Source organism: Neovison vison, chromosome 3 (genome assembly GCF_020171115.1).
Source record: "Neovison vison isolate M4711 chromosome 3, ASM_NN_V1, whole genome shotgun sequence".
In the NCBI taxonomy this organism is placed as follows: Eukaryota; Metazoa; Chordata; class Mammalia; order Carnivora; family Mustelidae; genus Neogale; species Neogale vison.
The window spans coordinates 221802432-222017500 of record NC_058093.1 but is presented as its reverse complement, the minus strand read 5'-3'; the positions used below and the strand labels follow the sequence as shown (position 1 = coordinate 222017500).

Sequence of the window (215069 nt, the reverse complement as noted above, 5' to 3'; positions counted from 1 at the left end):
CTCTCCCTGCGGCCCGCCCGCCCCCTCCCTCCCTCGTCGCACTCGCTCGGCACAGACTCGGCCCCAGCCCCCTCCCTCCTCCCGCTCGCTCCCCGCTAGCTCGCTCTCTCGCTCGCTCGCCGGCTCCTCCTCACTCGCCCGCCCGCGCCCGGCGCAGCTCGGCCAGAGCGATCGCGGGGCTGAGCGCGCGTCCGCCCGGGGGGCTCCGGCGGCTGCCCCGGCCCCCGGCCCCCTCCCTCGCCCCGCCTGCCCTGCGCGCTCGCCGTCTCCCCGCTTCCCGGCTCCCGCGCCGTCCGCCTGCCCGCAGCCCGCGGCCCCGAGCCCCCAGCAGCCACGATGCCCGCGGCCCGGCCGCCCGCCGCGGGACTCGGCGGGACCTCGCTGCTCCTCGCCCTGCTCCTGGGGAGCCCCGCGGCAGCTCTGGCAGGAGGTAAGCGCCTGGAGGGGCGGGGCGGGGGAAGGGGCAAAGTTGCGGCGAGTGCGGGGCAGCAGGGGGTCGCGGCCGACCTGGGCTTCTGTAGCACCGCCCGCAGGGTTGGAAAGCCGGGGCGGTCGCCCAAATTCGGGGCTGGGAACCGCGTCCCCTCGGCCCGGGCTGATGGGAGTGTGGAGGCGGGGATGTGTCTGAAGGACTCCGGCGCTTCCTTGCTTCGGCTGCGGGCTCCCTTTCAGTGTGCCTGGCTGTGGGGCTGACTTCCCTTTGCAACCCCAGACAATCTCCTTGCAGTGGGGTCGCCTCCAAACCTCAGATACCCGGAGCTCTCTGCAACCGCACCCGGGGCTGGGTGCCAGATAATTCTCAGAAGGGGGGCAGCTGACCCGCCCTTTAACTGAGGACTAGACTTGAACTGTGCGTCTGGGGGCTTCTTAGTGCCGCGCCCTCCCAGTCTAGGACCCCTTGCCTCCTTTTGGTTCAGGCTGTCCTGTAAGACCGGGTCCCTGGACTGATCCCAACCAGGTGTCTGGATGCCGGACTTGGGTGTGGCTTTCGTTTGGAGGCCAGTCGGGGACCTTAGGGTTCTCGGAACTTGGTGGGGGAGGGAGAGAAGATGTCAGGTCACCGTCGGGAACCCGAGCGGACACTTTTCCTCCCACGCGCACCGGACAGCCTAGTGTCTCAACACTATTATGAATTGGGGAGGTAGGGGTGCTAGTTTCACCCACCACGTGCTTGCCGGTTTGGAAGGGGGGGTCCAAGTTTAGCGAAGGGTAGTTGCTCCTCCTAACCAGACCCGTAGTCACACCCTCTTCTCCACCCCGCTGAGGTCCCCCAGGAAAAGTTGTGTGTTGGGGGTTGGACACGTCATTAATCCAGAGCTAAACCCAAGAGCTTTGAGAATTTAATCGGTCACTAGGAGACCCCAAAGTGGAGGAGAGCATTGGTAACCACTCAACCTAGCCTTCTCTGAAAGGTCCAGCTCCCGCTTCCAGAAACGCGCTCCTTACGTGGTAAATAAGCAGGCAGCTGCAGGGTCTGCCCAGTCTGAAGACAGTTGGAGGGCGCACACCCTCCCCATCTGGAGCCTCGGTGTCTGTTTGGGCCGTCTTGACCTGGAGCTGGAGCACAGGCGATACCCTTTCTCCCTAGGGAGTTCTGGACCCCTGGCGCGCACACCTGCTTCAGCACCAAAGGCCGCGGACAGCTCTTAGCTCCGTGGGCCCCAGCTCTGGGTCCCTTTCCCTCCAACTCTTCCCCATGGCCTGGAGTGCCCTCCTCAGCATAAATCAGGCATTTTATCCCCTACCCCCTTCTCTTTAACTGTGGAGCCCCGGAGTGCAAAGCAAAGGAAATAATTCATCACCTTTTGTTTAACAAAGCATATCATTAAAGAACCCCCCTTTTATGAAGCAATAGTATTCACAATTTACATCAGGTCTGGACAATTTCTCTGGGAAAGATGGGGGAAGAGAACTGGTTTACATAAATCCTTTCCACCACAGCATGCCCTTTCTTAATTAGCTGTCTTTCCAACAATGGCTTGGTGGCCTTGAACAGAGTCCACATCTCCCTCCCTCATCCTTTGAATCTGTGTTGTGACAAACACATAGAAAGAACCCAAAGTTACTCAGCATCTTACTGGCTTTTCTAAAGTGATTCTACCTTTGAGGACCCCCGCTCTCCAATACACTGCCCTCCAGGAAAAATGTCTTAATGTCACATACTGAATCGTCATCTAAGACAAGGATTTCATATCCTGCTTCCTTCACTGGCTTCAAACACAAAATGTGTGTGTGTTAATTTTTAAGACATTTCATATTATTTTTCCAACTGTTTGACACTACAACTAGCCTATATATTTTTTTAAAAGATTTTATTTATTTATTTGACAGAGATCACAAGTAGGCAGAGAGGCAGGCAGAGAGAGAGGGAGGGGGAAGCAGGCTCCCTGCTGAGCAGAGACCCTGATGTGGGGTTCCATCCCAGGACCCTGGGATCATGACCTGAGCCTAAGGCAGAGGCTTTAACCCACTGAACCACCCAGGCGCCCCTCACTGCCAAATTAAAGTCAACTGATGTAATACTTCAGAAGGCTCATTAATAACCGTGTGCTTCTGACTTCAAGACTCTAGTGGTAAGGAAGGAGTGAGGATAGCCAAGGAGCACTGCCAATTCTCATGGTGCATTTGGAAACAATTGACCTTTCACAATAAATTCTATTTTTAACCTGAAGCCCAACTTCCACTAATGTCAGGAGAGAGGTACATCTAATACAGTGTTGCAAGCTAGTCCTGCTTGCCTTCGATTTGTAAATACTTGAAAGGGACTTGTTGCTACATTCTTATGCAGGTCACATGATTCTCTGGGCCATTTTGCTGTAAGGCATGAATAAGTATAAAGTATAACTTGTTTTTGAAGAGGCTTCTTATTGTCTAAGATATGCACATGGGGAATAATTGTAGCTACGTGCTAAGACTGCAGAGCCTGAGTGTCATTTCTTTTCTTTTTCTCTCGAATTAATAAAGGAAATTCAATATTGCTCAATAAGACTCAGATTTGCTGCCTCCTCTAGTCTCTAATGTGCGTTGTTGTTAAATTCACTTAACAACTATTTTCATTATGGATTGCCATTCTTTTCCATGGAGTTCTGGCTGCTCCTGCCAGGGGCCACCTTATCTAAGCTTGAAGGATTCTTCTTGTGTTCACAAGGCTTAGTTAGACATTAGGAAAATAATGTTATATTCCTTCCTCCCTCTTCCAAGGCAAGAGGATGTTTCCTGATTAGAGTGGCTTGTTTTGTGGTTTTGCTCACAAATATATTCCTGCTATTCAAAAAGCTATTCAAAGGGGCTCTATTTACCCCTCCTCCTGTTTGGTCCACGGGGCGTGCTGCAGACCTCCACTAGGGGCGCTCAAAGCAGTAGTTGGTGGCTTAGGGCAGAAGGGGCCAATTCTGACCTTTGCAACCAGCAAGTGCTGGCAATGCCAAAGGTCAGCAGAGTAGAGGTCTAAAGATGGCATAACTTCCATCTCTACCCATGCCCCTTTCTGCTTTCTGCAATTGATTCCTATTTCTCAGGGAAATTATTGATGACACTTGACATGCTGTGAAAAAAAAGTAGAGACAGGTGATAAGAAGGCAAAGAGAATGATCCACAAAAGGCAGTTTCAGAATGCAGAGTCCAGCTGCCCTTTTTCCTACCAGGCTGTGATTTCCTTCATGGAGCCGAACTGCAAAACGCCAAAGAGGCCAGGGTAAGGCTGTTGTTTTGGGGAATTTGAGCTGGGCACTGGTATTAGATTTATAGCGTTCTGGAAAAGAAATACTGCGGCTTTGAAAACCTGGGTCCAGGTCCATCTCCCCTGGTTATGAATGTGTGACCTTCAGCAGAGCTCTCTTCTCTGAGCTTCCATTTTACCATCTGCAGAATGGGGGCAGGGGTACAGAATTGTCTCCGTCTGGAAGGATGGTAGCAATGATTGCATAACACTTCCTTGTAAAACAGCTGGCACATAGTAGATGTTCAAGTAATGTTCCTCTGTTTTCTTCTCTGTGTTCCAAAAATGCAAGTTGCCCCTATTAGTAGGCACCCAGAGAGTGAGTCCTTGAAGCTGGTGTGAAGCAGATGTTGGCATAAATAACTGGCTAATTTAGGCCAATGTAGGAGGAGTTGGAGTTGGGATATGAGTAACCCCAGGTAACTATATGCTACCTGTGGCAGGTGAGATTTTTTTTTCACCTGTTGCAGGTGCCCTTTCTTCCCAAAGTCTGATACTGTAACTATTTGCACCTCACTATTACCATCAGCAAGTAGAGTCCATGGTACCAGAGATGCAGTTGGCAGCGTAATGGTTGGAAAGGAGATAGAAGGAGAGAATCTTCTTGAAGAGACATTAACTCATTCATTCATTTAACATTTACCGAGTACTTTCTATGCAGGCAGCAACCCCACGTAGAGTGCAGGAGACACAGGGTCATATGATGAGGTCCCTGCCCTAGCAATGACAACCTAGCAAGAGAGATCAGAAGAAAACCACTAGCATCCATGACCTGTGATCCGTGCTTCAGGAGGGGATTATCAGAGTGCTGTGGGATTATCTTCCGGGGGGTGTGGTCCATTCTCACCAGACCTAGTCAGGGAAGGCTTCCCTGAGCAGGTAGCATTAGAGCTGGCCCTGCAGGGATGTGACAGAGACCAGCCGCTAAGGGTGGGTTGCAGGGTATGGGGTGAGGGGGCAGGATTTCTACAGTGAAGTAGTGAAAGCAGGTTCACTTTTGGAGCACATCGCCCACCAGTGGAATTAGAGAGAGGGAAATAGTGAGTGGAAAGGACAGGCTGGTGGGTACCCAGCCTGACACGTGAAAGAAATCATCAGACCTGCCCATCCTCCCTGCTCTGCTCTGGACTTCCTGGGCTCAGCAGAGGAAGGCTGAAACAAAGGCCCATGAAGCGCTGTGTTCGCTGTGCTCACTGTTGTCCACTAGAGGTTGTGATGACACCAAAGGAATCCTCTCTGAAGACAGCCCATCCTAGCTGCTGAGTACCAGCAGCAGCAGCAGCAGCAGCAGCGCAGGGTAAAGGCTGCCTCCTGGAATTTGCATATTTGCATAATCCTCCGGTTACTGTAGTTCTTCACCAGCAGCCTTTGGGTGTTGGTGAAGGGGTGGGAGTGAGGGTGTTCCAGAGAGAATGGGCTAATTCTCATGGACCCTCCTGAAGTAATTTCCTACAACAAGGCTGGGACCGCGTTTCCATAATGCGAAGAGCATTCGTCGAGTGTCGATTTTGTTCCAAGTCCTGTGATAAGTGGTTTGTGTAGATTCGTTCAGAGAGCACTCACAATGCCCCAATAGATCCAATTATTATTACCCCCATTTTATAGAATGGGAAAGTGGAGGCACAGAGGTCCAGCAGTATGTTGGGAGTCACAAGAAGTGCTGCAATCTGGCATCAATTTTCTAATGCCTGTTATATTCTGCATTCCCCAAGCTCGTGGGCAGATTTTGCTGATACATAGAAAGGTGCCCATACATACTTGTCAGAGGCATGTTGGACGTGTACCCTCTGCCCACCACTGTTCCTGGCATATAGTAAGCACTCAAATAAAACTGGTTGAATCAAAGTGAGTCATAAAGTCGAACAGGTTACAATATATGTGTGGGCGGTTCGTTCATCTTTGTCATATCTAATGGTTACTGAATACACGTCAGACACTTGTGTAGGTTATCTCTTATTTAATCTCCAAAATTCCTCTCCAGTTCATACATAAGGAAACCAAGGCTTAGAGAGACAGTTAGTTCAGGAAGCTCAAGGTTGACAGGTAGGAAGTGGCAGAGGTAAGATTTGAATCCAGATAGTCTGACACTGAGCATGGCAGCTTGAGCACCTTCCAAGGTGGGTCCTGCTGTATTTCTCAATGAAATGTGTGTACGAGATGCCTTCACCATCGTGTGTGTGGTCAGGCTGGGTGGGTCTGAACACTGGCTCTCCAAACTCCAAAACCTGGTGGGACAGAGACACAAGTCAACTAGGATTTTTCCAAGCCCCTAATATCTCTGAAAGAAGGAGAGAAAGAGAAAAAGACAAAAGGAAAAGAGTATTCTCTTCCTAGCCAAGGAGACTACACAAAAGAGAGTGAGCAGAATGGGTGGTTTGTTGGCTGACTTTGACAATTCTGGCTGTTTGTAATTTCTCCTGTTCCCAGGCCACTCAACCATTAATGGAGAACTTAAAGTGTGGGAAATTGGTTTCTGTAAGCTCCTAAATTCAGGAACCTAAATTCAATGACCTCCTAGCCATGAGCCTCAGTTTTCCCATTTGTAATGTGGCTTACGGTAACTACGACCACATATGCAAAGCTGTCTTCACAGGGCTGGGATGAGACATGGAAATTAAGAGGCTTTGTACTTTATGCATATCAGAAGGTCAAGCTTCAGGGAGCTGGATGTTGGTGTGGAAGGCTCAAGACCCCAAGCACTCCTGTGCGTTTCTTCCTGGGCTTGTTATGAAAGAATGGCAAAATATAGCCATTTAGCATGGGTCTACCCTGTGCCAGAGGGCTGTCCTTGTGCTTACTCTATATATTCACTCCTATTATCCTCACCCACCTCACCCATCCTCACCACCACATCAGGTGATGTCCCTAAGTAGATAATACAAATGAGGAAACTGAGTCTTTTAACGGTATTGGCAGTTGCTAAGGTGTTGTAAGCAATGAATGATGCGATTGTGATTTAAACCCAGGACTATTTAATTCCAAAACCCAGTTTGTTCTAGAGGCTAGGGTATGAGGTATCACATAGCCATGGCCAAATGGAGAGCAGACACTAGCCCAGAAATTAGGATAGTTTGGCTGGACTCCGGGAGCGGAGGTGTTTTCTCACCCAGGGGCAAATGCCAGGTGTCTCAAGTCAGCTTGCCAAGAGGAGAAGCTATTCCTCCCAACCCTCCATACTGTCTCTGATGATTCCTAGTGAAGCATCCTTCTGGTCCTTCATTCAGGACCAGAATGACTGGACAGTCATTCTAAGAGCCATATACCTGAAGATGAAATGCCCAGCTCGCCGACTTGAGCGGCGTGACCTTGAGCTATGTCCTTCAGTGCTCTGACCCCCTTTGGGCCTGATACGTAAGACCTGGGTCCTGTCTCCCTTGCAAGATGGTTACAGATAGTCAAAGTGGATAGATATGTGTAGCCCAGAGTAAGCACTCAATAAAGGTAACATTATTGCTATCAATAGTTACCTGGTGAACTTCTATTCATCTTGCAAAACCCAGTCCCTAATTGTCTTTTTCTGTAAGAACTTCCCTTGCCTCTCTCTCTTCTCTGTGCCAGTTATGAGTCATACTCTGCCCCCCCATCACATTTTATCCCTCTATTATAGTTAGCTCATGTACTCACAATGCATGAGTTACCACTTCTCACATCTCCATCAAAACCCTCAGCCGAAGCTTCGTCATCCATATGTCTCTTAGGTATCTCACCCAGTGTAAGGCTCTACCCGATTGTTGAACTACACTACTGATTGTGGGGAGGTAGCATCCATGCAAAGATCTGAATCCCATCCTGAATATTTCTTCTACACCTGTGTGGTCTTGGGCAGCCTCTCCGAGGCGTGGCTCCTCACCTGAAAACTGGGAAATGGCAAGAGCGTCCTACCTTGAGGAATTGCTCTGAGGAAAATCAGTGAGCTCATAGATGTGAAATGACCAACGAATTCTACAGGAAGGAAGATGAGAAAGAGGAATAGGATGAGGAAGGAGAGACACTTGGTGAAGAATAGAAACAACCTTTGTGCAAACACACAGCCACAAGGCAGGCACCACTCAGAGGGTCCCTGCCGGAGCCATGTCTCTTTCCAAAGGGCATGTTGGCTGCAATTGTTTACCCTGTGGCTTAGCTCATTTCAAAATAGAAACTTTCTGGGCATGACACTGGGGCTTTAGACTCTGCCTTCTCTCAGGTCCCTGGCAGCTGCAGAAAATAGCAAAGGAAATAAAAATCCATGCTTAGAGTTGTTTTCTGTGAGATGCATGACTCCAGATGAGCAGCTTGGTCGCCCTGAGCCATCGGTGGGCCTCACATTGTCTGTGCTCGGCTAATTTCCCAGGGATGATGTAATGAAGGGGGACCTGGTATTGACATGCTCTGTAGAAAAAGCTAGCAAGATACCTTCCTGGGGTCTGTCATATTCAGCAGGTCTTAGCATCAGGCTCTCAACCTGCTTCAGTCCATTCCCTGGTAATTTCATTTTATTGAGAAAAGAGACCCAAAGGCAAGAAAGAACTTACTCACTCGAGGTCTAGCCCAGGACTCGAACCTCTGACTCCTATTTTCTGGCTTCCTTTAAGGGACTTTATCTGTCTTTTACGAACAGTGGGATCCCTGCTCTCCTGTAGTGTATGTTCGGAGACCCACGGAGAGCCTTAAGACACCTGTCTCCATGAAACCAATGGCATCCATTACCCAAATCGGATATTTACGTTGTGAGGCCACGGCAGAATGACTGCATAAAAGAAGAGTTAGCAGAAACTGAAATCCAGCCAGAGCTCCCTCCCGTGCTGACTTGGCACTTGAATCTTTGAGGCACTGGCAGACCAGCTCACACCTGGGAATGGTGCCATCCAAGCAGATGGCTCAAGTCAGGCGAGCAAGAATAAAGCATGGAGGCTCAGGGAGGTGCAGGTCCCAGGCCAGGTGCCCCCCTGTGCTTCTCTGTTCTCACTGTGGACCATAGAGTGGCTCATTGAGAAACCCAGTGACAGTGTGGGGTGTAGAGAGCGGGGGAAGGTTTGCTTAAGGCATAGAAGGTGTGGTCAGGGTCAGCCTTGGCTGGGCAGCAAGGATGACCCAAGGGCTGGAAGTAAGAACCTGGAGTGCAGAGTCTGGAGCTTGGAACAAGTCTTACAGGGAAGAGGGGTGGGTATGAGCCAGTGGGTGATAGTTTCCTTGTTTGATATCACCCAATCCCAGTGGGGGAGTAGGTATGTGTGAAGGTTTTGTATCATAAATGAGTGAGTTGGGATTCTGAAATGGAGCACTGACTTAGGACCAGGAGCCCGTAAAGGCATTATAGTACAATAAAGAGTCCAGACTCTGGAGTGACAGATATTGGTTCCAGCCTAACAGTGTGATCTTAGACAAGTCACTTAACTCAGATGATTGAGGTGGGGTGGGGTTGGGTAGTGATGAAGATGATGGCAATGATTTGTTGAATCTTAGCTGAGTCTCAGATTCTCAGATCGGTGCTGGCTTCCAAGAGAGGAACCAGTCTTCCTTTTGGCTTTACAGAGCGAAGCATCATTCAGGATAGATCAAGACTAAGAAGGTACCTCGAATATTGAACCACGGATGTTCCAGGGATGGGCTCCTTTCCTTCATTTCTCTCTTCCATGGCATCTGCTTCTCCCTGCATTGGTTGCTTCTGACTCTCCCCCCCCCGCCCCCTCTTTTTCTCTCTCTCTCACCAGCCTCATTCTACTCACTAACCAGTGATCTCCCTCACCACCTCTCCTTACACGTGGGCTGTCATGGCTTCTCTGGCTCAAATTCTACATGTGCACCACCTGATATGGTGGGCACTAGCCACAAGTGGCTATTTGGTTTTAAATGTGAATCCATTAAAATGAAATTACATTGGAATTAGAATTCCTCAGTCCCACTAGCACATTTCAGGTACTCAGTAGTCATGTGTGGCTAGTGGCTGCCATGTTGGGGAGAGAACACTTTTGGCTTGGTAGAAAGATCTATTGGACAGTACTGCTCTAAGCCATGGCAGTCCACATACAGCCCCTAACACTCAACTTCCTCATGTTTCCCTGCTCAGATTCCTGAGGAATATGGCTCGTCCTACTGGGGCAAGAGATTGACAGTTCATGTTTAATCCAAACATCTGTGGCTAGTGTGGTAAGCATGTCATAACACAGGGCTAGTTCCATCCATACTCCGGGTAGAGCAATCACCACCAGTAACATTTCACACTTGCTCTGACCTCCATAGTTGCTTTCTCAACCCTTCCAATTGCCACGATGTTGCTCTGGAACTCTTCATCCACAGTCATCAAGCTGTGGCCTTACTAGTAAATATATCTAAGAACTGGGAAAGATGACAAATGTGTCTGCTGACTCATCTCCCTTCCTCACTGGACTGTGAGGTCCTTGGAGTCAGGGGTTGTCTCTTACTACCTCTTTACTCACAGCTGTTTGTTGAATGGGTGAAAGAAAGAAAGACAGGAAGGAAGGGAGGGAGGGAGGAAGAGAGAGAGGGAAGGAGGGAAGAAGGGAGGGAAGAAGAAAGGAAAGGAAAGGAAGGAAGGAAGGAAGGAAGAAAGGAAGAAAGAAAGAGGAAGAAGGAGAAAGAGGGAGGGAGGAAGGAAGGAAGAAAGAGAGTGAGGGAGGGAGAAAGGAAGAAAAAGGAAGGAAGGAGAGAAAGAAAGAAAGACAGACGAAGGGAGAAAGGAAGGAGCAATGGTGGAGGTTAGTGGGAAAACAGAATGTGCTTTTTCAAACATGTTGTTCTTTGCATGGTTTTAGTAATGCAGCTATTATATAATATTGTGATTTCTTCAAAGCTTTAATATTATGGAAACAGAGGGAGGAGGTGTTTTAAAGAATGTACTCAGAGTACACTTTCTGAGAGTGGTGGACTCATCATTGGCATAGGACTGAGACAGGGCTGGACGTGGATCCCAACCCTGGCGTTTCTGTGTTGTATGATGCTGGAGGAAGGGGTGTGATCAACTCAGCCTCAGTTTGCATCTGCAAAAAGAGAATGTAATGCTTCCTGTGCCTCTCCCATAGGGTGGACTGTGAGATTGCAATGCTTATGTCACCTCCCTGCCTATCTCCAGCAGTGTAGGTGAGTGGTCCCTCACCCCTGAAGTTAAGCAGTGCACAACCTTTGCAGCTGTACATGGCAGCCCTGGGTGTGGAAGTACACCACTAAATTGTAAAGCGATGAGCAAAAAGTGACAGATGGACAAAGCTCCTCTGACTCTTCATTCCCTATAGACTTTTGATCAGACCTCTACCTCCATGCCCCCTCTAAGGCAGGTTTACCAAGTTGTAAAGTTAATTTGGGGCCAACTACCTTGGAAATTAATGCAAAATATGTGGAATCAGTCCTAGTTTTCCAGGGCTTCAAGAAGGGAATTTGCCTAATTTATGGCATAAATAAAAAATGATGTGCTGGGGCTCATTTGCATACATTTACTTCAATTGGGGTTAAAAGCAACACTTTATTGTTGTTTCTAAAGAAAGCCTCAGGCCACTCTTATTTATATGAATGTGTAAGCTCAAGCAGGTCCTGAACTTTCTGGTACTCTATTTCTTCAGCTGTGAAATGACAATGATCAGTGGACCCACATCACAGAATGCTGTGAGAACTCATGAGCTGACCCTGTAAAATGCATAGAATAGTGGTTTGTACCCAGTAGGAATTCAATACTTATAATAAAATATATAATATTAGATAATATTTATGATATCATCATCATACATTCATTCAACACGTATCATGTCCTCCAGTTGACGTCATGGAAAAAAACAAAAGGGTGCCGTCTCGCTGTGTACCCACCTAGAGGTATTACAAGCCCAGAACTTGGACTCCTGCTGGAGCAGAGCTGGTGTCCAGCCATGAACTGCTTACAATCACTCTCAACCACTTCCCCACAGATGCAAGAACTGGAAAGCCTTTCTCCCCACTTCTAGCAATGAGGTCCTCCAAGGCAGGGGATGTGTTGCATCTCCCTCTCAATAAGCAGCCCATCTCCCAGAAAACAGAAGCTCAGCAAATGCAGAGCTGTGGAATGAATGAATGTTGAAGTGTAATCATTCTTAATTAGCATGCGGGCAGTGCTTATTATTAGCATGCAGCTAACGCATGGTTGTCCCCCTCCCAGACTAAGAAAACCTGTGTCCCCAACATGTAACTCAGAGCATGGCGCATTGAGCAGTCGGCAGGTGGTCACTGGGCATATGGCAGTGGAAGGGCTCAGAAGTTAGGAACCGAGATGCCTGAGTGTGGATCCCAGCTTTGTCACTTACGAGCTGTATAACCCTCAGCTTTATAACCTGTCTGCTTTATGGAAACAGTATAGGAGGGGAAAGAACTGTACCTTTTCCATCTAGTTGTATGAGACAGAAAGGGAATTTTCCATCAATAGTTTAAGACGGTGCCTGATAGAAATTGGATACTCCGGGAACGCCTGGGTGGCTCAATCCCTTAAGTATCTGCCTTTGACTCAAGTTGTGAACGTGGGGTCCTGGGATCAAGCCCTGTGCCCAGCTCCCTGCTCAGCGGAGGGTCTGCTTCTCCCTCTTCTTCTGCCCCTCCGTTCGTGCTTTCTCTCTCTGTGTCTCAAATAAATAAATAAAACCTTAAAAAAAAAAGAAATTGGATAATTTGTATAGATGTTACCATGAGTAAATGAGTGAGCAACCTTTCCCAAGAGTCTTGAGAGAAGAAGAGAGATTTGGTGTATCATTCCCAGCTGGAACAGAATTTACAAATGCCCGAACCCTACAGATAAGATGTTCAGACAGGAGCACTGGTGTTAGAGCAACACATCTAGTCTCTGCTTCTCATTTCAAGGTATTTTATTACCTTGGTTAATAAAATCGAGGTTCTAAGCAAAAAGCAGGGGTCCGATTGAGTGAACCCATCACTCACTGGCTGCTGTTTAATGATCAAGGTTCATCTTAGATCAGCCCCCAAACCCCAGACAAGGAACGTGGACATAACTTGGTCCTCCCTGAGTCCTCTTGGCATTCAGGAGGTCCTAGAAGGCAATGTTTGGGTCTTATCTGTCGTGTCTCTCTATTCTGACTCCACTTTCCCTGTTTCCAAAGAAAACAGCAGATCCCTGGAAAGGCTGCAAAGGAAAAAATATTCCCATAATTCATGGAATCCCCGCCATGGCTTCATTTATAGATGCTTGCTTAATTACTAGCAGAGCGTTCTAGGGTGACTCTGATAGCCATTTGATTATAGATAAGGAAGCCGGGGCTCAGATGACTAAGCACTGGTGGATAAGGATTCCTTCATTCATTCAAGATCAAGTTTCTGTTCCTTCAAGACCTTCTGCTCTGTAACAAGCACTTGGTAGGCACTAGAGATGGAGAAGTAAGTAAGGCGTACCTTGCCCTCAGAGAACCTAACATGCAATTATTCTGCCAACTCAGGTATGACTCAGATGTGCAAGTTCTGTCTCTCCTCTCCTCTCTCTCTCTTGTGTTGGCCTGATGACATCCAGGCAGAGTACAGTGATCTCTGAAGGACCTGAACTGGGGAACAGTGCATTCACAGGGTCGCTAGTCCTAGTTGGTATCTACCTGTAGTGAGGTGACATTGTCTGACCCAATCATCTCTTAAAAACAAAAAACAAAAAACCTTTTCTAGGTGATGCTCTTTCATGAGCCAAGTCAATGTACACTTGAAAAGAACCTTCTATAACCATTCCAGATTTTGTAGAAACAGAGGCCAGAACTCCAGGAAACCCCGCTGAGGGTAATGTTATTGACTTCACTTATGGTAACAGTATGTTGGTTCTTTGTTCTCTTGCACATGTGGGAAAAATGCATTCTCAGCAAAGTCGCCAAGAGGTAGCCAAGCATGTGTATGTGCATAAATTATATGCCCATTATTTCCTTAATGCATCAACTTGGACAATACATTAATGAGGTTTGGCTGAAAACAAGTTAATTCCTTCAAGTCCTGGGGTAATTTTATTTTAAGTAGTAATAAAAATAATCATTTATTCTCTGCATGTGGCAGAGGAAGCCCCTTATTGGGTTAGGTGGTTGCAAACAATTTTGAGAGGCCGGTGACAGAGAAAGTTAATTCTATTTTTCAGATGAAGAAACTGAGGGCCAAAGAGACTCCATGATGGAATGATTCCTTGGCCTTCGTGTTTCCTGATGTTGGTGTTTTTGAAGAATACAAACTGCTTATTTTGTAGAATGGCCCTCAATTTGGGTACATACACTTTGAATTCTTACAGAATAGTACCATGTCATCCATATTGGTCTGTAACTTGCCTTTCTCATTCTTGGGTCTCTTTTCTGTGATTGGACTAAGGCCCCAAGTTCCCCAAGGCATACTGTCTTCACTGGCTCCCTTTCTCCCTCCTCAGTCTCTCAAAGCCTGTATTCCCTTCTGTGATCCCTTCCCAGAGCTTCCCCTCTACCCTCCCTCTCCCTTGGCCATGCTTCCCTGGCCCAGGGCAGGCACCCCCATCAGAATACTGCACTATACTTACTTTTCTTATACCCCTGTTTCTCCCACTAGGCTCTGGGCATTTCGGGGCCTGATTCACTGATTCAGCCACAAACAGCAAATATTCAATGTGTATATGTGCAATGTCAGCCCTCAAGGAACTTACACTGTCTGTCATCTTTCATTTATTCACTGATTCAACATGATCACTCATTCATTTATTCAATGCATATGGATTAATCGTCCATTGCTGCGCCACGTCCCATGTATACTGATCATTAAGTATTTGCATCATCGGGTAAAATGATGGCCTACCTTGCAATGACAGAGAAGGGGTTTGATGTGTTCATCTGTGATAGTGCACAAGGTAAGGAGTTTCCAAAGAACATCAGACATTCTCATGGGCACTGTGAACTTGAAGCGGTTAAAAAGACCACCTGGGACTCTGAGAGCATCTGTAACCACCCCCCACCCAAGAGCATGAGCTGAGTGGGAATCCCTCACACTGCCCTTGGAGGCTCAGCCAGAGCTGGGATATATATCCTACTCAGAAAGAATTCACTCCTTTCTGTGGTATAGAGGTTGGGTGGGAGTCTACTTTTAGCCCACCGTGTTTTCTCCCCCAGACAGTCCTGGTCTCCTGATTCCTCTCTTCCCTGAAAACCTAGTAATGAGCCAAATAAATGTGCCCCATTCATGATCGATCACACCCAACTTCCCGAGAACCAGGGCCAGGCTTTTGGGTGTGGGGATGGCCTCCCTGACATGAATTATTGCTACCATCAGCCCTTTTCTCTGCTTCTCCACTTGGGGACAGGCTGAGTCAGGGATGCCTTAGCACTCAGAATGCAACCTTTGGCTTGGCCTTGGATGAGTCGCCAGAGTTCAGGCATTTGAAGAACTAACAAAAAAGATGTTGTGGATGGGGGATCAAGGGCAGGGAAGGAAGTGGGCAAAATGAAGAGAAGGGGTGGGTGGGCCACACCTGGTAGGGCACGGAGCCTGCTGAAAATTTATTCTCTTGCTCTGAGAAGCTCACTGTAGGCAGGGGAGTGGCCTGTCCTGCTTTGATAAAGCTTCTATGAATGGAAGGGAGTTAGGGAAGAGGCCCTTGCTGACAGAATTTGAAGGAGGAATCCCACCCCCTGGCTCCTCACCAGGAGGTAGGCTCACCTGTCCCCTGCCTCCCAGCTAAGATCTGGAATTATCTGAGTTTGTTTCTGTCGGCCCACAGCTCCTGGTACCATCTCTCTCCAGCCACAGTGGAAGGGAGGCCAACACACTGAGCCTGCTCAGAAGTCCTCAGGGCTCCTGGCCCTTGACCCTTCAACTGTGTTTAAAACCTCGACTCATCCACACACTTGCCTCCTCAAACTTGGCCTGGTGCTTTGAAAGGCTTTCACTATCCTCCTCTTGGTGGATGGTACATAGAAACAGCAGCAGAGAGAAGAAAAGAATATAAATTCGGACAAAGATGGCTAAACCCACCTCTCCCCTCCTCCCAAACCCTGATCAGACTGTACAAAAGGATCTTATATATATTATCGCTGGCTCTCATTTGAATGTAGGCCTGACATTGCTGGGTAAATTAAACGCCATTTATAATATAGCTTAACTATAAAAATGTGCTCGGGGCAGAAATTAGACATTCCAGGCCTTTTCCAGCAAAAGACATTTTTACAAATGCATGAGCACCTGAACCAATTTGGAGGCCCTGACATTTTGATTTAGAACTGGGGAAGTGGGGCTGATCCCTAAAGAGGAGAAACAATTATCCGGGTGAGAGAAGATTTTGGAATTTTTTTTCTTATCACTAACCTGACTTGGACTCCAAAACATCAGGTGGAGAAGAGGGTTGACTCATGAGTTAGAGCTAGGATCCTTGTGCTCCTGCTTAACCCACAAACCTCATATGACTTCCACATGCTCTCTCTTCCAGAGAGCCTTCCCTGCCCCTCTCAGTGGGGTCAGGAGCATCTCATTGGAGCATTCATATCCATTTCATTTCAATTAGCTATTGCTGCCTGGCAAACCACCCCCAAAACATAGTAGCTTTGAATAAAAATGATCGACTTATTATCTCCTTTGATTTTGCAGTTCAGCTGGGCTCAGCTTGGTGATTGTTCTGGTCCACATGGTGTTGGTCAGAGCCACAGTCATCATGTGGCTTGACTGCTCTGAAAATGCCAAGAGGCTCAGCCACACATTCAGTGGCTTGAGCTGCTTACCCCCAAAGCATCTCCATTTCCTCTCATGTGGCTCCCATGTGAGGCTGGGGCTTCTCCCAGTATGGCAGTGGGGGGAAAGCAAGGGGGAAAGCTGAAGATGTCTTAAGGGACAGCTTCAGAAGTTGTGCATTGCATTTTGTTGGTCAAAAGAAGTCAGGAGGCCAGCTCAGATTCAAAGGGTAGGGAAATAGCCCCCCTCTGGGTGTGAGTGGCAGAGACTGCAGCCATCCTTAATCTACATCTTTTGTAGTTATTCCTAATAAAGAATTTACTCTAGTCCTAATGTAGAATTTACTATATTCCTAATATAGAATTTACCATGTGTTTGGTAGGTGCTATGTGAGGTACTCGCCACTTTGTACTCACTAGTCAGTTTGTGCCTGTGTCTCCTTGTACAAAGAGATGCTTGTCTAATTCATTTCAGGTACAAAGGAGGTGTTATCGCTATTGATTCAGGTTTGATAGAGATGCACGGTTCTGGATGTTCATTTCCAGTGTGGTCACTCTTCACTCGGAGATTATTGTGAAATATTGCAGCAACCTAAGGACTAATATTATATTCATTTATAGCAGTGGTCATAACGATGACAAATAGTAGTAAGTATTAACAATAGTATAATTCTTACAGCTATAGTAGTAATAACTGTAATACTGCCTTGCACTTAAGTGGCTTTTAGCCATTTAAAAAGCATTTTTATTTCCATTACCTTACTACTCTGTCCAACAACCTTGTAAAATTCCCCAAGAGGACTCTTGTTATAAACCATAGTTTGTAAACGAGGGTACAGACCCTGAGAAGGGATGAAGAACTCATCATTTGTCAATCCTAATGGATATAATTTAGCAAGAACCTACTAAGTGCTGGACACCTTACACCAACAGTTTTAATTTCCATCTCAAAGCAATAGCATGAGGTAGGTACTATTATTGCCAGCATACTACAGATAAGGCAACTGAGGCTGAGAGAGGCAAAGTCCTTCACTTGTCAGTTTTATGACTGGAATTCACTTCTAGATCAATCCAGCTCCTGAGTTAATGACTCTTTTCTCGATGCTACACAGAATTTCTTCCAGGTTACCATTTCTAAATTCCTTTGTGAGAAAACAGATAATAATTGTGCAGAAATAGTGTGCAAGATCAAAGTGAGGGACTCTTCCATGAATAACTCCCACCCACTTTAGAGCTGACCCTAGACAGCATTTTTGACATTGGATGATTGCATTCTTCACCTCCTCATAGTTCTTGGTAACTTCCACATAGCTAAGGTGACCAGGAAATAAATTTCCAGAAAAGCGAGTCATTCTATGTATAAAGTTACACAAGGTCAGGGCTCCTGGGTGGCTCAGTTGGTTGACTGTCCAACTGTTGGTTTCTGCTCAGGTCATGATCTCAGGGTCGTGGGATCAAGCCCCATGTCAGGCTCTGCACTCAGCAGGGAGTCTGCTTGGGATTCTCTCTCTCCCTCTCCCTCTGTCCTTCCACCCTCAAATAAATAAATAGAAATCTTTATAAAAAGAGTTACATGCACAGTGGAATACTATGCAGCCATCAAAAAGAGATGAAATCTTGCCATTTGCGATGACGTAGATGGAACTAGAGGGTATTATGCTTAGCGAAATACGTCAATTGGAGAAAGACAACTGCATATGATCTCCCTGATATGAGGAAGTGGAGATGCAATGTGGGGGGCTTGGGGGGTAGGAAAAGAATAAATGAGACAAGATGGGATTGGGAGGGAGACAAACCATAAGAGACTCTTAATCTCACAAAACAAACTGAGGGTGGCCAGGGGGAGGGGAGTAGGGAGAGGGTGGTGGGGTTATGGACATTGGGGAGGGTATGTGCTATGGTGAGTGCTGTGAAGTGTGTAAACCTGGAGATTCACAGACCTGTACCCCAGGGCTAATAATACATTTTATGTTAATAAAAAAATTTTTAAGTTATATGCTAATAATGAATCATTGAACACTACATCAAAAACTAATGATGTACTCTATGGTGACTAACAATAAAAAAAAACGAGTAAAAAAATTAAAGTTACATGAGGCCATTAAGTCCAGTTCTCCCAGGGATTAAGTCATGTTGAAGTTTTGATTAAGTACTTAATGGGAACAAATATATATATATTTTTTTCAGTGTTTTTCTGATAAAACTTATCCACTGGTACTTTAGGAGGACACACTATACATCAGGTACTAAAAGGTGGGATATTGCAGTGTTAAGTGTGCTAACTTTAAATCATGCCACCTGGGTTCAAACCTCACCTCTGCCACTTATCAGTGATACAATATTAGGTAAGTTATTTAACCTCTCTGTGCCTCAGGTTCCTCATTTTATTTATTTATTTGACAGACAGAGATTACAAGTAGGTAGAGAGGCAGGCAGAGAGAGAGAGGAGGAAGCAGGCTCCCTGCTGAGCAGAGAGCCCGATGCGGGACTCGATCCCAGGACCCTGAGATCATGACCTGAGCCGAAGGCAGCGGCTTAACCCACTGAGCCACCCAGGCACCCCAGTTCCTTCATCTTTAAAAGAAATTTAGAATAGTACCTATCTCACAGGATTGCAAAGAAGATTAAGTGGGCTAATATATGTAACATGTAGTCAGACTTGGTACCTATGCTCATCTTTGAATCAATCATTGAAGCTGGAATGATGTAGGACCTGACTTGCCAGTCCTGGACTCTCCAGGGTTGAGGTGAGGGATTCTGGTTTCCTGAAGGAAAATCCAAATGCTGTCACCAAGTGAAAAGCCACAAGGAAGTCCAATACGTGGGGGAACAGAGGGCTTTTTTTTTTTTCCCTACCATGTCTCAACTGATGGCTGAAAGACTCAGAAAGGGACTGAAGATGTGCTAAAATAAGATAAAGTGAGCATGAATTAAACCACATATGTTTCTCCTCGCCTGGGTCTGCAGAGTAGTTTCGCCCCAGACCAAGCACTGCCATTCACTAGCCTGCCTCCTTTGGGAGACAGCAAGGAAAGTGTGCAGGAAAGATCCTGAGGCTTGGCAAGACTGAGACCTGTCAGTTTAGCAGAAAGCTGTCATCAATTGTGAAACACTATCCTATAAATATGTAGAGTGCCTGAGAAATAGGCATGTGCCGTGTCTTTCCAAGAGGCAAACATTTAAGCAGCAGCCTCCTGTTTGATGAGAGTAAAGAAAATGTGCCATCAGTTGTGTCCCTTCCTTCTCTGACCCTCAGTGTTTTCATCTGGAAGAGGAACAATGTTGTCCTAGAGGGTCTCTTGGGATACTTTCCAGTCCTTGTGCTCAAGGTTTTGTGACTACATTTAAATGGTTTTAATGCCAGCTTGAAAGTGAGGAGTCAGGGGTCCTTGCTACCTCACTGAATCAGTAATTTTATCTATCCACCTCTTTGTCTATCTACTTATCCATCCATGCATCCACTTGTTCACCTATCTATCCATCCACACCATCCATCCCTGTCCATCAGTCCATACATGTATCCATCCACCCATCTAAAACCCACCTGTTCATCTATCCTTATATGTATCTATACATACGTCCGTCCATCCATATATCCATACATACATTTTTTTATCTATCCATTAACCTGTTTATTCATCAGCTCATCCTACATAAGGCCACTTTAAGACTTTGGTTTGCCCTAAGTAACCTTATTTTGGAGCCCCAAACTCACATCATTTCATACAAATTAAATGCATTTTTATTGACACAGTTTAAAGGAAATATGAAAGTCAGCTTTTGGAATTATTTTGTTACCACGGTAACATTCTCGATTTACATTTATCTGTGATTTCTTGACAAATCATCAAGAATACTCTGGAATTCTTGTGAAATGAGATTCTAACCCATCAACTCTTTTCAAATATAATGGAACTTTTATGAACACTAAATTTCAGAAATACTAAGGTTGACATGATGGTAGGTTATGAAGCCCTTTTAATTTAAGCCTTTATTAATTCTGGTTGTACTGTTTTCTTTTTCTATTTTGGAGCCAATATATTGTTTTTAGCTCTCAGACATTTTCATGGGCTCTTAAAAAGCTTGTCGGCCTTAGGCCTTAATGAGTAAAATAGGCCCATTTCCCCAAGTCCTTTACCACCCTTCCCACAGGTCTTGGCTCCAGGTCAAATAAAAAGAGGGAAGTCATGCAAACAAGCTATCTGGTCAACCCATGCTAATATGAGGCTTTCAGGAAACAACATGAAATAACAGCATCACACCAAAGAGATTCCTCATGTCCACCCACTGCCCCTTTAGGCATTCCCGTCCTAAATAGAAACAATAATTCTGGACAGAGGAGAAGAAAGATAAAGGCAATTTCAAGCACTCGTCATAAATTGTAATGAGTACCTACTCTAGTAGGGTGCATTTTGATTACTTTTTGAAATGTGAAATGGCAGATTTATCTCCTGTGATCACATTGGGAACATTTTTTCTTCCTACAAAAAGAGGTTTCAAGAAATGCTGAAAGGTTTAGGATAATGAAAGCAAATTGCTCTTACAACAGCGGGGAATTGTGAACAGTTTGTGTGTCTTTGAACACGGGAAAAAAATGAGAGAGTTCCCCAGGGGAAAAAACCCTCAATTTGTCACCAAAAAATCCATGTGAGAACAACATGGCTCGATGCCTGAGGAATACATATGAACCAGAGCCCTTGGTGAATATCCCAGCCCGTCTCCCTTACTTAAAGATGAACTATGTACAAATCAGGGAAGAGAGGTATCTTATCCAAGATCACAAAGCAAGTTCATGTCAAGGCCGAGAGCTCGATACTTTTCTTCTATCATATTGTGCCGTGTTGTGCTGCAAGAGTGGAAAGTGCATGAAGAAAAAAGGTACTTCTTTTACAACTTGATTTTTTTCTCTATTTGACATTACTGAACATTTGGGAGGTGTGTCGAGAAAGTTAATTATCCCATCCCCACCCCATTGCATCCACAGAGCCTGTATTAACAGCCAATGCGAATCTTCTCTTCCCTTTGTTACAGTTTTGAAAAGCAATTTTCTCTTTATGTTTTATATGCTTCTTGAGTCTCTGTGATGTTCAGACTTTCCACTGCATTCAATTTTGTTCAATTCCCTAGAGCTGTTTGGGTCAAATTCTTCCAGGAATAATTACCATGCTGGAGATCATGGTGCTATGTGCACCCATGTTGGGCGTCTCTTGAGTATCAGGGGCTATGCTGGTTGTTGAAGAAAAGAAATTATCTAGGACAGGCTCCCTGCACCCCAGGAGACTCAGAGGCTGATGGGGAGGCTGGCTGTATAGGCAGACAAATCTGACAAATAGCGAAGTGTCCTGTGTTAGGTCTAAGCCACAGAATTCCAGGGATGCATTTGACCCAGACCAGGGCTTAAGGAAAGCTTCCTGGAGGAGATGCTTCCTGAGCTGAGTCCCAAATGATGAATAAAACTTAGCCAACTAAAGATGGGAGACAGAAGGGCACTGCAGGCTCTGAGAAGAGCACATTAAGAAGTTGGAGGCAAGAACAGGGGGCTAAAAGCAACCTCAGATATAACTAGCTCATACTCCCAGAATTCCTGTTTCACAGAGGCAGAAATCAAGGCCTCTTTGAGGCTATGGTGGTATTACACAGGCTAGCTCATTCTTCTGTTCTTCTTGGCTGTTACAGAAGCCAACAGTATTGTCCAAGATGATGATCCTACAGATCTTTGTCATCAGTAATACCTCCTGAAACAATGGAGATGTGGATCATCCCTGCCTGTTAATCTCTGCCCACACCCCAGATTCAGAAAACCTTGCCTTGCACTCACTAGTTGGCAAGACTGGACCACACACCAATGGTCTGTGATCCCCAAGAACAGTTTCATCCTTGGCCAAGCTAAGGATACTTGGAGTCTGCCTCTGAGCTGACCATTGGGCGGCACGATAGATTCTTAGAAAAGCACTAGAGGGTTATGGGATAGGGTACTCCTAGTGGTATAGGAAATAGAACACAATTGTTAAGAGGTTGTACCTGGGACCTTTACCCCTCTTCAATTTGTATCCCAGCTCTACCACTTCCAGGTTGTGTAACATGAATGACCACATCTCTGTCTCCTCACCTGTAAAATGGAGGTAGACATAGTTCCCACCTGGAGTGATTTTGTGTGGGGAAAAATGCATGTAAAGGTCTCGAGTGAGTGCCTGGTGCATCCTCAGTGCCCAAGAACTGGTAGCTATTTGTGTTCTCTTGATTTAATCCAAACCAAGTTTCAGAGTTGTTTAGGGCCAGCTCTTTCCCCTGACACATTCTTTTCAATAAAGGCTTGTGCTGGGCATAAAGTGAGAGGGAGATGTTCTATGCTGCAGCAGAGTGCCTCAGATGTCCTGCAAAGCCTCCCAGGCGTGATCAGGAATGACTCAGTCTGGGGAGTTATTTTGGTTCACCCTTTGTCTGCTAGGCTCTGGTTGTTCAGATAACTGAACTTTGCCTGACTTTGCAGGACCAGCCAGATGGAGCTCATCGCCGTGCCACCTCAAACTCTCAAGCTATCGCTGATCCACCTCTGCCTATGAGAGAACTATCCCTCATACGATAAAGCCAGGAGAGGTGAAAAAGTGTTATCAAACTCCACAAGTATTAGGAATTATACAGTGATTGAAAAGCCCAGCTTGGAGACTTGGAGTGAGCTTAGTTCCAGTTTCAGCACAGCCCCTGCCTAGCAGTGTGACCTTGGTCTTCACAGCTCCCGTCTCTGAACCTCAGCTCACTCATTTCTAAAATGGGAATAGTCATACCCTCCCTAACTGGGTCATCGTGAAGATGAAACGGGGATCGTGATATGCTGAGTGTTTGGTACTGCACTTGGGATGTAGAAAACACTCAGTAAATTTTAGCTATTTTATGATGTTTATTTGTTCATTCATGTAGGGAAAAAAAATATCTGATATCGTCTATATAAACCATGTCCCTGGATGTATGCTGGAGACACAGCTGAGAACAAATAGTTGGGGTATTCTCTGCCCTCATGAAACTCAGCATTTCAATGGAGAAAGACAAGCAAGTTAAAAATGTATTTATATATGTATATATACATATGGATGTCATCAATATATATTATACATTATATTTATACATTATTGTATAATATATACATATATGTGTTATATATTACATATGTGTATATATATGTATCCTATATATTATACATAGGTATATATATAATTACAAATAGGAATAAAAGTTCTGTGAATGCATCAACCAGGGTGCTGGGATCAGGGAATTGGGTGATGAGGGAGAGCCTCTTTAAAAAAAATGACTTTCAGAGAGCCTGGGTGGCTCGGTGGGTTAAAGCCTCTGCCTTTGGCTCAGGTCATGGTCCCAGGGTCCTAGGATCGAGCCCCACATCGGGCTCTCTGCTCAGCAGGGAGCCTACTTCCCTTCCTCTCTCTCTGCCTTCCTCTCTGCCTACTTGTGATCTCTGTCTGTCAAATAAATAAATAAAATCTTTTTTAAAAAATGACTTTCTGAGGGGTTTGAAGTGGTGGGGGTGTGGGAGGTTGGGGTACCAGGTGGTGGGTATTATAGAGGGCACGGCTTGCATGGAGCACTGGGTGTGGTGAAAAAATAATGAATACTGTTTTTCTGAAAATAAATAAATTGAAAAAAAAAATGACTTTCAGCTAAGATCTATGAATGGGGGTTTGTCAGGCTAGGAGCAAAGGAAATAGCATGTGCAAAGGCCCAGAGGCAAAAAAAAAAAAAGAAAGAAAAAGAAAAAAAAGGAGCATGTCCTGTTTGAGTCAAAACCAAGGCCACGGTGCCTGGAACATGGTAAATGAGGGAAGGCATGGTCAGAAATGGAAGGAGAGAAGTAGCCAGGCTCTGGAACACACTGGGCCTTGCAGTGAATGTTTGGAGGCAATCTGAGATCAGCAAGAGGGAAGCCATTGAGAAGTGTTAAGCAGAGGAGAGAGTGAGTTCCTTTTCTGAAATCTCACTTTGGCTACAGGGTGGAGAATGAACCATCAGGAAAGAGAAGTGGGGGAAGCTGTTATAGTCATCCAGGGGTAGGTTCAAGGTCTATTTTGAAATTAAAGTCAATAGATATGTTGATGCATAAAAGAGAGAAAAGAAAATTAAGGATGTCCCTTAGGTTACTGCTTGAGTGACTGGTTCAATCAGGTGATACCATTTACTGAGATGGGAAAGATCTTGGAGACTGAACTGAGATTAGCTCTAGGGCTCCTGCCACACCAGCATTGAATGGAAATGTATCTATCAGCAGCAACACAGTGTCCCCAGCATATGGATGCATTTTTATACTGATATATTTAGATGGGTGCATTGAGATAGCTGTAGGTATAGAAGCACCTCTTCCCACACACCGACTCAGGCTCTATTACATCCCTTTATTTTATCTCCTTCAAAGCACGTACGACAAACAGAATTATCTTGTTTACTTCTTTTTGTGGGTACCATCTAGCTCCCCAACTAGAATGAAAGGTTGGTGAGGGAGGGACATTTGACTCTTGTTTACTGTCGATTCCCAGTGCCTGCTGCTGGCTCTGGCACATAGTAGGTGCTCCATACTATGCCTGTCGAAACTCTAAGTGTGGACATGACGATGTGTGCGTTTTTTAAAGTAAGATCTACACGCAACGTAGGGCTCGAACTCATGACCCCAGATCAAGAGTTGCACGCTCTACCAATTAAGCCAGCCAGACAGCCCACTCCTGTGATGTGTGCATTTAACTTCTGTCATTTGCCAAGGGGTCCCATTTCACGTCACTTAGGTGGCCTAATAGATTCTCAGTAGGTTCTCTCAGTGGGTTAGGGAAGGCCTGAGGCTGGTCTTACTAGGCAAGCTGCACACAGCCGCTTATGCTGTCCTTCTTCCCAGGAGGACAGCCCTGCAGTTGTGGTGAGGAGAGAGCCAGGAAGGGTCCTGATGCAGGGACAAATGAATGTCATGAGCTTTCTGTTATGGAAATGGGGTGGTTGGTGGCCTTCCAGGAAGACTTGACAATGTCAACTGACTGCAGGAAGAGTTAATAACTACTCCCAGCCCAGCCAACTGGGCTCAGTTGCTAAGCAACTGCCTCCCCAGAGTTATATAATATGTAAGAGAAACACTTTTTTTTTTTTTTTTTTGCAAATGGAACATAGGCTTTCCAGGGGACAGGGGCTTTTCACTTGATGTTTCTGATCTCCAGTTGACTTGGGTGAGTGAAACATGAGGATGGCCTTGAGATAGCTTTCAAGCTGCCCTGACCAAAGAGATTGCCTTCATCCAAAGAGGGATGAATTTGGACAGAGGGATCAAAGGGTGATCTGTGTAATTCTTTACTCACATGGAATTCCTGGGGAACTCTGGCACAGGCCCATCTTCCTCTGTGGATTCTCCTGAGGGCATTGGTGACATCAGACATCCCTGAAGATTTGACCAAACTTAGAGCTGGATTTGGGTTAAGAGGAAGAAGCTACTGGTCTATCTGGGTTTTCATTAGCTCATGGAACTATCCATCTCCTTGGTCTTTGAAACTAAAAATGTGGGTCAAATAAATGAATACATGATTCATTCAAAAATCACCATGCAGTTTCAGAGAAGCAGAGGGGTTCAGGCGTGAATCACAAGCTTTGAAGCCAGACAGAACTTAGTTGAAGTCTGAGTTTCAGATTACTTACCCACTCTGAGCCTCAGTTTTCTCCTCTGTAAAATGGAGATGATAATGATGATGATGATGATGATGAAACCAGTCCTAAGTGCTTTACAGGGCTGTGGACAAGATCAAGTGAGATCACATATATGAAAGTGCTCCAGAAAGCCTATGAACTATGCTGAACCTATAAATTAGCTTCAGGACATCTCACAGAAAGGACATGGTGAGGACCCTGAAGGCCAGAGCACAAATGTATACAGAGATGATGTGGGGGGGCAGATAAATAAAATCAGAAAGGGATCCAAGGCGAGGGCAACTGATCACAAAGGTGTGACTGAATTTGCATGACAAGAGGGCAAATCAGGAAATGGTTTCTGGAAAGCCCTCCCACTAGATGCCTTGAAGGCAGTTCTTCTCAACTACTCAAGGAACTGGGAAAACTTTAAAATGTGGAGATGCCAAGATTTCAGCTCTGGACCAGTGGAGCCAGAATCCGTGCTGGTGGATTATGAAACATTTATTTTTTAACTTTCCAGATGACTCCATAGAATATTTATGGAACTCTTTACTACATGCCAGGCACCCTACTAAGGACTTCGCCTTTGGTATCTCAATTCATCTTCACAAGAATCTTGTGAGATGAATACAATCACCTTCACTTTATAAAAGAAGAAAACAGGCTCAGAGAAGCTAAGTAACTTGCCCAAGGCCACACAGGTAGTTGCAGAGTAGGACCTTAATTCTAGCTCCAAAATCCCACCCTTAACTATCCTAACAGATGGCTTCCCCAGGCACATTGAAGATGTGATTTAAAGCACAATAATTCCATGTGGTCACATGTCTCCAGAATCTTATTATGAGGCAAAGCAAGACTCACTTTTGCAGGTAGTGTTAGTTATTCATAATACTGGGTCAGTCACCGCAACAGGCAGATCAAAATATAATTGTGGCTCAACCAAGATGGAAGTCCATTTCTCTGCCATTGTGGATAGTCAGAACTAACAAGCCAGATTTGGATCCATTGGGGACTCCTGGCTGCTTCTAACTCATCGCTCTGACGTCCTCAATATGTGGCTTCCTTCATATCAAGCAAGCATGCAAGCATGTCCAGCTCCAGGCATCCTACCCACCTTGCAGCCAATGAGAAAGGGTAAAGAGAAGTGGTAGGTGCTTCTTTCTAAGGGCATTCCAAGGGAGTCATGTCCATCACTTCCCAGCAGCCAGAACATACCCACATGGCCACAATCAGCTATAAGAGAGGCTGAGGATTGTAGTATGTCCCAGGTGGCCATGTCTCTGACTAAACATAGAGATTTTATTATGAAAGGAAAGAAAGAGGAGAGTCTCTTGGGGGAAATTTGCAATCTCAGCTTCTTAGGTCCTAGGGAAGTTATTCACAAGTACATGGGGATAAGGGGGAAATTGGAGAGAAGACGTGGAAGAATGCCATGGCAAGTCTAAGCTACCAAGCACAAGTTAGAGGTTGTCAGCTCAAGATAGGCCTTATAATAAAGCTTGTCTGACCATTGGGAAGAGGAGAAGATTGACTCTTCAAGACTAGAAAGTATTAGTGCAACTCACTGGCACACTAGCAATGGAGAAAATCAACCCGTTGCCAAGCAACAACCAACCTTTGGCACCAATGACTGTGATACAAAAATAAAGATACAGGGGCGCCTGGGTGTCATAGTCAGTTGGGCACCTGGCTCTTGGTTTTGGCTCAGGTTGTGATCTCAGGCTTGTGGGGTAGAACGCCACATCGGGCTCTGTGCTCATCAAAGAGTCCACTTGACATTATTTCTCCCCCTCCCTCTGCCTCTCCTGCTCATGTGCTCTCTCTCTCTCTCTCTCTCAAATAAACAAACAAATAAATAATTTTCTTTTAAATGAAGACACAGGACCACACCCAACTCTCAATTTCCCCACGGTCTGGTGCTGAGCAGGGATGGCATATAGCACCGGACATTCTGCTCGTGTTCCCCTTCTGGGCTAATCTCAAGCCAGCTCTCTCCAGAACAGACACTCTGGGAAGGAGGGGACATCTGGGAGGGGATTTAACTCTTGTCTATTCATCCAAGAGGAAACCCACAGTTGGATGACGTCGGAAGCCACTTTATACAAAACGATAACTTAAGGAGAGACAAAAGCAATCTCTTTAATTACATTGGTTTGATTCGTCTACCTGATGGTTTTGGGGAGAGGTTAATTTAATCGATGCTTTCACATGTGCAGTCTCATTTCCTCCGGCTGTTTCCAAAACATATTTATGCGGCAAAACTTAAGCAAAGAGAGGTACATCCAAGGGCCTGAGGCAAGGATTAATTCCAAACTGTCAGTCCAGCTTTTTAGCAGTTTGGTGAATTCCCTTTTGCTAATTTGTTCTCTCAGCAAATGCGTAGAGCTGTCTTTTAGCATGCCAAGACCAGAAGCTGTTGTAGCTTCAGCCCCATGGGTCTTTAGACTTAACTGAACCAACGAAGAGAAGGAAGAGGGCTTGGCATCTCTAGAGCATCTCTTATGGCCTGTTGAACTTGCTTCTTTCCATACGTTCCCACCTTTCATCTGTTCTTAACCCAAGTCACATCCCGGCCAAGCACTTGACATGGATGGACTCCTTGAAATCCCACAGCAGTGCTGTGAGATTGGGACTGGTATTACTGTTCCCATTTTACAGATGGGGAACTGAAACTCTGCGGTTAAGTTGTTTAGCAAAATTGCTCAACAAAAAAAAACCCCTAGTACCTACAGGAAGTGGTAGGCTGAGACTGAAACACAGCAGGTCCCCAAGACTTGCTGACTCCCTCTCCTTCTTCTCCCTGCCTCAAACCACCTCCTCCTCCTAAAGTATAAATTCCTTTAAACTCCTTTTTTTCTAGTGTTAAAGATTTGGATATATGTGTGTGCTTGTATGTGTGCATGTGTCTATGTGTGCCTGTGTGTGCATGTGTGTGTGTGCACACACACTGACCCATCCTTTCAATAATGTTTTTTGAATTCTGTGAGCCAGGTTTGGTGCTTGGTGCTGGACACACAGTCTCTGCCTTCCTAGGGCTGCCTGCCTAATGGGAGGAAAGTTCCTCCCTCTTCTCCCCCATCACAGGTCAGTGGTCAGGGCTTGTGCTGTCCCCATCTCCTTGTGCAGTCACCTTCCTTGGCCAGGATCTCACTGTGCATGGACCACTTGAGTGTACTGTTTAAGAAGGGATGGAGGGAGAAGAGGAAGGCAGTGTGATGCCACAGGTACAGCACATTTGAGCTCTGTTCACATGACTTTGAAAGCCAGCTTGGCCCATGTTTATAACCTCTCTGTGTTTGAACCAAACTGGATGGCTCACTGTCTCCCAAACACACTCCCTACCTCCCAGCCTTTGTTCAAGCTGGACCCTCACCCCAGCTTACCTGCACCAAGAGCTTCCAGTCAAGACCCCACCCAGAATCCGAGCCCAGTCCAGGTGCTGCCAAACCTCCTCTGGTCTCAGCATGTGCCGAGACCTCCATGAAGCCTATGGCTCCTTGAGCCATTTATTATACCTCACCTGGGTTTCACTCCCTTGCAGGCTTGTCTTTTAACTCTGCTGACCTGGAAGCTCTTCCAGAGATGAGAGTGTGTTTGATTCAGTCGTGAACCCAAGCCCCTGACAAGGTGCCTGACACACAGTAGGAACTGAATACAAGTTAGCACAATGTCTCTGGAGGTGGCAGTGGAGCCTAATGTTTAAACGCACAGGCTTTGGTCCTGATTGCCTATATTTAAAGCCCATTCCACCACCATTTGTGGCAGCTACCTAAATGTCTGAGTCTCTGTTTCTTCATCTCGATAATGGGGATAACGTTATCTGTCTGCCCCATAGGACTGTTGACGATGGTTAAATGAGCTAATGCATCCAAGGATTTTCACCAGCCTGGTTCAGAGGAGGAGCTCAATAAATGGTTCCAACTGTTTTTTCTCCTTTTCCTTCTCCTTCTTCTTCCCCTTCCTCCTCTCCTCCTCCCCCTCCTTCTTCTTCTTCTTTGTCTCCTCCTCCTTCTTCTCTTTCTTCTCCTTCTTTGTCTTCTCCTTCTCCTCCTTCTTCTTCGTCTCTTTCTTCTCCTCCTTCTTTTTCTCCTCCCCTCCTTCTTCCTCTTTTTTCTTTTTTCTTTTTTCCCTTCTTCCTCTTCCTCTTCCCCTTCTTCCTCTTCTTCGTATTCTTCTCCTTCTTCCTCCTCTTCTTCAAAAATCCAATCTTCTCTCTTCCCTCATACCTGTGTCTATATCCACACGTATCCCTTGAAACAAACAGTTAAATTTCTGATTCACGTACAAACAGAATCTACTGCTAGATGATCCCATTAAGAGAATGGAAAAGTCACTCCCCCAACTTCCTTAGCCAGTGTGGTACAGCTGAACAGGCACAGAGGTCTTCGCAGGTTTCCATAAATTCATGATGGCACATTCTCTAACAGACAGTGAAGGAGGCATGAGCTGTCTCAGGAATGTTCCTAACCTTTGAGATTGATGGATGAGAAAGCCGCCCAGCCTCCTCCCCAGTACTCCCTCAAGGCCACTGTCAGACACAGAATCCTGAGCCAGAGGGACAAGGAGGTGACAGAGGTTAACCCTGATATTCTTCTGCCAGTAAACAATTCATCAATTTTATGTCTTACTTTTTTCTGATGAGGTTAGTGGTGGAGGAGAGGGAGAGTTTAATGATGGTGTGGGTGGAAGGGCAGATCTGCTTTTCAATCACAGCCACACAAAAATAGAGCAGACCTTTAGATGAATGATCAGGCCCTGGATGACTTAGAATATTCCTCACTAACCGTGTTATGGAGCCTGCATGTGACACATCATTAATCATCGTTAATTCACATTTAATAGAAATAATTAAAAAATAAACACTGGGCTGCAATAATTTTCCTTGATTATAATACTTGTACAGCACTATGTAATTCTCAAGTTTGTAGCAAAGTTTCTTTATGTAGCACTTTTGTGTTTCTATCCCAAATAAGATGATCATTACTGCTCCCCCTTGCAGAGCGTTTTCCTAGAGTTGCCCTGGTCAGAAACAGCTTGGCATCAAAACTGTGTCTGCAGCTCTCAACACACTCTCTTTGTGGTCGATTGGTTTATGAATAGTCAAGATGTCAATGTCTTGATCATTCCCCAAGGACCTACAATCCTGTAAGGGTACAAAAGCATTCCCTCACAGACATTTGCTGAAGACGTAAATGAAGCTGGCCATCACAATTTGCTCTCTCTCATCTCCCTATCATGCACCTTTGCCTGGAATGCCTTTCCAAATCGTGCATCTTCACCTGGGTGGCTTGTCCTTACACCTCTGGGAGGCCTTCTCCAGAACCTTCCAGATCCAGTTAGGTGAGACCTTTATGCCCCCTCAGTCTCAGATATTTCCCTTCACGGATAGCAGCGATGATGAATGTTGTGTTTGCTGGCTTTTATGTCCATCCTTCCCACCAGTGCCCAAGCCCCTTGAGGTGAGGGCTGTTTTCCTGTTCATCTCTTTGACAAGCAGTAGACATGGAGAAGGTGTTGGTACAGTCTCTTGCACAGATGAGTCAAACCACTTATTTTTGTCCTCTGTCACATCTCTTCCCTCTCTGGGACTAGTGCCCCTAAGTAAAACAAGGATATAATAATCACAGGAACACTTACTAAACACATATTATATGCCAGGCAGCACTTTACCATTTAAACTTTACAGTAATACTGGGATATGGATACTTTATGATCCGCATGCTTTAATAGAAAAACTGAAGTCTGTAGAGGTATGGAAACTTGACCAGTGCCCTGCAGCTAGCCAGGATTAGAACCCGGGTGTGTTTCTCTCAAGAGCTCAGGACCTCATGGCATCTTGCCTGCCCTGCCCCGAGTGAAGGCGAGACTAAACTATCTTGAAGATCTCTGCATGATGTAGACCCCAAGAGCTGAAAAGGAGTAGAAGTGTAGAGAGAGAAAGCATAAAATGATATTTCGACTTCTCTTTCTGATTATTTGGCAAGAAGGGTGTTACTGCCAGGCGTTGAATGGAGAAAAAAAAAATTCCAAAGTGCCTTTCCAAATGTTTCAAATGTTAAGGCACCTTCATTCTAGAACCTTCTCTGCAAATCCTTATACCCAACCCCTCTGTGACCTTGGGGGCATATTTGCAGCCCCGCTTCTCATTGCTTTTCCATCTGCAGCATGAAGATTTGATTAGATAAATTCATTCAATACATATTTGTAGAATATCTGTTGTGTGCACATACTGGACTCACAGCAGGACACAATACAGACATGGTCCCTCTTGGCACCTTTGATCTGCATGGGGAGTCAGCTGTGATGTGTATGATCACGCACATAATCATTAACTACCACTGTGACAAGAACACCGTGCTTGGAAAGAACAAGACAGAGGACTCTCATATCTGTTCTAAGCATTTTTACATGCACTGACTAAATTAACAGTCACATTAAGTTATGAAGTAGGTTATATTTATATCATCCTCATTGTGCAGACGGGGAAACTGAGGCTCTCAGTGGTTAAGGAATTTACCCAAGGCCACACAGCCGCTAAGTGACGTAACCTAAATCTAGGCAGGCTGGCTTTTCAAAGTGTGAGTCCTGCATCAGAATCACCTGGGGCTTCCACTAAAAATATGGTTTCTGGTTCCCCACCTAATCTCTCTGCATCAACCTCTGAGGGCTGGTGGGGTGGGAGAGAGCTGGAATTGGCATTTCAACCACTCTTTTAAACCAATCACACTGATGTTTAAGAACCACTGCTCTAACCAAATAGCTTTTTTCTTGAATTAATTTTAATTCTCCTGAGAGTCCTTTCAGAAATCAATTTAGGAGAATTTCGTCCTCCTCGAGAGAATGAATCAAGCCTTCTTTATTTTCAAGCATTTGTCAGTGACTGGTTAGTACTCTCTGGGATGATTTGAGACTCCAGCCTATCTTCTCCAACCCCACAGTCACTACCCTGTCCAGGCCACTGTCTTTGCTCATGGGGATTATCATACAGAACTTTCAAATTCCTCGGGCTTCCCGTCTCTGCTTCTGGAGTGCATCCTGCACCATTCTGCTTGAGTGTTATCCCACAAAAGAGCCTGTGATGTATCACTCTCTGCTATGATCTCTCCTATAGGATGAGCTCTTTAACCCTCCCCTACACAAATATGACCCCTTGCAGCTTGGACGTGGGATGAATTTCCAGCTTTATTCCCACCATCATTCCAGCCAATGTTCCCACGTAAGTCTTGTCAAATGCTGTTACTACTATCTGGGGTAGCCCTGCCTGTGTAGAAAACTATTATTCACCTTTTAGAAACCAAAGTGTTCCTCCTCTGAGAAAATCTCCAGAATCATCTTCTTTTCCCTAAATTCTTACCCTAAGGCAGAGATTGTAGCTCTTTCCAATAGAGTCCTGCATAGCATGTAGCGTGTCATTTTTAAAACATTTAATTGACTGCCAGATAATTTGTGTACTTTACATACATTATCATACCTAACCTTCCAAAAATCTTAGTAAAAGGTACCACTGTTATCTCTCATTTTAAAAATAAGGAAACTGAAACTCAAAAAGGTAAAGTCCAAGATTACACAGCTGATAAGATGTAGACTAAGTGCAGAACTGTAACCATCTGACTAACACTAAGCTGCCACCAATAACATGCAAAAACTCAAAAACCTAGAAAGGACAGGCTGACTACTGCAGGTGTTAAGACACTGAGATGGTCCAGCCGTCCATACTGAATATTGTATTATCTATATGGTAAATGGGGATAATCAGAGTATTCTAGGATATAGAGAACAACACCCTTTTGAGGTCCTGTCACATAACCTAGAGAAATTCATTTTAAGCTAAGCTATCAGAAAAAGGTGGAAGAACCCAGAGAAACCAAGTCATCTCTTTGCAAATGGAAAATTGAAAATGGCATTGAAGCATTGGACTTAAAACTAATCTTCTATGCCTTATGAAGCCACAGTAATTTATTTTGAAAGCCCCAGGGACAACTTATTCTTAAGAGGGATCTCTGGAATAATCCAGCATTTTTTGAACTCTGACTACCCTCACTTCCTTCTTAATGCATCTAAAATTTCATTTCAGTATAAAAGAACAAACTTCAATATTAGCTGTGTAAGGAGTTTGGCATATGGGGTCATTCTTGCTGAAGGTAGATTGTAGGGTAGGTATTTTCTATTATGGTGCCCTTTTCCTGTTGTTTTTTCAAGGTAATTGCACCTTATAATTGTCATGAGAAAATGGGGAGAAGGGGGCAACATAGTACTCTATTCCTCTTGCTATAACACTACAAACCTTGGCAACCACCCTAGAGGCAAAATCCTGTAGAATTATTATAAGCTTTGCAGTCCAACCTAAAATCTTGTTTCTAACAATTATTAACTTCATCACTGTAGGCAATACACTTAATCTCCATAGCCCTCAATTTCTTCATCACAATGAAATTGAAAATTTATCTCACAATGTTGTTATTAAGATCAGAGGAAATAATGCAGGGAAGGTACCTAGCATATATTAGGTTCTTGGTAAATGGTAGTTATCATCATATTAACATTTAATATATATGTTGATATGGGTGGATTTAAAGCTTCCATCTTAGTTTTGTTTGTCTCTATGTTTTTTCTTCTTCTCTTCCTCTATTCCTGCATTCTTTTGAATTAGTTTAATTTTTTACAATTATATTTAATTTATTTATTGGTGTTCTCGCTGTGTATCATTGCATTTATTTTTATTATTATAGGGATTATGACACACAACAGCTGCCTTGAAATCCATGTCTCTTAATTTCAATGTCAAAGTCACCTTGTAGAGAGTCTAAGTTGATTGTTTTTTTTTTTTCCTGAGCCTGCGTCAGATTTTTCTGCTTATATGTCCAGGTATTTGAGGCTATATCCTGGATGCTAGTACATTATGGAAACTTTGGATTTTGTTAAATTCCCCTGAAGAGTACTCGTGTTTTTATTTTAGTTGGTGATTTGGTTGGACTCAAACCAAACTCTGTATTTTGTATGAAAATTCTAATCTCAGTTCAGTTCTGTCTTTAGCTGAACTGTATATTGTACTACATATGAAGTCCATATCATATTTGTGAAATTCAAAGATCAGATAATGAGTTGAGCAGTTAATAATTTGGGACTCTTGTCTATTTCCTTTCATGGATTTTCCCTTACTTTTTAGCTGCCATGATAGTTCCAAACTTTGTCTCCTGATTCTTCTAACCAGAGAGACTATGAGTTTCTCTTAGCTTTTTGGCTACCCCAGGAAGACTTCAGCCTGCTCTAAAGCTAAAAACCACAAAAACAAATACTTCATCTCATGCCATTCACTTCTTAAAAGTTTTGACTGTTTCACAAAGTCTGCCTATTTTTGTTCCCCTTCCCAAACCCTTGGAGTTAAGAGCTGTTATCTATAGAAGAGTCAGAACCATCCATTATCATCAGATTATTACATTCATTTTTTAAAAAAGATTTTATTTATGTATTTGACAGAGAGAGCACAAGCAGGGGGAGTAGGAGAGGGAAAAGCAGGCTCCCTGCTGAGCTGGGAGTCCAGATATGGGGCTCAATCCCAGGGTCCTAAGATCATGATCTAAGCCAAAGGCAGATGCTTAACCAACTGAGCCACCCAGGAGCCCCTATTATTACTTTCTTGAAGCTTTTATAGTTTTTTATCTCTGAAGAAACATTCTTGGTATCTGAGTCTGGTTTTATAAAATTCAAAGAAGAGTACTGTACACCAGGCATGATAACAGGGTGTGTGTGTTTGTGTGTGTGTGTGTGTGTGTGTGTGTGTGTGAGAGCGAGAGAGAGAGAGAGAGAGGAGTAAAGCCACCTAGGCTGGAAATTTGGATGAACTGAGTTCCAACCTGATCCAGGGCAGGACTGAATGGGTTTTCTGAAAAGATGCCTGGGCATTCTTTACTATAATCACTTTGTCAGTGAAGGCCAAATAAACATGCCATGTGTGCAGAAATGGCCCAGGTAATGGAAATTGTTATGGGTCCTGTGTTTTGGGAGGTTGGGAGTTGAACTGTCCACTTCCTCATTTGACCAGATTATTGCCTCATTTTGAATTTCCTTGTCTGTGAACTATCCCAGAGGATGCTCCATATAGAGAACTCAGATCTTTGATCCATGGTTGAGACAATGAAGTCAGCTTATTAGGTAAAAATCATATAGCATGGAACTATTGTGGAGAACCACACACCCCTTCTCTATCAGTCTAATATGGGCCAGATTTTAGCCCAGTCTTATAACAGATGACCTTTTCTTCATTTCGTAAAATAACTGATATATTTAGTTAGGGTTATAACACTAGCTGCTGTAACAAATAAGCCCCAAATCACAATGACTTAGAGCAGTAAAATTCATATCTTGCTCATAAAATGTCTACTGCAGACATTCCCATGCAACGGGCAACCTTCCTCATAGCCATTCAGACAAATAAAGCCTTTCTCCATGGAGACCCTACCAAGAGCTTTGGGCCCTGGAGTTCTCTGATGTGTGCTCATCATCCATGTGGAAGATAAGCAAAGAGCAAATATGGAGGATTACATGAGGACTTATCATGGTTTGGGCCTAAAAGTGGCATAGTAATGGACAGAATTCAGTGTGTACATCACTGCCAGGGAGGCTGGGATATGTAGGCTGACTCTGTGCACAGGAGGAAAAGGAAATAATGAATATCCAAAATTCTTCACCACAGTTGTCTTACACCATGATCTTAATTTCCTCACTGGGAGGGAGAGGGGCTCCTGGGTGGCTCAGGGGATTAAGTATCCACCTTCAGCTCAGGTCATGATCCCAGAGTCCTGATTGAGCCATGCATTGGGCTCCCTGATCAGCAGGAAGCCTGCTTCCCCCTCTCCCACTCCCCCTGCTTGTGTTCCCTCTCTGGCTGTCTCTGTCTGTCAAATAAGAAAATAAAATCTTTTAAAAATAAAAATAAATTCCCTCAGTGGAGTAAAATGAGCACACTTGAGACATATGAGAGGACACAGACTGACTAAGAAAGCAGTGATTACTTGTGGCCAGTTGCTTGGTAGATACTCATGTGGTAGAATGTTAAGGCAAATCGCCCAAATTATTTAACTTTCTTTTTTCCCTTATCTGAGCTTGTGTAGTGAATCCATATAACTTAAATATGCATCTGATGGGAGTCAACTAGGTGCATCTTATCCATTCTGCCTAACACGGTGCCTGAGAGGTAAAGGATGCTCAAGTAGGTATTTACTGACTAAAGGAATGGAGGAAGGAGGAGCAGGAAGGAAAGGAGGAGGAGAAAGAAAGAACGAGAAGGGAGGGACAAGGAAGGAAAGAAGGAAGGAAATGAGGACAGGAAAAAAGGAAGGAAAGGAGGAGGAAGGAAGGTCAGTGGTAATACACATCCTATGAAACCGCAGGGACCAAAAGCCTATGTTAGCAAAAGATATCACTTGTCCGTGAACCAAGGTGACAAAGTGGAGGGTAACGTAAGTCCTACCACCTGGAGAAACACTCAGGAAATATAAACCATTATCCTTCCCCTGCCCTGCACCCCAGTGCACACCCCACATCTTCTACCTTGGTTCTCATCTGAGATCTATCAGGCCAACTTCTTTTTGAGTAAAGATAAAGCAACAATAAAAGAAAAGAAACATTCCTGTGAACTAATCAAAAGCTTTAATCACTGCTCCCTGTTTCCTTCTGTCCCCTGGAGAGAAGGAGGGAAGGCTTCCATTCAGAGAGCTCGTTTTCCTGAGTGGGCTCTGATAAAGGACAGAACATTAGGTTTTTTTTTTTCTTCTAAGGGAACATGGTACTGCTTTTAGAATTCATTGGGACATTTTGGAACACAAACAAGAGCGGAAGGCACTCTTGTGGTGATAATTTAATGTAATTCCAATGTCAGCGACGCGCCATGATGGTCTAGTCAGCTTGCCTGGAGGCGGTTGCTTTTGTGCCTTCCCTGGGAGAGTGGGTGTGCGTGCACTCAGACACCAGCCCAGCACCCTCACACACGGTTCCTCTCTTCCCATCCCCTTTCCCACAGTGGTTTTCTGATTCCACTCCAAAGAACTCCTGGGGAAACAAAAGACACTGGAAATTTTCTAAACTCCTAATCAGAAGGGAGCGTCCATAAACCCACATGCATTTTGGAGCTTGGTCTGGATTATTTTACAATATTTTAAGTTAATTATCCCAACACTCAACATGGATGATCTTTGCATGAAAATCCCAAGTTCAGGCATCTCTCGAAAAATCAGAAGGGTTGACAACACAGGACTCACATTCCCACAGTCTTTGCAGTTGGCTGGTGTGCAGTACCAGAGTGTGTCCCCTAGTCTGATCTGGGTTCCCTGGCATGCCATGGCCCTACCTAGTCCACTTCACTCATTTCCAGTTTCTGACCATTTCTATGGACATCTGATCTCACTAATCCTGCCTGTAAGTCTTAGATTCCCACAAGCCCTGTCCTCCCCCATAGACTTGCCAGGGTCTCTCCATTTCTTATAGAAGAAAACCACAGAAGCCAGCCAGATCTGTACTGATGTATTGGAAATTTCCATCCCATAGATGGAAGGACGGGTTCAAGACTTTTTTTTTTTTTTTCATTCAAGAGGTTTTGCCACCGTCAACTTGCAACCCTGCCAAGACATCTAGTTGATAGAGTCTGTTGGAATGAGATTGAGCTCTTAGTGGCACTGGCCAAACTCTGCCATTTCCCTGAAGAATAATACCATCTGGACAGGCTATGGGCAAGAAAGTAACCCAACCCCTTCCTGTCCTAGATCCAGAGCCCAGAGGATAAAGTCTGAAGGAAGAAGACCAGCCCTATCTACCTGGCAGATACTGCTGGTGTGGGCCACACAGGCTAGAGCAGCAACCATACTTCTATAAAGCTTCAGGCTCAGAAAAAATGCCATAAAAGTGATTTGGTCCAGAGGTTTTTCTATCAGGATCTGATGGAAATTGGAAAAGTGGATGGTGAGCCTGGGGGGAGAGGGGGCTGCTGTTTGAGCTCCCCGTTGCATTCATCAAATATTTATCAAAAGCTGTTTTGTGACAGGCAGAAAATGGTGAGCAAAAGCAGACACAGCATCCATGCCCTCACAAAGGAAGTCAGCCAGAAGCGAGAAAAGGGCATGGGGCCGTGCCCTTGTGTCCCCGGGATCCCAGCCTGGACTTGGTGGCTGGGAAGGACTTCCCGGTGAAATCATAAAATCTGAGGGACAAAGCCAAACTGAGGAGATGAAGGAGAGCAGGCGGAGTGTGTGCCAGAGAAAAAGGACAGCAGACTCAAGAGGCCTGGGACAGGAGGGCTCATGAGTCATACACAGAATTAGAAGCAGGTCAGTGGGCTGAGGTAAAATGGGGAATGGGGAGGTTTCCAGCCATGTGGGGCCCTTTAGATCATAGCGTGGGACCCAGCCTTTATCCTAAGAAAAATGTAAAGTTGTTATAGTCCTGTGGAATCAACCCGACACTGTACAAGTCACAGAGACAGTGCAGGGGCTCCAGGATAATGGTCTCTATCTACACTTTGCTTGGATCCAGTTGTGCTCACCGTAACATTAAGGACCAAAAATGACACTGCAAGAGACAGTGATGACCGTGGGGGTTCAGTGATTAAGCAGAGCATTGAAGGAATGCTCACTTAAATTAAGAGAGGGGCTTTGGGGTAAACTTTATTTAAAACCGGGCTGTGCATCCTTAGGCAGACCATTTCACCTCTTTGAGCCCGGTTTCTTCATCCGAAAAACAGAAGCAACAATAACGCCTGCCTCACAGAGATGTGCTGAGGATTAAATGTGCTGATGATGTGTGTGAAGCGCTTAGTATGGGGCCTGGCACTTGGGGAAGAACCAATAAATGTTAGCTATTCTTAGCTATTCCCGTCTATACAGATCTCCCCAGATAGGTTGCAGAACTTTGGATTCAAGGTTATGAATTCCCTGGTGGAAAAAAGGGAGGAATCAGAACTTAAAGTCCTGGAGAAGCCAGAACTGTACAAAGCAAGGGATATTATGTGGGTTATTATATGTGAGAATTCGCTGGCTGTGGCTCAGGTGGAACTCCAGGAAGGAAGCAGCTTGCCCAAAGAAAAGGTGTGAACAGGAAGCAGTACCTGTTTTCAACAAGTCTCCGCCAAGACGCTTGGAACCAGTCGGCCCAGACTTGGAGGGAAAGGGGTGGGTAGCCTGTGGTTAGAAAGTGACCCAAAGGAGAGAAAATGTAGACCATAGCATCACGTTTGGGGGACAGACAGGATGTCGGGGAGGGGCGTTAACACTGATGAACATCATATGCCTGGAGGTCATGAGCCTGGGTCCTGGATCCAATTCTCTTCTTCTCTCTTGCTGTGTGCCCTTTGGCTAGTCATTTCTCTTTTCGACTTCCATTGGAAGACGAAGGGTTTTTTAAATTAGGTCACCTATGAGATTATTTTGCTGGCTAGCCTAGCCATCTAGACAAGACTAGTTCTAACAATCTAAACAGGACCTAGACAGAGCTGTTGACCTCAAAATCCCAAGGATGAATGGACACAGACTTGCGGTATAAGGCAGATGGTGGCTGAGGACCCAGGGCTATGCAGTGAAAGGATGTTGGCTTGAATCCTGGCCCCATCACTTGCTGGCTCTGTGGCTTTCCTATCTCAGCCTCAGTTTCCTCAGCTGTAAAAGAGTTGATCAACTCTAAGACTGCATTAACTATAAGATACCTGACATTTTATGGATCATGAAGCCAGAAAAATATGCCGCCAATAAGACTGACATACTGTGCATCCGGGTTTCAGAAAAGGCATCTCATTCAGAGATTTAAAATGTGTCTGGGGTGTCTGGCGGGCTCAGTCAGTAGAGCGTGTGACTCTTGATCTCAGGGTTGTGAGTTCGAGCCCCACGTTGGGTGTGGAGATTACTTAAAAAGAAAATCTATTTTTTTAAATCATAAAATATTTTATTTTTTTAATTTTACATTTAATAAAATGTATCTAAATATAAATAAGCCTGTGCATGAGAATCAGCGAAATGCCTGGCATATAACTAGTGCTCAGTGTATTAGGCACTAAACAAGAGATGATTGAACTAAAGACATGGTTATCAGATAATACGTATTTTTTAAAGGAGGAGAGAAATACAGTTCAAGAAAGATGTTTCTCCAAACTGAACTTTCACCAATTTTTGCACGGGAGGTACTTAGTTAGAAGGGAGAACAGAATCATAGGTCTTTTAAATATCTGTCATAATTTTCTAAATTTATTTTTTAAATGTGTAATGTTAAATTAGGTAGTTGTACAGTTTGCTTCTGGCCTAAGGAACAGTTTTCTGTTCTCTTGGTGAGGCCCAGGTTTTCTTTTCCCTTGCTGGGGGAGCTCTCTCCATGGACTACACCCGCCATCTTGGAATGGCAAACCAAAATGGCAGAGGCAGTTCTTCCTGTTCTCAAAAGAAAACTGGCCCCTTATTGGAAGAGATGGAAGAAAAGAAGAGAAAAAAAATCCAAAAAGGAAGTTGGAGAGCAACCGTTTGATAGTTTCAGAGGAGGGGGAAAAAAGATCCAAAAAGAAACCCCACAAAGCAGTAAATGAATGAATAAGAAGAATCCCCTAGGCCTTTATTTCTCAGCCTGAAACTTGCATACCAGCAGCTTATACTAGGCTTTGGATCAAATTTTCAATTCCAATGCCTTGTCAGGGATCATTTTAAATGCGTTCACCTCTGGGAAGCAGGGCCATTCGGTGAGCAGGGATCTGAGGAGAGGTGGAGGGCATCTTGTCTGATTAGCTGGGTCTTATCTGCGGAGCCGAGTGAACGGTCTAATGCGATAAGCGAGCTTTGCGAGGCGCTGAACCATCCCGACTTCTCCCTGACAGAGGCAAAGCTGAGGTCCCGGCTGCTCCTTATCAAGTGACAGGAGCACTTGGTGAAGCCACCGAAATTGGATTTGAGTGATTCCTATCCTCCTTCCTCCCCACCCCCAACCTAAAGTGTTCTGATCATCCACCAAGTTAAAGGGACAGCTCTGGTCGGGAGCGATGCCCAGAGAGGAGGAGACAAAAACCCCGGGGGAGACCTGGGGCCTTGCCAAGGACTCATGGTCGGTTGGTCAGTGGGTTGGTGGAGGAGCTGGAAATGGAACCAGTTCTTTTGTCTATATCGGTCTTTCCATGAAGAATTTTGCCTTAGAATTTTTCCAGGGAAATCGCTCTACCACCGAGACTACAGCTGAACCATCCCCAAGGTGGTGGATGTTGGTTTCTGGTCCTCAAGCATGATGCAGAAGACAGTGGCATTGTTGGGGCACCTGGGTAGCTCAGTGGGTTAAAACCTCTGCCTTCAGTTCAGGTCATGATCCCAGGGTCCTGGGATCGAGCCTCTCATCGGGCTCTCTACCCAGCGGGGAGCCTGCTTCCCCCCCTCTCTCTGCCTGCCTCTCTGCCTACTTGTGATCTCTATCTGTCAAATAAATGAAATCTTAAAAAAAAAAAAAAGACAGTGGCATTGTCCTTCATGCAAACAAAACCAACCTGACCACATTAATAATAACAGTCATGACTTACAGGCACTATGCTATTCATTTTCATTAAATTCATACAATCACCCCATGTGGTAGTCCCCATTGCAGTTGGCTTAGAGAAGGAAAGTCCCTTGCTCAAGGCCATACCACCAGCAGGTACATGGTCATGTGTGGCCTGCCCCCACCCCAACACCCCATGTCTGGTGTCGGAGTCAGAGCTCTGAACCACTGGGCTTTCCTGCCTGCCCAAAGGAGTAAATGAGCAGACCAAGGATTTGAATCTAGTACTCCTGACTCTTAGCCCGTTACTCTTCTAACTAATGATGATGTTAGTAACTCAATAATGAGATAGTAACTCAATAATCATTATCTCCTTACTCTCCCCAACAGCCCAATGAACTGGCCTGATGACCCACACTTATCCGCCCAATGAACTGGCCTGATGACCCCACAGGGTCACACTGCTAGTAAATAGTATAGCTTGGACTTAAGTAGGGAATTTGGGTAAATTGGAAGGGGAGGTGAACCATGAGAGACTATGGACTCTGAAAAACAGTCTGAGGGGTTTGAAGTGGCAGGGGGGTGGGAGGTTGGGGTACCAGGTGGTGGGTATTATAGAGGGCACGGCTTGCATGGAGCACTGGGTGTGGTGAAAAAATAATGAATAATGTTTTTCTGAAAATAAATAAATTGGGGAAAAAAAAAAAAAACCTCCTGCTCCTTCCATTCCCAGCCACCACAGCAATATGTCAAAACCAACCTGATTATGCCAGCCCACTGCCCACAGTCCACCCACCCTTAAAACCAAACCCACACTTAACCTCAGGACTTATAAGGCAAGCACAATCCAGCCCATTTGCATTGCCGATGGCCTTTTGTCCCTCATGGCTTGGGCCACGCTGGCCTCCTTGCCACTCCTCCAACCAAAGGGTCTTTACACATGTTTTGGCCTCGCTAACTTCTACTTCTCCTGCAGATCTCAGTTTAAGTGTCACTTCTTTTTTTTTTTTTTAAGATTTTATTTATTTATTTGACAGCCAGAGATTGCAAGTAGGCAGAAAGGCAGGCAGAGAGAGAGGAGGAAACAGGCTCCCTGAGGAACAGAGTGCCCGATGTGGGGCTCGATCCCAGGACCCTGAGATCATGACCTGAGCTAAAGGCAGAGGCTTTAACCCACTGAGCCACCCAGGTGCCCCTAAGTGTCACTTCTGCAGAGAGCTCCCTCTCTCTTCCTCTGGGGGTAAGCATCCTTTCGTGACCCCACAGTCATGATGTGACTATTTAACTATATACATAGTTATGTCCCCATTCATCCATGTCCTGTCTGTGTGGCCATGAGCCAATCTCCTTCCCAGTCTGGGCTTCACTCTCCTAACCTGTAAAATGGATGACAAGACCCCAGGGCTCATCTCAAATGGGCTCTGGGGCCCGAAATGGGCCTAGCAAATATAAGGCAGTCTTCGTGTCTCAATGGGAATTCTCCTCCCTAAGGGATTTGCACTTAGTCCTGCCATGGAAAAGCTTTTAAAACCCCCCTTGCCACTTCCTGTGATGGAAAGCCACATGCCTGGCTTTACTCATAAGAGGTGAATTGAATCTGAATTTGGAAGGCATTCTCAGGCCAGTGCCGACAAGAAATGAACACAGTCCTTCGTTCCTTCTTCAAAGGTTTCCTGGAGACCGTTCCCTGTCCAGCCAGTCTCCTGGATGCTGGGGAGCAGTGGCAAATTAGACAGGCTCCCTGCCTCTTAGGAATGCACAGCTGAGTAGGGAAGCAGATGTCTCAGGTAGCGAGAAAGAGAAACCATGTCTTCCATTTGCCAAGGGCATGTTATGTTTCAGGCTGGTGCGAGGCATTTTATAAATGACATTTCATGATCCCTTTTCAATCCCAGCCAAAGCACCCTGAAGTGCCGGTCATATCCCCATTTTACAGATGCAACATTTGAGGCAAGAGAGGTGAAGGGTCCCCATGAAGAGCAGTGAGGTTTCTTTGCAAAATCTATCGCCTGGCTGCAGCCAGAATTCTCCTGGCCCTTGAGGAGGGCGGCATGCTCTAATATTGGAAAGTCCTGGGTTGAGTCCTCACTCTGACACCAATTAACACATGTCGTCTCCCAGCCTCTGTCCCCTGAGCTGGCAGAGTAGGGATGGAATTACCTCCCTCACATGGTGGCTTTCACGTTTAAGTAAAACAAATTTTGTGATTATTCCCAGTTCCTTTCCATAGAAGATGCAGGGAAAAAAAAATGTATGTGTTCCTTGCTCCTAGCAAACATCAGTAGGAAAGCAGGTGGGACAGGAGTACTCCCACAATGGGAACATAAACAAGATCAATGGAGCCCTGTGTGCCTTTTTGACAAAATCTGTTCTATATACGGACTGTTTGGAAGAATTAAGAAAATTAGAACTTGTCATTGAGCAAATGACTTGCTACTTTATTTTCCATATGGACGGTTGTCTCGGATGCTGAGAACCTTCCGTATGTGAATCCATCTCCTCTGAGCCCAGGGAATCTACATAAGCCAGTAATTTGCTACTTTCTAAAGACATTTTTCTTAATCTCATGCCATGAGGAAAACCAATAAAAACAACCAAGCGGAAGCCCAAGGAGAACTCATTAAAGCTTCTGGCTATGTGAATAGGGCACACTTGGCTTCAGCAACAAAGAGGGACACGCAGTACCTGGTGACAGCAATTATAACAATAAAAAGAACAGTGTTTGTCTGCCAGGGCACCAGGTGGGTAAAGAGGTAGCTGGGCGGGGGTGTGGTGATTACCAGTGAGCTTTTTAAAAAATATTTTTAAAGATTTTATTTATTTATTTGACAGATAGAGATCACAAGGAGGCAGAGAGGCAGGCAAAGAGAGAGGAAGAAGCAGGCTTCCTGCTAAGCAGAGAGCCTGATGCGGGGCTCGATCCCAGGACCCTGAGATCATGACCTGAGCCGAAGGCAGAGGCTTAACCCACTGAGCCACCCAGGTGCCCCTACCAGTGAGCTTTGATGGCAGAATTAAGCCTCAATGGAAGTGGAAAGCTCATGAACTGGAGTGTGACAGCTCTGCTTAAAACCCTGGGTGTGTCATCTTCTTGGCGTGGGACCATGGGCAAGTGGCTCTACCTTTCTGGGCCACTGATGCCATATCTAAAAAATGGAAATCATCATATGTTTATTCATTCATTCAACAATTAGTTACTGATAACCTGCTATGTAGCAGGCACTGTTTTAGACCCTGAGGCAGTAGCAGTGAATGAGACTGATAAACCACCAGTGAAGCTGAAATTTGCAGAGTTGTAAGTCAGACACAGTAATAATGATGAACCCGCCACTGGCCATATCCCCCTTAATCTCCCCACATCCCTTTGAGGCAGACAGGGCAGCTATTGTATTCCCACTGTACCGATGAGGACACCCAGCATCAGGTCACAGGCTAGCTCTTCCCACTCTACCACCTGCCTCGGATGAACCAGATCTTATTGCCAAGTGAGATCACGGGATGGGTATGGCACAGGCATCGTTCTCAGTCTGGAATTCATCCCCCTGAAGCCACCATTGATAGCACCTGCAAAATCTGCCATGCCAGTTGCCATGTAGTCCCATAATCCTCTGCCTACTTCTCCCTGATTATGTTATGAGCTCTTCCAGGGAAGGGGCCATATATCCCCAGGGTTTAGCATAGAATCTAGCACTGGGTAAGCTCTCAGGGAATACATGTTGAATAGAAGAATGGATGAATGAGGAAGGAGGGAAAGGAAGAGGAGAGAGAGAGAAGGAAAGAAGAGGGGTAGAGAAAGGGAATGTCTGGCTTATACAATAAATATAGAATGGATGAATGAATGGCTGGATAGCTGGATGTATGGTAGATGGATGGACAGACAGATGGATAGATAGATAGATGGATGATGGGTGGATGAGTGGCTGAATGAATGGATGGGTGGACAGATGGTAGACTGACGAACAGACAGGTGGATGGATAGATGGATGATGTGTGGATAGATGGACAGATGGATGGATAGATGAATGAATGGTTGGATGGACAGGTGGGTGGATGGATAGATGGATGGTTAGATAGATGAATGGATGGATGGATGGGTGGATGGTAGATGGAAGGACAAATAGGTGTATGGATAGATGGATGGATGATGTGTGGATAGATAGATGGATGGTTGAATGGATGAGAGGATGGATGGATACATGGGTGGTTGGATATATGGATGGATGAGTGGGTGAATGAATGGATGGACAGATAGGTGGATGGATGGATAAAAGAAGAAAGATAAGTGGGAGGGAAAATGAAAGGAATAGACTGGAGAGAGGGAGGAACAGGCAAACGTCCTTTGGAAGAGCCAACGGATTTTGAACAAATAAAGAATGAAATGCAACTTAAATCCATTTTTCACTCCCACAGCTTGCCTCTGCCCTTGCCCATCTGACTTTCCCCACAGCCTTCAAGGCCTGATTAAATCTTGCTTCTGCTCTCTGTTCAACCCACAGGGACTGGTATTTCTTTCTAACCTTGCAATGTTCCCGTTGTCTACCTGCCAATTAGCATCCTGGTTACAAACTCTCACTTCCCGTGATTGAAAATAACCATCGCACTCACCAGCATGGGGCAGTGTGGTAAAATCACAGCTCTGTAGGAAGACTGGCTGCAGGGATTTTGGCTCTGCCACTTCCTAACAAAGCACAAGTTACTCCAACTCCTGGAGGCTCTGCTACCCCATGTGTGAAATAGAGACACTTTCATTGCCTCGTGGAGGTGTTAGTTAGACTCCCTATGAGAAAGTGTGTAAGGAGCTTCATGCAGGGGCCCAGTGCATAGCAAGCATTTGCATGGAGTAGTTGCTACCATTATGATCATTGTAGTTTGACCTGCAAATATCTGTTCCACCCAACAAAATGGTGAGACTGTAAGAGACAGCTTCCACCTCTCTTCCCCAGAACACACATGCACACATGCACACACGCAAGCACATGCATGTCTAGCATAGGACCAAGTATTCAGAATGCTTCTTGGTTGATACCTACTTGGACCCTAGTCCACAGAGCCTCATTTCTAAACCTGTACGTCCAGTGAGATTTGATTTGCTAGCAACCTTACCCAGGCCAACTTTTCCAAAAATCTGTTTTCAATGTTCAATTTTCAGAGTTTATTGCAGAAACCAGAAAAGAATGAAATATCAATGTCAGTGCCTGTTCTCAACAAGCTTGTGGGGCCTCTGATTCTCCTGGGGGTACAGCTCCCCAGAGCCTGGGCCCAGGACCCCTTCCATAGCGATCATCTGGAGGTGGGGTTGGGACTTGGTTAAAATGAAGATTCCTAGGATCCAGCTGAGACTTACTAAATAAGAAACTCTTCGGCTTAGGGCCTGGGAGTCTGCATGTTAACCAGTTCCTTAGATGATTCTAGTGCATACTTAGGGAACTACTACATGTGTAGCCTTGCAAGAAAGCTACCATGCAGTGCTGGAGGGCCCTTGAGAGCTTCTAGCCCAACTTTCTCACTGCCTTTGCTGGCTCTACAGGGGTGAAAAGGAAATGAGCATTTTTGGAGTCCTTACTGTGTATCCAGCACTTGACATAGGACCAGAGAGGGTAAGTGATATATGCAAGGTCACACAGTAAGGCAGTGACAGGCCTAGGACACAAACCAAGGGCTCCAGTCTCATTGCCCTGCTGGCTTTTCTCCGTTGTACCACTGACCTCATTTCATAGGAGTCCATGCTGGCTCTACAAGGCAGTTAGCATTTATGGAGCCCTTACTGTATACCAGGCCACTGACATAGGGCACCCCCTCCACTCTCAGCAATTCTAAGAGCTAGGTATCAGCATGCTCATCATTTTAGTGAAAGAAGGTGGAATGAAAGAAAGAAACCATCATATTTTCTCGGAAACAAAACCCGCTGGTATATAAGACAAATCCCAGTATTAAAGAGGAAAACTGGGAGTAGACCATTCATCATATATGTGAAGAAAATGATTTTTAAATGGCTTAAGATGAGAAGTATATCTTTTTTTCATTCGTGTAAACAGTATACTGTGCTCTAGAAAGATGCTGCCAAACAGCCCACAATGCAGAGGGCAGCCCTCACCCCAAAGAATGTCAATAGTGCTGAGATTGAAAAATCCTGGTCTGTGAGAGGCAAAGGGCTGACTTTTGTTGGGATGGCGTTTGTGGCCATCTCCACCACTAGGAGGCAGTATAAGGGCCGGTTCTCCCAGCTCCCCGACCCCCGCGCTTGACCACCACATGACTTTTCCTTTAGCTCTTACATCTCCCATCCACAAAATGGGTACCTCCGGGTGGTGTGAAATGAGGTGGGTGGGGAAAAACAGAACAGGTTATACGTGAATGATGTCTCCTGTCCAAGATCAAGCACAGCTGAGACGCTTCTCAGCTTCCAAAGTTCCTGGTATTTCCAGTGCCAGTGTCTTGCCTTAGAGATGAAAGGCCACTAAGCCAGATTTTGCAGCATAAGCCATTAACTTTCATTGGCATCAGACACGCTCTGTTTTTAATTACATTGTAGAGTAAGTCAGGTTTCCCGGGTTTATTTTTGAGTATAGTCCATGGGGTAGAGTTTCTGTTCCTCAGCCTCCCATTCAGCGGGAGGAAATTAATCGCTTAGGGATCAAGAATGCTGATTTTATGGGCAGCCTGAGTTTGAATCTTCCCCTGCTGATTATTAGCTGTGTGATCTTGGGGAAATTCCTTCTTTTCTCCCAGACTCTGTTTCCTCGCCTGTAACATGGAGATAATAATAGATCCTACTAGAAAAGATTGAGTTTTAACTCAAATAATGCACATAAAGTGCTCAGTATGGTATCTGGTACTCAGAAAACACTCAGTACATGTTGACAGTAATAATTATTAGCATTGTCATCATTGTCATCATAATTAAGGCCCCAGGATAGGGAGAAAGATGGAAAATTGAGAGTTTGGGGAATACTTAGCATTTGTAAAGCAAAGTTGGTACAGTCCGGCTCTGATAATTCATAACTTACTAAATCCGACCTGTCATTCTGCTTTTAATGAAAATATATTTAATATTGGAATTAATTACTATTAAAGTGGCCTTGTTATTGAGCATCAAGGGATAGGTGGCAGACCCAGTGAGTTATCATTGAGTAAAATGTCTCAAGGAAGGAAAAAAAAAAAAAAAAGACCTGAATTAATGCACCATCCTGAATCCAGTTGCAAAATCCCTAATAATGCTGGCTGTTGTTGACAATTAATCTAAGGAGGCTGTAAATTATGAGAGAGCTTTGGAGGCAGATACTAAGGTGGGAATGGAAACAAGGAAGAATTCAATTTATCCCAGCTCTGCCAGGTTTTTTGGAATCAGCGTTTCTGTAACCAGGGAAGAGTCAGGGAGACTTGAGGACACTTGTTACCCCAAAGGGGTTCACTCTATGTAGCAGGAAAATTGGACTGGACCAGGTCCAGGTCGTGATGGCAGGTCCCACCCTAGCATCTGTTCTCTATAAGGTGTGGTAGCAGAGAGGCCGTTAAGGACAGATTATCTGAGGATTTTAAAGCCATGACAGAGAGATTGGGTTATTTCTAAGTGAAATGGGAAGTCTCTGTTGGGTTTTGAGCAGGGAGGGATTTAATATGTTGGCCTAGAACTCACACTGGCCACTGGCTAGAGAACAGACATAGGAAGTAACTGGAGTCATTTGGATAAAAGTTTATAGAGGCTAGGGGCACCTGGGTGGCTCAGTGGGTGAAGGCTCTGCCTTTGGTTTGGGTCATGATCTCAGGGTCTGGGATCGAGCCACACATTGGGCTCTCTGCTCAGCCAGGAGGCTGCTTCCCCTTCTCTCTGCCTGCTTGTGATCTCTCTCTCCAAATAAATAAGTAAAATCTTAAAAAAAAAAAAAAAAAAAGGTTTATAGACACTTGACCTAGGGGGGTGATAGAGAGCTCATGTAGATACAAGGTAGGTTTAAAATGTCAAGTTGGCAAGAGGTGCCTGGGGATTGGATGTGGAGAGTAAGAGGGATAGGAGGCACCCAATGATGTCTCCCCTCATAGAGCTTAAATAGCTAGATGGACATCAATACCTGTAACAGTCAGCTCCTGCCATGATAATGTTGCATAACAAATAACCCCAAATCCTCCCAAGTAGTTAGAACTGCAAAGGCATGAGTCTGTCCTCATCTGCAAATCAGCGGCGCTCAAATGAAAAAATTCGTTTTAGACCTGCCATTTGCTATTATTACAGAAGTTCTTTAACAAACATCTTTTCCTGTGGAATCTAAAAAAGAAAAAAAAAATAAGCTACTCTGAGCAAATGGACAAATCCATGGTTTGAAGAATCTGTGACAGGATGGTCCCAGCCATCCCACAACTCAGAGCATTGAGAGAGAAGAGTACGTTCCACTTTATCCTAGGCTCGAGCAATTTCAGTTTTCTGATTAGCTTTGCGCAGCTAGCGGGAACTTTGTCAGGCAGATAGCTTGTCATGCCAAACACAGGACGAGCCTGTCACTGGTCAGGAAGCTGACTCAGTCAGAGAGATTGGCTTGCCTCTGCCTAATCGATGCCATCCACATAACACTAAGAATCACAACCACCGCCAAGCCATGCCTGCTCCTCCATTACTAGTTTTGAGCATCAGAATCAGTCAGCCTGTCAGAAGCCATTAGACTCTGGGGCTGGCTGATTTTGAGAAGGACAGTGGGGGGTCTTTTCAAGGACAAGATGAACATGTAGGAGGGAAAATAGCCAGTGTTCCTGGCCCAGCATCCATGGCTGAGGAATTAGATGGCTCCAAGAACGAACAAGATGATGTTTTGAGCCTTGTGGGGGTAATGCGTCATGTCTTGTATGGAAAAAGAAGGATTGGGGATACGATCGAGGTAAATTGTTGCCATCCCAAATGGCCATTTGCAATGTGGGTGGGAAATAACTAAAAGAGACTCAAGCAGAAACCCGAAGCAGGTGCATTTAGCAACAAGCACAGCCGATGGTAGCTATCTGAAGGTGAAGGATGGACTTTGAAAAAAAAAAAAAAGTGCCTTCTAATTCCACACTGTGGCAAACCCTCACTTGGCTAGCATGCTGCAGCTCAAGGCTCCTGCCACGCGACAGACCTGGTCCTCCCTCTCTGCCATGTTCGCTGGCTTGGTGATCTGTGATGCCGTATGTATGCTTGAGCAAGACAAACACTTGGAAATCATCCATTCTTCCTTGCTCTCCCTCACTCCCTTTATCCAATTCTCTCTAAGTGCTGTTAATTTTCCTCCTAAATATTTCTCAGAGCAGCTCACTTTTCCCCTTTCCCCGGGGCCATCAGCTTGGTCTCTGCCACCATCAGCCTTCACGTGGCCAACTGCAATGGTCCCCTCATCAGCCTCCTGGCTTCTAGCTCTGCCTCCCTCGGATCATCTTTTCAACACATGGATCTGCCAACGCCACCTCCCCGTTTGAAGACCCTTCTGCCGGCTCCCCATGGCTTTTGGAATAAGGACCAAAATTATGAATATGATCTGCTGTTCCCAGCATGGTTGGATGTCTGCCCACCTCTCACCACTGCACAAGCTGTTAATCTGCCCGAAACTTTCTTCCTTCCAACTTCCACCAAGATCACCCATTCTTTCCATCCCAGCTCAAGCATCAGCTGTCCTTCGCCCACAGCCACCAATGCACCAGAGACCAGAAACATAAATATACCCAGAGAATCCTATCTCTTTCCTTCAGACTCCTTATCCCAGCTGGTCACTGTGCCTTCAGCTCTCTGTGATGATTCGGTTGAAACCTGTCTCCCCAGGGAGCTCTTTGACTGAACTGTGGTTGAATTTATTGAACACCCAAGACCATCCCCATCCTCCCTGTGCTTCGTCTACTGTGGTTGAATGCCTGGCATTCCTTGAAGCTGGGAATGCCCATGTGACATTGTCTGGCCAGCAAGATGAAGGCGGAAGGTGCTGAATGGACATTTCTGGGAAAGATCGTTGAAAGAGGGCAGGTGTAGCTGGGTTGGGCTTTGTCACTCTCTCTTCCCTTTGTTCCTCTCTGGAATACAAAGACCATGAAGAATGGTGTGGTCAATGTTTTTCCACCATGAAGTGAAGCCACACAAGGATGGCAAAGCAGAAGGAGGAGGAGCTGACACCTTTGTTGCCATGGTTACGTGGCCCGGTTGTCCCTGGTTCACTTACCTCTGACATCTTCCGGCCACTGAGTTGGGATTCTGCGTTACTGGCAGCGCCTGAGTTAACGGGTAAGATTCTATAGGACTTATATCTTATTCCATGAGAGTCTAACAAGGCAGGTTCCAGAAGAATGTGAACCACATCCATTTTTGCTCCACATACATCCCCAGCATGGTGCCTGGCACAGGGCACATGTTCCATGAATATCCTTTGAATGAGTGGATGGAGAGATCACTGTCTTTGGAGTCCTAACCAGATCCAGGCTCTAACTCCTGCTCTGTCGGTGGAAGCTGTGTGTCCACTTGACCTCTCTGATCCCCGGTTTCCTCAAATGTAAAATCAGGCCAATAAAAACAACAACAGCAGCAGGCTATTTGGAGGGTCTAATGAGGAGAGGTATAGAGACTGCCAGATCTTGTCTAGAAACTTAGTAAAAGGTAGCTGTTGCCGTTATGATTGTGAGTGACTGTCTCTGTCGCCTCCAACTGCCACTCTGAGCACAATGTACTAAGCTCTATGAGAGGTTGTCGCGGCTGAAGATCTGCCTCTGCCCTCCAGGATTTAGCAGCTCAGCTGGTGAGAAAAGATTTGCACAAGTGCATGGCGAACTTGCAGTGCCTCTCAGGGAAAGTGTGTCTATGACCACAGGAGGAGCACAGACCCCAGACTTAACAGCCACTGAGAGCAGGGGAAAAAATCACATGCAATGATGAAGTTGTCCATGGGAGCAGGGCAGGGACAGAAAGCCTTGCTTCCTCTCCATTGGGCTAGTTACTAAGCACTTATCCACACCCTACTCCAGAGCCAAGTGCCAAGGTAAGACAGGCATTGTCTGGCCGAGGTGCCCAAGTGATTCCACGAAATTTCTTGCCTGCCTGAACAATGGATGAAACGAGCCAATGTGCAAATATATAAACTTCTGAAGAGAAACGAATGAGCTAGGAAATAAATAATGTAGGTGTCCCCCAGGAAATAGCTGTGCTCTCAGGAATGACAGTCTGGGAAGATGGAGGGCCAGGCTGCGGGCGTGTGACCCCAATCACAGCAGGGCACATGCAGTCGGGAGAGAAGGCAAAGGAAGGTAGGGCTGGAGTCCATGAGGTTTGGCGGGGGAGCAAAGGCTCTATGACACCCCACCCCTACCCAGTGTCCTATATGTGCTGGACAGTCTGTCATGTGTCATTCCACCCATTTTTACCAGAAGCTGAGTAGAAGCTAGCATGGTGCTGGGCAGTGGACACCCAACAGACAGGAAGACAAGATGCTCGCCCTCCCCAAGCAACTCTCTCCTTCCCAGTCCTGCTGCCATGAGGGTCATGGAGATGATAGTGGATCTGATATTCGTGATCATTGCTGCCAATGGGGGTCCTCCTTTCAGCATGGTGCTCTCCAAACACCTCTTTCACTACCCAATAATGCTGCAGAGTTTGGAACTGTCACAGTGAAGCCACCGCCCTGAGTCCCACAGCTGGCACGGCGAAGCACCGGCACAGGGACCCGACCCTTGACTGAAGCCAAAGTTTGGCCTCTGGATTACTGTGCTCACCTGCATGGGCTTTTATTCTAAGCCAGTCAAGTTCAAGTTCCAGGTGCTTATAAGGAAGCCCATGGGAGTGATGGAGATGTCCTCTATCTTGACCGCAGTGATGGACGGTTTCATGGGCACATGCATGTCAAAAGTTACCAAACTCTAAATATGGAGGGTGTTGTTTTCCAGTCACACTTTAAGAAAGCTCTTTTTCAGAAAGGGATCAGAATAGTTAATGTGCATAACCATCCCCCAGGTTGTTCCTTAGAAGGCAGGGACGGTTGGACCCCACCCACTGGCTGCAGATATTTTTGGCTCAATGGGTCTGTGATTCAACAGACATGTTCCTGGTGATCCTGATTCGGCCACCCCGGTTCATGTGACCTGCGTCCTCTCACCCTAGCTGTACCTCTGTATCACCTGGGGAGATTCTAGAGAACACCAGGGCCTAGGTCTCACCCCCGATCAGGTGAGATAGCATCTCTGGGAGTAAAGAATGAGGAAGTCTCACGAGTGATTCGAATGTGCAGAGAACCACTGGGCTGAGAAGCCCTTTCATGGACGCTTGCCTGGGGTGCACAAAGCCAGGTACAAGTGATAGTAAATGCCAGGAAATGCAGATCAGGTCCCACAGATGTTCTGGAAGGAGACAAAGGCCCCAACACTCTTGCTGGATTAAGCCCCTTCTCTCTGCCTTGGATTTGTTCTTACCAGAAACAGCATCCTGAGGCACAGTCCATGACACACCCTGCACAAACCCCCAGTGGCCATAAAGACATCTGCTGTGTTAAGAGAGAGAGGTTGAGATGTGGCCCTGGCCTCGGCATCCCTGGAACAGGCCTTCCCCCAACTCCAGCAGATGAGCAGCCAGGCCACGGATGACTGAGAGAAGAAGAAACTGGCATTTCATAGAATCCAGGGTCAGAGCTGGTGGGTCCATGAGAAGAGTCTTACCAACCCCCTGCTTATAGGTGGGAAAACTGAGGGAGGAGAAAGGTAAGCACTTGAGGGTTATTCCTTGATTGTAAAAGTACAAGAATCAGAAAAGGGTTTTTCCTCCATGCAGCCTGCCCTGATTGCACCCATCTCTCATGTGCCCTGGGACCTTGGACAGGTCATTCATTCATTCAACAAATATCTAATGAGCACCAAATCTGTGGGGGCACAGGGCTGATTGCTGGGATTATGCTGTGAGCAAGACAGGCAAGATATCTTGACATCATACAAGAAACCCCTTATATTCTTTTTTAAAAAGATTTATTTATTTATTTGAGAGAGAGAGAGAACGTGAGCAGGGGGAGATGCGGGGAGAGAAGGAGAGAAAGAATTCCAAACAGACTCCCCAGTGAGCACAGAGCCCGCCATGTGGCTCGATCCCATGATCCATGAGATCATGACCTGAGCTGAAACCAAGAGGCAGACGCTGAACCAACTGAGGCACCCAGGCACCCCTAAACCCTTTATGTTCTAATGGGATAAACCAGATAGTAAAGACGAAACACACAACTAGAGGAATAAAAAATGCAGCTGGAACAAGGACTTGGAGAAAGGTCCTTCAGGGAAATGAAGTGGAGTCTGACCACCAGTGACCAGTGACCAGAGTGTCCAGATGAAGCTTCAGAGAGCAAAGGCCTGAGTAAGGGAGGGAGGGAGCCTAGAAAGAACTAGAGAGAATGTTCCAGGGAATGGGAGCCAGGAACACAGAAGTCCTAAGGAAGGGACCAGTGTGAAGTGTTCCAGGAAGCAAAAGAAGGCCAGGGCAGGGAAGGTGAAGGAGGTGATGGAGAGCGTGGTTGTCACCCAGGGCAGTGAGGGGAAGTAGAGGCCAATGACCCACAGACCAGCCTGGGGGTTATTTTATCCTCAGCACCTTGGAAGGGCCGGGCAGGACTTCTGTCACAAGAGAGCCCTCTGTCCGACCACCAGACACTGTCCAGCAGTGAGTTGCACCAGAAGGCAGAGTTTCTACTCCACACAAGAATGCCTTAGAAGTAAACGCGGTGCTTCCGTTGGCCTGCTTGCCTCCTGGATGCTCCTTCTAGGTTCAAGAGCCAGGCCATTCATTTCCCATCCTGCCATCATCTCGCACAGCACCTGGGTGGTGTCAGGAACCATTCTGCATCTGTACCCCAGGCCCATGTTGCAGGACTTCCACCTGGCCCCCTTGGGGCTACACAAGTGGCCGCTGGTCAAAATGCATTGTAACCCCAGCTTTGGGCCTTAGCTGGCACCTGAGCACAGGCTGGGGGCCTGGAAGATGCTGGAGAACCACCATGGTGTCCTGTGATGGGGGGACACATGTATGTATAGAGGGTTCCCCAAACAGCAATCCACAAGGCATTGGGACAGAACTGGCTTGGGACTTCAGCTTTGTCCACCTGAGCCATGGTTTTGCTCTCTGAGCCTCAGTTTCCATAGCTATAAAATGGGCTCACAGTGCCTTCCTCCCCTTGTGGGGTGGGTGAGGAGACAAATGTGAAGGCTTAGCATTGTGCCTGGCACCCCGTGAGTGTTCATTCCATCAGAATTTGCAACATCCTCATACTGTCAGTTGGGCAATGCCCAAGGAAAATTCCTTCCCATACACGAGTCCCAGTTTCGCCATCTGTGAAAGGAAATGGTCAGAGGAGCTGAGTTCTGAGGTCCCTCTTGCCCTAAAAGTCAGTGAGTCACACACACACTCACACTTGCGCATATCCTAAGAGCTCAGACTCTGGACACAGGGAGACACGAGTTCAAATCTCAGCCTTACCTACCCTGACTGTGTATTTTATACAAGCCATTCACTGAGCCTCAGTCCCCTCCTCCGTAGAATGGGGAGGACTGTGTCTGAGAGTGATCTGGGGCTCTGAGGGATCCTGTGGGTTAGCACTCAGCACTGGGGTGTGGGAACACTGTGCAAATGTCAGCCAGGAGACTCTCTCCTCCTCCTCCTATGCGCACCCCCTCGCTTGCTCAGCGGTGCCCTGCCACGGGTTAATCTGAGATGGGAGCAGGAACACAAATTTTCCATTCAAAACCCACAGACCATTTTTGTTCAGTAATAGATTTAAACAAGCTTTTCTCTCATAGCGATCTTCCCTAATCTCCGATTGTTCCCTTTTTAGAGATGCAGTGTCCTTTTGCATCGCTCAGAGAATACCAATTAGATATTGTCTGAAACCTCCCCTTGTCTCGTCAGGGGCGCTTTGCTCTTTCTTTAGCTGAGGCCTCTTCTGGGAGCTGCATCGTCCTGTCATGTGTCGGCTGATTTCTCCCAGGCACATCCTCACCCGTGGAAGACAGATGCCAGTCCAGGCTTGGTGATGGAGAAGGGCCCTGTAGTGGCTTCCCCAAGTCCAAATGTTATCCTTCACACTAAAGGAGGAAATAATAATAATAATAATAATAATAATAATAGGACTGTCATGTTCTAGTGACATTCTGTGTGCAGGGTCCCTTGCCCTCCAACACCACCATGCGGAAGGGAAGCAGACTATACCCATTTTACAGAATGGGGGATCTGAGGCTCAGAGAAGTTAAGTGCTTGGACCAGTGTCACACAGCTTTCCCACAGTCCTGATTCTCCAAATTCAGGGTGAATGTGCCAGTCAGACACCTGTTCCTACAGATACCTGTATGTATTCATTGGGCATTTAGTAGGGACAAGGCTCTGATCTAAACATGGGGTACAGATGACAAGTAAACCCATAGCTAAGCAAGGGGATTTCAGATTGTGTCCACTACTGTATAAGGAGAGTAATTATGAATGTCGGGGGGCCGGGGGTAAACGTGATTCCTTACAGAGGTGGCCAGGGGACCCTGTTAGATAGAAGGTGACATTTGAGGGCGCCTGGGTGGCTCAGTGGGTTAAAGCCTCTGCCTTCGGCTCGGGTCATGATCCCAGGGTCCTGGGATCGAGTCCCGCATCGGGCTCTCTGCTCAGCAGGGAGCCTGCTTCCTCCCCTTTCTCTGCCTGCCTCTCTGCCTACTTGTGATCTTTGTCTGTCAAATAAATAAATAAAAATCTTAAAAAAAAAAAAAAGGAGGTGACATTTGAGCTGGGCAGGGAGGAGGAGCCAGCTGTGCAGGGATGTGGGAGAAGAGGGTTCCAGGAAGGAGGAGCAGGCTTGGGAATGCAGACAGGCATGGAAAAGGCTAAGCCAGGTGGCCGGAGGAGCCAGTCCCCAAGGGCACCTGAAGCCAGTGTAGAGGTTTGATCTTAGTGTAATAGGGGGAGGATGTGAGTCTATCATTTGCCACTTTTAGGGACCCCTCTGACGGCTTGTGGAGACTGCAGCATCCGGACCCAAGATCAGGGACAGGGAAGCCCTTCCCAAAGCATCAGACTAGTTCCCTCCTACAGCCTGGAGGAAAGACAGGTTGGCCCTAATGGAGTCGGGGAGGGCAGAGGAGGAGAGAGACCAGGACCAGAGGGGATAAGCTGCCCCAGTGAGACATTGGCATGGAATCTAAGTGCCATGGGAAGCTCGAAGGGGTCAGTTTTGACATTGGTCAGTCTGGGCACAGGAGAGCAGAGCCCCCCAGTCGCTGATCAGCCAGAAGGAAGAGAAGCTATGCAGTAGCAGCAGGAGGGACAGTGTGGGAGGGGCGGGTGCTCTCTTCAGTGTTGCCGGGGTTCAGGACTTAGCCCAAGACAGGACAAGCACTGGGAGCTGAGTGCAGAGTGCCCAGGAACTGAGAAGTGGGGCTTAGGATTCACCCCCTCCTAGGGGCGCCTGACTGGCTCAGTCGGCAGAACGTGTGACTCTTGCTTTCAGAGTTGTGAGTTTGAGTCCCATGCTGGGTAAAAAGATGACTTAAAAATAAAATCTTAAAAAAAAAAAAATCACCCTCTCCTACCTTGAGTCCTAGATCCACCATGTATTAGCTGGGTAACCCTTTCTAAGTGGACCTAACCTCTCTAAGCCTCAGTTTATCCTTCTATAAAACAGGAGTGAAACACTATTTGTTTTCTCAGGTTTTATCATTAGAGGTTTTGTTTTTTATCAGCCTCATTGAGGTGCAATTGGTGTTCAATACACCGCACATTTAAATGTACAATTTGAGAAGTTTTGAGATAGATATACACACCTGTGAAACCCTTCCCACAATCGAGATAATGAACACATGCATTTCCCCTAAAATACTTTCATGACCTTTGATAAAAGTTCCTTTGTCTCACCCCTTCCCACTCCCCCCACCTCAGGCTAGCACTCTCACAATATATTAGTTTGTATTTTCTAGAATTGTCTACAAACAGAATCATGTCCTACATACTCTTTTTTTTTTAATTTTTCCCTCAGTGTAATGTTGTTTGAGATTCATCTCTGTTATTATGGGTATTATTATGGATATCAATAGTTCATCCCTTTTCCTTGCTAAGTGGTCAATAGTCCACCATCTGAATGTATCACAGTCTGTTTACCCATTGATGGACATTTGGGTTGTTTCTAGTTTGTGAATAGATCCTTTATGGACATGTGAACATGTCTTCACATAGAGATCTGGTCTCCCTTCTCTTAGGTAAACACCTAGGAGTGAAATAGCTGGATCATATGGCTGGTGTAGTTTAACTATGTTTTTGTTTTTTTTTTTTTTAAGCTTTTATTTATTTAGTTGAGAGAGAGTGGACGGGGAGGGGTAGTGGGGGGGAAGAGTAGAAGAAGAGAGATGGGCAGACTCCATGCTGAACGCAGAGCCCAATGTGGGGTTCTATCCCAGGACCCTGAGATCATGACCCAAGCCCAAACCAAGAGTCGGACACTTAACCGATTGTGTCACCCAGGCCCCCGGTTACTATTGAGTTTAGAGAATTATTTCTATATTATGGGGTGCAATTCTTTACCAGATTGGAGATTTACAAATAGTTTCTCCCCATTCGTGGCTGGTCTTCCTTTTCTTAACATCGTCTTTCAAAAAGCAGACGTTCTTGGTTTTAATGAGTTTCAATTTAAGCAAATTTTCCTTTTATGGGTTTTTTTTCTCCTCGGAGGGTGTGAAGATCATTCCGCGACTGGTGCGTTAGTAAGCACTTAATAAGTAGCAGATGCCACTGTTATTACTATGTAGGAGAATATATAGCAGTGAATGAGGGATGAGGGTCCAGTGCCTCTGCACCCATCTCTGTGAAGCCCGTCTAAGCTGACTTCCACTCTCTGAGACTCAGTTTCCTTGTGTGTGCAGTGGGGTTTTGCATGGCTAAGTGATGTTAGGGGATCCTGGACAGGTGAGAGCTGGGAATGTGGAGGCTCCTTTCCAAGGACCAGAAGCCCTGCCTCCCCCTTGAGCCAGGCATCCTGGGGTTGATCTACAATCCTCCAGGGGCACTGGAGAACCTCTCACTCCAGAAGTCTAGGTGTTTCCCAGGCCAGTTCAGAAGCTGAGATTCTGCAGGTGAAGAAACCGGAGCTCAGACAGACATGGTTAAGAAGTGGCCGAGCTGGAATTTGCACCCAGGTCTGTGTGACCCCAAAGCCGAGGCTCCCCAGGCTCCAACTAGGAGGGATCCTGGAGGAGGGAAATGACAGGGCAGGCAGAGAGAGGGGAGCTTAGCCAAAGAAATGTTCCATCTGAAAGGCACAGTGCATTCCCTCCCAAGCAGCTGTGAGCAAAAAATAGAGTGGGTTGGAATTAGCAGACCTTTTTTTTCCCCTCCCTTTTAATTTATAGCTCGTTAGTTGACATGCTCATTGGGAGAACGTCTTGCTCTCTGGTTTGGCAAAGTCAATGACAAAATACTGACGGCCCAGAACAGCCTTCTTCCTCTCTGTCAACTCATGACTGGGATTGGGAGCTCATCGGCATCTCTGGGCTTCTCAGCAATAGCGGCCCTCATACAGACATTCCCCTGGGTTCCGGAACGTGGGGAAACCCCACTGTTGGCTTGATGTCTGCGACAGTCCTGTTTCTGGTGTTCATTTCCCCAAACATTTAGTAAACCGCTCTCTATTCTCTAAACACAGGAGAAAACCACAACTAGGACACAGCCCTTGTCCTCAGGCTGGAGAGGCAACGGACACATACACACAGAATTATGGGACAGTGTGTTGTCTGCAGCGGCAGAAAGAAAGGGCAAACTGAGTATGGGTTGGGGCATCAGGGTAGGCTGCGCGAAGGAAGTGATATTTATTCATTTATTTATTTTAAAATATTTTTATTTATTCATTTGAGAGAGAGAGCATGAGCAGGGGGGAGGAGGCAGACAGAAAAGCAGACTCCTCGCTGAGCAGGAAACCCAGACATGGGGCTGGATCCCAGGACCCTGAGATCATGACCCAAGGCAAAGGCAAACACTTAACTGACTGAGCCACCCAGGCGCACCGAGGAAGTGACATTTAAAGTGGGGGACTGGTGTGTATGGGGATAGGTGTGGATAGATAGGGATAGATCATATGTGTCCCCCATTACATCTATCCCCATACATGCCAGCCTCTCTCACATCCAGGCCTCAATGAGGACCCTTCTCTTCCTCCCCTCTTCTTCTGCCCCACCCAGTCCCCAGCTCAGCATCCCTCACCCAGAAGCTGCCATGGATGGTTCAGGCTATCCCTAATCTGTACCCCCAGGCCCCCCTAAGTGGAAGGATCTTAAGTTACCAGACCTGAGTTCAAATCTCTGCTCAGCCACTGAATGTATGACTTCAGTTCCCTGAGCCTCGGTTTCCCCACATGTCAAGCAAGGATAACAAAGTTCCTATCTCGGGATTTTTGTGAGGATCCAAAGCCATGGTCATTGTACGGGCTCTCAGCACTGATCTGCCTCTGAGATAGTCCACGTAACATTAGCACCACATCATCATCTCCACGTCCATCTCCCCTGAGTGTTCAGGGACCAGTTCTTTGGTGCCTTATTCTCAGGGTCTGGTTCAACGCCTCACAAATAGGAGACCTCCAATTACATTTGCACAGAGGGGTCCAAAGACATTAGAGTGGGAGCTAGAGCCACTGACCAGCCAGGGGAACCGAGGCAAGTCCTTTCGCTTCTCTGTGCCTCTGTGTCCCCATTTGTAAAATGGGTATCGTGACGGTACCAGCTGTGTAGGCTAGTTAATAATAGCTGATAATAGTTAACTTGTGTTTGGCACAAAGCAAACACTACTTAAGCGATACTCTTATTATTTGATTCATAAAACCAGGGAACTGAATGATTTATTAATTCTCTACAGCAGTGTGGAAGACAAAACACATTCCAGAGTGTACAGTCGCAGGGGAGAGCTATTAATGATGAATCAACTGTGGCCACTGAAGCGGCCCCATCTGCACCCCCCACCCCCACCCGCACCCTCTCCCGGGCCTCAAAGCTGGTGACTGTGGGAAATAACGATTTGGAATTTTTTTTAATCAGCAGAGTGCGGCCGCGATATTTCACAAGCCGGCTGTTTAAGCATACACCTAGTTACAGCTGACTGCCTTCGATGATTGGTTGAGGGGGCTGAGTTCCCGTTTGTCCCCAATCAATCTGGAAACTGAAAAGCGGCCAGAATATTCATTTTCCGCCATCAGGCCTACAGCCTGGGATTATTCTTGATGGAGTTGCTGCTGAGTCCAAGTGAGTGGGAGGAGGCGGAAAGGCTGGGGTCCTTCTGATATTCCCCAGCAGGGAATGCACAGAGAAGGGGGCTTTAGCAGATTCTGTCCCCTTGATCAGTTGTAGGGAAGGGCCTCAGTCAGAGAGGCAGGGGTGGCTCTGGTTGTGGATGTACAGGTTCTATCTTTGACACAATGTAGCCCGAAGTAACCAGCAGGCACTGTGAGCTCCCATCCCGCAAAGCACTTGAGAGAGGAAACAAAGAGGGAGTAAAAATGCTAAAAACACCAGTGCTGGGGGCCCCTGGATGGCTCAGTTAACCAACTGAATCTGCTTTTGGCTCTGGTCATGATCTCAGGATCCTGGGATCGAGCCCTGCATCAGGCTCTGTGTTCAGTGGGGAGTCTGCTTTTCCCTCTCCCTCTACTCCTCCTCCTGCTTGTGCATTCTCTCTCTCTCTCTCTCCTTCTCTCAAATACATAAATAAATAAATCTTAAAGCACAACAACAACAATACCAGTTCCATCTGGAAAAATCGAAAAGTTGGGGAACTGTGTTTATAAAGACCGCTCCATGGCAAGATGGCATTCATTCAATCATCCCTCTTTACTTTGAATTGTGGATTAGCACCTACCCTGAGCCAGACCTGCTCCTGACTATTTGCAGATGCCAGAGAGGAATAAAAGGCAGGACCTGCTTCCCAACGCAGCAGCGTGAAAAGCAAGATCAAGAAAGTGCATAAACAATGAGAATAATGATAATACAAAAATAGGAGTACCGGATGTTTATTGGGCACTGACATGGACACACAAATCATTTCATGTAATTCTCAACAGTAGCTCAAAGAGAGAGGTCCTATTTTTATCCACCATTTGCAGAATGCCAGCCTGAAGCTCTGAGAGGGGTTGGTCGCTTGGCTGAAGCCCATGCCTTCAAGAAGGAATCAAGAGTTAAACCGGGCAAGGTTGCTAACCACCAGGGAATGCTTTGCCCGTGTTCTAAGTGATACACATGATGTTCTAACTGCTGGGTGAGAACTACAGAAAGTCCAGTAGGATTTCTCAAGTAGGATTCCCCAGGCCGCCCGTCCCCAGCCCACAGTAGGTGGTCGACCAGTGTGCACTGGCTGGGTGACCCACAAGTCTGTTCAGAGCCTTTCTGAGCATGATCAGCCAGGCTTCTGCCCTGTTTCTTCCATGTTGTTCACAAATCATCATTTTATCCATCAAGACCCTGCAGAGAGATTGCAGTGATCCTTGTTTTGTAGGGAGGAAATAGCCTCATGAGCAGTGGGGTCCAGACTTGAACCCAAGCCCCCAGGACTCTGAAGTTCCATTTATTCCTCTGGGCTTTAGAGCTCCCCCTCCCCCAACCCAGGGGACCAATTCAACATGATGTCCAGACCTCAGACCCCAAATCCCTCCAGCCCCACGAGCTGCCTCTTCTTCAAATCTAAAAGTCCAATTTTCCCTCTCTGGTGCCTTATCCACATGGAACCACTGAGATGTTCTGACTCTGTGAGGTTATTGGGCAGGTAAAACCTTCTCTCTTATCACTCCCCATCCCCCACCGGCAAAATGCATCCCAAACCTGCTGGCATGACCTTGGGTTGTTACATGCAGATCCAAGTGGGAAGCCATTCCTTTTGATGTCAGAGTCTCCCTTCCCCAACTTTAAAACCCCCTCACCTAGCCTCCTGGAGCTCCATCTAGTGGAAATGACTGTAGGACCCACCTTAATTAGCTGTTGGGAGAACTGAGAAAGTATAACGCTTAAAAAAAGCATCTGGTCTTCTGCCAGGGGGCACACAGCTGATAGTTTATTCAATGTGAAAACACTTTGCTTAGAGCAATTTAAATAATAATTTATATGCTACCATTTACTGCACGACTGCTGTGTTATGGGCACTAGGTTAAGTATCCCACATACGTCATTCATTCAACAATAATTGAACACTTATTACGTGTCCGGCACGGCCCTAGGCAGTGAAAGAAAAATACAGACTGTGAATTCTTGCTCTCATGGAAATCGGAGGTGGTCATGGAAGGCTTCATGGAGATGGTGGTATTTGATGTCCTTGTCACCAATTCCTTGCCGTAAATGACCTTATTAGATCCAGAGAGGGGAGGAAGATCTGATACAGGTGACCATGTGCCCCTGTAAGGGAGCCAGCTGTGTGTACACTTTATTAATGTTTTTGTAAAGATTTTATTTATGTATTTACTTAAGAGAGAGAGTGTGCCAATTTCAGGCAGGCTGCCCCCTGAGTGGGGAGCCTGACATGGGGCTCGATCTCAGGACCTCAAGATCATCACCTGAGCCAAAATCAAGAGTCAGAGTCAGGTGTTTAACCAACTGAGCCCCCCAGGCACCCTTTGTGTGGACACTTTAGAGGAAAGCATCCAGGCCTGTTCATTCATTCATTTTATCCCCCATGGGATGTGTGGGGATTATGCTCTGCATTTGAGAGATGATGATACTGACCTTCAGAGATGCTGAGGTCACGTGTGAGGAGCAGAGAGCCAGCGGGGATACCCCTAGCTCACTGCAAGTCCAGGCAAAATATAAGACCTTGTTACAGTCCTCATATGATAAAGAGAAGGGGACTCTCCACGCTCCTATCACAGCCCCAGCCGTTTCCAAGCCCCACCACCCGCTCTGCCTCCAAGAAGCTAGCACGAATGACAACACGGGCACCCGGCTTTGCCTTATGCCCTCAAGGGGCCCTGCCCTGGATGGAAGAGAGGGAAAGGGAAGCGTCACCTTCTTGTTCTGGGCTTGAATCCTCTGTCTTGGAAAGCGTGTCTCAGAACATCTGCTCAACCGAGCCCCGGCATATTAAACAGCCGCTGAAAATGCATTGTTGCCTCCTTCAATACATAGCAATTACATGGCGTGTTTTGCTCATTAGCAAGAAATTGACACAGAGGCAATCCTGCTTTTTAAATTACCACTAATCTCACTGCACCTGTTTGGAAAGACGGCAAGAGGGGAAAAAAAAAAAAGGTTGGTAATAACCATTTCATGATATTTTAAAAACAAACACTTCTAGAACTCTCTTAAAATAGCTTTATGGGCTTTCAGGCTCCCATCTTATTTGAAGAGGAACCCCTCTGCCTCCTGCCATGGGCTGGCATTACTCTCTGTCGACGTCACACGCTCAAATGCCATGTGTCCCAGCACAGGGGAGGCACAGAGAATGAGCCTGGCATCCTTGCAGTTATTGAAAGTGAGAGGCCGCGATTGATTGTGTGTTAAGGGTTGGGTTCAGTACACGCTGATACCAACCATCACGCATACACACATCATACATACCTAAGAGGCTCATGGAAAACTGACTTCTTTGTGGGGGTGGTTGTGCGAAAATGAGGATTACAGATGCCTTCACAGATGTCATCAGGGCTCAGAGAAGGGGAGTCACTTGCCCAAACAAGCCAGATAAGGCAACCTATTGTCTTAGAGACCAAGGGAGGGAATGAGAAGGAAGCCACGGGAGGGTTTTGCATGATGGCTTGACCCTGTCATGGTTTCGTGTTTATAAGGATCATGAGCTGGTGTATGGAGAACAGATTATGTGGGAACAGAGCAACTAAAAGAAGAGGGGGGAGCACTGAACTTCAACAAAGGACTTGGTCTGCTCAACCCATCAAACCCCCCAGAGAAGAAAAATCATGGGAGCATCCCCTTACCCAAGTTCATGAGTGTTGTAACTCTTAGCCTTGCCTTGTGAAGAGCAGGGATGAGGATCCACAGTGGGCTTTGATAGCAGATGAGCTTGACTTTGTGTTGTTAAGTTCTGGCCACGGGTGGCCAAAGGTCCCAAGAAAGTAGGGTCCCAAAACTCAAAGCATTTAGTGAGGAGAGGGGAAATTTTTTCTAGGCACAGACAGTTCATCAAGGTAAGCTCTAGGATAAAGAAGCAGTCATTCTAAAATGGGACATCTGGGAAGTATCGGGGGAGGTGGTGGCTGATCTGAGCCTTCCAAGTATGGGTGGGATTTGGGCAGAAGGAGTTGCAGTGTGGACCTGCCTGGTTTTGGAGGAGGAACCTTGAAAGATGTTGAACTTCAATTTGCCTTATCAGTGGCAGAAGCAGAGTGTACACTGAGTGTAGAAGTTGGCACTTTCCACTCTTCCCTCTTTTGTTTTTTTTTTTTTCCTTCCTGCGTGTCTAGTGTGAGCCAGGAACTGTGCCAGGCACCAGGAAAGGCAACGATGAACAAGACAGTCCTGGCGCCTCTTGGAGCCCATGAATGGGTGGGACTTTAAGGCTTGGGTGCAGTTACATATTGTGGAAAAGAGAAAAAACTTAAATACCATCCCAGCTGGGGCTCAGTCCTTCCAGCACTGGGGAGCCGTGGTGGGTTTTAAGCAAGGGAATAACGTATTGAACCAGACAGGAGGTAATCATTTGGACAACATGTATGGGATGGATTCGAAAAAAACGGGTTCGCTCCCCAAAGGAGAATGTGTGGATGCACCCTGCCAGGTCAGCTGTGCCCCATTGTGGCGGGAGATGGGGGCTGGAGTGCCCAGGGAGGGAGAACAGGCTGCAGGTCTGGAAAGGGATGAAGGGTTTCCATGGCAACCTTTGCTTGCCCATAGAAGACGTAGCTCTGCAAATTCTCCAGGCACCATTCCCACGGACCCTGAAGCCTGACGTTAGAAAAGCTGAGCTGCTGTAGGGTTGGAAGGGGGAGAGTAAGAGGCTAGAGGCAAAGCTGTTGCTGGAACTGGAGTGTGGGTTCCCAGTCAGCCTTGAAATGCCCCAGTCCTGGCTTCCTGCAGGATTCTCTCACCTGTTCTGGGGCCTGGACACTCCTGAGCCCACCTTTCCCCTCTGGGTGGCTTCTTACACCAGGGGTGGGGGGGGCGGAACTCAGGCCACCTGGAAAAGGGGCTGCCTTTGCCTCCTTTTAGGGTTCCCATTGGACTTATAATACTGTTGGCTGAGCTCCCTGCAAAAGGACCGGCCCCGGGGGAGACAGGTGAATGCCAGTGGTTGCTGCTTTCCTTTGGCATTAGTAAGGAATGCTGGCCTGGTTGCCAGGACACCGGCTCCTCCTCACAGACTGGTCACTGGCTGGCATGTGACCTTGAGAGAGTCACTTCCCTTCTCTATCTTTATGTGCCATATGGGGACGTGGCAACTTTCCCATGCCTGCTAGTTCTTCACCCTGATTATTGTTATTTTGTTGCCGCTGCTACCATTATTATTGCTAGTCCTGCTGTTATTAGTATTCCTATTATAACCCCTATACCATTGATCCCTGATGCAAAGGGCGAAGATAATGTGTCCTGCAAATACTCCACTTAGTTGAGAACATGAAACCCTTTTACTGAGGCAGACAATGCACTACCCTTCTAGCTCCCTTGCTTGAGACATAGTTAGATGAAAATTGTTAATGGAAATTACATACTATATTACACATACATCAAGAAGAAATTGCTCGAGGGTGTAAGACCTCTTATAGCACAGTAATCCCTTAAGTGCTCATTTCCCTTAGTCTAATAATTGACCCAAAAGTCTCCTATCTCAGTTCTTACACCAGGTCTGGGTTCTGCACTCTTTTCTTCCCAAAGGACTTGAAAATTCTATTGCAAATTAGCCCTTTATAATCCAGGTGTCCTCCTTGTACTCCTTGTACTCCCTGTACTCCTTGTGTAGAAAAGCACACGCCCTCGGTCCAGGTAGCTCCCACTATATTCCTAACCCTAACCCAACAACCCAGCCTGGGTGTATGGAACATAGCAAACACTCCCCTTTACAGGAAATAAGAAAGAGGGAGGAGAGAGGGTCACGTTCCTTCTGAGCCCAACACCTGCCACTCATTAATCTGGCAAGTACAAGGTAGAAGCAGACCCTCTTATGTCTCTCTAGAGGAAAGGTCAGTTTTCCCACTCTGGCTCCCGTCTTTCTCTTCTCTTTCACTCACTAAAAAGAGACAAAAGTATTTCTAGGACACAAGAGCATCCAACAAAGTTTCAAACCTGCTAGTGCTCCTCCTCACAACAGAGCCAATTAATCCCATAACATTTCTCCTGGGCTGTTGCCGATAATTGAATTAAATGAGATAATATTTGTTGAGTACTTAGCACCGCGCCTGCAAATGTTGATTGCACGGAATTGAATCCGTAATGGGTAGTGACTATTAGCCTTATTGTTACTACTGTTAATTAGAATTATTAATAACCCTATCCATTAGCACAGCACTTCAGAATTTGTAACCCATTTTCCCATGCTTTTCCTCAGAATGCCATCTGGGTCTCAATTTTCCCGTCAGACAAATGGGGGTGGTCATGGGAACCATGTGTAATCGTTAGAAGGCAGCTCACCCGGTGTCCTGTGCGAACGTGCTTTCCAAACTCCAGAGGGCTTTATAAGCATCAAGAGTGTGCTGGGTGATGTAGTCAGGGCAGAGAGGTGGGGATCTCTCTGTCGCAGCTAGAGGAAGGTCCCAGAGGCTCAGGACACGCTGTGCAGTGACTGCCTGGCCATGTGCTTTTTTGCCTGGACCCGGCGGGCATGAGACCCACGTGTATGAGGGCATTTGTAGGGGAACACAGAGAGGTCCCAATGATGTTATTAGTGGACTAGTGAAGAGCACCAAATCTGTGTTCAAGTCTGAGCTCTGCAACTCCCTCAAACAAGTCCCCACTTCCCTCTCCTGTCTCCATCGTCTGCCTTCCTCACAAATTCATGTCCACCTGGAGCCTCAGAACGTGACCTCGTTTTGGAAACCAGGTCTTTGGAGAGGTGATTGGTGAAGACAAGGTCCTAGTGGATAAGGGTGGGCCCTAAAGACTGGTGTCCTCATGAGGAGGATGTGAAGATCTAAGAGATGCCCTGAGGGAAGAAAGTCCCTGTGGCAGCAGAGCGGGGACCAGAACCAAGCAGCTGCAAGCCAAGGAATGCCAAGGTTTGCCAGGCACAATCAGAAGCTGCAGAGACGGGGAAGGGCCTTACCTGGAGCCCATGCTTCAGGAGGAGCATGGCCCTGCAGACACCTGGAGTTTGGAATTCCGGCCTCTGGAATATCAGGAGAATAAATTTCTGTTCTTCTAAACCACTCAATTGGTGGCAGATTATTACAGTAGCCACAGGAAGCCAAGGCTTCGGTTTCACATAAAATGGGGAAAATACAGTACCTATCTGACTTATGACTAGGAGGCCTCAGAGAGATGATCTAAGCAGAGCTCCTAGAATGGGGCCAGGCATACAAATGGCCTCTGGACCAGCACGCCTAGGCACCTGACTCTGACCGAGAAAACCAGAGCTCCCTCTGTGCCTCTGTCCCAGAACACCAACCCAGACAGAGAGTTCCCTATGCATTTGCAGGACTCAGTGAATGGACAAGGCCAAGCTGTAGTCGCTAGATGGAGGCCCTGATGACATCACTCTGCTACCTCCCTAAGCCACCATGTCCTCATCTGTAAAATGGGGATAGTGATGTTCCCGCCTCCTAGAATCAAGGTGAGGGTCAACTGAAGGGCTAACAACTCTTGGTGTTTAGATTGCTGCCATTCTTTCTTTTTCAAAGTGGAGAAGGCAAAGCACAGAGAGGTAAAGTAACTCATCCAAGGTTGCACAGCCAGAAGACACTTGATCTGGGACCTGGATGTGGGACAGGTCTGACTCTGGCTCATGCATCTCAGGCCCCTCTGGAAAAGCAATTTGCCTCCTGGTTCTGCCAAGGAGATGGGATGGTGGGAGCTGGGGTGGGGTTTTCAGAGTTGGAAACCAAAGTTTCAGTTCATGTTGCATGAAATGCCAACCCTGTTTTGCTCCTTTGATGCTGATGAGAATCTGGTGTTTTTTTTTTTAAGATTTTATTTATTTATTTGACAGAGAGAGATTACAAGTAGGCAGAGAGGCAGGTAGAGAGAGAAGGAGGAGGAAGCAGGCTCCCTGCTGAGCAGAGAGCCCGATGCGGGCCTCGATCCCAGGACCCTGAGATCATGACCTGAGCCGAAGGCAGCGGCTTAACCCACTGAGCCACCCAGGCGCCCGAGAATCTGGTTTTAAGGCCAGGAGCCCCATAGGATGGATCCTGCTGCATGTTTGCAAAGAACCGGGAGGCAGAAGCTTGCTACGCAGAGCTGCCCCCACTAAGTGGTCTGCAAGCCCCCATCACTGCCACACACTTCTTAATGCTGCATCCTCAGAGAATATCCCAGGGCTCACAAAGATCCTAGGGCAGTCCTCAGCAGTCAGGCCCAGTCACTGAGAGTCAGGGATCACCGGTTTCCAAGTTTGGGGTAGGGGTGGGGAGAGGCTTGGAGTCAGCTCTGTACTCAAATCCCATCTCTGCCTCTTGTACCAGTTAGACTTCAGACCCACACCCTTCATATTTCTGAGACTCCATTTCCTCCACTGTAACATTGGGGTCTGACACCTGCTGGTTTATCTCAGAGCTACTGGGTTGATCCTGGCTAAGGCAGCAAAGTATCTGCAGAAAGTCAGTGCCCCCTGAAGAGGGGCTGTCATTAGGTGGACTGCCCAGTGGTGTTTGTGGAGCAGAAAGCCTCACCCCAGGCTCAGGGACACTTGCAGCCTCCAGCCAGAGTGTGAAATACACATTCAGATCTTGCCTGCTCTAGCAAAGGGGGATGCTTGTGTGCAGACACTTGTGCCCCTGGTGGCAATTTGGGATCTTCTGTCCATCTCTCTCTTCTTCTTCTGGGATGCCTTGAGTGTCCTGAGATCACCCACCCCCAGCAAAACCCACGGGAGCAATGTCGCTCTGGAAATAGTCTGCAGGCCAGCAGAAGCCCTTGGGAATGAGAAATACAGACTCTTGGACCCCATCCCAGACCTACTGAATCAGAATCAGCATTTCAGCAAAATCCCTGAGTGACTCATGGACACACTGAAGTTTAAAGAGCACTAGGTTGAGAATAAAAATGAGAAAAGGACCTTGGGAAGGGGATAACTGAGCATTTTAGTGAGATATGTCCTTATTTTTGGTTTTGCACCTGAGGGTCACATTTTCCCTTAAACCCTTGAAAAACCTTGTGGCAGAGCCATTCTTCACCCCAAATATCTAATGGTCTGTGGACAACGTTCTCAAAATTAACAGAGTGATATTAATAATAATAGCCAACAACAGTCTTAGAGCCTGAACTCTGGGCCAGGCACCCTACTGGGAATTTAGGGAGCACCGCCTCATTTAATCCTTATACCTACCTGGAGGGATAGGTCTTACTATCTGCCCCATTTTCCAGATTGGGAACCTCAGCTCACATGGCTGGCCCAGATCACATGGCTGGCTGTAATTTCTGGCAAGTAAATTACTAGCTGGGGTTAGAAGCAGCTCCTTCTGTACCTCAGCCTCTCTTTGACTACCAGGTTGCCCAGCTTTCTCTACCAGGAGGACATGATCTGGGGGTTGTGAAACCCCCAGACATGCTCTGTGCTGGGCATGGAAGCTGCTTAAGATTCTGTGTCTAAAAAAAAAAAAGAAAGAAAAGAAAAGGGGGGGGAGAGAGAGAGATTCTGTTCTGTGTCTCCCTCTTCCTCCCCCCTTCTCCCACTCCCTGGCAAATAAATAAATAAATAAATAAATAAATAAATAAATAAAATGTCAGTAGAGTCCTTGACTTCTCCATTTCTGAAGCTACAGTGACTAGCTCGTTGCTCATACATGATAGGTGCCCAGAAAATATTTGTTGAATTTCATTTGTTTATTTAGCTGAATTATTAATTTATGATCATTAGTTCATTACATCTTAGTGGAGCCATGCAGTTGAATTTCATTCTTTGTACACCTTATCAACGGGCACAATGTTTTCCTCAAGGGGACAAAAATTGGTTCTTGGATTGCTGCGTATGTGTAAAGGGCAGATCTACATACAGTCCCTAGAGAGAGATACACAGTATCTCTGCGGGATTAAATTTTTACAGGAAAATTATATTAAAAGGCTGCTAGGATAAGCAATAATGAAAACTCTGAAACATTTGTTCAAAGTTATCATTGAGAGAGCTGGACCACAAAATACAAATGGACACAGTACATAATTTAAAAATCCAGCAACGTGAACCACCAGGTGGAAAGTTTACGGGGAATGTTCATCCTTCACAGAGGTCAAGTAAATGCACCTGAAAGTGTCCTGGAGGGACCACATTACACAGACTAAATTAGCTTAAAACACTTAAACCAATAACACTGGATGCTGGCAAGGTTACTGTAACATTGGTAAGCTTGGATGTCTTGTAATTGGTAGGACCCCTTAGGAAAGCAATATGGCAATTCTGCTCAGCGAGAGCTGTAAAAATCTTCATGCCCTTTGACCAGAGAATTTCATTCCAGGGAATTTGTGCTTGGGAATAGATTTAATCACAGCAAAAGTTGTATGCATAAGGAGGCTCATTGGCTGTGGCTAGGAATTAAAAAAAAAAAAAAGAAGAAGAGAAGGAAGGAGGGAGGGGGGAGGGAGGGAAAGGGATCCACCCAATAAAACCCACACATGTGATGAAGCACCTAATAGGGCTGAGCACACAGTGAACTCTCCAAAGACAGTGATATCTCCACTAATCTCCCCTCCCAACTGGAGATAGATAGGAAGAATTGAGCTTCTGAACTGTCTCGGGGGACTTTGTAAGGGAGGGTTAGGAGTAGGGGTCATACTGCAGGAAGTCTGGAATAGGAGCCCAGTGAGCTAAGATAGTGGGCAGCTACCAGCTCAGGGGGACATCCTACAGGGCTCCTTGTTAGCGGGTGGGTGTCTCCAGCCATGTGTGGGTGGACTGGCTCCTGTCCTCAGAATTCTATTACGTGGTCCTCCCTGTTCATTGCCGGTGAGAAAGCAAGAGCTTCTGGTTCCTGCTGCAAATCTGAGTTGGCTGAGAGTTTTCCTACGCAGCCCGCCTGGGGTACATGGTGCAGACCAGTTCTAAAAAACACTCGAGAATTCTCTCCCACTGCCTGTTTTCCCCGGCCGAGGGGTGTGAAGGCATGTGAGGCGCTCTGCTCTTAAGGCTTAGGCATCTGCATTTATACACTTGCCCGTTGGCTCCCCTCTGAGACTGACGCATGCTTGAGGATGTCTGTGTTCATCCCCTGTAGCTTTCCCACCTGCAGAGGCCACAGTGTCTGGGAGAGAGATGAGAATCCCCTCTGATGAGTAAATGTCAGATGGTCTGGGATCTGGAAGCCCAAGGGGTGCCCCTACCGAAGAAGATGGCCAAAACCAACCTCCTACCCCCCAGTAGAAGGAAGAGAAGGACTTACTGTGGGTTGCATAAGCCTGGGTTGAGATGCAGCATTTGTGGCCAGCCTAAGAGATCACCCTTGACCCTTGAGAATAACTTTTGCCAAGATAGTAAGGATTAGGGCTGTTCCTGTCTTTTCTAGGTAAGCACAACTCATCTGGGTCCACAGTTGCTGAGAAAAGAGTCCTGGGATTGGCTGCTGCTTCCATGTCCATCAGTTACTGGTACAAAGGACCTGGCCAGAGGCAGCTGGAGGGAGTGGTGACACGTGGCAGATGTCGGAGCTCTCTTTCTGTGTTCATTCAATGCAGGAGCAGGACCTTGTGACCTGGGACCCAACAAGAGCAAAAGAAACAGGACCCCTGTCCCCCATGAAGCCCGTAATCCAGGAACACAGACAAATAGGAACCGTGTAACTTTAAAACCCTTGTAAAATTCCATCTGTGAGATCTGTGGTGTTGTAAGAGCGTGAGAGAATTCCCCATGCAAACGCCTATTGTCTTCGTCATCCTTCTCCCGCCCTCCCTGCTCACAAAGCAAGACAGGAAGATAAACGAGCTAAGATAAAAATGGGGAAATGGGGAGGAGAACGAGCACGCAGGTGTAGAACAAGGGAAACATTTGAGACACTAGGTGAAGGGTGGGAAGCAGATGAGGGGATAGGGTATTAATGGCTGGAGGAGATGCATGAAAGAATGAATGAACCAAGGCAATTTAGGAAAAAGCAGGTTTCCTCCATTCCAGCATTTCCCCAGGGCCAAAATGGTATGAAGGATTCGTTTGAATGAATAGAATATAAAAAATGTGGAAGAAATGCTCAGGGCTGGCTCTGGGCCATGGGGCAGAGGGCTTGTCTGCACAGTGGAATCCCCTGGGTACTTTAGAAATGCAAATGCTGGGTTCCACCCCAGAGATGCCGATGTCCTGGAGTGTGGCCTGGGCACAGGGGCTTTCAGGCACTTCCAGGACTGGGAGCCATGACCACAGAGCACTGGCTCCTGTCATCTGGTGCCTGGACCAGCAGCCTTGGCATCACCCGGGGCTTTGCTAGAAATGCAGAATGCTGGCTCCTCCCCAGACTGCTGAATCAGAAGCTCTAGGGTAGGACCAACAGTCTATGACTTAAGAAATCCTCCCAGATGATTCTGACGCTGGCTCGAGTCTGAGACTTGCTGCGGTGGAAGGAGTTTGTCACTGGCTGAGAGTCCTTCAAGGGGAAACGTTGCAGGGAAGGTTCTGGTTAAATGCAAAGAAGGGCCCCGTCCTCCCTTAACATGATTCTCCAGGCCCCCTCGGTCTAGGCCAAGGGTTCCCAATGGGGTTGGGGTTTGCTCCCCAAGGGACATATGCAATGTCCAGAGATGATTTGGGTTGTCACCACCTGGGTTGTCGGGCTGCTACCAGAATTAGTGGATCAAGGCCCTGGAGATGCGGCTCGGTGTCCTACAAAGAAGGAGACAGCCTCCACCAGGAGGAATTATCCAGCCCAAATGGCAACAGCTTCCAGGTTGAGAAGCCCAGACCTGGGTGAATGCACCTAGCAAGCCTTAGAAGAGCAGCCCCCACTCTGAAATGCCTCCTTCCTGGTCTCGTCCCCATAAATACATAGACAATGGATCCAGAAGGAACTTGACAGAATCGCATTCAACTCTTGCACTTTCCAGGAGAGGAAGCAAGCCGGAAAACAGAAGTGATTACCCAGAGACTCATGGCGCTCCTACTTGCCATCCAGCAGCTCGCCCTGTGAATATTTGTTGAGGTAATCCTATATAGGGTACGATGTTGGCACCAAAGATAGAAAGGTAGACTGGATGCAGGTGGGTCCTGCCCTCAGGGAGCTCACTATCACTATCAACAGGGACATGGGGGAAACGATAAAGACTTCCTTAACCCAAGGTGGCTGTGAAAGGTCCTTCTGGGGATGCAATGTCTATGCTCCATCTGTAGCCTGACGAGGGGCAGCTGTGCAGAGAGGGAGCAGGTGATGCCCAGCATCTCCCGGCTTGCTGACTCCAGCCTGCAAGGAGACTGGCTTTTCCCCGCAGTCAGGTGTCTGCAGCTCACAGATCTGGGGGCAGCTGCTAGAACTGGGAAGAGAACAGGCATTTAACTCGAAGGCAGCGCTCAGAGTCTTATAGAAACCCCAGGGAGTTTATCACATCTAAGACCCTGATAGCATCTGTATTAGAAACGAGAATCCGACCAGACTGCTCATGAAAGATTAGCTTGAGTTCTTTCAGGAGAATAAATGGCTTATACCAACTCTGGCTGCCTTTATCAGCACGCTCCTGCCAGCCTGCCGCCCTCTCCCCCCATCAAGATGGCCACGCGAGGGCTCCCAGAATGAGTCTGTCATTTCCAATTCAGTCGAGCTAAAAAGTCTTTTGTGAGCATCCACTCTGCCCAGGTCTGGATGGAGAGCTGTAGAGTGGGGGGGGGGGGCAGGAAAGATGGTGTCACCTTTACTTTGAAATACGCACAGGCTCAAAGGAGAAAAGATGCTTATATAGCCACTCATTCAACAGATGCTGCCTGACCGTGACCCTCTATGCCAGGCACCATGCCAGGCGCCGAGGATAGAGAGAGCTGCATTTCTTAATTCACATGACATGTAGCAGAGACACGAATGGTTCCAGGATGGTGTGAAAAGTGAGCAGGGATCAGGGAGTCGTTGACCCAGCCCCCAAGAACCCAAAAAGCCTTTCCAGAAGAGATGCCCCCTGAACTGGGAACTGAAAAGAAGGCATTAGCAATTAACAGGTGAAGAAGTGGGCAAAGTACAAGGGTGAACCAAAGCAGATAGCGCAACCCATTTCATGGCAAGGAAAGAGGCACTGTGTTAAGACCTGTGTGTGAAGCATCTTGTTTATGCTACAACCGCCTTCTGAAGCAGGCACTACAATATCTTTTTTTTTTTTCTATTTTAAAATGAGGAAATTCGGGCATAAGGACATTACATACAGCTAGCAAATTGCAGAACTGGTTCCAAAGCCTACAGTCTGACCATTGGACCCGTATTCCTAAACTCTATGCTTCTACTGCACATATCTGGAAAATTATATGTGAGTCTGTAGAATTGGACGATTGGATTCTGAAGGTTCGGGATAGGGAGGGGAATGAGGGAGTCAAGGCCATATATGCAAACCTGGACTAAAGGACTTCACCCTCCATGTTTGGAGGAGTCAAACCAGATTCTGAGGGTAGACTCTGAAACATTTTAAGCAGAGGAGTAATATAGTCATATTTGAATTTTAGAGGAACTGCCGTGGAAGGAGGGTCATTCAGGAGGGAGAGATTGGAATGAGGACAGACAGAGAGGAGGCTGTCAGAATCAGCCGGGCAAGAGATGTGGGTGACTTGGGCCAGTTGGGCATGAGCTGGTGGAGGAAGCCATGAAGTCAAGAAAGTGAACTTGTCATTGGCTGCATATGGAGGGGCAGAAACAGAACACTTCCAGATTTCTGGCTTGAGATGGGACCACAGTGGCTGAAGTGAGAAGCAAATGATATTTCTGTCCCAAGCGCAAGGAAGAAAAGAGCTTTGGATTAAGGTCAGGTTTAGAATATGAGGATGAAATGAGCCAGCGCCAAGAGAGGTAAGATAGTGTTTGCTGGTGACTCCTTCCGTCCTTGACAATCTCGGACAGAATTGGGGGCAAATATCCCATTCTACAGTAATGATGTTCAAAATAGAGTTTTGCCTTGAAAGGCAATCTGGGGAGCAGGTCATGGTGAGGACCCCATAGGGTCCCCGCTGCAAGGCTACCCTGCTCTCACTCGCTTTCCTTCTTGGCTGGCAAAGCAAGGGATGGGGAAGTTCAGGGGCTGTGGGGATGCATCAGGGCCCCGCCCTCACGAAATCTACAATGGAATGGGGGAGACAGCCCTGGATCAAGTGATTATAAACAGGTAGCCTGTGCCTACTAAGTATAGGGCACTAGGTGCTACCGGAATACAAAGCTAGCCAAAATAAGGCCTCTACTTTCAAAGAATTATAGCAGAGACGGTGTGGTCTACACAGATGAAACAAGGATAAAATATCCCCCAAGAAAGTGGTTCAGACGGGATGCCTGGGTGGCTCAGCGGGTTAAGCCTCTGTTTTGGCTCGGGTCATGATCTCAGGGTCCTGGGATCAAGACCCGCACAGGTTTTCTGGAGTCTGCTCCTCCCCTTCCCCGCCTCCCACTGCCTGCCTCTCTGTCTACTTGTGATCTTTCTCTCATTCTCTCTCTCTGTGTCGAATAAATAAATAAAATCTTAAAAAAAAAAAAGTGGTTCGGACAAAAGGGCTCTGGGTGTTCTAGAGAGGTCAACTTGGACTGGGGTGGGCTCTTAAGAGCAAGCCTAAATGATCCCAGAGTCCCCTTTGGATTTTCTCTTATCTCCAGGGGTAGGGAAGCTGGGTTATAGGAGGAGGAAAGAGGAAAGAGGAAATCCAGGCATAGTAACCTGGTGATCAGGGGTTAAATGGGGGACATTTAAATTTTTTTAAAAAGGGATCCACAACCCTTCTGAGAGAGAGGAGGTACATGCGGAGTAGAGATGACACTCAGCCACGCACCTGCTCATAGCAAGGTGTAGGAATACCCGGGGAAGGAAGGGAAAGGCGTTAACCCAGATGAGGTGAAGGAGCCAGGGTACAGTGTCCAAATTCATCCAGAGCTGCTGGTACTAGACTTGTAACACCAGATCTCTTACTCTCGGGCTTCTTTCCTAGGGGACAAGACAGATGTTGAGCAAATAATTAGGGCACGAGGAGCTCAGGGAGAATGTCATGGGGACTGACCTAGTCCAGAATGCTACAGAGGTGTTTAAGCCAAGATCCTAAAATCTGAATGAGAAAGGGTAGCAGGTGGAGACAAGGGAGACCACTGTGTGCATGGTTTGATAGGGGGCAGCTGAAAGCCCAAGATATAAAACCCACATTATATTTATATTTTATTTTTATATTTTTTTTATTATTATCATGAAAAAGCTAAGTCCCTAAAGAGAGACCAGTAGGGGTGACTAGGACCCCAAATCAATCAAAAGGAAGAGGGAATGGTTTGAACACAAGACTTAGAATATTGGTTCCCCTGAAGTCTACCAAATGACTAACCTTGTATTTCAGAGCTTCCACACCCACCTACCCTTCTTCCCATAGTCTTCCACTGCTTGACTGATTGCTTTTCAGTTTCAGATCTAATGCCACCTCCTCCAGGAAGCCTCCTGGAGTACAAGGCCCTGGTTCCTTTTAAATGCCTTTGGAAGGGAATCTTGATACCATTCAGCTGTCCCATGGTCTGCCGGTGCCAGATGCCACAGTAGCCCTCCCCTTGTCTCATTCTCATAGCCACTGAGGAAACTTGTCATTACCAGGATACCAGAATTGCTGCAGAGCTCACCAGCGTGGAGTCCAAGTCCAACTCCATCTGCTTACTATGTAACCCAGGCAGGTGCATTCTCCTCTCTTCCCCATTGTCCTTATCTGGAACACAGGGCTTGTAGGAGTTGCCCTGCTCGCCATGTGTGAGGGTTAATGGAGATGTGCATGTCAACCACTTAGCACAGTGCCTGCTCCTCCACATCCGATGAGGAACCAAGAATCAAATAAGTCAAATAAGGAATCCAAAGTCAAGTGGTGACTAAGTGGCAGACTCTGGATTTGAACCCAGGTCTCTCTGACTCCAGAAGGCACATTCCGTTGCCTTTGTTGATATCCTTCCACCTTCTTTAACCACGCCTTTAAGGAACATAGATATATGCTTGGCTCTGAACAAATGTTATTTCACTTCTTCTTCCCAACAGCCAACTAAGATAAAGAGTTTCCCCTTTCTACAGTGACCTGCATGATAAATCTGATCTTCTCCCAAAACTAGTCCTTGCTCAGCATTTCCCATCTCAGGAAAGCCTCCACTATCCACCTGGTTGCTCAGGCAGAAACCGGGGCATCATCCTTACACCTTGCTCTCCTTAAACCTCTTCCCACACCATATTCAGTCCAGTGCCAAGACCTTAGGACTCCAAGAAGATCTTTCCAAATCTTATCTTTCCATCTCCATTGCTAGCCAAGCCTCACCATATCCCATCTGCATTGGTCTTTTTGCTTCCACCCCTGGCCCCTCTTCAAGCTCCAACCACAAAGGAAAGTGATCTTGGCCAATCTAATTGTGTCACTTCTTCCCTGTGTTTACACCACCACTACCCCCACTGCTCTTGAGCTAACTCCAGCTCCTTCAACAGGGGTCAGCTCTGATGATCTTTGGCCACCTCTCAAATCAAGGATTCCAATCACAAAATTCACTGTTAGCAACACAAACTCAAGGTCATTCCAACTCTGGATTCTTGGCAGACTCTGAGGCTGCATTTGCTAGGGCAAGCACTACAGGTATTTGGTGACTTTGAGGGCACAGAGGTGGACAACAGGGCATAAGTGCTGTCAGAAGAGCAGGTATCTTGGAATTGGGCTCCTGAATATGTATCCTGATCTTGTCAGTCTCCAGCTGCATGACCTTGAGCAGGTCACTTAACCTCTCTGAGCTTTAGTTCTGTTTACCAAATGAATACAAATGAAGAAGATTAATGAGATGAGCTATATAACCTCGGGGGCTTAATACCAAAAGGGGGCATTAGATTAAACCCTGTGAAACTGTCAATGTTTTACCTTTTTTTCCTTTTCATTACTTAAATTATAATTTCATATATCCATTCTTCAAACCAGAAGTTGGCAAACTTTTTCTGTAAAAGGCCAGATGGTAAATATTTTGGACTTTGCTGGCCATTGAATCTCTGAGACAAGTATTTAACTCTGCCATTGCAGCATAAAAGCAGCCAGCGACTACATGTAAAAGAAAAAATATGACTGTGTACCAATAAAACTTTATTTGCAATAACAGATGGTGGGCCAGATTTGGCTCATGTACTATAGTTTGCCAACCTTTGCTTTCAACCATGAATTTTCATTTGTCAAGGGATTTGATGTAGGATTGTTATGGATTCGCTTAGCAGAGCATCTAGTGAGTAGCAAATGCAGTCTCATTTCTTTTCTGGTGTCCTCTCCCAAGAAAGGCTATGTAGAGAGAATCAACACGTGTATTTCCTACAGGGTGTGGAGCAATTGTATTGCATAGATATGTTTTAGGGATGGGGGAATCATACATCCCTGTATGAGGCCACACATCCCTGAGCCCTCCTACTCTTAGCCCCCTCTCTTAATGACATCATGGACAGCATTCCTATGGAAACACTCTGGGAGTTGCTGAGGATGGTGTCCTTGGAGCAAGTTTTAAACCTGCACCCTGTGCACCTCTCCAGTTGACCCAAGTGGCCTTCGCATAGTCTCCTTCCCTTTCCAGTCCCCTGGAAGTGTCCTCTGAGCCTGACACAAATTCGGATCTGTTTTGTGTGAACAGAACCTCATGCTCTCAAGGTCTAAGCTGGGAAGGAAATGAATGCTTCCATTAAAATTAGGCCAAGTAATACCCGTTTTCTCTAGGGGGGAATTATTTAAATAGCATCAAAATCAATTTCCGTGCCATTAAATATTCTGGTCTGTGTTTTAATTGAGACGATTACATATTCCCCAAAAAGAGAAGAGCTATTTGAAGAACCGTGTCTTTTCTCTCTCCCTCTCACTGGAACTGACAAGGAAAGCACCTCTGAGAGCTGCATACCGCCAGTTAGCCTGCCTCCGTTCCTATTCATCTTCTTTAGCACTAACCTGCTTTATTATTTTTCTTTAAGAAATAAAAATGGAGCTCTGAGAGGCACCCAGGGCACTGGGAACTCTGAGTTCTTCAAATAGAATAAACCAGGCCATTCTCTCTTCCCTTCCTTAAGGGATTTGGTTTAGTGTTGGCTCCAGGTAGTAGATGTCCCAGTAGCTGGCAGGTGTGTTTGGTCAAGGGGGACAGAGACATGACGGTTGTTCCCAAGGTTGGCTGCTCCCAGGCCCTCCCCCCATTCAGTAAACATTTCAGATGTGACTTCTGTGCTCTAGGCACTCACTCCGGCTCCCCCAAGGACCTCCCTCTCCAGTGGGAAAGATGTGCCTGAAAACAAATTGCTGGGGTGCCTGGTGGCTGATTGGGTTAAGTCTCCAATTCTTGATTTTGGCTCAGGTCATTATCTCAGGGTCATGGGATCAAGTCCCACGCTGGGTTTCTCCCTCAATGGGGAGCCTGCTGGAGATTCTCTCTCCCTTTCCCTCTGTCTACCCCCCCCAATAAATAAATAAACCTTTAAAAAAATTCAAGTCACTAAAATGTAAGATACTAAGAACAAGAAACCAGGACCCTAGCAAGTGCTTCTGTGGCTGTCCTCTAGCTGCATGCAGCTAATTCCCTGTGTCATTCTTTATTTCTTCTCTGCCTTTCTTTCTAGACTTCCAGCTTCAAGAGGTCAGAGACCAAGTCAATCTCATTTCCACTGTGTTCTCAATGCCTTGAGTGGCAGTCACAGAGTAGGGACTCAGTTAAATGGAATAAATAAAGGAAGGAAGGCAATGCAAGTTGCTGCAGGAGAACATGGAAAGAGTGCCTTTCTCTTCCAAAAGGTTGTGTAGAAGACTCCACAGAGGACTGAGGTCAGGGCTGAGACATTTGGGAATGACTAGAGGCTGATTAGATGGCCAAGAAGACGGCAGGTATCTCCAAAAGAGGGAATCATATGTACAAAGTTATAACCATAAAATGAAATCAAGAGCTAACATGTACTGAGTGTCGACTATGTTCTAGGTTCCTTATGTATGTCTGGCCATTGAATTCTTACAACTACCCTATGAGGGTGGTACTCTTATACCCTTTTTATGGGTAAACAGACTGAGGTCATGGTTGTTCACTCTTAAAGTTCATACTGCTAGGAAGTGGCACAAATATGATTCAGTGATTCAGTAGCTCCAGGCTTGGTTGTAATTGCTGTGTTTTACTGCCTTCCCTTCCAAAACATGGGATTTGGAAAATGTCAGAAGAGTTTGAAATGGCCATAGGGCAAATGACATGAAGCTGGCCATGGCGTCCAGAACCTTTCCATGGAGAGCCTTGAATGTCAGGCCAAGGATTTTGTATTTTCTTGTACAGGTCACTGTTTCCAAGACTGGAATTCTATGGAAGCCTATTTTACAAGACATAAATAAGTGAGCTGGGATGAACAGAATAGTAGAAAGGGAATTCATGTACAGATGATTAGGGAAATGTGGTTTCAACCCAACAGGGTGCATTTTTTCTTTGCTGTAAGACTTATCAGTGCCTTTACCATGAAGGTGAGCAATGTAATTATCCAAGAGGAGGACGTATATCCAGACTTGTTTTTTGTGGCCCATCTCTCAGTATCCCCCAAACTAGTGAATTTGGTAATTGCCAGCATAGATGATGGAGACCCATGGAGAGATTTTAAGGCAGGAGGTGGAATGGTCATATTAAAGGGGGCATCACCAGGACCACAAGGAGGGTGGTCAAAAAGAGTAAGAGGCACAGTTAGATTTGGAGGCACTGGTGAATTCGAGACCATTCCAGCCAGGATGTGCATGAAGGCTATCATGCGGGCTGGCTTGCATCTGGCCCACTGGCATCCAAGAGACGCTTCTACTCACAGTGGGTCCAGTGGGAAAGAAAGTGAATTCACACACATGGCATTATCCAAACAAAGCCATGTTGCTTCTGTATAGAACAATGGGTTGGCTTTTCAGGGTAATTTAATAGCTGTGGCATATCGCCCAGATCATCAATTAAATTCCAATCCAATTTCCTTCCAAAACATTCTCTGCCTTGGGAGTTCCTTTTTAACGTGGAGCAAATCTGGCTGATGAGGCGGGAAGATGGATGGGCCAAAATGCACAATGACTTTCAGAGGGCCAGCCTCTCAGATCTTATCTCGCCTTCCAAAGGAGGTCACCAGCATTAATGGAAAATTAGTCAGAATTAGATCATAGAACAGTTTTAAAGTAACAGGAGGAATCCCATTTAGTGGTATACCTACATCCCCAACCTACCTAAGAGGAAACTGAGGCTCAGCAGGGAGTGGTGGCCTGGCCAAGGTCATGCCATGACTAAATTAGCTTCTTAAACGAGTCTTCCAACATTTACTTAGTCTTCTTGACAGTTCCCAGCTAGAGGGACTTAGTACCTTCATCTGATCATTAACTCCTTGTGCTAAGAACAGAAGCATCCCAGTTAATTTAGAATAAAACCTAGGTGTGAGATAGATCCAGGTGCATAGGTTAGAATTTCTCCACCTTGGTACTACTGACATTTAGGCTGGTGGGTCTTTGTGACTGAGTGGTCCTATGCATTTTGGGTGTTGAACAGCACCCCTGGCTTCCAACCACTACATGTTGGGAGCACCCCCTCCCCACCCCAGTTGGGACAGCCAAAAATGTCTCCAGACTTTGCTAAATGTCCCCCAGGTGACAAAGTCACCCCTACCCCCCTGAGCTGAGAATCCCTGGCCTAGGAAGAATCCGAGAGAGCAGGATGTGTTTGGAGGAAGGCTCAGGAATCAATGCTGACTGTCATGTTTGCTGGTGATGAGGTCTTTGGTGTGATCGCTGACCTCACCCAGCCTCAATATCCTCTTCTATCAAATGGGCAGGGTAGCTTTCATTTCTCTTCCACAAGGGTGTTTGTTCTAGGGCAATGGATGTGATTGCGCAGTGTACTTGCTGAAGCACTATAAAAACATTACATGATTAACTATAATGCAGTTCGGTGAGGCTTTATGAGTGTAATGACATGGTGGCAGGGACATTATGCGATGTCATTTTCTCCATGCTTGGCGCTCTCAAACAGAGTGGTTCTCAAACATCAGTGGGCACGGGATTCATCGGGGGTACTTGATAAAAATGCAGACTCCTTGCTCCCACCCCTGCTCCACATTCTAATTCACTGGGTCTGGGGTGAATCCCAGGAGATCATTTAAAAAGTCAGTCCAGAAGATTCTGCTGTGAGTGGTCTTTTGAGAAACACTGGTCTGGGTGGGGGGAGGTGATAGCCAAGGCTTTCTGGATCGGGAACCTAAATGCGTGCAAAAACCTGGGGCATGAGGAGGTGTTGCCAATGTCATCCCAGAGGCATCATTGGAACCCTGTCCTCATAGCTTGGAGGTCTGAGCATTCGTTGGATTTTCTGTATCCCTTTGGAAAGCGGAGGTTAACCTCACCCTCTGATCTACCAGCCCTCACAACTGACTGTATTTTTCATCTGCTACTTACCCGGCGTGACTGCCTCCCAAATGTATTTTGATGCTAACATCACCCAGTCTCTGATCAAAAATTATGGTAAAACATTGTCTTGTCATAAGGCTAATAAAGCATGGTATCCTTCCTGTCACAGAAGCTGCCTTACAGATGCTGTTTGCTATCCGCCAGGGCCCAGCATTAATCTCCCTTCCACTCACTACAAGGAATAGAGTCTGCTGTGGGAAGATCAATATTGTATTATCTCGCCCACCAGTGTTGTTCCAGTTGTGGCCAGTGAGTTGTCATTGTCATGTTAGAAGCCTAAAGCATAAAGGGAGAGGCATGGGAGAAGAGGGAAGAGAAGCCATCCAAGAAGGAAAAGAACGTTTCTCAGGAAGAAGAAAACAGGGAAGGTACCAGAGGGCCAAGAATGCAAGAAGTGGTTAAAGACACTTGCCCCAGACTCAGGCAGATCTCAGCATAGACTACACCTGCTTTCAGAAGCTTTGGGATAATCATTTCATTTTTTTTGAACCTCAGTTTACCTATCCATCAGATGGACACAAACATGGCACTTGACACCAAGGAATGAAATCAGACGATGCCCGGTAGAGGTCTAATCCCATTTCCTGGTCCCATGTGTGTGTGTCTGTGTATCAGGGAGGGAAGGACTGGAAATCATGGTGGAAGACACAGCAAAGACATGGTAGCAAAAAAAGTAAGAGGGCCAGTTTGCAGAATAGAAGCTGTATATGTTTTCAGTGCCCTGCTGAGCAATGATGTGGAGTCAGACCTCTTGGAGATTTAAATTCTGGATGCAATGTCATCTTGGGATCACTCCTTCAGCTCTTCTTCCCCCAAGCGGAGGTCAAGATGGTGCACAGGGCGTGCTCATTGCTTGAGGCTGGCTGTCATGGGAAAAGATCTCACTGGGATCTCCCAGATATTTATGGCTCCTCCCCATGTCTGGTCTCCCTGCCCCCACCCACCTTCCTGCTGGCATCCATGGGCAAGCCACCTTGAAACTTCATTACAGACCAAAACAGCCCCCTGGATTCATTTCACACTCAGTTAAAGAGGCAATCCCCATTCAAGGATGTAATGAAGTGTCCAGATACCGAAATGAGGATGAAACGTGGCCGGTCAACCCTTGGAAAGTGGAAATTGGTATTGGAATATTGTCTGATTGGCCTTGTTGGATGTTCACTTGGTTCAGGTTTTTATCCAAACCCTTCATTTGGTGCTTAGCACGTGCCTTCATTCCCAAGTCCTCAGAGGATAAGAACAACAGAACAACAGTAAAAATAGTAATTATTATTAGTATTTATGTAAACAACATTAGGTTTCTGTGAGTCCAATAGTTACTGCATTGTAGGAAAGCAGCTGGATAGATTTATCATCACAATTGGAAGATTCGTGCTAAATCTCTGGCAGAGTCGTTTAAAGATGAACACGCCATGCTGGGCGGCCAGCACTCGGCTGGGAATATAGCCAATGGGAGTAGGTATACGTGTGTTGTACTGTTCATAATAATCCCACACTGGAAGCTGGTCAGATGCCCTTAAGCAATAGGATGGGGAAATTGCAGTATGGTCATGACATGGAATAAAGAAGGGAATGTACAATCACTACGTGGAACAGCACAGATAAATCTCACAAATATAATGAGTGAAAGAAACCAGATACAAGAGAGAACATGCTGTGTAATTATCCAGTGAATTCATCAACAGCCAACATGAAGCCTCAAACAATAGAAAGCAAAATAAAGATCTCCTGGAGGGGCGTGTGACCGGAAGGCAGAGAGGATAAGCTTGCCACGTTTTGCTAACTGATTCTGGATGCTGGTTCTATGGTTGTGCCCAGTTTGAGAACGTTCATTGAATTGTACACTTACAATTGAGTGGACTTGTCTATCCGTGTATCACACTCCAATCAAAGCTTAAGAGGTTTTAAAAGGTGTGTTTGGGACCAAGAGACTCTGAGTATGGTCTCCATAATATTCCCCACTTTGGGGGTTGCACACAAGAGACCTGAGTTCTTGTCCTGTGGTCTTATCACTTAGCCAGACTGCTTATGGTTGTCTTATGCCAAGTAGAAACCTTAGACTCTCCTGGCGGAGGTAAAGCACAAGTCTTAGGGCACCCCTTGCCCCTGATCCCACAGCCTCAGACAGGGGTTTGTGCCTGGGAGATAAATAAAGGGGCTCTGGAGCTCACTCTCTTCCCTTTCATGGCCACCCACTGTGAGAACAGGGATTGTTGCCTCATATTTTATATCTCCTTCCACGTTGCTTGCACAGTGACTGGCCCCACCACAGGTTCCCAGTGAGTGGTTGTTGAGTGACTGTATGGTGTGAATGAATTAGTGAATTGCTATTGAGAAAATTAAATAAGATAGTGTATTGGGGCGCCTGGGTGGTGCAGTCAGTTGAGCATCCAACTCTTGGTTTTGGCCCAGATCATGATCTTAGGGTCGTGAGATCGAGCCCCACATTGGGCTCGATGCTCATCAGTGAGTCTGCATGAAGATTTTCTCTCTCTCCTTTACCCTCTGTCCCTCCCCTGACCCAGAAAACCGATTAATTCATTAATTATTTTTTTTTTATTTTTAAAGATCTTGTATTTAGAATGTGTTGAACAACACCTGAAACGCAGTAGGGTGAGACATTCAGGGACTCCTATGTCAGACAGGCTGGGGTTTGAATGCCAGTTCTACCACCCCCTTCCATTCTGTTCTTGGGTGAGTGGATTTCCCTCCCTGAGCCTCAGTTTTCCCATCTGCGAAATGGGAAAACAGTCCCTGTATCACAGAGTGTTTCTGGGGCTTCAATGAGATGGCACATATGAATAGCTTAGCATATTATGGGGTTCAAATGGGTAACTGTTGCTGTCATTATGTAAAACTTACCAGTGGCATTGTGAGTGAAGCTGAGGTTCTGGCTCATAAGGGAGATGACTGTCTTTCCTTCTTCATCTCTCTGTGTCTGTCTCTTTCTCTGCGTCTCAAGCCCCACGTGTGCTGAGCTGACCTTGGCAGCATTGCCTGCTGAGTAAATCAAAGGACATCCTTTCCCCACCCCAGGGAGATGGCCCAGTGCCAGGGTATGCAGGCACAGTGCCTGCAAAGGGGGCCAGGTGGGCGCCGGGATACTGAGGCGCTCTGTGTAGTCTCGGCTGGGTGGAGGGGCACTGAAAATGGCCACTCTGAGGACCGTTAAATCTGCTCCCTCTGGCACTTCCCCCAAGACCCACACCCACCACCTGCCCACCAGGCAGGCCTGGGAGTGAAGGGATGCTCTGTGTGCTGTCTCGGCCACAGGCCCACACACACCCGAGACATTGTTCTTGTTGGCTGCAAGAGCTCGTTAGGCTCTGGGCAGAGGCTGGCTGGACTCCAAGAGGCAGACATCAAGGACCAGGAGTTAAAGAATGGAGCAGCCTGAGGCTTGGCATTCTGTGGTGCCAGCCTGCTCCCCAGGATGCACTGAGCTTATCTGCCTGGTGAGAATCTTGACCTGTGGAGGCTGAGGGTAGAGATTACATGTTGTGCATCTTTTTATCCTCCCAACACAGCACGTGCTCAATACATGATGGGATGGGATGGGATGGGATGGGACGGGACGGGATGGGATGGGACAGTGTTGGATGGGATGGGATGGGATGGGATGGGATGGGACAGGGTTGGATGGGATGGGATGGTATGGGATGGGATGGGATGGGTGAGATGGGATAGGATAGAATGGTATGAATGGGTGGGATGGGATAAGATAGGATAGGATGTGATGGGATGGGGTGGGTGAGATGGGATAGGATAGGACAGGCTGGGATGGGATGGGTGGCATGGGATGGGATGGTATTGGATGGGTGAGATGGGATAGGATAGGACATGTTGGGATAGGATAGGATGGGATAGATGAGATGGAATGGGATGGGTGAAATGGGATAGTATAGGATGGGATGGGATAGGATAGGATGGGATGGGATAAGTTGGAAAAGGATGGGTGGAATAGAATAAAATGATTTCTCCTATTGGGCATCCAAGTTTCCCTTGAAGCTGGCCCAGAAGGTAGCAGGTGTGCACCTGGCATGAAAAAAATCATCTGAGAGAGCAGAGAAATGAGGATAAGCAGAAACAATTTCTTCCTCCAAACTCCAGAATTCTCAGCCATGGTCTCCAAAGATAAATTATCCTTTAGAATCATGTGTCCATGAAACATCAGATCTGAAGGGGATATGAGAGACCATCTTGCCCGATGCTTTAAAAATTATATTCCCCTCTTCCTACACTGTTGGTGGGAATGCAAGCTGGTGCAGCCACTCTGGAAAACAGCATGGAGGTTCCTCAAAAAGTTGAAAATAGAACTACCCTATGACTCAGCAATTGCACTACTGGGTATTTACCCTAAAGATACAAACGTAGTGATCCAAAGAGGCATGTGCACCTGAGTGTTTATAGCAGCAATGTCCACAATAGCCAAAATATGGAAAGAACCTAGATGTCCATCAACATATGAATGGATAAAGAAGATGTGGTATATATACACAATGGAATACTATGCAGCCATCAAAAGAAATGAAATCCTTGCCATTTGCGACGACGTGGATGGAACTAGAGGGTATCATGCTTAGTGAAATAAGTCAATCAGAGAAAGACAACTATCACATGATCTCCCTCATAAGAGGGAGTGGAGATGCAACATGGGGGGGTTGGGGGGTAGGAGAAGAATAAATGAAACAAGATGGGATCGGGAGGGAGACAAACCATAAGTGACTCTTAATCTCACAAAACAAACTGAGGGTTTCTGGGGGCCGGGGGGTCGCGGGGGTGGGGTTATGGACATTGAGGAGGGTATGTGCTATGGTGAGTGCTGTGAAGTGTGTAAACCTGGTGATTCACAGACCTGCACCCCTGGGGATAAAAATACATTATATGTTTATAAAAAAGTAATAATAAATAAATAATTTTTAAAAATTATGTTCCCCTGACACCACCAGCCACTAGTTGTGTTGCTTTGGGCAAGTAACCAAACTTCTTTGGTTCTGAGTGTCCTCATCTGTAAAATGGGAGTAATAATATGACCCACTTCCCAAGGGTGTTGAGAAGAGTAAATGAAATAATCTGTGTAAAAGCATTTACTATGGGAGCTGGCATGCAGCATGCACTCAACCACCATTAGTCCCCATCACCATTATCACCACCACCATAATGATCTTCATCAAAGGCTGTTCAGGAAAGGAGAAGCCTCAGAAGGCAGCTCTCAGACTCATCCTGATTCAGTCCCCATCCTGATTCAATCCATATGGTCACATTTGTGGTTGATTTGGGGGTTCAGTGCTCCTTAAAACTAATACTGCCAGGTTCCGTAATTTGCTGGAAGGACTCATGGAACTCAGAAAAGCCATCAAACCCAGGGGTCTGGTCTATTACAGTGACAACACCCAGACTAAAATCAGCAAAGGGCAGAGGCACAGACAGCAGAGTCTGGGAGAGGTCGAGCGTACATTCCCAGTGGTCATCTCCTGGTGAAGTCCTGCAGACAGCCCCTACTTTCAGCATGAGGTGCTGTGTACCATCCACGGAGTATGGTTAACCAGGAAATCTCTCCTGCTTTGGTGTCCAGGGTCTCCACTGGGGCTTGACCACACATACGTGACCGACCACCCACGCGGCTGATGTTAGTCTCTAGTTCCCCTAGAGGTCAAACGGATGCCAAGTCCAAGGTCGCCACCCATAAATCATACTGTTTAGTGTAGAGTACCAGGCGGGGTCCAATACCTCCACCTAAAGGAAGACCCTCCCATCAGGCAGGATAATTCCAAAGGTTTTGAATTTCCCTCCCAGGAGGAGGGCAAGGGCCAAATCTTTCTTTAAAATGTGCAGAGTGTGGACAGTCCCAACCTACTGAGTTAATCCTTTAATGCCTATTTAGAGAATATCATTGCATTAAGCTTTTATTTGAAGAAACTATCCTATTCTAACAGTGGATAAAACTGAGCCCCAGAGATGAGAACACACTTTGATCAAAGTGCCTAAAGCGAGTTAGCGAGGAATCCTCACCTTCTTGATCCAGAACTTTCCCCTTTGCACCTCGGGCCTTGGTTTGCCTGTCTCTAAAATGGGTATGCTAAGCCAGCTCCCTTACCTTTGTGTTCTGCCTTTGAAAAGGTTATTCTCTCACTTTTCTCTACTATCCAGTCCTCAGCAGGAGCACCTGACCCTCTGCTACCTGTGGGACATGGTGGGTGTCCTCCTTTGCCTTTGGGGACCTCATAGCTGGAGCAGATCTTGTGCTAGTCTGTTTGTTGCACTTGGCATTCTCTGGAAGCAACCAGGCCAGGATTCGGGGGCCAGGTGGAATAGACATGCAGCCCATTCCCCACCTCAATGGAGTATGGGTTTGGGGGTCAGACAGCCCTGGTTCAAATCCCAGCTTTGTCACTCACCAGCATTTCCTCATCATTAAAATGAAGATAAAAATAGACATTTCTCAGGAAAAGAAAAATTTCAATGACACAGGTCAAGCCATGAACATGTTTTATTTGGCCTCAGCAAATAAAGCCACTGTTGTCCAGGTTCTGTCTGATGAGAGAAGCAGCCTTATCTCTTAAAAGAAGCAAAGTGATTTGTCTTCAAGTTGTAAAAAGTGCTTTAAATACCTCAGAACTCTGTCGTACACCTACCTCTTCCCTATCAATCTCCTCAATTTTTCTCTCTTTAAGGTTGACCAGGCAAAGATCACTGCCCTCATTTCACAAAGCCAGCAACCAAGGCTTTGAGAGATGGAATTTGTTCAAGGCCACATAGCAACTGGTGGTGAAACCAATGCCTGAGCGCACATGTGCCCATCTTCCCATTTTTCCCGCTTCCAAGTCCATCCCCATAAGCATGCTTGGATGGCCATTCTGTTCTTTATTCTTGTCTGGGAATCTGAGCAAACAGGTGAAGAGACATTGCAAACTTACTCATGATGTCTTTTAAACTCAACTGTGGGCCATCAGGATTCATTCCCAAGTATTATATTTGTCTCTGTGAGTAGATAGGTAATTGACTCAAGACAGATTTCCCACCCTGGGGTTCCTCTCTGAGGGGTTTCGTGCCTCTGTCTCCCAGCCCTGCCTGCTCCCAGTGACTCACTGATTTCCTGTAGAAAGTAAAGAATTCGCAAGTAAATCGCACCCTATATCTCTCCTCCTCCTGACTACCACCAGCAAGAAATCACAAAGTCAGCACCCTGAGACATGAATGGAGTTTGGTGGGTGGGGGATGGAGGTGGAAAGGGAGAGAAGTGTTTGGATGCTAAGCACTTGGCACTGGTGTCAGCCGCAGTTAGTCGGATTTTTAAAGGTACAAAGGCAGGATGGCATCCCTGTGCCAATAGCTCCCCAGGCTCATTCACAAGGGGAAAGGACTGCACTGCCCAGCCACTGCTCTGATGAGAGGTAACTGGACATAAAAGAATTTTCAAGGCTTTCTGAACCCGATACAGGTTACAAAGGAGGCTCATTCGTGAGGGGAAGAAGCCAGCTCACAGAGGACAATTATCAGATAATTACTCTAGTAGCCAAGACACTGAAAGATTCTTTTCTCGCCTGTACAAGCTGGCTCTTTCAACATTTGTTGCAAGTCCCCTGGGGTCCCCAGTGGGCAGGGCCAGAATGAAGACAGCAGCAAGCAACTCACCAGTTGGGCTTCCATTTGCCCTCCCGTTGGCTGGAGCCAACTCTGGGGTTTATGGGGTCGGGCTACCCTCGGGCTCTCTGCTTGTGGAGACAGAATCACATTTTGCAATTAGAACTAGGTGTGTACGTTCACCTAAAACTTCTCTCCAGACGCAATATTGCAAACCAAAGCATGTTTATCAAGGATTAAGTTCACCATGGATTCACTTTTGCGCTAGTCAGTCATGTAGTCTTCTAGTCCTCCGTGTCTCTTAAGGACGTGGACTTCTCTAACACATCGAGTCTGTTCTCAACCAGGAGAGATATTTGTGGAGGACCTACTGTGTGTCAGGTCCATGGCCATGGGATAGTTCCCAGGGAGGGAGTAATGAGCAAGGCGGAGGTGTTTGCTCTCCTCTGGAAACTTACTTCTGGTGGGGAAGACAAAAAAGAAGCCAGACCAGTATGATAGTGTGATTAATGCTATGACTTATCTCTTCGGCAGTGTTAGGAGTCAAGGGAAGAAGAATAAATGCAGGGAGGACCACCCATCCCACCCGGGAAGGGGGGTTGGTTTGGAAAGATCCCTCTGGCCACTGAGGAGAGAATGGGCTGCAGTTACAAAGCAAAGTCCGGGAGAGAAGCAGGTTTTCATAACCATGGCTTTGGGAATAAAGGGATACCTAAAAATGTCTTTTTAAGCTACAACTTGCCGTCTTTACTTCTCTCATGGTGGGACTGTGGTTCTTTGGTGCATTGTAAAAATGAAAAACAGAACTCATCCAACTCCCCATTCAACCCTGGTGCCTGGTTGCTTGTGGGGTCTGGCCAGCCTTATACATTTTCTGAGCTGTCTGTGAAAATGCAACACCCTGTAAGTAATCACCTTTGATAAGTTTTTTTCAGAGTGATGGAGGTCTGAGGCTGATGGAGAGGGTTGCTAGATATTGGTTAGGTTGACCCCATATTGGGATTGCCTTCCCTCCCACAGAGGGTAAATTGCCTAGGGGAGAATGCAGTAGGGCTTGGCTTCGGGGACTCAGTTTCCCATCCTGCCACTGTCTTCTAGGAGTCTTGGGTTTTTCCTGGGCCCTCACAATGGAGGGGTTGAGTCACAAATGGTTAGTCAATGATCCCAGTCTCCCACCCTCTTTCCCGCCACCCACTTTTCTTCCAGTTAATCCTTGTCCAGGTGGAAGGAGAACAGGAATAAAAATCTGTCCATATTTGTCTTGAGCAGAAAATTGGGTGAAAAGGAAGGAGCTTAAAACAGCTGATCCATAAGAAGACTGAGGACTGGACCATAGTAGCCTTTACCAGGATGACCCCTGGTCACTTAACTTTTGCCAGTTATGTCTGCACTCTTCTCCCCACCACCCACAAACAGCCACATGCAGAGTTCTAGAATTTCTAGATTTGAAGGAAACTTCATCAGATACTAAGCACTTGCCCCAAGACGTTCTTTCTCTTGTTCCCTCCCTTTAATATTCATTGGCTACCAAATGGGCAGTGTAAGAATCCCAAGATTAAGGATGTATTTCTTGTCCCAACTTTGTTCCTGTTCCCTGGGTGTGGACCATCTCATGGAGACAGACAATGAACGAGGAAACACATCATCAGGAGTAGTTCATTTTGCAGCAAGCACTCTGAGGAGATTGAGATAGAAAGTGATGGGGGGGTAGGCAGGGTGTCTTAGAGAAGATGAGCTGAGACCTGAATGACCAGAGGCAGCCAGCCAAACAAAGATAACACACAAGAGAATTTGAGGCAGAGGGAAGAGCATGTGCAAAGGCCCGAGACACAGGAAGAATTCAGAAGGTTTAAGAGCAGGAGAAAAAGGTGTGTATGGTCATACTGTAGTTGGGGGGGTGGTAACAGGTGGTTTGGAGAAGGAGATCCAAAGTCAGAATCCAAAAGGTCTTGTAGCTCATTGAAGGGAGTTTTGATATTATTCCCAGGATGGTGGGAAGATATTGGTGTGTTTTAGGCAGTGATTTTATGACCTGATTTTTACATCTTTAAAGTACTACCCATCCCCTCCCCCTCAATGATTTGCTGCCAACTTAAAACACAAAAGCTGATCATTTGAGAGGTGCCTGGGTGGCTCAGTCAGTTAAGTGTCCAACTCTTGATTTCTGCTCAGGTCATGATCTCAGGGTCGTGAGATCCAGCCCCACTTCGGGCTCCTCACTCCACACGGTCTCATTTTTTTTTTCCAATTTATTTATTTTCAGAAAAACAGTATTCATTATTTTTTCACCACACCCAGTGCTCCATGCAAGCTGTGCCCTCTATAATACCCACCACCTGGTACCCCAACCTCCCACCCCCCCGCCACTTCAAACCCCTCAGACTGTTTTTCAGAGTCCATAGTCTCTCATGGTTCATCTCCCCTTCCAATTTACCCAAAAGCACATACCCTCCCCAATGTCCATAACCTTCCCCCCTTCTCCCAACCCCCCTCCCCCCAGCAACCCACAGTTTGTTTCGTGAGATTAAGAGTCACTTATGGTTTGTCTCCCTCCCTATCCACACGGTCTCATTAAGATTCTCTGCCTCTCCCTCTGCTCCTGCCCCTCCCTCTGCTTGCTTTCTTCTCTCTCAAATAGATAAATAAAGTCTTTTCTTTTTCCAAAATCTGATCATGTGATCATTTCCAAGGGCTTATCTGGTACAAATCCTGATTGGGGATTGAGTCTTGGAGATATGGCAGGAAATCTGTAGTTAATGGCCTACCCATATCGGAAGATTCTCAGCTTTTTTGACAAAGGTAGAGGATGGCCAGGGACTGTCTGATGTAACTAAGAAAGCAATACTCCCTAGAGGGGCACGATGGGCTAGGTGAGGTCCAGGTTACCTGTGCTTAACCTGAGTAAAATAAACAAGACAGAGAGACACAGTAGAAAGTTCTCCTGAGACTCTGGACTCTAATTAGTCAGCAGGAGGCAGAGAGGAGGGGGGAATGGTCACCTACCTCCTTGATTTTCTCCTCTGATTTTAACCAACTGGCAAATAGACACAAAGAGCCAGAAGGGACAAGCTTAATTCCTGGTGAAGCTGAGCTGCAGACCACAGCTGGACACCTATAGTCTGTCCTCCCCAGGTGACTTTGACTTGGGGCTCCCTGGCTCAAGTTGACAAGTGGAGAAGTCTGGAGAGAGGGAGAGGACCCCACTGCCGGCTTCTCAGTCCAGCAGCTCTGCCCTGGAAATAGGACACAGCAGATATCAGTGATATCCCTAATACCTCCTTCCCTAATACCTCAAATCAGATGGTCCCTCATTTCCCTGGGAAGCAAGGCGGGGAGGGGGAGCCAAAGACTGCTTATTGTCCCTTGGGGACTCCCTGCTCCTTCGAGGCCAGCTTCCCCACCTCTGTGGAAGTACAAGAGCCATTAGAAACCCTGAGAAAGGCTGGGGCTTGTTCTCTGCCTCCTCTGAGCCTGGGGTGACAAAACTCAGGAGTTCATCATCATTATTAACTATTATTACTAATTATTCCTGCTACAAAAATAGCATGCACTTTGCAAATTCATCAAACTATATAAAATGATGCACAATAAAATGTGATTCCCTCTTCAGCCCCAAGCCCCCGTCCTGCTCTGCAGAGGCAGTCTCATCCCCTTGTTCAAATGTATCCCTCCCACTCACACGAGACCTATTATATCCACTATTCTCCCTTGATTCCTTTTTCACTTGATGCTGAATTGTGTCGGCACACATCTCTGCCATTCTTTTTTGTTATTTTTTCAGCTACGTGGTTTTTGAACAGGTAATGTTTTATTTCTGTAGACACACATGCACACACACACATATATACACAGATATGTATCTGTGAAAAGGTATAGAAGGAAAATTTTCCTTCTTGCCCGTATGCCCCATACCATTTCCAATGTCCCATCTCCCCTATCACCAGCATAATTTGTCCCTTGGGCCTCCTTTCCAAGTTTCTTTATGCACACAGTAGCAAAGGCAGACATAAACACCTTCTTTCTCTCCCTGTTTTTACACAAAAGGTAGCAAACTCCACCCACATTCCTTTTTAACAGAACAGAAACTGGCTACCTCTCCTCTTTGGGCCACAGGGAGCTTTCCCGTTCTCCTCTTGCCATGACACTGCACTCTGTCCGGATGTTCCATAATCGATGACCCATAATTAACCTTCGTGGAGGTATTTGATTTGCCTCAGTGTCTTTTGCTACCACAAACAGCCTGGCGTTGCTGGGCCTCGCACGGATGTCATTTTGCTCGTGGGCAGACATCTCTCTGCGGGATAAATTCCCCGAAGTGAATTTGTTGAGTCAAAGGAGAGATGTACTTATAATTTTGAACATTCTTGCCAGGTTATTCTCTGTGTTACTCTCCAGTGACTTCATCTCATTCCTTTGAACCCTGCGTGGATTTGATTATGGATTTCTACAATCATGTAACCCACCGCCCGGAGATGGACACGTGCATCATCTCCAGATTTTTGCTCTTTCCAACAGGACTTTGTGTCATGAACACTCTGTACCATCCCAATGGATGTCAGGACTGTAGCTGTCCCTCTGCTTTGGGACGTGACCACACAGCCCATTGACCTAGAAATCTGTAGCAGTTTAGATGAGCCTCTTTTGCTCTGAAAGCTTTGCAACCACACACTCTTCCTAGCCCTCATTGGTCACCGATCGCTGGCCTAATCTGTTACCTAAACTCTAGCCGTTGCAAGGTGGATCAATGAAGCACCCTAAAGTGGGTTTCCTGGGGTCACCTGAGTGGCTCAGTGGGTTAAACAACTGCCTTCAGCTCAGGTCATAGTCCCAGGGTCCTGGGATTGAGTCCCGCATCAGCCTCCTTGCTTAGTGGGCTTCAGTAGCAACTAGGGAAAGCCAGAAAGCACCTTGAACCACCCCGGGGCCATGAAGCACACTGTGCATGGGTCCTGCTGCCCCGCATTCTAACTTAGATGGTTGAGTTGAAAGTCATCGAAAGCAAAATATTGATAAAGCTGGAGAGCAAGAGCACTCTCAGGTTGAGTTAGCAGCAGGGTACATAGGTTCAGGTTATTCCAGAACGTACTTTTTTAGTGTCAATCAAAATTTTAAATATATACATTGCTTATATTTAAACAACTTCTAAGACATTCTCCTAAAGATTTAGCTGGATACTGTCACCAAAGATACTGCAGTGTTATTTGGGAGAATGGCAACAACCTAAATATTAATCAATAAGAGCTTAGTTCAATAACATGTATGTTTAGGGGCACCTAGCTGGCTTAGTCAGTGGAGCGCACAACGCTTGATCTCGGTGTCATGATTTTAAGCTCCGTGTTGGGCACAGAGCCTACGAAAAAGATAATAATAACATGTGTTTATATTTTAATGTGGCCATTAAAAAATGAAATAACAATGTAGGTGTTGACATGAAAAGATAACCATGATGGATGTTAAGTGAAAGACGGGTGGGGTGGGGGGAACAATAATGCAAAGGAATACTATACAGCAGTGAAAATGAATTGATCAAAACTACAGTTATCAACACAGATGCCCCTCACAAAGTGTTTAGCAGGAAAAAGAGCAGGGTGGTGAAGGATTCACTAGGGATCACTGCATTTATATAAAGTTTTAAAACATGCCACATATTCAGAGAAATTGACATGGAATAAATAGACACCAATAATAAATAATTATAAGGTGATAATAATGCACATAATAAATAATTGTGCTGAAGGTGACATTCAGGACAGTAGTTAGGGGTGAAGAAGAAGAAGGAGCATGTGGTAGAAAGGGAAGCAGAGGCTTTGACATACTGGTTGAATTCTATTTCTTAAGCAAAAGGTGTATACAGATGGATATTTGTTGCCTTAGTCTTTAACTCTTTTTGAGTGACTGGAATATTTCAAAATGCATTTCTTAGTAAGTGACAGAGCAATATATACAATGTAATAACTCTGAGAATGCTCAGATAGAAAGTGACAGCTGGGCTCATGAGGGCTGTCAGGCTGTTCTGCAAGGTGTGCTTTATTCCTGTGATTTCATTTCACTCTCCAACACCACTAAAGGATAAGACTGGTATAATCCCACCTTACAGACGAGAACAGTGAGGTCCAGAGAAGGGAAGTGACTCCAGGATCTCATGGGCAATGAGCAGCATACTGAGCCTGGAACACAAGCAATTTTTTTTTTATTTGTGTCTTACATAGGTCTTTTATTTATTTTTAAAAATCCATTTACACAATGTCAGTAGAAACTGAAATGATAAAAGTATGTAAAATTATAACCCAGGATAAGCAATGATCAGAGTGTATTTGTACACTGGTAAATATATTTCCTATCACCTGAGAAAAGACAAAGACCACTTTACCAAGGTTTTGAGAATTTTTTTTATTAACACATAATGTATTAATTGCTTCAGGGGTACAGTTCTGTGAATCATCAGTCTTATACAATTCACAGCACACACCATAACACATACCCTCCCCAATGTCCATAACCCAGCCACACTATCCCTCACCTCCCAACCCTAGCAACCCTCAGTTTGTTTCCTGAGATTAAGAGTCTCTTATGGTTTGTCTCCCTCCCCAGTCCCATCTTGTTTCATTTTATTCCTGCCCTTCTTCCCATGACCCCCAGCCCTGTCTCTCAAATTCCTCATATCAAAGAGATCATATGATAATTGTCTTTCTCAGATTGACTTATTCACTTAGAACAATGTCCTCTAGCTCCAACCACATCACTGCAAATGGCAAGATTTCAATTTTTGATAGCTGTATAATATTCGTGTGTGTGTGTGTGTGTGTGTGTGTGTATCACATCTTCTTTATCCATTCTTCTGTTGAAGGACATCTAGGCTCTTTCCATAGTTTGGCTATTGTGGACATTGCTACTATAAACATTCAGGTGCACATGCCCCTTCGGATCATTACATTTGTATCTGTGGGGTAAATACCCAGTAGTACAATTGCTGGGTCATAGAGTAGCTCTATTTTCAACTTTTTGAGGAATCTCCGTTCTGTTTTCCAGAGTGGCTGTACCATCTTTCATTCCTACCACAATGTAGAAGGGTTCCCTTTCTCCACATCCTCGCCAACATCTGTCATTTCCTGACTTGTTAATTTTAGCCATTCTGACTGATGTGAAGTGGTATCTCATTGTGGTTTTGATTTTTATTTCTCTGATGCTGACCAAGGTTGAATACTTTTTCATGTGTCTGTTGGCCACTTAGATGTCTTCTTTGCAGAAATGTCTGTTCCTGTCTTCTGTCCATTTCTTGATTGGGTTATTTGTCCTTTGGGTGTTGAGTTTGATGAGCTCTTTATAGATTTTGGATACTAGCCCTTTACCTGATATGTCATTTTCAAATATCTTCTCCCACTCTGTCAGTTGTCTTTTGGTTTTGTTGACTGTTTCCTTTGTTGTGCAAAAGCTTTTGATCTTGATGAAGTCCCAATAGTTCATTTTTGCTTTTGCTTCCCTTGCCTTTGGCAGTGTTTTTAGGAAGAAGTTGCTGTGGCTGAGGTTGAAGAGGTTGCTGCCTGTGTTCTCCACAGGGATTTTGATGGATTCTGTCTCATATTGAGGTCTTTTATCCATTTTGAGTCTATTATTGTGTGTGGCTTAAGGAAATGGTCCATTTTCATTCTTCTGCAAGTGGCTGTCCAATTTTCCCAACACCATTTGCTGAAGAGACTGTCCTTTTTTCCATTGGACATTCTTTCCTGCTTTGTTGAAGATTAGTTGACCATAGATTTGAGGGTCCATTTCTAGGCTCTCTATTCTGTTTCATTGACCTATATGTCTGTTTTTGTGCCAGTACCATACTGTCTTGATGATTATAGCTTTGTAATAGAGCTTAAAATCTGGAATTGTGATCCACCATCTTCGGTTTGCTTTTTCGGTATTCCTCTGGCTATTTGGGGTCTTTTCTGGTTCCATATAAATTTTAGGACTATTTGTTCCATTTCTTTGAAAAAAAATGGATGCTATTTTGATATTTACCCTGTATCACTATACTGTGGAGGATTTTGATCAAGAAAGGATGCTGTACTTTGTCAATTGCTTTCTCAGGATCTATTGAGAGTATCATATGGTTCTTGTTCTTTCTTTTACTAATGTATTGTACCACATTGATTGATTTGCAGATGTTGAACCAACCTTGCAGCCCAGGAATAAATCCCACTTGGTCGTGGTGAATAATCCTTTTAATGTACTGTTGGATCCTATTGGCTAATATTTTGGTGAGAATTTTTCCACCTGCGTTCATCAGGGATATTGGTCTGTAATTCTCCTTTTTGATGGGGCCTTTGTCTGGTTTTGGGATCAAGGTGATGCTAGCCTTATAAAATGAGTTTGGAACTTTTCCTTCCATTTCTATTTTTTGGATCATTTTTGAGAATAGGTATTAATTCTTCCTTAAATGTTTGGTAGAATTCCCCTTGGGAAGCCGTCTGGCCCTGGGCTCTTGTTTGTTGGGAGATTTTTGATGACAGCTTCAATCTCCTTACTGGTTATGAGTCTGTTCAGGTTTTCTATTTCTTCCTGTTCAGTTTTGGTAGTTTATATGTCTCTACCAATGCACCTATTTCTTCCATATTGTCAAATCTGCTGGTGTATAGTTTCTTATAATATGTTCCTATAATTGTTTGTATTTCTTTTTTTTTAAAGATTTTATTTATTTTTTTGACAGACAGAAATCACAAGTAGACTGAGAGGCAGGCAGAGAGAGAGAGGGAAGCAGGCTCCCTGCTGAGCAGAGAGCCTGATGCGGGACTCAATCCCAGGACCCTGAGATCATGACCTGAGCCGAAGGCAGCAGCTTAACCCACTGAGCCACCCAGGTGCCCCAATTGTTTGTATTTCTTGGTGTTGGTTGTGATCTCTCTTCTTTCACTCATGATTTTATTAATTTAAGTCCTTTCTCTTCTCTTTTTGATAAATCTGGCTGAGGTTTGTCAATTTTATTCATTCTTTCAATGAACCAGCTCCTAGTTTAAATGATTTGTTCTACTGGTCTTTTGGTTTCTATTTCATTGATTTCTATTCTGATCTTTATTACTTCTCTTCTCCTACTGGGTTTAGGCTTTCTTTGTTGTTCTTTCTCCAGCTCCATTAGGTGTGGTGTTAGGCTGTATACTTGACACCCTTTCTTGTTTCTTGAAAAAGACTTGTATTGCTATATATTTTCCTCTCAGGACTGCCTTTCCTGTGTCCAAAAGATTTTGAACAGTTGTGTTTTCATTTTCATTTGTTTCCATGAATTTTTTTTAATTCTTCTTTAATTTCCTGGTTGACACATTCATTCTTTAGTAGAATGCTCTTCAGCCTCCATGTATTTGAGTTCTTTCCAACTTTCCTCTTGTGGTTGAGTTCTGGTTTCAAAGCATCATGGTCTGACAATATGCAGGGAATGGTCCCAAACTTTTGATACCAGTTGAGACCTGATTTGCAACCCAGGATGTCATCTATTCTGGAGAATGTTGCATGTGCACTGGAGAAGAATGTGTATTCTGCTGCTTGGGATGGAATGTTCTGAATTATCTGTGATGTCCATCTGGTCCAATGTGTCATTTCAAGCCTTTATTTCCTTGTTGATCTTTTGCTTAGAGATGATCTGTCCATTTCAGCGAGGGGAGTGTTAAAGTCCCCTATTGTTATTGTATTATTGTCGATGTATTTCTTTGATTTTGTTATTAATTGGTTTATATAGTTGGCTGCTCCCATGTTAGGGGCATAGATATTTAAAATTGTTAGGTCTTCTTGTTGGACAGACCCTTTGAGTATGATATAGTGTCCTTCCTCATCTCTTATTATAGTCTTTGGCTTAAAATCTAATTGATCTGATATAAGGATTGCCACCCCAGCTTTCTTTTGATGTCCGTTAGCATTGTAAGTTGTTTTTCACCTTTTACCTTTAAATCCGGAGGTGTCTTTGGGTCTAAAATGAGTTTCTTGCAGACAGCATATTGATGGGTCTTGGTTTTTTATCCATTCTGATACCCTGTGTCTCTTGATTGGGGCATTTAGCCCATTTACATTTAGGGTAACTATTGAAAGATATGAATTTAGTGCCATTGTGTTGTCTGTAAAGTGATTGTTACTATATATTATCTCTGTTCCTTTTTGGTCTGTTACTTTAATCTCTCTCTTTGCTTAGAGGACCCCTTTCAATGTTTCCAGCAGAGCTGGTTTGGTGTTTGCAAATTCTTTTAGTTTTTGTTTGTTCTGGAAGCTTATCTCTCCTTCTATTTTCAATGACAACCTGGCTGGATATAGTATTCTTGGCTGCATATTTTTCTTGTTTAGTGGTCTGAATATATCATGCCAGTCCTTTCTGGCCTGCCAGGTCTCTGTGGATAGGTCTTCTGCCAATCTAATATTTCTACCATTGTATGTTACAGACCTCTCGTCCCAAGATGCTTTCAGGATTTTCTCTTTGTCACTGAGACTTGTGAGTTTTACTATTAGATGATAGGGTATTGACCTATTTTTATTGATTTTTGAGGGGAGTTCTCTGTGTCTCCTAGATTTTGATGATTATTTCCTTCTCCAAATTAAGGAAATTCTTTGCTATAATTTGTTCCAATAGACCTTCTGTCCCTCCATCTCTTTCTTCTTCTTTTCAGATCCCAATTATCCTAATATTGTTTCATTTTATGGTATCACTTATCTCTCAAATTCTCCCCTCACGGTTCAGTAGTTGTTTATCTCTCTTTTTCTTCAGCTTCTTTATTCTCCATCATTTGGTCTTCTATATCACTAATTCTCTCTTCTGCCTCATTTATCTTAGCAGTAAGAATCTCCATTTTTTATAGCACCTCATTAATAGCTTTTTTTTAAAGATTTTATTTATTTATTTGACAGAGAGAGATTACAAGTAGGCAGAGAAGCAGGCAGAGAGAGAGAGAGGAGGAAGCAGGCTCCCTGCTGAGCAGAGAGCCCGATGCAGGACTCGATCCCAGGACCCTGAGATCATGACCTGAGCCGAAGGCAGCGGCCTAACCCACTGAGCCACCCAGGCGCCCTAAATATCAATTTGTTTAGATTTTAGTTCTTTTATTTCTCCAGAAGGGGATTTTATTTCTCCAGAAAGGGATTCTCTCATTTCTTCCATGCTTTTTTCAAGCCCAGATAGCTCCTTGATAAACATCATTCTGAACTCAAGTTCTGACATCTTACTAATGTCCTTTTGATTAGGTCCCTAACCATGGGTATTTCCTCTTATTTTTTTGGGGGGGGGGGTGAGTTTTTCCACATTGTCATTTTATCCAGATGAGAATAGATCAATGAGAGAACAAAATACAAAAAGGGTATCAATGACCCCAGAAAAATATACACTAACCAAATTGGAAGAAATCCAAAACTGGGGGGAGAAGAAAGGAGAAAGAGAGAGAGAGAAGAAAAAAAAAGAAATATATATATATATATATATATATATATATATAGTGAATAGAACAGAGCCACACACTTGACTGATTTGGGGTGTATTTTGGTCTGTTAGAAGAAACTGTCTCCCAAAATTTTAAAGAAATAAAAACCTATATGTATAGAAATAATAAGGTTAATACAATGAAGGGATAGAATATGACTATAACAATGAAAATTAAAACATAATTCTTAAAAAGGGATTGATAAGAGAAAATAGTTTTAAAAAGTTAAAATAGGAAAGAAACTTTTTTTTAAATAGAATAAGAAAAAATAAAATTAAAAAATTTAACTTTGAAAGACTAAAGAACCATGGGGGAAAAGCCATGAATTCTAGGTGCTGTATTCCCCTAGCTCTGGAGTTCTACATTTCTCATTGATCAGTGAACTTGGTCTTGGCTGGATGTTCTTGCTGATTTTCTGGGAAAGGAGCCTGTTGTAGTGATTCTCAAATGTCTTTGCCTGAGGTGGAATTGCATCACCCTTGCCATGGGCCTGGCTAAGTAATCTGCTCAGGTTTACTGTCTGGAGCTTTTGTTCCCTGAACAAATAGAAATCTGGAGGAGGGGAATGAAAATGGCAGCCTCCCAATCTCTGGCCCCATAGGAGCCAAGAACTAGTGGTCCCACTCCTCAGTGTACCCTTGGAGAAAAGCACTCAATCACTCCCGTCTCCCTGGCCTCTGGCTGTGCTCTGAGCTGACCCAGCCCGTGACTGAGCATTTCTATCTCTGGCACACAGCTCCGTTTAGAGTCTCCAAACCCAGATTCCTGCCACGCATTCCCACGCTGCTCCTCCCAGAGAAGGAAGGTGAGTCTCCTCAGATCTTCCACTTGTGGTGTCCTTGCTCAAAGAGCAGCAGCCTGACTGTGCCTCAGATCATGGTTTAAGGTAACCCCAAGCTGAGAGCCCAGTGCTTGGTTCCATCTCCGCAACCGGCTTTCCTACTCTGATACCTGGGAGCTCTGCTGCCCTCAGGAACCCCCAGTCTTTCTGCAATGCTGCGAGTCCTGAGACCACACTGTCCCTGTGAGGGCTCCACCCCCACTTAGCCTCTGGAGCAAAAACCCTCCACAGAACAGACTTCTAAAAGTTCCAATTCATGCTCCACAGCTCCACCACTTGCCAGGAGCAGGCCCCTTCTCCCCACCGTCTGTCTTCCCATGTGTTGCCTCAGATTCACTTCTCTGCACGTCCTACCTTCCAGAAAGTGGTTGCTTTTCTGTCCCTAGAATTGCTGCTCTTCTCTTCAATCTCCTGTTGAGTTTGTATCATCAGAATGGTTTGATAGCTATCTAGATGAACTCCTGGGACCAAAAGAAATTTAGGTCTGCTCTTCCTCGGCCATCTTGTTCCTTCCCCTGGAACACAAGCAATTCTGACCTCACCCCCACACCCCAATGTGCTAACGCACTTTTTAAAGTTAAAAAAAAACCCTTATTATTTTTTTTAAAGATTTTATTTTATTTATTTGAGAGAGAGAGACAGTGAGAGAGAGAATGAGCGAGGAGAAGGTCAGAGAGCGAAGCAGACTCCCCATGGAGCCGGGAGCCCGATGTGGGACTCGATCCCGGGACTCCAGGATCATGCCCTGAGCCGGAGGCACCCTTATTATTTTTATATCAGTACGCTTTATTGGGAGATTAAACAAAACCCTACCAACACCGATTCCCTTTAGAAGGCAGGATTAGTGGACAGGGAGGGGCAGTACTAAACACTTCTGATTCCATACCTTTCAGGAATTCTTAAATTTTTAAAATTATTTTAAAGGGAAAAAATATTTGAGGGTGTGGAAAGAGGAACAAGCACAGGAAACAATGTCAGAAAGTATCCAAATTTACCCCAGTTTGCTCCATGATCTGAGACAAGTCACATCCTCTCTCCATGTGTTGATTTTTTTTTAATCTATAAAATGGGAAATGCCAGTGTGACAGAATGGCTTATAGAGAGAATGCAATGACAGCAGGCAATATGCTTTCTGGAGTGTAACTCACCATTTGCTCTCTGCATTGTCCACATGGACACACAGGTACAGGGCTGCCCCTGAGGCAGAAGATGAAAATCCACTGCCCCCAAGCACACCTCCCCCACCTCTGCCACTTCTGCCCCAGAAAGTCTGTGCCAAGACCAGGTGGGAATGGCCCTGTAAGTCTACCTGAGGGTCCTCATACTGCAGGATAGAGTAAACTGGGTCTTCCCTGGCTGCAAGGAATGGGTTGTAGCCAAATGTTCCAACAGTTTATTATCCAAGGTGGACCTCTGGGTGCCAGCGCCTGTTGGCTAGTCCAGCATTGGAACATACTAGGTGCTTATTGAATGCATGAATGAATGAATGAATGAATGTATAAATGAATGATCAAATGTGAGTGGGAGAAAGAAACTCAGCCCTCACTCAATTCAATTTCCTTAATCTATGAAATGGGAATTAGGCTAAGATCTTCTCCAACCTAAAAGTCAATGCAAGTAATACAAGTAAAACAAAGCTGATGTGCTCCCGAATGGGAGGGAAGGTCTTCTTGGTGCTGAGGGCAGTGCCAGTGGTCATTGATCAGAGGCGATTTTGTCTCTGCTGGTGGGACATTTGGCAATGTCTGAAATCACTCGTGATTTTCCCAGTGGGTGGTAGTGCGGTGCGGGGAGGCATGTTGCTCCTGGCACCGAATGGCTGGAAGCCAGGGATGCTGTTCTATGCATGTCCTACAGTGCACAGCATAGCCCCTTGCCCCCCGACAAAGAAAGACGCAAAAGGCACAGGACTAACCAATGCTCTTCGGGGCAATGCAGATGATCCTAGTTTTATTTCTGACTGTACTTGATGTGTTCCGGTGTGATATTTCAAGCCTCAAATGACCTGGTCTCCTTCTTGCTACCAACATGCGATGTGACCCTGGTAGCCCATTCCCCTTTTCTGAACCTCAAGTTCACTTTCTGGGCAGTTTGTAACCACAAATCTTGAAGATGCAATATTTCATTATTGACTTTGTCCCTGTTGGGCAATTTCTTCTTGAGGAGGGCAAAAGCAGGAGAAACCACCAACTGAATAGAGCGTTATTAATGAGGATTAGACTAGGAAGCAACAGTTTTGTAGTCCCCTTTACCAAAAAAAATACACCCACTGAAGCGCCGGCCAGGCCCGCCTCCTAAAAGTCCTTCCCATGAACAGTTTGATGAGGGAAAAATTATCGTCATCCCTACTGGAAGACCCAGAGGGGTTCCATGACTCAATGAATGAGGTACTTTTGTGATAGCAAATGTGTCTGTGTGTTCTCTTGGCCTTTCCATCACTAGGTACTAAAGGGAACAGTTAAACCTAGCTCGTTCTGTAATTTTTTTTTCACTTAAGACAGTATTAAATCTTTATTATACACATTTTGGAAAACACCAAAAAGTAGAAGGAAGAAAACCCATGCCATCTAGAGGAAGCCAGGGCCACATTGTTGGAGCCATTCTTAGAGTAATGTTGTAGGGGCGCCTGAGGGGGGTTTGTTGGGTTGAGAATTCAGCTCAGGTCATGATCTCAGGGACATGAGATCTTGGACCCTGAGCTAGGCATGGAGACTGGTAAAGATCCTTTTTCTAGGGGCACCTGGGTGTCTCAGTCAGTTAAACACCTGCCTTCTGCTCTGGTCATGATCTCAGGGTCCCGGGATTGAGTCCCGCATCAGGCTTCCTGCTTAATGGGGAGTCTGCTCCCTCTCTCCCTGCCCCTCCCTACCCCTTGTGCTCTTTCTCTCTCTCTTTCTCAAATAGGTTTAAAAAAAAAAAGATTCTCTCTCCCTCTCCTTCTGCCCCCCCTTAAATATATATATGGTAACAACATTACAGATAGTGACTCCCTATCGTGACGAGCACCGAGGAAGGTATAGACTTGTTAGATCAGTATGTGGTACACCTGAAACAAAGAGAACAGTGGATGTTAGTTTAAAAAAAACTTTTAAATTAACTTCGAAAATTAAAAGAAAGGTCTGATATAGCTTACAGTAAAACAAAGCCCACCAAAACACCAGCTCTGCATCGTCATTTGTTTTAGGTGGTTGGTCCCGTTGTTTTCATACACACCATAGAATTTTACGTCTTGCTCTTCTCACTGCACATTACAGCAGAAGCACTCCCCAGCTGTGGCTTCCTGGGCTTCCCACTCCATCCCTGTGTGTCCACGTGGGGATGGGCTGTCGTCAGTCACTCTGCTGCCGCCGAGCGGCTCCGATTCAAATCCGCAGTATCAGAGCGCATGGTGCCTTTCCGACTTTAATGGGATGCTGCCCAGTCTACTCTCCCCATCTCTCCCACCCAAGTGAGAGAGGGAAAAAGGGAAAGGTGCTTCCTCCTCAGCTTCGACGGGAGAACAAATGCTCAGTCATCTTCCGCATGCGGTCTGGAGAAGGGAGAGCAGCCTCTCTCTGCATTTAATTAGAGCCCCATCTCTTCCGTTGGATATCCGTGTTTGGTTATTGGTGTAGGTCTGTCTTCCGGAAGTGCCTAGAGCATTGACTTTCTTGTCCTGAGTATCAACCGGCAGAGAAATGTCACTCATTAATTGATGGGCAACACTGGGGCATTGAATGCACATGATAAAGGCAGAATCACCCATATGTGACTAGGATGACTGAACATTGGCTCTGAGAAAGAAGAGTTCATTTAATCCGGTGGTCATTGAGCCCCTGGGAAAAGCCAGCCTAGTCGAGCAAGTGATTATGTCTCTGGATCTCGAAGGCCCTGGAATCCCACTCTGACTCATTCCGGCTGGGATCTGGTTTTGCACAGCACTCCCCCGGCCAGCATCCCGGCTGAGAAAGAGGCCTCCAGCGGCAAACACTGCAGACCACAAACAGACTCTCATCTGTTTTGGACATGGCCTTGAGTTTGGAGCCAGCCACCAAGATCCCACGGGTGAACCCTGAGGAGGAGGCAACATGGTGGCGGGGAGGGAAATTTACCTCATGGATCTGCAACTCCCCTTGACAGTTAGGTCTTCAGTGGGGAAAAGCTGACTCAGTCCAGCCAGATCTACTTCCTATAAGGCTGAAGTGCCCCTATGGTTAACACCCGTTGTACCGTGGGGAACCCAGAGCTAGGCTCAGGGGCTGTGGGGAGGAGGCTGATCATGGACTCCTTTCTCTTGCATTCTCTCCTTCTCTTGTGGGCTGCATTGGATCTAGACAGGCTGGGGTGGCCAGGGGAGGTCACAGGCCTTGAAAGTGTCAACACCTGTGGCCCAGACCTACACCTGGGTTCCTGCAGCCTGCATCCTACAACAACTTGAAGGCAAAACCAACAAGGAGTAGAAAGTCAAGATTACAGGTTCCAGAGGGAGCTTTTCTGATCAGTCTGGTGATAAGAGTCACCCAAGGGGCTTTAACAGACCCCCACTTTCAAGATCTACCCCTGGAGATTCAGATGTCAGGGGTCTGACAGGGGAGAGTGACAAATGTGTATTTTTTTTAAGATTTTATTTATTTGACAGAGAAATCACAAGTAGACAGAGAAATAGGCAGAGAGAGAGAGGAGGAAGCAGGCTCCCCGCTGAGCAGAGAGCCCGATGCGGGGCTCGATCCCAGGACCCTGAGATCATGACCCGAGCCGAAGGCAGAGGCTTTAACCCACTGAGCCACCCAGGTGCCCTGACAAATGTGTATTTTAACGAGGAATCCAGGGAGGGTGAAGGGTATCATTTGGGAGATTTAAAAAACACTATAGCCCACCCAGCAGGGAAGCAAAACAATGGAGGTCTGAGGGGTGGTTTTGGAGGGGGCCACTGCTTCCTGCTGAGAAGGACAGGCTGTCAGTGATAACAGTACCTCATGATATTTAACAGAGCTGCTAGCATGGTCTTTGGCAGCAGGAAAATGGAGGTTGGAAACGCAGCTTTGCAGGTTTGTGTGACCTTAGAAGTTAATTTAGTGTCCCACAGCCTCACTTTGCTCATCTGTACAACAGGAATAATTTTTTCCTTGAGAAACAATAAAATTAGGTAATGGGTTTAAAAAAAAGTGTTTAGCAGATGCCTGATACATACCCAGCACTCAGTAAAGCAATCAAAAATGAAACGTCATAAATATCACTATTATTATGGCCAAGGGCACGCCGATGTGCCTTATGTCCTTTGTCATTGCTCCTCCCCCTTCCTCACTTGTAATCAAGGGGACATATTTGTAAAAGGACTGGCAGAAGCTAATACAGACACCGGACCCCACAAAACTCACAAGCAGTGTCAGGATCGAACCACTCCCTCTGCCCTCTCTAGCAAGATTAACAAAGGGCTTGAAGAATAATTGTCAGTTACCTGATCACGCCCCAGATCAACACAGTCCAAGCTGGAAGACCTGACTAGAGTGACCTAGTCTGGCTGCCCACCTGACCCAGACAGAGAAGATGGAGAGAGAGAACATGAAACCCACACGGTTATGCTAGGGAGCAGTGGTCAAGGTTGGAGCACCATCTGGGTCCCCTAATCCCAGGGGCATCCAAGCTTTGTGCACTGAAACACAGCTGGTGCTCTGGAGCCACGTGTCCTGACCCCTCACCCTCCTTCCTCTATTTTGGCCCCTTCCCTTTTTTCTCACTGCACAGTCTACAGAGATGGTCAGCATCAATCATTTAACAAAAGTGACAGTCCTCACAAAAAGCACAGCTCTTGAGCAAACCCATGTCTGATCTAATTCTGTGAGGTAGATGGGGGTGGCTCTGTTACGCACAAGAGGCTCAGTGGATTTGCCCAGTCTGATGCAGCTGGGGGACTGTGGAAGGCAGGATTCGAATCCGGATCCAATTCGAAAGCCTCGATGCTTCCCCCCTTGGACCAGGAAACCTGCTTGGTTGGCCCCTTAATGCCCTTGATCTTCCCTCAGGTCATGCATGTGTCCTGTCCTTCCCCAGACGGGTTCCTGCCCTGGCGCGACCGGGAGCCTGGAATGCACGCCGGCTGGTGATCAATGGGACACAACAGGAACATTTGTCGATGCCAGTTGCAAACTGTTGCAGTCTATATAGATTAAGCCACTGCCGCCGACTCCATGAAACTAAATGAGCCTTCCCGACAGCGGCAGAAATAAATTTAAATGACAGTGCCGAAGGGCCCAGAGACTGCGGCTGAGTGAGTGTCTGTCTGCAGAAAATCGACAAGGACAGCTATCAGTCCCAGGGCTTCTATCCCACGATGTAATTCCTCTCTATCTCAAGATCATCATTGGGGATGCTCTGACCACTCTGGCTTCCCACAGAAGGGTGCGGATACAATGACAATAGTGACAGCAGCTGGCGCGTGCTAGGCACTCACTGTGGGTGAGGCACATACCTATAGGTACAGGTATGCTTTATCCACGTCAACCCATTGCACCCAGGGAACAGGGTGCAATAACCCTGCTTTACAACTGGGGAAACTGAGGCTCAGGAAGGTCAAAGCCACATGCCAACTTGCAACTGACAGAAGTGGGTCTCAACTAAATGCAGGCGATCTCAGGCATGAGTCTGCCAAACAGTTGCCAGGACCAGCCCTTGTTTAAATTTACTAGGTGATTTTACATTCAAGGCAAAAATAAATCACACTTAGCAGGATATAGAGTGCCCACCAAGGCCTGGCCTAGCAACCACCCTGACTCACTGGCTTTCTCCCCAGTCACCCTCCATCTGCTTCCCCTCATATTCCTCTATTGTGCTCTCCTTCTTGCTCCACACTCTTCCTGCAACCCTCTGTTCTGAACCTATCTCATGATTCTGAATTTTCAAATCTTTCTGGGTCTCCCACAAGGTCAAGTTTAATTATTTAGAAAAAAAGAAAAAAGAAACAGAAAGAAAGAAAAGAAAAAGTGCCTCCCCCTCAACCCCAGGACAATACAGCCCTGAGCCAGGGCACACAGCTTGGAAAGGAGTGTGGGCTTGTTACAACCCCCACTCATCCCTTGGGCGATGTGCTTGTGTAGTAAACAACCTGCCCAACTGTACATGGTGGTCCTGCCCCACAGACTGAGTTAGAGGACTGTTCTCTGTGCCCTGTTAGCATACTGAGCTTCTCTCTTTCTAAGCATCTATCATACCAAATATGATTATTTCTCCTTTCCTATTACCCCTTTCAGTACATAAACAACTGGTACATGAGACACTTGTGCCCTTGGTTTCTGTAATCCTAATGCTTAGCTGGGGCCTGGCAGGATCAATGGTAAGTCTGTATGGTCAGCAAAAGGAAGAAAGGAAGGGAGCATGAAACAGAAAGAAAAGGAGAGGGAGAGAAGGTCAGGAGAGAGGGAAGGAGGCAGTTCCCATATTTGTCCTGGCATCTTGGCAAGTTAGGCCCACCCTAGGCCCACAGCTCAGGAGGTGGAGGACCTACCCTCCACCCTCAGCCCCAAGCTAACAGGTGTCTTTCCTCCTCTTCCACAGATGCATCCCGGGAAGCAGACATTGGCCCTTCAGGTGCTTCCCTTCTACCCTCCAGAGCTCTGGGGAGCAGCAGTCTTCAAGAGAAACTTGAAGAGAGAGTAACTACTGCCCCTCTGAATCCAGTGCAGTCGGGGGAAGATCTTCGAGAGCCAGGGCTGGAAGGGGAAGCCCCCTCGGCTGCCCTCTCCACGCGGCTGCCAGAGGAGACCGCCACCAAGCGCACCCTCCCCTCCGGGAAGAAGCTGCCTTCGCTCAAGCAGGTGAACTCGGCCAGGAAACAGCTGCGGCCCAAAGTCACCTCCACGGCAGCGGTTCAGAGGACAGTGTCCTCCCCTGCCTCCTTGGGCCTGGGCATCCTCTCTTCCTCCGCCACTGAGAAGCCCCGCCCCCCGGGAGACCCTGAGCCTGCTGCCTCCGAGGAGCCCCTCTGGCTGGACCAGAAAGCAGGTGCAGTCCCCACGACGCCCGCACCCCTGCAGATCTCCCCCTTCACCTCCCAGTACTATGTGGCCCACACCCTCCCCCAGAGGCCAGACCCTGGGGAGTCTGTGGTGCCTGATGATGCCCCTGAGGCTCCCCCCGAAGATGCCAGTCCCATAACCTTGATGGACAAAGGTGAGAACGAACTGACCGGGTCAGCCTCAGAGGAGAGCCAGGAGACCACGACATCCACCATCATCACCACCACGGTCATCACAACTGAGCAGGCCCCCGGTAAGCAGCCCGCAGACCCTCAAGCCCTCCTGCTGCAACCACGAGGCACCCACTCTGTGCAGGCCATGGCGGGAGGGGAGCCAGGGAGACCCATGTCCCTCCATCACTTATCACCTGTTGAGCACTGACTTGTGCTTGACCTCATGGCTCAGAATTACTATCCCCATTTTAAAGATGAGACCACTGAGACTCAGAGACATCAAGCAGTTTGCCCAAGGCCACGCAGCTAAAGAGTGGGATTCAAATCTTTTTCAGCTTGGAATAGAATCCTTTAACCTGCTGAAGGCCCTTGACTTTTCAGTCTTTTTTTTTTTAAGATTTATTTATTTATTGAGAGAGAACACACATGAGGGGAGGGGCAGAGAGAGAGACAGAATCTTAAGCTGATTCCTCACTGACAATGAAGACTGAGGTGCGTCTTGATCTCAGGACTCCAAGACCACCACTGAAGCCAAAACCAAGAGTCTAACACCCAACCACTGTGCTCGCAGGTGCCCCTCAGAGTGCTTTGACTTTGACAGTTGCATTTACTTCTCCAGACTTGATAAAATGCACATCTGTGTCCCCGTCTTCTATCTTCTTTTCTGTTTTCAAACAGAGAAGACAGACACCAACGGTCGATCATAGGTAGATTTGGGACAAGTGCATTATGGCCTCTCTTTAGAAAGTATAAGTTCTGGGTTTGAATCCTGCTCTCTGTGTGAGGTTGGCCCAGACACCACCCCTCTCTGAGCTTCGGTTTACGTATCTCTAAAATGGGTATGAAATGTCAGGTCCTACAAGGGTGAATGGGGTCGGGCCGGTACAGTGGTTAGGATTGTGCCTAGTGGAATTGAAGTAAGCAGTCAGCCTATGTCAGCTACCACAGTTTGGATTATCATGTTGATTCTGGGGACTAAAGGAGAATTAGCAGCAGTGGGAGGGAGGGGGAAAGAAAAATGCTGGTGCCCCAGAAGCCCAGAGCCACCCTACAGCCTATCTGAGACATGACATCTATCTGAACTGTCCTTCGTGTCCTAATGAAAGTCCTTCCTCCAGCTCCCTGCAGTGTGAGCTTCTCTGATCCCGAAGGGTACATTGACTCCAGTGACTATCCACCACTGCCCCTCAGCGGCTTCCTGGAGTGTACGTACAACGTGACGGTCTACACTGGCTACGGTGTGGAGCTCCAGGTAATTGTAGAAAGTTGCCTGGACAGTGCCTGCCTCTTCCAGCAGGAAGTCTCTGGAGGGTTGTCTGACTCAGGCTTACTGTTATCATCCTAACTGCTTTGGTTCCTTCTTTGCCTTAAGCGGGGCAATTTGAGCTGGGTTTTGTTGAATGAATAGGAGTTCCCGATTCAATGCACAGCTGAAATAGGCATACATGGAGGAGGGGGAACAGTTAATAAATTGTGAGGTATTATACTCAGAAGGAAAGTCCTCTTATACCCTGTATCAAACACATTATATCCTTGTATCAAAACTTTTTTGCCTGTAAGCTAAGAATGGAAAAGCAGAGTGGCATAGTGCTCAAACATCTGGATTTAAGTCCCAGCTCTACCAGTGAAAGCTGTGTGACTCTGGGCAAGGGATGTTACCTCTCTGAGCCTTGGTCTCTCCATTAGTAAAATAGAGATGATAATACTACTATTTTACAGATACTCAGGATGGTACAAATATGACAATGCACAGACCATTCAGCCAGAGAGCCTAGCTCAGTGTATGTTACCAATTATCCTCATCCCACTTCCTGACCTTCCCCAATTGACCCCCCAATTCTTAAAAAATGGAACAAGGAGGGGGGTCTGGGAGTGGGGAACTGTCCAGTTCACTGCCTCACAGGAGAGGACAGGAAAAGAAAGCTGGTACCAAGTCATGGTGGCAGACCCTCCCAGGCTAAGTTTGGAGGTCTGGATGTATACCTTTTTCTAATGAACAATAACGAACCATCAAAAGTTTTTTAGCTGGGTTGGTTGTCACCTAACCAGAACTTTATTTTAGGGAAGTTTTTCAGACTTTCATGGAAAGAATAAAAATTAAGCGCCTCAGCACCAGGAGCTGTGGTCTTTGCAGTCCCCAGAGCTTAGCACAGTGTGTGGCACATAATAGGTACTTCCTAAATGTTCATGGAATTAAAGTGAGCTGGAGGGAAGTTGCAGTCCATCTGAATGTGGCACTCCATGGTCCTTTTCCTTCCACTTGGTGTCGAACACTGCATGGAGCTCTTTACCAGGCACATAATTCCTTCACTGAGTACCTACTGGGTACCAATCATGGCTATTTACTCTGGGGGATATGGGAGTGTGCAAACTAATGCAGTACCTCCCCTAAAGGAGTTCACTGCCCTATGATTGAGACAGACATACTTAGAAGACATTAGAATGCCATTTGAAAAGGTGTTCAGTGGGTGCTTATAGGGGATGTTGTAACATCCCAGTGGAGGCATGGGAGAGCCCTTTGGTAGTCAGGGAAGGTCTCACAGAGAAGGGAAATTTTAGTAGAGCTTTGGGGAATGAATAGGAGTTTGTCAAAAAAAAAAAAAAAGAGTAAGATGTATGATCTGCAAGAGGAAGGGTTCGTCGGTAAGGCCAGCCCTGCTTTGTTGAGAGGCAAAGGGGCTAGGATCCCAGGCCCCACTAGGAGAGGCATCAAAATCCAAATTGGGCACTGGGATCTGACTAAAGGTCCCCCCCCAGCCACACTCCATTTGTTTAGTGTCTTTGTATACAACTAAAGTATCTCTCCTCTTTCTCCTCCAAACCTGGAAAGTGGACTTGGAAATCAAGTATGCAGTTCTTTGTGTAAGTGATGGGGTTAGAGCCGCTGTTTTACAGCACATGAGGGGGCCCTGAGAAATGAGCCCCCCACTCCCTCTTACCAGTTCATGCAGAAAGGGGAAGAATGAATTCAATCCACATAAATATTTATTGAGCGCCTGTTATGTGCCAAGCACTCTTCTGGGCACTAGGGACAAGGAACAAATGGGGGGGCGGGGGCAAAAACACCTTCATTCATGGAGCTTGCATTCTGGTGGAATGCCTTATTCTGTCCTCCTGGAGTCTGGGCTTCAGGAACCAGCGGATCAAGCCCTTGCCCTCCCCTCTCCATCCAGGAGAACTTACCTCAGCTGCCGGCGTGGAGAAGGCTCTCTCACAGGACGCATCCATGGATGCTTACAGATTTTTGCAGTACCTTTGCCCTATACCTTGGCTTCAGTCTGGTCCCTCATGAGGGGAACCTAGATATTTCCAGGGCTCCAGATGTTTCCAAGGGGGCCTGTCTGTCCTCTTGACTTGGGGCTGGCTGCGGGCTGCTGTGTTGGCATTGTCTGGGGTCCTCTGGCAGCTGCACAGCCTGCAAGGGCCCTGTCTCAAGCACAACTCAGAGTTCCTCTCCATCCGGCCCTGTCTGTCTGCAGGTGAAGAGCGTGAACCTGTCTGACGGTGAGCTGCTCTCCATCCGCGGGGTAGACGGTCCCACCTTGACTGTCCTGGCCAACCAGACTCTCCTGGTGGAGGGACAGGTTATCCGAAGTCCCACCAACACCATCTCTGTCTACTTCCGGACCTTCCAGGACGATGTCCTTGGAACCTTCCAGCTGCACTATCAGGGTAAGCTCGCATCTAGGCTAATGCGGGGGCCGGGGGGGGGGTAGATGTTTGCCTCAGTTTCCCTCTGGAGCCAAGGATTCTCCAACTTTTTGTGCCAGGGATCCCTCCATCAGGTTGTTAAAACCTCTGGACCCCTTCTCAGAACCATGTTTTTGAAAGCGTAAAATAAAACCTTACACGACTAAGAAGGAAACCAGTCAGGTTGAATTACAGTTGTCAAAATATTATTTTAATCGGCAATGTCATAATCCATGTGCTTCTTTATTAACACATTAAATAATAATCTCCCCCGGCAGCTCTGGTAATTACTGTAATTTCAAAGTACTGAGGATCATAAGAAATATGTCAAGATATCTACCATGATATGAAAATATCTGTATTTCTTTTGGTGACGAAGTCACACGTTCTACAAATAGGTCATAGTCTGTTGCTTATCTACATGATTGAAGAAAATACCTCTGTTCAGTGAAAGATAAATAGGAAACCAGCAAGCCACTTTTTCCCATTCAGATAGATCCACAGCTCCTGAGTCTCCTAAATAGATCCTCGGGGAAGTCCATGGATTTCTGGTAAAAAGCCTCAACTCCCAGGGCCAACCCACAGGGGTCCGGCTCTCTCTTTTCTTCTGCGATGTTTTTTTCTTTCCTTTTTGTCTGACTCTGAGGCTCCCCTCTTGCTTTCTGTTCATCTTGCTCTTCTCTCTCCCTTCCTTCCTTCCTCCTTCTTGGCCCCCTCCCTCTTTTCTTGCCCCTTCATCCTTTCCGTCTCTCCCTCTCTTCTTTCCCTCCCTCCACTCTCCCTTCCCTCCGGCCGACACCCTCTCTCTCGCTCGCATCCCCTTTCTCTACCTCTGGAGACCTTCCCGTGACCTCAGGTTACTTCCCTGAACCAGAAGCTCCTCTATGTCCTTGCCAGAAACCTGCGTGGAGAGTGGGGTCTGCCCTCACACATCTGGATATTTGGGCACCCTCTAACTGGGCATCAAACTGAATGAACATCAGGGGCGCCTGGGTGGCTCAGTGGGTTAAGCCACTGCCTTCGGCTCAGGTCATGATCTCAGAGTCCTGGGATCGAGTCCCGCATCGGGCTCTCTGCTCAGCAGGGAGCCTGCTCCCTCTCTCTATCTCTGCCTGCCTCTCTGTCTACTTGTGATTTCTCTCTGTCAAATAAATAAATAAAAATCTTTTAAAAAAAAACTGAATGAACATCAGGAAAAACAGTTCTGTTGAAACTTTGCCCTCGGATGTTTCTGAAACAGGGGAATGAGTGTCTGTGGGGGTACCTGCCTCATCACCACTTTCCAAGACCAAGACTCCCCCTGTTGTCTTGTTCATTACTGAATGGGGGCAAATAAATAGTTTGTAGAGCCCTTGGGTTGGATGTAATCCTCCCAGTGAGTTCTGGGATCATTGATACCTCATGCAGTGGGAGTGGTCAGACCATACAGCCAAAAGGAGCAGTTAGGAAGGTTTTCACATCCTCTTAGGAGAATCAAGGAGCTCAGCACAGTCCTCTAGAGCCTTCTACTGCCCCCAGCTAGATGTTGGACTAAGGAGGCTCTTCCTCGGTGTTTCCTATTTAATCCTTACTGCCACTGGTGAGGCAGGGACAATTGCCGACTCCCCTGGAAAGATGAGGAGAACCAACTTCGGGGCACTCTGTCCCTTTCTCAAGGTCACACAGTTTCTAAGGGATGGAGGAAGAATGTAAACTCACATTGGTCTCCTCCACAGGCCAGGCCTGTGTGGGCCAGGATGGTTATTTTCTTTTTTTTTTTTTTAAGATTTTATTTATTTATTTGACAGAGAGAGATCACAAGTAGGCAGAAAGGCAGGCAGAGAGAGAGAGAGGAAGGGAAGCAGGCTCCCCGCTGAGCAGAGAGCCCGATTCAGGACTCGATCTCAGGACCCTGAGATCATGACCTGAGCCGAAGGCAGTGGCTTAACCCACTGAGCCACCCAGGCACCCCAGGATGGTTATTTTCAAGCTGTCCTAGCCTTTGGCATTTCCTGAAGAGCTGCTTATTCGAGTTCTGGTCCAAGCTTGTGCTCATTTTTAACAAACACCGAAATTGTTTGTGCTGGTAGGACAAAACCCACCTGAGTCCTACGGCCCCTCCTTTCCCCAAGGAGAAGGCAGCTCTGCATCCACATGAAGAGATGTTCACATGAGGTGTGGGAACTTATTTTTCACCCCAAACCTGTGATATCTGATTAGACAAGGTGGGGACCTTGGATCCCAGAAAAAGTGTCAATCTGGCGGTCTCCTCACCCTATGATCAATGAGAGTTCCAAAAATACACACATACTGCCCCCACCCAGTGCTCTGGAGCCCCTAGGGGCCTTATCTTTTCTCAGCACAAATTGGCTCCTGGTATGTGGGTCACGTTCTTCCTGTCCCGGCTCCTAAGGGATGACCATCTGCCTTTGCATTTCTCCCAGCCTTCATGCTGAGCTGCAATTTTCCTCGCCGGCCCGACTTCGGGGATGTCACGGTGATGGACCTGCACCCGGGTGGGGCGGCCCACTTCCACTGCCACCTGGGCTATGAGCTCCAGGGCGCCAAGACGCTGACTTGCATGAATGCCTCCAAGCCCCACTGGAGCAGCCAGGAGCCCATCTGTTCAGGTACACTCCCCCCCTCGCCAGACCGGACATAGATAGTTCCCTCAGAGGTGAGACACCAACCCCAGGGCATGAGACTGACCTTAGGGATAGGCGCCCAGCCCAGGGCAAGAGACTGCCCCCAAGATGGACAACCATAGCCACTGAAATCTTTAGTCTGTGGAAAAGCACACGTCACCTAGAATTTACCATTAGCCACATTTAGCAGATCTGAAACTTGGTGCAACCATCACCACTCTGTACTTCTAGAACATCTCCATCGCTCCCAAAAGGAAACCTTGTACCCATTGGCACCCGCTCCCTAATTTCCCCTCCCCCCATAAACCTTAACAACCAACAACATGCTTTCTGTGTCAATGGATGTTCCTCTTCTGGACATTTCATATAAAGGGGATCCTACAATACATGGTCTTTTCCAACTGGCTTCTTTTGCCCAAGATCATGTGTTTGAGGTTGACCCATGTCGTAATGTGGGTCAGTACCTTGTTCCTTTTCATGGCCGAAACATATGTCTGTGTGTGACTCTCCCCTGTTTCATTGATGTATTCATTGGTGGACGCTGGAGTTTTTCCCACTTTGGCAATGATGAATAACGCTGCTGTGAACATCTGTATATCAATCTTTGTGTGGACGTATGTTTTCTTTTCTCCTGGGTCCTATGGTAATTCTCTGGTTAACTTTTTAAGGAATTGTCAAGCTATTTTCTGCAGAGGCTGCACTGTTTGTCTTTCACACCTGACTGTGTGTGAGAGTTCCTCTTTCTCCACATCCTAGCCAGCACTTCTTATGTTACACGTTTTCTTTTTATGATTTTAGCCACCCTGGTGGGCAGGAAGCTTTCTCATTGTGGCTTTGATTTGCATTTCCCTGATGGCTAACAATGCTGAGTGGCTTTCCTGTGCCTCTTGGCCATTTGTAGATCTTCTTAGAGAGATGTCTATTCAAGTCCTTTGCCTGTTTGTTTTTTTAATTTTGTTATTTGTCTTTTTGTTGTTGTCCTTTATATATTCTGAATATTAGATCCGTGTCAGGGATATGATTGGCAAATATTTTGTCCCTCCCTGTGAGTTGCTTTTTGACTTCTTTTTTTAAAAATTTACTTATTTATTTGAGAGAAAGAGAGAGCAGGGGGGAGGGGAAGAAGGAGAGGGAGAGAGAGAATCCACAAGCAGACTCCCCACTGAATGTGGAGCCCGACTCCACTCAGGGCTTGATCCCAGGACCCTGAGATCATGCCCTGAGCTGAAACCAAGAGTCAGGTGCTTAACCGACCGCACCACCCAGGTGGCCCATGTTTTTTCACTTCTTGCTATTGTGCTCTAATGCAGAAAAGCTTTTCATGCTGACAAAGTGTAATTTATCTATTTTAATCTGTGGCTGTACTTTGGTATGCCTGCTGCCACACTTTGAACCCAGTCAGTAGATACTGAAACACTGCCAGAGCTGCCGTAAATGTTCATGTAGCAATGCTGCATGATGACAGCCATACCTCCACATTACAGATGACGAAACAGAGGCTCAGGGAGGTGAAGTCACTTGCCCAAAGTCAACAGACAGTAACTGAAATGAGTTCAGAGCCCTTCTCTTCTGAGCTGTTTTTCTCAAAGCACGGATGGTCTACAGACCAGCAAGAGGACTACAGACACATAGTTCTGGGCCTCCTACAGGACCAGCTGAATCAAAATCTCCATTTTAGCATGCCCTTGTGTGATTTGCATGCACATTATAGATCAAGGGGCTCAGGGTTACCCTGTACTGTTAGGCATAGCCTTGACTATCCTCAGCTATCAAGAGAGAAAAATCATATTAGATTCTCAGAAGTTCCGGTGGTGGTCAAAAAAGCACAGGTCGCCTGTAATAACTGAGCACCTACTATGTGCCAGGGCCTGAGCCACGAAAAAGAGCATACTGGGAATAATAATAAATTATTCCTTTCTTCCAGGCATTCAGAGTCAGGGAAATCTGAAAGCAAATGAGGCCTGATGACACATTCTGAGATTTGATTGTTGCAGTATTGTTTCCCCAAGGCCCTTTGGAATTTTTCTTCTTTGCTTTTTAACAAAAGGGAAATATCCAAACCATAGGGCAGTTGGGCTCTGTGCCTCTCCCACGTTAATTTTTATCTATGTGTGAAATCAAAGAGGAATTAAGCCTCAATTTGTGCTAAGAAAGATGGATGGGGAGCCACGGCTGGCAAATTGAAGCCAAACAGAGCCATCAGTTGGCTTAATAAGGCAAGGAAGGGGAGCAGAGAGGCAACAGATGAGCGGCAGCTTGGGGAGGACAGATGGCCGGTGCCCCCCACCAGGGTCTGTGTCCTCCGTCTCCTCAGCTCCTGAGCAATAGGACAACAATGCTGGCTATATTTTGAGCACCTATTCTGTGCCAGGGACAGTGCCAGGTCCCCTGTGTGCATCATTTCATTGACTTCTCACCATAGCCCTATAAACAGGGTGGAATCAGTATCACCCTTTGAGAGTGAACTTGAGAGTACAGAGTTTCCGTGACTTGTTCTAGATCCACAGAAGGTTGAGTGGCACAGGCGGGGTTTAAACCTCCACTTTAGGACAGGAAGGTAGTCGGGAGAGAGAGAGACAGACATATGCACAGAGACCCAGACAGACGTGTGCACGTGCCCACACACAACCCCAAAAAATACCCATACACCTCTGTCCATGGTGCTGAAAGACATATAGGTGGCGGCGGTAGGGGAGTGGGGAAGGGGCTTCTAGGCAATGTCTTTGGTGTAAATCAGCACACTCCGGAGCAGAGCAGAGAGCTATCTACCTTTTCGCCCACTGCAAGTCCTTATTGGTCATGCAGTCATTCAACAAACATTTAATGAGACCCAAGTGTCTCCTAAAAATAAGAAACAAACTACTTCCTCATGTTTATCTATCTCCCTCCAGTTCACAAATTATTTTTTAATATTTCTTTATTAGATTTTTATGATAAAAGTAATATATCACATTGATTGATTTACGAATGTTGAACCATCCTTGTAGCCCAGGGATGAATCCCACCTGATCATGGTGGATAATCTTTTTAATGTGTTGTTGGATCCTGTTGGCTAGGATCTTGTTGAGAATCTTAGCATCCATATTCATCAGTGATATTGGTCTGAAATTCTCCTTTTTGGTAGGGTCCTTGCCTGGTTTGGGGATCAGGGTAATGCTGGCTTCATAGAAAGAGTCTGGAAGTTTTCCTTCTGCTTCAATTTTTTGAAACAGCTTCAGGAGAATAGGTGTTATTTCTTCTTGGAAGGTTTGGTAGAATTCCCCAGGGAATCCGTCAGGTCCTGGGCTCTTGTTTTTTGGGAGATTTTTGATCACTGCTTCAATCTCGTTATTAGATATCGGTCTATTCAGGTTGTCGATTTCTTCCTGGTTCAATTTTGGTAGTTTATATTTTTCCAGGAATGCATCCATTTCATCAAGGTTGCTAAGCTTATTGGCATATAACTGTTCGTAGTAACTTCTGATGATTGTTTCTACTTCCTTGGTGTTAGTTGTGATCTCTCCCCTTTCATTCATAATTTTATGAATTTGGGATTTCTCTCTTTTCTTTTGGATTAGTGTAGCCAGTGGCTTATCGATCTTATTGATTCTTTCAAAAAACCAGCTTCTAGTTTCATTGATACGTTCTACTGTATCTCTGGTTTCTCCCTCATTGATCTCAGCTCTAATCTTGATGATTTCCCTTCTTATGTGTGGAGTTGGTTTGATTTGTTGTTGATCCTCCAGTTCTTTAAGGTGTAGAGACAGCTGGTGTGTTCTGGATTTTTCAATTTTTTTGAGCAAGGCTTATAGCAGCAATGGCCACAGTCGCCAAACTATGGAAAGAACCAAGATGCCCTTCAACGGATGAATGGATAAGGAAGATGTGGTCCATATACACTATGGAGTATTATGCCTCCATCAGAAAGGACGAATATCCAACTTTTGTAGCAACATGGACGGGACTGGAAGAGATTATGCTGAGTGAAATCAGTCAAGCAGAGAGAGTCAATTATCATATGGTTTCACTCATTTGTGGAGCATAACCAATAGCATGGAGGACAAGGGGCGTTAGAGAGTAGTAGGGAATTTGGGTAAATTGGAAGGGGAGGTGAACCATGAGAGACTATGGACTCTGAAAAACAGTCTGAGGGGTTTGAAGTGGCGGGGGGGTGGGAGGTTGGGGTACCAGGTGGTGGGTATTATAGAGGGCACAGCTTGCATGGAGCACTGGGTGTGGTGAAAAAATAATGAATACTGTTTTTCTGAAAATAAATAAATTGGGAAAAAAAAAAAATAAAAAATAAAATGATGCCACAAGAAAACTGTAAGGAGATGATAGATTCTAGGTGTAAAAAAATAAATATTTTTTTAAATTAAAAAAAAATGTAATATATATTCTGGTAAAAAAAAGAAATTCAAAATTGTAGAGATAGTAGCAAATTACTTTCATATTTATGGTCTCAATAGATTTTTGCAAATAGCTCATTGAAGTAGGTAAGGTAGACATACCATTTTGTAACTTGTTTTTTTTTTCCCACTTAAAATATATGAAGCATTATTCTATATTCCCAAGTATTCTTTAAGAACATGATTTTTTTAAAGATTTTTATTTATTTATTTGACAGAGATCACAAGTAGGCAGACAGGCAAGCAGAGAGAGGGGGAAGCAGGCTCCCCGCTGAGCAGAGAGCCCTATGTGGGCCTCGATCCCAGGACCCCAGGATCATGACCTGAGCTGAAGGCAGAGGCCTCAACCCACTGAGCCCCCCAGGTGCCTCTAAGAACATGATTTTTTTTTAAGATTTTATTTGTTTATTTGACAGACAGAGATCACAAGTAGGCAGAAAGGCAGGCAGAGAGAGAGGAGAAAAGCAGGCTCCCCGCTGAGCAGAGAGCCCGATGCCGGGCTCGATCCCAGGACCCTGAGATCATGACCTGAGCCGAAGGCAGAGGCTTTAACCCACTGAGCCACCCAGGCGCCCCAAGAACATGATTTTTAATAGCATGTGAATGGAGTGCATTTATTTTACCGAAGAGCTGTGAGTGGATATGTGTGTGGCTTCTCGTTTTTCGCTTAGAAGCACATCAGCAGTGAACACATTCATTCATAAATCCTGGTGAAAATTTCCAAATCTTCCTTTTAGCATAAATTCCCAGAACTTTAATGACTAGGTCAGAGTTTGGGAACATACTTTCTAAATTTTTCTCCAAATTGCTCTCCTGAAAGGTCATAGCAATTTGCATTCTAACCAGTTATGAGTGAGACTGCCCATTTCCCACCACCTTTCCCATTGGCAAGTTATGGCTGCTTTTTACCTTGACCAATCAGGTGGATGAAAATAGAAAGCAATCTACATTTGCCTTTCTTTTGTTATGAGTGTGTCCGCATTTTTAGTGCTTACTAAATACTAAAAGCATATATTTACATCCTTGATTACCATCTTATAGTGAAGAATTCAGGCACAGCCAGCACCATGGAAGAATCCTTAAATTACAGTTGTTCCTTAACATGAGGCACACAAGGGTCCAGGTGTGGGATGAGGTTTCCTACCAAGCAGGATGAATCTTGTCCAAGACAAGAAGCCTTTTACCATGTCTCCCTCTTCCCAAAATGTTGCCTCCCACTAAGGGGTAGGGGTGAGGATGTCTCCCTCTCTCTCTCTCTCTGTCCCTCTCTGCTCTCCTCTCATGGTCATCCCCTCCTATTTTCTGCCCCCAGCCCCTTGTGGAGGGGCTGTACACAACGCCACCATTGGCCGGGTCCTCTCCCCAAGTTACCCAGGAAACTCCAATGGGAGCCAGTTCTGCGTGTGGACAATTGAAGCTCCGGAGGGCCAGAAGCTACACCTGCACTTTGAGAAGCTGTCATTGCATGAGAAGGACAGGTAAGCCTCTGAGGGCTTACCCAGCAGCCTCCTCCCTTCCCAGAGTGTTGGAATGTGGTGAGGGATCTAGAGTCTTGAAATGGCTCATGAAGGTCGAGAAAGGAAAGGCTGGGGAGGTTGGCAAGGATATTAGACACCATCTTCGACCTCCTCCTTTTACAGGTAAGGAAACTTGGACATACAGAGGGAAAGCGACTTGCTCCAGGGCATACGTCAGGATAGGGGAAGAGGCCTGTTTCTCCTGCACATCCTTTTTTGCAGTTATCAAGGAGGGAGCATTCGCTGAGCACCTGCTCTGCACCCAGTCACATACTAAGCTCCATGGAGAACTGGAGAGAAGTAGCGAGACATGGTTTCCGGTTTGATAGGAAATTGATGTGGAAACACTAGACTTGTACACAGGAAGGAGCTAGGGAGAAGTTACAAGTCAATACTTAACAAAAAGCATGTCTGTAAACTCTAAGTTATATGTATGGAATCTAGAATCTTAAAGCTTTCTTATTCTATGACTTTATCTAGAATATTCTTGAATGTTCTAGAAAAGTAAGACCTTAGCTGTTTAGACTTGTTGCCTTTGGTTGTGTTCCCTTGGAAATGGACATGGGGACAAGGATGTTAGGGAAGGTCACTCATTTGGCAGCTAAACCTGGGAAGCAGTAGTAGAGGCATGGGACAGTGGGCAGGGAAGGGAAAGGAGTCAACACAGTGTGTGTGTTAATGAGCAGGTGACTGTGGGGGCAGCTGGGGCTCTATCTACTGGGAGCCTCTGGGATACTGTATTAAACATGCCTCAGCATGATCCTTTTGGAGGCGTGAGGCACCTGGTGTATTTACCTGCCACGACCCCCTTGCCCAGCCATCATTGGATGAGAGATGCTCCTGGACACACTATCTCCCCAGCACTGACCACCACCCTTTGAGCGGGTTGAGCTGACTGGCAAGCCAGGCCCTTGTCATCCCAACCACAGTGGACACATGACAAAATGGACAAACTGGTGCTTCAACATTTATGCATTTTAGTAACATTAGAAATTCATCTAGGCAGCGTAAGAGAAACCCTTTTTATGAGTCCAAGTAAACACATGTGTGCGTGTGCACACACACACGCACACACACACACCTCACAGGATTAAAAATGCCTGTTTATGACTCCATAAAAGGAGTTTGTCTAATTTGTATACTATTTATCTCCCTAGTTTTACATAATTCCTTTAAAAATACCAAGACTAGCAAAGAGTCAAGTATCAAATGGTTTAATAACAGTAAAAATGAATACCAACGTTTTGTGTAGCATATTTTCTTTGTCAGGGCACTTGATCCTGTCATATTCTCAACCTGTAAGATAGGTAGGAGAGATGTTATAATCCTTCCTTTCATGGCTATGGAAACTGAGGCCCAACTGAGACCTACGTACACCCAGTTGGTGGAGAATTGGGAAGTAAAAATCAGGACTCCTGATTCCACACACAGGGCTTTTAGGATATTAGAATAAAAAACAGAGCCTGTTAGGAGTCAAATGCTTAATAAACTTGACTCCTATGCCTACCCCTTCCTGGGCACGTTATGCACATGGCCTCTAATTCCTACACGCTGATGTAGATGGGTGTGATTGCATCCATTTTACAGATGAAGAAACAGAGGCTCAGTGATGTGAAGTGTCCGTGTCCAAAGTCACACAGCTCAGAAGGTTATAGCTTTGGGATTCTGGCTGTCTGACTACCACTCTTTCAGCCTATTGATCTCTTTTTCTCAATTAGTAATAGTAATTAGTATACATTAATTAGTCTGGTTCATTATATCACACACATCATTTTTCCTGTGATTTCAGAATCCATCCATGAGTCTAGGACAAGCATTCTACAAAAGAGTAAACAGGTCGCATAAGGTGGAGCAGCTTGTCCAGACAAGTCAGGGGGTAAAGTCGAGATCTGTGTCTGGAAATGAGGCTCCAGAGGGGGCGTTCATTGCACATACCTCCTGTTGCCATGGTGTGTAGTTATCCTCCTGTCCTCTTCCCACCCTGCTCCTCCCACCAGGATGATGGTCTACAGTGGCCTGATCAACAAGTCTGCTCTTCTCTATGACTCCCTCCAAACTGAGAATGTCCCCTTTGAGGGTCTGCTGAGTGAGGGCAACAGCATCCGCATTGAGTTCACATCTGACCAGGCGCGAGCAGCCTCAGCCTTCAACATCCGGTTCGAGGGTGAGGGTCCCTGGGGTCCTCCACCATACTGGGGGATGGCGTGGGCAAGGAGGAGCATGACAGAGCTGCGCTGGGTCCCCGGAGCTAGAAATCTGACGTGCTAAGGGCAAGGGAGACCCAATGGTCACACTGACTCTTTGACTTCCAAAGTTAGACTCTGCAGGGTTGGGAGGGCAGGGGTTTATATTCCCATTTTAGAGAAGAAAATATTGAGGTCCCAAAAAGCAAAGTGAATGGTCCAGGAGCCCTAAGCAGATCAGCTGGAATTGAAACATGGGAGCTGGTGTCCATTTTCCTTGGAGTTTCCCTAAACAGCAGGAGGGGTCCCATCTTCTGAGATCCAGCACTATGAGGAACCCCTGCCTCATCTGCACTGCAAACCCTCTTTTGTATCCCCACCCTAGCCTTTGAGAAAGGCCACTGTTATGAGCCCTACATTCAAAATGGGAATTTCACCACATCCGACCCAACCTACAACATCGGGACCATCGTGGAGTTCACGTGCGACCCTGGCCACTCTCTGGAGCAGGGTCCAGCCATTATTGAGTGCATCAATGTGCGGGACCCGTACTGGAATGACACAGAGCCCTTGTGCAGAGGTGAGTGGCCCCACTGCCTTCTTTCCGAGGTGACACAGGGACCTCCACCCCCTCAGATGAAAAGACCAAAGGTGCAGTCTAGAAGTATATGATAAATTTACATACCAATTTTAGCATTAGAACCCTTTCCAGGGCTCATATCTTTTGGGTCAGATTTGCTGCTTGTCCTTGAGAGAAATTACAAAATTGATAAATTTTTAAAGGTGCCCTTTTCTCCAAGCACAGACCCCATAGTGTGTAACTTAGTGAAAAGATCTCTGCATAGATTTCAGCTCCTCTATACCCCCTTTCTATGTACTTTTGTGCAGTGCACAACCCACCCAACCAACATGGCAGCCCTGAGTTTAATTAATAATGATAATGATATTAATAATAGGTACCAAGGGCTGCATTTGCATTATCTGATTTAATCCTCACTATGACCCTCTGAGGCACATAGTACTGACCCCATGTACAGGTGAGAAACCTGAAGCTGTGAAGTGATATTTCTTTTTTTTTTTAATTTATTTATTTTCAGAAAAACAGTATTCATTATTTTTTCACCACACCCAGGACTCCGTGCAATCCATGCCCTCTATAATGCCCACCACCTGGTACCCCAACCTCCCACACCCTCGCCACTTCAAACCCCTCAGATTGTTTTTCAGAGTCCATAGTCTCAGTCTGTTCTTAGAAGTGATATTTCTAAGAACAGACTGAGGGTAACTGGTACAGGTGGAAATGAAACTCAGGTCTCTCTCTTCTCAGAGACTTGTGTTCTGAGCCCCTCTGGACAACATTGGCTGGGCAGAACTCTCATCTCCATGAGATCCCACTGCCTTGCCCTGCCTTGTCTCTCTTCCCATATTCAAGGCCGCAGAGCCCCCTTGAGCCTGGCTGCACTTGGAGCATGTGGTGTAATGAAGAGAGCCCTGGCTCCTGGCCGCCGCTGCCTGGATGGCGGTTGGCATGAAATCACAGCTTCATCGTGGTGAGGGATTGATCCCTGTATTAAATGTGCTGGTTTAACAGAGCGGAATTTATTGGTGCTCTGGCCTCTGCCACACTGAGAACTTTCCAAAGTGGTAAAGAGAGTGGAATTTAAAGAGCCAGGCTCCAGGCACGGCCACATCTCTACTTCCAGCTCAGAGCTGGGCTCTCTGGCAGTAATGTTAACTAAGAAGTATTGAGCCTTTACCTTGGGTCAGGTGTTTGGCTGTACTTAACCCCCATGAGCTCAATCAAGCTCCAGAATAACCCAGCGGAGCCAGTGAGCAGTGGCGTTACTACAGCTTTATGGAGGAAGGGAACTGCAACTCCAAAAAGTTGCATGCCTTGTCATTGAGTCTGTGGGGGCAGAGGCAAGACTCAAACCCAGGTCCACCGAATGGAATGTAGCATCTGTTAGCCACTACTCACCCTGCCCAAGAATAAGGCTGCTGCGGAGTCACCCAGAACGTTGAGCTCTGTCCTTGATCCTGAAAGAAGCACAGCGCCCTTAGCCCCACCTTCACCAGCCATCAGCTAAAGGAGGCAGGCAGCCAGCCCTAACTTAGTCATCCCAAACACATGCACGGACTGCCTGAGGGGCAGACACCTGTTCTGGGTACATGGCGAGCCATGACTGTCTGACTTCATAGCTCAAGCTCTTAACCGCTATGCCCTACTGGCTTCTGTATGAATAACATGCATCTGTCTCTGTCTGCTTGTATCTCTCTTCTGCAGCCATGTGTGGTGGGGAACTCTCTGCCGTGGCCGGGGTGGTGCTGTCCCCAAACTGGCCAGAGCCATATGTGGAAGGTGAAGATTGTATCTGGAAGATTCACGTAGGGGAGGAGAAACGGATCTTCTTAGATATCCAGTTGTGAGTGTTTCTGATGGGGGGCCCTCCAGTCCAGCCCAACTGGGGAACAGATAGCTCCTGTTTTGTTCTTTGAGCCAGTGTTAATGAAGCATCAGCTAGTTGTCAGGGACTGTGTGCAAAGAGCTGGAGTCCCAGCAGTGGGAGAAACGACAGCATCTCACACAGAAACAGGGTCCCTAGCCTCCAGACATTCTGTCTTCAAAGGAAGCAGACATTAAAGGCAGAAATGCACCCACAATGGCACACCGTAAATTTGGTGAGCAATGTAAGAAAACATGAATGGTGCCATGAGATCCTATAGTGGGAATGTGATATAAAGAGGAAGGTCAGAAAAGCCTTCCCTGAGGATCCGATGCTAAAACTCGGAACTAGCGAGTGTGTTGCTGTAAATACATCTTAAAGGAACAGAATATGCAAAGGCCCTGTGGCAAGTACAGTATTTGCAAAGGACTGAACAGCCAGTGTGGTCGGGAAGAGGGGCGAGGTATAACATGTGCGGTCTGTATTGTAGCAGGTTGTTTTCTTATCTGTCCTCTCAACTAGACCTGAAGGTCCTTATAGTCAGAGCTTTCTTTGATTTATCTCTGACCTGGGATCTAACATAGAGCTTGCCACAGAGTAGGCACTCAGGAGACCAATGCTGCATGAACTGCTGTAATGGATGGTGTTATGTGTCTGTGTGGCTGTTTGCTGTACTCAGTGGGGGTGTCTATGAGATGCTCTATCCAGAACTGTCCCTCTGCTGAAATCCCCAGGGATGAGGAGAAGCAGACAGAGACAGATGGCCATGTCTAGAGAAGCAGAAGAAAAGGCTTCCGGGCAGACCCAGACACTGTGCCTTGGATGGTGGAGGGCAGGGGGGGAATGCCAAGTTCTGAAGGGTTTCTCTGGAGGCAGCCAGGGCCTGGGGAGTGGGGGAGGGTGCTATTCCCCTCTAGCCTGAAGTAGAAACCCAGTGGGCTGGGAAGCAAGACCCAGGCTGCCTTGCTCTGCAGAGGAGCCTTGCAAGAGAGGAGTTTTCTGCAAAATTATGTTAAAATTTTGAAGTTGTCCCTTAGATCCTAGGGAGGTGTCCTTGGAGGCTGCCCCAGGATCTTCTGCTCTAGATGAATCGAAGATTCACAGACCTTTTCCAGTTGCCCCTTGCGGACTTGGGGCCAGGCCAACCTGGGTCAGAATCTCATCCCCATCTCTCCCCAGCTGTTTCCTTTGGGCTTCTTTCTGGTTTGGGTTTTGTTCATTGGTGATGAGGCTCTTGGAATATCAGTGTTTTGTGGCTGCTGGAGGCAGCTTGTAAGCATCCCTTGCTCGTTCCTACCCTCACTCACTCGTTGGTGGGTGCTCACTCCTTCCTTCTGCTCTCACCTCTTGACTTCTAGAGTCTGGTATGAAGCGCTCATTCAAGATTCAACTACTCAAGATGTAGTATATAAGTTGTCTACTATGAGCCAAGCCCAGACGTAAGCACTGGAAAGGCTCTGGCAGCTGTCCCTTGGGCGGTGAAGTTTATATTGGAGCAGAGCTGGTTGGATGATCTCTATTAGCTCTGAGGGGGGAAAAAAATACATATAGGCCAACTGTGTGCAAGCACTAAGCTAGTCTCTGGTGGTCCAGTTGTGAGAAAACGAGAACCATCTATGTCCTCACTGTGTAATGGGTGAGGCAGACATGAAACTATATGCAGTGTGGTGAAAGCAGTGATAGGGATGATGTCTGAGTGAAATCAAGGAGGGCTTCGAGGAGGAAGGGACTTCTGATCTGGGATGAAAGAGAATATAGGCAACGATGAGTGGAAGGGAAGTGTGTCTCAGACAGTGAGAACAGAATGTGCAAAGCCTGAAAATGAGAGAGAGGGTGGCCTGCTTAGTGACTTCAGAGAAGTTTAAGGTGGCTGGAACATGGAGATTTTGTAGGGTTTATGGAGGGAAAGAGTCCAAGACCTGACATCTTCTTAGGTGAAGCTTCAAATAGAACACTCCTTTCTAAAGCTGTTCCCTCTAGGAAGACTTCTGTGGCTCCCTACCGCCCTCATGGTAAATATGATCACATGGGCCTGGATTATGAGCCCCTCTCCACCAGAAGCTCCCAGCAAGCCACTTCAATCTTCAGCCAGGAGAAGGAGAAACCAACTCCTGGTATCCTGGCTTCTCTTGCAGGTCCTCCCAGCCCCATGCCCCCAGAAATTGTCTGTGCTCCCCACTTCTGCTGTGCTCTGTGACCTTCTTCTTGCCACATGCCCCCCAGAGCATGGTTCTGCTTCACTGAAAATGGCCCACGTCTCCCCTTGGTGACACAGGGCTGGATGAGGAAACAAGAAAACGGGAGCCCTTGCTTTCACTCTCTCTAGGCATCAAATACTCAATTAACCTTCTGCTTGACACTAGATGGGGTTTTATTTGCACGGCAGAACACGCGATGGAACCGTCGGTCCTGAGCAGTTAGGTTCCTCAAAGCTGGGCAGCCACTGGCACCTGCATCAGGAAGGGACTCCTTGTCGGGATGCGGGGAAGACGTTCTCTCTTCTAATCATCCTGGCAACTCCTGGTATGAGGGTTGAGGGTTGCTGGGGAGAGAGGAGCCTCTACTTCCCTCCTCTGTGCCATGCCAAGGATCCCTGAGCAGCCCCAGACCCAGCACCAAGCCTCTTTGGGCTTCACGTTCCTCCTCTGTGAAGCAGTGGGCTGCCTTGAACTAAGAGAGTGCAGACTCAGACTCACGGAGGGCCAGGGGAGTAAGGGAGAATGGGAACTGGGGCCAGCGTGGGGTGATGTGGAGGGGAGGGATCTGGGATGGGGGGGTAGTGCATCCCCCCATCAAATCATTTAAATTTGCTTTTTTTTTTTTTTTAGAATAATGCCTTGCCCCCCCCCAAAATATTGTGTCTGCTGTTTGGGTCCAAACTCGAGGGGCCACATGTTTGTAAGCCTTGGTCTAGAAGGGGATAAAGGTTCTTTCTCATTGCCATGATATAGAGAGCGATTTTCATCACTGAGTGTTTCCTGTTTGCAAAGTGTTTTTACAGACACAGATTTATTCCCTTCCCAGAGTAGTCCTGTGGGGGTAATACAGCTACTCTATTCAACTCGTATTCCCTGCCTACTGACCTCTTTAGTTGGTTGTCTAAAAGGCCCCCTGAACAGAAGGTACCTGAAGTTAAACCCCTGATTTCCCTTCTGCAAACCCATTTCACCCCCACCAGCCCATCTCAGGAAGGAGTCCCCTTCTGCCAGCTGCTCAGGACAAAAAGACTCAGGTTGTTCTAGACTAGTAGAACGGGTGTGTGTCCAACAACTGGCTTTCTTGGCAGCAGGGTGGGGAGAAACACCCTGATTCATGGCATTTGTTGATTTCTGCAGCATAAATACTCCCACCATGGCCCATTTCAAGCTACTAACACAGTGCCAACAGGATCGCTAGATGCCCGGACATTTAACAACTGACTCCTGAGCCAGAGCGAGCTGTGGGTCCCAGCACACTCACTGTGAATTGGGTTCTTCTCTTTTCTCGCACTCCCTGTCTGCCGAGTCCTCAGTACCTCCTCCTGATTCTAGAATTCAAGAACCTTCAAGAGCCAGAAGATGCCCAGAGTCTAAGTGTGTGTCCTCCCCACCACTGCCACCATGGCCCATATCTCGTCCCAGGATTATTCCAGAAGCATCCTGCCTGGTCTCCCTGCTCCTGCTTTTGTCCCCTTTGGCGCTATTTGTAACCCACCACCCTGAGTGATCCTGTTAAAACCCAAGGCAGGTCTCACCACGCTGCTTCAAAGCCTACAGTAATTCTACCTTTTACCTAGAGCAAAAGCCAAAGTTCTTACAAAAGATCCCATGTGACCTACCCCTCATCATGTCTTGTGTTTCACTGCTTTCCACTCCTCGTTCTCTCCATTTGGCCACACTGGCCTCCTTGTTGTGCCACAAACATACCCCAGGACCTTTGCACTGGCTGTCTCTTCTTACCTCCTCCAACCCCAGGATGCTCTTCCCTGAATATCCTGCATAGCTCACTCCCTAGTTCTTGCAGGTCTCTGCCCCCAAATTACTCAGAGGACTAAGATGTCCCCCAATACCCTGATCTAAATCAGCCTTTCTCTCATTCTTTTTTTTTTTTTAAGATTTTATTTTTCAGCAACCTCGACACCCAACATGGGGCCCAAACTCACAGCCCTGAGATCAAGAGTCACATGCTCCACTGACTTAACCAGCCATGTGCCCCAGCATCTTTGTCATTCTTGATATTCTTACCTTGCTTCCCATTTCCCGGTAGCACCTTGTACCACCCACCGTACCACAAATTGTTAAACTTTTGAACCTGTCACCCCCTATACCAACAATGTCACATCCATGAGAATAGAGGGATTTGTTTTCCTATTTGATTCCCTGCTAGTATGTAGATCCAAGGCCTGGCCCCATAGTAGGTGCTCAATAAAATAAGGGTCCATGAAGTCAAGACATCTTATCATGGCCATACAGCCATGAGGTTTCAAAGCCAGAATGTGAACCCCAGTTCATGTCCAGCTGCCTCCAATGCACAAGAAGGGGAGGAAAGTTCGGAAAAATATGGAAAGACCATCAAGATGTGGCCTTCTTTTATTGCTGAGTCTACATTTATTACATGACCAGCAATGTTAAGAAATAAGATTTTGGTTACAAGCTATCAAGTAAAATAGTGGGAAGACCCCCAAAAGAAGGTTTTATAGAATGATAGTATCAAAGGATTTGCCATCATAGACTTAGAAGCAGAATCTAGAGTGAGTTTTCTGAGGACCCCCAACTCCGTGGTGGCCAAATCCACCAGTAGAGTTTGGGGACCAAGTGGGGTGGGGTGTGCGGAGGCTGGACCGTCCTTCTGGGTGATCAGATGTTACGCCAAGCAGAAGGTGATGGTGGGACCACAGACAGTGGGGCTCTGAGCGGGGGCTGTGAGGGAGGCTCCTTCCACATGGGCACACAGCCAGCATCATCCCAACACCTTAGGTCTTGAAGCGACATCAAAATCAATTCAGTCCAGCTTCAGTCATCATGGACATGCTATCATTTTTCTCATTGAGCAAGTTCTGTGTGATTCTACATGAATTTCTTGAGTGTCCGCTGCAGGGGGGCGGGCGGCTCCCACTGGGCCCGACAGGGAGCAGGAAGGGTGTGTGGCCCTGAGCTAGGGGGCATGGCTTGCATAGCAGCAAATACAGGGGCCCTCGAAGCCCGGAGTGAGGAGGGGGAGCCTGGTAGACGATGCGAAGGAAAGCTTTCCAGGGAAAGCAGCATCTTTCTCAGCAAACAGCCCTGTCTGGACGCGGGCCTAGTTGTACATTTGGCTTTGAAGGAAACGGGGTGTCTCGGGCATCTAATCCCCACCAGCCCTTGAAAGGAGCCACAGGAAGCCCCGTGTATCTGGAGCTCAGGGACGCATCCATGAGGAGGGGACCTACTGGTGGTGGTAGAATCAGGCGGGGCCTTGAAGGCCATGGTCGAAAGTCTGCACTCCCCCAAACTTGGCAGCAGGGGAAGGGCTTTAAGCCGTTAAAGGGGATTAAAGCTTTGCAGAGGGGAGCCGAGTCCTGCGGTCAACCGCCTCGGGCTCTCCCCGGCAAACTCTGGCACGCGCCTGGCAGCGTGGCATCTGGACCTGGCACCCCCTTCCTCCCACGGAGGGAGTGAAAATAGCATCTCACCAACCCCGGTTACGTGAGGCCCGAGAGCTGCTGGGTTTAATTTATCTTGCTTGGTTTCCGCTGACAGTTTTAGTAAACCAATTTGGGTTTGATAGTAAAAATAATTCTGTCCTCAGGGCCCCTCACACCGCCTAAGTGCTTGCAATTGTTACTTATCGCCTTGGTGAGAGAGAAGGAGTTTGCGCCGTTGGCTGAGCGGGGTAGGTGGCCCGTAGTAGGTGTTGGGCACAGTCTGCTGAGTCATGAGGACGTAAACCACGTAAACCACGCGCGGCAGGCGGGAGGAGACTTTTCTCTGCCTCATTTATGGGGCGGGTCTGTTGATGCCATGGGCACTCACCTCTCCACTCCAGTGGGCCAGCATCTGTGAAGGGCCTACTGTGTGCCAGACCCCCCCACACACACAGCTGCATGCTTGAAGCCAATGAGCCATAGAGAGCACGATGCACGTTAGGACGCATTATTATACAGCGATCATAAAGGCATAAATTAGAGGTACAGGAGTAGAGAGCCTTACAGAAGGGAAGTTACCTGTATTAGAGAGAATGTATGCAAAGCAGGGAGCGTGGGATCCTACTCGTCGCTGGCAAATTCATCAACAGAGACTCTGATTACCAGGAATCCTTATGAGATAGTATGTCCTTATGAGATAGATAGTCACCACACCCTGGGTTTGCAAATGATAGAGAACTTGTTAAGTGGCTTTCTGGGGTCACACGGCTAACAGAGGACTGAGCCAGTGTTCACAAACACACCATAGCCTCCATTTTTAGGGACTTGAACGGGCTTTCTGGGGACCAGACTTATGTCTCTGTGATGCACCAGGGAGGTTTCCAGACCTCCAGAAACTCAAAGTTCAGGAAGGGAAGTAATGCCATAAAAAGACAGCCTTGGCCAGATGCAGGCTAGGTGGTGTGGCTGGAGGGGTGAGGGGGAGGCAGGGAGCAGGATGCCCCATTAGCTCTTTGGGCCAAGGGACTGTCACAGAAAAGGTGACCTCCAAGCCGAATCTTGAAGAGTGTCAGTGGCCAAGCTGGAATGGAGGAAGGGCATTCCAGGAGGAGTCCCCTGGGAGCAGGGCACTCAAGCCATGACAATAGGGACCGTTAGACCCAAGTGGATGCCCAGAATTGCATCATTAATTAGAACTGTCTGCCTTGCATTATTGGAATTAGAGGGGGGAAGAGGGAGTGTAATCTTAAAACAAGTCAGGACCCCCCCAGGCTAAACCTCCTTCATACCCCAAATGCCTATTCCCCAACCCACTATGTACCTCTCAGCTCCATCGTCTTACCTAAAACACCACTGAGCAGGAGCCTTTTAAAACCTTAAGAATTTCTGAAATCTCTCTCTCTTTCTCTCTCTCTTTTTCTTCCTCCTTCTCCCTCTCTCTCTCAAGATAAAGCATAGAAAGGAAAATAAAAGAACTGAGAATTTATTGGTGAAACCATTGTAGAATGGAAGAGCTGGGAGGGGCCCAGAGAAGGGAAGTCACCCGCCTAGCGTCACACAGCAAGTTAGAGCTGGGACCTGAGAAACAACTTACGCGTGGCTGCAGATGCTGAGCATAGCGGTCAGTCACAGTCCTGAAAGTACCACGTGACAGGGAGACAGAATAGCTGCTAGAGTCTGAAAGGGGTACATTTAAATCAGGGCTCTGTTACCCCCACTATCTCCGTGGCCTCGGTCAGGTGATGGCAGGTGGCTATTCCCCGCCTGGCACACAGCAGGTGCTCAACAGACATCTGTTGCATGAGAGGATGAGCTTCGGACACAAACTCAGCAAATAACCACAATCAACCCCACTTTCATCCCTTACTCTGTGCCACATTTTGTGCTCAGGACTTGGCATGCGTCATTTCATTGATGATGACAGCATATGAAAAATGTCTTACACGCACCCAGCCAGTTGCCTGTTTCCCCATATTAAATCATTTCACTCCTACCAGGACAGCTATGTGATGTCACTGAGGTTTCCCCATCCCTTCTTTCTTTTTTTTTTTTTTAAGATTTCATTTATTTATGAGTGAAAGAGAAAGAAAGAATGAGCAGGGAGAATGGCAGAGGGAGAGGGAGAAGGAGGCTCCCCACTGAGCAGGGAACCCGATGAGGGGCTCGATCCCAGGGCTCTGGGATCATGACCTGAGCTGAAGGCAGCTGCTTAACTGACTGAGTCACCCAAGCGCCCCCCACTTTTTGTTTTTTTCTAAAGATTTTATTTATTTATTTGAAAGGGAGAGCATGAGCTGGGGGAGGGGCAGATAGACAAGCTGACTTCCTGCTGAGCAGGGAGCCCAACACATGGCTCAATCACAGGACCCTGAGATCATGACCTGAGTCAAAGGCAGATGCTTAACTGACTGAGCCATCTAAGTGCCCCGTGGTCATCCCTTTTTACTGATAAGGGAACTAAGGCTGAGAGAGATAAAATTGCTTGAGGACACGGCTGGGGAGGGGTCGAATCGGGACTTGAACTCAAATTTCCTTGACCAAAGCCAGTGTTATAACCCCACAATAAATAGTAATGAGTGCTCCATAAGGGAGAAATGCCTTGCCCCATCTTACAGAAGAAGAAACTGAGGCTCAGAGAGGTGCCTCCCCCACCCTACCCACCCCCATTTCTGGGGACCTATTGCAACCATATATCTGTGGAAGAAGAAAGTGTCACCCCACTCCATCCAGCTTGCTTTCTCTGACTCTGCTCCTGAGCCAAGCCCCAAATCTCTCCCTGTTTATGGGCCCTAATACGGTTCTCTAACTAGAAAATAAAAGGACCTAATAACAAAGCCCAGTAACCGTATGATTGATAGCCATGGAATATTTCTCTTCAGCTACTGCCAACCTGTTCTGTGCTAAGTTAATTCCAAGCCCTAAAAATTAAGTGCCTTATCCAGATACTACAGTCCTTAAAATAGGGATGTTGCTGCTTCGGGCTGCGAGAATTCAGCTTGAGATTCAGGCAAGAAAGAAGGGTCGGCAGTCAAGGGCAGCATTGACCCTAGGAGCACAGATGTCCAGCAGAAAGCATGGGAGCAATGGCCCCAGTAGAAATAAAAGCCTTCAGTCCATTAGTGGAGGGAGATGGGATTTTCTCAGGGCCAAAAGTTGTAAGGAATCCAAGAACAGCCAAGCTCCCAGAGCCCAAATCCCATCCTGTTGCAGATAAAGAAACTGAGGCCTAGAAATGGGAAGAGACTGTCCAAGGTTACTCTATCAGTCAGCTATTGCTGCCTAACAAATGACCCCCAAACTCAGCAGCATCAAACAGCAAACTTGTATCATATCTTACGAGTCTACAGGTCAGCAAGGTGGTTCTGTTCTTGGCTGGCTCATGTGGGCATCTCTGGGCAATGATGGGTTGGGTAGATGGTTCTGTAAATTGTGGCTTGTCTTTCCTATGCGTTTGGGGTGGGTTGGCCAGCAGAGGGCTGGGCAGGCCTAGGGATTGCTTCTCTGCTCCCTGCTCTTTCCTGCAACAGCTAGCTCAGGCTTCTTCCCCTGGTGGCTAGCGCAGGTTCCAAGAAGATGAGAAGCAGCATGCAAGACCTCTTGAGCCTAGAAATTGGCTATGGCAAGTCACAGAGCAAGGGTCAGCCCACATCAGAGGGTGGAGAAACACTCCACCTCTTGACGGCAGGTGCCCTGAAGCCTTGCTGCAAAGAGCATGAACACAGGGAGGGACAGAGCTTTGAAATCATGTTTGCATTCAAGCCGCCTCTGCCAGGGAAGAGTCGGGGTCAGAACTCAGGTCTCCCAGTTCCCCGTTCAAAGCTCCTAATGACATCACTGTGCACGGCAGCCCTGTGGGGTGGCCCTCACCATCCCCATTTTACAGAAGGAATCCAAAGCTCAGAGAGGTGAGAAACTGGCCTATGATCCCACCCCTAGGAAGTGAAGGAGATATGATTGGCACTTAGCTCCTGGTACCTAGAATTTATTTTTTTTTTAAGATTTTATTTATTTATTTGAGGGAGGGTGGGAGGGAGAGGCGGGGAGGCATGAGTGTGGAGGAGAGGGAGAAACAGGCTCCCCACAAGCAGGGAGCCCAACACAGGGATTGGTCCCAGGACCCCAGGATCATGCCCTGAGCTGAAGGCAGATGCTGAACCAACTGAGCCACCCAGGCGCCTCAAGGTACCTGGAATTTAGAAGGCTCTGGGAATATTTCATTCTCTACATGATGCCTCCAACATGTGGGAGAGAGGAAAAGGCCTTTGCTTGTGGTAGGAACTCTTGGGTTCATGTCCCAGCTCTTCCACTTACTGGCTGTGTGACTTTGGAAAAGCCATTCTACTTCTCTGAATCTCTAGATTCAGAGAATCTCTGAGAATTCAGAGAATCTCTAAATTCTTTAAAATGAGGATCATAATGGTACCCACTTCTTTGAGACTGAGAGGCTGAAACCCTTGACAAGAAGCTGGTACATTACACACAGTGAACGACATAATTGGCAGCTCTGATGGGGATAATCATGGTGAAACCTTTCTCCTGGGAGGTACACACACTGAACTCTGTTATGCAAACACACACACACACCCAGCACTCACAAGGATTAATGGACCCTGTGCTTGGCATTTGGTGTGACATTGAGGTATCAAGAGGGTTCACGGAAAAGTGCTACCCAGGCAGGCGTCCACCTGATTGCTCCCCCTCTCCAGGGATGGACATGGTCAGTGGTGGCATTTCCCACCACCTGCCTGTGTCCTTCCCCTCAGCCCCTCCATATTCTTCCCAGCCCTGGTGTTGGTGAGAGAAGCTGTGGACCCACACCCCGTCCTGAGCTGGGCCGAGCGCCTTGCCGGTGCACGCCTAGGAGCTCAGGGCATTTGCATGCAATTAAATCTGACACCCTGGGGAGATGCAGCCACTTGTTTTATGAAGCCCTGACATGCGGTGGCCTTCCGCACTTACTGTTCAGTGGGTTTTATTGAGGGCGCACGGTGGGGCTGCTTATGGCACTAGATCACCCAAGGCCTGAGGCCTGGCGGTAACAACTTCCACGGATCAAGCCCTTAGCTCAAGCCAGGCTCTCCGTGGGCAGGGTCCCTGGGTCAGCTTACTTAAATCTCAGAGCAACCAAGGAGTCCAAGCAATGAGGTCCCCCGTGTCACCGAGGAAGACAGAGATACTCAGAGGGGCTCTTGGAGGCTGGCCAGCTGGGCGTGGGGTTCCAGAGTTGGGACCGGGCTGTCTGACGCTGAGCCCGTGGGCCACACCCCCTCTCGGCTTGGAAGCAACATGATCCTGACAGCAGCCGGCAGCCCTTGAGAGTTCTGAGCAGGCCAGTGGCGCGGTCAGTGCTGCAGTATGGACAGTGTGTGCAGCCGGTGGCCCTGACCATGGTCCCCCGATGGCCGTGGCCGAGGGGAAGCCACTGAATGCCCGCCTGGCGCCTCCCAGGAGAGCTCAGGTGAGCCCTTGGGGTTTTGTCCTGGAGGAGGCTTCCTGCGCACGGCCCACGCGCTCCCCCTCCTGCACTGGTTTCCGCGGGGCACTGTGACAGCCCAGCCAGGCCACCACTGGCTCCGCGAGTGACGCCTTCTGTGTGTGTGCTGGGATGGGGATTCGGAATGACAGGGACACGTCCAGCAGCTGTCAGTTCCTGCTGGGGATAGCTCGGTAACATCTTCCTCCGGCCACGCAGAGCACGGGCCCCTACCACCCGTGTGTCTGTGTGTGTGTGTGTGCGCATGTGCACGGGCATCTGCCAGCCCTGAGTGCGTATACCACACCCTTCATGTGCGTGTCATAACACGCACACCACACACACATACACTATAAACACACACGCACTGCACAGCATACACCACACACACCACATACACCACACACACCACATACACACAGATACCACATACACATCCCACACACCACACACACACCATACACACTCACACACACAGCGCACGCCACACACACACCACACATACTATATACACACTGTGCACACACTGTACACACCATACACAAACCACACACACCACATACACACTGCACACACACCCACCACACACATCACACACACCATATACACACAGCATACCATACACCACCATACACCACGCACACATACACCATCTACACTCACACACACCACACACACACCACACACACCACATATACACACACACTATACACACACCACACACATATACCACATACATACCACACACACCATACGGATGCCACACATATGCCACTTACACCATATACACATTGCACACTATATACACACCATACACACACCACACACACCACACACACACCACACCACACACACCACATACATATCACACACACCATATAGATGCCACAGACATGCCATGTACACACTACACACATGTACCATGCACACACCACACATACACACCACACAGAAACACACACACAACAAACACACATTCAAACACACGAACACACACACCAGAAATTGCAGTCCACCCCTAATTATGCTTTAATTATGCTTTAATGGTGGTCACCAATTGGGCCCTGATTTAGAGGTCCTAATGGAGAAGACCACAGAGCCCACCCACTAATTTCATATATTTGGAGAAACTCCTATCCAGAAAGAGGAAGAGGTGTGGGTATCTCCACACAGGAAAGTCATGGCAGGGCCACAGATCTGTCTGTGGTCCCACTTAGGTCCCCAAAAGCCCAAGCTTCACCAACCTAAGTCTGAGACCTGTCCCTGAACCCTACCATGATGCCTTCATTGCTGCTGAAAGGGGAAGGGGGGAATGTTGGGTCCAGCCTTATGAAAGCGTGAGGCACGAGGAGATCGTGGCCATTGTTAATACTTTTTTTTTTACGGTTCATGGATTCTGAGATTGTCACCTGGGGAAACTGAGGCCCAGGTTGGGTAAGAGACTCATCCATAGTCACAGAGCAGAGAAGTCGCAGAGAGGGTGGCTCTGGGAGCGATCTTCTGATACCGGGGCTTTGCTGCCACACCAGCCTACCTCTCTCCCTCATCCCTTTGCAGGACTGTATCATTCATTACAAATATTCATTTAAAGGCCAAAGATGGCCTTTCAACCAAATTCCTGGCCCTCATTGCCTCCTTTACTGCTCTCCACTATATTATCCCCATCTTACAGGGGAGGACACTGAAGCTTGGGAGGTTAAGCCACTTTCTCGGGTCACGCAGCTAGAAATCAGCCCTTCGAGGGTTTGAACCAGAGCCCATTCTCTTGGCTCTGTCTCTCAAGATGGAGCAAGATCACCAAGCTTGTTAAGGACTGACTTTTTTCGTAGATGAAACAGCCAGGAGCTGGTGGGTTTTCTCCAGGTTCAGGAGGCTGGGTGTGAATTGTCTTGTCATTGACCTTGACAAAGCTTTGTGTGCAGCATTCAGAGATGGGCCACCCAGCCAAAGATGTGGAAATGAGAAGCAGCTCAGTCCAGGAGTGGTCCCAGAGGAAAAGCATGTCCAGCACAGGAGTCTCATTCTTCTCTTTCTCTTTGGGGAGGAAAGGGGGAATTGGTGGAGATGGGGAGAAACCAGAGAAGAGAGGGAAGGTGGTGGAGAACAGAGTCTGAGGCTCCTCCACACTGAAACCACAGCATAGCAGTCCCTTTGGGTCCTCGCTGCTGGTGCAGCCTCTTGGAGAATTTTGAGAGACATTGACCCTGGGGCCCACCTCCCGAGATGCCAAGGGTCTGAGTGATCTGGGGGTGCAGCCTAACCACCATGTGGATGGTTTAAATCTCCCCAGAGACTGTCATGTGCAGCCAGACCTGAGACCCACCGGCCAACCCTGGGTCCTGAACCTGACCTCGAAGGACGCCTTGGTGAATGTCCTGGGAGAGAGGAAGCACCCAAAAAAGGCAATAAGAAAACTGCATTTTTTAATGCATTCAGGTGTCCTTTCAGGGAGCCAGAAAGATTGGTTTTTTATGTCCTCCCTGGAGCTGGCATGGTTTCTTGTTCTTTCTGCCATTTTATCAAATTTAATTGAAACCAAATGAGCACTGGGCCACAGGGATCCTCAGAAACTCCACAGTGCTGAGGGCTGTCAGTATGGTCGTGCAGCATCATGAAGGAACACAGAGGCCTTGGGACCCGAGCCTTTCAAAACTCCATTTACTCCTCTGTAAAATGGGACTCATGACATAGCTTTGTGGTTGAGGGGATCTGATGAGAAATGGACACAAAGGAACTCTGAACAGGTCTTTTTAAAAATGTTAATGCACCTAACCCTGCATTTATGGGTACTAGGGTCTCTCTCTACCCCCTTATTTAAATCCTATGGTTTATTTAACTAGCATCTCTGCAGTCCCATGGAGGTCCTGTCTTAATTGCAACACAGTTTCTTCTTAAAGTCACTTAAACTCTCTGAGCCTCAGTTTGCCTATCTGGAAAATGGAGGAAAAAGTCACCATAATTCATCCACATAAATGACACTTACCTCACCTGCTCCAAGCCCTGTGCTGGGCTCCGGGGATACGGAGAGGCATGGAGAGGGGGTGGCTGGTTGGCTCAGTCGGTTAAGCATCTGCTTTCAGCTCAGATGATGATCCCAGGGTCCTGGAATCAAGCTCCACGTCCAGTTCCCTGTTCGCAGGGAATCTGCTTGTTTCTCTCTTGCTCACTCCCTTTCTCTCTCAAATAAATAAAACCTTAAAAGAAAATAAAAGAGCATGTGGCTTCAGGGAGTTTGAGCAATCCGTTGTGAGAGCTGGCAGGTTCTGCCATAGGTTTGGACTCTGGCTGTTCTGTACGACCCGCTGTTCCAGCTGCAGTATTTTCTTCACTGCTGGGCGCCTCAGTTTGCTTCTCTGTGACATGGGTGAAGATAGTAGTACTTACGGGCTTTGTCTGAGGATAGAAGTGGTGTGTGAAGTGCTTGGTAGAGCTCCTGGCATGCCGGAAGCCCTATGGAAAACTTGGCTCATTATCATACGGCTGTAAATGCAGGGTGGGATGGGGAGAACCTAGGGAACTCGTGGGATTCATAAAATGTTGTCAAGCAGAGAGGTGAGATCCCTTTATTCCAGATGAAGGGACCAACACAGGCTGAGCAGGTCTAAGAGTTGCAAGGGGTCTGGTGTAGGAAGACATTGGAGACATCAGAAGCGGGCTGGGGCCCCCACGGTGGGCCCTCAGGAGTCCAGGAAGGCTAAGAAACTGGACTTGATTCTGTGGGCTTCATTTTGCTTTTTCCACAGCCCTGTTCTATCACCGGTGACTTCTGATTTTTTTCCCCCTTAAACTGCATATAAATTGGCTTGCTTTCTCACTTGGCTTACTCTAAGCAAAATAATGTCCATGAAATTAGAAGTTTGATGTGCAGACCGTATATTTATATATTTTTTCTAATTCACATTTAAATAAATACATAACCATTAGACATTTTCAAATACGTTTGTCTAGCTAAAATGATCTCGTGAACGCCCCTGGGGAAAGCCTTTTAAAGGCAAGATTTCTAAGCAAGGGTCAGCCATTTGTTTAAAAAGGAATAAAGAAAAGCAAGGTGGCTTGCTCATCATTTCTTTCTACATCCTCTGTAGAATATTAACTGCAGTTACAAAGCTCACCTACCACCTTCCCCCTTGGGGGCACCTGCAGCCCCCGAATGGCAGTGTACACCATGCTTAGGCACACACTGCCCTCTGCTGGCCATGAGAAGAAAGACTTCGCCCAGAAGGGTTTGCTAATCTGTGTCAGAATCAAATTTGTATCCTACCCTAAGCTCTTTGGCTCTCTAGACCCTACTGAAAACAATAATGGGGATCCCTTGAGCTATATTTATCCTTTCTGAAGAGGTAATATATTCACACGATTCAAAAGCCAAAAAGTACAGAAGAATCTACTGTGAAAATTACGTTTCCCTCGTTTTCACAGCCAACAACCTCCTCTCCTGTGCCCCTCCCTAGAGGCAACCACGGTGACTAGGGTTTCTTATGCACCCTTCCCAGACTCTCCTTTTTTTTTTTTCCAAGATTTTACTTTTAAGTCATCTCTGTACCCAATGTGAGGCTTGAACTCACGAACCCGGGATCAAGAGTCACATGTTCCATCAACTGAGCCACGGGGTGCCCAGATTCTTTTGAAGTATACTAAAAAATGTAACAGAAACTTTCTGTCTACCAAAACAAAGTGCCCCCGCAAGACTAAAGCCATCAGTTTAACGCTGGTTTTATTACATACTCAATTATACAACATCAATAATGACAAGAAAACGAGGCAGATTTGTTACCAGGAAATGTAAAATGTTTAGGAGACAGTCTTTCAACACAGGGATCTGTAAAGAAGAAATATTACCTTGGCAGGAAAACCACAATTGAAATGACGAGTCTGATGGAGTGGACTTTAGTGATGTTGCCATGAGAATGTAAGGCACAGCGGGAGGCCGGGGGCCATGAGGTGGGGCCTCCTCATACTGCAGATTCTGTTTGTAATGTTTTTCACACTTTCTGACTGATGCGAGTCACACTTTTTTTTTAATATTTTATTTCTTTACTTAGTGGGAAAGGGCGGAGGGAGGGAGCAAACCTCAAGCGGGCTCCCCGCTGAGAGCAGAGTCAGATGCTGGGCTCAAACCCCCAACCCTGAGATTGTGACCTGAGCCAAAATCAAGAGTCCCATGCTCAACCGACTGAGCCACCCAGGCGTCCTTCGTCACTTTTTGGAGACATGTACATGTGACTTTCACGGGACATCATGTAAAATAGTGGTTCCCATCTCAGGCTTTGGCATCCAACACACCTCAGGTTAGAGTCCTGGACCTGATTCTTTTGTGACCTTGGGCAAGTGGTTTCTCCCAGTTGAGCCTCAGTTTCCTGATCTAGAAAATGGGCATGAGCCTAAGTCTTAGAGTGTAAGTTGTTGTTTGAGTGCTTAAGACTCTGTTGTTATTCAAAAGCTAACTGAGGATCTTGGGAGATCTTTTCTCAGAGATCCGGCCCAGAAACAAGGAGGAGGTGGCAGAGGACACCAGAAGTGGGAGCATTGGATAGTGTGCCCACAGATGGCTGCTCAGACCCTGGAAGAGGCTCCATATTACGCCTGGAGCAGGGTCAAAGTGGGGAGGGAGAAGGAGCTACACCCTAGCCAGTCAAGGTCATGGGCTGGCATTGGAGTGGCTTATCAGGCAATGTAGCGGTGTCATGGTGCCAAGCTTGATTCTGGCAACGATCATATCAGGAAAGAAAGGAGGGTGTAGGCAATCAGGGCCACGGGAGTGGGTGGAGCAGAAATCATTTGGGGCAGCTTCAGTCATATAGAACTTCCCAGTTAACCCATGGAGGCAAGTGCTGAAAGCAGCCAAAACAAGAGGGGTTCCCCTCCCACGGTTGATGCAAGTAAGTCCATTTGGGATCAAGATTCCAGGCAGAGATGGGGTCAGAGCTACAGCCCACCCTGGGTGCCAGCTGAGGCTCAGCTCCAGACACCTGCCCCTGGGCTGATGCTGATTCATCCAACACACGCTCAGCATGGTGTCAAGCTGGGGATCCAGAGAGCAGGGAGCTGGACAGACCTGCCCCTGCTTCAGGGAGCTTCTGGTCTGGTGCAGATGCCCCAGACCTTTGGAGCGCTGAGTGCTGAGCTCCCTAGGAGTGGTGAGCACAGAAGGGGCCCCTAGCCCAGACTCAGACGGGGCAGTGGGGGCTCCGTGCAGGAGTAAATCACAGAAGACCATGATGGGGATGAGGGGGCAGGAGTTACCCAGGTCTACAGCAACAAGGCTAAATTAGGATTCAGGCTAGAGGGGACAATAGTGGAAAGCCTTGCAGGTGCTTCCGCATACCTTGGAGAGACTGACAGATCATTGATTCTGGCTGGAGTGTAAAATACCGGGGTTGAAAGGGATAGTGAGGAATGAAACCGTGGGGAGGTAAGGGAATGCAGCTAATAGGTACAGGGAAACCCTGAAGCTAGGGCCAAAAGTTTGCACTTAACCCTGAGATGAGGGGCAATGTCTTTGTAATTGAAAATTTGCATAATGCGCCCTTAACCAATTTAACTTCTGCAGCTCAGTGGCACTTAGTACCCTCACAGTATTGTGCAATCAACACCCCGTCTAGTTTTAAAGCGCTCTCATCCTCCCCAAAAGAAACCCCACTCCTGTTAAGCCAGCAGTCTCCATTCCTCCCAGACCCTTCCTCCCAGCCCTTGGAAACCACCAAGCTGCTTTCTGTCTCTATGGCTTTACCTATTTTGGACATTTCTTCACAGTGCAATCATGCACCTTGGGGCCTTCTGTGATAGGATTCTTTCACTCGGCGGGAAGTCAGGTTCACACCTGATATAGCATGGGTCCGTGCTTCGTTCCTATTCACAGCTGAACGATAGCCCATTGTAGGGATACACTGCAATTTGTTTCTCCATTCATCTGCTCCATGCAGGGGCCAGATTTATGTTTTGGAAAGACTCATCTGGCTGCTGAGGAGAGGGACTGGGGCCAAGCAAGGAGGTGGTGTCCCACAGTTCAACTGAAAAAGGATGGAGAGAACCTAAAGGCGGCAGCTGAGAAACAGGGCGAGAAGGAGACCCAGAAGCTGAGGTTTCCTGGTAGGACCTCCAGGAAAGCCTTGCCCTCTGGCAGCAGAGAGGGGCTGGAGCTGTCAGGGGCTGGCCCTGTGGCATCTTCCCTGAGGGGCACCTGCTAGAAAAATTCCAGTCCCATTGAACCCACCTACCTGCGGGCACCTCTCCTCCTCTCATTTGTCCTGGAGTCATGCTGACATCCTGATTTCTCAGCACCTCCCTGGAAGGTCTCTGGCTGACACATCACTCAGGTCCTCAGAAATCACCTGCTCTGCCCCAGGCCAGTCTCTGGGCTGCTAAGTCTGCATTTTCACCTCAGCTGCTGGGGACAGTCCAGCAGAGGGACTCTGGATGCCCCTGGTGTATAGATAGGCTGGACAGCAAGTGAAATGCACGCTTGTCTTTCGAGGTGGGCAGGGGATCAATTACCCGCATTCGCATATATTGGTGGAACCCATCCATCAAAAAGGTGGATCCAGAAGGATTCAGCAGAGGAAAATCTTATCCTTACACTGTTCCTTCATTCATGGTTTGTTTGGGAATTTTTTTGTTTTGTTTTGTTTTGTTTTCGGGGGAGTCTTTGTGTGTTTGTTTTTTGGCACTTCTCAGGGTAGAAGCTTCAATTTTTTTAGGTCTTCTGGTCATAACAAGTGTGGCTTAGTCTACTAATCATAAAACACCTGAACCCCATTCATTTCCAAACTTCCTGCGCCCCCCACAGTACTCCTGGGGCTGGGAATTCTGCAGTGGGAAGGGGGCAGGGTGACCTGCTTCCTTCTAATAAAAAAAGCCTGACCGGACAGCCTCGTTCTGCTATGGAAGATACAGAATGCCAGGGGTTTCCTCTGTTATGGGGAACTTGATGAAGACAAAGCCTCCTGAATCTGGCTGCTCTTGGCTTTCCCTCCTGCTGGACCCCATCATCCTTTCGGGATGGGGAAGACTTTTAAGGAGACCCATAGTGGCTCCTGTCTTCAAAGTCCATATCTGGCCCCAGAAAATGTGAATATTCTCTCCATTCTTATCAACAATAGGCAACTGACTTCCAATGCTTCTTTCTCTCTTGGCTCTGCCCCAAAGCAGGCAGACATCTCTGGACTGACTTTGTCATTACTCTTCTCTTGGGGAGCATCAAAAGCAGTCACTGTTCACCAAACCTCAGAGACACCTGCTATACCACCAAGAGTGACCTCAAAGCCCTCCTTACCTGGCTTAAGGGGGGCGGGGCAATACACTTTTTCCTCTCCCCCCAGTCCTCCTCCCAAGTGATACTGTCTCTGAGTCACTCCTTCCTACATGCCTCCTCCGTGACCCAATAAATTCTCTGCCTTCTGCAAGCTAGAGATAGGGGAGGATGGGTTTAGACTGAAAGAGATGCATTGATGTGATAACAGGTGCCCCCGGGGCCCTATCTGAGCCCTGCTGCACCTGTCACTGTGTACCCACCATGCCTTCCTACTGCAAGCACCTCATGAGAAGCCCAGAAGTGCTGGGGGCTTGGTACCCCTCAGAGCAGCCCTCAGCCAATGAGGGACGGAGGTGGAAACTAAATTCCCAGTTCCCTCTCCCCCAAGGCATGTTCTCCACCATTCCTGCAGAATTGAGCCCAGTGCCCGCAGTGGAAGTCTCCCACCCATGACTACGCATTGGCTCTTTTGTTTCATCCTATCTCTCTTACTCACCATGCTGCCTGGGGTGGCCTTCCAGATCTGCCAGATGCCAAGAGACACTCCTCTTTGCTCAGCTCAGCTTCTGGAGGACCCAATTTCAGTCAACAGCTTTTTTTTTAAAAAAGTAGGAATGCTTTCTTCTTATGCCCTTTGCTTATTCTTAGCTTAGGGGACTTCTGCTGAAATCCCAGGACAATAGTTGTTGCAATGAATGGTCTGTTGCACACAGTTTACAAAAGGCATTCACATAAGTTAATGTTTCTCAACCTTAGCGCAATTGACGTTTTCGACAAGATAATTCTTGGTTGTGGGAGGCTACCTTGTGTCATGTCAGATGTTTAACAGTACCCCTGTCATCGCCTCCCCAGTGGCACCCCCCCCCGAGTTGGGAAGACTGCGTCTCTAGACATTGCTCATTGTCTCCTGGGGGACAAAACCACCCCTGTTGCAAACCACAAATGGAAGTCACCTGATGTCATTTGGGGTAAACATTTGTCTAAAGGGAGCATGATCTTGGCGACCATGACGACAGTGATGCTGGCGAGGATGATGATGGTGGTGGAGTGGGGATGTTGGTGGTGATGGTGACATTCATAATGACACGGTGACAGGACGTCACATGCAAATGACTTGACGGCATTTGTTCCGGTGCTGTCAGTGCATTTGATGTTTGATCCCAGATTTCTGGGATGCCTTACCTCACTCCGGCAGCCCATGACATAGACTGGAAACTCACAGTCTAGGAACTTCAGAGAAACTGGTGCCCTCCGTGCAAGTATCAGAGCCAAGAAACTAACCAAAGCATACTGCTTTCCAAGGCAGTGCACTCTGCCGCTTCCCGCTTTACAAAGCACAAAGAACCATGCTAGCATTTTCAAATGAAAGCTATTTGCCCCCTTGAAGATGCTTCTGCCACATTTAGATCATTGGAATGAGTGATAGAGGAAAGCCAAGTTGCAGACTCTCTGGAACTCACTGTTAACAGTATATCAGCTGTGAAGTCAGTTTAAGGAATAAATATTGGCGATCTACCATGTTTCACACTAGCCTAATCCAGCGCTTTCGTGAACCACTGATGTTTTCACAGTTCTTAGAGTTAAGAGGCTCTTCCCTAACACAGGTCAAGAGCTGACATCAACCACACCGTTTCTGCTATCAAAGAGACTCTCTGGCAGGCTCTTTCATATCCAAGCATTTATGGAGCACCAATGGCGTGCAAGGGAAGGTGGCAACTTCAGAATTTCAGCACAATAGGGTTTACAGGCTGGAGCCCTTGCTGGAAACTGGCAGAGGGTATGACTCTACAGCTCTGTCTGGAAGCCACACATGGACAGCTTTTGTTAGGAGAGAGTGTTTTGGGGGTGGTGCAAGGGAAGCTGATGGCGGTCTTGGGGGCAGTTGGAATCTCTCTAAGCTGGCCCTTGGGACGACCTTACAGGAGGAATGTGAGAGGTGCTGGGGAGGACATCGCTGTGAATACAATTCATCCCCTGCCCTGTGGGAGCCACCCTTCCACAAATGTTCTTTGTCTTTCTGTTGCTTTGTTCTTACTACCAGAAGGAAGCACTGGCTTGGGCGGTTTCCACCCCTCCTCCAGCCTCCCAGACTGTGGAAGGGGAATACTGCCCTTGGGTGCTAGGTGATGCTGTCAGGAGGGGGGGGCTATCTGTACTCTGCATCCATTTCTAGGAACTTTGCTGGGAACCATTTCCTGGAATGCCCCTCTCTTCAGGCACTGTCTGTCCGCTACAGCCCTCCAGGCTTCTGTGTCTATACCCACAGCTAGAGAACACTGACCACTGGGCAAATTCCTTCAGGAGCCATGATCTCATTCCCTAACTCCTTCTACCTGTGCTTTGCCTTCTTACCGTCCCCTGCTTATCAACCGTATAGTCCTCTAATCTTTCCTGATGATCCGAAACAAGCATCACCTCCTCCAGGGAAGCCTCCAGGATGCTACCCAGTCTCCTCTCTCTGCACTCACCTGGATCATGACTGCCACCACAGTCCCTGGTTTCCTAGTTTAAATCCACTACTGCTCTGTGACTCTTATGTCACCTGACCCAAGCTTGGCAGATAGGTGTTCAAAAATATTAGGGAGACAGACACAAGAAAAAGTGAGATATAAGAAAGAAGATAAGGAGGAGAATGGGAGGAAAAAGAGTCATGAGTTACTACCCGTCCGCAACCAATGCTAATGTACCTGGCATTCTTTCAATCAGAGATCCATTTTTATCCAGCACACCTCCCATAACACATGTGTCCGCTGCACGCAGAAGCACTTTCTGGATTATTAACTATGTATTGCCGTCCTGTTATTTAGTGTCAAGGTCCTTGCCTGCATTCCTGCATTCACACTATGAATACTGATAGCAGGCTTGAGCCTCTTTCAGGAATAAAGTGCCTCCGTCCCGCCCTCTGCCCCATCCCCTGAACATCACAGATACCAGGTCTGATTTTGAGGACTTTGCCACATAATGGTTGGAAGGCTCATTTCACCCAACATGGAGATGCAGGTTCTAATTAGGAGGCAGTCAACTTGTTCTGCTTCTGAGAATGGAAAACCCATGCCACACCCCCGGCAGATAGCCAGTGCCCGGCGCTCAGCTTCACTGGCACTGAACGCAGGTCTCTTACAATTCAGCATTCCACTGTTCAATGAGCTCCTTGCAGGGAACCATCTCCCGTGTGAGTCCCTCCCCAAACCCAGGCACCATGCGTGCTCGCAGGCAAGATCAGCCTGTCCCGCTCACACCTGTGGTCTCTGCCTACCTCACCCCCAGTTCCTACCTAGTCTGGAGCTTGCCACTGAGAATGTTGCCTGAAAAAAATAAATCAAAGGCTTGTCAAGTGTCCATAACTGTGTCTCACAAGGCCCCTCCTCTTCTGTCTGCCCCGTTCCTCTAGCCTGAACCTGAGCAACAGTGACATCCTGACAATCTATGATGGCGATGAGGTCATGCCTCACATCTTGGGGCAATATCTTGGGAACAGTGGTCCCCAGAAGCTGTACTCATCCACACCGGACTTAACTATCCAGTTCCACTCAGACCCCGCTGGCCTCATCTTTGGGAAGGGCCAAGGATTTATCATGAACTACATAGGTAAGTGTCTCTTCTAGTCCTTTTGTGTGTGCATGAGTGTGTGAGTGTTTAGATGGTTTCTTCTGGATATGTCTTTTGGGGGGTTCTGTGCTACATGGATCTTTTAATATATTGACACAGTAAATATGTGTAGTTTTTAGGCATTTGGGCTCTCAGGTTGGAAACAACAGGGTTTGAGTTTTAGTATTGCTGTCAATGGTTGTGTGATCTTAGGCAAGTCACTTGACCTCTCTGAGCTTCCTTTTGGTCATCTGATAGCTGCTCCAGAGGCTCAATATCAGGACCTAGTAGATGATGCCTCGTGACTTTCAGATTCGTGGTGTTTCCATTGTAGTCAGCAGGGATCCTAAACCATCAGCACACTCTCCTGCATTTGCAACTTCTCAAAACAGCATCATCACCATCTTGCCTGACCAGGAGCTGGGCTCTCCCTAAGGGCTCTCCTTCCTCTGCAGCCCCTTCCAATGGAGACCATGCATTCTCTCCCACCCCCTATACTCTAAGACCCAGAGAGGCAAGAAGTATCTTCCTTGCTCTTCAATGGGGCTTCCAGACCATTCCTCTCACTCTCACATTAACGCAGAAACAAAACCCAAAAAAACTGCTATAAAGTTCAAGCCAAGTTCACACTTGGCCATCCAACACCTCTTCTTACCGTTTCTTCCATCCACAGCCTTCTCTCCTCACTCCTCATCTGTGACCCCCTCTTCTTCATTGCTGGCTCTGTCACCTTCCTCAGAACACTGGAGGGTCTCAAGCACCACACTGAGCCCTGTCCTCTGTCCATCTAGACTCATCCCTCATACACTGTCATCCAGTCCCGAGGTTCAATGCGATGCCTCTCTGTGTTCTATTGCCCCTAATTTGTACATCCAACCTTGACCTCTTCCATGAACTTTCCACCTAACTCCCTGCTAGCTACCTTCTTGCATGTCTAACCAGCATTTCAGATTTAACATGGCCCAAACAGAACTCCTTCTCTCCCTACCCCCACACCCCACCACCACCCAACTTCTTCTGCTGCCAGCAGTCCAGGGATGGCTGTGAAGTTCCACTAATCTCAGCCCCAGAAAGGATTTGAACTGACAGAGCTTCTGTCCAATCCTGTCACGTCACAGCAGAAGAAGCCCTGGGCCACCGAGGATAAAGGACTTGCTTCTCAGGGCCAGACACTGAGGCTCATACCTGGGCTTCCTGGATCCCCCAGTTCTTAGTGTTTCTCTGATATTCTTGGCAACGGCAGAGAACTTGGGAGACACAAGGGGGTACTTAAGACCTCACCTCTTGGCATCCAGGATGGTGGGTGATTACACGCTGAGCATTTCAATGGGCAGGATTCACACAGCAATCGGAGAACTTGCTTGAGTTGCCCAGGAACGAGGCAGACATCTTGATTTCCAGGATGGAAAAGGAGGAAATGAGGGGGTTTCATTTTGCCAAGTCTCCCCACTATCACGCCCACCATCAAAAACCATCTGGTTTGGGCCATATTCTCCATCTGTGATTCCTTCTTCCCCCCCGGCTTGAAGATTTGCCCATCCATCTCTATTATGAAGTATTCTCTGTGTCCCACCTCTTGCCTCTAAAACACAAGCCCCCTCTCTGACCTTTGGCTATCTCAAAGAGCCAGATGCATCTGAAAATAAGTCTGCCTTTTTTGTGTGTTTCTTTCTAGCTCTTAGATGTTTCTCATCCCTGCCCACTCTGCCTACACCTCTCAGAGGGACAGACACAAGTGTTGATCTTTTTCATGTTTCTTGGAGGCCTTTTCCCCCTTGATTGTGCTGCTGAGTGTTTTCAGAGTGTTACTGCTGCTACTTTCTGTGGGTTGCCCACTCTTTACTGGGCAGGGCCCTGGACACTGGGGAACGGCTTGTGCTGGCTGCCCAGGTGAGGCACCATCCAGAGTCAGCTGCCTTTGGAGGGAGAGTTTTTAGTGACTTGGCTTCAGTCTCTCTCCTTAAACTTCTCTTCTCCTCATTCCCCTGCCCCCCACTCCCAAGTTGGGAAATGAGGTCATAGTTTTTTTTTTTTTTTTTATTTGTCTCCTCCGGTGTCCAAGTCAGTCTTCTGCAACCCCATTCAGCTCAGTGGTGGAAATCTGACCCTATCCAAGGCCACCCAAGGTTAACCGGAAGTCTGGCCAACGTTCAGTGTGGCGCCGTCATGAAGAGAAGGGGTTCCTCTTCATTGAAGCTGAAAGTTAAGATTTGTGTGACAATTTGAAATCAACAGGAACTCTTCCATATATTATTTTCTTTCATTTTCAAATGCATTATCTCCACTTTCTACAGAGTTTTGTCCACAAGAGTCTCTGCACATGTGCCAGCCCCTGAACTAGGCACCAGGAGTCAGGCATGAATGGACCGCTCTCCCTGCCTTTATTTCTCTGGCTGGTGAAAGTGGGGGAGGCGGTTTCAGGGTTTCAGGGATACATAGCCTAGCTAATATGGGCAAATGTAGGTGACATGCGATAAGAACAATCCTGCTCTTATTTCTGTCAAAGAAACACACACTCAATTTCACAGGGAAGGCAGGTGGGCTTCTGTATTTAATTCTGATGCCAGTCAATTCCATGTGACTATCCATGTTGAAGGCCATGTTGAAAAGAATTCTGAAGAGTCCACGCTCGAGGTCTGTGGAGGGAGAGTGACATGATTGACTAGTGATGTCTGCTGTGGCATGGGAGAGGTAGTTGCTATCCCAGGCCTAGATTTAACCAGACGTAGATGCAATTCTCATTGAGAAGAGGGATCACATAGAAGGGTCAGGGGGTTTTATGGTCATCTAGAGATTTCAGAAGCTCCTAAAATGATCTCAAGGCCAGCACCTAGCTCTGCAACATGGCCAAGACTAATCTGTTAGGACTGCTGGTAAACATTCCACAGGAACATTCTGGGCTTACCTCATTCTGACCTCCCCTAATTCTGCTTTACCTAGACAGAAGGAAAGAACCATTCTCCTCATCAGTGTCTGTGGCCAAGGGCATAGAGGCAAGGGAATAAAAAAGCAGAGCTGAGTAAGCAGTGTTTTTCAAAGAGATATTAGTCACGTGTACTTATTCCTCTAATCCTAGGATAATAAGTAAGCTCCATATTGTAAGTCAACTCCAATCAAATGACAGTGGTACCTAGGATGATGTCTGCCATGAGCAGAAGACCAATAAATGGCAGCATGTACTCACTGCATTTGAGTATTTCTTTTGCCCAAGAGTTAGACCAGGTTGCCGATCTTGACCATGAGACTGGCAAATGGCGGCACGTACTCAGTGCATTTAGGTATGTTTTTTACCCAAAAGTTGGACCATGATGCTAATCTTGACCATGAGACTGGAAACATGACTTCAGATCCCCATATTCCTAGTGCCTGACATATAGTAAGTTCTTACAAAACGTTAGTTGAACAAATGAATGAATCCGTATAGAACTCACCTAAGTGTCATATAGTGCACATTAATTAGTTTTCACATTACCCTCAGCGATAGACAGGGTCATGACTCTTGTCTCAGTTCTACGACTGAGGACAATGAGGCTCAGAGATGTTTATCAACATGACTGGAGTCACACAGCTTCTAAAACAATGACCAGAAAGGAAGTCCTCCAACTCCTAGGCCAGTTCTCTCATTCTTCACAAAGTTAAGGGCCCACGAGGGCAATGATGCCAGAACCTCAATCCAGGGTGCTAGCTAAACACACGGACACCTGAATCAGAGTCTCTGGGGGTAGAGTCTAGGAGCTGAAGAACAGGAAGGCTGTCTAACTCGGGCAAGGCCACTGAACTAGTAAACAGTGGGGCCAAGATCTGAGTCATAGTGTCCCCAAATCGATCATCAGGAATGTGATGAATGTCACAGAGGAGATGGGAGGTCCCACGGGAGAATGTCACCGCGCTGGCTCAGACTGAAAAATCAGACCAGCAAACCTTTCTCAGTAGCAAAGCATTTGGCACAAGACAGACCCCATACCCAGTATCTACCCCTGTTTCTCCTCTTTTCAACCACAGTTTGAGCATTTGCAGCCGTGTCCTAAATCCAGGGCTTGGCTGGTTTTTCAAAGGCCTAAAAATAGAGGTCCCTTTTCCCCATGAAGCAATTCCAGAAGCCATTTCCCTCTCCCCTTCTTCTTGTAGACACCCCTGAGATCTCCATTCCCCAAATAAAATCATGATGAAATCCCAGGAAAAGCCATTGCTTGTTTCTCAGAATGACTTTCCTGCAGACAGGGAAGGTGCTTGGCTTTCCCCAGAAGCATATAAGAACTGCAGATTAATTATACAGCCTAATTAGCTCTCTTCTCAAAATCTGTGCAGTGGGCACTTGGATGCAAGAATAGTAATAGTGGGCTTTGCATTGTTCCCTTAGTAATGAGGATTTGCAAGAAGGAAGGCAGGATTATTCCAATCTGTGATACTGAGCTGTGTGTAACTTATTTTGGAGTGTGGTTAATGTTCACTGGTGTTATGCAACATGATTTAAAGAATGCACCAATAATTATTTTTATTTCAGCAATTGTTTGTCTAAATCTGTATCACAAAACCATATATTACAAATTCATCAAACCCATGAATTTTCAGACATTCTTAGGATGAGGCTGAGTGTGTTAGCTACCATTGCTGCATAACAAAATATCCCCCCCAAATTAGCAACACACATTTTTTAAAGATTTTGTTTATTTATTTATTTATTTATTTGGGAGAGAGAGCTCATGAGCAGAGGCGGGGGTAGGGCGGAGGGACAGGGGAGAGGGAGAAGCAGACTCCCGCTGAGCAGGGAGCCCAACTTGGGGTTCGATCCCAGGACTTAGAGATCATGACCTCAGCTGAAGACAGACACCTAACCGACTGAGTCATCCAGGTGCCCTTGCAAGGCACATTTATGATCACACACTTTCTGTGGGTCCGGAATTAGGATCTTATGCCAGATGGTTCTGACTTCGCATTTGTCATGATGACTCTGCAGTCATGATGTCAGCCAGGGTTGAGTTCATTTGAGGGCTTGACTGGGGCTGGAGCCTCTGTTTCCAAAATGGCTTCCTCATGTGGCTCACAAGTCAATGCCAGCTGTTGACAAGAGGTCTTGGATTCTATCCATGTGGATTGCTCCAGAGGGCTGCCTGAACAGCCTCACAGTGTGGCAGTTGCTCTCTCCAGAAAGCAAGAGGAGAGCCTCTCAATGTCTCTTACGGCCTGGCCTCCAGAGCCACACACCATCGCTTCTTCAATAGCCTGTTCATTATGTATATGCATACATTGGCCCTGCTGGGCTTTGCAGGGAGTACACGAGAATGTGAATTCCAGGAAGTAAGAATAACAGGGTGGGGTTGGCGTCATGACAGGTGAGGACCTGAGACAGAGAGAAGGGTTTGTCCCCCTTGGGCACCTGGGTGGCTCAGTGGGTTAAGCCACTGCCTTTGGCTCAGGTCATGATCTCAGGGTCCTGGGATCGAGTCCCGCATCAGGCTCTCTGCTCAGCAAGGGGCCTGCTTCCCTTCCTCTCTGCCTGCTTCTCTGCCTACTTGTGATCTCTGTCTGTCAAATAAATAAATAAAATCTTAAAAAAAAAAAAAGAAGGGTTTGTCCCCCAAGCCACAGTGCTAGTAAGTGGCAGGGTTGGGAATCTGTGCCTCCCCAAATCCTACACTGACATTGTCAAACCAAACTTGGTAAGTTCAGAGGCCCACAGGAAGAGCTCATCATAAAATCTCATACAGCAGAGTTCTTGGGCTTTAAGGGATTTCGAAGTGTGTCACTTATTTCTGGAGACTTTTTATTCTGTTTGCTCCTTCCTCTGACATCTGTAAAGGGAACCCCACACAGAAAGGCGCCCCCACTCATCTAATGACAATGTTTTTTGTTTTAAAGAGGTGTCAAGGAATGATTCCTGCTCAGACTTGCCAGAGATCCAGAACGGCTGGAAAACCACTTCTCATACAGAGCTTGTGCGAGGAGCCAGAATCACCTACCAGTGTGACCCAGGCTACGACATAGTGGGGAGCGACACCCTCACCTGCCAGTGGGACCTCAGCTGGAGCAGCGACCCCCCATTTTGTGAGAAAAGTAAGAGTCATCTTGTTTTCTTCTTCTGGGTCAGCAGGTGGTAAATCCCTCCCACGGAGTATTTTTCATGTAGATGCAACGGAATCCCTTCATGTAGAATCTGGCCTCCCTCCTATTCCACCAGCTGGCCGGAGCTGCTCACAAATGTCCTCTTGGCGTTCTAGGTCAGGGATGTCAGACTCAGGGGCCTCCAGAAGCCTGGCGGCTAATGTTAGGGAGGGAACTAGGCGGAGGTAGAGACAAAAGGGAATGCGGCGAAGCCTGTGTGAAAAGATCATTCAAATTCATCGTTAAGACACCGGTAGTTACCACTCAAGACCAATCCAAGTTGGACTTTGGGGCCCTAGTTAAAAACCCCTATCACAAGTAACCGGCTTCCCCCAGAGAGTACCGATCCCAGCCTCCCGGCACCTTCTGCCTGCGGCTCGCAGGCGTGCAGACCAGGTACCACCCATTATAGCTCCGTCCGGTGTCTTGAACAGTGTCAGAAAAAGGAGGTGCTTCTGGTTTCTATACTGAATCTTAGCAGAGGTGGGAGAGGAGCTAAATTTGAGGCTGGCCTCTTCCCGCTAACCATTTGCTTCCGATCTCCTCCTACGCAAGCCTCCATTCTGCATCTGTCTTGCTGGGACTCCTTGGGGATTTTGGCAGACCTGCTTGGCCTGCCTCAAGTGACGGGCTGCACGATAAGAAATATTAAGTGTCAGCAGAGAAAGAGGGTATTGGGGAAGGGGGGGTTATATTCAATCCCTGTCACAAATATTCCAATGGCAAAGAAAATTAATTATAATTGGGTGAAACATGAAAAAGAAAAATCCTCAAAATTGGCTACAAAAACATCTGCTTGTTCCATAACAGGATGTGGTGTATGTTCGTGTGTGTGTGTGTGTGTGTGTGTGTGTGTGTTTATAATGATGGAAAATAAAAAAACCAACAATGAGAAGCACCATGGGGTGGTGAGACCCATCGCAGATGCATTAACACGATCTACACCATCATTGCTTCTTTTTTTTCCCCCGAAGATTGTATTTATTTATTTTAGAGAGATAGAGAGAAAGAGAGTGCAAGCAGGAGGAACACAGGGAGAGGGGCGAGCAGACTGAGCACTGACTCTACACGGAGCACGGAGCCCGATGTGGGGCTCAATCTCAAGACCCTGAGATCACGACCTGAGTCGAAACCAAAAGTCAGGCGCTCACCCAACTGAGTCCCATCATTACTTATAAAATGTTTTAAACATACCTGTCTTCATAATGACTTTTAAATTTTTGAACAATAATGGTTTTTAAATATTTTGAATAATGACTTTTGAAATTTTTTGAATGAGAATGGCTTTTGAATTTTTTGAAGAAAGATTTTTAAACCTTTTGAATAATAATGATTTTTCAAAAGTTTTAATAATCATGATCTTTTTAGGGACCCCCTAGATGACTCAGTCGGTTAAGCATCCAACTCTTGACTCAGGTCATGATCTCAGGATCGTGAGTTCAAGCCCCTTGTTGGGCTCCAGGCTGAGCACAGAGCCTACTTTAAAAAATAAGTAAATAAAAGAATAATGATGATGGTGATTTTTGAAGTGTTTAAAATAATAATGATGTTATACATTGCGGTAATGAGTTTTAAAAGCTTGGAGGGGACATAAACTAGCTCTCTCTGGAAAACTCTTCAGCTGCCTCACTCTTTGCCAGGAAAAGACCCAAATTAGAGCAAGTGAATTTGCACTGGGCCCCTTCTGGATATCAGCGTTTATGTTCCCATGCTGGTTGCCTGTCGCTGTGCATCTAAGACAGAGACCCACCAACCTGCCTCAGTGGCTTCTCTTCCAGTGGAATAAGAACAGCAGAATATCCTGAGGCCAGTGGGGTCTCCCTCAGAAACCTCAGGGGGTCACCAATGCCTTTCATTCATTCATTCCAGTGATTCATTCAATGACACTCTTTTTTTTTTTAAGATTTTATTTATTTATTTGACAGACAGAGATCACAAGTAGACAGAGAGGCAGGCAGAGAGAGAGAGATAGGGGGAAGCAGGCTCCCCGCTGAGCAGAGAGCCCGATGTGGGGCTCCATCCCAGGACCCTGGGATCATGACCTGAGCCGAAGGCAGCGGCTTAACCCACTGAGCCACCCAGGCGCCCTTTCAACGACACTCTTGACGTCAAAAGATGCACATAAACATATCTTCCCATGACACAAGCCGCAGGTGTTCACTTACAGAACTCAAGCAGCAGTAAAATTAGGAAGTACAGCATGAAAATCCCTCATGATCTTCCTCTCCGGAAATGACACCGCTCTTAAAAGTTTATTCTGTGTTGTTGCAATGCATCGTGTGTTACACATACACACATCGATGTGTATGTGCGAATTGTGCATATAAAGACACAGAGATACTCATACAGAAACATCCATAGGTAAGGATATTTTACCACTGCTGTTTTCTCAACTCAGAAACCCAGATACTTTTTCATATCACACATGTGGCATACTTCATTCTTTTTTTAATTGGCTTAATTTGAATTGGCTTACTGTTTTCCCTTTATGTGCATTGATTTTTTAATTGAAAAGTAATGGATGCTGTTTTACTAGATTCAGGTACCACAAGGAAAGCAGGGAAGGTCCCCCTCACTTTGCTGTCTTCAGTGGGTGCTCAGGATTTCATAGAACAGCTGTTCCATATTTAATTCTTCCCCTGCATTCTTTTTTTCCCTGTTTTGTTGTTGTTGTTGTTGTTGTTGCTGTTTTGTTTTTTACCATTACAAATAATTGTGCAGTGAACAACCTTGTACATAGGTCTTTGGGTCCAGACGCAAACATTTCCTTGGGCTACTTCCTATACATGGAATTAAATTCAGGTCTCTTTCGTCCCGTCCTCTTCTCCAGCCACCTTCGATGAGTGATGAGCTCAGACGCAGCTTCCAAACAGGAGAAGAACCAAGTTGGGAAACTTTCCAGATCATTCTGTAGTTCTCAGCAAACCTGTGATCATCAAGCATCCTAACGCCCTCTTGGTCTGATTTCGTCCATAGTTATGTACTGCACTGACCCCGGGGAAGTGGACCACTCAACCCGCTTAATTTCCGATCCTGTGCTGCTGGTGGGCACCACCATCCAATACACATGCAATCCAGGTTTTGTGCTGGAAGGGAGCTCTCTTCTGACCTGCTACAGCCGCGAGACCGGTACACCCATCTGGACGTCACGCCTGCCCCACTGCGTCTGTGAGTCCTATCTGTTGGCTTGATGCAGACAGGGACTTGCTGCCTCTTATCCGGGCAGAGGACTGGGCTTCTAGGAGGAGGCATTCCACCGTTTGAGAGGGCTTACTGTTATTACTGTCCAGATCAAAGGCATGCGTACTAGAACATTTACGGTACATGTATTGGGCACTAGGCTAAGTCCTTTACCAAACGCCCCTCCCTTCTGCCTTGTGAGCAAGGCACTGTTGTCTCTGTTGCAAGAAGAGGATACTAGAGGGTGTAATGCTAAGCAAAATAAGTCAATCAGAGAAAGACAATGATCATATGATCTCCCTGATATGAAGAATTTGAGAGACAGGGCTGGGGATCCTGGAGGGAAGGGAGGGAAAAATGAAACAAGAAGGGACCTAGGAGGGAGACAAACTAGAAGAGACTCCTCGTCTCAGGAAACAAACAGGGTTGCTGGGAGGAGGGGGAGGGATGGGGTGGCTGGGTGATGGACACTGGGGAGGTATGTGCTATGGTGAGAGCTGTGAATTGTGTAAGACTGATGATTCACAGACCTGTACCCCTGAAGCAAATAATACACTATACGTTAATTTAAAAAAAAAAAAAAAGAGGATACTAAGGTTCAAGGAGTGAAATCATTGCCCCAGGTCACACAGCCCATCAATAGTGGAGGCCAAGGCCAAACCCAGAGCTACCTGACTCTGCCCAACAATCAAGCCATCCACAGGACATGAAATTGGTGGATTTAAACTCTTGTTTGGTCTTAACTATGTGAAGTCACTAACACAGATGTTTGGTTAAGAAAAGACTTTGGGGCTTTCTTATTCATAAAGAGTCAAAAAGGAAAAGTCACTCTGACAGTCACTCTGACAAGGGAGGAATTACTATTCATGCCAGGGAGAGAGGGGAGAGAGGAGTGGTCCAGGGGTGCTTAGCCTGAATGTGCGCGGGATCACTCAGGAAGTTTTAAAACTCGCTGGAGTTTCTGATGCTCCGGGTCTGGGGCGTAGCTCAAGCAGTGAGGTTTTTCAAAGCTCCCCCACCCCACTCCCAGAGTTCCGATGTGCAGCCAGAGATCAGAACCATGGCTCAGAGGAATAAGGAGACGACGCGGAAGGAGCAAAGCCTCACACAGTGTGGACTTGAGAAACCGTCAGCTGCGCTAATATTTTATACGAGCATGTTATGAGCAGCTCTATTAAGGGTTCAGTCAGCTCACGTTCCAGAAGCTACTGGTAGGGCTACATCAAAATTAAAAGGCTCTGCACAGCAAAAGGGGACTTTCTTATTCTGGGTTCCCGTGCAACGAGGAACTTTGGACTTCATACCATGAGTCTCCATCTGCCTCTTTAGTCCAGGTCCTAGAGTTTCAGAGCTAAGGACGTCTCGGAGGTAAAATACAGTATGATTCAGACGTAAGACACATCTGCTCCCTTTTACAGATAATGGTCGCTAGTTATTGATTGTGTAAGACATCATACTAAGCAGATTGTATGCATCTGTGAATGTAAGTACATGTATGTGTGTAGAGTGCCTGTGTGTGTGTATGTGTGTGTGTGTGCAAATATACTCAGAAAACCAAAGCTCAGAAGGGAAAAAAGATAACAATAGTTACTGTTTGTTGAATGTGTAAAACACATTGCTGGGACGCCGGGGTGATTAAGTTCGTTAAGAGTCTGGCTTCGGCTCACGTTATGATCCCAGGGTCCTGGGTTCGAACCCTGAACTGGGCTCCCTGCTCAGCAGGGAGCCTGGATCTCTTTCTCCCTCTGTGTGCATGCATGCATGTATGGTTTGTTTAAAGGTGGTTGAGACTCACAGGGACATGTGATTAAGGTCACACCACTTTTTCATGAGCAGAGCTGAGATTCTGGTCTTGGACCCCATGGCCCTTTCCACCAGCCTTGCCCCAACATATTTCATCGTGAGTGACTGGGGACAAAGTCATGCAAGGATGTGCCAGCAAAATTGTAGCCTATGGCCCAAACTCCTCACCCACAAGCACATCCCCTCCCAATCCCCAGACCTTTGGACCAAGTTCCCAGGGCATTACAGGGAGAACTGTATCTCCCAAGAGGAGATGTTGAAATCCTAACCCCAGTACTGTAATGGGGACTTTTTTTGGAACAACGGTCTTCACAGATGTAACCAAGTTAACACAAGGCCCTACAGGATTAGGTTGGGCACCAACCCAGTGACCGGGGTCCTCATAAGAAGAGGAACAATTGAACATGGAGACCCAGGGAGAAGCCATTCTGTGCTTGCAAGTCTAGGAACACCAAGGATTGCCATCTACCCCTGGAAGCTAGGAGGAAGCAAGGATGGATCCTTCCCCTTAGGTCTCGGACGGAGGGAGTGTGGTCCTTGAAGGCCACCTTGACCTGGGACTTCTAGCTTCCGAAGCTGTGACACAGTGCATTTCTGTTATTCAAAGTGCGCCCCCCCCAACCGCCCTGTCAGATGCACATCGCTAAGGCAGCCCAGAACACCCCTGCAGTTCCCATTCCCTCCAGGAGCCTGTGAGGGGAATCAGCAGCCGCTTGAGCCGGTCCAGCTGCAGAGCCCCAGAGATGAGAAGCTAAAAATAAAAGCTTATTTAAAACGACTGAAAGGTGGAGGTATCATTTAAGAAAGAAAGAGAGAAAGGAAGGAAGAAAGGGAGGGAGGGAAGAAAGGGAGGGAAGAGAGGAAAGAAAGGAAGTCACTTCCCTAACGAGGCACAGCCTCCGAAGACCCTCTAGGCTGTGCTGGCTGCTGGGTTTTGGAGACACAAGTCTCCCTCCCTCTGAGGCTGCCTTCCCCTGGAATCTCAGTTGTGACGGCTTCCCTGACACCCGCGCTAATGAGTCACGAGCCAGGCTGGGTGTCAGGAGACACGCGATCCTCCCAGAAGCCCAAACAGCAGCCCGGCACGTGCTTCCAGCCTCATTACCAGCAAGCGAGACTGGCAGGAGATGGGAGGCAAGAGGATGGTCAATTCTGGCAGTGGGGGCTGTGGGGGGGGGGGTGGCGAGAGAGACAGGCTGTATCTGGGTTCTGAGGGTGTTTCTAAGGATGAATCTGTCAGACATCTACAGCTTTCACGTGTCTCCTCCGCCCTTCACCTTGCCAAGCCCGTCCCCAGCGTTAGTGCACTGAACACTCATGAAACTGTATGGGTGGTACCTGTGTTCACTTAAAAACAGGCAAAGGAGGCCCAGAGAGGGTAAGCCGCTTTCCTGAGGTCACATAATAGGGAAGGGGAGAAGCCAGGCTTCCAACTGAAGACTGACTAAGCCCCAAATCAGCATTTTCCCACCTTAGCTCTCTGCAATCCCGGCTTCTGAGCAAAGCTCTGGTGCTTTACCCCTGACAACGATCTTCCACCAACAAGCTCAGGCAGTCGACAGAGCCAGTTGTAAAGCTCTGAATGTGTATAGTTTTTGTTCCTGGTGGCCTGTCCAAGGCCATTGTTTGGTCCAGCCGGGACTCCAAACCATGTCTTTTGAGTCCTCCAAGAACTGACGGGTCAAGCATGGGGAGAAGGGAAGTGTCTGGAATTCACAGCCAAACACCAGCCTGCTCAGCTCTGCTGGGTGACCTTGGGCAAGTAGCTTGCCCTCTCTGGGCCTCAAAACCCTCAGCTGTGAAAAGGGAATGCTGCTCCCTACCTGACAGGGCAGTTGGAAGTGACTCATGCAATAATTCAAAAAGTGCCTCCTAATGCAGACACAGGCATGTCCAGACTTTCTCCCCTCATAGTACCCTTGGCGTCTCAGGAATTATTTTGGTAAATATCCTAGTCTGAAATACCTAATAGTTCTATCTGCTAAGCAATTAGCTCCAAACAACTTAATAAGTAGCTCTATCTTGACAACTTAGTAGCCGTTTGAAAAAGTAATGCACGTATTATAGGATTTGATTTTGATTGCATTGTTTAAAGATTTTGTTTATTTATTTGAGAGAGAGAGAGAGCAGAGGGAAAGAACCTCAAGCCGACTCCCCACTGAGCAGGGAGCCCGATGTGAGCCTCGATCCCACGACCCCAAGGTCATGACCTGAGCTGAAATCAAGAGTCAGATGCTTAACTGACTGAGCCCCCCAGGTGTCCCATGACTTTTACTGCATTCTTAAATAACTAGAATCACAGCTACAGGGGTGTGGATGTCTCTTGGGCTCTGACAAACTTCTCAGACTTTGGCAACTGGACTCTGCCACCTTCATTCTGTTTCACAGTGATTTTCTCAGAGCTCTTGCTTTTTAGTGCACTCACTGAAGAAAACCCAGCTTTGCAAAGACAGGGCATCATCAAAAGAAATGTAGCTCTGTCTAATGTTGGCACCATTCACATGGGTCTGGGAGGTGTTCCTTTGTCTCCTCCAAGTTTTGAAAAGTCACACAGGGGTGCTGTTTGTGGTGGCACCCTGGTGTGCCTCAGATCACAGTTTGGGAACTGTGGTCCAAAAGCCCTAAAAATACAGCTGTGTCTAAACAGACGTGATCCAGATTCTCAGGGAGCCTGGGGGCTATTGGAGATGGGAGGAGGAGAGCCAGGTCTGTGAAAGAAATAACAATGACTCCTCGGCAAAACCTCCTCCAGGAAGGCCTCCCTGACTGCCTAGGCTAGGTCATGTTTCTCTTCCCATAAGCTCCCATGGCTCCTACAGTTGCATTGACCACAGCACTTGCGGCAGTTTATTGAAATGATCTCTTTACCTGTTCATAGACTCAAATACATAATTCACTGACCAGGTGGGTATTTGCAGGCTCAAGAAACGACAGCCCTTGCTACTATTACTGCCATTGATGTTGTTGGCAGTACTAAATGCAGTCTTTGTTGCAACTTCCCTTCTTTGATGGTACTTGACTCCCAAAGCTCCCATCCAGAAAATAAAAACCACACCACCAAAAGTAATGAAGAGCCTACGAATTCAGTGAGTGTTTTATGGGCGGTTCCCCAGGGAGACACTTAGGGATTCCCAGGAGGCCCTGGCTCTTCACGCCCTGCCCTCGGAACACCACAAATAGAGGACACGGGGATCTCCTGACCAGGGCAGAGCCCGCGTGGCCAGACCAACGCCATAGTAAAAGTTTCCACTGATGCATCATCCCCAGCGGCCTCACCTTGACTCCCATGCCGGCTTCCAGCTGGGTGCCCCATTTCACTTAGAAATTCCTGTCTCTGAGAAAGCAGTAGCTCAGAGGAATTCATGACAGTCCAGGGGACTTGGCACAAGAAGGGCCCCTCCTACCTCCACTACCCCAGAGCCATTCAATGCACCAGGTTTCAAACCCGCCAGGTCCATCACTTGCCGGTTGAACGACTTCAAACAAGCCAGCATCCTCATCAAAAAGGATGATCGTGCCAACCCTAAATACAGATGCTGGTAACCATGTGTGTGGCCCACAGCGAGGGCTTGGGTACCATCGGTTACTAATGATCACACAGATTTGGTGCTTTGCTATTTGTGGGGTATTTTAAGAACCGTTCATAGCAATACCTGGGGAACCTGATTTTCACATTTTGTTCCAATGTGTTCCCCAAAAATGTACATTTTTCCCCTATAGTTAAGGAGAGGGGAGAAATGGGAGGAATATAGAAATGAGGGTGGGTTTGTGACTGTTTCCAAAACTGCCAGCCCATCTCAGTTGTATTCCTGAGAAAGAACAGAATGAGTTCACACGGAATTGTTGAAGAGCCAAGATCAGTGATTCTCAGCCGGGGTGACTCTGCTCCCGGGAGACATGTGTCAGTGGCAATTCCTAGAGACATGTTTGGTTGTCACAACAAGGAACAAGTGGATAGAGGTCAGGATCTAGTGGCTCCACGTCCTACAAGGTGGAGATGGCCCTATCACAAGGAATTACCCAGCCCAAAATGTCAATAGCATCTAAGGTTGAGAAAATCTGCCTTTGATGGTCTTATTTCGAAGGGTGGGTACATCCTTGGAGTGGGAATGTCATCACCCAGCCACATTTCAGCTGAAGATGGGGTCTTGACCAGTCCATTTATGTAATAAGCAGGAAACTTAGAGTCCAGAGTCTGGAATAGGTTAAATCAGGGATGGGTTCAATTCTCTAGTATATCTTAAGCTGCCAGGCATCATTTATGATGCTCCTACTGTATAGCATAGGATCATATATGAGAGTCCTTATAGAGCAGGCCCTGGGCTTCAAGCACGCCCTAACAGGTTCATCTCCAGTGAGGAGAAGTGATATTAAATAATTAAATACAATGCAGTGTGTTCAGTGCTGGGGCAGAGGAAGAACTAGGAAGATTAGTGACTCTATTAGGGATAGAGGGTCCCAGGAAAGGCTCCTGGGAAGTGGAGAAATGAGGACTGAGTACTGAAAGATCAGACTTATCCAAGCTGAGTGGGCAGGTAAGGTGTAAGGTGAGGAGGAAGAATATTTCATAATATGACAACATGGCCATCCATCATTGACTGAGCACCTATGACCTGCCAAGAATATGCTAAATGCCTTATATTCATGACCTTATTTAATCTTCCAAACCCCTATGAAAGTATTCCCATTTTACTGATAAGAGAAATCGAGGCTCAGAGAGGCTGTGACCCTTGCTGGAGGTCACACAGCAAATATGTAGTAGGACCCAGATTTCAAGCCAGATTCCACATCCTGGGACGTACGATGGTGCTCATGCATACTAGGTGGCCAGGGGCAGGAGATGGGGAGGTGAGTTTGGGGAATGGAAAAACACTGGAGGTGAGGGAAAGGCAGAGAGACCATACTGGCGAAAGGTACTGGCGAGGGTGGCAAAAGCCAGACCAGGCAGCCTGTGAGCGGGAGTCCACCGGGACTTGCATGATCTCATCAGAGCTGTTTCGGGCTTGCATTTCAGCCGAGGAGTCCCTGGCATGTGACAACCCTGGCTTGCCCGAAAACGGCTACCAGATCCTGTACAAGCGGCTCTACCTGCCGGGAGAGTCCCTCACCTTCATGTGCTACGAAGGCTTTGAGCTCATGGGCGAAGTGACCATTCGATGCATCCTGGGACAGCCATCCCACTGGAACGGGCCCCTACCCGTTTGTAAAGGTACAGAAACCTACTCGCCAGGCAGGGACCGGGAGCAGGAGATGTCCAGTCTGGCTTCTTGCGATGACTCTCAATTCACTCTCAAAAGTCCAGCTACTGTATTTCCTGACATCTAAGATACCGCCATTATTTTCTGCACCAAGAAAGAAAGAATAAAGTGCTGCCAATGAAACGCTGGCACAATGCCTTCTCCTGGCTTAGCATTTTCATCTCTACTTACTAACAGCTCCGTTTCGAGCTTAGATTTTTATCATGAAGGAGAGCCATTCTGCTTTGAACTCCTGCTTCGGTTACGCGGCTTAAACCTTCCCTGCCTCCTGCATCCCGTTTTCACGACCACTTGGTTCCCAGGGGTTACGAGGGCTCCCCGGTTGCCCCTGGGGTGGTCTCCCCGGCCGCTCTCACCCTCCCCAAACGCTGACGATCCTGTGATGGGCGAAGGCACACACACAGGCATTATGAGCGCCACCTTGTGGCAGCAAATTAACATGCCATTGGTTGCAAGACACCCTCATCCCAGAGATGGTGAAGAGGGAAAACTTGTTTTATTTTTTTTTTAAAGATTTTATTTATTTGTCAGACAGCGAGAGCGAGCACAGGCAGACAGAACGGCAGGCAGAGACAGAGGGAGAAGCAGGCTCCCCGCCGAGCAAGGAACCCGATGTGGGACTCGATCCCAGGACGCTGGGATCATGACCCGAGCTGAAGGCAGTTGCTTAAAACTGAGCCACCCAGGCATCCCGGAAAACTTGTTTTAAAATCAGTAAACACTCATCACGAAAATTAAATTTTGACAAAGCCAGTGAGATTTGGATTTGTTTATCGAAGTCTTTGAGGTATACAATTAATAACAAATATCCTAAATCTGATCTTGGCCTTTTATGGCATTAATGGCCCTTTGAGAATGAGGCAGAAAGTTCTGAATTCTTTCCCCAGCAGGGACAGAGGCATCATGGAGTTTTACATTTCTACTTGGGAGCCCATAACTTCAATGGATCCCCAGATGCTTTATGATGAACTTCAGCCTTAATTAAGCCTTACAAATGTTTTCCCAATGAGCATTTCTATTCCTAGGTAGATGTACAAAATAATTGCAAATAAGTACTTACTTGTACCTGAATATTCCTAGTAGCATTGCTCACAAGAGATGGGAACTACCCTAATGTCCATCTACTGGGGAACATACAAATAAAATGTGGCCTAGCCGTAGTGGAATATTATTCAGCCATGAAGAGGAATGGAAGGCTGACACCTGTCACAGCCTGAATGGACCTTGAAAACATGATGCTAAGGGAAAGAAGCCAGACACAAAGATTACATACCCTATGATTCCATTTATATGAAATATCTCAAATCGGTAAACGCATAGAGAAGGGAAGCAGATTGGTGGCTCTCAGAGCTGGGGTGGAGAGAGAAGAGTAACTACTTAGTTGGTACAAAGTTGCCTTTTAGGGCTGATGAAAATGTTCTCAAACTAGAGAGAGGTGGTAGCTCCCCAAAATCGTGAATGTGCTAAATGCCACCAAATAGCACACTTTAAACTGATTAATTCTATGTTATATGAAATTTATCTCTGTTTTTTATTTTTTTTAAGATTTTATCTGTTTATTCGAGAGACTACAAGAGAGCAGGAATGGGGAGAGGGTCAGAAGGAGAAGCAGAGCTGGGAGCCCATTGCAGGACTCAACCCCGGAACCCAGGGATCATGTCCCAAGCTGAAGGCAATTGCCTAACCAACTGAGCTACCCACACACCCTTACCTATTTTTTTTTAATGTTTTTACTTTTTTTTCCTGAATGGCCTCATTTAAACCTCGGGACCACACTCTAAGATAGATGAGGCATCTTACCCATGGTACGGTTACAAAAGCAGAGGCTCAGAGAAGTTAAGTGACTTTCCCAAAGACACACAGCTATTACAAGACAAATCCAGGATTTGAACCCACATCTGATTGTGAAGTCCCCGCCTCTTCCCCAGTGAGCTGCCTGGTAGGTGGACTTCAAGGCTGTGAGTTTGGTGGCTTCCAACCCCCCCATTCAGCATTCGAATCACCCAGCCTGCTTATGAGAAACACGTTCTTGAATCTGCTACTCCAGCTCTACAAAATTCGAATCACTGAGGGGTAGGACCCCGTAAATATACATTTTAACAAGCTCTTGGTTGCTCCAATGCACTTTGAATCAGAGACACTTAAGGCAATGGTTTCTGAACATAAGATACAAATATAAACAGATTTCTGGACACCTGAAGGGGAGATGCTAAGTCACTGGGCCTAGGGCAGGATCCAGGGCCCAGGGTCACTAGCAGCAGCAGTGAGTCTTATCCTCAGGCAAGTGTGGGAAACATTGGCCTAGAGATGCTGCGTATTCTCACCTGGAATCAAGCCAGAGCCTATCCAGCGAGAGCCAAGACCGTATAGAAGCAGTTCTTAATAAGAGGGCAAGAGATCCCATTGAAATGCAAAAAAAAAGTAAGAGATCAGCAACTGAGATTTAAAACAACTGCCTCCCTCCTCTTCCCTGCCATAATTTTTGACAAAGTCTAGCCCTGTGCTTGACTTCTTTTTGATGGCACAGGAAATCCACTTTGTCGAGGTGAAACACTGGGATGTTTTCCTGGGGGAAAGATTGCCTATAAACTGTCTAACTGCTACAGGGACATTCATAGGAGTTGATCTGGTATTGTTGGTAAGTGTTCTGTGTGGAGGGAAATTAATAGGGTTTGTTTTTAAGAAATCTAATTAAGGAGGGTGCCTGGGTGGCTCAGTCAATAAGCATCTGCCTTTGGCTCAGGTCATAATCCCAGGGTCCAGGGATGGAGCCCACATCCAGCTCCCTGCTCAGCGGGAAGCCTGCTTCTCCCTCTTCCACTCCTCCTTGCTCGTGTTCCCCCTCTCTCGCTGTCTCTGTCAAATAAGTAAATAAAATCTTTATAAAAAAATCTAAGTAAGGACCTCATGGAAGGACCGTTTTTGACTCTCCATGTAATCTGCCCCTGACTGTGTATGTTCCGCTTTGGATATGCTACAAAAGTATCTCATGCAAGAAATAGAAGAAACCAAAGTTGCCAATGAAGCATTAACGGTTTTTCCCTTCCTTTCTCCATCCCTTCCATTCATTCGCTGGGGAAGCTGGTACTGATCACCAGTGAAAGTCCAGTCTCCCCAGTTCCCTGGACACAGAGAGACACACTGCAAAGAGTGGGCAGGCAGTGTTCGTGTGTTGCCAAGTAAAAAATCCCTCATACCATACGTACTTTGTGTTTTCCATTCCCCCATTTATCACACACATCTGTCAAGAGGGAAAAAAGAAAAAATAGAGCCCTGTCTTATCTTTTTAATTGCCATGTGGCTTTGTACACTGTGATGTCTCCTGATGCATTCACTCCTTCCTCTGTGCGTGGGTCTCCCAGTTCTTTTCTGGTTTCTTGTTTGTTTTGTCTCTTTTTGCCCAGAAATCGGCTTGCTCATGAATCTTTGGGTGCTGGCGTTTCTCATCAAATAGGACAGATTCCTTCAAGGGGATTGATGGCGTGGGCAAAGTTCTGTGGATGCTGACACTTTGTGGATCTTGCCAGATTCTCTTCTGCCACTGTAGTGATTCACCTCCCCCTCTAGTAATGTGTGATAATGTCCTTTTCCCACATCCTTGCCAGCACTAGATATGATCAGGGTTTTGTTTTGTTTTGTTTTGTTTTTTGACGTTGCCCATCTGATGGGAAGATAGAACTACCATCCGAAAATACATGACAAAAATGCAAGAAAAGATAAAAGGTACTCAGTTTCACATCCCTGAGATAGGCAAGCCCTTGAAGGCCCACCAGGTGAGTGGCCCCCTGCCTCTCACTTTCTTCCTCAGGCATGACAAAGTTTCTGGCACGAGAGGATCTTGGGGGATGCTTCTATCTTTCTCTCCCCTCTGTTTCCACTCCTGAAACCCCACGACTCTGTAAGGTTATGACAAATCACCTCCTGTTCCCAGAAAAAGTGGGATGTGTGGCTTTGTGTTCTAGAGTTGGTGAAGTGACTGAGCGCCAATGTAAGGCCACCTGCCTGGGACTGAGGGTCCCTGGGCTTCCTCCTGGCTGGGCTGTGGACCACCTGCATGACCTTGGGCGAGCCACCCTCCCTCCCTGAACTTGGTTTCCCTTTGTGGGAAATAAAAGGAAAAGACGTGGCCCAGGAGGCTGCATTTTAATGTGTGCCCCAGAGGGCCATTGACCACACTCCCAGGGACATGAATTCAAGGTCTCCTCCCAGCTCTGAGATACAGTAGGAGTTCCTGCACTCCCAGACACACCCAACCCAAGTCCTGCCCACGTCTGGGGCAGAAAGTACATGTCTGTCTCAGTCTTTCCATTTTCCTAATAATGCCATAGCTTCAGAAATAACCTGCAGTCAGTTAGTTAGAAAGCTAGCTTTTCAACTGCTTCTGTTGGCATCACATGGTAACGACCAACGTCCAAGAGTGACTTTGATGAGGCACAAATTAGGAAGTTTCAGTATTAGGGCATGAATACAGCTAAGCCTTTGGTGGCCATCCCCAGCCATCCCTGTATAATGTTGTCTGTTTATCTAAGCCCTTCGCTCTGGGGTTTGCTTCTTTTGAACCCATCCATGTGGGTATATTTTGGTGCTCAACCACCATGAGGTCTTTGGTGCCAAAACCTGGGAATGCCGGTCCCTATCATCTTGAACGTCTGGAGAAGTTTTATGGGGACTATGGGGAAATGAGTGAATTCTAGGGAGTTCTAGTCTGTGGTAGTGAATGGAAATTGTTTTGCAGGGAATAAGAATAATATTCACATAAATACGGAATAGAAGTGAAATCAGAGAGGTTCATATAAACATGTATTTCAAAGCAGGAAAACAGTTTCAGCTCTGGCTGGATTTTGGATGTAGGGCTTTATCTTAAGCCTCACTGTTCATCAGCCTTTGTCCTATATAGGGAACAATGAAAAACAAGCAGAACTACGACATAAGTAAGAGCAGAGGCTGGAGAAATCGAGCAGTCTGGGTTTAAAGACTGCCTTCATCCCTCGGAAGCTGTGTGAGATCAGAGAAATTGCTTCACTTCTCTGAACCTCTGTTGTTCATCCATAAAATGGGGATGATGATAGTATCCACGCAGTGAGATTGGTGTGGGAGTAAATGAGCAAATACATACAGAAAGCTCTTGGCAAGGTATCTGACATATGGTGAGTGTTTTCATAATTAATCACAGGCCGTACTGTTGTCCTTGTTTCTTTCATATCTATGTCATGATCTCTCAGGAACCTAGGAAAGAAATGTGTCCAGGCATTTCCGCTAATTCCAGGAGCCCAAGATAAATCAAAGCGGAGCACTAACTTCAGCAAAGCTTGGCACAAAATTTGCTCCCAAATTTTTGGCTTCATTTTATGCAGAGTGAATTCACTCAACATTAACCAATGCTTCCAATTTCCCTTTCAGTTAATCAAGACAGCTTTGAACACGCATTAGAAGGTGAGTTCCATAATGAAAAAAAAAATCCAATAAATCAAGCTAATAACAGAAAACAAGGGCAGGTCCTTGCATGTCCTCCTCCAGGTGCTTAAAAAAATAAGCAGAAATTCCATCTTCACACTGCTGAAGGTAATTTCAAAAATAGGACATTGTAAAAGACACAAACCATTGTTTGCAGCCTAGGGTCCTAACTATGACCTGAAAGGGATTTCTCACCAGTTCTGTTCTTGAGGTAAGAAAAGCTGAGGGTCCACATGCCTGAGTGAGGCACAACCTAACCATTTGAATTTGCACCCACACAGTACTGTTTGGGGAAAGTAAATCCAATGATGCCTCGCCTTCCGTGCCGAGCACCCCCCTGTCTGCCTGGGGCATGCTCTGGGGTCCATTTTCCTCAAATTTCCTGTCCCTGTATCCTCCTTGTTTTCTATTCTTCTCCTCTTAGGAATTACCAAGTGAGGTTTTTTTTTAAGATTTTATTTATTTATTTGACAGAGACAGATCACAAGTAGGCAGAGAGGCAGGCAGAGAGAGAGGGGTAAGCAGGCTCCCTGCTGAGCAGAAAGTCGGATGTGGGGCTCCATCCCAGAACCCTGAGATCACTACCTGAGCTGAAGGCAGAGGCTTAACCCACTGAGCCACCCAGGTGCCCCCCAAGTGAGATTTATTAATGGGGAACAGATAGTAAATGCTAGCTAGGATTTTGTTTGGGTTTTCATTTTGTGGTTCCCTTCCCTTACAATCTCTCCCACACATAAAACAGTCTACATTCTGTAGTACCTCCATTCATTTGGGTACCAAACCACTCACTGGGGCTGTGGTGTCATAAGGTGTGTGCATATATATATGTATGTATATATCGTGTTATTTTTATTTTTAAAAAAGTTATACCAATTAAGCCATTTTTATCATTGTTTTTGGAACCACTTAGCTTTCTGACAATAAATCATTCACTTGGAACGTGGGGCTATGGGGCTATGAGAATTACGGGTCATTAGTTGCTGTCCCTCGCGGCAGATGACATTTTAATCCCAACAGGCAGAGTCCGGCTCAAGTGTTAAGCGCAGAGGTGGACTGTGTGGGAGTCACTCTGCAGGGAACAGAGAGGGCATTCCGTGTCGTTAGCCTCCATTCAGGCCACCCCTTCGCTGCCTTTCCGCAACCAATGAACCATGAGAGCATCTCAGAAGCCTGGGTTGCTCGGAGATTATGAGCGTCTGTGTAATGTTTTGTGCTCATGCATCTGTCATAGGTGTTAGCATCGATTTTTTCAGACTCCCTGGAGTGGCGGTTAATGGATTATAGATTGGCGTACAGCCGAGCTCTGAGGGTCGCGGCCGGGGAGAAGTGGCAGCGAAAACCTGAGGACCGGTGTCCGGAGATGTGGGGTCTCCCTTCAGGCTGTGCGGAGACCACGCCCCTGGCCCCCACCATAGCCATCATAGTCCTTACAATTGCCACAAACCAGTGGGGGTGGGGGGCAAGTGAGGCCAAGAGGGTGCAACCGTGACCTCTGAGAATCAAAACTGGGTCTTGGAAGTTGGGGAGTCATGGGGGACCGGGTATAAGACTGAGAACAGGCCCAGCTGCCCAGCGCCCTCTCCTGGACGGTCTGATAGAGCAGCCATGGGAGGCGCCTGTCAGTCTGGGCGCAAGAAGCTCCCCCTTTCCCATGGAATGTCGAGCAAATCTGCCTTCCCAGTTAGCACATAAGAGATTTACTCCAGATTTCTCCTGAATTGGATTTTAACCAGATTTCAAATGCAGCCACCCATCCCCTCCCCCCCCCAAAGTGGACATGGGATGACCAGGGGTTAAAAGAGTGTCGTTCTTCTGGGTAGTCCCATGAGCACCCCCCCCCCAAGGATGGGTCTGGCCTCCGTTGCAAAGAACCAGTCCTATTTGCTCTACTTTCTGCCTCTTCTCCCCCTGGGGATGGTGGTCCAATGGCTCAGAGTCTGCGATGACAGCTTTTTGAATGAGTGCAGAACTGGGAAGGCAGGCTCACACCTGGCACCCAGGTGCCCCGGGGGGCTGAGAATGGTGAGACCCGAGGGCTTCACTGGCTTGTGTGTTTAGTAGCAGAAGCGGCAGCCGAGACATCGCTGGAAGGGGGAAATATGGCGCTGGCTATCTTCATCCCAGTGCTCATCATCTCCTTACTGCTGGGAGGAGCCTACATTTACATCACCAGGTAGGGGGCTTCGGGACAGGGCGTGGGGGACTGCCATCCACTCAAGGACCAGCGCACTGGGGGACAGGGTCTCCATCAGTAGCTCGTCGCCGGTGGCATTTGGGTGCTTGGAGATAATGTCACTCAACTCAGCTCTGGGAGAAATACACCTGCTCAGCCCCTCCCACCCCTCTGAGACAAGAGGGCTGACCACGCAGCAGCAAATAAGCAGGCACTACCCTGAGCTTAAGAGGCTGTGGTTTAGCAGGAGAGATAGACACACAGATACTGATCCCATAATGCACTCATTCATTCATCCGTTCATTTAGGCCATAAACATATGCTGACAATCTAATACGTACCAGACATTATCCTGTGTGTTGAGGATCCTAGAACTTGCCTGCAATGAGGAAGGAAGATATTTAGCCATGGCTAGGATATTCACGAATTCCTTCAAATTCACAACTATGAAGCACCTACTGTGCGCCGGGCAGTTTGGGGGCAGGGGGCAGATCTAGGAACATCACTGTGGACAAAACAGAAGCAGATCTTTGGTATGTGGGGCCCAGGTTCTAATGGGAAGAAGATAGCAAGGAAAGCATATACAGTTGACCCTTGAACAACGTGAAGAGGGTAAGGGGCGCTGACACCCCATGAGTCAAAAATCTGCATATATACCTTGGGACTCCCTGAAAACCTAACTACCAATAGCCTACTGTTGACCAGAAGCTTTACTGATAACATAAACCATCAATTAATATGTGTTTTGTATGTTATATGTAATATATACCGTGTTCTGTTTTTGTTTGTTTGTTTTTTTTTTTTTTTTGAGAGAGAGAGAGAGGTAGAGTATGAACATGGGAGATGAGGGCAGGGTAGAGGGAGAGGAAGCGAGAGAATCCCCAGCAGACCCCATGCCCAGTGCAGAACCTGATGTGGGGCTTGATCTCTTGACCCTGAGATCATGACCCAAGCTGAAATCAAGAGTTGGACACTCAGCTGACTGAGCCGTTTAGGCACCCCTAATACCATATTCCTACAATGAAGTAAGCTAGAGAAAAGAAAATATTACTAAGAAAATCATAAGTGTGGGAGAGGGTTCCCTGCGTGGCTTAGTCAGTTAAGCATCTGCATTCAGCTCACCAGGGAGCCTGATTCTTCCTCTCCCTCTGCCCCTTGCCCCCCACTTGTGCTCTCTTTCTAATAAATAAATAAAATCTTAAAAACAAAAAAAGAAAAAGAAGGCAAGAATCCTAAGGAAAAGAAGATATACTTGCAGGACTGTACTATATTTATCAAAAAAATCCACATCTAAGTCGACCCACACAGTTCAAACCTGTGTTGATCAAGGGCTAACTGTGTACATTAGGAGGTGATAAATGCAGGGAGAAAAGAAAGCTGGAAAGGGAGCAAAAAGGAGCTAGGGTGGAGGTGGTGATTGCAATTTAGGACTTCCAACTGAGACATGACATTGGAGTAAGGACTTGAAAGCAATAATGAGTAACCTATGCAAATATCTGGAAGAGGAGGATTCCGGGCACATATACAGCACGTGTCAAGGCCCTGAGGCAGGCATCTGCCCAATATCATTTTTTTCTGTTTCTGTGGAGCCTACAGGGTTAAAGGGGAAGAGAAGAAATACACAAACTATAACTTGCCATGATGAACACAAGAAAGGAAAGAGATAGTGTGTAGTAATAGAAGAATCACTTTTTTTTAAAGATTTTATTTATTTATTTGACAGAGAGGGAAAGCACAAGTAGGGAGAGAAGCACAAGTAGGGAGAGAAGCGGGGTGGGGGGAGACAGACTCCCCACTGAGCAGAGAGCCCATCGATTATTATTATCATCAATAATAATCGATAATCCATCTCAGGACCCTGAGATCATGACCTGAGCTGAAGGCAGACGTTTAACCCACTGAGCCACCCAGGTACCCCTAGAAGAACCACTTTTTAAATAGGTAAAGAAGGTTGTTCTGAGGCAACACGGTATATAGTAGGTGCTCAGTAAATGCTCGTTATTGCTGTTGTCACCCTGCATGAAAGAGGAGCTCGAATCACCTTGGGGAAAACCAGCTGAGCTCCGGCCCTCCCCAGGAAGGGGAAGTACCAAGGCTTTAGTTGTCAGTGACCAGCTTACAAGCTGAGAGCAGTTATGATTTCGGCATTCACCCACTTGGATTCTCATCGTGAGAGACCCTGGATGGGGGCCCAGCCGGCTGTTCTTCTCCACTATTGGGAGTAACTCCTCTCTCCTTTGCTGTCCCTTCTCCAGGTGTCGCTATTACTCCAACCTCCGCCTGCCTCTGATGTACTCCCACCCCTACAGCCAGATCACCGTGGAAACTGAGTTTGACAACCCCATTTACGAGACGGGGGTGAGTTGGCCTCTCTTCTTTTTTAGGTGGCAGACTTTGTGTTGGGTACTAGGGACACAGTCGTGAATCCAACAGACCCAGTCTAGCCATTAATGAGCTTGTAATCCTTCCAAGGAGCTGGAGCTCGGTAATAAGAAGAAGAATATGTACCACGAGCTGGGCCCCTTAAGTGCGTAAGCTGCCCGAGTCCCTGCAACTCTGTTGTACACTCTGCAGTTATCTCTGATGAACCGATGACGATCCTGAGGGTCAGAGAGACGAACAAATGATTGGGCCAAGCTTGCACACAGCCAAAAGCACAGCCTGCAGCTTAGATACAAATTCAGACTGTTGCCATTAATTATCCTGCCTCCCTTGACCTCAAACAATCAAATAGATACCAATGGATATCTTGATTGTGAAAAATCATTTTTAAGGACCATGAAAAATTTGGTCAGGGCACTATGACATATGGCCAAGACATCCTAACACTTTCACTATGTTCTATGGGTTAGAAGCAAATCACAAGTCCTGCCCACACTTATGGAAAGGGGATCATGTAAGAACGTGACCACCAGGAGGTGAGGGGACCCAGCTTGGAGTCTTCCCACCACACTCCCATCTACCACAGACGCACTTGCTTATCTGTGTTGACCCAGCAGACACGTAGATGTCTGTGAAAGCATGTGACAATGACCTCTTCTGGGGCCAAGCCTCTGACTTCCTAAACCTCCCAGTTCTTCTGCCTCGGAGGCCTGGAGTATATTACATGCACTTGATAAATACTGGAGAAACCAGAGTGGTTGCCACCCACATGTTGGAGTCATTTTCCATATGGCTCTGCCAAGAAGAGGTCATAGGTTATTTCACATTCTATAGACCTTGTTTCCAAATCCTAGAAGAAGGTCAAGCTAATAACAAAACAAAGAAAGAGCACTTCAGAAACTAGATCGTATCAATACTTATTAGTAGAGTGTATCTGCTCCCCAGGACTATGATAAAGCCAAGTAACAGATAATCCCAAAGCTCAGTAGCTCAAGGCAAGTGATGTTAATTTGCTCATCAGTCTGTGGGGCAGTGTTTTCAGCTAGCGGCCACTGGGCGGTCATCCTGGCTCAGCCGCGCTCACTCACACAGCTGGGAAAGGTGGGTGGTTGGCCGGCTGAGTCGGCTCTGCTCTCCCCGTCCCTCACCTCCTTGGCTAGGACGAAAGGCTCTCAGGGCACGCTCTGCCCATGGACCCATCCCCCAGCAGTTTCCCCGATCTGTGCTTCCTTCTTTTGCAGGAAACCAGGGAATATGAAGTTTCCATTTAAGGAGAGCTATGCCTGAGAAGAGAGCTCACAAATCAGAACTCAACTACAACCTCCTCGAGAAATTCATCCAGAGACCACGTGGCATTTGATTGAAACCCCAGAATGTTGTCCGTCTTTTCTTTAGACTTTTTTTTGAAGATTCACTGTTTTCTTCACTGTATTTATTATATTTAAAGTCGAAATTGGTGTGGTTGGAGGTGTCGCAGCTGCGGCCAAATCCGCGTGACAATCTCCTTTCCAAAGTCAGGGGGATGACCTGAAAAATAACCGAAATGGCAGCAAAGGCGGGAGGGGGAAAAAAAAAAAAAAAAGCAGCTGGGTTTCTCCATCAGCGGTGGCCATGCTGCTCTGGCTGCATCAGATGGCACACATTTGGGGATCCATGCCCATGGTGCTTTTAGGACAAATCCCGGACCCAGGATTAGGTGGGAAAGGTATCTCTTGATGGATTAACTTGGGTCGGACTTCAGCTTGAACAGATCTGCTCCAAAACAAATCCCGGTCTGCTCTTCCAAATGTTCTATCAGCTTCTAGAAGGTCTCACCACCTCCTCTCCCTCCCATGATCCTCCCGAAGGCGCCCACGGCGTGATCATGAGCGTTTTCATCCACCAGCCTGGCCTCCCTGGATGCTGGCAGAATCAGAAAACATGGCAGAGTAGATGACAGATTTGAGAATTCAGATGGAGTGCGGGGTGGGTGTGGGGGGAACATCAAGTTGGTAAAAGGTCCTTTCCTCTGACACTCCACCAGTAATGAAATGTCCTTTCCTCTGACACTCCACCATATGCTACGAGTCCAGAACCAATCCTTTCGTTCAGCAGCCCCCCCACCCCAAGCTGTGACCTAGGACCCCTTGGGAAGCTTCAGCCACATAATTAAAAGGGTTACCATTGTGGTGGGGGGGGGTTACAAGGGTTACAATTGTGGCAATGCCAGGTCCTGAAATCCAGAGATGGGCTCGGTTTCATTTCCGGGAATACTGAAACCCCTGAGGCCTCCAAAGAAGGGCAACTCAGATGCACCATTTCTCCAAAAGGGGCCGGAATATACTTGCAATCCAGTATTTCAGAAGCGAGGGTCCTACGAGGGGAAAAAAAAAAAAACTGTTTTGTTCCTCTTCGAAGCTCTGCCCAGATGTTGGAGGGGGGTACGCAGGCTGTGACCATGGAGAAAGATTCTATAATACAGGTGCAAAGAAAAAGCAGCGGCTGAGGATGCAAGGAAGGGATAGCATGTATAAAGTCGATTTGCCTCCCTGGGGTCCATCACCTCCCTGGTGATGGCCGGTGGCTCACGGAGGAACAGGCTTGGTGCTTGGGGTGCCCACTTTGGCATCCACCCACGCTCGTTAGAAATGTTTTATATCAGCTGGTTTCCTGACACGAGAAGCCCTTCCTGGCTGCCATGCTGTTGAGAAAATGGCTGGGAGTCCGTATTTTGGTAGCTCATCTGGGCAGCCCTGGAGCAGGGTAGGGCGGCTGGTTTTGACAAACACATCGTCTTCTCTTGGCTAGAAGCTTGGGCTTCAGTCTTGGGGGAGCTGAGGCCCAGTTCTTTCCTTCTGCCAGAAAAGAATCCTGCTTATACGCTCCTTAAGGCATGCAAGAGATAATTAAAGGCTGCTTTCCAGCCACCCAAAACCCACCCCATTTTATGCAAAAAAAAAAAAAAAAAAAAAGAGTAGACTCATTCCAGACCATTAGTAAGCAATATCGTATTTGGAGAAGGTCCAACAATGCAAATAATAGTAAACTTTTTTTTTAAAAAAGGCAGAATCCAGTCTTTGCTTTTACTTCCATTTGATGCTTATTCTAGCCCTAACCCTGGGTCATCTGGAAGGAAGAACTCTATTAATGATATTTAATTTTAGAACATACTCTGGATATGTGCAAACTAAACATCCACCTTTTGTCGAGACAGACAGAATATGAAATCTTGATTCTAACCGTGTTCCCTAAAAGTGGCCAGGCCACAGGCCAAGAGTCCTTATTGGATGTTGGAGGAATAGAAAAGGTGTTGTTTGTTTGTTTGTTTGTTTGTTTGTTTCGGGATACTGATGTCTTAGTTTCGTCTTAGTTTCACTTAGTATTCAGTGAAATACTGAAACTTTATTTTCACCTAAAGATGGATCCTGTGAGCTTGGTAATGTACAGTGTGATTGAAAAGACAGGTTGGCGTCTGTTTTTCTTTTTAGAATATCTGAATGTGTATTTGTAATATGTAAAGGTAAAAACACAATATTCGTGCCAAAAATGTACTGGGCACCTCATTTCAGCTCATACGTGTCTGTTTTTATAAGATCAATGTCAAAACCCCTTGGGATTAAATATTTTTGAACAGGATACAACCTTGAGCAACTCGAGAGCCAACCAAACCTTCCTACAAGCCACTCTTTCTTTTTAAAACAGTGGGGAAATACGTTTACAGAGATCTCGAGCTTCAAAGAATGCATGTGATGGTGTGTATTACATGCTAAGTCATATAAGCTGTATCTGTCAGCTACCGCCCTGTGCTTTAAAAATGCACACACTCGATCCTCTTCAGCTTGGAGCTCGTCTTTTTGCTTTTTTGGGGGCGGGGGGTAGAATTATTAAGCCGACATAAGTATGCTGGTCGCAACTTGAGGGCCATCCCTCCTTATTCCATAGACCTGCTTTAAATAAGATCTTTTGAAGCCAGCTCCTTGGAAAGCCTCTGGTAACTCAGGCTGATCGCTTTGGAAACTGACAAACTGCCCAGCAGGAAGTAAAGCGGAGACATAATTAGGATGGGTAGATTTAGGCTGAGCATGAGCCTCGGGCACAAATGACATTTCTCGGGGTGTAAATCCAAAGGGTATGACTTTCCTATGCCCTTGAGAAGTCACAGCGGGGAGGGGGCAGTCATGTGAGGTCACATGTCATGGAGTTGTTCAACACCCTCAAAGGTAGGCTTTCTCCTGGGACGTTTTCATTTTCATTTTATCCCCAAACAGAATAAAAAGCAGAACAAACTTTCTAAGCTACAATAATGAAGTTAAGTCATTTTCCACTTTGTATATATTGATGCTAATAAAACAAATGAAAAAGAGGCGAAGCTGTGGGTTTTTTGTTGCAAAGACACTCCAGGATGGCATCAAGGCCGGGAAGGCTGTTTCTGGTGTCTGGGGATTGGGTTGGGGTAACATCGGCTGACGCTTTGATTGACAAGACAGGCTGCCAACTTGAAAATGGTTCCAGGAACATCTTGGTGGGGGTGGGGGAAGGGAGCAAGGGAATGTTCAGCACAAGACAAGAAAGACGCTATCATCAGACACACCGCTGTCCTCCGCCCAGCTCGGGCTGCCAGGACAAAGACGGGACGCTCAAACAACGGAGGGTTATTTCTCACAGTTTTGGAGGCTGGAAGTCCAGGTTCAGGGTGCTGGCCATTCCGTTCCTGGTGAAAGCTCTCCTCCTAGCCTGTGGATGGCCTTCCCCCTCTGTCCTCTACTTTTAAGGCCATACTCCTATGGGACTCAGGCTCTTATGACTTCCTTTCCCCTTAATTAGCACCTATAAGACCTATCTCCAAACACAGTCACAATGGGGATTAGGACTCCAATATATGAATTAGGGGTGGGACATAATTCAGCCCATAACATTCCACCTCTGGCCGCCCAAAATTCATGTCCTTCTTTTATGCAAAATGGACTCATTCCATCCCAACACCCCCAAAGTCTTAACTCATTCCAGCATCAGGTATAAAATCAAAAGTCCAAAGTCTCCCTAAATATCCTTGAGGTGCATTTGGGTGGCTCAGTTGGTTAAGTGTCCAACTCTTGGTTTGGGCTCAGGTCATGATCTCAGGGTTGTGGGATCAAGCTCCACTTCAGGCTCCCTGCTCAATGCGAAGTGTGCTTGGAATTCTCTCCCTCTGCCCCTCCCCTGCTTGCACTCTCTCTCTTTCTCTCTCTCTCTCTCTAACATAAATAAATAAATCTTGGAAAAAATAATAAATATCATTGAAACCAGCCATGGGTCATCCCAAGGCAAATTCTCCTCCAGCTGTAAGCTATGAAACTAAACACATTATGTCCTTCCACACAATGATGGGACAAGCATAGGATGGACATTCCCATTCCAAAAAGGAAACTTCAGAGGGAAGAATGGGATGCTGGATCCCAAGTAAATCCAAAATCTAGCAAGGCAAATTCCATTAGATTTAAGGGCTCTAGAATAATCCTTTGTCATTCAGTGCCCGGCCTTGCAGGCCCACAGGGATGAGAGCATGACCCCCCAAGGATTTGGGGAGCGGTGGGGTCAGTGCCATCCCCTGAGGCACTGGGTGGGGTCATTCTGGCAGAAACCAGAGACACAGCCCCAGCCTTTGAAACAGCCTTGTCCCTGGACCAGTGGTGGGAGGAACAGCTGTCATGATCTCTTAATCACCTCCAAGATCCTTCTTCCCTCTCCTTGAAGAACAACAGCTCCACAGCTGAGTAGCTGTGTGGTCAGATCCTGTAGGAGCCAAGAAATGCCACAGCCCCACCTTCACTCTGTCCCATTTCCTCTGTCCCATTTGATGTCATCCTGTCTGTATTCCTGGCTCCCACAGAGATGGATGGGTCATTCATGAGTCTCCCCCACGATCTCTTCATCAGCCCCGATGTTCAGCCACACCCATACTCTTCCCTTCAGATCAAGCTTTCTCACTTTGCAATGTGAATAAAGCTGAGAATTTGCCAACGCTTCAAATTCCCACTCTTGTTTGCTTAGCAATCCTTCTTCCATCCATCACTCTCCTTGTGCATTTGTACCGCAAGGCTCAGGAGGAATCAAACCTCTCCTCCAACACTTTGCTCTGAAATCTTTGCAGCTAAAGATCATTCTCATTGCTCCCGAGATGTACCTTCCTAGAAAATGCTAGAACACAGTTCGGACAAGTTTTATGCCACTTTAACACAAGGATCACCTTCATTCCAGTTTCCAAGAACATGTTCCTCATGTCTTCCGGAGGCCTCATGAGAATGACCTCGACCATCCGTATCTTAAGTCACATCTTTTTGGAGGCAATGTAGGCTTTCCCTAGGATGCAGTTCAAAACCCCTCCAGCTTCCGCCCATTTTTCAGCTCCAAAACGGCTTCCACATTCCTTTTTCCAAAGTAGAAAGATCCTGGTGGGAAATAGATTAACAGAGCCAAAAGAAGACAATCTGACCAAAATGTGGGTCCAGCATTGCTGTCCCTAAAGCCTTTGAGTTCAACCTGCTCACTAGGTACAGAGTAGAGGGTCAAAAGGTGAGGAATAAGGGAAAAAAGACAGTTCTATCCATCACTTGTCTTGCCTCCGACCCGAAATGCTACAAAATACCGAGCACTCAAAAAAGAGAGGAAAAGTCAACTATGTTTTGTAACTGTATTGGTTGTGAGAGATCAGGAAAAAAACAACGCGTACAAATCTCCATCTGCAGCCTGATGGTGACTAACTCCCACGAGTGGCTCAGAATCCTATGTAGTCATTCAAAAATCAGCAAGTGCTGTGTTTACCTTCCAGTGACGCCGTAAGAGTGAGTGAGGCACCTGGGTGGCTCAGTCAGTTAAGCATCAGACTCTTGAGTTTGATCCCGTCGTGGTCTCCGGGTTTTGAGATTGAGCCCAGTATCAGGCTCCACCCTGGGCGGGAGGCCTGCTTAAGATTCTCCCTCTCTCTCTCTCCTTCCCTCTCCCTCAGCTCCTCCCTCCCTGACCCTTTCTTAAATAAATAAATAAATAAAAGAGGGGAAGTTAAAAAAAAAAAAAAAAACACCGTAAAGGTACAAAGGATCGTTGCTTCTGCGCTAACAGTGAGAACAAGCTGGCTAAGCTAAAATAAACATAGTTTCTTAAAAAAATCAGAAATATGGACTACAAAAATACCCAAATTAATGGAATTCCAGAAGGAGATGAGCCCTTCCTAGGACGGAAGAGGTTCACATCTGTTTTAATATTTGAGAGTAGGCGGGGTGGGGGAGGACCCATGGCAGGCAGAATGTGAGCAAAGCCACCATAGCAGGAATGAGGAGACAAACAACTGATTTAAATAATAAGAATATTAATAATAATAATGGCTGCACGTGGCTGTGATAAGAATCCCAAGAAACTCCAGCCACAAAGCCATTTGGTGCCCACCCCTCAAATACAGCCCATGGGATCTTCATGGAATTTGTGGGTCATGCCAGAGTCTGGGAGCAGGACAGAAGAGCTGGGGGCAACCCCTCCATCCCCAAGAAAGCAGTCCCTGTAGGAAATAGAAACACCTGACGTGCCCTTCAAAAGAACGTCCTTCTAAAACTCCAAACACCACGTCGTCTGTTCAGTTTAACTGCTGACGCCTCCCCGGCAGTGGGTTTGTTCAAACTGAAGCTCAAAAGAATCATAATTTATACGATAATATTTTAACAAGTAGAGAAAACTCAGGGCACCTGGGTGTCTCAGGCGGTTAAGCGTCTGCCTTCGGCTCAGGTCATGATCCCAGGGTCCTGAGATCTAGTCCGGCATCGGGCTCCTTGTTCAGTGGGAAACCTGCTTCTCCCTCTCCCTCTGCCTGCCGCTTTGCCTATTTGTGCTCTGTCTCTCTCTCTGTGTCAAATACATAAATAAAATCTTTTTTTAAAAAATATAGAGAAGGGGCGCCTGGGTGGCTCAGTGAGTTAAGCCTCCACCTTCGGCTCGGGTCATGATATCCAGGTTCTGGGATCGAGTCCCACATCGGGCTCTCTGCTCAGTAGGGAGCCTGCTTCCTCCTCTCTCTCCCTGCCTGCCTCTCTGCCTACTTGTGCTCTCTCTCTCTGTCAAATAAATAAAGTCTTTTTAAAAAATAAAATAAATAAAAATATAGAGAAAACTCATACATTAGAATCTGATAAATCAATTGTTCCCATTCTATTGTATCTTTACTGTACCAGAGTCACATTCTGATTTGATTAGCCAGTCGACCTTTTTGCATGAGCTGTAGACACACCTGAAACACGGCAGGACTGTCCTCTTTGTGGGGAAAGCTGTAGTAACAATTATAAGATTGTTGAGAGAATTGCTAGAAGTTTACCATATATATTCCATAGAGGATGAGAGAGGGAGAGCAAGCACCCATCCTAGGAAAGTCAGTGTGGTCTGACGGGTGAGTCCGCTAATTCTGGAGCCAAAGAGGCTGGGTTCACAGCCAGCCTCTGATGCTTGTTAGCCGTGTGAACTTGAGCAAGTGGTGGAGCCCCCTCGTGCTCCCGCTCCCCCATCCATGAAATGAAGACAACGGGGCTGCTGTTGAAAGTGCATTGAGTTAATATACATGAAGGACTCGGACCAGTTCCTGTGCCTAACAAGGGCTCAGCAGGTGTTTGCTAGGATGCCGTGCTTGTAACTGCAGACGAGCTCCCACTTCATTTTTGCTCTGACCAGTTCCCGGTCTGGGGAGACTAGGACATGATCCCTGCCCGCCTGGACCTTCTAATCTAGAGGGAAGGTAGACCCGGATCGATGAGCCACACAAATTAATATATGAACACGAGCAGTGATACATGCCAAGAATGAAAAGGACAGGGATATTCCTGGTGGACTTGTGATTGGGACCGAGTGGGCAAGGGGGTGATTTTAAATTAAGATCTAAAGGATAAATAGAGGCGAGCCTGGGTGCCTCAGCTGGTTGAGGGATCAACTCTTGGTTTCGGCTCAGGTCATGATCTCGGGATCATGGGATCGAAGCCCACAGCAGGTTCCATGTTTATCGTGGAATCTGCTTGGGGTTCTTCCCCTCTTCCACTCCCTCCCCCTCTGCCCTTTCCCCTACATGCTAGCTCTCTCTCTAAAATAAATATTTAAAAAAATAAATAAATAAAGGATGAATGGAGGGGTAAAAGAAGGTTTAGCAAAAGCTGCAAGGCAGAGGGAGCACATGGAGGGAGGACGATGAAAGCTTGGCCCCTTTGATGCATGGCCCGTGCAGCTGGAGGGAGGGGGCCGAAGGCAGGAGGGGACCTGGGAAGCCAGGTCAGGGCAGATCTCCAAGGCAAGCAGGAGGAAGACTCAACTGGACTTCTGTGTTTAGTGCTCCCTCTGGTGGCCACCTGGGGGGTCTGATCCAAGATTTTGGTTCTGGGTGCCCTGGGAGGGAGGCAGCACTGTGGGGGCTGGGCTTCCGTCAAGGATTGGAGCCATTTCTCTCCAGGACAACTCACAGCAATGGAGAAGGCAGGTCATGGGGAAGCATCCTGATGGTTGTCCCAGTGCCCCTTCCCTGACGTGTCCCATCATTTCCATGATAAAACAGAGGGGTGTGCTTTTGAAAGGTGCCCCAGGAGAAGCTTCTTTAGTGGGTGTGGGGTGGCAGGAAGGACTGGAAGGGGGCTGTCGCTCACTGACCTGCCACTCATTCCGTTCTGGAATGGAGATCCCAAGGAAGGACAGGCAGAAAGAAGGAAGACAGAAAGGTCACAGTATATCCAAGGCGACTTCAGAACCAAGATTCATTTTCCCCAGGGCTGACTGCCCTACAGATTGAAGACAATGATGGAGACACAGAGCCTCCCTGGAGACCGGAAGCCACCCTCACTAGCAGAGAAGCTTCAGACCCACAGCGGGATGGACAGCCCTGGGCCAGGAGGCAGAACCAGAAAGAAATGACCAAGGGAATCCCTGCCGGGATAATACAGAAATAATACAAACACTAGTGATAGTAATAATAACAATAGTAGCTGGCATTGGCTGGCCACTTGCTAGTTCTTTCTGTTTTATTTTCTACATTTTAAATACACTTCTCATTTTAGAATAGTTTCAGAATTTCCCAGTTACCCGATGCACTGTAGTATCTCATTCATTCCCTTGAGTGAGGATTCTATTATTATTCTCCTTTCATAGATGTGGCATCTGAGGCTCAGGGAGGTCATCCCTTGCCTAAGTTCCCACAGCCAGGACCAAGGAAATGGGGCTTAGGAGGTGTGGCTTCCAATGGAGGCCCAGGGCTGGAAGGATGGAAGCCCAGCCCCCACAGTGCTGCCTCCCTCCCAGGGCACCCAGAACCAAAGCAGGCTCTTTTAGCCTATGGATGCCCTGAGGAAAGGGACTCTGCTTTGTTTGGCTTTTATCCCAGGAGGTGTTTGTCTGGGTTCTGTAGTGGCTAAGAGCTGAACTCTGGGTTTGGATTTTGGCTCAATCCTTGATTAATAGCTTATTGGGTTGGAGGTGGAGGAGACTTGCTACCTCGCTGTGGAGCGCCCCAGGATGTTGCTGACTGTCTGGCATGTGATAGGATGTTGGGGCAAGCACTGAAAGGAACCCAGACAACATCGGTTTCCCTGTCTATGCTAAAAGAACCCCAATTTTGCTCAGAGCAGCAATGAACCAATCCTCCAACAATGGGTCATGGACAGTTTCAATTAAGATCAATCTGTTGCCCATCTTCCCATCCTCCTTTGCTGCTAGTGTTGATCTTCTAGCCCCTTTTGATCAATGAGCCTTGGCAGAAATTGGTTTGGGCTGTGTGTGTGTGTGTGTGTGTGTTTAAATGCTCTAAGGAACTCCTTTCCTGATAAAAAAGACAGACCAGCTTCTGCGGCACCAGCCCCCCTTCCTCACACCTTAAACCCAGTCGTGATGCTTCATGACTTCCATGGTCATTTTGCAATAGAAATGTCCATCCAGCATAAGAACAAAAGCAACACAGTAAGAATAGGGGAAGGGGACAGAAACCCCTGGCCTCCGATGGATGCTGCCAACATCCTACTACCTGACACAAGCATAAAACTTAGTTAATGAAACCAGCTCCATAAATTGTGAAATGCAAGTGATGGTGTCTAGATGCTCTGCAACTGTATAAACAGAGAAAATAGTTCATCAAAGTGGAACCAAAAGGGCAGTTGGGTGGCTCAGTCAGTTAAGCATCTGTCTTAGACTCAGGTCATGATCCCGGGGTCCTGGGATCGAGCCCCGAATTGGGCTCCCTGCTCAGCAGGGAGTCTGCTTCTCCCTTTACCCCTCCCCACTGCTAATGATATAGCTCTCTCTCTTTTTCTCTCACCCTCTCTCTCAAATAAATAAATAAATAAAATCTTTAAAAAAAAAAAAAGTGCAGCCTGAGACCAAAGATAAGATATGGATGCCACTTTCTAGAAAGTTCTACCAACTTCTCAGATCTTATGCCTTTCCTACCTCCCATTCCAAATTTCTCACCTTCCCTTCTCCTCCTCCTCCTTCTCCTCTCTCTCCCCCCTTGTTATGACTCTGTCCAAGATTTCCTAGTCCTTTGCACTAAAAGACAGACTAAGATAGAAAAACTGGTTTCAATATGAATTTCATGGCTTCAATATTTCAGAGACCTATATTTGCACCAAATTAAGAAACAACCATTCTGGAAGCTTGCCATTTCTACCGCTTGCAATATTGTTGCCTGACACAGTGTAGACAGGCGCTCAAGCATTTGTTGAAGGAAGGGCAGTCAACCAACAGAGAAGCTTCTCCAAGGAGTGGTCAGTGTGCCTGGCCTGCTAGATTGCTTTGAACCACCAGATGGCAGCCTCAGCAAGGCGTACTCAAAGCCCTCCGGCATCCTAAAGGTAACAGTCACCCTTCATTTGCTCACAAGGTGTATTTTCTTTGAACAAAATCATCTGATGAAAGGCATTCTTTTTTTATTTTTAAGATTTTGATTATTTGAGAGAGAGATAATGAGAGACAGAGGGAGCACAAGCAGGTGGAGGGGCAGAGAGAGAAGCAGACTACCCACTAAGCAGGGAGCCCAATGTAGGACTCGATCCCAGGACTCCGGGATCACGACGTGAGTCGAAGGCAGATGCGCAACCGACTGATACAACAGAATTCGATACCAAAAATGAGCAGGCTGCCCTTCGTCCTGGCCAGAGAAAGAGAAACCAGCATCATTGTTACCTCATCCTTGGCCACGACAAAAATCCAAGCCAAGAGTGTGACTGATGGCAAACGGGGCTGCCTTGGACCCAGCGTCTCCCTCAACCACAGTACCAGGCCAAGCCACAAAAGATTTTTTTTTAATCATAATTGCACTGATGTTCTCTCACAGGGGCTGAGTGGGAGGCATATTACGAGGCACTGCACCCAGGGAAACTTCTTTCAAATCCTCTGTACCCACTGCTGTCCCAAGCCTTTTATATGCCTTCTGCTAAAATGTATTCCTCCTTTATGTGAAATTCAAATTTAACTGAGCGTTTTATCTACCAACCTTACCTCCTTATATAAAAGCAATGTGTACCTTTTCATTTCCCAGTCCCCCAACCTGCCACAACTTCCTTGGTTCTCAATCTTTCTAGAAGACTGGAGTAGTGGGAAGGGTAGAGTGGAGTCCTCCAGGTTGTTCTCAGATGTGATCTATTTATTTCCCTTGTAACATTTTTGCTTTAAAAAAAAAAAAAGATTTTATTTACTTACTTGAGCGAGAGAGAGTGCATGAGCTGGGGAAAAGGCAGAGGGAGATGGAGAAATGGAGCAGGGAGCCAAATGCAGGGCTCGATCCCAGGACTCCAGGATCACGACCAGAGCCAAAGGCAGAACTGAGCCAAAGGCAGATGCTTAACTGAGCCACCCAGGCACCCGTTTTTGCTTTAGTGCATGTGAAATAGAGGCGTGTATGAAATGTCCTGTGCAGATGGTAACAATTCAAACACCATCCTGGGCTAGTAAGCAAACTAATAACCTTGCTCAAGCCCTGGGAGGTCCACGCCCTTGAAACATCACTGTCTACACTTTGGAGGCTAGCCTTCCACACCATCCCCTCTACTCATAAAAACACAGGAGAGGGGTTTTGTTTGCCTTAAAAGAAATCATTATGCACCTTGCGCCCCCTCACCATCACCACTTGATATGTATTTATCTGCATTTCCATCTCCAACCCTATATTTATATCTCTATCCCTGTATCTATGTATATCTATCTCCATATAGCTCTCTCTCTATTTATACCTGTGTCTCTTTCTAGGCGGAGAGGGAGAGAGGACATATCTATTCCAGACATCTCACCAGGTCATTACACAAAGCTCCGGCTCATTTTTTTTTTTTCTCTAAAGCTGAATAGCCCATCAAAATTTATTCCATTTATCCCACAGAAATACAAGGCACTGAGGTAAGGATTTTTGTACAAGGTTGTTTACCCCAGCAGTCTGTTGTAACAAGAAGCTGAAAGGAATATAGGACAATCTGTAGGGAACCATTGTGCTTATTTATCTTGAAAGGCTTTACCACTGGCTCTGGAATCCCTCTTTTCTTAGCAGTCAAGTGCTAACCAAGGGTGCTCGAGGATCCCACCCGGAGGGAGACTTTTTCTACCTGCACATCTTTACAATGGATATTTAAAGCCTCACTCTGCCTCCCCAGTTCCACCCCTCTCCCTCCTACGGTCCCTCCTTCCTGACTTTCAACTACTTTCTCCTGGAGAATTCTCTGAGAGGTTTATATAATTAAGATGATTTCACCAGGGGCGCCCAGCCGGCTCAGTCAGTGGAGCATGCAACTCTTGGCCTCAGGGCTGCAAGTTCAAGCCCCACAGTGGGTGTGGAGCTTACGTAAATAAATAAATCAAAATGAAATGATTTCACCAAATTACATTGAAAGAGCTGGACTTTTATTCCAATAGCCTAGCCTAGCCAAGCAATTGCATGTCTCTTTAGGAAGACTCTGCTACGTTTTGGCCTAGACCCCCAACATTTTCCAAAAGGAGGGACCCTTTCAGATGTCAGGCACTCCACATGTTGGTTGTAATGAAAATCGAGGCCCTCTTCTCTTAGTAATGGTTCCCCAGTTTTCTTTTGGGAAACCAGCAAAAGAGGGCTCTCCATCAGTCCATGTGCCCGAATGGAGGATCTCACGTTAGGGTGCTATGAGCCCCTGACCATAGTCTGGCCAATCAGATTCCATCATGTGCCGGAGATCGTCACGTGAACCACTCTGGGCCAATAGGAAACTGGCCTGCTCTGCGGGAGTTGTCAAGCTGCTAGGCATGTGTGCCTCCACCTGCCAAAGCCACGTTGTCGCTGCAGGGGATGAGTCTTAAATGAAAATAAGATCGAGGGATGCCTGGTGGCTCAGTCCACAGCGCATGGGACTCCTGATCCTGGGGTTGTAAGTTTGAGCCCCATGTTGGGCGTAGCGATTACTTAAAAATAAAATCTTGAAGAGAGGCGGGGAGGGGAGGGAACCAAAGCCCAGTAACGGCAAAACACAGATTCCTGTGGTGTTGGGCTTCTGGCATCCAACTGGGTCAAAATTCAGACCTACTACTACCTTTTGCTTTGCAGCCACATAAACCAAATCATGAAGCCAATCTGAGCTGAGTTTCTGTTTCTTGAAACTGAGAGGTAGATGCTGTGATTACTCATCAGATGCTAAATGTTTGCCTGTGTTCCCAGGGCACAAGCAGGCTTGCTTTGGGGGACACGATTTCTTGTTTCCTGCTAATTCTGCCTATCCCCTCGATGTGCAGAAACTCCAATGTTTATGTGAAACAGCCCTCCTACACTTTCAATTCAATGGCTCTTCCTGCTCACTAGAAGGAGCCCTGAAGCAGATGCTCCTCCCCAACCCAGTGAGCCTTTTCCTTTCTCCTGTTCTTTGGAGGAGACTTTCTGTCTCCTGTTTCATTTAGAAGAGGGACAGAATAGGAAGTGCCTGATGGTCAAGAGCAAGGGTTCTAGGGAAGCAGACCAGGTTCTACCACTTAACAGCCCTGGAACCCTGGCCAGTTGCCTCGGCTTCCTATCTGTAAAATGGGGCTGGTAATTACTCCTCTGTCTGGTTGAATGAATGAACGAATGAATGAAATTAACAGAGAAGTCCATTATAGGATCATCGCCGCTCACCATCCCTGAGGACTGAGGGTTCCACCTCTCCGGCTCACTGAGCAGTATCTAAGTGAGGATGGTGGGTGCCTTGTGCTTGGAAGAGCCCATGCTTGGCTTAATACTCTACAGCCACCATCCTGACAGTTTTAATAATTTTTAACAAAGGCCCCTGTGTTTTCATTTTGTCCTGCAAATGATATGCCCATTTCTGGCTATAGGTATCTCTCACAGTCTATCCAAAGTCATGTCCTATGAAAAAGCATCGAGGGCCTAGAAGAGGGGTCTCCTTTGGGGCAGAAACTGGTGGGAGGAAAGCTGCCCAGAACCAGATCCATAAGCCTCTAAGTCAGCGTGGGCCCTGGGCTTGCAAAGGCAAGGAATTACTGCTGACTTGACCTTCAGTCTGCAGGCGGGGTGTGGCGGCGGAGGGGGGCGGGAGGAGCGCGGGGTGGGGGGTGATGCAGGAGACAAGTTCCGGTGCCAGTGCTAGTGCCAGACTCCATGGACCCCTCTCTCTTCCTCCCTGCCTCCTTTCTTTCTTCCTTTTGCCTCTTTCTCCCTGCTGTCTGCCTATTCTTAAGTTATCCTTCACCTTTCTTCCCCTCTGTGTTCTCAGATCTCTCTTTTTTTTCTCTTTAAAGTCAACAAATATTTTAATCCCTACTCTGTGCTGGGCATTGAGCGAAGGACAATCCCCTGGGGGGGCTCTGTCCTCATCACCTTTAATTTCTTTACCTTTGTTTCTGTTCTGTTTTTTATTTTTTCTTGGTCTTCCTTTCCTCTGTCTTCTCTTTCTCTCTATCCTCCGGTTCTGTCTCTCTTTGTCTTTGTCTTTATGTTTCTCTCCGCACCTTTTTCTGTGTTTCTCGGTCTCCTTTCTTACTGCCTCTCCTCCCAGTTTCTGTGTCTCTGTTTCCCTCTGTCTCTATCTCTCTGTCTCTCTCCCAGTCTCTGCATCCTGCCCCCACCGGAGCACCCCCGCACCAGTTTCCTCTCGCAGGCACCCAGTTGACAGGCTGCTCACGTTGTAGGTTGCCTTGAAACCTACCATGCACATTCTCGTGGCTGGATTTTTCTGCGTCCACCTCTGTTAAAAAATCTTTTGACCTTTGAGATTCCAACAAAAAGAGCAGAAGTACACTCTCAGGGAAAAGCAGCACCTCCAAAGAAAGCCTCATTCCTAAGCTTTGTGCTTTTAAAAGACACATGGCCCCGTGGGTGTGCGCAGGCCTCTGAGGTCCTCCAATTGCTCCCCCACCACCATAAGGGGGTAGTGGGGAGCTAGTGCTGGTGACAATTTTGTTTTCCGGAGTCTGTCAACATGAGCAGCAGATGTGCCCAGCAATTGCCTACTAATCCTGCTGAGCTATTTGCCACAAATCCCTCTTTTGTCACAATTAAGCCCAGAGTTTAAGAGAGTGAGGAGACAAGGGGTGGGAGAGCAGGGGAAGGTTGTGAAAAGAGCCTGGGGAGGTGCTAAGAACACAGCAGAAGAGCCAGACTGTCCCCTGAATCAAGGCTGGCTGCCTAAGTAAGGGCTGGATGACCTTGGGCAGGAGACCCTTAACAAGCCTGGAGCCCTCACATTGTGCTTGGTGTTGCGATGACCTCTGCAGGGATGATCTCACTTAATCCTCCCAGCAACCCTGAAAATAACAAACCACTATTGATAAGGAAGCTGAAGCCCAGAAAGGCTGGCTAACCGGTCCAATGTCACACAGCTACATGGTCACCCTTCAGATAGATTCCTGAGCCTGGAGGTCTTTATGGGATGGTGGTTCCGGTGACCTCCCTCAGGGTACACTGACCACCACCTTAGTCCCCAAGGGAATGTGTCATCCATCACATACCAGCCTCTGGGAACTGAGTAGGTTCTTATTCTGCTGTCCTCTTCTGTGGAATGGAGTCTGCAGTCCCCACAAAGTCAGGGAAGAAGAAGACCCCAGTTGTCAGGAAAGACACTCGCGAATGAGTATGCGAATAGAGACCATTTTCAGCAAGGCTTTGGGGAGGCTTGGTCTGTTGCAGAAGCATCCAGAACTCCAGCCAGCAGCCTCCCAGTGACTGTTTCTTGGCCACTAGAGGAGAAGCAACCATGCGTGGAGAGTCAGCAACCCTCCTCCAGAACCCGGCCAACCCCTTAGGCTCTTCTCCAGGGAGGGCAAGATGGCAACAATCTAGGCATTTTTTTTCTTTTCACACTTGAACATGTCTGAAATCAGGATGTATCTTACAAATGGTGCCCTTTCGCAATTACTTGGCAGCACAGTCTTTAGCGTGCATAAAAGAACAGGGAGTCCTACAATTAAAGAGGCAGCCTTCTATTCCCTGAACTACTGCAGCTTAGGGGCTGGTTCTCATTGGCCCCACCTGGATCACGTGCCTCTCCCTGGCCAATCACTGCAAACCTGGTCGTAGAGTCAGGTGTCTCTCAGGTGTGACAGATTGCACTCAGCACTCAGCACCTAACCAGGTGGACCAATAGAGTGAGGGACATTTCTGAGAGAAAAATCAGAGTATTGCCACCAGAAGAGAGGTCTGTGGGTTCTGGGCAGGCAGAAACCATTGCTGCCTGCTCCACTCAGGGTCATTCTGAGATTTGGTGAGAGTATTTACATGAAACCAGGGGCCCCTAGTAAGCGCCCATACTCTAGTGTCCTGCTATTACTAAAGATGCTAAGTTGGGGCGCCTGGGTAGCTCAGTCATTAAGTGTCTGCCTTCAGCTCAGGGCATGATCTCAGGGTTCTGGGATCGAGTCCCCCATCTGGCTTCTCGCTCTGTGGGAGCCTGCTTCTGTCTCTCCCTCTGCCTGCCCCTCCCCTTGCTTGTGTGTGTGCTCTCTCTCTATGACAAATAAATAAACAAAATCTAAAATAATAATAATAAAGATGCTAAGTAGACACGTTTCACATACTCTATTCAAGCCTCTAGATAGAACTTCAGTTCACAGAAAATTCCAAAGACAGAAAAACAAGTTCAGTGATATCACCAGGAACTATTCAGATGAATCAAAGACATTGACTCTAAACTGATAACAGACAGGCATTCTGTGTTCTTTTTCCCTTTTTTCATCTTTTGAATGTATTTGAAATTTTTCCCAATTAAAAAAAAATGGTGGGAATAAGCACATGAAAAAGACACTTAATGAGCGACTACTTCACTCCTGCGAGGATAGACAGAGTTTAAAAGCCCAGAAAATCGTAAGTGTTGGCGAGGATGTGGGGAAACCAGAACCCTCATAAAACCGATGAGGGAACAACTGGGCAATTCTTTAAAGCGAAATAGTGAATCTTCATAGGCTATAGTAAATCCCCCTTAGGTATACACCCAAATGAATTGGAATCAGGAGCTTAAACAGATCCTTGTATGTGGCTGTTCATAGCAGCACTATTTACAATAGCCAAAAGGTGGAAACAACCCAAATGTCTATCGATAGATAAATGGCTAAATAAACTGTGTTATATCCATACCGTGGACTATTACTCAGCCATGAAAGAGAATGAAGTCCTGACACAGGCCAAAAAGTGAATAAACCTAGAAAACATGATCCCAAGTGAAAGAAGCCGGACACAAAAGGTACCATATTAGATTATTCCGTTTATGGAAATATCCAGAATAGGCAAATCCATGGAGACAGGAAGCAGACTGGCAGTTTCCAGGGGCTAAGGGAGGGGGAAGAAGAATAATTGCTTCATGAGTGTGGGCTTTTCTTTAGGACTGATGAGAATGGTTTGGATTTGGATAGAGATGGGGTCATGCAACACAGCGAATGCATTAAGTGCCGTGGAATCACTCACTTCAAAATGGTTAATTTCAGGGGCGCCTGCATGGCTCAGTCAGTTAAGCATCTGACTCATGTTCTCAGCTCATGTCTTGAGCTCAGGGTCATGAGTTCAAGTCCCATGTTGGACTCCACACTAGGCACGGAACCTACTTAAGAAAAAATGTTTTTAATGAAATAAAGTGGTTAATTTTATGTTAGTATGTGAATTTTATCCTGATTTTAAAAATGGTGGGAAAATAAAATGAAAATAAACATATAAAAACCCCATGCAGGAAATATCCACAGGTAAGTAGGGAAATGAGGCAGGGAAAGGGAGGCAGTCCATAAAAGGAACAGTAGACAAGGGCATAGCTTGTGTAATGGCATTCTCTTCCACCTGGGAACCCCGGGAGCCAGTGTAGACACACACCTTAGTCTGTGCATGCCAAGCAGGGAGAGAGCTGAGACAGAATTCCTCCTCAGCTCCCATCAGTCATCGGGCTAGGATTGCTCTCAGAGGGCGTGAACTCCCGGCCATGGCTGGCCTGTCACCTGTGCCAACAGATGGGGCTGTCGGGAGAAATCCCCCAGGGCAAGGGACACAGGTGTGGAGAAGTGGTAAGGGCCATGAGGACACGTGGCATCTACTGCAGATTCCGAGGCCAGAGTATATGACAAGACAAACAAAGGTCTTTCTTTTGCGGCCAAATGGCAGGTAAAATCCAGACCAAATAAACACAGGTTTCTCCATTTGCATCTGTAGGAGTAGCAAGTTCTTTTGTGGAATCTCACAGAGGATTACTTTTCTTTTTTTTTTTAAACTCGTCACCCCCAGCTCATTAGGAAGCTGGAGAAGAGGGTCCACACCGCTTTCCTCTGCCAGTCCCCCATCCCCAGTCCACCAGTAATCAGACTTTGGCAGGTGGGTCACACACCTGCTGGGAATGTCTCCCCAAATCTAGCAGAATCTCAGGGTTTGTGAAAAATGTATGCCCAGCCCTCACCCCCACACACCAGTATGTGAACTCATGAATTCTTAAAGAACTACCCCAACCTGAGATTCCGTAGCAAGACAAGCCAGGGCTCCCGGGAATGAATTCCACAAGGAAGGAAACGCCAGCCGGTGAGCACATAAACTCCCCTTGCCAGAGCAGGCTCGTCCTTGCCCTGTGATCACACGTTCACACACAGCAGCCACCGCATCTGGTGGCTTAAAAGTGGGACCGCTGAAGACAAGTGGGAATGAGTTGGCTAGGCAGGCCCAGAAGGCGGGAGGTGTGGGGTGAGGGGCGGCGCGTGAAAATGATTTCATCTGCCCAGTTCTACTTCCCTTTCTCTAGAAGGTGAAGTTGACCAGGTCAGAGAGAACCTCAGCAGGCGGGGTAATTTTGTCCTTGACTTCCACCCATAGACTGACACGTGCTCCCCACGGTAGCTGGTAGGCACCGAGCCTGTCACCGCCTCTTCAAAACACTGCTGGTTTCCATGGAAACACAAAAGCAGTTACTGAGAGAGCCGCTGGAAATTTCAAGTCAAGATGTCCAAAACTCTCCCTGCAGTATATTTTTCTGAGACCTGATCTGAAAGAGAAACAATAGCACAACTTTGCAAAGAAGACAAAGGAAGAGCCGTGACTGTGAAAACGGCTTGACACCATATGCGGATCCCCAAAGACTGTCTAGAATCTGTCCATTTAAAAATAAGCTCAAGGCAGATATGGGGGAAAGCGTATGCATGGCCCCAAAGGATCCTGACTTCAGACCCGATTTTGTTGCGGTCACGAGCCTACTTGGGGTTTACAGTTTCAATCTTGACAGGACAATACAGCAATAGGACTCTTAAGACACTTGCTAAATGAACCCAGAATCTCTTGCATGCCGATCTGCCTCCTACTCTCAGAGCTAAAAAAGAGCTTCTCAGCTCGGATGATTATATATCTATTTTTTTCAATCTACTCTGTGAGGCGGTAATGCGGAACAAAAGATAATGTCTTCCTTTAACAGCTGTGAGATTGGCGTGCCATAAGACGAAATTTTCTTTTAAACTCCCGGAGAAGATACTCGATGTATTTAAAAAAACAAAAAAAAAAAGTCAAAAAATAATTTGAGAAGCTGGAATTTTTAAAAATCCCTCTATTATGATATTAAAAAAAACTTGTCAGCCACATCTTCCTATTCTGACCTTTGACTTTTGTCTGGGCCATTAGACGTGTGGCCTTATCCTCTTGGTGTTTTGTTTTGTTTTAAAGATTTTGTTTTTTTAAGTAAACTCTATACCCAACGCGGGGCTTGAACTCACAAAGTTGAAATTAATAGTCTCACAGTCTCCGGAGGTGCCGCTCTCCCCTCCCGCTTTTACTTCTGATTCAAATCATTAGTGGGAAACTTCTAGCTTCTCCACTTCACACGTTGGAGTTAACTTTTGTCCTTCCAGTTACTCAAGGTAGAAATCCAGAAGCCACTTTGACTCTTTTTTCTCCCCCAAGCCCCCTAGATCAGTCAGCTCAGGCAAATATCATAGGCGGGTGGCTTAAGCAGCAGGAATGCATTTTCTGCTGGTTCTGGAGTCTAGAGGTCTGAGATCAGGACACCAGCGTGGCTGGGTCCCGGTGAGAGCTCTCTTCATGACTTGTAGATGGATGCTTTCTTGGTCTATTCTCACGTAGCAGAGAGAAAAAGAAAGAGAGACAGCAAGCTCTCTGGTGTCTCTTCATAGAAGGGCACTAATCCTGTTGTGAGAGTCCCACCTTTGTAACCTCATTTAAATCTAATTGCCTCCCAAAGGCCCAGTGTCCAAACACTATCTTGGGGGAGCTTAAAGTTTCCACTGTATTTGGGGGGAACATAATTCAGTTGCTAGCATCCCAGGAATCATCAATCACCAAAATCTTGTTCATTTCATCTTCCAAATTCTTATTGAGCTTTTTTCTCCTCTCCATTGCCACCACCACTGTCCTAGTTGATATGCTTGTCGTCTCTTGCGAAGACTTTGCAGTAGGCTACTAGCTAACCTCTCTGCTCCTGAACTTGCCCTCTTTAAATCCACCCTACAAATATTAGCCTTGTTTTCAAAAAATGGAGGCCAGATAGCATAGCATGGAAGCCAGACATCATGATAAGGCATAAGTATAGCTGAAAAGTTCAAGGGGGTGGATTGTATCAGTCACAATCGATGCTCTACCTCTTGGAAAGCCCAGCCAACACTGCCACAGCCAAAGCCTCCAATGCCTCAGTGCTGGCTTCCTTGACTCTTTCAGAGTGAGGTTGGGGTCAGGCACAATCTCCATCCAACTTGGCATGGCAGGATCTCTGGCAGCTGTAGCCCTCAGGTCCACAACCATAACAGACTCTTGCAGACTCCACTCCTCCCATCACATTTAAACTTGGATAAAGCCCTGCTTCACAGGGCCTGGTATCTGGCCTCCCCAGCAGCTTCCCAAAAGGGCCGGGTGAGTGTGCAGACCTGCCCCATGGGGTCAGCTTGGGCCAACGAGTATCAAGAGCCTCTCTCTCTCTCTCTCTCTCTCTTTCTCTTCAGTGAATGGGGCTGAGGCTCAGTGTTTCTCTGTAGCCTGTCCAGAGATATTCCATGTGACCAAGCAACTGGCTGTGCCTCTCCATGGTCCCCTAACATTCATTCCTTTTGCTTCCTTCTTGGGCTTATCCCCATCCTCTAATCTTTACCTGACCCCTCCCCAAATACCATTTCTTCTGCATCAACTTCCCTAGTTTCCCACAATCCCTGCCCCACCAACAGGTCTGAGCCAGACACCCCTTCTCTGTCCTTCTACAGAAATCTGCATTGTTGAAGCCCTCGGGTTTACTCAATGACCCAGCCCCCATCACTCTCCTCTCCAGTCAAGGAACCTATTTCTGTAATCTTCAATACCTAGCACCATGCCTGGAGCACTCAATAAGGATTTGCTAAATCCGAGGCCCCATTATGGTTACTTTATGAGATATAAAATAGTGAACAAAATTTCTACAGACATAAGATGCCGAAGAAGACATTCCTGGATGCAGAGAGGCAGGAAAATGCCAATGTATAGGGGATACACTTGGCCGGGTAGTTTGGGGCTCTCTTTTGGAAGGTCTTGGCAACCAAGCTGATGAGTCTACATGTCTTTTCTGTGAGAGATTTGGGAGCTTTTGAAACCAAGAGGTTGCTTTAGAAGCTTTAACTGTGGTTGATGTATAGCTTGAATGGGGGTTGGGAGATACAGATGGGAATGGCAGGGCTCAGAATCACTAGCAGCAAAGACAGTGGGAAAGAGAGGCTGTGGGACAGATAGGCGAGGCAGAGTCTATTGGATAGGCAAAGAACTCAGGAGTGGAAGGAATCAAAGTTGGCTTCTAGTAATCAGAACAGGAGCTCTGGGAGAAGGCTGGGAACAGAAACTGGAAGGCAGGAAGAGTTTTTGGTATGGGGCTGGGGAGTCAAAAGCCTTTTTATAAAGATAAGACTCCTTCCTGCCACACACACACACACACACACACACACACACTCCACCACCAGCAATACCCAAGAGCCAGGTGTGGTGGTTCTAATTTTCATTTTTCACCACTGTTCTCTCATCAGGGATGAGCACAGGCATTACATAACATTTCCACAAATTCAGAGGACAAGAACCATCTGTCTGGCCAACTGATGATTTAAATGTGAGGTGAGTGGAAATGTCAGACCCCTGACTCCTTCACTTTCCCTGAAAAGTCCACCTAAATTAAACATTCATACTGAGGGCAGATACTTCTTGAGACTCAATGAATGTATTTGTGGGACAGGAAAGCAAGCCAAAAAGGAGGGACGAGAAAGGGGGGAAGTTATGTGACAATAAGAAAATTCCTCTTTCCTTACACCAACTCACTGTGCTTCTGAAAAAGAGGAAACTTGGAGGCTACCTATGGAACAAGCCGTTACTATTATTGCCATCATTGTTATGTTCACATTCCAAACGTGGTTTCAGTGCCCCGCTGTGGCTATGAATTGGTCCGTGGTTTAAAAGCATTCGTGGAACATCTCTTGGATAAGCTGGCAGTAAGGAAAGATGGGAGGTCCAAGTTGCAATCCCTGTCTCCCAAGGTCACTCTCTAAAATGGGCACTCTGAACACATCGCTTAGAACTAAGAAACAAGGCGTACCTCGGGGCCCAGGCAGTTAAGGGTCTGCCTTCAGCTCAGGTGCTGATCTCAGGGTCCTGGGATCCAGCTCCACGTGGGTCTCCCTGCTCAGATTGGAGCCTGCTTCTTCCTCTCTCTCTGCTACTCCCCTGTGCTGTGTGCTCTCTCTCTCGCTCTCTCTCTCTCTAAAATAAATAAATAAAATCTTTAAAAAAAAAAAATAAGACGGGGTGCCTGGGTGGCTCAGTGGGTTAAAGCCTCTGCCTTCAGCTCAGGTCATGATCCCAGGGTCCTGGGATCAAGCCCCACATTGGGCTCTCTGCTCCACGGGGAGCCTGCTTCCTCCTTTCTCTCTCTGCCTGCCTCTCTGCCTACTTGTGATCTCGGTCTGTCAAATAAATAAATAAAATCTTAAAAAAAAAAAGAATAAGACACATATAAGACGTCCGATTTCCCATTAAAAAAAGAATTAAGGGACTAGAGATTATTAAATACAGTAAAAGGCTACAGGTAAAAATTTAGCCTTTGCATAGTGTGCAAACAATCAAAAGGTATTTGGGAGCCCAGGGGTACCATCTTGGGCTGGAACAGTTTGGAGAACATCCTCTCCTAGCTTTCATCAAGTTATTCTCAGTGGGCTTCACCAAGGTGATACATAAAGTTGGGAAGAGCTGATAAATAGGAGGCTTGGAAATTACAAAGTGATTCTGACATAAAAGAAGAGGAGAGGTCCATTCCAGAAGCAAAAAGATTGAGGCGACCCATCAGGTTCTATAAGGTAAGGCCAGTGTTTCTCAGTGTGGAGCCCAAAACCTCTGCACCGGCACCACCCAAGCTCCTGGTAAAGGCAGACCCATAGGTTCCACCCCGAGACTCTGATTCACCTAGTCAGGACCAAGGCCAGACAGTCTGCATTTTGACCCAGCCCCTGGTGATGCTGAGGCATCCTAAATCTGAGAACCACTGCAAGTCTTTCTCCCGAGCCCTTCCATCACTACCAATCTGTGGAATCACTCTATTGTGTTCAATTATTTATTCAAATACATTTACTGAATCTTACTGTGTGCGAAGCTCTGTTCTAGGCACCGGGGATGCAGGGGACTACAAAGGAGACAAAGTCCCTGCCTTTCTAGACTTTATATCCTAGTGGGGGAGACCAACAATAAACAGATAAATAAACAATAAACAACAATAAACAATTAATAAATTAATAAATAAACAATAAATGTGCAACCTGGTGAAATGCACCATTGGGAAGGTAGGCGGTGGGGGTTCTCAAGAGGACTGATGGAATGCGGTTGCACATCCAAGGTCAAGGGGGGCCTCTCTGATAATTGACATCTGAACAGAAATCCAATCCTTCCAAGCCCCTGAAATTCCCTGCTGCTTTGCCCATCCCCCAGACTGTCTTCCTTATCCTCCAAATTCATTCCTTCCCTAATACTCACCGAGGATTGCCATATGCCAGGCAGATGTCTCCAACATCCCATGCCCAGCCTCATTAGGGTTGCTTCTTGGCCATTCTCAGCAGTTTTTTTACAATTTCCACACCCCTTCCTGGCCCCCCCAGACCACCCTATGTCCTCATATTCTATGACCCTCTGGCAACACACACCCCTTGCACTTCTAGTTTTTTGCTCTGAATGTTCAACTTCCCAAATCGACATACCACTTCCAACATCCCACTCCGTATCACACAACCGGCTAAGGTTCCAGGATGGCTGGGGGAAGGGAGCCACAAGAATGGCAAACTCCATGAACAGCAATGAACTTCATGATCGTGCTAACCCCTCTCACGGTTAAGCAAAGATTCTCAAGTTGGCAGCTTGGATGAAAAGGGTTAAAATGTATATGCTTTGGTACAGAAGGAGGCTGGGGACTGGAGGAAATGAATATTTGTGATCACCTCTAAACCAGACAGCATATTAGTGGTTTGCCTATGTGATCCCATTTAATCCTTAAAACAATATTGTGAAGTAGGTAGTAAGCCCATTTTCACAGATGGACAACTGAGGCTCAGAGAGTAGCTCATGTCTAGGACCACCTGGCCAGTGATGGATGGAGCTGGGATTCAAACCTAGATCTGAATCTAAGGCTCCTTGTTTTCTTCCACCAAGTGAAATGAGAGTTTGTAAAGAAAAAAAAAATCTGAACAGTGCATCTCAGGCTAAGAGAAATCAAGAAGGCTTTGCCAGTTAAAGACTCAGAGGAACTCTGAGTGAGTACACAGCCTTTCAATTCTAGGTAGGGGGTATGTGTCAACCAGCGAGTTGAGTTTGTGACAATCCCATTGCGACCTGACCACCCTACCACGCCACTGTCGCATCAGCTAGATAGAATCTGGCAGGGCTGATAAATGACCACCTTAGACAGGTATAAAGCAATGGGAAAATGCAGACAAAAATACAGTAAAAAGGAAGCTTGCAAAAAGAAAGAGAAAAAAAGGGTAAACTAAACCCTAATGCATCTGGTTCAGACTGTCGCAAATTCCCAGATGCATAGAACCAAATTAATTAATGAGAAATGCAAAAAAGACTTTTGCATCCTGAAGCTATCTTAAATTCCTTTACGATGTCAGAGCTTGTAACAGCAATCCAGGTGATTTCCAGGTGCTGCTTGGCGGCACTCACCTTCTCCCTCTAGGAACATGCCCTGCTGCGAGAAGGCTTAGACTCTCTGGTCTCTTCCAGACATACTTCTGTGTCCCTGGAATCCAGGAAACTCTGGCTGCCTGCAGTGTGGAGAAGCAGCTGGCCCGGCCAGGACCCGGGGCCCCTCCCTGGAGGGAGCAAATGCCTCTCCGGCTGCAGCTGCAGAAAGAGGGAGGAGACTCGGGGGACAGGATGGTGAGCTGTGGAGGCAGTGGTTTGGACTTGAACTCGGTGAGTCATGCCCCTGTCAGCTTTTTACAGGAGTTGCAAATTCCAGTAATAACAGAGCAGGGACATCTCTCAAGGGACTCCCGACCAATCCAAGGTGCCGCCTGCTCCATCTTGGCAGTTCTGAGTCGGCATCTGAACGGCTTATCTGCAAAACCAGATCCTGAAGTTTTTTCCTTGCTTTGATCGCTGGGCTTCCTTGAAACCAGGAGGTTATTCTGCCCTGAAGGTGGCGGAGTCGGATGACAGCCACTGTCAGTAGACACCACATGTGTGCGTGGTCCCTAGTCCAAGCAGGGATGCGATTCTCTTTTTCCATGTCCTGAAGGGTGAACTAGGTGTCTTCCTTTTGCCTCTCCCCATCCGCTCTCTGGCTTTCGACTCCCTGTTCCTGCCTCTAGGGAAGCTAGCCTGCACAGTCCCCATCAATGGGCTCCCTCTCCTTGGGCATCCAGTTGGGTAGGTCCCAAGGGAAGCCCCAGTGGGCGATAGAAAGGCAGGTGGAAGGTGAGTTCCCAGCTTCCTCTTTGTGGGGTCGTCTAGTCTATGTCTTTTAGGAGAGGGAACAGACCTCTCTAAATAATACCTCTACCTCCAGATTCTGGTAACCCCTCTCTCCCTTACCCCTTCAAGCCTAGGCAGGTAACAGCTTCTCCTGTTATTTGCCCTGAGGGCTGCATACTCCTTGAGATCACCTTAAACTTGGCCCAACCCCTTTATTAAGACCCTCTCCAATGATCCCTTCGCTGCCTTGTGGGCACCTGAGTGAATTAATCATTTAGGTGAAAGCCAGCCCTGCCTGCCTGTCTCCTCCCCTGCTGTTGCTACCTCCCCCATCTGCCAGCACTGGGATCGGGATCGTGGACAGCTGAGCCTTTATCATGGGCCTTTGCCAGTATCGGTGTCGAGCTCTTAGAACAAAATTCAAGCTCCTTCCCAGGGCTGAAGACACCTGAACCTGCTCTCCAAACCTATCCTCTGCCCTCATGCTCCCTCTTCCTCTGCCCCAGCCATGTGGGCTTCTTACCTTCTCCCAAGCCTGCGAAACTTGTTCACCCAACTTTGTACTCACTGTTCCTTCCTTCCCTCCACCTGCTTTCAGGGCTTTGGTGTAGGGGAGGGGCAGGAGGGGAGGATTCTCACAGTTGTCAAGTTTAATCTCCCTCCTGCAAGTTCCCTGAGGCAGACATACATTTCCATTTTTTAAATTTTTTCATATTTTGGCATCACTGTGCTCTGGGAGCACCTACCGAACATGTCAGGTAACATAAACGAGGCACGTGGCCAAGGCTAATATAAATCATTCAGCCTACCTGGTCTGCCTTTTGTTTCCCCACTTTTGACAGAGACACAGAAGCAGAGAAATATCTCCTTACTTTTTTAGACACAGTTGCAAGTCACAGTCATCCTTAGTGCTGGGAAACAATAGGGAGTGGGTGCGGACAATAGCAAACCACCTGCCAGCCAATTTGCTGGTTTGCAGATGGGATATCTCCACTTTTCAAGAGAAGCTGGGAAACCAGCATTTTCCATGGTGTCTCCTAAACTTTAAATACTGACAATTTTATTTTATTTTATTTTTTTAAAAGATTTATTTATTTATTTGACAGACAGAGATCACAAGTAGGCAGAGAGGCAGACAGAGAGAGAAGAAGAAGCAGGCTCCCCGCTGAGCAGAGAGCCCGATGCGGGGCTCAATCCCAGGACCCTGAGACCATCACCTGAGCCAAAGGCAGAGGCTTAACCCACTGAGCCACCCATGTTCCCCAAGATACTGACAATTTTAAAAGGCTCATGAAAGCCACACTGAACCCCTTCTTGTGCTGAATTTAATGCAGAAGCTGTCTGTACTCCCTCACAGCCGTATACTCCGTGAGCATAACACATAGGATATGTTCAACAATACATGCTCAATAAATAGTCTTCCCAGTTGACTTCTCAGAGTTTAGAAGTAGTTGCAAGCAGTACACCTTCTGTCCCTGGGGAATGTAAAAACAGTGGGTTCGAAATGAGAGGAAGTTTCTGCATTCTACACGGGAGCTTCAAGGTATATCCGCTCCGAGGCTAAGATACAGTCTCCATGAAATTTCATGCAGATTAGATTTCAAGACCACTTGATATGATGTGGGTCAGTATTCATTGATACAGTCCTGTCTGTTTTGTAGTTCACATCCATTCTTTTTTTTTTTAAGATTTTATTTATGTACTTTTGAGAAAGAGAGAGAGAGAGAGAGTGAGTACACGGGAGGAGGAGCAGAGGGAGAGGGAGACGAAGACTGCGCTGGACATGGAGCCCGACACAGAGCCAGATCCCAGGACCCTGGGAAGGTGACCTGAGCCGAAACCAAGAGCTGGATGCTTAACAGACAGAGCCACCCAGGCATCCCTAGCCCGCATCCATTCTGATGGTGGTTGGCATGGTGTACCTGTTGCTCAATAATTTAATAACCTCAACTGGTGGAAAAATGAAGACCTATATGATCACTGTCTCTTACCACCAAGGAAGGCTCTTGGAGGTGGGACATGAAGCATGTTGTCATGACACATTTTAATTCATTTAGTGGCTGAAATGTATTCCAGGATTTGTAGAGGGCTGATTCTCATAGATCTTCGGGACCTGGCCTTGCTTCTCATGCCTGTTTTTCCATCGCCCAGAATTCTCGGTTCTCACACCGACCTTCCACGCCCAGCCAAAGCTATTCTGAGGCTTCCAGAGAGTGTGGACTGCAGAGGAAGGTCAAGAGCCAGATCAAGTTCAAGGTGACCCAGTGGAAAGCAGGGTTAGAAACAGGTGATGGTTTGGGGAAGACGTTTTAATTAATTCGTTTTTTCCACTCTATGAAGCAAGCTCTCCTAGGCCTCACAAGCAGCAGGCTCATGTCCGGTTCCACCTATTTGCACGGTAAGCAGGAAGTTCGTTGTCTGTTCCAAGACTAAATAGATGTTAGCAGCCCTTTACTGGATCAGCTCAAGGTGATTTAGATTTGTTCCCGGAATACATTCAGCATTTGACAACATGCGAGCGTGGCTTGGCTTTCTGGACAGATGGAATCACTCATTGTATATGCTAACCAAACAAAGCTCATCACTCAGTGTGACAAATCTATGTAAATTTATAAACTTACTCCATAGAATTTCTGGCTCAGGCTTATCCTGATCTTTCCCATAGCAAAGACCCCCAACTTTTATTGGGGGTCACCCAGGGCAGGGGCTTACAAACCCAGTCTTAGGATCTTCTATTACCCTAAGACAGAAGGGCAATATATAAAGCTAATAAAAGGCAATCTGCTTAGAAGGCAACAACAGAGAACATGGGAGAATGTGCATATCACCCCACTCTCTTCTGCCCCTCCTTCTTCTCTTCCCCCTCCAGGCACTACTGGGAGCCATAGAGTTGGAGCACAGTTAGCTGTTCTTGAACGTCTTCAAACAGCTCAAGTCATGTTGGAAACCCACAACCCAAACGTTTAAAACCAGTTTGTCTAACCTCCTCATACTGTCTTTTGGGGTGTCTGGGTGGCTCAGTTCATTAAGTGTCCAAGTCTTGATTTCAGCTCAGGTCATGATCTCAAGGTCGTGAGATCAAGCCCTGCATCAGGCTCTGCGTTCAGTGTGGAGTCTGCTTGTCCCTCTCCCTCTGCTCGCCCCCCTGCTCTCTCTCTCTCTCTCTCTCTAATTAATTAATTAATTAATTTAAATTGCCTTTTTATAATTTACAATTGTGTCATATTGCAAACATTCATAGAGAATAAGAGGACACACATTCAGATACTGACCACTCACCTTTACCAAATCCTAATGTTTTGCTTTATTCCTTTGGTTTTTATAAAGGAATAAGATAGTACAACATGCTCCTCCTTCATTCCACTCCCTTCCCCCAAATAATTACTATCTTGAAGTTGTATTAATGATCACCATGCAAGATTTTAGTATTAATGCATTTATTAATACACATTAATGTAAGTATTTCCCCAAATGTATACATGTACATATGCATGCATATATAGTATAGCATATAGTTCTATCTTATATACACATACAATAGTCCCTCACCAGCATACTGTGTTGTTTATATGAGTTCACACTTTATAACAATATTATGCTTCATGTATCAATCTACGGTTTGCTTTTCCAGCTCAGTATTATATTTTGGAGATTTACCTATCTCGGTACATTTAGTCCTGGCTCATGCTATAACTTCTGTCTCATATTGCTTTGTTTGAATTTTTGTGTGCATTTTCCTCTTTGAATGTTTGTTGGCTCCAGTTTTGCACATGTCGCTATATATATTCTTGTCCCACTCTGAGAACCTCTCTACGACAAAGACTCTCAAACTTACCTGACTGCCACCAAGTACACATTGTACAGCAGGACCCCGTGCAATGCACACATGCCCACAAACAGAACGCGTAAGATACACTCAGAAATACTCTCCTCGGGGCACCTGACTGGCTTAGTTGGTGGAGCATGGGACTCTTGATCTCAGGGTCGTGAGTTCAAACCCCACCCTGGGCATAGAGCTCACTGTGGTGGGGGGGAGAAATAAACTTAAATAATCTCATAGTTTCTATTGTAATTTATTCTGCTTCATTATCTTAACTCGTGGTCATGACTTACTTTATCACTTTTGGAACAATCAGTGAGACCCCCAGTTTGAAAACCAGAGCCCTAGAGCAAAGACCAGGAAGTGGGATGGCAGGATTGGGTGTGTGTGCGCACACCTTCTACTTTATTAAAGATGGCTAGAGTTGTGTAGATTCACCTATGTGCAAGAGTAGTGTGCAAGAGTACCTAGGACTCCACAGACTCACCAACACTTGGCATCAATTGACTTTTTAATTTCTGCCCACAAGATGAATGCAAAATGGCATCTCTATGGTTTTATTATTTATTCCCCTGATGAGCAGTGTGGTGAAAGGCACCTTTCCCTGTGTTTATCAGCCATTGTGTTTCCTCTTGTGTGCATTGCTGGCTTATACCCTTTACACAGTTTTTATTAAGTAGTTTCATTTTGTCTTTAGCTTTCTTGGCTCTTTGTCTTTCTATATAAATTTTATGACCAATTTATCTGGTTGCACTAAAAATACTGAGATTTTCATTAAAAATTGTTTAAATTTTATAGATTATTAGGGGAATCTGACCTCTTCATGATGTTGTCTCTTCATATCCATGAATTTTGCATACATTGTTATCATTCACAATTTATACCCTGCCTCTCAATACTTTTTATTTCAACTTTTTTCATCTTTCCCATTTTAGTTCAATTCTTTCCTGAGGTCTTTACAGTTTTGTTGGTATTATGGAGAATTTTTTCCATTACTCTTTCAAATGCTTCCTATTTCTTTTTCTTGCCTTATTCCATTGGTAGAAAATCCAATATGATGTTGGATAGGAATGGCAAAGACGAGCATCTTTGTCTCAGCTCTGATCTTTGAGGGAAAACATTCAGTCTCTAGTCATCAACTATAATGTTGGTTGTAAATTATTCATAAACACTCTTTTATCAGATTGATGGAATTCCCTTCTCTTCCTACTTTGCCATGAGTCTTTAATCATGAAAGGATGTTGAATTTTGCTTTTTTTGCATCTACTGAAACATTATGTAGTGCTTTGACTTTAATTTGTTAGTGTGGTGAATTCTATCAAAAGATTTTTCTCGGGTGCTTGGGTGGCTCAGATGGTTGGGTGTCTGCCTTCTGCTCAGATCATGATCTTAGGGCCCTGGGATAGAGTTCCGAATCTGGCTCCCTACTCAGCGGGGAGCCAGCTTCTCCCCCTCCCTCTGCTGCTCCCCATGCTTATGTCCTCTCACTCTTTCTGTCAAATAAACAAATAAAATCTTTTTTTTAAAAAAAGGATTTTTCTCATGTTGAGCAATTCTTAATTCTCAAAAAATACTTTTTAATGTAATTTTGAATTTTACTTTAAAAATGTTTTTAATATCACTAATAGCATACTAATATTTCATTTTCAAAAGTTAAAATATTTCTGCACGGTATTTGCAAACACGCATTTTCCTGGAAGGATGCATGAGAAACTGGTTTTAATGATTATCTCAAGGATAGGGAACCGGGTAGTTGAGGGATAAAGGAGAACGGTACTCCTAGCAACTGATTTGTCCTTTTTACATTTTATTCCAGGAGTATTTAAATCCTTTTAAAAATGGGGCGCCTAGGTGGCTCAGTCGATGAAGCCTCTGCCTTCAGCTCAGTCACAATCCCCGGGGTCTTTGGATCGAGAGCCTGAGAGCCCCGCATCGGGTTCCCTGCTTAGGAAGGAGCCCGCTTCTCCCTCTGCCTGCTGCTCCCCCTATTTGTGTTTGTGCGCACTCTCACTCTCTGACAAATAAATAAATAAAATCTTAAAAAAAAAAATAAAGAAATTGTTTTTAAAATACTGAGTCAAATTACAATATTCCAGAAAATGCTGGATTCCTTCTGTCCACTGTGCCTAATTTCTTTTTCCTTCCTAATGGCCCCTGAAGTTACAACTCATGAATTCGGTGTGTGTCCTCTGAGGGATATTCTTTGCATTTGCCAACACTGTAATATTTTAACTTTTAAAAAGATACTAGTGTATTCTTCTAATCCTTTTCTCCTGCTTTTCTATAAATATACATATATATCCACAGAAACTACAGAGTAACATTTTGTGTTGTGTGTATGTGCTATGCAGAGGAAGTCAGACTACAAGCATAACTCTGATTTTTTGCTCTATTAATTTTACATATATTTATAAAGTTTATATATGTATATATGTAAATATATATATATATATATATATATTTAAGATTCTATTTTTTTAGGCACTCTCTACACCCAACGTGGGGCTCAAACTCACAACCTTGTGATCAAAAGTCCCACGCTCTCCTGACTGAGCCAGCCAGGCAGTCACCCCTAGGAGCTTTACAACATCACATATATATCAAGCTCTTCCTTTTAAACTGTTGCACAGGATTATACAATATAAAAACATCTCTATTCCTTTATCGATTCTAGCATTTCTCTAGGATGGATATAGAGTAGTGACATTGTTTGTTTTTAAGATATATACATTTGTTGTCGTTTTGACAAATAAGACTAAATTTCTCTCTAAAGAGACCATACTCGCTGCTCTAATGCACCAAGCAAGCATTTTCTTATTCCTTTACTGACTTGCTGTGACCTTGATTGAGCAAGGCATGTTTTCTCTCTGGACCCCCAGTGACTCCATCTGCAGCCGGAGGGAGTTGGGTGGACTCCACGAGTGGATGAGATAGCATAATGATAGGTTGTGCAGCTTCAGAGTGGGTCGGGGAGGGCTGCCCTGAGGAGACAGCGGGAGGAGGAGGGCGCCAGTGGCAGCCAAGCAGGAGGCAGGCAATTTAGACTCACTTGGCCCTTATCTTGGCTCCTCCATTAGTGCAATGACAATTTATTTGGAGCTCTCATCCCAAAGCCCCCTCTGGAAGAAAGCCTGGATACTCTTTTTCTGGGGGAGCTCGCCCCCCATCCCAGTGTCTCCCACAGGCAGAAGTGGCAAGCAGGGTTAGCAAAATGTGTAAAGGGGTAATATCGCCATGGAACCAATAAATACTCTTAACAAATACAGAGTAGTATAATTGCGCTGGTCAAAGATAATGACAGGATTTATAGACAATATTAATTCGTAATGCACTACAGATGGCATGATCCAGGAATGGAACACACATTTACAACTATATGAAGAATGTTTTCCTTCTCAGCCCTGTCAGTATGATGCTCTGACTGTATAAGCGCCTTCGGAGAAGTCTGAGTTTGAGCAACTTCCTGAACCTGAGAAGGACCAAGTGCCCTCCCACCTTCTCAGCCCTCCGGAGCCAGATTCAACCACTGGGAGGCTGGCAATGAAAAGAGACATCTTGTTTATTGTTTCTAAATCGGATCACCGTGTTGATTACCCACACTTTGAACAAATCTCGATGCATTTTTGGTTTCCCAATGCATGCATTTTGGTTATTTTAGCAGAATAAGGGGCGGGGGGCGTTCTTCCTCCTTTGGAGTAAGGACAAGTGGATTCTAAGTCATGGTGGAGGTGGGCTCTGGGCCACCGCAGATAGGGATTCTGAGACACCTTAGACGTGGGTTCCACTGCAGGGACAATTCTGGGACATGGTGGAGGTGAGTTCTTAGGTCAGGGACCAGGTGGGTTCTAGGACAGGTGTGAGAGGTGGATTCTGAGACATGATTGAAGTAGGTTCTGGGACAGGGGCAAAGTAGATGCTGGGACAGCAACAAGTCGATTTTGGGACGAACACATGGATCCTGCGCCAGCCATCCTACTCCTGAGTTCCCAGAACCCGCCCATGCATGGAGTCCCGGAGCCCTTAACATGTACATCCTATGACCTCTGTTAGCTTATCTGTTTCCCACAGGCCTTAGCTCCAACATCACTTCCTTACAGAGGCCCGGGTGGGGGCCCTCCACCCCATCACATGCTCTCTTGCTCCACTCGGCTCACCCTGCCCTGTCCCTTTCTACTACTCTGCGGAGCCAGGTGAGGGTGCCTTTACCTGCGTGATTACTTGGCCACCCTTGACTCCTGGCCAGATTGTGGCTCCCTGTGGGCAGGGCCCTCATGTGCCCCGCTCCCCAAAGAGCACAGAGCCAGCACAGGGAGGCTGCCCAACAGTCGCTCCTACTGAACCAAGGAGTTTTTCGTGACATTAGGGATCCTGTCTGATTTACAGTTTCATTCCAAGTGCCGGAGCGGCCATTTAAGTGCGCGGTGAATCTATAAATAAAGGGAAGAGGGGTTTCAGGGCCCGAGGAAGTGAGGGAGGAAAGAAGAGGGAAGGAAAGTGAAAGAGAATGCAAGGAGGAAGTTGTAGGAGGGAGAGCCGGAGCAGGGACAGAGACCGGGGGGCGGGGGAGCAGAAGGGGCACAGAGGGAGGAACGCAGAGCGAATGAATGAACGCCCGCCCGCGCGCTCCGCCTGCGCACTCCACCCCCGGCCCCGCCGGGCAGTGCGTCCCGGGGTCCCTGCCACCGCCGTTCCCTT

At 46.7% G+C, this 215069-nt stretch overlaps 1 protein-coding gene across 1 annotated transcript; it reads left to right on the top strand.

Moving 5' to 3' along the window:
* Nucleotides 1-336: 336 nt before the first annotated feature.
* Nucleotides 337-182568, top strand: SEZ6L (seizure related 6 homolog like). Its single transcript, XM_044244414.1, has 17 exons — nt 337-430; nt 112478-113191; nt 114230-114363; nt 116591-116783; nt 119225-119410; nt 125126-125291; nt 127328-127494; nt 127899-128093; nt 129798-129936; nt 152675-152871; nt 158731-158925; nt 161950-162141; nt 168971-169165; nt 174615-174647; nt 176727-176841; nt 179097-179199; nt 180465-182568. Exons 1-17 carry the CDS (start codon nt 337-339, stop codon nt 180492-180494), a joined length of 3048 nt encoding a protein of 1015 aa, XP_044100349.1. The 3' UTR covers nt 180495-182568.
* The last annotated feature ends 32501 nt before the right edge of the window (nt 182569-215069 follow it).

Excerpts from the sequence above, each read along its gene's own strand:
- SEZ6L (XM_044244414.1), top strand. The coding sequence starts at position 337 with ATGCCCGCGGCCCGGCCGCCCGCCGCGGGACTCGGCGGGACCTCGCTG. Across the intron at positions 114,364-116,590 it reads GCTACGGTGTGGAGCTCCAG|GTGAAGAGCGTGAACCTGTC; the intron begins GTAATTGTAGAA and ends GTCTGTCTGCAG. Across the intron at positions 128,094-129,797 it reads CACAGAGCCCTTGTGCAGAG|CCATGTGTGGTGGGGAACTC; the intron begins GTGAGTGGCCCC and ends TCTCTTCTGCAG.